At 41.3% G+C, this 288,358-nt stretch overlaps 3 protein-coding genes across 6 annotated transcripts in view; 1 reads left to right on the forward strand and 2 right to left on the reverse strand.

Annotated features, from left to right (window-relative positions):
* Positions 1 to 1,112: 1,112 nt before the first annotated feature.
* Positions 1,113 to 111,632, forward strand: LPIN2 (lipin 2). 4 transcript variants are annotated; one of them, XM_080685531.1, is made up of 20 exons: positions 1,113 to 1,402; positions 63,685 to 63,885; positions 73,433 to 73,528; positions 77,148 to 77,449; positions 87,635 to 87,742; positions 88,409 to 88,532; positions 89,862 to 90,204; positions 92,896 to 92,995; positions 97,018 to 97,205; positions 99,735 to 99,828; positions 100,676 to 100,745; positions 101,519 to 101,608; positions 102,294 to 102,376; positions 103,956 to 104,100; positions 104,953 to 105,101; positions 105,631 to 105,717; positions 106,613 to 106,765; positions 107,382 to 107,496; positions 108,168 to 108,271; positions 108,579 to 111,632. In XM_080685531.1, the coding sequence occupies exons 2-20, from the start codon at positions 63,694 to 63,696 to the stop codon at positions 108,721 to 108,723; spliced, it is 2,688 nt and encodes an 895-aa protein (XP_080541657.1). In that variant the 5' UTR covers positions 1,113 to 1,402; positions 63,685 to 63,693; the 3' UTR covers positions 108,724 to 111,632. The 4 variants fall into 4 exon arrangements, with proteins under 4 accessions (XP_080541657.1, XP_080541658.1, XP_080541656.1 ...); XM_080685532.1 differs by lacking the exon at positions 1,113 to 1,402 and adding an exon at positions 1,898 to 1,990; XM_080685530.1 differs by lacking the exon at positions 1,113 to 1,402 and adding an exon at positions 22,882 to 23,302.
* A 2,615-nt stretch (positions 111,633 to 114,247) lies between these two features.
* EMILIN2 (elastin microfibril interfacer 2) lies at positions 114,248 to 160,282 on the reverse strand. Its single transcript, XM_080685534.1, has 8 exons — positions 159,948 to 160,282; positions 159,295 to 159,417; positions 137,616 to 137,791; positions 130,533 to 132,452; positions 120,010 to 120,423; positions 118,695 to 118,727; positions 117,832 to 117,960; positions 114,248 to 115,377 (listed from the first exon to the last, which is right to left on the reverse strand). The coding sequence occupies exons 1-8, from the start codon at positions 160,079 to 160,081 to the stop codon at positions 115,040 to 115,042; spliced, it is 3,267 nt and encodes a 1,088-aa protein (XP_080541660.1). The 5' UTR covers positions 160,082 to 160,282; the 3' UTR covers positions 114,248 to 115,039.
* Positions 160,283 to 173,155: 12,873 nt separating this feature from the next.
* SMCHD1 (structural maintenance of chromosomes flexible hinge domain containing 1) overlaps positions 173,156 to 288,358 on the reverse strand; it is a 168,606-nt gene continuing 53,403 nt past the window's right edge. The window contains exons 8-48 of the mRNA XM_080684014.1: positions 288,279 to 288,358; positions 286,793 to 286,883; positions 285,923 to 286,133; positions 282,923 to 283,043; positions 282,661 to 282,844; positions 281,073 to 281,267; positions 279,198 to 279,311; positions 277,559 to 277,665; positions 276,686 to 276,768; positions 276,400 to 276,513; positions 267,041 to 267,118; positions 266,845 to 266,964; positions 261,706 to 261,850; positions 257,328 to 257,424; positions 254,585 to 254,657; positions 252,320 to 252,459; positions 251,339 to 251,473; positions 248,941 to 249,168; positions 232,949 to 233,097; positions 231,992 to 232,080; positions 230,147 to 230,265; positions 225,470 to 225,637; positions 224,329 to 224,454; positions 221,723 to 221,802; positions 221,074 to 221,231; positions 219,011 to 219,126; positions 217,955 to 218,019; positions 211,009 to 211,096; positions 209,332 to 209,463; positions 208,350 to 208,502; positions 201,976 to 202,102; positions 201,704 to 201,823; positions 198,702 to 198,787; positions 197,531 to 197,653; positions 193,666 to 193,856; positions 191,148 to 191,257; positions 190,805 to 190,875; positions 182,745 to 182,916; positions 178,190 to 178,351; positions 177,571 to 177,685; positions 173,156 to 174,649 (exon numbers count right to left, since the gene is read on the reverse strand). The exon at positions 288,279 to 288,358 is cut by the window's right edge and continues 87 nt beyond it. Of these exons, the coding sequence (XP_080540140.1) occupies positions 174,625 to 174,649; positions 177,571 to 177,685; positions 178,190 to 178,351; positions 182,745 to 182,916; positions 190,805 to 190,875; positions 191,148 to 191,257; positions 193,666 to 193,856; positions 197,531 to 197,653; positions 198,702 to 198,787; positions 201,704 to 201,823; positions 201,976 to 202,102; positions 208,350 to 208,502; positions 209,332 to 209,463; positions 211,009 to 211,096; positions 217,955 to 218,019; positions 219,011 to 219,126; positions 221,074 to 221,231; positions 221,723 to 221,802; positions 224,329 to 224,454; positions 225,470 to 225,637; positions 230,147 to 230,265; positions 231,992 to 232,080; positions 232,949 to 233,097; positions 248,941 to 249,168; positions 251,339 to 251,473; positions 252,320 to 252,459; positions 254,585 to 254,657; positions 257,328 to 257,424; positions 261,706 to 261,850; positions 266,845 to 266,964; positions 267,041 to 267,118; positions 276,400 to 276,513; positions 276,686 to 276,768; positions 277,559 to 277,665; positions 279,198 to 279,311; positions 281,073 to 281,267; positions 282,661 to 282,844; positions 282,923 to 283,043; positions 285,923 to 286,133; positions 286,793 to 286,883; positions 288,279 to 288,358 (5,061 nt within the window). The 3' untranslated portion in view covers positions 173,156 to 174,624. The remainder of the gene's footprint in view (positions 174,650 to 177,570; positions 177,686 to 178,189; positions 178,352 to 182,744; positions 182,917 to 190,804; positions 190,876 to 191,147; positions 191,258 to 193,665; positions 193,857 to 197,530; positions 197,654 to 198,701; positions 198,788 to 201,703; positions 201,824 to 201,975; positions 202,103 to 208,349; positions 208,503 to 209,331; positions 209,464 to 211,008; positions 211,097 to 217,954; positions 218,020 to 219,010; positions 219,127 to 221,073; positions 221,232 to 221,722; positions 221,803 to 224,328; positions 224,455 to 225,469; positions 225,638 to 230,146; positions 230,266 to 231,991; positions 232,081 to 232,948; positions 233,098 to 248,940; positions 249,169 to 251,338; positions 251,474 to 252,319; positions 252,460 to 254,584; positions 254,658 to 257,327; positions 257,425 to 261,705; positions 261,851 to 266,844; positions 266,965 to 267,040; positions 267,119 to 276,399; positions 276,514 to 276,685; positions 276,769 to 277,558; positions 277,666 to 279,197; positions 279,312 to 281,072; positions 281,268 to 282,660; positions 282,845 to 282,922; positions 283,044 to 285,922; positions 286,134 to 286,792; positions 286,884 to 288,278) is intronic.

Genomic DNA, 288,358 nt, shown 5'->3' on the forward strand with positions numbered 1-288,358 from the left:
AAATGGAAGAAAGCAAACACTAACAGCACTGTTGTGGGTTCCAGACACGAAGCTAAGCTGGGCATTTTATAGGCAATTGTGTGACAGTCTCAAAACAATCCTGGGAGAAAGGCACTACTGTTTCCATATCATTGATTCAGAAACTGAGGATTCAGCTTTTTTTTTTTTCGCTGTAATTTCACTTCCCCAGAGACACATAAAATGCTATGAAATATGAAGGGAAAATTCCAGTCCTCGTCTTTTAAATTTTTTATTTCGTTTGTGAAGTCAGGTGAAAGGCACAAAAGAGGAAAATTCCTAGTGTGCGTGGGCCAGTGAAACCACCTGCATCTCTGTTGGGCCTTGATTACTAGTAAGGATGAGGCAAAGCTTGGCGGATGCTAAAGGAAGGCCAAGGCACTTGGATGAAGAAGTGGTTGCCTGTTCCTTCTGCAGGGCAAGCCCAGGGGAGCCCGTGACCGCGGGCCTGTCCCCTTGCCCCAGCACAGCCCAGTCATACCACACTCCATCTGCGGGGAGAAACTGTGCCTTGGCTGGGCTCGTACACAGAAGCTTTATATCAATGACTTTTTTTTCAATATCCTCAAAGGTATATCAATTATCATCCACAGGATGCATATGGAGAAATTAAAAGGCATTTGAAAGAAATATACATGCACTTCCATTCATAACTTTCAAGAGAATAGGCCACAAAAAGATAAAAACCGGTGTGCAACAACAGTATACACTACTGAATCCATTTGTTTAAAAAGTATGTATTTAAAAAGGGTTGCAGTAGAATTTGGGAGCGGGGAAAGGGGCAAGAGAAAGTAACCAGTTAGACCACTACTGATGATAAAACGTGGAAAACATTCATGCTCTATACTTTTTTGCACTTTAATAATATGTATTCTTTTTTGGCAACTGGGCTCTAAGATCCACGTGACGTGCCGCAGGGTTGCCATGGAGACCAGAAGAAACTTTATTTTTAGAAAAGTAACGCTCTGGTTGCGGCGAGCAAGAGGGAGGTCCGGGCCCAAGTCCCGCAGTGTAGGAGGTGGGCAGCGGCGTCGGCGGCGCGTAAGCAGCGGGACCCGCCGAGAGGCCGAGAGGCCGAGGGGGGGCGGCGCAGCGGGGCCACGTGACCTGGGCGGGGCCTGCGCGCCGTCCGGCTGCCGCCGCCGCTGCCGCCGCCGCCGTGTCCCATTCATGAGGGCCGCCCGGCTAGCCTGCGGCCCAAGCGGCTCCCGAGGTAGCGGCGGCGGCGGGCGCTGGAGCTCCCCGCGCGCCTCTGGCCTGCCCCGCCCCCTCAGCTGCCCGCGAACCCGCTCTGCCCCGCAGGTCCTCGCCGTCACCGTCCAGCCGCCACCTCCCCTCGGCTGCCCGCGGGTGCCGGCGCGGGCCGGGAGCCCACCCGCCGCAGGTAAGCGGGTGCCGTGGTCCTCGCGCCTTCGTCCCGCCCGCGGCGCACGTTGTGTCCTTGTGCTCGGAGGTGGTTTTGGGCTCCGGCTCGCGCAGGGCTGCCCTGCGGGCCGGACCCTCGGGGCAGCGCGGGCCTCGCCGGCCCTGCCGGCGCCCCACACTGCCCGCCGCCGTCACGTAGACGCGGCCCCGCCGGCGCCGTGGCGGGACGGGCTCGCGGGATGGGCTGGGGCGCGAGCCGGCGGGGGAACATGAGGGGGGACGGGAAGACTCCGAAAAATTCGGGTGCCTCGGCCGTTGCCCGAGGTGATGGTCATCGAGACCCCTGTCACCCGCGCGGGTTTCTGGCGTGGAGGCTCAAGCTGAGGCCGAGCTAAGGGTTAGCCAAGCCTGTCGCGGCCAGGAAAGTGCCGCCGGAGGCCGCCTCTCCATCCCGGCCCGGGTCCTGCGGGGGGGAAGGGGGAGCTGGGGGAGGGGGCGCCCGCGGCACGTGACACGTGGGGCCCGGGCTGGGAAGTTGCAGTTATTGCCGTGGGCCGGGTGTCCGCGGGGCGTTTCTGCCTCTAGGTTGTGGACCGGCTCCCGAAGCGTGAGTCCTTTCTCTCTTCTCAAGCCCCCTCCCCTCGGCCAGTCTTCGTTTGAACGGAACTTGCTCAGATACCTACACTAAGGGCTTCTCTGGCAACTTTGAACCCCGGCGGGTCACCGTTTTCTCCTGACTATTCTTACTGAAAATCTGGGGTGACATTTTGGAGGCATAGTTACAGGACCAGAGGATCACCCTTCCTTTCAGAAATTGCTGGAACGCTGAATATTTGGAAATGCTCTGAAGTATTTTTTTTTTTTAACAAGCTGCTAGGCTAATTTGAAATGCACATTTGGGGATTATTATTCCAAACCTGTTTTTTTTGTTTGTTTGTTTGTTTTTTTTTTTGTTTTTTTTTTAATTAAAAAAGAGTCTCTTGCCTTGGGGTCAAGCCAGGCCCTGTTGAAGCTCTTTGCTCAGTAGAGATGCTTGGTGTTACTGTTTATTAAAACTTGGCCTGATTAGTTCATAATGCTTTGACAGTACAGCATTGAAATATATTTTGAAATATTTACAAATTAATTAGTGGCCCATAATGGTTTCTTTGTTGATGGGATGATGATGATTGTTCTTAGTGGCTTAAGAATGAAAAGTGCGGCAGGTGATGTTGAGAGGGGGCAGCAGAGCCCACATCCAGGTGCAGGGGAAGGATTAGCCCTTAGCTCTACGTGGGCAGGTCCCCCAGTGCAGCATCCTCACTGGCCTGAAGAGCAGTCAGCCTCCTGAGTGCTCACGGCCCAAGGCCACGCATGAAAGAGTGTTGGGCAGTAGGAATGACTTCTTTTATCCAATTAAATGTGGAATTGGTTGTGGTATATTAAACTGAAGTATCTCCATACCCAAATTTTGGTAGAGATGGCCATAGAATGCTACAAATGAGATGATCTTAGAATTGGATGGCACAGGTGAAGACCAAGAAAAAGCTCTGTGTTTAAGGGGAACTGGAAATGGGAGCATGTGAAAACCATTGACCACTATAGTAAAGCCTCTGTTAAGAATCAAATAGGGTTAGCGAGAGCTTTGTGTCCTTTATTGCTACATCACTGTGAATTGTAATTTTGGTTTACTGACGGGACTGTCTCCTACCCTAGACCAGGAGTCCTTGAAGACCAGGCAGACTCTGGTTGCTGCCTGGTACCAAAGGCAGAACCTGCTTTTAGAGGAGCCTCTTTAGAGGTCTGTCAAATAGAAGTAGGAAGCAGCAGACAGTGTCCTTTCCAGTGAGTGACCTGAGAGCCGGTAGCACTTCCTGAATGAGTTCACTCAACTTTCCTGAATTGTGAGCTTTGGATGAATAATCCTGGCAATGCCAAGAATTAGTGGTGGTAAAAGGTTAAATTAAGTTGATGATCATTACAGTGAATATTTTGCAATGTCTAGTTTAAATGTTAATAATTTAACTTACTTATAGCTTGGTTTTTTTGTCAGCAACTCTTTCCTCTGGGTATGCTTCTTTGCATATTTCCTCCTGTGTAGCAGTACAGTAACACTTAGCCTGAAGCTTTGTCTTGTTAGGAGGTGGATTCAGCTACCTCCTTTAGGTGCTTAGCAATTTGATCAGGAAGTTTTCCTTTAAGCCTGACGTCTGCCTCCCTTTAATTTAAATCCTTTCCGTTTTGCTCTGACCCCAGTGGTTGACAGTGTGTGTGTGCATGTGTTTATAGTGACTTGCCCAATCACTAGGCAGTGGCTTTATTTTGAAAGCCCGTTTTTATCTTTTTATTCCCTTTTATAAGTAAGTTATACATACTCCTGTCTGAAACTCGGAATCTTTTGGTCTATCATTTGCCTTCTTCTTGATGAAATAACTCACTAGTTGGTATGAAGGTATTTGAATAAGAAGTTTTGGTGGCTTTGCTAGCAATTTGCTGCACTTTTTGGAGTTTACTTTTCCTGCCATGGTCTTGATTCTTTATTTTAGTAACATACTATTACAAACACTAAAAACATATATATGTATATATGTATATATATGTTTTAGTATATATGTATATATATGTTTTTAGTATATATATGTATATATATGTTTTTAGTATATATATGTGTATATATGTTTTTAGTATAATGTATATATATGTTTTTAGTATATATGTATATATATGTTTTTAGTATATATATATATGTTTTTAGTATATATATGTATATATATGTTTTTAGTATAATGTGTATATATATGTTTTTAGAATATATATGTGTATATATATGTTTTTAGAATATATATGTGTATATGTTTTTAGTATATATATGTATATATATGTTTTTAGTATATATGTTTTAGTATATATATATGTATATATGTTTTTAGTGTATATATATATATAGAGAGAGAGAAACACATACACACACACACCTGTACTCTTCAAAAGACAAACATGAGGGCAAGTTACTCACCGCAACTGGGTATTCTTCCAAAGTCAGTGGCTTCCTGTGTGTGGTGGGGCCACTCCAGCTCTGCAGTCCTCACCTCCTGCAGCCCTGCTCCTGATCTGGAACAACAGGAAGCTCTTGGCCCAGAGGTCTGCTGGTGGTCTGAAATCCTTCCACTGGATGAGTCAGCTCTAAGTTTTCAGGTTATTGAAAGGGAAGGAGCCCTGGTAAGGCATTCAGTTGGTTAGAGTGTTATCCCTATATGCCAAGGTTGCCAGCACAATCTCCAGTCAGGGCACATATAAGAAGCAACCAGTGAATAAATGCATGAGTGGGTGGAACAAAGGGGTCAATGTTTCTCTCTCTCAAATCAGTCAATAATTTTTTACAAAAAGGGAGGGAGAACAAAAAAAGAATTCGTTAGGATATAAACTGTGCTGCAATGCAAGATAAAGCCTTTAATGTGACGTTTAGGATTAGAATGATGATAAAATATACATTTTTTTTTTATTTGATTCATTGACTACAATTTAGATTCTTTTTATTCTAAAGCCTTTCCGTGCTGTATTTCAGTGATCCTATTTGTCACTTTAGATTGGTGTTAAAATTGTTACTAAGAAATGAGGAAGAAAGGAGCCAGAAATCATTTTTCTTGTAAAGCATAACAAAACAATTACAGCATCAGCTCCTTTTTCTACCTTCATTTCACCCCTGTACAGAGAGAGTATGGCTGAAAGGCCAGGAGGTATGATTGTTAGAAGTAGGATCTTTTAGATTATTTAAGTCAACTGTATAATTTGAGAGAATACATAAATGCATTAGAAAAGTGAAGGGGGAACTCTTAGAAAGTGTGGTCTTTTAAAAATCCATTTAGAATGTGGTACCTATTTTTGTAATCTTTGAATTTAGAACTTTATTATGTGGTGTTTACAGCTCTCTTTGGTGTCATATTTTGAACATGAGCCATCCAAAATAGGCTTTTCTACTGTTTTGGAGGAGAAACACTAGCTCGCAGAAAAACACACCTTGTGATGTTCAGGTAGCCGGTACATTGCCTTTATCTCACTTTTTGGCATATTTGAATGATAGGGGCTTAATCACAAGGAACAACAACAGCCTGTAATTATTGGAATCGAGAGTCAATCTGTACTTCTCTAATCTTATGAATAGTAACTGCATCTATATTGCCTTTGTTTCATTTCACATTCTTATTTTTGTCTAATTCCCTTATCTTAATTTATTGTTTACTCATATTTGTCTGAGCTACATCAAATTATTTTTTTCAACCAGGAAAAGTATAAATACAATTTAAAGTGATTTACAAATTCTAAGTTCTTTTCAATTCCTAGATCTTTTTATCTTTCCTGTTCAAGTATCCACAATGATTTGTTCTCACCTGCTTTAGCAAATCTAAATTTCTCATCTCAGTTCTCTCAATTCATTTTTCTCCCTACCATCTCCACCTGTCTCAAACATTTAATTTTCTTGAGTACTTACTTTCCTTGATTACCTTCAGAAGTAGGACTCACACCTCTTTTACATGTGTTGATATGTTTTTCAGTGTTCTCTGTATTACTTTGTGTTTGCTCTCAAGTCATCTATGACTTTCCTCTAGCTGTTAATTGATATTAGAGTAAATAACTATTGTCTCCTTAATTTTCAGACACTTGCCTGGTCATTTTGCCTCCTTGGCTTTCTGTAAACTGAGCAAAGAGTAGGGGAGAGATGGAGTGAGTCAAATGGAAGTAGTAAGAAGCTGGCCTTGAAGGTTTGTCTGATTCTAGTAAAAAGTAGTATTTGAGGAGGGAAGGAAGGAATGTTTAAATATGGGCACCTTTGAAATATGGCCATAGGGACAGGATCTGTTGATTTTTAAAAGTAGTTGTGAAGGGGAAAGAGGAAATGATGAATCTTCATAGGTTGTACAGAAGGAGCTCAAATGCAGTAAGCTGGAGTAGTTGAGCTCTAAGCCCTGTTATTTTCGGTGCATTGGAAACTTTTTGAAGGTCTGGTGTGCTCTCTCCCATTGTTTTGATTTTTAATTTTTGTGGTCACTTGTTAATGTAGTTGAAATTTTAAGTAATGTTATGGGGGTGTAAGGGGACATGAATTTGAAAAGACTAAGGAAACACGGTTGTTAAAAACTAATATTTCAAAAGGGGTGCCAGGATGCAGGTTTAAAAATTATTTAGTAGCTATAACTAAGTAATTAGGAAAAGAGGAGAAGCTGGTGATGGGGAAAGCATCCTTCAGAAATTCTAAAGTTGGAACTAGTGATTTTACTGCAAGAAAAAAGATAGGCATATGGTAACAAATAACTTCTTTAGTAACTGGCTTTCTTCATTCACCTACTTTTGAAATATGATGGGAAAGATAATTGATTTAAATCTATAGTAAATATGCTATCTTTTATTTTTTTATTTTTTATTTTTTAAATATATTTTATTGATTTTCCACAGAGAGGAAGGGAAAGGGACAGAGAGCTAGAAACATCGATGAGAGAGAAACATCGATCAGCTGCCTCCTGCACACTCCCCACTGGGGATGTGCCCGCAACCAAGGTACATGCCCTTGACCGGAATCGAACCCGGGACCCTTCAGTCCGCAGGCCGACGCTCTATCCACTGAGCCAAACCAGCTAGGGCAATTTGCTATCTTTTAAATAGAAACTATCATAATTATAAACAAAAAGTTCATTGGTTAATCTGGAATTGAAATCTACCTAAGAGGCTTTCTTATACCTTTGAATAAACAGTAGAATTGTATAATGGTCAGGATGGTTCTAATCTATTTAGTGCATTATGATGTGGCACTTACTGCTCCTAGCAACATAGGTATGTCCAGCTGTACTAGAGACTTGGTATTTAACTCATTCTAAAAGAGGAGTGTCCAGAATAGCTCTTAAAAGGTATTTGGGCATAATCTATTTAATATAAAGACATCTGATAATTTGATTATATGATTCTGTATTGTAATAAGACAGTAAAACCATCAGATAGTTAATGTGAATTAAGAACTCTGAATTGGTGTTCTTTGAATTGTGGTATGGTACTTCTTTCTCCAATAGTTGAGCCTGTAAATTTTTGGCTCTCATAAAGTGATGTGCCTTTCTTCTGAACCAACGTAGTCAAGGAATACTTGGGTTTACTGAAGAACCATAAGGAATACTTTTTGCTTCCTTTGGGATGCTAAGTGTAATTATTTTTCTTTGTAAAAATCCCAGTGTCTGTCCATATATTATTTCTTTAAAATCTCAACTTTTTTTGATGAATATTAAGTACCTATTTACTCTATCATAGAGATTCTTAGTCTTCAAAAGGGTCTGATGCCTACTTTTTAAAAACACAATGTTTCTAGAAGGTGTTTCATGTTTGCAAAAGATTGTCATTATTACAGTTACATGATTGAACATCTTCTGGTGAGGTGTTGTGCTTTACATAAATTATCTCTTTAAGAGTTAAAACAACCCTGCAAGGTATATATGTTAGCCTCATTTTCTGTTGGTGTTGACTTAATGCCAGTGCCCCTGTGCCACCATATTGCCCAAGGACTATGAGAATTCTGTGCACCTATTTGACATGCTTAAATCAAATTTATGGTTTTGTTTTGACTTTATTAGATAGAACTGGATAACTTACTGTTAATGTTAGCATCTATAAACTCCTGATAGACTAATGCCATCTTTATAGGGACCTTGGATTTCTCTGAATCATTGGTGTATGCAAATCCAACTATATTAGGGAGAGAATACCAGCCAAGAAAACAGTGGAGGTGATTCAGTCTCACCAGGCCTATTTGGTGTTTGCTGTGGAAAGAGGGAAGCTGTCTGCCTGCCACAATGCAAGCACATCACTGCTGAGTTGGGACTGAGTATCGAAAACTATTATTGTTGGGCTCAGCTTGAGAGCAAAGGGATTCTGTTTAGAAGGAGAAGTGGACTCAGTTGGACTTTCATGAGACATGGGATATCAGTATACAATATGATACCTTCTTCAAGGATTTTCCCTGGTATTTTTTACTATTCCTGATTTGAAAACTACACTATAATTCCTGGATTACATGGGGACTGGACTGTGTGTAGGAGTACTGAGTTAACAACATTTCAGAGTTGGACAGAGCTTCTAGCCTCTTACTCTATTCAGGAACCCTTGTCCCATCACCTTGTGGATAGCGAGTTGAAACCCCTAATTTTGTTGAATATCTGACTTTTAGTTTATTTTTTTGTTTTTTAATCGTTACCCAAGGATATTTTTTCCATTGTGTTTTTTTTTGTTTGTTTTGTTTTGTTTTTTGATAAGAGTGTAAGGGGGGGAGGAAGGGGGAAAGAGAGAGAGAGAGACACATGGATGTGAGAGAGACACATCTATTGGTTGCCTCCTGCACAAGCCCTGACCTAGAGCAGGGATTGAAACTTGCAACCCAGGTATGTGCCCTTGACTGGGAATCAAACCCTTGGTCTGAGGGTTGACACTCTTACCACTGAGCCAAACTGGCCAAGGCTTCACTGTATTATTTTGACTCATTTGGTAACTACATGTGTGGATACATTCTCTCTAATGAAGTTTTAATGGTGTTTTACTTATTGTAATTGAATAAATGACTTGGTATTTACCAATTGTTCAATACAGAAGAACCTCTCACTTATACAGAAATACATTTATAAACGTTTAGGAATTCCCAAATTCATGAGTACACTTTTGGTATATAGTTTACTCAGTTGTATCACCTGTAAAATGGAAATAATACCTACTGATGGGTTGATTCTGAGGATTAGATGAGGTTGTGTATTAAATCAGAGCCACAAGCTGCCTAGATGCAGAGACAGGGCAGCAGGCTAGGAGCTCTAACTAGATGAGACAGTGTGGAGACACACTAGGCAAAGGAGAAAAAAGGAACTAGAACATCTCTCTTGTCCCTGAAGTAGCTGGAAGTCTTGTAGGTGGAATTAAGTCTATTACATAAAGTAGACTTTTATAAAACTGCTGTAGGGAGGGATTAAGAAGAGAGTACTGCATGAGTGATTGAGTATAAGTTAGAGAAGGTATCTTGGAGAGAGCTTTTGTGCTTATATTTTTAGCATGAGAATATGTTTAGTTGAAAGGTGTTTGTGTCTTGAATAAAAATATGATTGCTTCATGTGCTTGCTCAAAATTTGTTTTGACCCAGAATTTTTACTTTTATAGTGTCAAAATAGAAAATATACTTTTATAAGTTAGTAATATTGTATATAAATTTTATGCACTACATGTTTCTAAATTTAAGCCTTGTGAATTTTGTCATTAAAATTTATCTCTGAATTTTGTTGTCCAGGCCTGTAGGTGGAGCCTTATCTTTGTTTAGAAAGCAGAGCTGTCTTCTATATAAGATGGGGCAAATGTAGGTTTAAAGTTGTAAGTACATGAAACAGAGTTTATTCCTGTGTTATTTATTAAGTATTATATTATTTTCCATACAAACAGCTGTAAACTACTTTTGTGCCACCCTGTAATAGTGCAGATGAATGCTTAACTGCAAAGAATAATTCTGTTGCTAGCTAGTTCATGAAGTGGCTAAGTAATTAACATTTTTCTATGAAATCTAATTGTTTTTTCTAAAAATTTCCCTAAATAATAAAACTACATGAAATTTTATTCTATTTGAAAAACACTAATATACATGTATTAAGGTGGGTGATTTTCTTTTTTTTTCTTTTTTTTTAATTTTCTGAATGTTCAATAAGTCTTTTGCTGGTATCCTCACCATAGAATGGAAAAGGGCTTTTGGCCCAGCTGGCATGACTCAGTGGTTCAGTCAGGGTCAACACCAGGAGGTCATAGTTCAATTCTTATTAAGGCACGTGCCTAGGTTGCAGGCTCCATCCCCAATGTGGGGCATGCAGGAGGCAGCCCATCAATGATTCTCTCTCATCATTGATGTTTCTATATTTCTCTCCCTCTCCCTCTCTCTCTGAAATAAATAAAAATATATTTTTTTTTAAAAAGAGAGAAAAGGGCTTTTGTGTTAGGACATTTTCTTACCCCTAGTGAGTGAACTAGATCAGCAGCCACCAACCTTTTGGGCCTCACGGACCACCAGTGGTCCACGGACCACCGGTTGGCGACTGCTGAACTAGATAACTTATAGGAACTTTGCTATACTTAAATTCCCTGGTTTGTTTTGTTTTGTTAATGACACATACTTAAAGCTCAAATGGGCCATATATGCTGATATCAAGAGTTAAAGAGCTTTTCCTAATTAAAAGCAAAACCAAACCCACAGTGTTTATATTTGTTTGGTGTTTATTTTTTCTTTTCCATAGTTTTCATTTCTGTAAATATGTTTTTTTTATAAGGCTGACTCACATAATAGTTTTATCTTTAAAATGTTTACATGTATTATTTTTTATATATAGCTTGAAAGTTAAAATAGTACTTTGAGCTATATTATGAAAAACACCAGTCTCTTTCTCACTGCTGATACTGCTTAATAGAAGCAACTTCTATCAACTCTTACCTGTTTCTTGTGGGATTTAAGTCCATGTTTGTATGCTTATACTACTACTAGAGGCCTGGTGCGCAAAATTTGTGCACTGGTAGGGTCGCTAGGCCTGGCTGGTGATCAGGGCCGATCTGTGGGGTGACCGGTAGGACAATCGGGGTCCCCCGCTGGCACCTGCCTTGGCTGGCCTGGGGTCTGCGGTCTAGGGGCAGCTCCTGTGTTGAGTGTCTGCCCTCTGGTGGTCAGTGCGCATCATAGAGACTGGTCGTTCCACCGTTTGGTCGATTTGCATATTAGGCTTTTATTATATAGGACAGTGGTCGGCAAACTGCAGCTCGTGAGCCACATGGCGGCTCGTGAACCGTGGTTTGCTGCTCTGTTGACTAATGAGTTTGCCAACCACTGGGATAGGGGCTTAATCACAAGGAACAACAACAGCCTATAATTATTGGAATCGAGAGTCTAGGTCAGTGGTCGGCAAACTCATTAGTCAACAGAGCGGCAAACCGCGCTAAGCGGCATGTGGCTCGCGAGCCGCAGTTTGCCAACCACTGATATAGGATAACTTGGATTTTATATTTTAGACATTTTCTATGCATTTCCTACTATGCAAGATGAGGATTCATTTCTTACTAGAGGCCCGATGCATGAAATTCGTACACTGGGGGGTATCCCTCAGCCCAGCCTGAACCCTTTCCAATCTGGGATCCCTCGGGGGATGTCCAACTGCCGGTCTTTCCAATCTGGGATCCCTCGGGGGATGTCCAACTGCCGGTTTAGGCCCGATCCTTGTGGGACTGGTCCTAAACTGGCAATCAGACATCCCCCTCACAATCTGGGACAACTGGCTCCTAACCGCTCGCCTGCCTGCCTCCCTGCCTACCTGATTGCCCCTAACCGCTTCTGCTTGCCAGCCTGATCGCCTCCTAACCGTTCCCCTGCTGGCCCGATCGCCTGCAACTGCCTTCCCCTGCCAGCCCGATCACCCGTAACTGCCCTCCCCTGTGGCCCGATCGCCCCCAACTGCCCTCCCCTGTGGCCCGATCACCCCCAACTGTCCTTCCCTGCTGGCCCATTGCCCTCAACTGCCCTCCCCTGCCGGTCCGATCGCCACCAACTACCCTCCCCTGCCGGCCCATCGTCCCCAACTGCCCTCCCCTGGTTGCCCCCAACTGCCCTCCCCTGCAGCCCGATTGCTCCCAACTGCCCTCCCCTGCTGGCCCGATCGCCCCCAACTGCCCTCCCCTGCTGGCCCGATCGCCCCCAACTACCCTCCCCTGCCGGCCCATCGTCCCCAACTGCCCTCCCCTGCGGCCCGATCGCCCCCACTGCCCTCCCCTGCCAGCCTGATTGCCCACAACTGCCGTACATGCCCTTGACTGGAATCGAACCTGGGACCCTTCAGTCCGCAGGCCAACGCTCTTATCCACTGAGCCAAACTAGTTAGGGCTGTATCATAATTTATTTTCTCAATATTCAGTGTTCTTATTTTCATGACTAAATATTGTTCAAAAGAAGCATGTGCAATGATTTTATTTCTTTTCCTATTCAAAATTTTGTTTTCTCTGGACGTAATTGTTTTTTTGGCTTATGCTTCTCAGTACCAATCAAAATTCAGGCATCCAGTTTCTGACAGAACTACAAAACTTCCCAGTGCAGTCAATACCTCACCTGAATCCCAGTAATTTATCCAGTGTTTGTCCTGTTTACTAGATATTCCTTTCAGCATGCTTCCTCATTTTGGTGGGCTCATCCTCCTGTAGCTTTTTGAGAAAGGGATTAGAGGAGGTCATGTCTATGAGACACCTTACATGTCTGGAAATTTAGTCTAGCCCAGTGGTCGGCAAATTGTGGCTCGCAAGCCACATGAGGCTCGCGAGCCGCGGTTTGCCGCTCTGTTGACTAATGAGTTTGCTGACCACTGGTCTAGCCTACTTAATTGGTAGGCTGGCTATAAAATGCTAGAATGAAAATAATTTGAAGTCCCAGCTTTTACATTTGTTTCTCTCTCCCTCTACTTCTCTTTTTCTATCGTTTCCCATTTTCTCAAGATTTTTACTTGTTTTAGCACCTTTACTGTATCTTTTTAAAAAGTCTCTCCTTACTTTCTCATCTCTTGATGAATTGCCTTCATTTGTGATTTTCATTATTGGTTCCTGGACCGTTCATGGTCAGGGAGTGATTGGAACACCTGTGTAGTGCCCTTCTTAACCTGGCTTCATGGTGAACCTCCAGTCCTGGGCTTGTTTTGTATACTTGCTCCTGGTTAAAAGGCAGTTATGTCATTGGCCTCAGTCAGTCAGAAGGGCATAAAAACACAAGAGAATGTAGTGGGTGCTTCTCAGGTCTGGTGAAGCTTTACCTCACAAGCAGAATCATTTGCGGCTGTGTGTTCTCATGAACTGTTTGGGAAGTGGCCAAGCACTGGGATACTATGCATCTCTGATTGAGAGCATGATGTGTATCTGCTTTGTGTAGCTCTGCCCACTGAAGGTTTCTTAATCCTGTGCCCTTAAAGAAGTTGCGGAGCCTTTAACATTGTCTTTTGGCATCTTTCTGTCCCTTACTGCCTTTGGTGGAGCCAACAAAAGTGCAGTCCCTCTCCATTCTTTGTCCTGGACATTTGATGGGAACTTTCAATTTGGAAAATTGTGTCTTCGACTCCAGGAAATTTTATCGTTCTCATTTTTATAAATTTCTTTCTTTTCTTTTTTTCTTTTTTTTTTTTCTTTTTGCATACCTCCATTAACGTGGGCTTTGTATGAGCACTTCCTTGTCTTTTTTTTTTCCTCAATTTTTTGTCTTTCAAAAACTTGACCTCTTTCATTTCCTGTAATTTTCTCTAAACATTCTCTTTGTACTTGTGGGTTTACCCTTTTTATACTTCTTTGCTGTTAGGTTCGTGAGTGTATTCATTTGTTAGAGCTGCCTTAACAAAGTCCCACAGACTGAGTGGCTTAAACAACAGAAATTGTCACAGTTCTGATGGCTGGAAGTCTGAGATCAAGGTGCTAGAAGGGTTGATTCCTTCTGAGGCTGTGAGGGACAGTGTTCGTGCCTCTTTCCTAGCTTCTGACTGTTTGCTGGCAATCTTCAGTATGTCTTGGCTTGTAGGTGCAGTACCCTATCTCTACCTTCATGTTCACATGGCTTTCTCCCTGTGTATATGTGTGTCTGTCTTTGTCCCAACTTCTCCTTTTATAAGGAAGCCAGCCAGTCCTTCATTGATTTAGGGCCCACCCTAATGGCCTCATTTTAACTTGAATACCTCTGTAAAGATCCTATTTCTAAACTAGAGGCCTGTTGCACGATATTTGTGCAAGAATAGCCCTTCCTTCCCCTGGCTTCACTCCCAGCCGCCCGGGAGCCAGCAAGTCCTCGCTTCTGTTCGAAGCACCGCTCCTGTAGCTCCCTCTGCCGCCCTCCTTCCCCTCATAGCAGGCGTCCCGCCCCTCCCTGCTGCTCTGCGCCTGCATATGCAAATTAACCTCCATCTTTGTTGGGTTAATTTGCATTCTCACTCTGATTGGCTATGGGCATAGCGAGTGATGGTTAATTTGCATGTTTCTCTTTTATTCGGTAAGACGATAAGGTCACATTATGAGGTATTGAGGGTTAGAACCTCAACTTACCACTTTCGGGGACACAGTTCAGTTCATAATGGTGAGTTTCAAGAAGTGTGTGACATCTGTGTTTAACAGAAGGTCTAGTTATAGCAGTATTTTCAAAGATGGTTTAGTCACATCTATCTTCACTGAAGTTCAGAAACAACTCTTGGAAGTACTTTTTAGATTACAGCTAGACATTTTTGTTTAGATTTTTGTGTTATTGTGAAATTTCCACTCATTTCACTAATGTTTAACTTAGTATCTGAGTCATCTCATTTTATACTCTTGCTTTGTTTCTGAAGTAATTTGAAGGTTGTAAAAACAACTAAGGAAAGAACAGCAGCAGTGTCTTGTGTGAAAGTAAATCTTAAGTATGTGTGAACATGATCTTCCAGGTTCTGATGATCTATCTCCCATGTTATTTATACCCTATTTCTTTTTCAGATGTGAGCCTTCCTGGAGTTTGTTGGTTTTTTAAAATTCTGTCATACATTTTCTTGATTTTGGCTTCCTAAGCCTTTTACCTAGAATAGCCTCCTGCCCTTTCTTACTGTCTGAGAGCATCACTCTTTAGTTTCCTTCATAATAGTTATCCCAGTCTAGAATTTTATTTTTCATTTGTTTTCTCTCTGTTAGAATATAAGTGCTATGAGAGCAGATAACTCATCAGGCAAGTTCAATGCTCGATCCCAGTTTAGAATAGAATAGTGGCTGGCACATCAAAGTAGACTCTACTTTTAAACAAATCAATGAGTGAAACAAGCTTTCTTTTCCGGTATTCCAAATGTTGTTTCACTGACCTGTAATTGCTCTTGGAAGTCCTTCTTTCTCGTTGAAATAATTCAGTGTACAAGTCAGCTTGTGATAACACACAGGCACAGCCTTACCTGGCATTTGTTTTGCATAGCTACATATAACAAGGACACAGCTCAAACTAGAATGATGGGTGATGCTGATAGCAGTGGTGCAGTTGGCCTCCATTTCCACAGCCTCTCCCTTCATCCTCCCAAATGTTCTCCCAGGAAAGGGTGCTCCCTATTCTAATATTTCTGAAAAGTTCTACTGGGGTCCCAGAAGGCACTGTACAAAATAAAGCAGGGCATGAAATTTGAGCTGTATTTTAATTGGCATTGGTGGAAGACTCTCACACATCTCCATTTCCCCAGGACCCTCAAAAGACACCTGCACAGGATGCCTATATTTGTGAGCAGTATCTGCATAGGTGTACAGACGTTTACATCCCTGCTTCTTGGCATCATGGTCTTCATGTTCTATTTAACTGAGACAGATGGGCTAAGGCAGTTCCAAAGAGCAGTAGAGAAGTGATGAATTTGTGCTTCCTGATTTAAAAGACTTCCCTCTGGGAAACTAGGAGACTGCATTCCTGAGAGTTAAATGCAAGATACATTGGAGGTGTTTGAAACACCTGAGTGTTAAGGGAAATGAGGAATTCTCCCGGTCACTTTTATGACATCAGCTCAGTAAGCTGGTGGATTGATACTTGTTTTTTACTTGTTTCTTTTCTTTTTTTTAAACTAGTAATAAGGGAAGATCCTCCTCTGCACCTACAGGAGACATTATAAGATGATTGACATAGTATGTTGGTTGGTCAAATTTTTTTATGTAAAATCATGGCACTCTTTTGATTTCTTCCTGGCACACCGAAGGGCTACAGGCACAATGGCTTGATATTCTGATGATGTCCCAAAGGTGATTGCTATAGCTTTAATTTTATTAATATTTCTTTGAATTTCAGTTGGATTTAGAAAAATACAAGCTTCCAAAAATAAGTGTACATATTCATGAAGTGTTGAATCTGGCACCTCTTATGCAAAAGTTTACAATTAGTTTTGGAGTTCCTAGCAGACTTAGAGAACTTGGTGTCTGTGGCAAGGTCTCTGTAAAATCAAATGATTCTTTCTGTGTGATGGTGAGGAGAGGGGAATGGCATGTGGTTCTGTTGTTCTGAGATATATGATTCGATAGGTACATAGACACATACATACATACATACATACATACATGTTATCATGGGATGTGAACAAATAGTTCTTGACTGCAGCCTCACAGTGCTTATTGAGGTGGCTGATGGATGATAATTGATGGATAGTATTCTGTGGGAACCCCTTTCATGTCCCGCGTGGTTCTGGGTTCGGGTTCTGGAGAAGGCCGCACACAAATGAAAAGAGACTTGGAAAAGTATTAATTTGGAAATATTGGGGGCCAGGCGGGAGCCCAACTCCAGTGGAAGGACTACCCCTTGCTCTGGCCTTGCAATCCCTTTTTTTGAGACTATGGGATACGCCCATAACCTTTAGGCAGGAAATTCCAATAACAGAAATTTACATAGGAGAAACAGAGGTGGAGGCTGCTTCAGCTAACAATGTTTTTACTAAACAGTGAGTGATTAAAACATTTAAGGTTGTTGACCAGCCTTCCCAGTTTCCTGTCCACATCTTTCTATTAGTGGGACAATGATTGGTTTCCGGAAGTATTCATGAGGAAAAATACTACTATTTAAATAACAAGTACAATATGTTGTTAAATCTAAAGGGGGTCAAGTATATGGTAATGGTAGGAAACACAGATGTTGAATTACAATCTTGTACACCTGAAAATTACATAATGTTATTAACCAGTGTTATTTCAATAACTTCAGTTTAAAACTATTTTGCTGAACAGTTCATCCACAACACTGCATTCCACCAAAATAATTTTCGGGAGGAACGATTATAAGGAAAAAGAGAGGTAAAAGAAATAAGAATGACAGAGATTTGGTTATTTCATTTTCACTTTAGTTGTATTTTTTTTATTACAAGATTTATACATGGTGTTAAAGAGAACACTACAGGGCCAGTGGTGTCACTTGTGCTACAGCCATGAAACCGAGGAAAAACTGAAGGCAGGAAATATATAAAATGGAGTCACTTTAATCAAGCTGCTAAAATTATTAACATTATGAAGGTTGAGGTGTGAGGAAAGACTTTATTTTGTTCAAACTAGCCCTGAAACTTAAAAATTTTGAACTTTCTAGTCCTTAATCATTAAAAAAATATAACTGTAAAGGAATATGACAAGAACTTATCCAATCAAATGTACATTGCCCAGGTTAGTGATAATACGTGCATTTCAATGATGCAGTCATTCTCAGAAGCATTCTTTTAAAATTGCTTTCAGAGTCTTGAAATACAGTGTGAGGCAAAAACATGTTTACAGTTGTGAATACATGAAACAGTTTATTCTCATATTATTATTTAGAATTATTTTCCAAACGAGCAACTGTAAACCTACTTTTGCCCCACCCTGTATATCCTTTTGTACCCACTTCTGACCTGAAATGGACAAACCTAACAATGTGCTTCCTGAAGTACCTTTACTTACTCAGTGTTGTGATACACTCATTCACTCCTGACAGTTGTGAATTTGTAGCAAAATATTTGTTTCTATTTACTATTTTCAAATTTTATAATATGACTTGTATTTTAAAAGAATTCCATATATATATATATAAAATTTATTTCAGAGAGGAAGGGAGTGGGAGAGAGAGATAGAAACATCCATGATCAGAGAGAATCATTGATCTGCTGCCTCCTACATGCCCCCTACTGGAGATCAAGCTCGCAACCCATGCATGTGCCCTGACCAGAGGTCGACACTCAACCACTGAGCAACACTGGCCAGGCAACAGGATTTCTGGAGTGTGAACAAAATGGGGTGGGAAAGCCCTAGTACATAAAATTGCTTATATAGTAGGATGTCACCCCTGAGTGTCAAAGAAACAGATTTCATTAACAAGACATGGACATTCACACACACACACACACACACACACACACACACACACACACACACACACACACAGACACGGAGGCAGCTGCCATGGGAGTACTGAGCAGTGCAGAGGGTTTCCCACTTGTTTTGGCTTTATTTATTGAAAATGTCCAGAATTTGTGACAGGTCAAGCCATGATTCTTCTGATCCTTGATTGGGCTGCTTAGCTTCACTCTCTTAATGATCAAAGAGATTGGCTTAACTGCTACAGCTGGACAACTGTCAGTATTTTCTCTCTGGTTTCAAAATATTTGGTGTAAGTTTGACCTAGATCTAGAACATTAGTGTCAGAAGGGTTAGATCTCAGAGGATGTTTAGTCTCAAACTTCTTAGATTGTAATATGTACACTGAGGATATTCTAGGTCATATAGTAAATATTATACATTAACCTTTGAACTTTGGCAAGTTTTTTGTTTTGTTTTAATATATAAAGAAATGGACGCAACAGAGCAGAATGTAAAATATGTTGAATTTTTAAGATAAAATTAAGTCTTCAAGATTATCTTTGGGAGTGTCACTTTAAGTTGGGCCTTCTGACTCAGGAGAATCTTTTTCCCCTCCTTTGTTTCTAGAAAGACCTGTTTGCATTTGATTATTCATTTATTCACAACTTAAAATAGTCACTAGCTATCCTTTTTAAAGTTTGATAAAGTGAGGATATAATGAAACATTGGAACTTGAGTAAACTAGATAGCTATTTTCTAATAAACAGTTAAACTGCAAATGTTTGAGAAACCTCAGAGTGGTATCAAGAGGAATTTTCTCTTGGTTTTGAAGGAAGCACATCAGTAACTTTTGGATTGTTTTCATAGGTAGACAGTTAATTATAAGTAGTCCTGATAGGGAAAGAAAAACTTCATATGCATTGGTGTAGATGATAAGAGCCATCTGCCTCAAGGAACTCTGTTTTGGTCCTTTTGTGTGTGAGTATCTGTCATACATGAGTGGTCTTGAATATGCAGAAAGGCATTTGAGTTAATTCCTTCACTATAGAATAATTATGGTGGAGATTATGAATTATTTGTAACTGAGGCTATTTTCATCATAATTTTAAAAATATATATTTTAATTGATTTCAGAGAGGTGGAGAGAGGGAGAGAGAGAGAATGAGAATCATAGATTGGCTGCCTCCTGCATGCCCCCTACTGGAAATCGAGACCGCAGCCTGACTGGGAATCGAACTGTGATCAGGTTCATAAGTCGATGCTCCACAGCTGAGCCACTGAAGCCGGGCATAATTTTTTTACTACTCAAAACTTTAGTTTTCTCACCTCTTTATTGGTAATTCAGTAGAAATATATTGTTATTCCATTGTATGACCACTGGGGGGAGTATCTTATTTTTATGTTTTGTGTTAAAATCAGAATATAATTTGTGGCATAATGATATTTCTGTTGAACCAGTTTAGCCCAACTTCAAAATAAGCAAATTTCAAGTTAGGAAGTTTTAAATAAATTCTTAATTCTTCTTAAACCTAGTTTTGTTTACTAATGGGATTAGTAATAAAAACACAAGTTATATATTCTACTAATGTTACTATTAGCTGTGAAATCTAAACAAGATTCAGACTCTCTTGACTAGCAGTTTAGTTTTGATTCCCTAAGATGGACTTCGGAAAGATTTAAGTCTTGGGGAAAAAAGTATCCCAACTTCTACACACCTTTATTTTTTTTATTATTATTTTTTTCTAAATATATTTTATTGATTTTTTTACAGAGAGGAAGAGAGAGGGATAGAGAGTCAGAAACATCGATGAGAGAGAAACATCGATCAGCTGCCTTATGCACACTCCCCACTGGGGATGTACCCGCAACCAAGGTACAATGCCCTTGACCAGAATCGAACCTGGGACCCTTCAGTCCGCAGGTCGACGCTCTGTCCACTGAGCCAAACCAGTCAGGGCTTCTACGCACCTTTAAAAAAAAGAAAAAGATCATGAAGATGCTATGCAAAAGTAAAAAGTAATTTTTCTTGATATTCAACCATTATTCTTATCTGAGCCTATAGAGAAAAAGTTTGACCATATACAGTAGCGTTTTTCTTTGAAAAAGTCACATGTGTGATTAAGAATTATTGGTTTGATTTTTAACTCTTAATTATCAAGTCTGCAAAGCCAACACTCAAGTGATAGTCTGGAACCAAAATATTGGGTACCAGCTTGGGGGTTACGTGATCCACGTAGGTCATATAGTAAATGTTATACATTAACCTTTGAACTTCGGCCAGTTTTTGTTTTTTGTTTTGTTTTAATATATAAAGACATATGAGAGGAAGCTGGAGGTGTGTGCCTCTTGATTAAACAGATGTTTGGAAGATGAGCTCACCATCTGTTGCTCCATGTTGCATGCTCCCTTGCAGTCAGAACATTCTGTGAGTCATCAATCCAAACACTGAAATAATTTTAATACTAGCAGGAAACTGAAGTGACTGGCCGGGGCCTGCTTGTCGTGTAAAAGGCATTTGAGGTTGCCAGGACAGAGGTCATACCCTCCAATCTCTGCCCTCCTGGATCTCACCTCTCTTATTGGGCCTTTCTTCCTCTTTCCTGCCAGTCTCTGTCCCCTTTCCTGCTAGCATTTTCTCTTGTCTTAATCTGGCATTGTGGAAACAAAGGTGCTGAACCAGAAACCTGGTGTCAACAAGTGGGTGACCTGGAGCTAATTGCCTGACTCCTTTCTGGGCCTCAGTTTCCTCACATTTAAAATGGATGAGGTTTTGCCCTGGCCAGTGTGGTTCAGTTGGTTGAGTGTCCTGCCATGTACCAAGAGAGGTCATGTGCAGGAGGCAGTCAATTAATGTTTCTCTCTTTACCTCTCCCTTCCTCTCTCTCTAAACTCCATAATAAAATAAAATAATAAAATTAAATTAAAATAAATTAAATTAAAATTAAATATAAAATAAATAAAATGGATGAGGTTTTTCTCTATTTTTTTTCTCTTTCCTGTATCTTCATCCTTCCATCTACCCTTCTACTTAACATTTTCCCCCTCTTCCAAGTTTTATTTCTTCTGTGTTTCCTTCCCTCCCCACCCCAGTTCATCACCTTCTTAGGTAGTAGTTTCTCCTTAATCTCCTTTGTCTCCCACCTCTTATTTCTCCTTCCATTTTTTTCCCCATTGGCAGTACCCCAGTATCGCTTTTTTCTTACTACTCTCTGGTGTCAGGGATTCGGAGCTGCAGTAGTACATGGAGGAAGAGGTTTAGATTTTTATACAATGCATAATATTTAGACTTTCCAAAAAATCACTTCTTGTGAAAGGAGGAATTTGTGTACGTGATGCGTATTGAATTAGATTACAAGTGCCTGTGGGTGCTTCATGTACTCTAGGCTCAGATTAATATTTGGTAGGCTGGGCAGCAAGCAGTGTAACATATTGAACGTAAGGAAACTTCCCATTTCTGATTTTGGTGAAATTTATTTTTAACTCTGCCATTTAACATTTTTATTATGTGTATATTAGTGATAATATTGCTGCAGTAAACATTATCAACACCTGTTTATTTGGTCAACCATTTGGAAATTTTATCTTTTTGTAATGTTTAAAGGTAGAAATAAAGTTTTAACAATATGAACATCATTAAATGTGAGAGGACCAACTCTAGTATATTGTTGATGAATTATTATTAAATATTTTCATGGAATGATGAAAATTCTGTCATCTTCAGTTAATTCATTAGTAGAATTTTGGCTGAATATACTTTTTTACCTCCCTTGCTCTCAAGATTGTCTTAGAGTTCTGAAGTAGTATTGTCCAATGAAATGTTATGGGAGCCACATATGTAATTTTAAATTTTCTAGTAATGTTAAAAAGTAAAAAGAAAAAAAGCAGGTAAAATTAACTTTAAAAATATATCTTATTTAATACAATATATCCAAAATGTTATCATTTTAACATGTAACCTATATAGTATGTAAAAAGTTCTGAGGTTATTTCACATTCCGTTTTTATTCTAAGTCTGTATTTTATACTGACAATACATCTTAATTGGTACTAGCCACATTGCAAATATAATCACATATGGCTAGTGGCTATTTGTAATGAACAGAACAGTCCTAAATACTGATGAATAAAATAGTATATTTTAATTTAAAAATTAATACATTTTGTCCATCTGTATTTTAGGTTTGTTTACACAATTCACTTGAAGTTCCTATATGTTGACTTACTGAGAGCTGGAAATTCCAAGAATGTTTGAATTTTACAATGTTGCATTGTCATACTCTTTAAGTTAAATAAATGGTTCATTATTATATTATTATGTAATAATTTACTTACAATAACATTAATATACTTAAATGTTAACACTTTATTATTTGTTCATTATTTACAGTCCTCAGCAGGCTATTTTTCTTCCAAAATTTTGAAAATATGTTGGGTCATGCCAGTATGACAAAGTAAAAAATTTTGGGTAATTGAGTTCTATAAAGCATATATAACCCAGCTGTCTTTGAGAAGCTCATTGATACTTACAAATATACATAAATGATTTTCCCTTGCATGATTATTTTATATAAGCTTACTTCTCCATAATATAGTTGTTTTTATTTCTAAAAACGAGGATGTGATTGATTTAGAGAATCATTAACTCAATCCCTGTCCTGTGTGATGGAAGCTGCAGTGACCGTCATGTGATTGGGTAGGACTTGGTACCTATCAGTGTAAACACATGGCACAGCCTGTTCCATGCCCTTTCTTATCTCCTTCAGAGAGAAGGGGTTGAGTCGTTTTGAGCAAATCTTATTGGTAAAGTTGTGTATGTATTGCTTTTTTTTTTTTTTTTTTAAGAATCTTTTCCTTTCAGTTTTAACCATATTACTGTGTCTGCAAACAGTTTGTCAGCAGAGCAGCTTTCTGTTTTAATAATTTAGAATTGTGCCTTCATCTTTGAAAAAAGACATGCTTGATAAGCTAGTTTAATTTTAAGATGTTTTACTTAGAAGATGATAGTGAAGATGAGGAGAAGGTTCATGAAGATTCATTAAGTAAAACTGAAGATGTTTACTATGGAAAGGCCCCAGCTGGTATCCTGGTGAGTTACATCCACCTATGTCCTGGTCACTTCGTTTGCTTGCTCAGTCTGGATAATACTACAAGAGGGGAGAACACCCATCAAAAAAATGGCTAATGCCTTTTCTTTGGAAAATGTAGTGTTGTAAGGGATTTTATTAATTTTTAAATGATAGGTTTAACAAATCTTTGCCTATCTGGTCTGTCTCATTCACACTACACCATTTTTATACCTTTTTCCATTTATTAGTCAACAATAACTTGGTGCCTAGAAAAAAAAATGAAGTTGATGATTTAAACTGAAAATTAAAAAAACACACACAGATAGCTGGTTTCAAACTAAATGTGTCTGGTTTCACATTCTCTTTGCATCTAAGTGCAGTAGTTGAATAAAAAAAATTTAAAGGTTTTACAATTTTTATTGTTTAAGCCAAAAGTTCTGAAAACTAACCCAATATTGTGAAACTGGCATTTTATTCTGATATATGATAGAGAAATGTCACTGCAGTCTTTTTTCTTCTATGATTGCAAACAAAAAGATTTTGTAAGCTTGAAATAGAGGGGAAAATGCATATTGTCTTGAGTTTTTTAAAAAATATTTTTATTTGGACGTTTTACATAAATATATTTTTATTTGAATGTCTTGAGTTTTTTTATTTGGAGTTTTCTCTTACAAAATATAAAACAAGTCACATAAACTTAGTGTTAAGTTCCAGAAGTCTGCATTAAGAAAAAAAAAAAAATCAGGAGAATTAAGGGTAATATTATTTAACTCTACCTATGGAACCTTTTCCTTTAAAAATAATCTGAAGTAAATGCAATGAGGTAAAGGTATTTTTTAGAAAACTAAAAAAATGTTTTTATGAAGATATAAAAAAAAGGACAGAAATTAGTTTCTAAAATCTGTGGCTCATAATTAGGTTGATTTTTAGTTTTAAAATTTTTTATCACCTTTTTAAAACTTTGTTTTTGCTTTAGGATCTGTTGGTAAAAGTACTTTTTCAGGGTTCCCAGGAATTGATGTTACTGGACATTATTTGAATATGGACATGATTTGAGTATGAATGGAAGCCAGGTGCGACTGAGAGGCAACTTACTTTTGAAATTTCCATTTTATTAGTACTGGTATATAGTATATGTAGATTCATGCACTTTTGTGGTAAAGGTCAGAAAGGAGACCAGTGAACCCAGGTGATATGAAGTATTTTAAAAATTTATTTAGTGAGTAGCACTAACCCAAACCATCCATCATAGGAAAAAGTTCTTATGCTTCCTGCTTTCTAAAGGTAGGGGTGTGTGTGTGTGTGTGTGTGTGTGTGTGTGTTTGGGAGGGCGGGGGTGTTTGATTAGGTTGCATTTTATTATCAGCTCCCTTTTATCATAATGTTAGAACATTGATTCTGCGGATTACCTCCCTGCCCCAAGAGAAACTTGGATTTTCTGAATGGCTAGTGTTCATTATTGGATTTGATATATGCTTAATAAGCTTATACTGATTACATAAGAGTTAGACTTTATAACCTAGGTGTGTATGTGTGGGTGTGGGTGTGTGGCAAGGGGGAGAGGGTGAATCCTGGCTTTCAGGGTCCAGGCCCTCAGTGACCTGGATGCTCCCTGCTAGTCATATGCTGTCTGCACATACCTCCTGTTGGAGGGTGAAAGTCTTCATCTTAAAGAAGGTGATTGTATGTATTTGGAATGTAAATGTATATCTAGTAACTTCAAAAAAAACACAAAAAGCTTTCTTTGTTTCATTAGAAATTGGGAATTTTTTAAAAATCATGTTGCCATAATTTCTAAACAAGTAAAGATAATTCCTTTATTTGGTAAGGAAAAGGTGAAAATAGTTTCATATTCAAATATCTTGAAGTTTCAAAATAATTTGCTGGCCTTAACCCCACTTATTTTAAATTACCTTGATTGCATTTTTTAAAATTAGGGCAGAATGTACTACCGGAATTCTTAGCCAAACTTGTAATCCTAAGAAATGCTTCCAGAATTGAGTCTTTCTGTGGTTTAGAGCTGAAAGAGACTCTAGGGGGCATCTTGCCATTCTTTTTATTTTACTGTCAAATTTAATACTCTAACAACAATCTTATTTTACCCTGTAAATATTAGTGGAAAGGATTATTTGCCTTCTTGAGTAGGCCCTGAGCATTCCTGGTGCTAGGTTGGATTTAGATATTAAAAACCCACTTCCCCATACCATGGGTACAAGACAACTCAAACAAGTCTTGTTGCAGTGAGAGGGCAGCTGCTGTCGGCCAAGTTTCTGTCTGTTACCTGGGTCCCGATTTGAGCTGGGCATGGGAAGCGAAGCAGCCATGGGGACAGGAGACCTCCCTCAGAAGGCCCCTGCAAAGTTGGGAGGGTGAGGGTCTGTGCCCCACCTCTGTTGACCCCAAGTTCTTTCCTGATGGCCCCTCTGCGACTATGCCTGTCTTAGGTTGTTCCTTCCCTGAGGAATCTTACCTGTCCCTGGCTAACCAGCCATCCTCTGGGGCCAAGCAGGGTGATGTGAGGTTCAGTTCTGTCTCCTTGGTAGTCTATGCCCCCGTGGCCTCCACGACCAGCATCTGCCTTGGGATCCCCTTGCCTGCTGGCAGGGCCCCGGCACTAATCACATATCTTGGGGAACCCAGATTTCTTCTCCAGGGAGGGCCCAGCTCACCCCACTGGGAGAGAGACAGATCCATGGTACCAGCCACCACGAGGCTTCAACCTCAGCATGAACAGAAAGCAAAGGCAACATCTGTGGGCAATTGGATTGTAAGAAGAGGGTCCCTCTTGGCCAAAAGGGCAAGAGGGGCCAATATAGAATGCTCAGGTGCCTTCCCAGGGGGCCCTCTACACAGTGGAAGGGTTTAAATCCTTTCATGTCCTTTTTAAATTGCTGCCAGACATTCAAAGAATTAGTTTGTAAGTTTGTTTGGGATAGTTGTACATTATGCTGTTGTAATTCTAAAATATCAAGAGATGTGTTACCTTTGTCTCCAAGCACCAAAAAGATGATTTTTTTATTGATTCCCAAGGGTGCAAGGTACTATTATAGGTAATGGGGGTAGTACAAATCTGAGAAAAATTATAATGACATTGTAGAATGTAAGGATATTCTTTGCTCTAGGCCAGGGGTCCTCAAACTACGGCCCACGGGCCACATGCGGCCCACCGAGGACATTTATCTGGCCCGCCGGGTGCCGCTGCCTGTCCTGCTTAGCAGCCGACTCGTCCCGGGCCTGCAGTGCACATAGGAATTTGTTCATAGTTTTTTCTTTAAACTATAGTCCGGCTCTCCAACGGTCTGAGGGACAGTGAACTGGCCTCCTGTTTAAAAAGTTTGATGACCCCTGCTAGGCCATGGCAATTCCATTTCAAACTGGTTGTCAATTTCTTTTTGTATAGACAAGGTCTTAGTTACATTTTCTGCACCTCTCCCAGGAGCGAGTATTGATAGTCCCTTCCTTTGGTGTCCACGCAAGCCAGAAACTTCTCTTTAATTTTACACACAAAGGAGCAGTGGTTTGATTTTGTGTAATTATACTTCCTTGCCCCACCCATGGTCCTCCTGGATGACCAAGGTGTTTGGTATTATTGGTGACTACATTAGACGGGGGATCAGCCCACATAAGGGCTCTTACCCATGAAGGGTCAGGAACATAAGTCCGAAATACTTCCCCATTTTCCCCAGGTAATATTACCGTACATCTGATGACTGCTAGTATGGCAAGAAAGATGTTCTCAGGCGTTCTTGGGGTTCTGGTTACCTCACCATTTCTATTTTTTTAATTATTATTTTATTATTTTATTTTTTTTTACGTATGTGTCCTTATTCCCCCATTACCCCGCACCCCACACTCATGCCCCACCCCCCTGTTGTCTGCATCCATTGATTCAGCTCATATGCATGCACACAAGTCCCTTGGTTGATCTCTCCCCCTTACTCCCACCAACCCCCTCCTTCCCTCAGGTTTGAGGTTCTGATCGACGTTTCTCAGTCTCTGGATCTGTTTTTGTTCATCAGTCTATGCCGTTCATTATATTCCACAAATGAGTGAGATCATGTGATATTTATCTTTCTCTGCCTGGCTTATTTCACTTAGCATAATGCTCTCCATCTCCATCCATGTTGTTGCAAATGGTAGGAACTCCTTTTTTACCGCAGCGTAGTATTCCATTGTGTAGATGTACCACAGTTTTTTAATCCACTCATCTGCTGATGGGCTGTTTCATAATCTTAGTGAATTGTGCTGCTATGAACATAGGGGTGCATATATCCTTTCTGATTCGTGTTTCTAGTTTCTTGGGATATATTCCTAGAAGTGGGATCACTGGGTCAAATGGGAGTTCCATTTTTAGTTTTTTGAGGAAACTCCATACTGTTCTCCACAGTGGCTGCACCAGTCTGCATTCCCACCAGCAGTGCAAAAGAGTTCCTTTTTCTCCACATCCTCGCCAACATTTGTCGTTTGTTGATTTGTTGATGATAGCCCTTCTTACTGGTGTAAGATGGTACCGCATTGTTGTTTTGATTTGCATCTCTCTGATGATTAGTGACTTAGAGCAGGTTTTCATATGTCTCTTGGCCTTCCTTCTGTCTTCTTTCAAAAAGTGTCTATTTAGATCAGTTGCCCATTTTTTGACTGGGTTGTTTATCTTCTTTTTGCTAAGTTGTATGAGTTCTCTGTAAATGTTGGAGATTAAACCCTTATCGTTGATATCATTGGCAAATATGTTCTCCCATGCAGTGGGCTTTCTTGTTGTTGTATTGATGGTTTCATTTGCTGTGCAAAAGCTTTTTATTTTGTTGTAGTCCCATTTGTTTATTTTCTCTTTAGTTTCCATTGCCCTAGGAGCAGTATCAGTGAAGAAGTTCCTTTGGCATATGTCTGAGATTTTTCTGCCTGTGGACTCCTCTAGTATTTTTATGGTTTCCCGTCTTATGTTTAAGTCCTTTATCCATTTTGAGTTTATTTTTGTGTATGGTGTAAGTTGGTGATCTAGCTTCATTTTTTTGCATGTATCTGTCCAATTTTCCCAACACCATTTGTTGAAGAGACTGTCTTGACTCCATTGTATATTCATGCCTCCTTTGTCAAATATTAATTGGGCATAGTGGTTTGGGTCAATTTCTGTGTTCTCTATTCTATTACATTGATCTATATATCTGTTCTTGTGCCAGTACCAGGCTGTTTTTAAGAACAGTGGCTTTGTAATATAGCTTGATATCTGGTATTGAGATCTCCCCTACTTTGTTCTTCTTTCTCAGGATTGCAGCAGCAATTCGGGGTCTTTTTTTATTCCAGATGAATTTTTGGAGAGTTCTTTCTAGGTCTGTGAGATATGCCGTTGGTATTTTTATGGGAAGTGCATTGAATTTATAGATTGCTTTGGGTAGTATGGACATTTTGATGATGTTGATTCTACCAATCCATGAACATGGTATGTTCTTTCATCTGTTTATGTCTTCCTCTATCTCTTTTTTTAGTGTTGTGTAGTTTTCCACGTATAGGCCTTTTACCTCCTTAGTTAAGTTTATTCCTAGGTATCTTAATTTTTTTGGTGCGATAGTAAATGGGATTGCTTTTTTAGTCTCTCTTTCTGTAAGTTCATTAGTGGTGTATAGAAATGCCATAGATTCCTTGGCGTTAATTTTGTATCCTGCTACATTGCCGAATTCATTTATTAAGTCTAATAATTTTTTGATGGAGTCTTTAGGGTTTTCTGTGTACAGTATCATGTCATCTGCGAATAGGACAGTTTTACTTCTTCTTTTCCAATTTGGATGCCTTTTATTTCTTCTTGTCTGATCGCAATGGCTAGTACTTCCAGCACTATGTTGAACAGGAGTGATGAGAGTGGGCATCCCTGTCTTGTTCTTGTTCTTAGTGGAAATGGTTTTAGTTTTTGCCCATTGAGTATGATGTTGGCTGTAGGTTTGTCATATATGGCTTTTATTATGTTGAGGTATGATCCTTCTATTCCCACCTTGCTGAGAGTTTTTATCAAGAAAGGGTGTTGGATTTTGTCAAATGCTTTTTCTGCATCAATTGATATGACTATATGATTTTTATCTCTCAATTTATTTATGTGATGTATCACGTTTATTGATTTGCGAATATTGTACCATCCTTGCATCCCCGGGATAAATCCTACTTGGTCATGGTGTATGATCTTTCTGATGTACTTCTGGATTCAATTTGCTAGAATTTTGTTGAGGATTTTGGCATCTATGTTCATGAGGGATATTGGCCTGTAATTCTCTTTCATTGTGTTATCTTTATCTGGTTTTGGTATTAGGGTGATGCTGGCTTCATAGAATGAGCTTGGAAGTGTTCCTTCCTCTTGGATTTTGGCATCTATGTTCATGAGGGATATTGGCCTGTAATTCTCTTTCATTGTGTTATCTTTATCTGGTTTTGGTATTAGGGTGATGCTGGCTTCATAGAATGAGCTTGGAAGGTTCCTTCCTCTTGAATTTTCTGGAATAGTCTGAGGAGGATAGGTTTTAGTTCTTCCTTGAATGTTTGGTAAAACTCCCCTGTGAAGCTGTCTGGCCCCGGGCTTTTGTTTGCTGGAAGCTTTTTGATGACTGCTTCAGTTTCTTCCATAGTTATCAGCCTATTGAGATTTTTACAATATTCCTGAGTAAGTTTTGGAAAGTTGTATTTTTCTAGGAATGTGTCCATTTCCTCCAGGTTGTGTAGTTTATTAGAATAGAGTTGTTCATAGTATTTGTTAACAATCCTTTGTATTTCTGTGGGGTCTGTTGTTATTTCACCTCTCTCATTTCTGATTTTGTTTATTTGGGTCCTCTCTCTTTGCTTCTTGGTGAGCCTGGCTAGAGGTTCATCAATCTTGTTTATCCTTTCGAAGAACCAGCTCTTGGTTTCATTGATCTTTTGTATTGTTTTTTTTGGTCTCTATGTCATTCATTTCTGCTCTGATCTTTATTATTTCCTTAGTTCTGCTCACTGTGGGCTTTTCATGTTGCTCTCTTTCTAATTCTTCGAGTTGTTGAGTTAGATCAGTGGTCGGCAAACTCATTAGTCAACAGAGCCAAATATCAACAGTACAACGATTGAAATTTCTTTTGAGAGCCAAAGTTTTTAAACTTAAACTTCTTCTAATGCCACTTCTTCAAACTAGACTTGCCCAGGCCATGGTATTTTGTGGAAGAGCCACACTCAAAGGGCCAAAGAGCCACATGTGGCTCGCGAGCCGCAATTTGCCGACCACGGAGTTAGATGATTTATTACCATTTTTTCTTGTTTTTTGAGGTAGGCCTGTAGAGCTATAAACTTCCCTCTCAGGACTGCTTTCATTGTGTCCCATAGGATTTGCAATGTTGTGTTTTTATTGTCATTAGTCTCCAGGATGTTTTTAATTTCTTCTTTGATCTCATTGATAACCCAATCATTGTTTAGTAGCATGCTATTCAGCTTCCAAGTGTTTGAATTTTTTGGAATGTTTTTATTGTAGTTTATTTCTAATATTATACCATTGTGGTCTGAGAAAATGCTTGATATGATTTCAGTCTTTTTGAATTTGGGGAGACTTTGCTTGTGACCCAATAGTGCTCTATTTTTGAAAATGTCCCATGTGCGCTTGAGAAGAATGTATATTTCGTGGGTTTGGGGTGAAATGCTCTGAAGATGTCAATTAGGTCCATCTGATCTAGTGTGTCATTTAGAATTGCTGTTTCTTTGCTGATTTTTTGTCTAGAAGATTTATCCAGTGATGTCAGTGGTGTATTAAAGTCTCCTACTATGATGGTATTGTTGTTGATCTCTCCCTTGATACCTTCCAGGAGATTTTTTATGTATTTGGGTGCTCCTGCATTGGGTGCATATATGTTTATCAGAGTTATATCTTCTTGTTGAATTGCTCCCTTTAGTATTATGTAGTGGCCTTCCTTATCTCTTGTTATGGCCTTTACTTTGAGGTCTATTTTATCAGATATAAGTGTCACAACCCCAGCTTTTTTCTCATTTCCATTTGCCTGAAAAATGTTTTTCCATCCCTTTGCTCTCAGTCTGTGTGAATCCTTTGCTCTGAGGTGGGTCCCTTGTAGACAGCAAATATATGGGTCATGTTTTCTTATCCATTCAGCTACCCTATGTCTTTTGATTGGTTTATTTAACCCATTTACATTTAATGTTGTTATTGACAAGTACATGTTTATTGTCATATTTTCCTTAGTGTTTGTGTTTCTTCTTGCCTTCCTCTTTCTTTTTTACTGCAGTCCCTTTAGCATTTCTTGCATTGCTGACTTGGTAGTGATAAACTCTCTTAGCCCTTTTTTGTCTGTGAAGCTCCTGATTCCACCTTCAATTTTGAATGATAGCCTTGCCAGGTATAGTATTCTTGGATTCAGTCCCTTGCTTTGCATCACTTTGTATATTTCATTCCATTCCCTTCTGGACTGGTGTGTTTCTGTTGAGAAATCAGTTGATATTCTGATAGGAGACCCCTTGTAAGTAACTTTCTGTCTCTCTCTGGCAGCCTTTAAGATTCTTACTTTGTCGTTGGTGTTCACCAATCTAATTATAATGTGTCTTGATGTCGGTCTTTTGGGGTTCAACTTGTTTGGGACTCTATGTACTTCTTGGACTTGCATAGTTTTTTTCTTGCCAATATCAGGGAAGTTTTCTGTCATTATTTCTTCAAACAGGTTTTCTATTCCTTGCTTCTCTTCCTCTCCTTCTGGTATCCCTATTAAGCGAATGTTGTTTCATTTTGTGTTGTCCCAAAGCTCCCTTAGGCTCTCCTCTTGCTTTTTAAGTCTTCTTTCCAGTTGCTGCTGTGTTTATGTGTTTTTTCCTACCTTGTCTTCTAATTCGCTGATGCGGTCCTCAGCCTCTTCTAGTCTACTGTTTAAGCCTTCCAATGTGTTCTTTATTTCAGCTATGTCGTTCTTCATCTCCTCTTGGTTTCTTTTCATGTTGGTGACATTCTCATTCCGCTCCTTATAGTTCTCATTGAGTTGTGTGAATTTGTCATTGAGTTGTGTGTATCTGTCATCCATCCGTTTAAACATCCTTATAACCATTACTCTGAATTCTATCTCTGATAAGCTGCTAGCCTCGAATTCATTTAATTCCCTTTCTGGTGGTTCCTCTTTTTCTTTCCTTTGGGGATTGCTTTTTGGTCTTCCCATGTTTTCTGCTGTCGAGCAGTGCTCCTTTGGAGATGGAGGTCCCAGAGTCCGCGGGTCTGCAGCTGGGGTAGCAGGATTTTGGCTGGAATGGCTGCTGGGTCGTGAGGCAGTTCCAAGGCCTGTCTGGTTGGTGGTGTTGATGAGTTCCTAAAAAAGCTGTACCACAGTTTTTTAACCAACTCATCAAGTGCTGATGGGCACTTAGACTGTTTCCAAATATTAGCTATGGTAAATTGTGCCGCTATGAACATAGGGGTGCATAGATCCTTTGTGATTGGTGTTTCTAGTTTCTTGAGATATATTCCTAGAAGTGGGATCACTGGGTCAAATGGGAGTTCCATTTTTAGTTGTTTTTTTTTTTGTTTTTTTTTTTGCTCTGGAAATGGACATCCACAGTGATTTTTTTAAAATTTCTTTATTGATTGTGGTATTATATATGTGTCCTTATTCCCCCATTACCCCCATATCCCCCCCATTCATGCCCTTACCCCCCTGTTGTCTGTGTCCATTGATTAGGCTTATATGCATGCATACAAGTCCTTTGGTTGATCTCTCCCCCTTACCCCCACCCTCCCCTACCTTCCCTGAGGTTTGAGGTTCTGATCGATGTTTCTCTGCCTCTGGATCTGTTTTTGTTCATCAGTTTATGTTGTTCATTATATTCGATAAATGAATTGAGATTATGTGATATTTATCTTTCTCTGCCTGGCTTATCACTTAGCATAATGCTCTCCATCTCCATCCATGTTGTTGCAAATGGTAAGAACTCTTTTTTTACTGCAGCGTAGTATTCCATTATGTAGATGTACCACAGTTTTTTAATCCACTCATCTGCTGATGGGCATTTTGGCTGTTTCATAATCTTAGCTATGGTGAATTGTGCTGCTATGAACATAGGGGTGCATATATCCTTTCTGATTCATGTTTCTAGTTTCTTGGATTATATTCCTGGACGTGGGATCGTAGGGTCAAATGGGAGTTCCATTTTTAGTTTTTTGAGGAAACTCCATACTGTTCTCCACAGTGGCTGCACCAGCAGTGCACGAGGGTTCCTTTTTCTCCGCATCCTCACCAGCACTTGTCGTTTGTTGATGATAGCCATTCTGACAGGTGTGAGATGGTACCGCATTGTCATTTTGATGTGCATCTCTTGGATAATTAGTGACTTTGAGCAAGTTTTCATATGTCTCTTGGCCTTCTGTATGTCCTCTTTTGAAAAGTACCTATTTAGGTCCATTGCCCATTTTTTTTATTGGGTTGTTTATCTTCCTTTTGTTAAATTGTATGAGTTCCCTGTAAATGTTGGAGATTAAACCCTTATGGGAGATAACATTGGCAAATGTGTTCTCCCATGCATATTTGTTGTTGTTTTGTTGATAGTTTCTTTTGTTGTTTTGTTGATAGTTTCTTTTACTGTGCAAAAGCTTTTTATTTTGATATAGTCCCATTTGTTTATTTTCTCTTTAGTTTCCATTGCCCTAGGAGTTTTATCGGTGAAGAAATTGCTTCGGCATATGTCTGAGATTTTGCTGCCTGTGGATTCCTCTAGTATTTTTATGGTTTCCCGTCTTATGTTTAAGTCCTTTATCCATTTGAGTTTATTTTTGTGTATGGTATACGTTGGTGGTCTAGTTTCATTCTTGTTAGATATGTCCTAATGATGCGGAAGTGAGACTTGACCTTGCTTGGATCTTCATATTTTCACCAGTTACAGCGGACTCCAGGAAGCACTGAGGAGGCAGTGCTTCTCCACCCTTGTCTCTCTGCTCTCTTTATCAAAGGACCTGGGCACTTGTGTGGTTGAGTCCTAAAAGCTCACTTTTTTCATAGAGAATTTAATATTTTCATATTATTTACAGTAAGATTTAGTAACATAAACAGTGGTAGAAGATAGCGAGGTACCCTGTAGGTAGAGTGTGGCTTGGGGCAGTGCTCTTTATTTTGTTTTAATATATTTTTATTGATTTCAGAGAGGAAGGGAGGGGGAGAGAAAGATAGAAACATCAATGATAAAAGAGAATCATGGATTGACTGCACGCCCCCTACTGGGGATCGAGCCCACAACCCAGGCATATGCCATTGACCAGAAGTGAACCCAGGACCATTCAGTCCGCAGGCCAACACTATTCACTGAGCCAAATCAGCTAGGGTGGGACAGTGCACTTTATATTGAGAGTTAGGAAACCCTCACTAAGGGTGGGGGTGGGGTGGAGAAGATGCCCTAACTACCCCCCCCCCACTCCGTTCCCAACACATTTGTCATTACTCTCTGCTGCCAGAAATCTTAGGTGAATGGGTCCAAATCCCATTCACCTCCAATCCAGCATGGAAATGGTCACAAAACTGATTTAATATTTAGTGCCATAGAATTTTATTTCCTCACAGAAATGTGATGTTACTACCAGTTAGGCAATTTGAGGGAGTAAATTCTGTTAGAATCTTTCTGTTTTCACATATTGTTGCCTCATTTAATCCTAATGTCACAGATGAGCTCAGATATTTGGAGAAGAGTAACTTAGAGGCTTGGCGAGAATTATGTCTAGGCTATTTGAAAATTATTATGCATTTTTATATTTATGCCCTTATCTGCTTTCAGAAAGAAAGACTTGGAGCTAGCTTACAATGAAAACACATGATATACAACTGCTCCACAATATTGTAGAATGCATGACTAAACAATTTAAAAAAAAAACACAAAATTATCTTCATTCAGTAAACATTTATTTGCCACACTGAGTCTGCTAGATGCTCACAGACTTTTTTGTTTGCATTTACTAAAATGACTGAATTGTTTGCTACTTTGATTTTGTGAGTAACATACCTGAACAGATATCCAGCAGATGCTTATGTAAATACTAGCTCTTTTAGTTTGCCCACATCCTCTGAGATAGTTGAGCTATTTCACTCAGTATATAGATGTAATCCAGGTGCTGGTCAGTCAGTTTTGTGCATAGGAAATAAAAGTCATAATCCCATCACTATGCATTTCAAAAAGTCAAGTGTAGGTCTAGTCTAGAGGAAGTGGACATAGCTATTTGAAAAGGTCTACATGAAAATATTACCTCTCCTGGAAAAACACTTATTTTTTATCTATTTGTTTTACAATCATACCTTATGTATTAAATATTCAAGACAACCTAGTTCTACTGAAGAAAAAGTTATAGACACTAACCCTAGAGTAGTAGATAATTTTTGCATGTATTATATGTTACTTATCTAATTGAAAGTAGAGAAAATAACTCATTTGTGGAATATAAAGAACATTATAAACTGTTGAACAAAAATAGATACAGAGGCAAAGAAGCATCGAACAGACTGTCCAACTACAGCAGGAAGGCAGGGGAGGGCTGCGGGGCTAAGAGATCAACCGAAGGACTTGTATGCATGCATATAAGCATAACCAATGGACATGAGAACACTGGGGGTGGGGGGTGAAGGCAAGTGCCGGGGGGGTGGGGGTGGGTGGGTGGGTAAGGAGAGGCCAGGGGGAGGTCAATGAGAAAAAAAAAAAAAAGACATATATACTACTATTAAAATACATTAAACAATAAAATAAATTTTTAAAAAATTATTATTTTTTTTAATAGAGAATTCCACTGATTGGAAGGCAGGGGTTGGGAATGTCTGGTGAGGGCCATATCATTTAGTGTGGCCCTGCCAAGGCAACCACAGGCGGAACTTGAAATTCAATAATCTAGAAGCTTTTTTCATAGCAACATAATTTTTTAAGTTGATAATTTTGTATGACCCATGAATGATATAAATATTCAAATGGCCCTTGGCAGAAAAAAGGTTCCCCACCCCTGAACTCAGCCTTCTGGGAAAAAATGTCCTGTTTCTTGTAGTGGAATGGAAACTGGTCCAGTTTTGTGGCCAGCATTCTTACAAAAATTTGTGAAGTGAAATTGAAAACACTTGAGGGAATGTTTAGTGATTTGAGTGCACAGAGAAACCTTATGTACAGGGTGGGTCAAAAGTAGGTTTACAGTTTTGAGTACATGAAACACAGTTTAGTACTGTATTAATAGTTATTAATTGTATTATTTTTCATATAAACAACTATTAACCTACTTTTGACCCCCCTGTGTAATAATATGCACACAACCCACTCAAACAAATGACAAAAGTCACAGAATTTCACTAAAACCAAATTTATTTTAATCCTTGAATTATCTTGTTTTTGATAAGGCAGTATGCATTCTTTTCCTAAAGTGTAGCTTGCTTTCTAAAGCAGGTACTTTGTTTATCAGACTTCTTCATAAAAAAACCCTTCAGTCTTGGACTTTAGAGGATGCTTGGATGGTGAACTTTAGGCTTACAGGTGCTTGTGAAGTTAGCACCTGCTAAGTTAAAGTAAGTGCAGTGACCATCAAATCCTACTGAGGTAATTCATCTGGCTTGTTCCTACCTGAACTTAACTAGGTAATATGATGCAGGTTGAAGGACTTTCAACCCAGGGAATTAACACAGTTGGTACAACCTAATTCATCTGTGGTACTAACTGACATTCTTTTAGGGGGATAAGAGAAAGATGACATGTCTTTCCCTAGACCTCCAAACTACAGGAATGTGTTCATTTGTTTTCCATTCTCACTGCTATAATTTCAACTGTAGAAGATTCATAATGTCAATTCCTGACTTCTAGGTTAGTGAGTAGGTAGAAAGAACATCAAATAAAGTCAGAATGTTTCAAAGAAAATTACATTCTATTGGTGTCTAGACTAAAGTCATAGTCATCACTGAAAATACTATGTATGGTTTCCATGGAAACCTGTTAAGATTGTGTGCTTTTCATATGTGAAATTGAGGCAAACAGTTGGATTTCCTGTTTTATTTTAGAGTTGCTATGATTATCAATGGCCACCACCAAAAGAGGTTATCCACACAATTCTTACCACTGAGCAAAACCGGCTAGGCCAGTGGTCGGCACACTGCGGCTTGCGAGCCACATGCGATTCGCGAGCCGCGGTTTGCGGCTCTGTTGACTAATGAGTTTGCCGACCACTGGGCTAGGCAATTAATTGCATTTTAAATTTTACTTCTGTATTTCTTTCCAGTCTCTAGTCAGGTTAAATGTTCTCTGTAACATTTATGATCTGTCACCTCATGTACAAGTAGATTAGAACTGGGGGTATTGTAGTCAGGATAGGAAAAGATATCAGAAAGCTTCATTACAATGCATTATTCTGCAATTTGTAATAATGGAGAAGCAGTGAAGAGAAATGAAGGAATGAGAACCATTAAATTTTGTAGAGCTGTGATAGTTCAAAACAAGTTTGGTCACAGGAACACTGTGGGAGTTGAGGAAAGTAGTTGGGGGCCCTAATGTGCTGCTTTCTACTTTAGTATTTATTCAAGGAACAAACAGTTTATTGTGTATTGAAATCTAAAGATGTGTGTAAAATTGAACATTTTGTTTTCCTTGCTCTGTACCAATTCTGTTGCTGAAGAAAATGAATATTCTGGTACTTGCTGAGCATTAGGAAAATGAAACTATTGCTACCTGCCATTTACCTTGAAGGTTGTGCCCTATAAAATTGTGATGTTGGGCATTTTCATGTAAGTAGATTGACTAGTTGGAAGTGGTAAGTTTGTTTTCTTTCACTCTCTGTTTTCTGTACTAATCTTGGTCATGTTATGACCATTGTCCTTTTAGCCTTGCTGGTACCTCAGCTGACTTCCCCACACCAACTTCCCCTGACAGACCAACAGTCTCTCTTCCGCCACAAGTCTCTGTGAGACTGGCTGCTCAATGTTCTTCAGAGTGGTCTGCACGGATGTCATTTGTTCTCACAGGGATATTTTTAGATTTACCCATTTAAGGTGGGTGTCATTATAATTGATACTCACATAGACTAGATTTATGCAAGTTTTTTCTCTGAGGTTTTCACCAGCATCCAGAGGTAAAGCATTGGTTTCTGAATATCTGAGCTTCGCTTTTGGAACATTGGGTTGGCCTCCACTGTTCTTGGAATTTTTTAAATGTGTGGCGCTGTATGTATGTGTGTGTATACAGATGTATCTTTACCTATTGAATTTCTTATTCAGGTTACAATACCAAAACATTGTACACATTCCTCCTTCTTCTTGCTGATTCTGTTCACTAGATCTTGCATTCATCCACTTGTAAATTCATACATTCATTGATTGAAAAATACTCATTACTTGGTAAGAACCTGCTATTGCTAGTCATTGTGCCAGGCAGGCTTTGGGGAAACGGTGAAGCATACAACACTTCTTTTTTTGTGAGAAGTTAGTTTGGAGATGTGATAACCAAATTACTGCAGTGTGGTGAGTGCTTATATGATGTGTTAAGGAGAGGGTAGGATGCATCAGTGCACACAGCCACAAGCCCTTTGCTACTGCCTTCTGCTTTTTCATTGAGCCCATGCTTTCCCATCTCTTTTTGATCTTCTTTTCCATTATGCTGTGTTTGTGTTCACAATCTCCTGTGGACATACTATATTTATTCCCATTTCCTCATCCAGGAAGCCTAAAACATCTTGCTCCTCATATAAAATATTAGATAAACAGTAGTTGATGGATTGAGAAGAAAATTAGTGTTGGATTTTGAAAATTATTGAGCCAGTGACTAGGGTGGAGGGTGAGGAATTGATGGTGTTTGAAGATGCAATAGCTGACACTTACATTGTCTTTCTTTAGTTGTATTGCTGAAAATCCAAAGCAAATAGTTGAGTAAAACTTGGGGCCACCACTTGGGAAAGAATGTATCTATAATAATAATAAAACTATAATATGTTAATTAGACTAGATACCTGAACAACCTTCTGGATGTCATTACGGTCGAAGCCACGGTGTTGGGGGCCGGGCAGAGGTGGTTAGGGGCGATCAGGCAGGCAGGCAAATGGTTAGGGGCGATCAGGCAGGCTGGCAGAGGGGTTATGGATGATCAGGCAGGCAGGCAGAGGGGTTAGGGGTGATGAGGCAGGCAGGCAGAGTGGTTAGGGACGATCAGGCAGGCAGGCAAGTGAGCGGTTAGGAGCCAGCGGTCCCGGATTGTGAGAGAGATGTCTGACTGCCCTGTGGGATGGGGCCTAAATAGGCAGTTGGACATCCCTCGAGGGGTTCCGGATTCTGAGAGGGTGCAGGCCGGGCTGAGGGACCTCCCCCAACCGTGCATGAATTTCGTGCACCAGACCTCTAGTATTTCTATAATGGCATAGTGTCTTCCCTTTTTTGAACCTTACTCAGTCAAAAATAATTGTCTACTTTGTAGATAGTGAGTGTGGTGAAATCATAGAGAAGTGAGCCCAGTGAGCAGAAATCTGTGCTACCAAACTTATTAAAGAAAGTATATTTTGACAGGCTTGAAGTCTGAATTTATCACCTTATTAGCCTTGACAGATAAGCTTAAGGCCAGCCTCATGTCACCTTATTAAACAACAAAAAACAAAAGCCTGAGGTTAGTACAAGGAGGCTTTCACTGGGTTACATTTGGGTTACTTTCTTGCTAATTTTTCCAGGGTGTTTTTCAAGTTAGAATCAGTATCAGCATGTTTGTATTTAAGTCCTTTGTTGGCAGACATCAGAAATGGACTCTGAACAAGCCAAGCAAACAAACTTAGGACTGTTTATCATTCAGAGAGATGATAAGAGGGCAAGAACTAGGGCTGCTTGGCATCTCGGTGTCTTGAGCTAGTGAGCCTTCTGGATGTCTCACCAGTTTCTGATTACGTTGACTCTCCATACACACTTCAAGGGTATTAATTTGGTCCAGTTTGGGTCAGATGTCTCCTCACTCCATCAGCCAGCTGATGCCAAGGCCCAAGGCCCATATTATAGACATGGCTACTGGGGTTTACTTCTGTGTTTGGGGATCTCAGAGAAGAAATCATTGTGATACAGGGAGCCCTATTAATAATATGCTCTGAGCTAACCATTGCATCATATAGCTGTTCAAATACCAAAATAGGATTATTGAGTCAGAAAATTTCCTCTGTATTCAAAAGGTTGGTGTTGAATAGTATTGAGTTGTAATTAGGGAAGGAACTTCTAGAAAAGCAATCTTCCCAGAATTTTTTAAAATGAGTTTGACGGAATCACTGCCAGTCCTAGAATTAATCTTATAAAATGATCAGGTCATCTGTTTGTTCAGTAAAACATAAAATTCAAGGTCTGTTAAGTTGGGATCAGATGTCCAGGTAATAAATATGCCTTAGAGACTGGGATATATACTTTAGCACATAGCAACTTGGTTTTCTCAACAAGCTTAATCAGAATCAGGGAGATAAATTTTATGCAGTAGAGACTGGAGGTAGTTCTCAGATCTGGATGTTCATCAGAATCAATAGATAACAGATTTCAAGAATCTACTTCCAGTTTTTTATGTCTGGATTAAGGCCCAGGAATCTATATTCTTAACCACCAAACTTTTGATTCTACTGCAGATGGTTCAAGGACTAACTCTGAGAAATATTGACCTGCAGTGTATTCCTTGCTAATTTTCTTCACTTAACAGAAAGAAGGAAAAGAAAAAAGATTAGTTAGACATAGAACACTCATTCCATGGCTGTGCCTTCAAACTGTTGAAGAGATGGGGTTGCTCTTTAGAAAGACGTCATAATCTACAGGGAATTGATCAGAACCCCAAATCCTTAAAGAATACCTTATCCTGGCTAAATCTTAGTCTCTCAGGGAGGAATCTTCTGAGTCCAGATGCTAGCTCAAAAGGAATTTCTAGAACTCTGTCCATCCTTCTCTGAAGAAAAATATAGGAGAGACCCAAAGGTAGTCTATTTTATGACAGATTGATTTTTAAAAAAATATTTTTTATTGATTTCAGAGAGGAAGGGAGAGGTAAGAGAGAGATAGAAACATCAATAATGAGAGACAATCATTGATCGGCTGCCTCCTGCACGCCCCACACTGGGGATGGAGCCCACAACCTGGGCATGTGCCCTTGACCGGAATCAAACATGGGACCCTTCAGAAGTCCGCAGGCCGATGCTCTGTCCACTGAGCCAAACCAGCTAGGGCAGTCGTTGGCAAACTGTGGTTTGCTGCTCTGTTGACTAATGTGTTTGCCGACCACTGGGATAGGGGCTTAATCACAAGGAACAACAACAGCCTGTAATTATTGGAATCAAGAGTCTAGGTCAGTGGTCGGCAAACTCATTAGTCAACAGAGCGGCAAACCGCGGCTCACGAGCCGCATGTGGCTTGTGAGCCGCAGTTTGCTGACCACTGAGCTAGGGTGACAGATTGATTTTGGAACTAAAGAATAGTCATGGAATTTTATCAGAGGGTCTCTTGCTTTTACATGGAGCTATGCTTTCCTAACCTGGCTCATCTTCATTATAAGTTATTAAACTTTTTAAAAGATCCAAGGAGAATTGCATTTAAAAAACTGTCCAGGATGATTTTCATGTGTATAAAATTTTGAACCAATGGAATAAATAATATTTTTGAAGTTCAACCTTGACAGAAAGTTCCCCACCAACTATGCCCTTTTTATTTTCATGTCTAAGTTGGTTTGTTCATTCATTCAGCAATATTTACTGAATCCCAACTATGTGCCATATCTATTTCTAGCTCTAGAAATTGTGGCATGATCCTAACCAACTGCTTTCTTTCCATTAACATCTGCCTTGGGTTGGTCATCAGGTCTTACTGATTCTCAGCCTCCTTTGTACCTCTTCTGCCTTTACAGTTGTGCCATCTCTTGCTTGAATTGGTTGTACTGGATAGTAGCTTCTGAAGTGGTCTCTGCTTTTAGCCTCCTCTTCTCCAGTACATCTTCCCCACTCCTAAGTCATTGAGTTACTTCCCTGACTACAACCACTGTTGGTGCCCATTGCCCCTGAGATACACTTGAAGCACAGGTCCAAGACCTTGCATAATTTCTCACCTTTGCCTCATCCTCAGCATACCCTTTCCATGTGCTCTTCTCTCTGTCTGGGACTGCCCACTGGAACCTCCTTTTCTTGGCCTAATATACTTCTCATATTTACACTGCTAGGACAAATATTTGCTGCTTCCTGAAGCCTTCCTTGACTCAGCTTCTTTTTTTTCTTCCTTTCTCTAGTCTTCCTAAAAAGTCACCAAAATAGCATTACCACAGGCATTATGTAAGTTAAGACATTATGTCTCTTTCTCTGTTCGACTCAGAGGCCTCTGAGAGAAGGATGGAAGGATTTTATTGACAGTGGATCCTCGGTTCTCAAACTTAATTTGTTCCGGAAGGCTATTCGAGAAGTGATTTATTCGAAAACTGATCATTTTTTCCCATTATAAAGAATTTATTCTTATTTGTTCCAGACTCCCAAAAGCTCCCCTGTTTAATCCTTTCTTATGTACGGTACATATCTAATGTACTGTTTAATCTTTGAACAAACACTTCTTTTCTTAAATTTATCAAACCACCCCCTACTAGCCTTAAATGAGTCACTTTCAGCACTCATTCCAGGGGTGTCTTTTAGGAAGTCAGCATATGGTATCTTCGCTTTTTCACATATCACTGCCTCCAAAATACTGTCACAGCTAACTGCTTTTCGTTTATCCAAATCAACAACCATTTTTCTACCTCTTCAATTGCTTGTGATCATTGTTTCTTTCACATAATTATCAACAGTAGTATTCTTGATTGCCCATTTCTTCAGCAACAAAAGTAAAAAACACCAAAAAAAAAAAAAATCACAGCACAATTTCCTGAAAGGTTAACAACTCCATGTTTAGGGGAAAACTGACTGGCATTCTCTCCTTTTGGCCTGAGAGATACTTCCTGTCATGCCGATACATCATGACAAAGGGTTGTGAGATCTAGAACCTAAGTTTTATTCAATAACCAAGACATTTTTTCTGTGTACAACTTGGTTGAGAACCGAATTGTTCGGGATGGGATTCATTCGAGAACTGAGTTTTAACTGTATCTTTATATTGTAAGGACTTACTGTGGTACCTGGCATGAGGCAGGTCCTCAATTTTGTTTGACTATATGAAAATGCTGTCAGACACAGTCAGTATAATGGGCATTTTGGTAAGTAGATTACAAATTATCTGTTGTGTCTCTTGAAGGAATTACACAGTCTTATATGATTGTTTCTAAATCAAATCTGCAGAGGTATTACATTGGAAGACCTCTCCTATTTCAAATAGGCTGTTTGGAGAACTTCGTGTATTCAAGAAGTTTGCCTGGAGTTTTGGTTTGGTTTTTGGTTCACAGATTCTGTAGATGGGGCACTAAATGGTCTAGAAATGAAGGAGAGCCCTGTTCCAAGGACCACCCTGTACTGTGGGGCAGAAAGAGACCTGCCATGTTTTTGAGCAGATGTTTGGGGCAGTGTACTTTATTTTTTATTTATTTATAATTTTTTAAAATTGATTTCAGAGAGGAAGGGAGAGGGAGAAAGAGATGAAAACATCAATGATGAGAGAGAATCATTGATTGGCTGCCTCCTGCACGCTCCTTACTGGGGATGGAGCCCACAATCCGGGCATATGCCCTGACCGGAAATCGAACCATGACCTCCTGGTTCCTAGGTCAACAACACTCAATCACTGAGCCACGCTGGCTAGCTGGGGCAGTGCATTTTAGATATGCAACTATCAGCATTTCCTCAAGGATTTTGACTTCAAGGAGATCCAAATGGGGCTTAATCAACCATCTACTTTGTGAAGCTCCTGGGGTTGGGAACTATCTCTCTGATTGAGGACAGGGGCTGTATCTTGCGCTACTATTTCCTGTTTCTTATTTTATAAAGCAAATATTAAAAGGCAACTAGGTTCTGGCCAGGTAGCTCAGTTGGTTAGAGCAGTTGTCGGCAAACTCATTAGTCAACAGAGCCAAATATCAACAGTACAACAATTGAAATTTCTTTTGAGAACCAAATTTTTTAAACTTAAGCTTCTTCTAATGCCACTTCTTCAAAATAGACTTGCCCAGGCAGTGGTATTTTGTGGAAGAGCCACACTCAAGGGGCCAAAGAGCCGCATGTTGCTCGCAAGCCGCAGTTTGCCGAACACGGGGTTAGAGCATTGTCCCCATACACCAGTGGTTGGCAAACTCATTAGTCAACGGAGCGGCAAACCATGGCTCGAGAGCCGCATGTGGCTCGAGAGCCGCGGTTTGCCGACCACTGCCATACACTAACGCAGATTATATCCCTAGTCAGGGTACATAAAAGAATCATTCAATTAATGCATATCAAATCAATTTTTTTAAAAGGCTAGCTGATAGAAAATAAAAATAAACAAGTTAGCATTCTGCTGTGATGGGACAAAAGAAAAACTGAGAGGTACAGAGCAAGTCACTTAATTGAATTTAAGTGGCCAAGAGCAGCTTCTTTAGGAAGGCTGGGTTCTTTGTCAGTTTTAGCATCAGTTGTCTGTGGCACTGCTTGCTGCTCACTCAAAGACTGCACCTGTTTTGCTTTATTTTGTTTTGTTTTTATTGATTTCAGAGAGGATGAGAGAGGGATAGAAACACGAATGATTAGAGAGAATCATTGATTAGCTGCCTCATGCACACGCCCTTCCACCCACATGCCCCCTCCCCCCGCCCCCTACCCGGGATTGACCCTGTAACCCTGGCATGTGCCCTGCCCAGGAATTGAACTGTGGCCTCCTGGTTCATAGGTCAACACTCAACCACTGAGCCATAACAGCCAAGCAAGACTGCACCTGTTTTGAATAGTTCTTTGTTCTATGTGTTTAGCTAAGTTGTAACCTCCTGTAGTTCATGGTGCTTTCCATGTGTCTGCTGGGCACAAGATACAAGTTTTAGAAAATGTCTTGCCTGAGTTCAGTCCCCACAGGATGTGGGCAGGTCCACTGGGGGATTTTCACCCTAAACCAGGGAGAATCTTGCTGCAGGTGCTGCTGTGTGTGCCATTGTTACCTTTCATCACCCACTTTAAGTGGTACCCTCCTTTTAGGGACTTTGGGACCCTTGGAGAACTTAAATAAACTTGAGTTCAGCCTTCACATCTCTTGTCTTCAGGAATTGCAGTCTGAAAATTTAAACCACAGATAGGAAGTAGCAGGGAGGTTGGAACCCTGAGTCACAGTGGCACTGCGTTCTAGTGAATAGTAGTAAACACCTTGTCTCGGTCTAAATGCAAAATGAAATGAATAATGTCTGCCTTGCGTGACGTAAATTCTTCTTTTGAAGATCAAATGAGGTATGTTTGAGAAAGTTCTTAAAAAATAAGTGCCACTCAAATGCAAAGTGTAAGCTTGGGTGCCTGGAGGAGTTTGGTCCCAGAGCATAGGTATACACTGGAATGTGTATGAGGTAACAGTGTTCTGGTGTTTGTTTTCCTGAAGCATCTAGAAGTTTCAGTTCCCTTATAGCACATTCCCTCATATTTGTAAGCAGAAGGTGAGATGGAATGTTGAGGGCAAGTTATTCAATAAAAGCTGTCCTCAAATCCTCATCACATGGAATCTCCCAGGAAGTTCACACCCTAATAATGAACCTTGGGTCTCAATGCTAACTCATAGTGATGTGTGGAGGAGACTTGGAGGATGGATATGGTTCTTTGGACTCTCTAATCATAATGTTTATGTGTCCAGGTAGCATTAAGTAAAAAATATTCCAGTTCCTAAAAAAATCTGGTAGGTTTTTGTGTGTGTGTGTGTGTGTGTGTGTGTGTGTTTGATTGGTGTTTGTGAGCTTGAAGATAGGGAGGGATGCTATTCTAGGAACATCTGCAGTTCCACAGTACTCTTTCTGTGTGGGCATCTTTGTCAGTCTGATTGTCTGATGATGTATTGTCTTTGCTTTTTCTCTGAGATTTCACTTACAGCGGGGAATCTAGGGGTTTCATCATTGCTTAGAGCATTTCTGTCACTTAGCAATTCAGAGAAGGACATAGGCTCTAGAACAGGGGTGGGTAATGTCTGGCCCAACCACCTGCAGCCCCTCCTCCTGGCCAGCCCCACCCCTGATCGACCCCACCCCACCTCCATCAGGATCAGGGGCGGGGCCTGCCGGCCACAGCCTCTCCCCTGGCCAGCCCAGCCCAATCGCCCGGATCGATCGGGGCGGCAGGTCAGACCCCATCCGTGCACGAATTTGTGCACCGGGCCTCTAATACTAGTATAAAATGGATATATGAAGGTAAACTTAAAACTTAGGAAACAAATTTTGATTATATGTATAAAAGCAGTTTAGAATATATCTATTTTGTATTGATAACAATTTTTAAATTGTAATATTTTAATAGCTACCTATATCTTGGTAGTTACTCTTTTCCCTAACAAACATTTTATTTTTGATTGAACATATTACCTTTAAGTAATTTTGGGCAGTTTTTGGAGAAGGGGGGAGGTCTGTATTTGAACCTCTTTACTGATGCTTTCCATTTATAAATCTCTACTACATATCATGATGATTTGCTTTAGTGTCTCTGATGCTCAGGTAAAGTTGCTAAGCAAATCTTTAAACTTTTGGTAAATAATTGAATCTTGAAAGCTACCCATTTATTCCAGGCACTAGTGTATGTTTAAATTATTTGATAAGAAATATCTGACAGTGGGCACCATTGAATTGCATATATGAAGGTCTGTTTGATCTATTGAATTTTATGTATGAAGGGCCATTTGACCTCTAATAATTTTTTAGTTGATTACCCCCTACTGATTTTTTTTTTTCATTTTTAGTATAGTGATCAATAAGTGCCTGCCAGGCCTGTCTGTGCCATTTTGTCTACCTTTGGATCTCCCATTTAAAGAAACACAGACAATTCTGTGTTTAAAGTGAAAGTAAACATAGTAATTTCAGATACTTTAAGGAATAAGAATGCTTAGCTCAGAATAAGTGAGAACATGTTGTGGTTGAACGGTAAACTTTGATATGTAGTAGTGTCCTTTAGAAGAGGGTGGTACATAATTCATTGTGATTTCCAGTGGACATAATAACCAGGGCTGTCTGATACTGTTGTGAATTTCTTGGTGAAAGGATTGTCTCTCTGTCGACTGGAAGCATCCCTAAATTGAAAAGCAGTGTAGCATAGGATGTTAAAGAAGATACTTGTCTTAGCCAGCCCTCATCCTAAATGTAGACAACTACTTCTCACTGTGTCCTCACATGGTGGGAGGAGAAGAGAGCATGCTCTGTCTTCTTCTTGTAAAGACATTGATCCCATCATGGGGGATCAATGTCCTCATGACCTCATATAAACCTAATGACTTCCCAAAGACCACATCTCCTGGTTAGAGCTTCAACCTATGAATTTGGGGGTTGGGTGCAAACATTCAGTCCATAATAATACTTAAAAACTTTCTAAGCCTCAATTTTATTATCTTTAAAAATAGAAATTATACTTACCTACAAGGTGGTTCTGAGATAATGCTTAATAAGCTTAAGAATAGTAAGCTCTCAAAAACAGTAGTAGCTGCTACTGTGATGATTGTTAACTTTATCATATTTCAGAATAAAATGCTAGAAGCATTTTTGGTATTTGTTGCAAGACTGAGTTGGATTAATTCTTCCAGTTTTAAGAATCAGTAAATGCATTTTAATGTTTTTCTTCATGCTTGTGAGCTGGAAGATAGGGATGCTCTTCTATAAACATTCTTCAGTTCCATAGTCTTTATGTCGGTCTGCTTTCTAATTATGGAATGTCTTTGCTTTATCTCTGAACTTTTATCTATCTCTTTCTGCATTCTTCTCCCTTGGTCTCTGTCACTCTCTGTTCTTGAGTTAATGTTCTCTTCCACTTGTTTTTCTCATCATTCACTATAATATATGATAGTTTACTTTGTTATATTTTTTAATCTTAGTTTTATTTCAAAAGCTTATTTTACTGGCTTACCTAACCTATCTTTTCTGCCCCCACACAGAGTCCTGCTTTCCCAGACTATGATCAGGACAGACTGGTGGTGTCAAAGACCTGACTTTGCCCTCACTGGGTTTTATTATTGCTAGTGCTGAGTTGGGCATGTAGGAATAAAGTTTATGGTGCTAGATTCTGCTTAAAAGAGGAAGCTGTTTAAGGTATCATATATTAGGTATACAATGACTAACTGCTTTTCCCCCAGACATAACCATGAGGAAGCCCTCCTCCCTCCCCCAGCCTTTTTGGATTCTCCTCCTAGCACTGTTTTGCTCCTCATTCCCATGGTATAGTGACTGTTAAGGCATCAGGCCTCCCTTTACTTTTGTTTTCTCAGCCTTTGTAACATAAACGGAATTGTTTTATATCTGCTAAGAGAAAATTAGTCATTCAGCAGACTGTATTTTTCTACATTTAGCAACTGGCATTTACACAATAGACTTTCTTTTATAACAAACAGCATATCCTTCAACCATGGTAATTAAAATCATATTGAATAGATGTAGCTACACGTAATTATGGATTCCATGCTCTAGTTGATGTAAGCTTATTATAGACTTACTTTGTAAGACTTGTTTATGGCTGAATGAATTTGCATAAAAGTTATTTTCAGATTCTTTTAAGAAAAGGCTTACTTAATTAGCTATGAATTTTTTAAAAAATTATAACAAAACTCATTTTAAAATTGTTACTATCAGCCTGGCTAGTGTGGCTCAGCTGTTGAGGGTTGACCCAGGAACCAAGAGGTCACTGGTTCGATTCCTGATCAGGGCACATGCCTGGGTTTCGGGCTCAATCCCCAGTAGGGGGGCATGTAGGAGGCAGCCGAGTGATGATTTCTCTCTCATTGGTGTTTCTATCTCTCTATCCCTCTTCCTTCCTCTCTCTCTAAAAATCAGCAAAAACATTTTTAATAATTGCCACGATCAGTCAAGCAATAATACAAAGATTGACTACTTGGGTGCTGTTTGTTTGACTAATGTATGTGCCAGGAAAGGCAAAAAGCATGATGTGAATATATATTACTTACAGAATTGAAAATTCTTTCATATATAACGGATTTTATTCTTTTTTAAAAAATCTTTATTGTTGAAAGTATTATATATGTCCCCTCTTTTCCCCATTGACCTCTTCTAGCCAACCCCAACCCTTACCCTAGGCCTTCACCACACTATTGTCTGTGTCTATGGGTTATGCATATATGCATACCAGTTCTTTGGTTGATCTCTTCCCACCGACCTTCCCTCTGAGATTCAACAGTGTGTTCTATGCTTCTATGTCTCTGGATTTATTTTGTTCATTAGATTCCACCTGTGAGTGAGATCATGTGATACTTAACTGGCTTATTTTGCTTAGCATAATATTTTCCAGGTCTCTCCATGTTGTCTTAAAGGGTAAGAGATCCTTCTTTTTTACTGCTGCATAGTATTCCATTGTGTAGATGTACCACAGCTTTTTTACCCACTCATCTGCTGTTGGGCACTTGGGCTGTTTCCAGATCTTAGCTATTGTAAATTGTGCTGCAATGAACATAGGAGTACATAGATCCTTTCTAAGGTGTTTTGGGTTTCTTATGATATATTCCTAGAAGTGGGATCACTGGGTCAAATGGGAGTTCCATTTTTAGTTTTTTGAGGAAACCCCATACTGTTTTCCACAGTGGCTGCACCAGTCTGCATTCCCACCAGCAGTGCAGGAGGGTTCCTTTTTCTCCGCATCCTCACCAGCACTTGTCGTTTGTTGATTTGTTGATGATAGCCATTCTGACAGGTGTGAGATGGTATCTCATTGTTGTTTTGATTTGCATCTCTCTGATGATTAGTGACTTTGAGCATTTTTTCTTCCGCTTTCACCACTCTTACTCAACATAGTTCTGGAAGTCCTAGCCAGAGCAATCAGACAAGAAGAAAAAACAGAAAGCATCCAAATTGGAAAGGAGGAAGTAAAACTGTTATCATTTGCAGATGACATGATATTGTACATAGAAAACCCCGAAAACTACTAGATTCCATAAATGAATTCGGCAATGTAGCGGGATACAAAACCAACACCCAGAAATCGATCGCATTTTTATACACCAATAATGAATTCTCAGAAAGAGAAAGTAAAAAAATATCCCATTTACCAATGCAACGAAAAAATCAAGACACGTAGGAACAAACTTAATAAAGGAGGTAAAAGACCTGTACTTGGAAAACTACAGGATTTTGAAAAAAGAGAGAGAGGAAGATACAAAAAAGTGGAAAAATATACAGTGTTCATGGATTGGTAGAATCAACATCATTAAAATGTCCATACTACCCAAAGCAATCTACAGATTCAAAGCAATCCCTATTAAATGGCATATTTCACAGATCTAGAACAAATACTCTAAAAATCCATATGGAATAAAAAAAGACCCGGAATAGCTACAGCAATCCCAAGAAAGAACAAAGTTGGAGGGATCACAGTACCGGCCATCAAGCTATACAACAAGGCCACTGTAATCAAAACAGCCTGGTACTGACACAAGAACAGGCACCATAGATCAATGTAACAGAAAGAGAACCCAGAAATCGACCCAAGCCATTACACTCAATTAGTATTTGACAAAGGAGGTAAGAGCATACAATGGAGTCAAGATATGGTGTTGGGAAAATTGGACAGATACATACAAAACAATAAAACAACCACCAACTTACACCATACACAAGAATAAACCCAAAATGGTTAAAATACTCAAGTGTAAGTTGTGAAACCACAAAAATCCCAGAAGAAACCATAAGCAGCAAAATCTTAGACATCTCTAGTAGCAATATGTTTGCCAATACATCTCCTAGGGCAAGGGAAACAATGGAAAAATCCAGAATATGAAAATTCTGATAGATTATTTTAGGTTGCTGAAAAATACTTATGGTAAGTGAAAATTTTATCTCATTTCCATTTTTTGGAGACATTCTTAACATATAAAAATTGTATCCTGTGACCTCCCCCCCCCAAATAAGGCACAAACAAGGTGTTTATTTCCTTTAAATTAGTTGTGCTCTTTCATGAAACAAAATTTAATGATATATTTATATGGCAAATCACCTGAAAAGATGTTCAACATCATTAGCCATTAGAGTAATGCAAACTAAAACAAATATCATTACACACCTGTCATCATGGCTAAATTAAAAAATAGTAACAATGCCGATTCCTGGCCAAGGGTGTGGAGAAGCTGCATCTCTCAGACATTGCTGGTGGGAATATAAAGTGGTACAGCAACTCCGATAGCAGAGTCTTTAAAAATTAAGCATGCAATTCCCATTCAACTCAGCCACCATATTCCGTGGGTATTTACCCCGGTCAATTGAAAATTTATTTTCATGTGAAAACCTATACAGGAATGCTTCTAGCAGTTTTCTTTGTTAGCTTAGCTGGTCCTCGACAGGTGAATGGTTGAACAAAATATGGTACATTCATACCATGAATGTACTATCATACTATGAATATACTACTTCACAATAAAAAGGCACTAACTGTTCACACATTCAGCAACCTGGATGAATCTCCATAGAAATGTGAGTGGAGCATGGAACTGAGTGCAGAATCTTGGATGGAAGGTGGGTGGGTGGGAGGTAATCAACCAAAGAACTTGTATGCATATATGCATAACCCATGGACACAGACAATAGGGTGGTGGTGAAGGCCTGGTGCTGGAGGGGGGAAGCAGGAGTGGGCTGGAGGAAGGCAATCGGGGAAAATAGGGACATATGTAATACTTTCAACAATAAAGATTAAAAATAAAATAATTAAAAAAAAAGAAATGAGTGGAAAAAGGTAATCTCAAAAGGTTACATACTGTATGATTCCATTTATATAACTTTCTTAAAAATGACAAAAATCACAGAAATGAACAGATTAGTGGTTGGCAGAGATTAGGGAGGGAAGTGGGGGGTGTGGCTATGAAAGGCCAATAGGATGTTTCTTTGTAATGATGGAAATGTTCTGAATTTTAACTGATATCAATGTTGATATCCCAATTGTCAGACTGCACTAGAATTTTGCAAGATGTTACCACTGGTGGAAACTAGTAAAGGGTACATGGGATTGCTTTGTGTTATTTCTTAAAACTACATGCATGTGAATCTATAATCTCAAAATTAAAAGATTATTTTAAAAATATATAATGAGTTATAATATGAATATTCTGATGAAACAGTATTTCCTCCCCACACATACGTCTTAATTATTTTAGTCTCATTTATTGATGGTTCATTTGATCATTCTTTTTATTCATTTCAGAAATAATTATTCTAAAGCCAGTGTCATCACCAACTTGTCACTGTTTTAGAATTTAGCACATAGAGGACACTACTTTATTTGGTTACTTAGTAGTAAGTTCTACAGATAGTTTTTATCACCTACATGCACTTTCTATAGGTGTACTTGGGGGCCTTGGTAACATTAGCTATAAAATATTCAAAAAATTGTCCAGGGTAAAAATACTGTGGCTGTGCTTCATGGTGTAAAACTCATGGGCCTTGATTACACATTCATCTGTGTACAAGAGCGGAAAAAAATAATCAGCTACTGCCGGCGGGCACTTGCTCACCTTTAAAGAGTATGTGAGTTTCTCTACCGGCAGATGTCCTGGCAGGCCCCTATGTTTTCCTAAGAGACAGCATTCTTTCTCTGGTTCAACTTTGGACTTACCTGACATCATTGAATGTGTTCTGGGAACTTTCCTGAACATGTACCTTTGAGCTCTAGGCACCTCAAAAGCTGGGTTTAGAGAGACAACTGTGCTTATGGTGTTATGCCCAGATTTCGTGATCCCCAAAGACCACCAGGGAGCCGAGTCCGATGCAAAAGCAAAGAGCCTTTATTTGAGCTAGCTCGAGCTCCCTGTCTACCACACTCGCCGACGCAGCAGCAGGAGGCAGAGAGAGAGCCCCAGGCCCCAAACACGCTGATTTATAGGGGGCCTGGGAGAGGTAGGAGGGGTGAGGTAGTGTGGCCTCCGCTGATTGGTCGGGGTCAGGTTGCACATGGGGCAGGGTGCGGCTTACTTTCCTCTTGCATTTCTATTGGCTAATTCAAAAGTGTGGGTTGGGCTCTTGGAGAAGTTCTAGGGCGGGAATCTGACTCCATGAGGTGGAGGACATGGAACAAAGGGAACATGGAGTCGGTCTCTCCCCGCCCTTTCATTCCCCCCTTGTCTTGAAACTTACAGGCCCAATCATGGGTCGGTTTGTATTTCTACTGAACAACATTCCTGGGTCACGAGGGTACACCATCCCAAATTCCCTGCACTGATAAAATCTGAGTCCCCAAGTCTTCCTGGTGTCCCATCAGGTAGCCTTCCTTCCCTCTCCCGTGAAGGAAATGCTCACGGGGTTACAGTGGCTACTGCCTCTCGGGGGACAAGGTGGGGCAGGCGCCGTCCAACGGTGATCAGGTCACCCTTCCTCGGGGCCTCCCACCAAATGTGTCCAGTTGAGACGCATGACCAGGAAGCACAGAAATAGTCTCCAGTGCCTCCACAAGGGTTCTTTTCCCAGGGCTGAGTTCGCGAGTGCTCGGGGCAGACGTAGAAATAGGCGGTCCTTAATGGTTTTGAGTCCTTAATCCCTGCGCCTATCGCAGCAGATGTACAGTACGGTGGGAGGTAGATTCTGGGAAAGAGAGTCTGGAGGTCCACCTGCAGCTCAGGGAGCCAAGTGCCTTTGGGATGGGCTTGAGAAGTCTGATTGAGAATCACCCCTGAGTTGGTGTCTATAATTTGCCAGGTAACATTATAGGGAGTGTGGGGGCTCCCGGTAGCAGGAGTGATCGTGAGTAAGGTTACCAGAATCAGGCAGGTCGAGCACGCCGTAGCTTGAGCTTGAGCGGGTTGCATTGATCTCAATCGACGCTCCATTTGGTGACGAAGTCTTCCCGGATCACAGATGGGTCTGCTGACTGGATGTGAGTGTGATGGACCCAGGTCGTGACGCCGTCTACCTTGAGAGCAGTGGGGGTCATCAGCACCACGATGTAGGGACCCTTCCAACGTGGCTCAAGGGTCTCCCGGTGGTGTCTCTTGACGTAGACCCAGTCCCCGGGCTTACGCTGATGAGGAGTCGGGGCTGGGCCAGTCTCGTAGATAGCGCGGAGGCACAGCCAAATGTCCTCGGGCGCCCTTTGGAGCCCTCTCAAGGAAAGAAACAGTTCTTGACTTTCAAATTCTGTAAGAAATTCTGCTTTAAAGTTAGGGATAATGGGTGGCCGGCCGAACATGATCTCATAAGGAGTAAAACCCAGGGTGTAGGGGGAGTTCCTAACCCGGTAAAGGGCATATGGAAGGAGAGCCACCCAGTTCCCGCCAGTCTCCATGGTCAATTTGGTAAGGGTCTCTTTTAGAGTTCTGTTCATCCTCTCTACTTGCCCTGAGCTTTGGGGCCTATAAGCGCAATGCAATTTCCAATTTGCCCCAATGGCCTTGGCCACTGCCTGCGTTACCTGCGAGACAAAAGCTGGTCCATTGTCTGACCCTATCTCAGCGGGAAAACCGTACCTGGGCAAGATGTCTTCCAGCAGCTTCTTAGCTACCGCCTGAGCTGTTTCATGCTTAGTTGGGTATGCTTCTACCCATCCGGAGAAGGTATCTACAAATACTAAAAGATATTTATAGCCATACTTTCCTGATTTAACCTCAGTGAAGTCGACCTCCCATTGTGCCCCAGGCTTGGTTCCTCAAAGCCTGGTTCCTTTTTCACTCGGCCCGATTCTCGCATTTGTGAGTTGACAGTTCTTGCAGGTAGATACAACCTGCTCTATTTTAATGTCCTGCTGGTGGATCTTAATTCTGGCGTGTCAGATTAAGTCCTTTAATTTACATGCCCTCAGGTGAGTGGACTGGTGCATGTGTTTTATCATGGAGACTCCAAGCTGGTCCGGCAGTATGAGCTCCTCGTGTGGTGTATACCACCACCCCTTCTCCTCCTTTGCTTGGGGAAGCTTCCTAATGCTCTGTAACTCCTCCAGGGAATATCCTGGATGAACTGGCAGAACTGGGTCTCCTGGGTCTGGGAGCTGTAGGGCCATGGTGGGGATCGGAGAAAGGGCTACTGCCTTGGCCGCCTGGTCAGTCCTGCTGTTTCCTCTTGCCACTGGGTCGTCAGCCTTCTGGTGTCCTTGGCAGTGTATGATGGCCAATTTGGCAGGGAGCCATAAGGCTGAGAGTAAGTCGAGTATCTCCTGTTTATTCTTTATAGTCCGCCCCTCTGCTGTTAGTAACCCTCTCTCTTGGTAGATTGCCCCATGAACATGAGTGGTGGCGAACGCATACCGGCTGTCTGTGTAGATGTTGAGCCGCTTTCCAGTTCCCAGTGTCAGGGCCTTGGTGAGGGCCACAAGCTCTGCTCTCTGGGCTGACGTCCCGGAGGGCAGAGCCTCTGCCCATACAGTGTCCGTTTCAGTGACTACAGCTGCACCCGCATACCTGCTCCCGTCCCGTACGAAGCTGCTTCCATCCGTGAACCAGGTGACGTCTGCATCTGGAAGGGGCTGGTCGGTCAGGTCCTTCCGGAGCCCATGCACTTGCTCTAGGATTCCTGCACAATCATGTAGGGGAGCATCTAGGTTGGGGTCGGGCAGCAAGGTGGCAGGTTTGAGGGCCGCACTGGGATGAAACCGTACTCTGGGAGGGTTGAGAAGGAGACTCTGATAGTGGGTTATACGTGCGTTGCTCATCCATCTATCAGGAGGCTGCTTCAGGACTCCCTCAATGGCATGTGGGGTGGTGATCCAGACTTCCTGCCCCAGGGTCAGTTTGTCAGCGTCTTTGACTAAAAGCGCCGTTGCCGCAATAATCCTTAGGCACGGTGGCCAGCCGGCAGCTACAGGGTCTAACTTCTTGGACAAATAAGCCACCGGGCGGCTCCAGGGGCCTAGGGTCTGAGTTAGGACCCCTTTCGCTATTCCTTTGTGTTCATCTACAAAGAGATGGAAGGGCTTCGTGATGTCTGGCAGGCCCAGGGCCAGAGCACTTAGGAGGGCTTTCTTTAACTGCTTAAAGGCTGCCTTCTCTCTCTCAGTCCATTCAAAGGCCTTTCCCTCCTTGGTTGCCTCGTATAGGGGCCTGGCAATCTCTGCGAAACCCAGTATCCAGAGGCGGCAGTAGCCAGCCGATCCTAGGAATTCCCTTACTTCCCTTTGGGAGGTGGGGGATGGGATTTTCAAAACAGTCTCTTTTTTGGCATCTGACAGCTGCTGCTGTCCACCCTCCAGGATGTATCCCAGGTAACTCACCCTTTCTTTGCATATCTGGGCCTTCTCCGCAGAAGCCCGGTACCCAAGGGCCCCCAAGGAGGCCAGCAGGTCCCTTGTCCCCTCCTTGCAGTCCTCAGCCATGTCTGCTGCAATCAGGATATCGTCCACATACTGAAGGAGAGTGAGGTTGGGGTGTGTTCTCCGGTACTCACCCAGGTCCTCGTGCAGGGCCTCGTCGAAAATGGTGGGCGAGTTCTTTGAACCCCTGAGGCAACCAAGTCCATGTCAGTTGTCCGCTGTAGCCCTCTTCCGGGTCATGCCACTCGAAGGCCAACAGGGGTTGACTGCCGGGTGCCAGCGGGAAACTGAAAAAGGCATCCTTCAAATCTAACACAGTATACCAGACACGGGAGGGTGCCAGAGAGCTTAAGAGAGTGTATGGGTTGGGGACCGTTGGATGTATGTCCATAACTCTTTCATTTACTTCCCGGAGGTCCTGTACCAGCCGGTAGTCATTCGTGTGGGGCTTCTTGACTGGCAGGAGGAGGGTGTTCCAGGCAGACTGGCAGGGGACCAGCACCCCTAGGCCCCTCAGTCTCCGAATGTGTGGCTGAATTCCCTTCTGGGCTTCCTGAGGCATGGGGTACTGTTTGATTCTCACCGGGCCTTCCCCTGGTTTTAACTCTACCAGGACTGGGGCCCTGTGGGCGGCGAGCCCCACTCCCCCTGTCTCTGCCCAAGCCGTGGGGAACTCCTGCAGCCATTTGTCCGTGCTTCCCTCTATTGGAGACGCTTTTTGGTGAAGCCGGTACTCATCCTCCAGCCTTATGGTCAGGACCTGAATGGGGTGGCCCTTGCCATCAGTAACCTGAGGCCCCCCTTGTCTGAAAGTTATCTGAGCTCCGATCTTAGTGAGCAAGTCTCATCCTAACAGTGGGTAGGGGCATTCCAGAATTACCATAAAAGAGTGGGATACCCGGCCCGGCCCTAAATCCACCGTTCTTCGCGTAGTCCATGAATACTGGCTCATACCAGTTGCCCCTTGTACCCAAGACTTCTTATTTGTTAATTTTTCTTGAGGCGTACGGAGGACCGAGTGTTGCGCTCCCGTGTCGACAAGGAAGTCAATGGGGGTCCCCTCCACTCTAAGAGTTACCCTGGGCTCGGGGAGGGGGTCCGAACCCGACTCCCCTAATCACTCAGTTCATCTAGCTCCAGGACCTTCACTCGATCCGTTTCGCCTCCCTTTTTGCTGGCCCTTTTTGGACACTCTTGTTTCCAGTGCCCTTTCTCCCTACAGTAAGCACACTGATATTTCTGCAGCTTCTGCCTCCCGCCCCGGGCGGTCCCCTTACCGTCCTCCTGGTTGCCGGCGAGTCGGCGGAGACGGCAGTTCCGTTCCTCGGAAGAGTCCGCGGTGGTGGCGAGCAGAATCTTAGCTAGGTCTCGGGTTTGTTTGCTGCTAGCAGCTGCCGCAGCATGAGCCTGCCTTTCTTCCGGGGGCTCTCTGTTATTATACACCTTCTTGGCTACCTCCAGTAGGTCCTTTAAACTCTTCTCCCCCAACCTATCTACTTTTTGCAGTTTCTTTTTAATATCCCCAGCCGATTGGTTTACAAAGCTTATGATCACAGCTGCCTTGTTTTCAGGAGCTTCTGGATTCATGGGGGTGTAGGTGCGGTATGCCTCCATGATCCATTCTAAAAAGACAGCTGGAGACTCATCCCTTTCCTGCTGAACATTCCCTACCTTGGCCAAATGAGTTGGCTTTCTAGCAGCCATTCGGAGACCCCCCATTAGAGTCTGGTGGTAGACCCGGAGCCTCTCCTTACCTTCTGCCTTGTTGAAATCCCATTCAGGCCTAGTTAAGGGAAAAGAGACATCTATCTGGACCGGGTTGGTGGTTGGGTTCCCGTCCACGCCTGGAACCACTTTCCGGGCCTCATTGAGGATTCTTTCCCTCTCCTCAGTTGTGAACAGGACCTGTAAAAGCTGTTGGCAGTCGTCCCACGTGGGCTGGTGGGTGAAAAGGACAGAATCTAACAGATCAATAAGCCCTGCTGGCTTCTCAGAGAACTTAGGATTCTGAGCCTTCCAGTTGTAAAGGTCACTAGTGGCGAAAGGCCAATAGTGATGGGGTTGATCGCCATCCGCATCTGGGGGCCCCACAGCTCGTAAAGGTAGGGTTTTAATAGTGGAGTCGGGGGCTGTGACAGACAGTTCCCTCTGAGCTCTTTGTCTAGTAAGAGGTGGGCTTCCCACCGGAACCGCAGCCACTCCCGGAACTCCGCCCCCAGCTGCTCCCGGAACTCTGCCTTCCGTGGCCTCCGCTTCCCCTTGTGTGGGAGGATCGCCCCCCTGTGGACTCCTAGGGGGCTGATATGAGGGAGGAAAGATTAGTTCCTCTTCAGTTCCCCCCTGAAAGACAGGGTAGAGGGGAGCTGATGGCGGGGTGAGGTCCTTCTTCTCCTTCACCTTCTCCGTTTCCTGCAAAGCAAGTATGGGTTTTGGCTCCGGGGGGCGCGGGGACAGAAAGGGCTTAAGCCAGGAGGGTGGATCTTCCACGAGGTCCTGCCAAGTAATAATGTAAGGGAGTTGATCAGGATGTCCCTTCTTGGGCTGAGAGACGATATCCCTCACCCGGTGGATGGTGGGGAGGTCGAAGGTCCCCCCCGGCAGCCACCCGACACTAAAAGTCGGCCACCCCCTAGAACAAAAAGTTTGCCACCGGCCCTTCTGGACCTCTACACTGAGGTTGCTAGCTCTTCCCTTAACCTCTTTGAAATGATCAACCATAATGCTTAAAGGAGTGGTTTGAGTCTGTCCCATGATGTCTGTCAAGAGAGTCCACAAAAACAGAAAAACACAGACACAGACAAACAAAGGGCCCTTGAGACAAGCTTTCCAACGCGAGTCCGTTGGAACAAAACTGACAAAACCGAAAGTGCGGACGACGGCCTCACACTGATCGGTGGGAGCGACCCACCTCGTCCCAGAAGTTCGAGGGGAATACACATCCCTCGTGAGGGGAATACGCGTCCCTCATGAAGGAGGATCGGGATGTCTCCGGATTCCTCCTGCCTGTGGTCCTCCAGTGCGTCCACCTAGACCGCTTTGGGCACTTCCAGAGAACCAGAAATGAGCTCACACAAAAGAGACAAGGAACAGACAGACACCTACCGTGGCCAGTCAGACTCTCCGGATCGGGGGTCCCTTGAGGGTCTTGGGGATCCTGGACGAGCCCCCAAATGTTATGCCCAGATTTCGTGATCTCCAAAGACCACCAGGGAGCCAAGTCTGATGCAAAAGCAAAGAGCCTTTATTCGAGCTAGCTCGAGCTCCCTGTCCACCACACTCACCGACACAGCGGCAGGAGGCAGAGAGAAATCCCCAGGCCCCAAACATGCTGATTTATAGGGGGCCTGGGAGAGGTAGGAGGGGTGAGGTAGTGTGGCCTCCGCTGATTGGTCGAGGTCAGGTTGCACATGGGGGCAGGGAGCGGCTTACTTTCCTCTTGCATTTCTTTTTTTTTTTTTAATCTTTATTCAGATTATTACAATTGTTTCTCCTTTTTCCCCCCATAGCTCCCCTCCACCCAGTTCCCACCCCACCTTCTGCCCTTACCTCCCCCACACTGTCCTCATCCATAGGTGTATGATTTTTGTCCAGTCTCTTCATGAACCCCCCATACCCCTTTCCCCCTGAGAATTATCAGTCCACTCCCTTTCTATGCCCCTGATTCTATTATATTCACCAGATTATTCTGTTCCTCAGGTTTTTAATTCACTTGATTTTTAGGTTCACTTGTTGATAGATATGTATTTGTTGTTCATAATTTTTCTCTTTACTTTTTTCTTCTTCCTCTTCTTTAAGAATACCTTTCAGCATTTCATATAATACTGGTTTGGTGGTGATGAACTCCTTTAGCTTTTCTTATCTGTGAAGCTCTTTATCTGCCCTTCAATTCTGAATGATGGCTTTGCTGGGTAGAGTAATCTTGGTTGTAGGTTCTTGCTATTCATCACATTGAAAATTTCTTGCCACTCCCGTCTGGCCTGCATAGTTTCTGTTGAGAAATCAGCTGACAGTCGTATGGGTGCTCCCTTGTAGGTAACTAACTGTTTTTCTCTTGCTGCTTTTAATATTCTCTGTTTGTCTTTTGCTCTTGGCATTTTAATTATGATGTGTCTTGGTGTGGTCCTCTTTGGATTCCTTTTGTTTGGGGTTCTGTGTGCTTCCTGGACTTGTAAGTCTATTTCTTTCACCAGGTGGGGGAAGTTTTCGGTCATTATTTCTTCAAATAGGTTTTCAGTATCTTTCTCTCTTCTTCTGGCACCCCCATAATTCTGATGTTGGTACGCTTAAAGTTGTCCCAGAGTCTTCTTACACTATCTTCAACTTTTTGGATTTTTTTTTTTTTTTGCTTTTTGCTTTTTTGGTTGAGTGTTTTTTGCTTCTTTGTATTTCAATTCTTTGACTTGATTCTTGTGTTCCTCTAGTCTGTTGTTGGGTCTCTGTATAATATTTCTTATTTCAGTCAGTGTATGTTTAATTTCTAGTTGGTCCTTTTTCATATCTTCGAGGGTCTCGTTATATTTATTGGCCTTTTCTAGGATATTCTTGAAAAGCCTTATAACCGTGGTTTTGAATTCTATATCCAGTCGTTTGTTTTCCTCCATTTCTTTCATTTGTGATCTGTTTCTTTGACGCCGCATTTTCACTGCTTCCCTGAGTTGGTAGGGTAAATTTTTGTGCTAGGTTTCCTATATGGCCCAGTGGGTCGGCCTCCCCAGTTAACCTGAGGTGGGCACTCTTGGTGCACCCCTTTGTGGACTGTGTGTACAGCCTTGTTGTAGTTAAGTCTTGATTGTTGTTGGTATCACTGGGAGGAATTGACCTCCAGGCCAGTTGGCTGTAAGGATCAGCTGCATCTATGCTGGGAGAAGTTCAGTGCTGGAGACAGCCTTATAGGATTAGACTTGCCAAATTGCAATAGCCTCTGTGCTTGGCTTGGATGGGGTGGAGTCTCAGGGCGGAGCAGACAGTCTTGGCTTCCAGTCAGCCTTGCCCTTGCGCGCACGTGCAGACCTCTGCCTTCCCCGGCTCCCGAGTCTCCGCCCGAGAGTCCAGACTCCCCCCACAAGAGCGTGGGTCCCCAGGGGCTCGCCTGGAACTGAGGTCCAGTGCAGTCAGAACTGGGGCTCAGTGCGGTCAGGAGCCTCCGACTCCCTTCCACTAGGGAAAGCCTATGGCAACCTCCGCAGCCTTTGTGCGCACTGGCATGCCGCGCCTTCAGACTTCTGCCTTCCCGGCTCCCGAGTCTCCGCCCGAGAGTCCAGACTCCCCCCGTAAGAACATGGGTCCCCAGGGGCTCGCCCGGAACTGGGGTTCAGTGCAGTCAGAACTGGGGTTCAGTGCGGTCGGGGGCTTCCTTCCCCCTTCCGCCAGAGAAAGTCAGCCAGGCTCTCAGCTGCCCTTCCTCTCCGCGCACAAAGACCCTTTGCTGTACCTCCAATTCTCTGTGAGCTTTTGTCTTTCCTTCTAGTTGTAGAATTTTCACTCAGCCAGCTTTCCTGTGGTTCTGGATGGTGTCCGTTCTGTCTTTTAGTTGTAGTTTTGAAATTGTTGTGCAAGGCAGCAGTTTAGGTGTTTACCTATGCCGCCATCTTGGTTTCTTCTCCTCTTGCATTTCTATTGGCTAATTCAAAAGTGGGGGTTGGGCTCTCGGAGAGGTTCTAGGGCGGGAACCTGACTCCACGAGGTGGAGGACATGGAACAAAGGGAACATGGAGTCGGTCTCTCCCCGCCCTTTCAATGGATCACCTGGAGAATCATTTCTTAGTTTTCTGATTTGGTGTAAGTCAGCCTCTGGATTAGCCAGAGCTATGGAAGGCTCTCTTGTTGGTCTGCAGCCCTCCTATCCCCAAGAGAATGCTTTTTTGCTGTGAATTGTGCTTTGACGTAGTACCAGGGGTGCCAGTGTCTAATGAATGAAATGGGATATTTGGTGACTGGAAATGAAATTTGATAATCTTAAGACTAGAAAGGACGATTTTTTCCTAATTAGTGGAAGAGTTGAGGGGGGTGCCAGGAGACTTCCTCACTTGCCCTCACAGCATATCATATCGTGGGTGCCCATTTTGTGGTCAGATAAAGCCAGCCCTAACCGCAGCCATAGCAGGTGTGGGTCACAGAGACAGAAAGCATTTCCTGTCGGCCTTGTAGACTTGTCAGGTGCCCTCACCTCCTTTTTTGACCCTTTCTAGAGGATTCCTACAGCCTTGTGATCCTGATTTGAACAGTGAATTTCGGCCAAAGAACAAGATTAAACCCAATTTTTGGCTTTGAACTTTGTGGAACATGAATGTATGTTCCAGTGAGTTGTGCTGTAGCATGAACGGATTTTCCCTAGAAGTAATGTTGTAAATTAGATTAGACCCAGTCTAGCTCACTAGAGTTTATTTAATCTAGCATCTGTCTGAACCTTAATATTCCATTAGTAATATCCCATAGAAAACGCAGCTCTCATTTATCTTTCATCAGGTTTCTCCTGGGGATGATCTTTGGTCATTTTTTTCCTGTTTGTCTGCTATGGCAAGAGAGGATGCAATAGCCAGAAGTACCCAAGAGTCTTGGGCAGATGGGCAGTGATGGTGGTCTGGGTTCTTTGGTGGCTCTGTGCGGTTCTTTACTTGGCAGAAAAATATCTAATGTCATCTAGCACCATCTTTGATGATGGAAAGGAAAAGGAACTTGTGCATACCTCAGATACAAAGGAGGACAGTGTAGAATTGTCCAAGTGTGGAAATGTATAGAAACAGTGGTAGCATGAGACTAATGGATTGAAAATCTAGGTTACTAATGGGCCCTCGCTGGTTTGGCTCAGTGGATAGAGCATCGGCTATGGACTGAAGGATCCCAGGTTCGATTCCGGCCAAGGGCACATGCCTGGGTTGCGGGCTCCATCCCCAGTAGGGGGCCTACAGGAAGCAGCTGATCAGTGATTCTCTCTCATCATTGATATTTCTATCTCTCTCTCCCTTTCCCTTCCTCTCTGAAATCAATAAAGAAATATATATTTTTTAAAAAAAGGTTACTAATGGTACATAGTCTGGTGTACAAATGAGCAATGTCATTTTAGTCACTTTAGTTTTTTTCTTTGTCACTGTCATTAAATCCACAAATTTAGTGTTAACATTGCATCTAATTTTTTTTTTTTCTTGTCTTTTGTAGTCTCAAACCATGAATTATGTGGGACAGCTGGCCGGGCAGGTGATTGTCACTGTGAAGGAGCTCTACAAGGGTATTAACCAAGCCACCTTGTCTGGGTGCATCGATGTCATTGTGGTGCGGCAGCAGGATGGCACCTATCAGTGTTCACCTTTTCATGTTCGGTTTGGGAAGCTGGGAGTCCTGAGGTCCAAAGAGAAAGTGGTGAGTGCAGGGCACAGTCTGTTCTCCAGGAGGGTGAAAAGTTAGGTGACAGCAATGAGTAAATCATTACTATGAGCTCTCTGGGTCTTTTGTTTTAAATTTGTATGATGTTAAAGGCAGTGGTATGAGAAGTCAACCTTAATTGCATTTTGAAGTTGCTTCTAAATTCAAAAAGCCCTACTGTAGGAAGTCTCTCCAAAGGAAATCTCCCTGTATTATTTAGACAAAATTATTTTGATAATCCTATGTGCTGCAGCTCAGAAGAGCAAAACAGAAACTGGAGTTATAACTGGGGGTGTTGGGTGTATTTAGAAGAAGTTCCATTACCTTAGTAATGCCTTCATAACAATTCTGAGTGGAATAGACTGACATAATCTTATATGTTACATTTTCTTATATGTTACATTTGTTTAAATAGTTAATGCTAAATTTTTTTGTTTGTTTTGACAAAGCTGTAAAATCTTATTTGTCATCTAAATTTTGTTGATAATCAGGACTTGTCTCCAAATCCAACTGAAATGCAAACACACAGGCCATAGGCTGGTTAACTTCTATTTATTTTAGGGAAGATTCATTTAAAAAGACATTTGTGTTGGCTTTTCTTTCTCTTACATTCTCTTGCCTTCAGGTAATGGAGCAACTGGAAGGTAAGGTTTATTAATACATCTGATGTCAATCTAGTCAGAAAATTGAGCTAATAATAAAACTTTGCAGGTACATACTACTCTTGGCCCACAATATCTACCTAAACAGTGTGGGGAGATTTTGTCAAGATTTTAAAGCACAATAAAAGATCCACACCATTTTCTGAAATAGAACTATAGTGTATGTATTAGAGGACCACTGGCATAAGTTGAAAACATCTATTTTCAGATTTGGACTATTTCACATAGCAGATCTTACTCTTTAAAATAGAAATTTCCCTTTATGTTAATTAAATTTAGATTATTTTGAAAGTGAAAGATAAGGTTTATTGATTTCACAAAGTAGATTGAAAAAAAAAATCTCATTTTTCTAGGTATTAACAAAATCAGTATTCCACTAGAGAGCCGCATTTCAGGAGTCAGGGTTTGTATGGTCTGGCCTCTGTTTAAAATCACCCTTTGGAAACCAAAAGTAGTTGCAACTTGCTTAGTGACATTGAAACTTTCCATTGCAAAACTGTTTAGCCACAATTAACCTCTCTGGAATTTTTCTTTCTTTCTGGTACCACTAAGCTGCAGTACTTTCCCATTGCATCTGCTTTGGTAGAATCAGTAGTAAGCTGTTTATGCACTGAAACTTGCCATTAGTTGCTCAAGGATCTATTTGTAAAACGGCTTCAAAGGCATTGTTTATTTTTGCTGTGGTTTGGTTTTTGTTTTATCAGATTGAATAAGTCTCTGGTCTTTCAAAATGGAACTTATGTATATATAAGCATTTGTGCATCTCAAATGATACTTTTTTCTGCATGCTGTATGCCTCTAAGAAAGTAATACAGTTTTTGTACAAGGTTACACAAATCATTGTGTTCAATATGTTAATTTCTTCTTTTCCACTCCTGGCTTGATATCCCAGAAACTCAAAAGATATTTGGGGAGGAAATTTGGCTATTTGACCAAAACACAGCTTTCCTGTAACAATAAAACCATGTCCGCCTTGCAATTACCTGGCAATTTAGATTAACTATTAGTCTTATTTTAAGTTAGTTTGGATTAGGGAAAGCAATTTATTGATTTTAAACTAAGACTCAATTTTCAAATATGGTACCACCTATGAACTGAACTTTAGAAAAAAATATATATATTATTGATTTCAGAGAGAGGAAGGGAGAGGGAGAAAGATTGAAACATTAAAGATGAGAGAGAATCATTGATCGGCTGCCTCCTGCACACCTCCTACTGGGGATCCAGCCACAACCCCAGCATGTGTCCATGGCTGGAATCGAACCTGGGACCCCTTCAGTCCTTAGGCTGATGTTCTATCCACTGAGCCAAACTGTCTAGGGTTATGAACTGAACTTTAAGGTGAAATCATAATCACCTTAAAAACCTCTGGTTAGAGAAAATAATAATTTTCCCACTGCCATTGGTATGTTCTTGTTCGATAGAATACCAATACTCCCAGTATTTTTCATAACTCAGGAGTTTAATTTCAGAAGGTAAAACTGCACTTGATATTTTAAAATGTATTTTTGTTGATGTAACACGAAACATTATTTGATTACTTATCAAAGTTAAATAACCCAGTGTATTAGAAAAGACAGTTTTCATTGTGGATGACAAAAATCCACCTCACACTAGCTTAAGCAAAGGGAGAATTTACTGGTTTGCGTGACTAAAGTCCAGGGGCATTTGAATTAATCAGGCTTTATTTAGAGTCTCTGAAGGTATTACCAGAACTCTCTTTCCCTCCACCTTTCAGCTATACTTGCCTTTGCGTGTATTCTAATACAAGATGGCCACCAGTACCTCTAGGCTTACTTCCCATTAACTCAGCAACCCCAGTGGAAAGAGAGGTTTCCCTTCCTATACTTGAAAGTGCTCAGATGTTTATTGACGATGATTTTTCCCAGTGAGGACCATGCAGAGTTAAGTACACTTAGATTAAGGACTATTCTATTTATATTTATACTAGAGGCCAGGTGCACGAAATTTGTGCACTGGGGAGGGTGTCCCTCAGCCCAGCCTGCACCCTCTCCAATCTGGGACCCTGTGGGATAAGGGCCTAAACCTGCAGTCGGACATCCTTCTCACAATCTGGGACCGCTGGCTCCTAACCGCTTGTCTGCCTGCCTGATTGCCCCCTAACTGCTCCCTTGCCAGCTTGATTGACACCTAACTGCTCCTCTGCCGGCCTGATTGCCTCCAACTACCCTCCCCTAATGGCCTGATCACCCCCAAGGCTTTTATTAGTATAGATATGACCCTTCACAGAAAATTTTACTAACCCTGCTTTACAATAAGGGCTTGATGATTGAATCATTGGGATCAGACACCAAGATTTCCTTTCTTTGAATAGTGGAGGGAATAATTATCTTGTCTTTAAGTTGCCCTGAAATTAAAATGAGATAATGACAAGACAACTGTTTTTTTTCATGTACTGAAAAGACAATAAAGTGGTAAAATGAAAAACACTATTTTTATTCTCCCCCTTCCTTCCTTTACAGCCTTTATTTAAACTTTGAAATTTATAAAAATTTCACTCCAATTTTCACTTCTTTACATTCAATATTCTTTTGTATTGGTTTCAGGTTTTATACTAGTTACAGAATAGTGGTTAGACAATCATATACTTTACAAAGTGTTCCCCGATATTTTCAGTACCCCCTGTCATCATACCATCATTACAACACTATTGACTATATTCCCTATTTAAGTGACAAGGGTTTAAAAGGTTCCTTCCAGTCTTTCTTTTGTGTTGTTCTCCTTTCCTTTTCTTTCTCACTTCTTCCCTCATTTTCCTTATATAGTATCTCAATTGGCCATCGAAGCTCAGTGAAGGCACTGGGACACGCCAGTTTGCACTGGGAGCTTCTCTGAATCACGTCAGTCATTCGGGTACCCTGCAGTGCGGCACCCCTCCACTGAGGTGGCACCGCCCCTCAACCCCTGCCTCAGGGCTGTGGGTCCTTGCCCCTCTGCCCCCGGTGTCCTTCCATGCCCCTTGATCCCTGACCGGGCCCACCCGCATTTTGGGGCCACTGCAGAACATCTCTCTCGGCAGGCGAGGCAGATCTCTGCCCGCCGGTCCCCTGCCCCAGACCCCTCTGGTGCACCCTGCCTCGCCAGGTTTTTGCCTTTGATCTATGGCATTGGTGACAGCACACTCCTAGCAAGCCTGGTACCCGAGGGTCACAGGGTCAGTTCTTTGCCCAGAATGTTAGAGGTTGCAGTAGCATTTGCAGATGTCGCCCAGAGCCTGCTGGCGAAGGCAGTGCCTGTGTGGGGTGTCCTCATAGAGGGATGGTGAGGCGCTGCTCGGCGCCCCTTGGAACACCCGCCTCCTGGCCAGCCGCTTTGCCAAAGCTGTGGCACTCACCCTGGAGCCGCCCCTCAGGCAGCCCCGCAGTCGGGCCTCGTGCCTCTTCTTCCACATTCGGCCTTCATCCACCCCTCTCTCCTGCAGTGCTTGGGCTCCAGGCCCAAAAAAAGAACCAAGACCAAGAAGGACAAAGCCCAAAGGAAGTGAGTCTTGAACCCCCACATCCCATACTCTGGATTTCCTCCCGTACCTCCTCTCTGTGTCACATCTTGAATGGGCACCCTGTGGCCCAGCCACATGGCCACCGGGCAGCCTGTTAAGAGTCGGTCTCTGCAAAGCTATGAATCTGTGGCCAGAGGCCCTGTCTGGGTCTCAGCAACCCCATGCCTGCAATGTTTCCAGGGCCCCACGGGAGTGGCTAAGCAGGCACAGCCGCATCTCCCCTGGGCTGCAATGTTCCCGGGGCCCCACGTGAGTGGCTAAGCAGGCCCAGCCGCTCCTCCCCAGGCAGCGATGTTCCCAGGACCCCGCAGGCGTGGCTAGGCAGGCCGCTGCCCCTCCTGGGGCCTGCGATGGACCCGGACGCCATGGGTGGTGTCTGGCACTGCCCACCCGGCCTCCCAGGGCCCTGATGGACTGGTACCTTGCCAGCGGTGTCTGGGGCTGCCCTCCAGGCCTCCCCTGGCCCCGATGGACCTGGACCCCCAGGGGCGGGCCATGGCAATGCCCACTTCGCCTGCATATGCAAATTTATTCGCCATCTTTGATGGGTTAATTTGCATGCTCTGATTGGCTGGTGGGCGTGGCTTGACGTAGCGGAGTGATGGTTAATTTGCATGTTTCTCGTTTATTAGTGTAGATCATGTCTTTATCTACAGAGTCGGGCAAAAGTAGGTTTGCAGTTATGAGTAGGAGAAAACAGTTTATTCGTGTATTATTATTTATTAGTTACTAGAGGCCTGGTGCACGAAATTCGTGCATGGGGGCGGGGGTTCCCTCAGCCCAGCTTGCACCCTCTCCAATCTGGGACCTTTTGGGGGATGTCCGACTGCCGGTTTAGGCCCGATCCGGGCCTAAACCGGCAGTTGGACATCCCTCTCACAATCCTGGACCTCTGGCTCCTAATCACTCATCTGCCTGCCTGCCTGGTTGCCCCTAACTGTCCCCTCTCCCCCACCAGCCTGATTGCCCCTTACTGCCTCTGTGTGCTGGCCTGATCATCCCTAACTACCCCCCCCCCCCCTCCGCCGCCGGCCTGGTTGCCTCTTACTGCCTCCCCTGCCAGCCTGGTCGCCCCCAACTGCCCCCCTGCCAGCCTGGTTGCCCCCAACTGCCCCCCCTGCTGGCCTGATCGCCCCCAACTGCCCCCCCCCTTTCTGCCGGCCTGGTCACCCTACACAGCCTGCTGTTTAGTCATTTGGTCATCCCTCACTAACCCCCCTGCCGGCCTGGTTGCCCCATGCAGCCTACTGTGCAGTCATTTGGTTGTCCCTCACTAAACTCCTCTGCCAGCCTGGTCGCCCCACGCAGCCTGCTTGTTCAGTCGTTTGGTTGTCCCTCACTAACCCCCCTGCCGGCCTAGTTGCTCCACACAGCCTGCTTGTTCAGTCATTTGGTTGTCCCTCACTAACCCCCCTGCCGGCCTGGTTATAGGCAGCCATCTTGTGAGGGTCAATTTGCATATTACCTCTTTATTATATAGGATTGTGTTATTTTTCATATGAACAACTGTAAATATACTTTTGTCCCAGCCTATATGTTTGCCTTTATATCCCTTTAACAGTCTAAAACTAGAGTTTACATGGTTATTCATAAAAGTTTTAAAAGTTGGTATTCATTTATTATTGTACAGTTATCAGATTAAAAGAATTGATTCACAGCCTAGAGATACACAACTACATTACTTTTAAGTGATATAATAGTAGTTGATATTATTTATAAACACTCCTCACTTTGCATGGTTGTACAGGCCCATAAAAATGACTGGACAAGCTGAAACTGTGCAAAGAAATTTTTTATAATCAATGAGAAAAATTAGGATTCTTCCATAACCTTTATAAATATTTGTCATAACTTTAAAAATTCTTTTTTAAAATTTTTATCTTCTAAAAATCTTTATTGCTGAAAGTATTACATGATCTCTCCCAGCCCGCCCCTGCCCCCCACTCCAGGCCTTTACCACCCTATTGTCTGTGTCCATGGGTTATGCATATATGCATACAAATTCTTTGATTGATCTCTTCCTACACATCCACCCCTGACTTCGCTCTGAGATTCGACAGTCTGTTTCCATGCTTTGGTCTCTGGATCTATTTTGTTCAACAGTTGTATTTTGTTCATTAGATTCCACATATGAGTGAGATCATGTGGTATTTGTCTTTCTCTGACTGGCTTATTTAGCATAGCATAATACTCTCCAGATCCCTTCATGCTGTCTCAAAGGGTAAGAGATCCTTCTTTTTTTTAAAATGTATTTTATTGATTTTTTACAGAGAGGAAGGGAGAGGGAAAGAGTTAGAAACATCGATGAGAGAGAAACATCGATCAGCTGCCTCTTGCACACCTCCTACTGGGGATGTGCCCGCAACCAAGGTACATGCCCTTGGCCGGAATCAAACCTGGGACCTTTCAGTCTGCAGGCCGATGCTCTATCCACTGAGCCAAACCAGTTAGGGCAGAGATCCTTCTTTTTAACTGCTGCATAGTATTCCATTGTGTACATGTACCACAGTTTTTTTATCCATTCATCTACTGATGGGCACTTGAGCTATTTCCAGATCTTAGCTATTGTAAATTGGGCTGCTATGAACATAGAGGTGCATACATTCTGTCTGATTGGTATTTCTTAGGATATATTCTTAGAAGTGGGATCACTAGGTTAAATGGCAGTTCCATGTTTAAATTTTTTGAGGAAACTCCATACTGTTTTCCATAATGGCTACACCAGTCTGCATTCCCACCAGCAGTGTACTAGGGTTCCCTTTTCTCCACATCTTCACCAACACTTGTCATATGTTGATTTGTTGATGGTAGCCATTCTGACAGGTGTGAGGCGATACCTCATTGTCCTTTTAATTTGCATCTCTCTGATGATCAGTGACTTTGAGCATTTTTTCATATGTCTCTTGGCCTTCTGTATGTCCACTTTGGAGAAGTGTCTATATAGGTCCTTTGCCCATTTTTTAATTGGATTGTTTGTCTTTTATTAAGTTGTATGTGTTCCTTATATATTTTGGATATTAACCCTTTATCAGATGTATCATTGCCAAATGTTTTCTCATACAGTGGGTTCCCTTTTCATTTTGTTGATAGTGTCTTTTACTGTGCAGAAGATTTTTATTTTGATGTAGTCCCATTTGTTTATTTTCTCCTAGAACAGTGGTCGGCAAACTCATTAGTCAACAGAGCGGCAATCTCGCGAGCCGCAGTTTGCCGACCACTGCCCTAGAAGATGTAGCCACAAACATTGCTATGAGAGACGTCTGAGATTTTGCTGCCCATGGTTTCTTCTAGGATTTTTATGGTTGCACGACTTACATTTGTCTTTTATCCATTTTGAGTTTATTTTTGTGTATGGTGTAACTTGGTGGTCTAGTTTCCTTTTTTGCATTTATCTGTCCAATTTTCCCAACACCATTTATTCAAGAGACTGTCTTGACTCCTTGTATGCTCTTGCCTCCTTTGTCAAATATTAATTGAGCATAATGGTTTGGGTTGATTTTTGGGTTCTCTCATCTGTTCCATTGATCTATATACCTGTTCTTGTGCCAGTACCAGGCTGTTTCGATTACAGTGGCTTCATAGTATAAATTGATAATCTAGTATTGTGATCCCTCTAACTTTGTTGTTCTTTCTCAAGATTGCTGCGGCTATTCAAGGTCTTTTTGGTTCCATATAAATTTTTGGAGTATTTGTTCTTTATCTTTGAAATGGGCCATTGGTATTTTAATAGGGATTGCATTGAATCTATAACTTGCTTTGGGCAGTATGGACATTTTAATAATGTTTGTTCTACCAATCCGTGAATACCATATATTCTTCCACTTGTTTATATCCTCATCTATCTCTTTTTTTTTTTTTAACATCCTGTAGTTTTCTGAGTACAAATCTTTTTTTTTTTTATATATTTTATTGATTTTTTTTACAGAGAGGAAGGAAGAGGGATAGAGAGTTAGAAACATCGATGAGAGAGAAACATCGATCAGCTGCCTCTTGCATACCCCCTACCGGGGATGTGCCCGCAACCAAGTTACATGCCCTTGACCGGAATCGAACCTGGGACCTTAAGTCCACAGGCTGACGCTCTATCCACTGAGCCAAACCGGTTTTGGCTGAGTACAAATCTTTAATCTCCTTGGTTAAGTTCATTCCTAATTAATACTTTGTAAGTTTAAATCAGTTTCTAACTTTTCAGCCTCTGAACTTTCAATGTCATGAAGTATCTTTGCGAGTTCCTTTAACCTGAAATTTTTTTGCCTGTGTCACTTTCCTTAGGACCATCTTCATCACAACCACTTTCCTTCTTTGTGTGGATAAGCTCACCTTCACCAAGTTCCTTGGGCTGCACATCTTGAGTCTCTTGAATGGCAGCAGGGTCACTGTTCTCACCATCAGCTATTTTCTTCTTCTTCATTTTTAAAAAAATATTCACCCAAGGACATATTTAGAAAGAGGAAGGTAAGGGTGGGGATACAGTGGGGAGAGAGAGAAAGAAGCATCGATGTGAGAGAGAAACAGCGATAGGTTGCCTTCCATATGCTCTCCGACTGGGGATCAAACCTGCAACACTGGTATGTGCCCTGATCAAGAATAGAACTGGCAGTCTTTTGGTGTACGGGGCAGCGCTCAGCCACCTGAGCCACTCTATAACTATTTACATTCCATTTGAATTCTACTTCTAATACTATTACTCTTTTTTTCTGTACTCCACTTTGATCTTGGCCAGTTTCCTTTTGCAGTTATCCGTTTTTATAAAATGTTACATGAGTTTATCACCGGAGACAAGGAGGCAACAGAACTCTGCTTTATTGTCTGAACCAAGTAACAGTGCTAGGACCAGTCACCAACAGACTTTGAAAAAGTGACAAGATAGGTTATTGATCATGATGGGCATCTATTTTTATATAGTGATTTGTGGACAAAAGAGCTGACAGTGAAATTTGTACTTTCTGCAGTTACTCACAGTTAACATACATTGGTAACTGAAATTTGTGTTTATCTGAACTGTGCAAGGGGAGTCCTACCTGTGCTATAACTCTGAAAGTGCTCAGATGTTTATTGACGATGATGTTCCCCCTATTCTATGATATTTGGGAATTAAATAATTTAAAATGTTTATATGTTATAAAAATAGATGATAAAACATTTTCTTGCAATCCCTGATTACCATCCCCTCCCAAACTATCCCCCAAGGTTTGTTTGGGTTTTTTTAGGGGTGGGATATGGGGCAGGTAGCATTGTTTCTCTGGGGCTGTCACTCTAGGAACTTCATTACTAAGTTTGACTTGAGAACCCAGAATTTAGCCTTAGCTTAACCTAAATGAAAGACTTTTAATGCTAAATCGCACTTTGTTTCTCCTTTTAGATTGATATAGAAATCAATGGTGATGCAGTGGATCTTCATATGAAATTGGGTGACAATGGAGAAGCTTTCTTTGTGGAGGAGACTGAAGAGGAATATGTGAGTTCTAATGGGTCATATCCACTTTATTCATTGTATTCAGGCCTCTGGTGCATATCCCAAAACAGAAATATTCAGTTTTCATGGTTAGTTGAACGTCAGAAAGGAGCTAGAGGAGTGGAGAAGGATCTTTTTTCCATGCCAGATTTCAGGGTTCAGAGAGAATGAAGGCCTTCATACTTACTTTGTTTTAATAAGGAAAGGTACATCTTTTTTTTTCTAACATTAATGAGCTTTCTTATCTAGTGTCTGTTACAGTTTTATACCTTGACTTGAATACATTTGAGTTCTGCCTAAGTAATCAAGGTGTATCTCTTCAGATTATGTGTGTGTTGGTACACATGTGACCTTTAAACTTGGAAAGCAAGTTTACCATTTTGATTTGGGACATTATATCTCAAACTTTGAATAGTCACAGTGAAGTTCATTATGGTCTCAAGGGATTTAAATCAGCCTATACCCTTTATAAGTAATTACTGCATGCTTGGCTTCTTTAAGCAAGAGAGCACAACTTGTCCTTACCAACACACATTCCCTCCCCCTCCCACCCCATCCTCTTCCCCATCCCTCTTCTCCATCTTTCTCCTTCTCCCTCCCCTTCTCTCCCTGCCTCTCTTTCTTCCTCCCCTTCTCCCTCCCTACCTCCCCCTCTCCCCCACTTTCCTTCCTTTCCCTCTTTCCCCCTCTCTTTCTCTACCCCTCTTCTCCTCTCTCCCTCTCCTCCTTTCCTTTGTATTCATTAATTTGAATTGGTGGTAAACTATCCTTAATAGATTTAATGAGGATCTTTTTAAAAAATCTTAGAACACATTGTTAAATCTTTCATCATCTATATATCCTATATAATAAAAATGTAATATGCAAATTGACCCTCACACCCTCACAAGATGGCTGCCTACGACCAGGCCGGCAGGGGCGTTAGTGAGGGACGACCAAATGACTGAACAAGTAGGCTGCATGGGGTGACCAGGCCGGCAGGGGGTTTAGTGAGGGACAACCAAATGACTGAACAAGCAGGCTGCGTGGGGCGACCAGGCCGGCGGGGGGGGGGGGGGGGGCAGTTAGGGGCAACCAGGCCGCAGAGGGGGACAGTGGGGGCAATCAGGCAGGCAGGGGAGAGCAGTTAGGGGTGACCAGGCCAGCAGGGGAAGGCAGTTGGGGGTGACCAGGCCTGCAGGGGAGGGCAGTTAGGGGCGACCAGGCCTGAAAGGGGAGGGCAGTTAGGGGCGACTGGGCCAGCAGGGGAGGGCAGTTAGGGGTGACCGGGCCAGCAGGGGAGGGCAGTTGGGGCAGCTGGGCAGGCAGGGGAGGGCAGTTGAGGGCAACCGGGCCGGCAGGAGAAGGCAGTTGGGGGCTATTGGGACGGCAAGGGAGCAGTTAGGCATCGATCAGGCTATCAGGGGAGTGGTTAGGGGGTGATCAGGCTGGCAGGCAGAAGCAGTTAGGGGCCATCAGGCAGGCAGGCGAGTGGTTGGGAGCCAGCAGTCCTGGATTGTGAGAGGGATGTCTGACTGCCAGTTTAGGCCCGATTCCTGTGGGGTCCCAGATTGGAGAGGGTGCAGGCTGGGCTGAGGGACACCCCCCCACCCCAGTGCACGAATTTCGTGCATCAGGCTTCTAGTCCTATATGATAAAAGGCTAATAGACAAATTGTCCCCTCAACCAGGAGTTAGACCAGGGGTTGGGGCCGGCCGGCCAACTGCCCATGGCCCCTCCCCCTGGCTGGCCTGGCCTGATCAACCCCGATCAGGGTGGGCCGGCTGGACCCTGCCCATGCATAAATTCATGCACCGGGCCTCTAGTATACGTATAAAAAGATTATCATGTAAAAAAAAAAAAAGTACAAGTAAACTTTGTAAAAAAGACCATTAAATTAAAAGACCTCTGGATGTCAGAGACCACAGCCTGTCACTTCGATAATATCCTATCATTGCAGTTTCTCTCTAAGTATGTGTTGTTGGTGAACACAAATTTTGCTTGGGTAAACAAAACTTTGGCCTTGGGGTAATATATTTACCAAACCCAAATTCAAAAGCTTAATTTAAAACAATTATGGAAACCCACTTATTTTCAATATATTACATAAAAACTTGAGTGTTCTGAATTATATGAGACTAGTTTGGATCTCTGTTACCTACCTTCCATTTCCCCCATGATATGAAAGAATGAAGCAAAATGACTAAGAAGTTAATTTCCTGAACACCAGATTTGATCATTTATTTAATAATAAAATAAGAGTTTAACCCTGACCAGTTTGGCTCAGTGGATAGAGCGTCGGCCTCCGGACTCAAGGGTCCCAGGTTTGATTCTGATCAAGGGCATGTACCTTGGTTGCGGGCACATCCTCAGTAGAGGGTGTGCAGGAGGCAGCTGATTGATGTTTCTCTCTCATCGATGTTTCTAACTATTCCTCTCCCTTCCTCTCTGTAAAAAATCAATAAAATATATATATTTTTAAAAGTTTAATTATTTCTAATTGTTGGGATTTATTTTCTTCTTTTGACTTCCAAAAAGGGTATCTTAAATATTTTATGATTTAAAAATCTACTAATTTTATTTTTTACAGAGTATTGTTTCTGTTACAGTCATCTTCCTCATCCTCAATTAAGTTGGCAAACACAAGCATTAACTATAAATTTTACCATAGTTTCTCACTTCACTTAACCCAGTGGTTCCCAACGTTGGGCACATGCCCCACAGGGAGGCAATTTGATTTTTAAGGAGGGCAATTTGAGAATGAGTTATTAACAGTGAATTTTTTGCATTTCTTATGGTTCTAGGGGCCTCATATACAATATATAAATGTTTATTGTGACATTTATACATGTCAGTTCTCTTATGTTTTGAAACTTTGCTATTTTTTCATATCACTTCATGTTACTATTTTTTAAAAACAATTTCTTAGTGATTTCTTCCTCCATACTTCAGCTGTCCTTTCCTTCTTTTATTTTTCTCTTTCATATGCCATATTCTTTGGAAGTTTGTTTAGACCAAGTTAATGGCCTTTTAGGCTTCCTACACATGAATAGGAGTTCACTTTTTGAATAATAAGAATTATATGTTATAGTTCTTAACATATAATTCTTACTATTCCAAAAGTGAATGGGGAGGGGGGGTCATGAGGAATTTAGAGATGCTGCTTAGGTGGGGCATGGCCAAAAAAGGTTGGGAACCACTGTCCTATTGTCCATTGTCTGATGGGGTATTTCTGTCCTTGTCTTCTGCTTTGTCCGTTCTTACTGTTCTTTGTAAGTTCTTTATAGAATGCTTTGTAACACCTCCTTGGAATTCATCTGCTGCTGCTTTGAACTTCTTTTTACAGATAATTTAATTGGCTTGGCTTTAATTATAGCTTCGATGTTCTATGCTGTCTTGGCATAATGGTTCCTCCAAACATACTGAGTTATGTGGACTAAAGTGAGCTAACACTTAGCTGTGTGCAATAAAGTAAGGACCTATTTAGAGTAGAGTGGGCAGTGCCCCAGTTCAGTGTGACTTTCTTACCTTCAGGGACTATTTTTTCTGCCACTATGAAAATTTAGATACGCAAAGAATTTACTATTATTTTGGTTGTCCAGTTTGTCATGGACAATTTTTCTTTCTTTATGTTCTCTTTAAGGAAAAACTTCCTGCTTACCTTGCCACTTCACCAATTCCTACTGAAGATCAGTTCTTTAAAGATATTGACTCCCTTTTGGTAAAATCGGGTGGAAATGAAAGACCATCTCAGAGTTCCAACATCTCACACATCTTGGAAACAGAGACGGTTTTTACTCCAAGTTCTGTGAAAAAGAAAAAAAGAAGGAGGAAGAAATGCAAACAGGAGAGTAAAAAGGAAGACCAGGCAGCTTCCCCTGCTGCAGAAGACACTATGGATATGGATCTGAGCTCTGATGATGACAAGGGGGCCCAGTCAGCAAGGTAGGGCTCTCAGTCTGGGAGGCCTCTTTGTGCAGGTGCCAGATGTTCATGCATGCTCCGAACAGAACACAGTTAAAGTGAGAAGCTGTTTCTTTTATGGGTGTACAGTATGAGGTTTGGACTTGTTTTTCCTCTTGACAGTTTGTTGTGGAATCAAGTAGGAAAGGCATTTTCTTTTTTTCTTTCCGTAACTCGACAAAATTTGCCATCAGACATCCTGTGGTGGTGCTCAAATATCATTTAAAACAGACTGGCAATGTGTGTCTTCATCCAGTAAGTTTCCAAAAGCCAAATAAATTGTAAGTCTCAAGGAAGATCTGAACTAGTGACTCACCTCTGGGTATGAAGATATAAACATCAGGTCTATTTATTTCCTAACCCAGTGGTCTTGTGCTTGGTATCTCACCCATTCCTGAGAATTATTAAAAAGAAGAAGAAGAAGGGGGAAAAATATTTAAAAATATGAACAATAAAATGTCAATAAACATACACCTGTCAACAAATTAATCTAAAAAAGGAAACGAAGCAAAACAGAAGCAGAATCATAGATACAGAGAACATTTTGATGGTTGCCAGATGGGAGCAGGCTTGGGGGTGAAAAAAGTAAAGATTAGAAAGTACAAATTGGGCCCTGACTGGCTTGGCTCAGTGGATAGAGCATCGGCCTGTGGACTGAAGGGTCCCAGGTTCGATTCCAGTCAAGGGCATGTACCTTGGTTGCGGGCACATCCCCAGTGGGGGGTGTGCAGGAGGCAGCTGATCAATGTTTCTCTCTCATCGATGTTTCTAACTCTCTCTCTCCCTCTCTGTAAAAATTAATAAAATATATTTTTTTTAAAAAGTACAAATTGGTTTTTACAGAATAGTCATGGGATGTAAAGTACAGTATAGGCAGGGCATATAGTCAATAACATTCTACTAACTATGCATGGTGTAGGGTGGGTACAGACTTACCAGGATGATCACTTAGTAAGTTATATACTAATGTCTAATCACTGGGGTGTACATCTGAAACTAATATAATATTGTATATCAACTGTAATTAAAAAATAAAAAATGATTAAAATTTTTTTAAAAACACCCTATAAGTTAAAGAGGAAAAAAGAGTTTTGTTTTAAGTGAGAAATCTTGATGACTACTTATTCACCAGCTCATTAGAAGAGCTCAAAATAGATGCCAGTTTTCAAGTCAGCACTGTCTGAGGTTGAAAGGTAGCAATTTGGGGTAGGGCATGTATTTTTTCATCCAAGAGTCTATTTTTAGAAGATTATCTCTCAACCTTTTATACTCAGAGGTTGCACTGGCACAGGAAGGATCATAGGTGTGTCAGTGGGGTGCTTATCTTCATTGGTAACCATTGAATAAGAAGCTGCTGCCCACAAGCATCCCTAAATTTTCAAATCTTTTATGAGAATTGGGGTGGGGGAGGATGGCATTGTGCCATGTGTGCTGGTCCACTTGTATGCTTTCATCTCAGCTGCTGAAAAGAGATTATGTCCTACTTCCTGGGAAAATAGTGCTTTAAAGTTCTCTTCATGGAAAATAATTTCTGTCTCTAGTTATAGAAACCAAATATATATCAATTGTAAACTCTATTGTGACCTAGTATATGCTTGATTTACCAAATTTTTGTTTTAAATGGACAAGTCAGGAAAAAAGTGTTATTATTATATTACTAGAGGCCCGGTGCACAAAATTTGTGCACAGGGGTCCCTCAGCCCGGCCTGCACCCTCTCCAATCCGGGACCCCTCGGGGGATGTCTGACTGCCTCTCGTAATCCAGGACCGCTGGCTCCTAACTGCTCACCTGCCTGCCTGCCTAATCACCTCTAACCACCTCTGCCTGCCTGATCACCTCTAACCACCTCTGCCTGCCTGATTCCTCCTAACAACCTCTGCCTGCCTGCCTGCCTGATCGCCCCTAACTGCTCCCCTGCTGGCCTGATTGCCCCTAACCGCCTCTGCCTTGCACCACACCCAGGACCCAGGATTCCCTCCTCTGGCCGGCCGTAGGCACCCAGGACCCGGGCCGGCTTCGCCCGGGCCGGCCACAGCCACAGGGGTCTATGGGCAGGCAGCTTCGCCCAGGCTGCAAGTGCAGCCACTGGCGCCCAGGACCGTGGGGCAGGTGGCTTGTCCCTCTCCTGGGCCACAGCCTGGCTGGTCCCCATTCCTCTCTTGCGAGCTCATTTGTGCCTGGCTGGTTCCCATTCCTCTCTTCCCAGTGTTGAATGTCTGAGCAGTTCCAGCATGAGGACGCGATGACCATTTGCATATTAGCTCTATATTTATTATATTATAGTTATACTCTGTTAATGAATAACATAGTACAATAATTCCTTTTTGGCAAAACTGTTAACTTACTTTCCAAAACTTCAAAATTTGGGTTGTAAGTTCTGGAAAAAAAATTTTATATTTGATAGCAATTTTTAATATATGAACTCTTTTTCTACCCATCTTTTATTACTCATCAGCTACCATATTTGTGACATTCTTTTTCAGTCTTCCCACACTATGGATTTTTATTTCAGTTCTCCTAGAATACAGAATTCCTCTGTTACAACTTAAACAACAGAAGAAAGCAAAAAGTACTTTAGGCTCTACAGACCAGTGTAAACTATACCTAAAAAAAATTAAAATTTTGAATAAATTAACGAATTTAGCTGATTTTTTTTTTTTATCAGTGTCAAAACACTAGCTGGGAAGAGCTTAATTAAAGTTCCAAAGATCTTTAAGCTAATACAGAGTACCATAGTTTCTTCAAAAGAGACTTTTATTCTTTTCTTCCTGCTTCCAGTCTCTTAAGGGTTATTTGTCTTTCTCTTTCCTAGGAGAATATACTGGGAGACTCTTTGAGATCTTTTATTATTTGATTTTGGTTCTATTAACAACAGTGTAAACGGTTCCTTTAAAAGTTTTGACTTATTTATATTAAAACTAGAGGCCCGGTGCATGAAATTTGTGCACGGGAGGTGAGGGCAGGGGGGGGGGTCCCTTCAGCCCAGCCTGCACCCTCTCTAATCCGGGACCCCTCGGGGTATATCCGACTGGCAGTCGGACATCCCTCTCACAATCTGGGACCACTGGCTCCTGACTGCTCCCCTGCCTGATCGCCCCTCACTGACCTCCCTGCTGGCCTGGTCACCCCCAACGGCCCCCCTGCCGGCCTGGACATCCAATGCAGCCTGCTGCTCAGTCATTTGGTCGCCCCTCACTAACCCCCCTGCCAGCCAGGTCGCCCCTCTCAGCCTGCTGCTCGGTTGTTCGGTTGCCCCTCACTAACCCCTCTGCCGGGGTTGTTCGTTTGGTTGTGATGGTCGCTTAGGCTTTTATATCCTATCTAATAAAAAAGTGATATGCAAATTGACCATCACTCCAACACACAAGATGGCTGCCCCCATGTGGACACAAGATGGCCGCTAAAAGATGGCCAGCAGGGGAGGGCAGTTGGGAGGGACCAGGCCTGCAAGGGAGGGCAGTTGGGGGCAATCAAGCCTGCAGGGGAGGGCAGTTAAGGGTGACCAGGCCAGCAGAGGAGGGAAGTTGGGGGCGACCAGGCCTGCATGGAAGGGCAGTTGGCGGGGACCCAGGCCTGCAGGGGAGAGCAGTTGGGGGGCGGGGGGACCAGGCCTGCAGGGAAGGGCAGTTAGGGGTGACCAGGCCTGCAGGGGAGGGCAGTTAGGGACAAACAGGCTGGCAGGGGAGCAGTTAGGCATCAATCAGGCTGTCAGGGGAGTGGCTAGGGGGTGATCAGGCTGGCAGGCAGAAGCAGTTAAGGGCAATCAGGAAGGCAGGCAAGCGAGCAGTTGGGAGCCAGCAGTCCTGGATTGTGAGAGGGATGTCCGACTGCCCGTTTAGGCCCGATCCTACCGGAGGGATAGGACATCCCTCGAGGGGTCCCAGATTGGAGAGGGTGCAGGCTGGGCTGAGGGACACACACACACCCACCCCCCCACCCCCGTGCACGAATATCATGCACCAGGTCTCTGTGTGTGTGTGTGTGTGTGTGTGTGTGTGTATATATATATATGTATATGTATATGTATATGTATATGTATATGTATATGTATATGTATATATATGTAGATGTGTAGTGGGCAGGGAATGAATTCTTTTGAGAAAAAAAACTCAAAATGCACACGTGTCTAAATTTTATTTGGATTAACATTAATAATCCCTTAGGTGCCTTAATTCCTGGAAATGTTTTTGCCAACTAAAATTCTAAGATCCACCAGGAAGGATCCTGAAGTAAAATTTTCGTCTTCAAAATTTTGTTGACGAGTGTTCAACAAAGTCCTTTGTATAACATAGAACTAAGTTTAGAACTCCTGAACAACCTGCAGCTTTATTTTTATTTTATTTCTATTTTTCAATTATAGTTGACATTCAATATTATATTAGTTTCAGGAGAATAGCATAGTACCAACCTGGGAAGCTAAAACATTTCTGAAACATATGCAAAGTCATTTACCAGATGAAAAGGATTATTGTTCTAAAGGAATTTTGTAAATGAGTGCTGCAAGTGGACACTTGACAAAAATATTGGTGCCTGCCTTTCTTTTCCAGATTGTGTGAAAAGCTGCATCAACCAAATCTGTTGGTGTACTGATTTGGTCTACAGTGACATGGTTGCCAGCTTCTCAATTTAAGCAACAACATTGCTTGCTTGCTTGGCATATCAGAATGCATGTAAACTGGGGCCTGGTAACAATTTTCATGAGCTTAGTAATTTGCCTTTTCTTTAGGTACCAGTGAATCATAGATGCTACCACTTGGAGGAACTCTTTCCTGAAATTTCCTTAAAACAGGATCTGCTTAATTATACAGCCAACAGAAATTAGGAGTTAGAAAAGACAACTTGTAACAGTTGCAAAAGTTCAGGTCATATACTGAAATAAGCACTAAGCTGATAAAAGGTAGAAGACTGAACCAGTTAAACTTCTAATTGTGGAATAGCAGTTTCCTGATCACTCTAGGCCTTCATTTCTTAATCTATGAAATAAGGGAATTAAGCTACATGGTTTGCAAGGTCCTTTCTGCTCATCATTTAGATTCTAAAATAATTTGGCTGAAGATATTTAGGGTCAGAAGTATTAATATCGTATTAAGTGACACATTAAAGAATCTGAAAGAAAAAAAGAACAGAAAGTCTACCATCTTTGCAGATGTTCGATCTAGAGCTATGTGGTATTGGAATTTGAAACTTTTTAAAAAATATTTTTATTGAATTTAGAGAAGAAAGGATTGAGAGATAGAAACATCAATGATGAGAGAGAATCATTGATCGTCTGCCTCTTGCATGCCCACACTGAGGATCAAGTCCACAACCCAGGCCTGTGCCCTGACCAGAAGTCTAACGGTGATCTCCTGGTTCATAGGCCAATGCTCAAGCACGGAGCCACACTAGCTGGATGGAATTTGCAACTTTTAAATATCTTACCCTCCTCAGCTCCTATCACTTAGGAAAGAAATTCTGTTTCTAGAGAAGATACCTAAAATAAATGATTTTATTTTGATAGATACCATTCTGTTTAAACTCTTTTCATTCATAACAGAATTAAAGCTCCTGAAGGAGGCAAATGAAAGACAGCATCATTCTTTAAGCATATATCACAAGGTAAAAGAAACTCAATTGGTGGAAATTGGAGTTTTAAACTACACAGAGCTTTGTGTAAGCTGTACCTAATGAACCTTTGTCCCTTCCTAAAATTGGACTTTTGGCTTAAATATAGTACAAAAGCCATGTTTGTCCTTCCAGAGGATGTGTGGACATAAATAGCTTATTGGAGGGAAGAGACTTTTCAGATTGGACAGTGCTATAGCACAATCTTGAGTGCAATTATATAAAACATGCCACTGATGGAAATACATAAAATACCCAGCAATAACAACAATGGAGGCTTAAGACCACACCATCAAAAAGGAAACACTATTTTTAATCCACCAAAATGAGACTAACTTGCAAGTTATATCTGGGAGTTGAGTGCAGAGAGTCTAAGATTTTTTAAATTAAATTTATTGGGGTTTTGGTTAATAACGTTATATAATTTTCTGGTATACAAAATTGTAATTCAACAAATGGGTATTTCATTGCATGCTCACCACCCAAAGTTTAGTTTCCCTCTATTACCATATTCTTGACCCCCTTTGCTCACATCACCCTTCCCAAACCCCTTTTCCCCTCTGGAAATCACTATTTTGTTGTCTGTGTCTATCTTTTTTGTTTTTGTTAGTTTTGTTAGTACATGTATTATTTTTTGTTTTATATTCCATATATGAGTGAAATTACAGTTTTTGTTCTTTTCATCTGACTTAATTCACTTGGCATAATATTCTCAAGATCATCCATGTTGTTGCAAATGACAATATTTCATCTTTTTATGGCTGAATAGTATTCCACTGTGTGTGTGCACACATGCACGTACCATATATACATGGACACTTTGCATGTCTTGGCTATTATAATAATGCTGCAATCACATGGCCACGATGGCTCAGGGGTTGAGCATCGACCTATGAACCAGAAGGTCACAGTTCGATTCCCAGTTGGGGCACATGCCCGGGCTCCATTTCCAATATGGGACATGCAGGAGGCAGCCAGTCAATGATTATCTCTTATCATTGATGTTTCTATCTCTCTCTCTTTCTCCCTTCCTCTCTAAAATCAATTTTAGAATGACTGTTATTAAGAAGGTAAGAAATAATGAGTTTTGGAGAGGATGTGCAGGAAAGGGAACTCTTGTACACTGTGGGAATGTAAATTAGTGTAGCCGCTATGGAAAACAGTATGGAAGTTCCTCAAAAAACTAGGTATAGAACTAACATATCATTCAGCAATTCCTCTTCTGGGTATTTACCCCCAAAATATGAAAACATATTTGTAAAGATATATGTACCCTTACGTTCATTGCAACCTAAGACTTTTCCAAGACAGCATCTATTGCCCTGAGGCTTCATACTTCATTTCCTGATCAGTAACTGGCTTCTAGAGTACCCTCTATGATCTTCTGTGGTGACATGAATCTTATGTCTTGCTCCTTGCCCTTTCTCCTCTTCATTTCTGACTCAGTAGACATAGAAACATTGCAGGGTCTTCTCAGTTCCATTATGAGGTATCTTTTATGGGAAATGTAGAATATCCAAATGAAAACTTAGATCATTAGTCACTGAAACTTATTGACCAATACTGTGCAAAAGTTGAGGGTAAGCATATTGTTAACAGAGTTAGTGTTCTTTGGTCATGGTAGTTAGCAACCCCATTTATCTCTTACATACTATCAGTTAAATAGACTTAAAACTCACTTGGTCCCTTTAATTAATCCCACATAAGTAATTTAGACTTTAACTTTCTATTGATATTCTCTCAACTTCTAAAAATTGAGGTATAATTTATATCTATAATAATCTATAATAATAAAAGCATTATATGCTAATTAGGCCAGACAGCCGAATGATCGTCCAGACTACCTTTCGGATGAAGCCGCGGCTACAAGGGCTGAGCCCCTTGCACGAATTTCATGCATCGAGCCTCTAGTATAATAATATTCATAGATCTTAAGAATTCAGTGGATTTTGACAGTTGTATATATCTTATAACCTCTGTTGGCTTTTGAATGGGAAAGGTTTACAAAATGATGTTGGCTTTGAATACATGATGTTGAGGTGCATCTGTAAAGACTGAAGTGCTCTATGCATACTTATTATGGACTTCAACAACTGAAGCTCTCAACCTACCAACCCTGATTCAACATTGAACTATTTACCCTGCTGCAAATCACCTGCTGCTGCAAATTAATGCTTATATTTGTCCTGTGTTTCAACATAGATAAAGTTAGTCTTTATACTATTTTCTTCACATTCTAATATGTACACTCCCTATATCCTTATGCCATGTATTTAGTTTAAGTTACTGTCATGGTTTGCCCACCTGGTTGCCTGTCTTAGGCATGTGTGCCATTTTGAAAGCACTTTAGCAGGTTTTTAGAAGTTCTATATTAGTTAAAGAATTGCAGGACTGAAAGGAACCTCAGCATTAGCAACCCTTTTCATCACTCTAATGGGTCTAAACTAATGGGCTCTATTTTTGTCAGGTTATGCTCAGAGAAAATAATTTCATGTCTTCCTAGGGTTGTAAATTCTTAATGATGCCTGCCTGATTTCTCTTTCAATATTTTACTAAATCCAGTTTGCTTTGCTGAACTCATCTTGGATTACCTTTTATCCTGCAGTGAAATATGTTCCAAAAATATTTTTTATTTAAAGAAATGTCTGTGGCTTTTACATTGTTCTTTTCAAACCATTTTCACCTATATAAATAGTGATGGGTCAAGATGTACTATCTTTTAAATTTGGCAAATAAGGACATAAACATCTGATTTTTCTCTTTTAGCATTTTATTTTTTTTTTCTTAAGAAACGAGGTATTTTCCTAGATGTTGGTCTTTTTCTTTTGTTTTTTGAAACATTTTTATTGATTTCAGGAAGGAAGGGAGAGGGCGAGAAAGATAGAAACATCAGTGATGAGAGAGAATCATTGATTGGCTGCCTCCTGCACACCCCCTACTGGGGATCGAGCCTGCAACCCAGGCATGTGCCCTTGACCAGAATCAAACCTGGGACCCTTCAGTCCGCACGCTAATGCTGTATCCACTGAGCCAAACCAGCTAGGGCTGGCCTTTTTCAAGTATATGTTTTTCTCCCTTTTAATGAGGTTATATGCCAGAGTTGAATATTTCTGAGCAAAAGAAGATTAGAGTAGGGAAACCTTGAATTAGAGCTGCTGTGTGGAAAAACCGTTACATGTCAGAGTTAGCAGTAAAGGAGAGCATGTTAAGTTAAGATAGAAAGGAGGAAAAGTAATATTAAAAACTAATAAAGTGGTTTATAGACCTATTTTTAGTCTAGGAAATTAAGTGGTAGATATTCTCATTTTACCTTTAATATTGTTCTGGTAGAACATTGAATTTTCTATTAGATAAGATGCTCTAAAACTGTAGTGCTTTACACTTTTCAGAGTTTGTGTGTTTTTTGTACTTTTATTTATACTTTTCAGAGCTTTCAACATGACACAACACATAAATCTCACAATGACTCTGTGAAATAGGACAAGTGATAAATTTCCAACTAAAGATGAAAAATTCAGGCCCACATGTTTCTGAGGGATATTTTAAGGTTATGTGGCCAGTTAGTTATATTAACTCTGCAACTTTAAGAAACGCAAAGGGTAAATTAATTAAAACCTTAATGCATTAGTTCAACTGCCTATGGTTTTAAGGTCTGTATATGACTTTTAAAAATACTCATTTTTTTCTTTATTAAGGTATTATATATGTGACCTTATCTCCCCATTGCCCCCCCTTCCCCCCCCACCCCGCTCATGCCCTCACCCCCTGGTGTCTGTCCATTGGTTAGGCTTATACGCATGCATACAAGTCTTTTGGTTGATCTCTCCCCCTACCCCCACCCTCCCCTACCTTCCCTCTGAGGTTTGAGCATCTGATTGGTACTTTTTTGTCTCTGGATCTGTTTTTGTCATTTATATTTTTATATCATCTTCCTCATGTCTCCACATCATGTAGATTCTCAGTAAAGAGAAAGTTCTCAGGTAATGCTTGGTCCAAACAAAAAGGAAATAAGTTCTGGTTTTTAAGAGTTTTTAGATAGAGTGTTTTAAAATTTTGAGCCAATAGTTCTTCACCTGATATTCTTATATTTTTTGTAATATACAGGAGAGGGTAGTGCAAAGAATAAGAGCTTACTTGTTTTTAATCCAGCAACTTTACTAGCTTCTTTACTTTGAGCAAGTTAGTAAACTTCTCTGGATTCTTGATTACCTAATATCTAAAATAGGATTATTATTACCTTAGATTTGTAAGGATTGAATGAAATATACATAAAGCCTCAGTTTTCTTCTAGCCTTTGAATCAGTTATTACTAGGGAGGTAAAAATGAATTTTTAATCACATCCTCTTTTCTTTCTGTTTATCCCATATTTAAATAGTGGTTGTAGTAGGGTATGTTGGGTGACATCGGTGAATCCCCCTTCTCCATATTTTCATTTTAAGAGGCCTTTTTCATCATTTAAACTTTAGATGATGTATCAGTAGATTTGGGGGACATTTTTAAGCTGACATAGTATCATTGTTCCTGCCTTTCTTTGTTTCCCCTCCCCCGCCCCCTTTCACAGAGGATCTTCAAATGCTTCCTTAAAGGAAGAAGAATATAAGGAGCCTCTGCTCTTCCATTCTGGAGATCACTACCCCTTATCTGATGGAGATTGGTCCCCTTTGGACATGTAAGTATTTTCAGAATTTCTCTTTCTTAAAGGAAAGATATATTAAATTGCCTTTTCTGTTATTGGACAGTATTGGTGTTTCCTATTTCTCTCAGTCAGTAGAGGCACTGCATGTGTACTTTTAACATGAATATGGACCTTTTCTCTCAATTATTTTGTTCCTAAATTTGATTTAACTTACTCTCACTGTGTTGGCACTGTACATCTGTATAATCAGCATGGAGTTTGGCTCTCTACAATTCTTAATTTCTAATCTTTTAGTGTTAACTATTAATTGTACTGTGTATAACATTGTGACTGTGCAGTCAGACTTTGTTCTGTGTTCAAATCCAGTTTTTCTCATGTAGTGATGTTAATTTAATCCATCTTTCCATGCACTTTCTCTCTTGTAAAATTACTTTTCTTACAGATTTCTTGTGAGAATCAAATGGGATGATGCATAGAAAATGTTTACAGCAAGTCCACCATAAATACTATTGTGCACTATGTTTATTATTAATAAAAAACTCAAGAGGAAGAAATAATTGACATTTCTAAAATAGATTCTTTATATCAGCAGAATACAGTTGATATATTCAAACTTACATTTCTTTTAATCTGTCAAACTCAGCAACATTGAAGTTCCTGACTTTAAATTCATTACATTTCTTTGTAACGTGTTTGCAGCCCGTATTCCCCGGCAGAATGTCCGAAGAGTGATTCAGAGCTTGAGGTGAAACCCGCCGAGAGCCTACTCAGATCCGAGTCCCACATGGAATGGACGTGGGGCGGGTTCCCAGAGTCCACCAAGGTACTAGGGTTTACTTACCTACAGAGCGTGTTTGTTGTCCATGAGGAAAGGGGTGATATTTGACTGAGTCATATGAACATAAATGATGGTAGTGCCCTCATGGGGTCACATAAGTAAATTCAAAGTTAACATTTTTCGTGTTTGCACTGTTTACAACAAAGGAAATCTAGCATTATTTTCTGTGTTTCTATTTAGTAAATAATGTGATTGTTAATTAACATTATAGTAAGGAAAATTTAAAAGGTACCTAATGGAATTTTCACACTGATATTTTAAATAGGAAATTGATTGTGAAAGCTTTTTTGCCAACTCATAATGAAAGAAGAATTGGAAAGATACATTTTTTACTTATTCATTTATTGAGAGAGACTGCTTTTATTTTATGTGTGTGAATTACCCCAACTTCAAGGTTTTCTTTCTGATTTTTAAAAATTTACTTTAGAGTTGGCAAATAATATTATATTTGTTTCAGGTGTACAACATAGTTATTCAGCATTTATATACCTTACAAAATGACCACCATAATAACTCTAGTAACCATCTGTCACCATACCTAGTTATTATGATATTACTCTTATTTCCTATGCTATACATTACACTCCTGTGACTTCTTTATAAGTGCAAGGTTATACTCTTAATTCCTTTGCCCTTTTCTGCCCAACCCCACAACCTCCTCCCCTTTGGAAACCATCAGTTTGTTTTCTGTATCTGTGAGTTTGTTTGTTTCATTTTGTTCTATTTTTTTATGGTCCACATATAAGTGGAATCATACAGTGTTTGTCTTTCTCTGTCTCTTGGAAGAGGAACTATTTAGACCTCTAGTTTTTTAAAGATACACATTTTGCTTATATGTGTGATTGCATTGGAGACTTCACTGCCCACTTTTATTTTTAAAAAAAAAATGGGTTTGTAACATGTGAGTTTCAGGTGTACAACATAATAACTCAACATCTTACATTGTTTTAACAAAGCCTGAAGGTAGTGCAAGGAGGGCTAAATTTTTCTGTAGCATTCAAGTTTTCTCCCTGAAAATGAATATTCTCTCTCTTAGTATCTAAAAATTGCCATCTATTTCCTCAGTCTTCTCTAATATTGAACTCTTCATAGTAGAACAGTTATAAATATAACTTTTATAAATATGATATTGAACAAAATGCAGTTACTAGTTTTCCCACTTTTCAATTATGAAATATTTCACACATAGAAAATAATGTATTTACTGAATATGTTGTTTAAATAAAATAAGCTCATTTATTTGCATCCAGCTCAAGAAATAGGCTATAACACTTGAAAAGTAGTTTAATTTTTAAACAATTCAACTTTTTTTAGGTCAGCAAAAGAGAGAGATCTGACCATCATCCTAGGACAGCTACGATTACTCCATCAGAAAATACCCATTTTCGGGTAATTCCCAGTGAGGACCACCTCATAAGTGAAGTTGAGAAGGATGCATCCATGGGAGAAACGGTCTGTACCATAGTGAAACCCAAACCCAGAGCCTTGTGTAAGCGGATGAGCGATGCAACTTGCGCTGCAGAACTTCTTGAGCCTCTCCTTGAGCCTCAGATTTCATCTATGTTAGATGCAGACCACCTTCCTAACCCGTCGTTAGTGGAGGCTCACTCAGAATCAAAACCAGCAGCGAAAGTAGACTCGCCATCAAAGAAGAAAGGTAATTATTTGTTTAATTTGGCATTAGGTACTCTAAATTTAGGGTAAATTATTTCAGTGTTTCAAATAATGTGTGATGGCTACCATTATATTTGTACAGCTTGATCAGAACCAGTTACAACACAATTAGGATCACTTGTTTCATATGGCTTCCCCATCGCACTACAGGATCCACTGGAGTGGGACTCTGACTTCTTCCCTTCTTCCATCTGTATAATAGGCCCTTGAGAAGCACTTATTGGGAAAAAAAAAGTATATTTAAATAAATTAATGAATAAAATAAACCACTTTATTGATGAGGTGTGTCAATAAAGTGAAGTGGGATCCTAAAAAATTATGTTTAAACAACAAAAAAATTAAACTAGAGAAAAATATTTTCACTTAAAACTTCTGTTTAGTTGAGGCCAAATTAAGTACTTTTTTTTTTTCAATAATATGAGATATATAGATAAATGTACACTTAATTATTAGCATATGTTCTCTTTCATTGACTCTTTTCCTCTAAAACAGAATATAGGGTCCAACTCTTGGCTCAACATCTCTATCCCACTTTTGGAATACAAGTTTAATAAATCATAACATTCTTTCTGTTTAAAAACAAAAGTTATTCATTGATACTTGTTACAGTAAGAGCCAAAACACACTCACTATCTGAACACTAGCCTTTGATCCTATTTTTAGGGAAGTGAAACCTTACCTAAAAATACCCATTGTCACCTATAGCCATATATCTACTTACATTTTTTAAAATTCTAACACCAAAGGATAGATAATTAATTTAGTAAATATTCACTACATGTATAGATCTTCAGGGTCACTCAGAAATAACTATTTAAAATAAAAGGCTTTGACTGTCTGTCAAGGGTATTTGTGGCCAAGTGTGATCATCCAGCTGATGATCCAGCTTAATTTGGCATCTTGCTCTTTCAGAGATCAGCACTTCTCAAACCAAAAGTCCATAACCATGTATTCTTCTAAGAAATGTTAAGGGGTAAAATCCAATTGTCAGGGTGAATGCTTTGTTTTAGTTTAGGAAATACTGATCCCCCTATTCCTAGCGCATAGTGTAGAAGCTGACTAGAGTTAGGGACACCAAGTGGTTTCCACCATTCATTTGACCCCATTTCTCCCCCTCCCCCACCTTTTATTGTGAAAAGTTTTATGCATATTTGTACGCTTTCACTCCCCCTTTATCTCTGTCTCTTTGTCTCTCCACTCACACAAAGTTTTTTATGGGTTTAAACCATTTGGAAACAAGATGCAGGTATTATGTCATTTCACCTTTAAATACTCCAAGATACACTTCGTGTGGTTTTTTTTAATTGAATTTATTGGAGTGACATTGGTTAATGAAATTATATGGGTTTCAGGTGTACAATTCTATAATATATCAACTGTATATTGTATTGTGTGTTCACAACCCCAAGAAGATACACTTTTTAAGAATAAGAACCTTCTCTAACATAAACAATTGTCATGTTGAGGAATCCATATTTATATTTTCCTAAACATATCAAGAATAGCTTTTTACCATTCTCTTCCAAACCAAGATCTCATCAAAGTTCACCTGTTGCATTTTTAAATTTAGAATAGCCCCCCCCACACACACACACTGTCCCTCATACATAAACACATACTGCTTCACTTTTTTCTTTCTCTACACTGAAAATATTGACCTTTTGAAGAGCCCAGTCAATTATCTGGTATACTTTCTTACATTCTAGATAATCTGATTATTGTTTTTTCAAGATGACGTCCTCATATTTTCTTCAACTGGAAGTTTGCTCTGTCCTATAGAAATGTAATTTGGGTTGCATATATAATTTTAAGTCTTTTCACAAAAGAGTAAAAAAAAACAAGTGAAATTAAGTTTAGTAATATATTCTATTTAAGCCAGTAAAACCAAACTATTACAATTTTAACATGTAATCAATATAAGAATTATTGAAATTTTGCTTTCTTATAAAATAAGTCTTGGAAATCTGGTGTGTGTGTTCTGCATTTTTAAACAAATTTTACATACCTCACACCAGACTAGGACAGTTCAAATTCTCAGTAGCCACATGTGGCTGGTGACTACTATTGTGGGCTTAATTCGATTTGGGTTACGTATTTTTTACTTTGGAATTGAAGATTATGGGATGATTGGGTGCTTCATATTGAACCTCATAATGTCTCACTATTAGTGATGCTAAATATGATCACTTGTTTAAGGTGATCATTGTCTGCCAAATTTATTTGTTGTGAAGGATTTTTGTTTTTTTACAATTAGAAGGTAATACTTTGGCACTAAGTGAATATCCTATTCACCAACAACCTTTCCTTCATGGTTTTAGAATAATGGCTTTTTTCTTGATGCCAGTTATTTTGTCAAGCTTGGTCGTGCTTGATAAACTTTATTGTCAAATATAAATTATTTTTAGGGGCTAGGATTATTCATGTCAGCAAATGAAAGAATGAGTAAGTAAATTAGCCTGTGTTTTTTGAGCAACTGTATAACACTGAATTTCACTTCCATTGGCATGGGTGGTTGAGAACCACAAATGAAAAGGTTATTTGACACTTTTAAAAATAAAGCCCAATTCAAATCATGGTGACTGGTTTTATTGTTTGGAAACCTTTGTTTTCTTGCAGAGTTGTAAATGAAGAATAACTAACTTCTTTCTGTGATATGTTTTTCTTAAAAAAATAGGTGTCCACAAGAGAAGCCAACACCAGGGACCTGATGATATTTACTTAGATGACCTAAAGGCTCTAGAACCTGAAGTTGCAGCTCTCTACTTCCCTAAAAGGTAGTGTGTTCCTTGTGTGTTGAAGGGTGAACAGCTATGACATAGTATAGCTATTTCTAGAGCAAAACATTTAATCTGAGAAAAAGGAGCATGATGATGATATCCTTTAGCTAAGTTAGAGGATTGCTTCAGATTTAGAAGATTCTGAAATTGTATGTGTGTTGATTTGACTTCAGTGATTTGAAACTAATAACACCTATTTATGTAGAAGTTTTTAGTGTGACAAGAAGAGGTACACTAGTTAAACCTACATACGGTATACAATGGGTCTGGCTTCAGATTAGCACTATTAACAGTCATTAATACAACTCAGCATGGTTAAGAACATTCTTTAGCATTTGTCTCATTTCTTATGTGTTTTAAAGATAATATATCTTTATTGAAAAACTTTTTACAAAGAATGCCTTCACTCCCTCACTGAGTCTGAGCTCCCATGCTTTTTCTGAATTCGAGCCTGGGTCTGGTGAAGCATCATTCCAGCTGGCCTCGCACCCCATATCCTCTAGAGCTCTTCCCTCCCATCTCTCTTCCTCTCGCTCCCTCATGATTTTCCCCGTAAATAACTCTAAAACCTGAGATAGAATATACTTGTACTGTTTCCGAAGTTCATTTTCATTCTTAGAGGAATTCCATTCCAATGTACTCTATGATTACAAAGAAAACACAAATTTTCCCTTGGAAAGGATGGTTTGAATATTCTGAACTGTAGGTACACATAATTAAGCACTTTTAAATAAATTATTGGAAAACATTTAAGTTTTTATTTAAAAATAGATGGGATCAATATAAAGATTATTTAAATTTTTGGCAGATACTTTTGGAAGGTCCTTATACTCCTTCCTACTAGCTCTCGAAATGTGTCTCAAATATTTACTTCATTTGAATAGTTGTGGTTGTTTTTTTTAAATATATTTTTATTGATTTCAGAAAGAAAGGAAGAGGGAGAGAGAGATAGAAACTGCAATGATAAGAGAGAATCATTGATCAGCTGCCTTCAGCACGCCCCCTACCTGGGGAGTGAGCCCGCAACCTGGGCATGTGCCCTGACTGGGAATTGAATCATGATCTCCTGGTTCATAGGTCAGTGCTCAACCACTGAGCCACGCTGGCCAGGCAGTAGTTGGGTTTTTAAGGTGAGAGAACTGAAACTGCTCCATTTTTTTTCCAATAAGAAAGTTAAAATGTAAGCTGTCTTAGAATTATTACTTTTTTTCAGATTTCTTAGTTCTTAATCATTTACTTACGTCGCGATTTCTAAGATAGATTTCTTAGTTTCCCTTTTAAAAAACGGGGAAAGTGCCCTGGCCAGTGTGGCTCGGTTGGTTGGGTGTCGTCCCATGCACCAGAAGGTTGCCAGTTTGATTCCCAATCAGGGCACATGCCTGGGTTGCAGGCTCAATCACTGGGTAGGGGGTGTGCAGGAGGCAGCCAATCCATGTTATGCTCTCAAATCGATATTTCTCTCCCTCTCCCTTCCTCTCTCTTTAAAAAAATCAATAAAAAAGATTTTTTTTTTAAATGAGGAAATAAGCAATAGAACCCTACCTATGGTGCTCGATTTAATTTTACTATTTAGGATCATTGCCATTCACCAGGTAAGTTTCTTACCTAATGAACGAATTATTTCTTGAGACATCTCATACATAATTAAAGATAGGGAAACTGTTGTAATGCTTATAAGCATATGTTTTGTTAGGATTGTGTTCATTGTTATCTTGAATAAATATTCCGTATTCATAATTAAACTTTAAATCACATCACCCTTGTGGATTTGGTAACATGTTGGGTCAGGTGGTACCTTCCCTGTATTGGTTAAAAGTGACACTAGCTGCTCTGATAAAATGCAAGACCTCAGTGGCTTACCACGCTAGAAGTTTGTTTCTTGCTCATGTGATAATACAGTTGATTCTTGAACCATATGGGGGCTAGGGGCGCCAATCCCCACCCCAGGCAGTTGAAAATTCACATATAATTTTTGACTCCCCCAAAACTTAACTACAATCATCCCTCCACAGGGATTGGTTTCAAGACCTATCCTGGATATCCACATCTGCAGATGCTCAACTCCCTTATATAAAACTAGAGGAGGAGGCGCCCCGCGGGGGCCTGGGACCCGCGCCTGACTCATGCAGCACCGGCTGCCGCAGGAGTCAGGCCGGACGGCGCCACGGGGGGCCAGGACCCAAGCCTGACTTGCAGCATCCTCCGGCCCCCCTGCCTGTGTCCGCTCCAGGGCCACCCGAGCCACCGCACCGGTTCAGGCAGGCCCCCTTGCCTCTGTCTCCGTTTCCGCTCCGGGCCTCACCTGCGTGCGCAACCTCCTCCTGTCTGGTCGTGACCTGTTACAGAGTCCCGGCCTAATTTGCATATTGCCTCTTTATAATATAGATGGTATAGAACAGTGCATACAGTCAGCCCTCCTCTTCCCCAGAAAATTTTAACTGATTTTAATCCATGGTTGGTTGAATCCATGGATGTGAAACCCAGGGATATGGAGGACTGACAATATATCTATTAAAAAGATCCATGTAAAGTGTATCGATACTGTTCAACCCATGTTGTAAGGGTCAACTGTATTCCATTGCTGGTGTTTGGTGGGAGACCTTGAACACAGGGGTTCAGGAGCACGAACCCCTTCCACCTTCAGGTTCCATAATCCCCTTAGGGACTCAATAGGAAAAGGAGAGGGGATCACATGGGGTAGTTTATAGGGGCCAGGCTTGGGAAGGGCACAGCCCACCCTTTCTGTCCACATCAACAACTCAGTCATCTGGTCACATGGCCACACCTAACCGTAATGGGACGTAGCTGTGTGCCCAGGATAAAGAGGAAACAGGTGTTTGTGAATACATAGCAGCCTTCTGTTTGTGTTTTACCCATGGGGTCAGCCTTTCCCTTCAGCCCTAGCATAGCAGTAGGTTTTGCTGCCTTATTATTGGCTTTGGCTTTTTCACCATTTCCAGTGAAGAGAATATTTTAAGTTAATTTCAGTATTATGATACTGTGCATTGTTATAAGACAGAACATTTCCAAAAACCTAAATCTTTTGTTGGTTCAGATGCAAAACTACAGCTTTTGAAACTGCTTTCTAGCTATGGCACATCTGTAGTCTGCTGCCATCTACTGCTCAAACTTGAGATATTTTCTGAAGATCTTATAACTACACTGGACTGTATATATTGATCACATACATTAAATATATTGGCTTTCTGAATAAAATAAAATAATTTGAAAATTCTAGAACAATAAATGTAACACCCATTCAAAGGGTGTAGAGCAATTAAATGTTCGTGACTAAGAAACTTAAGATGTCATTTCCTAATTCTTTCTCTCTCAAATTTATGCTTCACTACAGAGTTTCCCTTTTCATCTTCTGAAATCTGGCTTCTGTGCTTTATCATCTAGAAAAATGAAAATATTGAATAGCCTCATATTTATTTCTGGCCCTCACACTAGTGTAAGGACAGTTTATTTTTAGTTTATTTCTTAATGCATTTCTTTTCATGGTGGGTCTAGCCTCCTGAGACTTTCTTTTGCTTAACTTCTTCTGTTTTGTGGAGTAACAGATGAATTTAGACAAGACTTGTTTTTAAAAATAATACAGCCTTGGATTACGGTAATCTCCTCCAGGATGTATATACTATCACAGCTTTTTCTAGGAAATTAGGATCAAAAGGTTTCTAAACATCAGATTTAATTGCCCTGTCATTTTCATCATGAAAATATACATAAATGCTTAAAACTTTTGTACTCCTTTAATTAAAATCAAAAAGGTTGTAGGTGAAATGTTTGTGTTATAGTGAATAACTTACAGCGATTTTTGTGACATTTACTGTATTTTCAGTTAATTCCTCAGGACTGCTAATAATAGGTTATTTGTCCAACTGTCTAATTATAGCTATCTGTTGCTTTTTAAAGGGGATTTGTTATTTGATGTGAGCCCTCATAGAATCATGTAGTAAGCTAGGAATGCAAGAAGTTGTAATAAAGCAAATCCTTTTCTCCCTGTTCCCTGCCCACAGTGAATCAGACCCTGGCTCCAGGCAGTGGCCTGAGTCTGACACGCTCTCTGGCTCCCAGTCCCCACAGTCTGTGGGAAGCGCAGCCGCTGATAGTGGCACTGAGTGCCTCTCAGATTCTGCCATGGACTTGCCCGATGTCACCCTCTCCCTTTGTGGGGGCCTCAGTGAGAATGGAGAAATTTCTAAAGGTAAAGAATGGAGAAATTTCTAAAGGTACACTGGAGAGTCATGCCCTGTCTTCACTTGAGAAAGAACCTGGTCATCACTTGATTAAATGGCTATTAAGCCATTTCAGAGTATTAAATTTTTTAATCATCTTGTGCAGGTAACAGGTGTCTCCTTTTTTTTTTTTTTTTAATGTATTCTTTATTGTTGATAGTATTGCAGATATCTCCCGTTTTCCTCCCCTTTCCCCTATCCTCCCAGCCCCTATCTACACCCAGGTCTTCACTAATCTATACAGGTGTCTCCTTTTAATGTAAGACCTTAGCCCCTCACTTAAGGTACCTCATATGGGATGACATCTATACTAATAAAAGGGTAATATGCTAATTAGACCGGACGACCATCCAGACGTCCTTTCTGACAAAGCCAGGCCTGGGCGAAGCCGCCTGCTTGTGGTCCCAGGCGCCAGCACCTGTGACTGCAGCCTGAGAGAAGGAGAAGCCACCCGCCCTGCAGTCCTAGGTGCCAGTCCCTGCAGCTGCAGCCCAGGAGAGGGAGAAGCCGCCTGCCCCACGGTCCCGGGCGCCTGTGGCTATGGCCTGGGCGAAGCCACCTGCCCACAGTCCCCTGTGGCTGCGGCCAGCCCAGGTCCCGGGCCATCTGGAGGAGGGAATCCTGGATCCCGGGTGTGGAGCCAAGGCAGAGGTGGTCAGGGGTGACGATCAGGCCAGCAGGGGAACAGTTAAGGGTGATCAGGCAGGCAGGCAGAGGTGGTTAGGGGCAATCAGGGAGGCAGAGGGGTTAGAGACGATCAGGCAGGCAGGCAGGTGAGCAGTTAGGAGCCAGCGGTCCCGGATTGTGAGAGGGATATCCGACTGCCAGTTTAGGCCCAATCCCACAGGGCCTAAACCGGCAGTCGGACATCCCCCATGGGGTCCTGGATTGGAGAGGGTGTAGGCTGGGCTGTGGGACACGCCCTCCCCCCCCCCATGTGCATGAATTTTGTGCATTGGGCCTGTTACATATAAATGGCTTGGATGAGGAAGTGTGCCTTAAAGGCTCTCACTTCACATTAAGAGTTTGAGAGATCTTGGGCTGTCCTGTTTGCTGATTGGCAAACCACTCAGCTTGGTATCAGGGTCAGCCCAGGCTGTGTCAGTTTTCTCATCTTTAAAGTTGATATATCTGTGGGACTGGGGCCCAGCTTCCCTCCTAGAAAGCACTGGCTCTTACATATGAGAATAGGGCTTGAAGTTGTCAAAAATTGATTGTTCACTGAGTAAATGGTCTTTTTTGGCAAAGGGTAAAAGTCTTGAGAGTTGGCCCAGGAGAATAAAGTTGCTCAAGAGAAAGGAGCTTAGCAGAAGTAGTTCAAATGTCCCTGATGTGGGTTGAGCACCCATGTGGATCTGTCCCAAGCTCTTTGGCCTTTTTGTTTTACCTTTGTAAACAAAACTTTTCTTAATATTTTCTCAATTTGACTGGTGGCCTTTGATTAAATTTCCTGTAAGGAAAGCTGTTCTTTCCATGACTAGCATCATCTTTTGTCTTCTTACCCTCAGAGCAACTGAAGGCTTGCATGTGGCAGACTGGGTGCCCCTGAGCCTTACAACTGTGTTAGACTAAATACGTTTTCTTTTTAGGGTCACAGGGTGCTTATTATGCCTCTTTCTTCTCCATCACTTAATTCTGTTTATTTTTTGTAAGAAATTAGGAGTTTGTTATGGCCAATGGTTTCTTCCAGGGATAAAATTAAATAGGTCACATTCTTATAATCCTCATAAGTTTTCACTTAAAAAAATATAGGGGATGGGGAATGGAAAATTTACAATTTATATAAACTATAAAAGGTAGATTTTGTAATTGAAGGACACAGAAATGGCAAGTAAAAGTAAATAATACACAATTTATCACGAGGAAAATTTCTCTGTTAGCCTAGATCTTCTAGAATGCAGCTTTAGGAACAGTATACAAAAATTCATGCAAAAGCCTCATTCATTCTGGAATAAATTGGGATTTACTTCTTGACAGACCCAAAGCCAAATTTTGGTGTGTGTGTTTTTTCTCCAAGCAGCCGTAAAATATTTTGTTTTTTTCCAGTGTGGCATGCACTTCAAGCTGTAAGACCCCATGAATATTCCTCAGTTATACAGTTGCCTACCAATAGTTTCTCCCTTTGATAAGAATGAAACTTAGAGTGTTCATTAGTTATGTGTGTGTGTGTGTTCCCGTTCCCTCTCTCTCTGGCTACATCTGTAATCTTATTTTCCTAAAAGTCTCTGGCATATCTCTTTCTCCTGTTTTGTTGTTGTTGTTGTTGTTGTTGTTTTGTTTGTTTGTTTTTAGCTGGGGGAGGAATGGTGAAGGAGGGAGAGGATAGAAATGTTCTTTCTTGTTCTGGGGAAAAATTTTTGATATAAAAAAGTTCTTTTTAAAAAGGACATATTTTATTTTATGCTATAGTCTTTTCAGTCCATGGAGTAATATGATAATGTCATTTGGGAATTTATATAATCTCTAACCAAGTTAACTGTTACTATTTTACATTGCAGAAAAATTCATGGAGCATATCATTACTTACCATGAATTTGCAGAAAACCCTGGACTTATAGACAATCCTAACCTTGTAATACGGATATATAACCGGTAAATATTCTTGCTTTTGTAATTGTTAAAAACTTTTGCAAGGTTGTTTTCCAAGTGCTCTTTTTAACTATTACCATCTTTCTTGGTATAAAATATGTCACTTTATATAAATGAGCTAATGGGTAATGAAGCTTCAGCTCCTTTTTTGGTGATTAATTCTCACCTGAGCATATTTTTTCCCTTGATTTTTAGAGAAAGTGGAAGGGAGGGAGGGAGAGAGCAAGAGAGAGAGAAACATCAATTTGAGAGAGACAGGTCGATTGGTTACCACCTCACATGCCTTGACCGGGGCCAGGGATCGAACCTGCAAAGCAGGTAAGTGCCCTTGACTAGGAATCTAACTCAAGACCCTTTGGTGCACATGCTGATGCTCTAATCATACCGGCCAGGGCTTCAGCTTTATGTTTAAGTGGAGTATTAAAATGTTATTTTTGGTAGATTTTATTGCTTCTCTGTTCAGAGAAGTTTCACCTGACAAAAAAACTTAGCTACAATCTTTTTACTGAAAAGAATAAGGAATTTTGTTACTTCTCCCTCTCCTTTTTTTTAAAAATATATTTTTATTGATTTCAGATAGGAAGAAAGAAGGAGAGGGAGATAGAAACATCAATGATGAGAGAGAATCATTGATAGGCTGCCTCCTGCACGCCCCCTACTGGATCTTCAGCCCACAACCTGGGCATGTGGCCTGACAGGGAATCGAACAGTGGTCTCCTGGTTCATAGGTCAACTCTCAACCACTAAGCCATGCCAGCTGGGTTCACCTCTTTTCTTTATCTCTCTTTACCCCCTTCTCTCTCGCTCCTCATTCTGTGTAATGGTTTTACATAATTTTTATTTCTTACAGTTACTATAACTGGGCTTTGGCTGCTCCGATGATCCTTAGCTTGCAAGTATTCCAGAAGAGTTTGCCTAAGGTGCGTTGGTCTGCTGTTTGTTGTCTTTTCAAAGGTATCTACAGCATATAGTACTTAGAAAATTCCATATGTACATATTTCTAAACTGGGTACTTTTCAAAGTTTTATTTAATATTATAAAAGATCCAAAGAGTTCTGTGTGCCTACTCAAATGATCTCATGTCCAAAATCTAGGAAGTTACCTAAGCTGGCACATCATTGTCATTTTTACTAGATATTTATACCATTTTCTGATTGTGTTTAAAAGTTCAGAGATTTTTCTAATAGTTAAACATAGAATGAATGAAAAAAAGGTCCTCTTATTAATATTGAAAGAAGCAGCAAGAAGAGGGTGATGTAGCTGCCAAAAAGCATGACATCAGTACGATTGGGTCAAATTGTGGTTAATAAATTTATGTGGAACCTGAGGTTGCTTTGAATCTGTCCTGCAAGAAGACATCATCGGCCTAATTGGTCTTCATAGCTCAGTAGAGCCTCATTTTCCAAGGGTAGAGATGTGAGAGCAGTGCACCTGCCAGCAGCCCCCGAGGAGGCTGTTCCTCTGTGGCCTGAAACCACTTAGTCTCATACCACGTAACTGCCATGAAGCCAGGTTGCCATGGAGAGGACACTGTCCATCTTTCTGATGTTAGAAACTCGAGTGGAGTTTCAGCGATGTGGAGATTGTTGCTCAGACTTTGTGATAAGGCACTTCCTGCACGCTAGTGGTAGGACGTAGTTGGATGCTTCGTGACTGACAGATTGCTAGACTAACCCAAGTTGATTGTTTCCAGGCCACAGTCGAGTCCTGGGTCAAAGATAAGATGCCAAAGAAATCTGGTCGCTGGTGGTTTTGGCGTAAGAGAGAAAGCATGACCAAACAGGTAACCAGCCTGGAGGTATCCTTTCCATAAGCTAAAAGAAGTGAATCTTTGATTTTTTCGAAAAACTTGATCAAGCACAATAAAGCCCATTTGGGGTATTAAATTTACAATAATAGTCACCATTTTTGAACAGTTGCTATGTGCAGGTACTATGCTAGGTGTTTTACATATGTTACCCCTCACCTTTACTATAGCCCAAAAGTATAAATGTTTGAGTTTGCATGTGTATAGGTAAGGAAAGTGGGCGCAAAGAGGTAAATTCCTTGACTGGGAAGGGACAGAGCTAGGGTTTGACCCTGAGTTCAGCTTTAATTCCTGTGCTCTTTCCACTTCGCTGCATGACCTTCTAGTTAGAGCGAGAGCTTGTTGCCCTCCTACACAGGAAGCGGCGGCATTGGTCCCTTCTGTTCTGCAATCCCAGTGTCTCTGCTGCGGACCACTTGTACTATATTTTGTGACTTGAAATGGTACTCTTTTAAAGTTTTTCTTTTGGCTTTATAGTGACAGCTTCTATCTCAGGTTTCTGCCCTTTGGCTCAAACTAGAGAAGGTCTGTTTTCTTGAGCATTTTTAAGTTGTGGATTCAGAAAGTAGTTTTGTTCATTCTTGGCAAGGACTGCTGATGAATTTTTGTTTGTCGGTAGAGGGAAAAGCTGCACCTGACCGTTATTATCTTGCTTTTTTAGCTGCCAGAGGCCAAGGAAGGGAAATCCGAGATGCCACCCACCAGTGACCTGCCATCAAGCACAAAGGAACCAGCCAGTAGCAGGTGGGGACACCCTGTCTTTCTTTCAGGCTCACAGCACTTGGGCCACCCCTGCTTTGGTTGTTGCATTCAGATTGATTTGGGCGATTTTGTTTCATTTTTAGTCAGAAACATCTTTCTCCTATGGACATAGGTGAATAAGTAGCTTGTTCGTGCCACTCAGCTAGCAAATGATAACTTCTGCTTTTCTAAAAATACTTGCTTTAGCCCTGGCTGGGTAGCTCAATTGGTTGGAGTGTTGTTCTGTACACCAGAAGGTTTGATTCCCTATTTCTATCTCACAGCAATGTTTCTTTCTCTCTCTCTCCCTCTCCCTTTACCTCTCCCCTCTCTCCCTCCCTATCTCCCTCCTTTTCCTTCTCCTTGCCTCTCTCTAAAATCAGTGATCATATCATTGAGCAAGAATTTAAACTACATATATATTATTCAGTTAGGAAAGTAAGTAGCTCATCACTGCTTCCCAAATACCTTGCTCCTCCATCCTGGAGCCATGGAATCGGTTGCCTATGAAATAAACGTAGGCCTTTGGGGAGGGGGAATATTGAGGAGTCCTAAGATGGGCTGTCCCTGGTGCCTCTGCTCCCTGGCTTCCTGTCAGGCACAAAAGGGAGATGTAAAAGAGAATCTCAGAGATTGTGGCTCTCTTTCATTTCTTGGAAGAAGTAGCACCCCTTTGGACATTCACATTGGCTTGCCCTTAGAGCAGTGGTTCTCAACCTTTCTAATGCCACGACCCTTTAATACAGTTCCTCATGTTGTGACCCCCAACCATAAAATTATTTTCGGTGCTACTTCATAACTGTAATTTTGCTACTGTTATGAATCTTAATGTAAGTATCTGTGTTTTCCGATGGTCTTAGGCTCTACAGTCGCGACCCACAGGTTGAGAACTGCTAGCAGGGTCACCTAAGACCATCGGAAAACACAGATACTTACATTACGATTCATAACAGTAGCAAAATTACAGTTATGAAGTAGCAACGAAAATAATTTTATGGTTGGGGGTCACCACAACATGAGGAACTGTATTAAAGGGTCGCGGCATTAGAAAGGTTGAGAACCACTGCCTTAAAGGAAGTGCCACCATATACCCCATTCTTCTTTCTGTCATCAGTATACTTTCCCCAGTCAGCTTCTTTCTTCTTCTATTTCCTAACTCTTTAGTAGTCTGGGTGACAGTATACTCTTACTCTTTACCCCCTTCTGTTAAACAGTATGTAAGAAATCTTTTTGTTAGTTTTTTAAATCAATATAAGCAAGTATATTTTCTTTTATTTGTACCTTTTGAAATATACATATCTACTTTTACAAGTAGCATTCACTGGTCACAGCAGAAAATGCCCAGTGATAGCTAGAAAGTAACCTCTGGCGAGTCATGAGAGGGAGGAGGAAGGTGGCCTTCCTACTTTATGAAATGAATATTGCAAGCATGGAAGCAGGATGTGGGAGAGCGGCAGAGGGAAAAACTGTTTCCATTTCTAGAATAGATTTAGGATCTCTTTCTTCTTTTGATCCTAAATGAAAAGCTCTTACCAATAAAACAGTCCGCTGTCTCTTTAGTAACTGGGTTGATGTTGAATAGGCCAGCAGAGGATGACTCATCCAGTGACGAGGGGTCACAGGAGCTTCAAGAATCAGTCAAAATGGACCCCATCCCCACGGAGCCCCCGAGCCACAGCAGCACAACCTCATATAAGAAGTCTCTCCGCCTCTCCTCAGACCAGATCGTGAGTAGTGTGTGATCCATGTGAATCTAGTAGGATTATCTTAGTAACTGTTCAAGTTGACCTCCTTCCTCTTCTGTCCATTTGATCACAAGCCTCACACACACAACACTGTGTGTTTGTATAGATGCTTACATATAAATGCTCACATAAATGTCCACCTCCAGGAACCTCCAGGATCACCTGGGGAATCTGAGATGTAGCTTCCTCCACCACCCCTGACTCTCCTACCTCAGTTTCTGGGAGTGAGCTGAGAAATCTGTATTTTTAACTTGTTTCCCCATGAATCTTAAACAGCTCTCTCATCACTGGGTCACCCACTGTCTCGAGAGCCACAACAACAGAGAAACAATGTTTTCCTATTTAGACACAATTTCCCCTTCCCTGTTTGTTTTTACTCCCTGCTTTTCACCTGTTTTCAGTGTGAAATGGTTTTCCTTTGCTCCCAGTCTTAGGTATGGAGAAGGAGCAGAGAGGTGTTTTTTTTGTTTGGAGATGAGAAGTCTCTTGGAACCCCAAGCACTGTTCAGGCAGTGGCCCCTAAGCCCAGCTCATTGAGTGAGCCATCCTGTTTTGTAAACATGTAGACTCTGTGCCAAACTGTTTTCAGCGGATTTTTTTTAAATATTCAGTTATCTTGTTAATGTATTCCTTCCCATTTTTATGTATTCAGACACATATATGTATATTTATACATTTTGGAGATTAGGTTCCTTTTCATTTAACATTATATCTTAGGCAATCTTTCAGTGACTACAAATTATTGGAAAATGTGACTTTTTGATGTGTGTAATTCCATCAGTTTTTAAAATTCTGCCTCTGTGGTTTTCTTTATTCGTCTACTTTTTATAAAAGGCAAAACTGAAGCTCCAAGATGGTCCAAATGATGTCGTGTTTAGTATTACAACCCAGTATCAAGGTACCTGCCGCTGTGCAGGGACCATTTACTTGTGGAACTGGAATGACAAGATCATCATTTCCGATATAGATGGAACAATAACCAAGTAAGCAGGAGCTTTGTGGGGGTGGCAGGGAGAGGAGCACAGGTCAGGCAGTGTGCAGTGGGCCGGACGGGGGCGGGCAGGTTTCCTCAGCAAGCACCCAGTTCTCAGTCATCATCAGGAGGGTTTTTTAAATTATACACGGAGACATCCTGAGTGCAGTCCACCCATGGATGGAGGGGATGGGTGGAGCCATACAAATGTAATGTTGAAAATAACTCTCGGGAATATTTAGTTACTTAGTTTCTAAATTTTGGCATAAAAAAACCTGAGAACCTATTGAGATTAAGAGAAAAAGGTGTGTAGTTGTAAATTTTCTCTGAAAACGAACAGCTGGCTCTCAGGTCTGATTCTATTTTCAGAAGCTCCTCAGTGGTGTATTTGCAGGAGACTGCTTCACTGTCAATTGCCCTGTCGGTTGTCTTGCCCCCCTACCCAGTGCTTTTCCGCAGCTGGTATATAACTAAAAAGGGAAACTCTTGGCTTTTATATTCTTGATTCCCAGTACCTTTTCCTGCTTTTACCCTCTTAGGTCTGATGCTTTGGGACAGATTCTTCCACAGCTGGGTAAAGACTGGACTCATCAGGGTATTGCAAAGCTCTACCATGCCATCAACGAGTAGGTCTCCTGTCCCACCTGCTAATGTGCTCTAGAATTTTGCTTTAAGAACTGTTGAAAAATAGCGTACATGGAAATCACGTGTGTTCGCGACCCAGCTATGCCCATTCTTCTTTCCCACTGCTTTCCTGTAGCCTCACACAAAGGAAAGTGGCAGCCAACATCTGTCATCTCGTTCTCACAACGCTATGAATTTTAGGCACTATCTATATTTATACTTACAGCTATAATTGGGTTTTTAGCTGTAATGTAACGAGCCCATTTTCAGTTTTGGTTTATTAACTTTTAAATTGGGTATTTCTTTGAGGAGGTCATGCATGCATGCACAGGGGCAACATTTCACTCCTGGGGTCTTCTATGCCAGTGCAGCAGAGAACAAACAGTGCCATGGCCTTCAGGGGACCCTAATACATATGAGTTAAATTGACTTGAAAAATTACAGTCTTAAACATTAGTTGAGGATGCCCTAATATGAAAATTATGTCAGTCTCCAAGGTATAATTTTGTTCCTTGGCTTATAGAATGGCTTGCCTTCTGTAAATTGTCTTTATAAATATTTTGTGTCTTTCATTTATAGCAGATCATTTAAAGATAGTCTAAGATTTTTGTTCTGTAATCTGCCTTTCATTGGACTAGATGATGAATGTACATCAGTACTTGTAAACTTAGCATAATCCCTAGTTGCATATACTAGTACCTTTATTTTCCCCCCCCCCATGGTGTTTTCCATGGAAAGGTGAAATCTTTATAATCCTATTTTTCTGTTAAATTCAATAATTTGATTTTCACAATAAATGGGAGGATCTCTACTTGTATCTTTTACAAGAAAAGTGCTTTTTTTTTTCCCACCTTTACCGAAAGCACAATGGGCTAAATAAGACGTATTTTCTTTCAGGAATGGCTACAAGTTTCTGTACTGCTCTGCTCGTGCCATTGGCATGGCTGACATGACCCGTGGCTACCTGCACTGGGTCAACGACAAGGGCACGATCTTGCCCCGGGGCCCTCTGATGCTTTCCCCCAGCAGCTTGTTCTCTGCCTTCCACAGGTAACTCCCAGCAGGCAGCCCCTCTGAGTGTGTGGAAGGGGGTGCTGGGCCTGAATGGACTGTGTGAAGATGGGTGTCAGGCTCGTTGAAAGGGATTGTATCTATTTCAGAGCTTGTCATAGTTCTTTGGCTTCCCCATAGCATTCTTTTTTAAAATATATTTGTCTTGATTTTAGAGAAAGAGGAAGGGCGAGGGAGAGAGAGAAACATTGATTGGCTGCCTCCTGTATGGGACCCTACCTGGAATCAAACCCGAAACTTAGGTATGTGCCCTGACCTGGAATCAAACCAGTGACCTGTTGGTGCACGGGACAGTGCTCAACCACTGAGCCACACCAGCCAGGGCTGCCCCATAGCATTCTAAGTCTCAGCTCGCCTGGTCTATATCAAGCATGGACAAGGAAAGTCAAGTTATAGGAGTGGCCATTTTCTCTTTCCTCAAACCCCATCAAATTTTCTTAGTTATCAGGTTGACTGGCAGAGAAGAAAAAAGAAACCAGTTACAAAGGATTTTTTTAAAAATGGGTGGTCGTGCACACTTAAGATTTTTCAGTACCATATACCGGGAAATACTACCATTTTGAATTTGGTGACTATTTGAATTTTTCCCCCCTAGGGAAGTGATAGAAAAGAAACCAGAGAAATTCAAAATAGAGTGTCTGAATGATATCAAGAATCTGTTTGCCCCAGCTAAGCAGCCCTTTTATGCTGCCTTTGGAAACCGTCCAAATGTAAGTGCCTCCTTGGGGCTGCACATTCTGATGTGTGGGGTAATAGCGAGGGGAGTATACTTTTAGGGTGTTAGCTATGTCATAATTCTCAAATGAGTTTTATAGTCAAAATGCATGTCTATTCTGTTAAATAGGTTTTCACTTTATTCCAAATTCTTAGAGTAATTGGGGAGATCCTGGAAGTGGAGATCTGCCCCAGAATTTGGTATATGATGAAGGGCACTTTCTCTTTGTTTCTGTGGCTTCAGTTCCTATTTCCTCAGGTGGTTAAGCCTTGTCCTTAGGTCCACCCCAGAGCCATGGCATGAGTGCTCATCCTTAACTGACACTTCCTGCCTCCACTCAGAGGGGCCCTCCGATCCCTCGGGCATGCAGAAGGGGCTGCTTCCTGGCCGCTGATGGGCAGTGGGGCTCCTCTTGCTCCAGGGTGCCCCTGGCGTCTCCTTGGAGCCCACATTTTCTGAATGCCCCAGCACCCTCTGAGTTTGGCTCCACTTTTTGCTTGGATTTGTCTAAAGCTCAGTTTCAGTGGCAAAGCTACGTGGTGCCCAGTTCTGCATGTTTTCCGTAGACGGTCTTTTGTTTGTGCAATTCTGGCTCACAAGGAACTGGAGAAGCAGTGCCTAATTTCTTCTCTCTATAATCATCCTCCTTGATGTTTTATTCTTCAGGATGTTTATGCTTACATACAAGTAGGAGTTCCAGACTGCAGAATATTCACTGTGAACCCCAAGGGTGAATTAATACAAGAAAGGACCAAAGGAAACAAGTCATCGTAAGTGTGTTCCCATTTCTCAGCCTCGCGCCCTGCAGCCAGGGTGACAGACAGATACTAAGGATCGGGCCTCGTTCACAGTATCAGAATTACCACTGCCTTTGAAGGCTTTCCTCATGGCCTGGGTATTTTCCCCTCTATTTGTGGGATTGCCGATTCTCTTTGTGCCCAGGGAAGGGATGGAGACCTGTCTTGGATCCTACCCATCGGAGGAACCTTGAATAACTAGCTTTACAGTCTGTAGTATTGTGCTCTTAGATCAGCTTCACAGTAAGAGTCTGTGCTTTTCTTCTCCAACCCCTTCCAGGTATCACAGACTGAGTGAGCTCGTGGAGCATGTGTTCCCACTACTCAACAAGGAACAGAATTCTGCCTTTCCATGCCCAGAGTTCAGCTCCTTCTGCTACTGGCGGGACCCAATCCCCAAAGTGGACCTGGACGACCTGGCCTGAGGCGGCCCTTCTGGGAGGTCCTCAGTCTCTCACCTTGCAGCTAGGGAAGGTGACCGGCACTTCTGCTGGACAGAGGACACTGGGATCCCCTCTCAGCCACAGTTGTGGGGCAAGACCTATGCTGACAGCTAGGCACCAGCAGGGACAAGGAGAGGTTGTGGAGCAGGAACTGCCCTCTCCTTCACCGTCCTGGGCTTGGCAGGGTTACAGTTCAGTGCCCCAGCAGAATTGAGGGCAGCTTGGACCTGAGGTCGAAGGCCTAGGCTCCTGTCACTGGTCGGTTCTCACACACACTCTGTGTCAGGTTGTGTGCTGGGTGCTCCTTTAATTGCATAATTTAAAAAGTAAAAAGAAGCTAAATAAGAGTGGACCAAAATATTGCACAAAGTAAAGTGTTATAATTTCCACTGGGCAGTTGAAAGTGTTTCTCTGTAAAACCAGGGCTTTATTAAGGGGATCTGGGTCCACTGAACTGCTTCAGGTCCCATTAGTGATGTTGGTTCAAACCGCTTGCTCATGTTTTTTCTGTGGGTTCCTCCTTCCCTGCTACACTGAAGAGACAGCTGCTGGGGCCACTCATCCCACCCCACAGATATGGGCTCCTGGGGAGGAAAAGCCACCTTTTCATCTATGACTGCTCTATGATGTGAACCTAGCAAGAAGAAGCAGTTTTGCAAGATATATTTTATGTCTGTAAGAATAGGAATAATAGTGAGTGTTGGTTAAGCAGCAAAGAACAGCTGTTTTCAGGGAGGCCTTAGAAATGCAGATGTGCACTTACTATGGCTCCTGGGAAGGGTCCTTCTCTCCGTCCCGCCTGCCCCTCAGTCACTCAGCCTGGTTGTAATGAGCTCAGGTCAGAGTCCAAGCAGACAGCACCGGGGAAGGCTTCTATCCTGTAAGCTGAGAGCTGAGAGCCTGGAGAGGTCAGGTTGGGTGTTGACAATCAACTCGGTACTAAAATCAAGAGAACTATTGGAGAGGAAGCTTTCAGGGGACCAAAAATGACCACACAGCCCTCTTGGTGAGAAAGCAGTGAGCCGAGTTCCAGAGCAGAGTGGGAACTGCAGGTCCAGGCACCACCCCGCTCAGGTTTCCATTTCCACCTGTGCTTGTATTGGGGGGCTCTCCTTGTTTTTGTTTACTCCACCCAAAATGCTGATGTAAAGATGGAGAAATGGGGGTGGTTATTTTACAGATTAGAGAGTTGAAAGTCCCTGATGTAGCTCAGCCATTTTTCCTAGTGCATTTGGATGCAGAGACAATGGTGAAGGCCCTTGAATGCAGTTCTTAGTGGCAGCACCTGGAGGCACGTGCTCCCAGAGGGGAAACAGCACTCACTTCCTCCAGTGCAAACTTTCCCGCCTTCAATAGGTCAAGGTCTAATTGTTTAATGAGTTTCTTTATGTACAGTAGGGTAGGGAAACTAGGTAATGTTTTTATGAAGTTCTTCCCAGTTAGTGAATTAAATTCCTGATGGAGTGGCCATTACTTGATCTCATAGATGCCGTCAGTGTGTCCTCGACTGTGTTTGCTTTAGAAGAACTTTATGTGCTTGACCTGAGCCTCTGCTATGTGCAGTATGAAATATCTTAATATATATCTTTTGTAGAGAGTTTTTGACTAGACAGTTTCTCTCTCTGGACACATGGGCCTATCTAGAAGGTTCACCATAGGAACCCAGGTCTCCCAGTTCTGTGTTGAGGGTGGCTGATCCCTTTGTCCGAGTGTCCGTAAGCACTAGACTGTCATTTCCTTGCTGTAGACTGATCCAGTGGGTACATACACTAATTAACATACCTTTTTCCTTATTTAAAGGAGTCCCTCTTGCTGAAAAGGAGATGATTGCTATTACTATAGAGTGGTAAAAGTATTAAGTTTGTGCTGAAAACCCATTGCCATTTGGTACAAATGACGTGTATTCTTTCTGTGAAAGAGAGATGCCCTCGAGTGTGTTTGTACACAGACCCTTACGATGGTGAGTGAATGAAGAAGCATTAGCCTCGCGCTGCTTTCGGTGATGGATGGTATCACGGGGAGATTGCAGGCAGATCGGGCTCTTTTAAGTCATTCTCTCAGTTGCTTCACTGGCGAAACAGCCACGGCCCCTTCCCTCTTTCCAGCTCAACCTGACGTTAGTATCTGCGCTGATGTCCGTGTGGTGAAGCTCGTGCGGCTGTGGCATCGGCATCTGCATCTTCCCAGGCATTAGGAAGTGCACGTGTGGGCCCACAGCATGCCTGTGTAGCTCTGTGTGTGTCCTGTGTTTGCTGTGCTTAACACATCTGCATAGTTTTCAACTGGAAAAAGAAAGAACTTACTACTGTGATGTCCTAAACTGAAAGCTGCTAACAGTCACAGGGAGAAAGCTGGAAAATGACTGGAAGTACTTGTGCCCCCAAAGACTGCGCACGGCCCTTCCACAGTGTGCGCTTCAAGGTGCAGCCAAGACCTTTTAAAGATAGGCAAGAAGTCAGCTCTTCCTCTTTTTGCAACTTGGTGGAAACAGACTTTTCCAGGGAATTTTAACAACTTTTCAAGATCATCATGCTTACTCTAGGAAGCCTTGTTTACCCGTTTTAGAGCATGCTGGGTATAATGTAACTAGTTAAAAATTGAGTTTTTGTTTTAAGTAAGTGCTCTTTCCAGATGAAAACTATGTTTTTGGTTTGAAGGTAAGAAGGGAGGGGGAAACTTTGTTCTTTTAATTTAATAATTACATTCTGATAAAGTATTTGATTTTTAGACAGCAGTGCCACTAATAAGTTTTAAGTTGTCAGAAATTGTAAGCATCAGTCCAGTACTCTTAGTTATGGCAAAGACCATTGTCTTAAGATAAATGGTTCCTATTTTGGTGCAGTGTTTGATGTTCAAAACAAAATGTTACAACAATAAACAAACGTAAACTGAATGCGTTGGACTCTTTCCTTCAGAGGACATTTAAACCATCTTCTCTGTACTCTTGCCAGAAATGGTTAATTTCCATAAATTAGCATTTTGATCTTTGCTGACACTTAAATTTGTCTACAGAAAGGACTTCTTTTTGGTGCTTATTTTTATAAAACCTGACTCCAAAAGTGAGGCTACACCCTCAGGAACTAACCTCTTGCTTTGCAGGTTCTGCCAAGGAATGATTCACTCATTCATATGTGATTTCTGGTGTGTGCTCACTGGAATCCTCGAAGCTGTGTTTCCATTCCACCCCTCAGTCCTTCAGGGTTCCCCTGAGAGTCCCGCTCACAGGATCCCACCTTGCATTAAACCTTCCTCAGGGTGAATACCAATTAGCAGTCCTGATGTTTTCATCGGCTTAGGAGAGTCAGAGTGAACTTGGATCAAAAGCCACATCCCACGTGTTATTTAAATGAGCATCTTTTTATCCCTTCAGATCGCTGGGCCCTGCCAGATGCAGCATGTGCTGGACATGTTGAACCCCAAAAAGTCCTCCTTGAGAGTGTGCCTTCGAGTGTGGAAAGCGCTCCTTTCGTGCTGCTTTGCCATGCGATGATGGTTGGGTGAGAGGTCAGGGGAAAGGGAACGAGGGCTGGGGGGTGGGGGTGCTATGGGGGTTGTTCTTTGGGGAGAGAAAGGAAGAGCTCAGACTGGGAGGTTGATTATAAAGGGAATGGCTTCCAGCTCTTCAGGGAGGAGCAGCCTGGGTCCCAGCCCTGCTGTCAGGAGGCCTGTCTCACTGTAGCTTCCTTCTGCTGCACTCTGCACCCCTTAGAGCAAGCATGTCAAACTCAGAAAATCCAGTTGGCACACACGCATACTTTTGCCCTCTCTCCCTTTCGCATGCTCTCCCGCCAGCCATGAGTTTGACATGCTTGCCTTAGAGTTTGCGTGTATCCTTCCTTTTCCTTCCCTTTGATAGGACAGTACAGGGAAGACATGTATGTATGTCTAGAAAGTGGATGTGGATATATGCAAAGCCATGTTTCAAATATACAAGCATGGACTTGGTGTGTCTCTGATCACAAATACCTGTATCCTTTCAAACTACAATTCAATTGTGGAAAACAGTTGGAGAGATGATAGGGTCACTGAGAACGCTAGATTAATGTGCTAACATGGAAATAATTTCAAGTGCAATTTACATTGATTTGCATTCTTTATTGCTGGGATCATTTTGTTTGCAGTCATTTAACTGTGGCCATTTGTAATAGTTCATGTGGGGGGAGAGAATGTCTCGGTCCTGTCTCTGCTTAGCTTAGGAAGTGCTCTGCCCTTTTCTCAGCAACAACTCCTTTCTTTCGCAAGTTGTAACCCTGCGCTGCTTGGTCCTGGGCTTGGTTCCTGTGTCTCACTCACAGGGCTGCTGCTTTCTAGGAAGGGGCTCCCCACAGCTCCTGCAGCCTCCAGCTCAGTGACTGTGTTTTCTCTTGCTCTTTCCCTCTTGAAAGAGTGTCTTCTAAATGGATCGTGACTCGGCTTTCCTCCAACTTCATCCTGAGTGAACGCAGGACCTGCTGTCGTTAGACTGAGTGTACTTTGCCCACCGTGGATACACGGAATCGAAATTTTTTTTTTTTTCCAGTAAATGAGTTGGCATGCACCAAGAGAGGAGGACCAAGTATTACTTGGTGCTCTAGAGAACCATCTGTGGTCCCGGTCTTTCTGACTGTTGTGCACTTACTCCCTTTGGCACTGAGTTAAGGTGTTTACAAGGGGTGTGAGGGAGAGAGGGCAAAAGCATGCATGCGTGCCAACTGGATTTTCCTGAAAATGCTCTATGGCACTGGGGTTTTTTCCATGAGTCATTTCTAGGAAGCCATTGATACTCTGACAGCCACCGTTAGTCAGTTCCCCAGGTGGAGAAATGGGGTGAGAATGCCACTCTCCCCCACCCTCCTGGAGAGACCCACACTTACTTTAAAATACTAAAACAGCAAACCTTCAGGCTCCTGGCCACTCCTCCCTTGCCCGGGGGTGGGGTGAGAAAGAAGGCTCCTCTCAGCGGCCAGTGGCCACCCTGTGATCTCACTGGCAAGCAGTCCTGGAACTTTTACAATTGTTACAGCATAACAGCATCTGGTGGCTTGATCCAGTCCAAGGAAACTTGTCTGTGGTCCACACTTTCCCTGAGGTGCATGTGCCTCCCCCAGTGGCACTTGATTAACCAACAGATTTGACCAAGCTAATGAGCAGAGACCACCTGGAGCAGAGTCTGGTGTGCCTAGAGGTTTCTGTGGCTGCTGGGAAGGGAGTAACGTGCGGGGCTTCCCTGGAACAGAACATGCTGTGCAGGGGAAAGTGCCTGCTTTTCTCAGATGAGCTCAGCTTTATGTTGGGCCTCTTGTTGCCTGGGAACCCGAATTTAAAGCCACATCTGTGTGATGTGGGCAGGGAGCAATCTCATTTAACTTGCACAGCTGCTAATTAGATGTGAATTCTCAGCACGCCCTGGAGGAGACCCTCTTCAGCTGTGGGGCTCAGATGGAGGCCTTGACCTCCCAGCACATCTGGACTGTCTTTATAAGCAAAAAGGAACCAAGTGTACATTATGGATGCTGAGGAGGAAGTTAAATGGTTGAGATTAATTTATTCAAGCTTACTTTCTATAGCCATTAAAAAGTCAACGTCTTTCTACAGTTTGCTTTTTAGCAACAACTCTAAATCCACAAGGCACCGGATTTAAGTAACTTGAAGTGGTTTAGTGGTTTTACATCTTTATTGACACTCCCTGTCTTTGCACTTAAATTGTACATGTCATTCAAGGAGCCCAACGAGCTCACAATAGTCTCCTGGATTCCTTCACAGCTGGGCAGAGGCCCAGGTGAACAGTGGTGAACCAGACCTGGGGCAGCAGACTGTAGGCCCAGGTCTCGTGGCGGCACGTGCCACTTCAGTGTTTAAACTTCTTTCCTGCATGCAGTATAAACAAACACTCTGTAAAGACTGTAGCCACAGGTATCCATTTTGGCCAGCCCTCCACCTCAGACCTGCATCCAGCAGCATTTCCTTCTCCCATCAGCAGGACTGGATCCCACTGCTTCGCCCAGGGCGGCACCTTGTAGGCCCAGCTCCGGCCCCTTGGGGCAAAGCCAGAGCTTGGGGAGGACCTGGCTTAGAGGTAAGGGCATGTCCCAACTCTTCAGCTAGCCCAGGGGCATGACAAGAGTCAGTCCTTGCTGCCTGCTGGGGAACTCTAAGGTGTGTTCGTGGCCTCCAAAGCCAGAAGAGGCTATTATCTTGAGAGAGGTGGTGGGACGTCGACAGAATACTAGACCAGTGCTCCAGTTACATACATAACGTGAATAATATTAAAGCTTTCCAGTTCTTACAACTTTCCTTTGCCTTACCTTTCCCCAGTGCCCTAGAGGTGGGAAAGGAAAGGATATAAGAAAAACCCACTAAATGTGGAGTACATTTCGTCAAAGTCCGTGTGAGCCAGCCTGCCCCCAGTCACCACGATGTTGACGCCATCTCCTGCCTTCAAGTGCACGATGAGGTGGAATGCTCCTGGGCCCCCACAGGTGTGCAGAGCCCCTTGGGGCCGGTGGTATTCCAGGAATTCTCTCTTGTAGCCAGCTGTGTGCAGCTGAGCCACGCTGGCGTTGGAGACCGACAAGACCGCTTCCACGTATGCGTCCCTTTCGGGAGTGAGGGTGGCCGTGATCAGGTAGCGCCCATCGTATGGAGCTGTGAAGATCCCTGGGAGGAAGAAGGCAGACACGTGTTCATGGGCCATCACCCCAGCGCTTTGCAACAGGTTTTCAGTTCATGCCTGTGGGAGAGGTAGCCCACCTACACCCACCCAATGACAGGCATTGCTCTTTGCCACTGACCCAGTCCTCTTTGCAAGACCCACTGTGGAATGCTTGTCACATCCAGAAGAGGACAAATACTGCAGAACCTCCAGCCCTGGGTATAATTCCCACACCTCACCTACACCCAGCGCAGCCCTAGGAGGAGCCTGCCCCTTCGTGCCATGCGCAGTCAGGGAGAGAACCATCTGGCCTTGCTGGGGGAGAGCTCAGTCCTAACACTGGCCACAGTGCGCCGCCCGGGCTTGGGAAGACACAGGGCTGTGGCCCAGCCCGTGGCCTGCTCCCCCCACCACCCAAGGTACAGTGAACAACAGCCACCCAGGTCCTGGCTGCCTCTTGGAAGCTTTCTCCACTGAAAGTACCCCAAAGCCAACTTAGAATCAGCCTCACAGCTTGAACTCCAAAAAAACCAAAAAACTTGTTATTAACACAGGGAAAACCGCAACCAGCTCCCCTGTGGAGGAGCCAGTTTCCCTGCGCTGGGCCAGTAGACAAGTGGCATCCCTTCATGGCCAGAAGTTGGCTGATTCTCACTTAGCAAAGATGCGGAAGTGTGGGGATGGCGTGAGGAAGAGGCAGTGGGGTTTGTAGATGTGCTAATTGCAGAGCAGCGGTAGGTGGCCCCACAGCTAGAAGAGTGGGCGCCCACACCAAGTGCCGCCAGGAGCAGCCACTGTCCCTTGTCTCTGGGGAGAAGACTAGATTTGGAATGGAGGGCCAGGGGCTGAAAAGGAATCTCGGGGTCTGGGTCTTCACTCTGCCCTGAAAAATAGGCCACCGGCTCCCTTCCCCAGCTTGTTGTTAATCCTCACCCAAGGATATTTTTTCCATTGATTTTTAGAGTGGAAGGAAGAGGGGTTAGGGGGGAAAGAGAAACATCAATGTGAGAAACACATTGATTGGTTGCCTCCCACAAGCGCCCCTGACTGGGGGCGGGCGGTAGAACCTGCAACCCAGGCATGTGCCCTCGACCAGGAACCGAACCCGAGACCCGTTGGTGCACAGGCCAACGCTCTAATCACTGAGCAACACTGGCCAGGGCCCTTCTCCAACTTTCCATAGTAACTTAAAGCTCCAGGAGTCTTTCCTTAGGCACCTGGACCCTGAGGTCATACCTGGCCCCAGCACTCTGGGTACCTGGCCTTCTTATTCCCCCAGGGTCACCCAGAATGTACTGAGGACCTGCTCAACTAGAAAAGTTCTGGGCTGGAGGTCCCAGGGTCATGGGAGAAGTGTGGGTCACCGTCCCTGCTTGCAAAGATCCCCTGACCTGTCGGAGGGGACAAGCTGCCCCACCAACAGGGCAGCATGGACTGAGGGCCCTGGAGGAAGCTGAACTTGGGTTGAAAGCACAGGACGCTTCTCACACTGGGCTGGGCTGCCTGAGCCTCACGCAGGGTCCTGAGCTTGCCTCCAGGGGCCCTGGAGCTCCACTTTTCCAGCTTCTGCACGTGACTTATGCTCACTAACATTAAGTAAGAACCACTGACCGAAGAATAGGAGGGATTTAGCCTGATGGCCAGGCAGGGAAAACCTGAGTGTGACAGCTAAAAACTGCCCAGAGGGAACTCGATTCCACCTCCCAACAGTCATCTGCAAATCCACCAGCCATGGTGTGCACGCAGCCCCTGGGAGGACCCATGTGGACGCCCAGCTGCTGCCACTTGACGCACTGGCCTCTTCTCAGAGGTCTCCCAGCTCCTCAGGAAAGAACACCCAGGCCGCTTGGGTCCTCAGCACCTGCTCGGGCTCTGCCTGGCTTGCCTCCCCTTTACCCTGGAGACCAGATGCTCACGTCTGACCTGGTGGGAAGGGCTCTGCCTCCAGTCCCCAGGGACAGGCCCAGGTTGTGGGCCAGTGGGAAGGAGGAAGCCTGAGCGCAGGACCCTCGGGTGACCTCTGCTGCACTGTGCTCGTGGGCTGGGAGACAGCACAAGGGACTCAGGCAGCTGAAGTGGTTTCAGAGCAGGAGACCCTACATGCAGGGCCGCCCTCCTGCCCCTCCCCGGCTCTGCTCATCATAAACCACTAGCTGCGGAAGGAGGCAGGGCGGGGCGGACTCCACAGCCTGCCCCAGGGTGTGACACCAACAGACTGGGAGAGCCTTTATCTCCACAGTCACATGAACGACTCCCAGGCGAGGGCTGGTATGCTGACATCATGACTGGGAAATGTCACTGCACACCCACCGCCCTGCAGGCTGGAGCCCCCTTCACAACCCACAACGGGGAGCAGCAGCATTGCCAGCTGCCCCTCCAGGGCCCACAGCTGCTGGGCATCTCCGCCAGTACGGCTCCCCCACCCCAGGGCCCCACACAGCGCACCCCTCCAGACTTACCAGTGCTGGGATCATACACATCCCCGTCGTTGACCAGCACTTTATTAAAGAGGACAACACCGCCATCACTGGGGAAAGGCTTCTGGGTGAGCCCCGCAGAGAAAGACACCAGGAAGGGCGCTGGAACCCCTGGAACAGAGAGGACGGAGTGTTCACAGGCAGGTGGGGTTGGGGCCTGGAAGACGAGGCCTGTGTGCCTGTCTCGGGAGGCAGCCTCACCACTTTATTTTGCCTTCAAGCGGTAGAGCACCCAGGGACACACCATCCGAGAGCCAGGCAGTCAGATCGGCTGTGAGGATGGCAGAGCTGGGCAGTGGGACAGGCACTGGCTGGGAGTATTCATGTGTGAGCCCGTGTGTGAGACACTGTGTGTATACATGTGAGACCACGTGTGCAACACTATGAGAGAACTGAGGCTGTGTGAGAATTTCTCAGAGCAAACTGATGCTGTGTTGTACACCATACAGCGGGCGGGGGGGGGGGGGCGGGTGGAGTGGATAATGGGAATAATCTAGGGAGCTGCTTATTTATTGAAGAACTAACAATACCTGGACCCCAGGAAGCTGGTCAGGGCCACACCAGGCTTAGGTCCACCCAGTGGGCCTCTCAGGAAACTCCACGAGCTGGGTTCACGCATGAGGGAGAATTCCTGTCTCTGGCATGACTCTGACCCTCTCTGGGGAGCAAAACTTGCAGGGGCTCAGCCCACTGCAGTCAGCAGAGGCCCTGCCCACAGCTGGCGGGCAGGACGGCTGGGTCCCGGTCTCCACCCACACTCATAGCCCGAAGGGAGGAGGAGGACACACAGGGCAGAGGCTGCCACAGAGGACTGGCCTCCTGCCCAGGTCTCCTGGCAGACGCACCTGGGGAGGCTGCAGGCAGTGTCTTGGGGTATCCTGGAAAACAAAATGGGAATGGAGCATCAAACAAAATCCCACGCAGCTCCTCATTTTCAGAGCCCTTCTTTCTCACTCCTCACACTATTTAGGCATAGAGCAAGGGCACCACTCCAAGCCACCTTCCTAGAAACGTGCGTGTGCGCGCGCGCACACACACACACACACACCGCCCCCCCGCGCGCGCCCCCCCCCCGTACCTGCCTCCTCACTAGCCCACTTATCCCTGGGCAGGGAGGAAGGCCCTGAGGGTGAGCTGGACGAGGGACTAAGGAAAAAGGTGAGGCGCTGGGGCTTCTCAGCCAGGGAGAAGTCCAGACTGAGTCGTTCACAGGTGCCAAAGACCCTGCTAGCCCACCCCCCCCCCCCCCCCGGAGCGTCTGTTCGCAGCTTCCCCTCCAGCGGGGCTGGATGCAGTGTCTGTCACATGGATGGATGGAAAAGAAGGAAGGACTGCATGGATGGACAGACAACAATAGCTCCACAGTGAAGAAGCATCCATGACACGTGAAACTAATAGAAAACAAACTGCTTAGAAAACATTTGTTTACATGTCATAGCCCGGCGCCTCAGCTTCCTCATCTGTAAACAGGACTAATAACATCACGGTGCTGCCAGGAGAGCTGTAAGAAATTGACTGCCTGGTTCAGTCTCTGGCACGTGGCGGGGATCCCACAAATGTGCTCTCTTTGCCTTCACCAGTTAGCAGGGGACCCCACTCCCACCTGCCCCCAATGGTGCTGACACACTTGCACGGAGCACTTATTATGCACACACGTACTGAACTAGACTTTCTTCCCTGTCCTCACAGAAACTCCCTGAGGTCCTATCACCACCCTCACTGCAGGTGAGGGAGCTGACCCTCAGGTCAGGAGGCCGGCCCAGGGCCCAAGGCTGGTGATGACAGGTGGGATTTGAGCCAGAACTTTCCAGCTCACCCATTCTGAGACAGGCTGTCTACTGCTACATAAGCTCCCGGTACACATTTGGTTTCCCGGGTTCACTTCCTGCTGGGAAGATCAACGAGCTTCCCGTGGCCTGGATTCCAGCCCAGGGGACAATTCTAAGTGTAATTTATTGCACTCTCCTGGGGTGCCCCAGGCTCTGGGGGTTTGATTAGCATGAACTGGTCCCTCAGGACCTCAGCACCTTGGGAGAGCTACCTTTTAGATCTTGAACCCTGAACCCACAAGCCCCTGCAGCAGGCTCCGGAGGCTCAGGCTGCCCCTCCATGCAGTCGCACCCTCTGCAGCTCACGTGTGCTGGCCCCTGTGAGCCTTACCTGGTGCTCCTGCGAAGCCTTCCGCGCTGGAGATGGGCGCCTGCCCTGTCTGGCCATTCACGCTCTCGGGCAGGCCTCTCCCCGACACGCCCATCCTCCCGGGAGGCCCAGCCTCTCCAGTCTCCATAATGACCCCAGTGGAGCCAGGCAAGAAGGGCAGGCCTGTCCAGCCAGGCCACCCTGGCCAAGGCAGTGGCTGTTGGGGTCTCTTGGGCAGAACAGGCTGTTGGCCTGTGTGCAGCTGTTGTCCAGGGTCCTCAGGAGGTGGGGGCGCACTGGGCCTCGGCAGCGGCGGAGGCGTCAGCTCCGGAAGAGATGGCTCCGTGGGGACCTCTGCCCACTGCGGGGGCTTCTCGGAGGCCTGCGGGGCCTTCCCTCGGGGAGGAGGCGGGGGTGTTTCTGAGGGCTCCTCCGCTGAGCATTTGGAAAGTGGAAAGAAATAGAGTTGAAAACCTCAGGCCTGACTGCTCGGCCACAGCCCCTCTATGCTCGGGTGGCTGTCCCTAACGTAGCGAAGTCGGCCCTGCACCAGGGACACAAGAGCGGCCACCACCGCGTGGGCACAGAAGGGGCTGTGTGTCAAGCTGCCCTCGGGGGGCCTGGGAGCCACTGAGGCGGCCATGGGAGGCCCCTGCCAGGGGCGGGGGGGGGGGGGGGGGAGGGGAGTTTCAGCCTCCCTCCATGATGGCTGTGCTCTCCCAACAGACCCACTCTTGGCTCCAGCACCCGAAACGTCCTGATTTCACCGTGTAATGACCCCATGGGGGTGCCACAAGTTACTGAAAGGAACCAGCTGAACTTACATGCAGACAAGCTAGTCTTGGGGTCACTGTGGACGATTTCACAAGCTGAGGGCCTCTGTACACATGCCAAGGCAACCCCAAGCAGGTGTCCGGGAGCCGGTCCCCCTCTTCAGCCAGAGCAGGCCTTGCCCTCACCACTGAGATCCCCAGCAGGGGATTTCCACCAGAGGAACCTCCTGATTCACACGTCCTGCCCTCTTGGGATGGCACAGTGACGCAGCCAGGAAGCTGCCGCCCTGTCCTCCATGAATACGTTCCTGGAACGAGGCTTCCTTTAGAGGCCCACAGGGCGTCTAAAAATAACCAAGCCTGGCCAGACACCCCCACCTCCTCAGGCCCACATGGTGCCTCTAATGCCCAGGCTCCAGCGCTATAAAATTATGTCCTGGCAAAACCAGTGATTGCATTTTCAACATCATCTAGTTTGATTTTAAAACTCACTAAAGTAACTACGGCATAGAGAGTGTTGAAAAGTGAGAAGACTCCAAAATACATAAAATCTGGCAAATGATAACGCAACACTATTACGAATTCAGCGAAAAGCAACATAATCCTCTTTAGCTATTACTGAGCTGTTTAGCCCATCATGGCGTAAGCACTGCCTTGATTTTTGTGCTGTAACTCTGTTGGGAGGGGAAGCAGGGAGAGACGTGGGGGAGCCTAACGTACGGCCGTCTGTAGCTGGTAAGTCATACAGTCTATACAGTGTCTAAGTGCTACCTGTAACGTCTGTACAGGAAGACATGTGGAGCTATCAGTCACTTCGGAAATATGGAGGCAGCCAGAGGCGTTGCACGTGGTTGCCCGGAGTGAGGGTGACGGGGAGACCCGGGGGCACGGGCGCAAACTTCATCATCAGCTTCTCGGCACTATTTTTCCTGTTTTTATAAAATATAATTGTGGAAGACGCCCAGGGCCTATTTCACGGGTGGAGAGTGCCTGGCCCTCAGGCCACATAAGGCCTGAGAAGTCATTTGGTTTGGCCCTGCCAAGGCATAAGGAGTGAGTTCATTAAATGTGTGACCAAAGTTAGCAGCTAATTTTTAAGCTGATAATTTTGTATGTTCCTCGAACGATGTGATAAACATCCAAACGGCCCTGGCAGAACAAGGCTCTCCACCCTGGGCCCTGTTTCTCCCCGTCCCTTCCGCCTGCTTCAGTCTGTCTTCTCTCCTCCCCTCGCTGTCCTTCCTCCCAGGGCACACCTCTGCCTGAGCCGTGCCATCCAACAGCACTCCTCTGTGCGTCCCTTTCCTTCCTCCCACCAAGTCCTTCCTCTAAGCCCGAGTTTAGGTGTCTCCATCCAAAATGTATAAATAAAGAATACTTTCCTTAGTCCTACAACTTCAATGAATTACAGTCAGCAAAGTACCTCAAAATAGCAAAGTCCAGGCCCTAAAACTGGCCCTTTTTTGTTTCTCCCCACCAAGCCCTTCTCTCTGAAATCCACCGTCATTTTCCTGGTCTCTCATCACTCAGAGCTCAGAGTCATACTTTCCTCCTCCCTCTCTCCCTCGCTCCCGCTCTCCTTCTCTCTCTCTCTCTCTCTCTCTCTCTCTCTCTCTCTCTCTCTCTCTCTCTCTCTCACACACACACACACACACACACACACACACACACACATCTGTTGCTAAGTCCAGCTGACTCTAATTCTGAAATACTTTGGCTCCTTCTTCCACACCTTTTGCACAATGCCCTTTAGAAAGCATTCTAGTATCTTTTCCCTGCTCAGAACTCTTCAGCTGTTTCCCACTGCTGATCAAGTCCGATCAGATCGCCTCTGCCTGGCATCCCGAGGCCCCACCACCTGCCCCTCTCCTGCAGGCGTCAGTACCGCAGTGGTGCCCGGCTCTTATCTGAGCTTCGTTCCTGTTTTTTCTCACTCCTAAATGGCCTCTTTGGCTCCCTCACTGAGAGAAACACACCCACCCCTGAAGTTGCAGCTCAGATACCACTCCTCCGTGAAGCCATCCTGGATCTGCCCAGTAGGGCTTGAGCAATCCTGTCTCTGAAGCATGAAGCTCTCTGGACCTCTAGGGGCTCTTTCAGTTTCTTACCTGACCTCTCTTGCCAGGCGATGAGCACTGGAGGACACATTTCAATGATCTTTCATCCCCAGTGCGTGGCACAGGAAATTGTTTGGTGAATGAAAGGAGGCTGGAAGGATGGCAGGTGCTATGGGCCACACCCAAATTCCTGCCAGCCATTAAAGTGGCATCTTAATTTTGCCAACAGCTGCCCCTCTGGGGTCCTGTTAGGGCGATACTGGTGTGCGGAGTCAGCGATCGTTACCTCTTTCATAGTCGTCTCTCCCTCACCACCCAGACCCATCACACTGAGGGGAAGGCAGAGAGAAAAGAATGAACAAATATACTGCTTGGGCCAAGTATCCTCCACTGATCTCCCTGGGGGGTCCTTCCACAAGCACTGAGAGCCGAATGCTCCCATCACATCCCAGCAAAGAACGAGAAAGCTGCCCCCGGATGGAGCCCACCCCGGCCCCTCCAGCCCACACTCCCGCCGGCATCCTGTGGCTCCTGATGCATACACTTACTACAAACTTGAAACAAAGACCAGACAGCCTTTTGCTCACTCCAGAAAGATAACTCTGGCAGTCAGGCTTGCTGAACTGAACATGTGTTTCTAATTCAGACAGTGACCATCTGAGCCGAGTTCATGAGAGCCAAGTGTTGCTGCCCGCGTGTTTACGGCGTGAGGAGTGGTAAGCAATGGGTCAGCCACACGTGTGCTGCTCTTGTTGGGGAACCTGCCCCGGGCACTGCCCTGATGCCTGCGTGTGACCTCGGGAGCAGGCCAGGCAGGACACAGCCTTACCACGGAGGGACTTGGTAATAAAAGCCACTCCCTCTCCTTAAAAGTTCCTACTAAAAGCCAGTTTCAGCGTTACTAAAACAAAGGCCTGCCTTTAAAAACCACCCAAAATCCATGCGGCTGGTGTGCTGAGAACGCGTCTTCCAGCTGATTAATGCTGGGCTGTCTCTCCTCCTGCAGCCACTTGGCAACCCTGGAGGCAGGCTGGCTGCAATGTGAATCGAAGTTGCAAAAGTTAAGGCTCCTTAGCATGTTCCTGGCACTTTAGCGGTGTCTTGGCGCAGAACATGCGGCTGTGGGTCAGGCACTGGCCTCAGACGTCGGTGTCTGTGATCGAGGCCTGGCTGTGGGGAAGCCACTGAAACCTCCTGAGCTATTCCCTCCTCCACTACACAGGCCAACCCGGGTGGGTGGGGTGCGAGCCCCTAATCTCAAAGCACTGTGCACGCGGGAAGTGCAAGTCACCAGAGGTCTGGTCCAGGTGACACTACCCACCTGCGTCCGCCTGCAGACCAAATGCTGCAACTATGGAAGTGCTTTAAAGACGCCCATCAAGACTTCTGGCTTTAAAAACCCACCAAAATGCTGACATGAGGCAGCTAACTGGATGGACGCAGGATGTCCTCAGAGTCGATTACCACACTGAGCACAGAAGCTCGGTTTCTGGGGACAGCCCACACCGCCACCGCCAGGAAGTCCCCACGGTGGTTCCGCCCTGACTGCACAGAATGGCTGGGGGAGAGGGGCCCCACGAGGAAACAGCCAGTGATCTCCCTGCAGGAGGGCGAGGCGAGAGCAGGCCAGAGGCATGCCCCCTACAGGGTGGACGGGTAGGTACCTCAGAGGAAAACCTGCTCTGCTCCCGACAGCACAGGGCGGGAGCGGTCCTCATGGGGATGGCTCTGCTCTGAGCGCTGGCGCTGGCTGGCACAAGGCAGCTGGGCTGGCGACGGCCCCGCAGGGCCCCGCTGAGTCTTCCTCGCCAGGGCAGAGCCCAGTGGCTGGCGTGACCCCAGGGGTGGTCAGAAGGGGTCTCACTACCTGAGCGTCGGCATCACTTGGGAATTTCTCTGGTGGCAGAAACCCAAAGCTGATTCTAACGTTGCATGGAAAGGCGCAGGGGACCCACGCCACCTGATTTTCGGACTCATTATAAAGCTGCAGCCATCAAGACAAGGAGATCGATGACGAACGCGGAATCAGCCACCCTTCTGTTGGTGGCAGGTGTCACCGTCGGTGGTTTTATTCGCTCTCCTCACCTCCCTCCTGCCCGTGGCTCCCTTCCTGGGCACAGCTTGTCCAGGGCAGGCGGCTTCTGCGGCCTCGGAGGCCCCTCCCACTTCCGGGACCAGAGCTGGGTAGGGGCTTATTGTTTTCATTACAAACTTAGTTACAAACCCCTGGGTCTCCCCTCATCCCCGTGGAACAGGAACCTCCTGAGTGAGCCCAGGAGTTCTCGGTTTAAGCTCCCAGAGGGTTGTGCATGCATGTGGGAGAGCTCAGCCCGCAGAACACTGCGCTTCTACATGCGAGGTGACGGTGGAGAAAGGCGGCCGCCATTTATACCAACTAAAGAGCATTGCAACTCAGTGCCCTTGCCCTGGCCGCGTGGCTCCGTGGGCTGGAGCGTCCTCCTGTACACCAAAAGGTTGCAGGTTCGATCCCCAGTCAGGGCGTGTATGGGAGGCAACCGATGGATGTTTCTCTCACATCGATGTTTCTTTCTCTCTTTCTCCCTTCCTCTCTCTCTAAAATCAATTAAAAAAAAACAAAACACATATCCTTGGATGAGGATTAAGCAGACAAACAAACAAAAACAGATGCCTGCAGGGTCAAAGGCTGTATGTTGTCTGGAGTTAGTATGGTCTGAGGGTATGGCGTTTACTTAGCCTTTCTATGCTTATAACAACCCGAGGCCCACCACGCTGCTTAGACCTAACCGGGTCCCACACCAGCATCAGGCCACTGATGGGATTCTTAAAGCTGAAACACGCCTAAATGAAACATGATTAATATAACTGAAGTAGTGAGACATGAGAAGACAGAGGTGGGCGACTGGAAAGGGAAGTAATGCTGTGGTCACTAGAGGATGTTGAAACAATATTGTGGCTTCGACTCAGGCCGGTCCCTTCTTGGAACTGTGATGTAGGGAAAGAGAGCTTCCCTGATGCACAGAAATATTCGTTGCCCACATCTCTGCTCGGTGAAGACCCAGGTTTCTCAACACCAGGAAGTCCCCTGGCCTCCCAACTGTAAGGGGAACAGCGCAAACGCTGGAGTCAGCGGGCTCAGCGTCTCCCTCAGACCGGCGAAGGCTGGACGTGCAGGCCGGCACGGCTGCAGCCAGTTTGGGGTTGAGGATGCTTGCGGTGCAGGCCAGGAGGGTCCTGGGCCCAGGTAGGAAATAGACTCTGCCTTCCACCCTTGACTGACTTCAGTGAGGCTTAAACTGGGCAGCTTGGGGACCAGGTGCCACTGAAGGAAAGGGAGAGGGTGCTGGTGCGAAGGTGTGAAGGGCCGGGCCCACGCCCATCTGTGGAAACGGGAGTGAGTGTGTCCAGGCAGAGGCCCAACCCCTCCAGCCCCGCGGGACAGAAGAGCAAACGATGAGAAGCCTCCTTGTCCTTCAGAACCTAACCTATCCCCAAGTGCCAAGCTTCTGACAGACGTATTGAACATGAATTTTGAATGCTAGGCAGGGGCGATTACTAGGCTTTTAACACTCTCTACCTGGTCCACAATTTATCAAAGAAGAAAACAAAAGGGAAGGAAAGAGGGAGAGATGCCCTTGCCTGTCGAGAGCATTCTGCAGAGCAGCCGGAAGCCTGACACCCAGGGCTCCCCTCCCACCCCCACTGTATGGACAGGCCCGCTCACTCCTCCGAGGCTGAGGGAAAGGGAGAAAAGTCTGCCCAGGAACTTACTGCCCATCCATTAGAGGGGACAGAGGGTTAAAATAATGGGTAATGTTTACTGAGTGATCACCAAGGGCTAATTAATACACCTCTACTTAGGAGCGTTAATCCTCATAACTTTCTGAGGTATTATTATTGTTTCCAATTAATAGATGCAGAAAGTTAGGCACTAGGCCAGCCGTGGGCAAACTACGGCCCGCGGGCCGGATCCAGCTGTTCTATCCAGTTTTGCTCTCCCCTCCGCTCCTTTACTTTGAATTTATATTAGTTCACACAAACACTCTATCCATGCTTTTGTTCCGGCCCTCCGGTCCAGTTTAAGAACCCATTGTGGCCCTCGAGTCAAAAAGTTTGCCCACCCCTGCACTAGGCAGATAAATCACTTGCCCAAAGTTACAGAGAAAGTATGGGTTTGCAAACTGCTTCCTGGCTCAAAATCCTCTGATGGCTTCTCATTGTTCTTAAAATCCAAATCCTTTACCACAGCCTATGAAGTCCTGCATGCTCTGCTTCCCACCCCCTCTTTGGCCTCACTGTCTACAACCTTCCCCCTTGCTCACAGACTTGATCAAATGGGCATTCTGAGCTTTCAAAACTGGCATTCATTCCTGCCTGAGGGACTTTGAACATGCTGTTCCTGCTACCAGGAACACTTATCCCACAAATCTCTGCAGGGCTTGCCCCCTCACTTCATTCATATATCTGCTCTAAAGCTATCTCCACTGTGCAACCCTCCCTGACTATTCACTTAAAATATATTGTCCCCCCACCCCAGCCAGTTTGGTTCAGTGGATAGAGTCAGCCTGTGGACTGAAGGGTCCGGGTTTGATTCCAGTCAAGGGCACATGCCCAGATTGTGGGCTCGATCCCCAGTGTGGGGCGTGCAGGAGGCAGCCGATCAATGATTCTCTCTCATCATTGATGTTTCTATCTCTCTCTCCCTCTCCCCCTATCCTCTCTGAAATCCATAAAAATATATTTTAAAAAATAAACTAAAAAAAATAAATTGTCCCCCAATCTCTATTGCCTTACTCCGTTGTATCTTTCCTCACACACCGATTACTAGCTGAAATCACATCTTTATTTGCTTGGCTGTGCATTGTCTGTCTTCCCAACTACAGTGTAAGATCCATCAGTGCTGATTCTTCGCCTTTTGATAGGCACCTGTGCAAGTACTAGATGAAACTCCTGAACCTTGTGTCCCATAAAATAACAAACATCTGCACTAACAGGAGAGACAGGGAAGGGACTTGGATCTATTTTTTTTTTTAAAGGGTGTGTCATTTTTTTAAATATATTTTATTGATATTTTACAGAGAGGAAGGGAGAGGGATAGAGAGCTAGAAACATCGATGAGAGAGAAACATCGATCAGCTGCCTCCTGCACACCCCCTACTGGGGATGTGCCCGCAACCAAGGTACATGCCCTTGACTGGAATCGAACCTGGGACCTTTCAGTCCGCAGGCCGACGCTCTATCCACCGAGCCAAACCAGTTTCGGCAGGGACTTGGATCTATTTGAACATCAGCTGAAGCCCCTCTGCCCGCCCCCCAACTGGCTGCCTCCCGGATAATTCAGCCCCCACTAGGGATGCTCCTGAAGAAAAGAATGAGATCTGTGAGGAGGGCAGTGGACTGAATGGGAACTGTCTGCCTCCTGGACCGGCAATCTGGTCACTGGCCACTGCATACACTACCTTATGCATCCTCACCCCTGGCCCTTGGCTCCTGGTGGGAGATGAGGACTGACATTCACATTCCCTGCCTCCTGACAAATACAAGCCACATCACCCTTCAAAAGCTAACTTGCTTTGACCAACAGAATGTGGCAGAAGTGACACCATACCAGCTCTGGGCCCAGCCTGGAAGAGGCCCAGCAGCTTCCACCTTCCCTTACGGCCAGTTGCCATGTAATAAATCTGACCACCTTGAGACCACCCTGCTGTGATGGAGCCCAAGTTAGCCACATGGAGAGAGAGAGAGGACAGCCAATGGAGGAATCCTGTGGCATAGACAAGTGACTGAAGTCTTCCTGGACCTTCCAACCCAGACAGGCCAATGCCAGCTGACTGCAGCCAAGTAGATGGCTCAAGTCGACACCAAATGGGGCAGAAGAACCGCCAAGCCAAGCCCTGCCTGAGTTCCTAACTTGCAGAATAATGGAGAATAACACATCTTTGTTGTAGGTTGTTACATGGTAATAAGTGATTCATTCACACCAACTCCTCACCAGGTATGCCCTCCATCCTCCTCCTTTTCTGATCCCTACTCATCCCTCAATTATTAGCTCCAGTAACACTTCATTCCAGAAGTTTCTCTCATCACTCTACCTCACTCCTCACCCCACCAGCCTCTGAATTCTCAACCTTGGACACTCAGCTCAGGTGCTCTCTCCTCTGAGAAGCCTTCTCAACTTCCGCAGCAGCTGTGGGTGCTACTCCCCAAGCCCAGGGCACCCATGAACACTGCATTCCCATAACCAACCCTGTTTGCTTGCTTCCCCTCAGACTGTCACTGTCATATTCACATACTCCACACACATAGCGCATTACCGACCACACAATAAGGGTTCAATAAGATCCTATGAACTAAAAAATAACCCCTACACCACCCACTACACCTGTACATACAGTCTCATTCAGGTCTCCGCAGACCTGTGTGTCTTCGCCACTATGACTGACAATGCCTTGCAGGTGAAGACTGTGATACTCATCTGTATCCCTCACAGAGCCTTGCACATAGTAGGAGCTCAGTAAATGTTCTGTTGACATTTTACTAGTCAATGTGTGACTTACACTGTGATCCTAATGCACCCATGGAGCTCCGATACTCAGGTCACAGATATCCCAGCACTGGAGGCTACACACGGGCAGATAAAGCTCTGCTTGGTTATTTGGGCTCTTTGAAATTCCCGAAAGTCCATGCATTCCACATTCACAACATTGAGTTCATCGCAAAAGGATAATCTTTTGGAAGCCACACCTCCAACTCCAATTTCAACAGACCAATGTGAGAGTCCACACAGCGTCCCACACTGCTTGGGAGTTGCAAATCAACTGGAAATATCTGGTTCAATAGGTTACTATAAAGCACTGTCCAGACAGCACTGTCACCACAAGGGACAATCATTCTATGAACACCCACAGTCTTGTGACCATTACTCAACATTCCAGAGATACAGGAGCTTCGTGGGCCTGGGGAGGAGGGGGAGGGTTATAAATAGTGTGGTGTGGTGGGCCCAACACTGGGTCAGAGGCCAGCTTCCTGCTCCTGGTTGACATGGGTAACTCCTTATTTACAAACCCCTTATCTCTGACTAACTCAGACCTTCCCCATGCCTCCTGAGGACCTGGCCCTGGCTCTCCCCAGTCAGGCCAGGGCTCATCTACCTCTCATGCTCCAGCCACCCCTTCCTCGCGTTTTATATCTCAGCTGGGACCTGATCATAAATCTTATAGGCTCACACGGCCATGAAATTTCAACTCAACGCATAAGGGCCTTTGTCACCTGGAGCTGCGCAAGGTAAAGAAGGTGATAAAGGCCCAAAGAGGAGGAGAGAAAAAAAGAAAACAGGGAGGGGAGAGGACAAGTCAGGAAGTGGTGGTGGTGGGGAGTCCTTCTGTCCAGCTGGCCCTGAACAAGTCCTCATGGACTCAATAAGTCGACGTTCAACTCTGGGAGACACAAAGGAAATATGCGCTAGACCGGAAGACAACAGTTCGTGGATGATGCAGCCTACACAGGTGCTTGAATGCTACAGTGATGTCAAATTCTTTTAAAAGCTTCTAAATACTTGTTCTGAATGTTGCTATTTATGTCATTGCTACCCAGCACCAAATGATTCACAAACTGGCACCAATCTATGAGCACACTTTGAGTAGCACTGATGTAATTAATTCCACAAACTGTCCAAAATCTAGCATAATACATGTTGCAAACACATACAAGAATGATATTGTAAAGGTCAACTTACCTGCTGATGGCTGAAATTTGATCAGATCTTGCAAGTCAGTGGAAATCTGGAAAACGTGGCTGTAGAACTGCTGCACAGAATTCTTCAGGCCAGAAATGTCTCTGGAATGTGATCGGAGGGTCCCGTTCATCTGCCTGACACAACTCCACAGGCCGCTGACATGCTTGTTGAGCCCTTCCTTGATCCTCTGAAGACTTCCTGAGATGGAGTCCAGTTTGCTGCAAGTTTTCTCCATCTGAGACACCCTGTCCTCAACCACCGAGACCTCCCTCTGGACCCCATGCGTATTTTCCTTACAAGTGTCTAGCTCAGCGAGCACCTGGCTCTGCAGCCTCTGCCATCTCTCCTCCAGCTGGCTGCAGCAAGGAGCCTTGGTGTCCTGGGGAGACGGGAGGGGCTCCACCGTCCTTTCTTGCTCACCCCCCTTAGGAAACCCATCCACTCCAGCGTTTTTACCTTCCCTACACTTGCTCAGCTCATTCTGAAGATGATTCATATCATCTTCTGTGTGGTTTAGTTGAGAATAAAGAAAACTAAAATCCTGTTGAAGTTTCTGGATGCTACGTTCAGTTTCTTGAAATTTCCTATGCATCGTGTCATTTAGAGACTTCAAAAGGCTCAAACTATCACCCACTGTGTGGTCTTCTCCATTTGGCAAAGTATCTTCTATCCCATGAAGCTCTCCCTGCAGGCAAATATCCTCAACAACTTGAACTTTCTTCTTTAAGTGGTTTAATTCCACCATAACCTGGTCATGCCCAGCCCCTGACCCATCTGGTAGGGCTGATGCTGGGGGAGTGGGTTCTGCATCAGTGTTGTTGGTCATCTCTAGGATCATGCTCCCCAGACGCTCTTCCAGAGACTGTATTTTCTGGTCAAGAAGTTGCTTCAAGTCATCTACCTCTCCATTAATGGTCCCCCGGAGGGTTTCTTCAATGTAAAAGCAATGTTCTTCCGCATTCTTCTCTGTCACATTGATCCTTGCATCTAATTCGTTCCATCTTGCATCAAAGTCCACATCTGGCTCTGGAACTTGGAGTCGGTCAAACTCATTGTCCAGTCGCCCATTTAGCATTCTGGTGGCTTCAGCAACTCTTTCAATTTTCTGATCTAACGCCTTGATCTGTTGCCCAAAGTCACCAGTCTTTTCACCATCACAGCAATTTGACCGGGCTGAAGGATCTTGTAGCTGGGCTCGAAGTTCATTTATTTCTTTTTTCAGGTTTGTTTCCTTCTCTCCTATAAGCTCAATCACTCCCAGATAGCTGCTCCCATAGTCATCACACTGCTGTTGAACACCTATCAGCTTGTATTCACAGGAGTTCTTCAGATCGGCCAGCTTTCTGTCCATTCCCTCCATGAGCTCCTCTCTCAGGGCTTCAATCTTACTATCGACATAGGCTTGGTAGAGTTCATTGGTCGTCATGGTCACCGTAGGGCCCTGGGCAGCCTCCTGGAGCTGTTTAAGCTGCCCTTCATAACCCTTCACTTTCCCATCCAGCTCTTCCAGCTTGTCACTCTTGGTCTTCAGAGCATCCTTGACTTCAGCCAATTCGGATTTGATGTCCTTCATGCCAGATTCCTTTTTGTTGAGGACACCAGGAAGCTGGACCGTTTCAGTATCTCTACCAACAGCACTGTCAGGCACTGGCTGAGGGTGTAGGTTACTGAGCCACGATGCCAGCATTTTGCTGGCATCGTCCTGAATGGTATGTTTGATGTTTTCATTCACTCCAGCAATGGAAGACTGGAGATCAAGAACTGTCCTTGTGAGCCGGAGAACCTTCTCCTCGAGCACCTGGATTTTCTTATCCTGAAGTTCTTGGGGACCCAGTTCTGGATCTACTGCCCGACTTGGTTCCACAGCACGAGTTGGTGACAAAGTCTTCTTGGGCTCTGAGACTTGGCTTGGTTCATTGTCTGTTACAAAGAAAAGTTAAACATGACTCAACATTTTCTACTTTTACTTGTTTCTGCAAAGACAATAACCAGGGTACTTACAGAATACACTTAAACCTTCACTTCAACATCCACTCTCACCACAGGTAATTAGAGTGGAAAAGACTATGGGCCTTCAGTCAAACAGATCTCTACTTGCATTTTGCCTCTGCAGTATACTGTCTGCCCTCGAACATGTGAATTAACTTCTGTGAACTATAATCCCCTCATCCATGGAGCAGAGGTACTATCTTCCCTCCTAGGGTGTTAACAGAATATGTACACAGCACATGATACTCAATAGTCTCTTTCACCCTGAAGGGAAATATTCTTTATCTACTTTATCATACAAAAATATCATCCCCCACACTAATGAACTGCAGCCACACCCCAACGGTTGACTGCATACTGTAAGACCACAAGAAGCCACTTTATCGAGATCCACCCATTAGCTGTTGGGTGGTATATTAATCGAGCAGCAAGTTACTCTCCATGTAACTCCTAAATGTTCTTTTACTTTTATTAGCATCCCTATGCTAGAAGAGTCTCAGAGACATTGTTTGGCGCTGTTATGCAGTTGGGGAAACTAACAGCAAAAGAGAGATAAAGCAACAGATTCTCTTGGCATCTCCTAACAATGGAGCCGTTTGGCCATATGTAGGAAGGTTCACTAAGTCAAAGAATATAAACTTTGAATATTTGATAATCCTACCTTGAGAAATATAACCCCAAGGAAACAGTACAAGAGAAAAAAAATATTATAAAGATGGTTGTGATGAGTCATAAAGTAAAAATAAACTGGTAGGTATAGAGAAAGATAAACTAAAAGGAAATGATCAAAACTGGAGGCATTGGAAATTAGAAGAAAATTGAATAGTGCTTTCAAATCTAAAGGAAAATTATTTCCAACCTGGAATTCTGGAACTAGAATAAAGTTATTTTTAAACTATAAAATATCAGAAAGTTTCTCTCTTGTGCAATCTTCTCATGAGACTAAGAGAAGATGTGCTCTACCAAAGTGAGGGAGTGGGTTGAAAAGGAGCAAACAGGTCCAGGAAACACAGAATGGATAGGAGAGGCCAGTTCAGATCACAGGCAGCAGCTGTGAACAGAGTGGGTGGCAGCCAGGTCAGGCAGCGAGGGCTCGAGGTGAGATTTCCTAAGAAATATGTAACTGATGTATTGAATGTAATGAGAGGCCTTTTAGACAACCAGAGGAGAGTTTAGGTAGAAATAGGGGTAAAAACATAGAAAACCAAGCAATGAAAAATGTAAGATCATTATTCACTTTACAGAAATCAAAAAGCTGTATATGCCTGGCCAGTGTTGCTTAGTGGTTGAGTATCGACCTATGAACCAGGAGGTCATGGTTCAATTCCCAGTCAGGGCACATGCCTTCAGTGGGGGACAGCCAATCAATGATTCTCTCTTATCACTGATGTTTCTATCTCTCTCTCCCTCTCCCTTCCTCTCTGAAATCAACAAACAAAAAAATATATTTTTTAAAAAGCTGTGTGGGAGAGGGGAAACCAAGATGGTGGCATAGGTAAACACCTAAACTGTTGCCTCGCACAACAATTTCAAAACTACAACTAAAAGATAAAACGGACATCATCCAGAACCACAGGAAGGCTGGCTGAGTGGAAATTCTACAACTAGAAGGAAAGAGAAAAGCACACTGAGACTCAGAGGAGCTGCAGAAGACAGAGGTACGGAGACGCACGTGCGGAGAGGACTGGCAACTGAGTACACGGCTGGCTTTCTCAAGCGGGAGGGAGACAAAAGCTCCTGACTGCACTGAACTCCAGTTCCAGGCGAGACTCTGGGGACCCAGACTCATTCGGGGAGAAACTGGACTGTCTGGCAGCGAGCGAAACTCGAGGGCAGCTTTCTCTCAGAGGAGCTTGCAGCGATTACCGTGGGACACTGAGACCCAGGGGCCTATTAGGGCAGGGCTGACGGGAAGCCAATGCTGTCTGCTCCGCCCTGAGACTCCGCCCCATCCAAGCTGAGCACAGAGGCTTTTGCAAGTCTTGTCTCATAAGGGTGTCTCCAGCAAAGAAGTTCTCCCAGCATAGACACAGCTGATCCTCACAGCCAATTGGCCTGGAGGTCAATTCCTCCCAGTGATACCAACAACAATCAAGGATTAACTACAAGACTGTGCACACAGCCCACAAAGGGGTGCACCAAAGGTGTCCACCTCAGGTAACTGGGGAGGCTGAGCCACTGTGCCCTAGAGGACACCTAGCACACAAAGCTACTCTACCAACTCAGGGAAGCAGCCAAAATGTGGAGACAAAGAAACAGATCACAAATGAAAGAAATGGAGGAAAGCAAATGACTGGATATAGAGTTCAAAACCACGGTTATAAGGTTTTTCAAGAATTTTCTAGAAAAGGCCGATAAAATTAGCGAGACCCTTGAGGATATGAAAAAGGACCAACTAGAAATTAAGCATACACTGACTGAAATAAAAAATAATATACAGAGACCCAACAGCAGACAAGAGGATCGCAAGAATCAAGTCAAAGATTTGAAATACAAAGAAGCAAAAAACACTCAACCGGAAAAGAAAAAAGAAAAAAGAATCCAAAAACTTGAAGATAGTGTAAGGAGCCTCTGGGACAACTTCAAGCTTACCAACATCCGAATTATGGGGGTGCCAGAAGAAGAGAGAGAGCAAGATTCTGAAAACCTATTTGAAGAAATAATGACAGAAAACTTCTCCCACCTGGTGAAAGAAATAGACTTACAAGTCCAGGAAGCGCACAGAACCCCAAACAAAAGGAATCCAAAGAGGACCACACCAAGACACATCATAATTAAAATGCCAAGAGCAAAAGACAAAGATAGAATATTAAAAGCAGCAAGAGAAAAACAGTTAGTTACCTACAAGGGAGAACCCATACGATTGTCAGCTGATTTCTCAACAGAAACTATGCAGGCCAGACAGGAGTGGCAAGAAATATTCAAAGTGATGAATAGCAAGAACCTACAACCAAGATTACTCTACCCAGCAAAGTTATCATTCAGAATTGAAGGGCAGATAAAGAGCTTCACAGATAAGAAAAGCTAAAGGAGTTCATCACCACCAAACCAGTATTATATGAAATGCTGAAAGGTATTCTTTAAGAAGAGGAAGAAGAAGAAAAGGTAAAGATAAAAATTATGAACAACAAATACATGTCTATCAACAAGTGAATCTAAAAATCAAGTGAATAAAAAATCTGCTGAACAGAATAAACTGGTGAATATAATAGAATCAGGGGCATAGAATGGGAGTGGACTGTCCTAACCGGTTTGGCTCAGTGGATAGAGTGTCGGCCTGTGGACTGAAGGGTCCCGGGTTCGATTCCGGTCAAGGGCATGTACCTTGGTTGCGGGCACATCCCCAGTGGAGGGTGTGCAGGAGGTTCTGATTGATGTCTCTCTCTCATCGATGTTTCTAACTCTCTATCCCTCTCCCTTCCTCTCTGTAAAAAATCAATAAAATATATTTAAAAAAAAAAAAAGAATGGGAGTGGACTGACAATTCTCAGGGGGAAAGGGGTGTGGGGGGTGCGGGAAGAGACTGGACAAAAATCGAACACCTATGGATGAAGACAGTGGGGGCGGGTAAGGGCAGAGGGTGGGGTGGGAACCGGTGGAGGGGAGCTATGGGGGGAAAAAGAGGAACAATTGTAATAATCTGAACAATAAAGATTTATTAAATAAATTTAAAAAAATAAGCTGTGTTGGAAAAGCAACAGATTCATAGCACATCACAGTTGTAAACATTCTCTACATAGTTACTACAAAGTAAACAGCAAACACTGAATAAATAAAAACGTGGTATAACTATATGGAAAAGATGGCGGTATACAGGAGCAGTGTATTGGCCAGTGTATAGATGAAAGGGAGTCAAATCCTCTCCTTCCATGTGAGAAGTCAATAGCTAGAAAGTTAAATTACAGAAGAGCACCGGAAGCATTTAAAGTAAGTACCCCTGTGGAGGGAAAGTGCTTTTCCTAACGGTCCTTATAAAGCTATTTGCCTCATTAAACTGCATGTATGTTTAAAGGTTTCTGAAATGAAAACTGAACCTAAACAAAACAAAAATAAACTATCTGTTATGATCCACAACCATGTGTGCCCATCATAGTACCTTCATGATTTAGTGTAACTGCTTGTCTCATGTTTGCCTTCCGTGAGGCCAGGGACTGTGCTTGCCACCGTCTTCCCATTTCCCAGGTTACCTGGTGTAGCTATAGAAGCTCAAAAAATATTTGTGGGAAGAATGGATTTTCCTTTCACAACCATCTATATGCTGACACACGAAAGAGAATAATGTTTTATAACAAAATACTAACAGTAGTTATATTTTGGTGATGAGAAAATTTGTACTTAAATATTTTCCTATGTTTGCCCTGCTGGTGTGGCTCAGTCGGTTGGTGTGTTGTCCCATACACGAAAAGGTTACGGGTTCGAGTCCCAGTCAGGGCACACACGAGAGGCAACTGATTGATGTTTCTCTCTCTTCCCCTTCCTCTCTCTAAGCATATCTTCAAGTGAGTATTAAAAAAAAAGCAAAGGTGTACTTCGGCGAAATGATCATTTCTTTCTTAGCAATTCATTGAGTTTCTGCTACTTCACTTCAAAAAGTTAATTCAGAAACAAATTTAAGAATAACCTCACTGGATGCTTGTAATGTGAGACTTAGCGTTGCAAATATCTCACCCCAAACAGAATGAGGATGATTCTATATACCTATTAAAAAAAAATTTTTTTAGCTCCTTTACATTCGGGTTTATGGGAGCTTATAGATGAAAGTAAACACACACAAAGCATCACTGCTTTTGAATCTCTTCTCATCCCTGCCTCAGGCGATACAAGTCTGAAACTCCCAGCATCCCCTACTCGGACCTCTGGGGCCTTGGCTCTCACAGTAGGTGGCCCGAACAAAGCCATTTACTTGCAATACGTTTGCCTTCCAATGGCTACTGCTTCTGCACATAAACGTATGTGCGCCCCGCGCCGGCTGGGCTGCGGGCTGGCTTTGCGTTCTTTGAAGACGGAGAGCTCCGCGGGGTGGCTGAGCGTGCTGACTGCGGAGCACCGGGAGGGAGTGCCGGCGGCGGGGCGGCCCAGCGGCGAGGCCGTTACCTGTGGGTTTCTTCAAGCTGCTCCGAGGCCGGGCGGGCGTGGGACGCGGGGCCTTCCCGAGGTCTCTGGGGCCTTCTTGGCAATCTGCCCCTCGGAAGCCCGGGCAGCACCTCCATTCCAGCTGTGTCACCATCTTGTACCTGGTGACGTACCTGGGCCTGAAGTTCACGCGATAGCTGTGGAGAAGAGGGGCATCTCTTTACCGGCTGCTGTCACAAGCCCGGCGCTTCCCCCGGGGGAGAGGACCCAGGTCACTCCGGGCCCGCCGCTTCCTGCCAGTCTCCTCCACCCAGCAGTGCCCTCCTGGGGTTCGGCCCACATCCTACTGGCCTCCTCCCTCCACCTCTTAGGTTCCACCCACCGCACCCCAGCACCCCTCCCACTAACGGCTGGGGAAGCAGACAACTTAGCAAAACCTGGCCGCGCCATTCCCACTGGACACGGCCAGTTTTCACAAACGGAGCTTTTGTTTCACCCAAGACTTTGTTCCAGAGTTTGCTGCTTTGTGGACAATTTTTCAGGTGTCACTCGGTCATTTGTTTTAAAGATGCATCCCCGGCCTGGCTGGCATGGCTCAGTGGTTCAGCAGTGACCTATGAACCAGGAGGTCACAGTTCAATTCCCGGTGAGGGCACATGCCAGGGTTGCAGGCTTGGTCCCCAGTTGGGGGCGTGCAGGAGGCAGCCAGTCAATGATTCTCTCTCATCACTGATGTTTCTGTCTCCCTCTCCCTCTCCTTGCCTCTCTGAAATCAATAAAAATTTATTTAAAAAAGAAGCCTCCTGGCCCCCTTTCTCCCACAGAACCCAGGCCATGACCTCCGCCCTCTCTCCTGGCACTAACAAGGTGGCAGGCCTCGAGCTACTCAGGTACTTGTGTTCAGATTTTTTAAAATGTCTTGACTCCTATAGCGAATGGAAGAAACAGGAATTAGTCCCCTTTGAATATGCACGTCCCCTGATGCACGTGTGCATCACACAGACCCGGTGACGAGCTGTGAGGTCTCCACACCAGGCCTGGGCTGAGACCCGACAGTGGCCCAGTGGACGGCACCCCCAGGGCCCGGCGCACAGCTCAGGTGCAAACCGGCTCCTTCATTCCCCCAACCTCTATTTCTGGCTCGGGACCATGACTCCTGAACCTCGGCCCGTTCTCTTCACATTGAGCACCAGCACTCACAGCTGGGCATGTTTTTAGGGCCAATTCCCAGAAAGAAAGAGTCTTTGTATCATTTCCCCCGGGTTGCTGCATGCTGCTCGGGGGTGGGGTTCGGGTGGACCAGCCGCCCGGTGGCCTATGGCCCTCTGCCAGCCAAGCGAGCCCACCTCGGGCAGCAGCCTGTGGCAGGCGCTGTTCAGTTATGCGCTGAGAGACTTGTAAGTCCTGCATGGAATGGACTCAGGAGGGTCAAACCGTGTCACCCAGAACCTGGAATGCAAGGTTCTCTGCCACCAGCCAGGCCAGGTGGCCTGCAGAACTCCCAGGGGGCCTGCTGGCAGCACTGCCCGGCACCTCCCACGGCCCCTGTTCCAGCCAGCGGTTTCGGCCCGAGAATCACTGTGAGCAGCTGAGCAGCTGCTGGTGCCTGCGCCTCACCTCAGGGTGCTGGCTGAATCGGTCTGTGGTGGGGCCTGGTGTGGGGACTGGGAGGTGTGGTGGGAGCCCTTTTCAAGGAAAACTGAAGAGAAAGCCCAGTAAATAGAAAAGAAGGGCTGCTCAGGGAGTGAGGGGTAAGGGGTGGGGGGAGCAAGACCTCCTTCCTCGGCTCTTCATTCTCTCCCATCCCCACCACACCCCCCAGCAAGTCCCCACAATTCAGAGTTTCCTCTTTTCACAATGAGAAACAGAGGCTCAGAGAGGCTGTGACTGCCCAGGTTCCAACGGTCAGGAAGGGCAGGGCTGGGATGGAAACTCGAGTTCTCCTCCACGCCCCCCCCCCCCGACACAGCACCCCCCCCAACCCCCCTCCCCCCCACCCCCCGCGTGCAGCAGCAGCAGCGAGCCTCTCTGGCACTTGCCCTACATGCAAACCGGCGGCATCCACCGGAGATGGTCCCGAGGACGTGGGCAAGAAGGCAGCCACTGTCCCCTCAGCAGGCATTCATCTGAGTGTCTAATTCGGTCCAGGTGCACACGCGCCCGTGGCCCTACCACCCACCCGCCAAAAGAATCCTCTGTGTGGTCCTAGAAATATTAAAAAAAATTCCACTTCATTGTTTTGCACGCTCAAGAGGACAGCATAATGCTGGAAAAATGTGCAACCTCAGAAAAACGTGGTTCCTCTGAGCATTTGAGATTGAATGTGAAAATGCGCTGCCCTTGGGTTTTGCTCATGTGCCAGGAGATGACAGCCCACGTTAACCCCTTCGGATGAGGCTGAGCATAGGAGGCTCGGATGCCCTGGGAAGAGGTTCGACCTCGCACCCCACCCAGGGCCGTACCCCTCACTGCTGAGCCGTGAAGGCAGTATTCTTTTGGAGCCAGCTCATAACTTAGGAAAGCTCCCTGGAGTCCCGCCTTCCTCTCCACCCTCACACGCACCCGCTCCCACCCTCCCCTCGCTGGCCGGGCAGGGTTCCGGTCTCAGCAATGGAGTTCAGGTGCCGGCATCCCTAACAGCTTCAGGCCCAGTAGGGGAAGCGCCTCGGGGTGACAGCTGGAAACGATCAGGCAGCCACCTCTAACCGTGGGAAAGCGCACGCCCCCACTTCTCTGTGCACAACGACATGGACCCCAAGCGGCTTCGGGTCCTCAGACCTCAGGGTGGAGGGTGAGGAAGGAAGGTAGGGCTGGCCAGCTCCAAAGGCACACTGGGATTTCCCCCACAGAAACGGGGTGTCTGCTTCCACAGTAGCCCGCCGGGGGGTTGCACAGAGGATGGGAAGAACGGATGGGATTTCCATGCCCCCAGAGCATGGCACACAATACCCTGGCCAGGGAACGTTACAGAAAAGCCTGGGCCTTTACTCCTCAACATTCTCCCTTTCATTGGCGTGGGGCAGGGGGCACCCAGGTCTCTGTACCTTTCAAAACCTCCCTACCTGGTTGTCAAGCGCAGCCAGAGTTGAGAAGCAGCCTCAGACCCAGGACCGCCTCTGCCCTGAGGCAGCCAGGGCTGGACCACCAGCAGGGAAGTGACTAGAGCGAAAGCAGCCCAAGTGTTACCAGGGGCCCCTGGGCTGTGAGCACACAGAGATGCTCGAGGGATACTTTCTCAACCAGCTCACTCACTGCACCCAGCTGGGCCACCACACCGAGGGGCTGAGGGACCGACACCCACAGGAGGTGCTGGGAGAGCTGGAGGGCTGACCCAGACTGCAGCCTTGGCCCCTCCCACCGCCGGTCCCTTGGGAGGCACCAATCCCAGCTGCCACAGCATCCTGGGGGACCCTGGGGGCTGCGGCCTGAGCCTGCCCAGACCCCTGCCTCAGCCATGCCCACTCGCCCCAACTCTCCTCTCCCTCTGGGACTCTTTTTTGGGGTGAAACAAGGGTTTACCATCTTTACAAGTTCAGCCTGCGTGTGAAAGGCACCAGCGCAGCCCGAGGAAATGGTACTGAGAAGGAAGGTAGCAAGAAAAGAACTGAAGACGTTGAAGCAGAGTTCAGGGACCACACGGCTGGAAGGGTCCCAGTTAGAACAGAATGTGACAAAATGACTGTGCCTTCCTTTGACCTCAGCACCACGACTCCTTCCTCCTGGCTTGAGGTGAGACCTCTTCCGAACACGCTTCCATTCTCTCCTGCATCTGCTTGCTCAGCGCCTGTCTTTCCTGCAGGCCGTGAGCCCACTGGGGCAAGCACACCTGCGGGTGGTGTCCTCCACTAAAATCGCAGTGCCTAGCCAGCCTAGAGTAGGTGCTCAATAAACAATTACCAATCAACTAATAATTGATCAATCAAACAATAATTAATTAGTGATAGGTCTATTTTCGACAAGGTTTTGTGGAGTCCAATGTCCTAATTAAAAATGTCAGAATTAGATAGAGAAACCAAGATGGCAGCATAGGTAAACACCTAAACTGCTGCCTCGCACAACAATTTCAAAACTACAACTAAAAGACAGAACGGACACCATCCAGAACCACAGGAAAGCTGGCTGAGTGAAAATTCTACAACTAGAAGGAAAGAGAAAAGCTCACAGAGAATTGGAGGTACGGCAAAGGGGCTTTGTGTGTGCAGAGAGGAAGGGCGGCTGAGAGCCTGGCTGACTTTCTCTGGCGGAAGGGGGAAGGAAGCCTCCGACCGCACTGAACCCCAGTTCTGACTGCACTGAACCCCAGTTCCGGGCGAACCCCTGGGGACCCACGCTCTTACGGGGGGAGTCTGGACTCTCGGGCGGAGACTCGAGCTGGGAAAGGCAGAAGTCTGAAGGCGCGCGCGGACCAGTGCGCACAAAGGCTGCGGAGGTTGCCACAGGCTTTCCCTAGTGGAAGGGAGTCAGAGGATCCTGACTGCACTGAGCCCCAGTTCTGACTGCAGTGAACCCCAGTTCCAGGCGAGCCCCCGGGGACCCACGCTCTTGTGGGGGGAGTCTGGACTCTCAGGCGGAGACTCGAGCTGGGGAAGGCAGAGGACTGAAAGCGCACATGCGCGCAAGGGCAAGGCTGACAGGAAGCCAAGACTGAGACTCCACCCCATCCAAGCTGAGCACAGAGGCTATTGCAATTTGGCAAGTCTAATCCTATAAGGCTGTCTCCAGCACCGAACTTCTCCCAGCATAGACACAGCTGATCCTTACAGCCAACTGGCCCGGAGGTCAATTCTTCCCAGTGATACCAACAACAATAAAGACTTAATTACAACAAGGCTGTACACACAGTCCACAAAGGGGTGCACCAAGAGCGTCCACCTCAGGTTAACTGGGGAGGCAGACCCACTGGGCCATATTGGAAACCTAGCACAAATATCTACCTTACCAACTCAAGGAAGCAATGAAAATGCAGCGTCAAAGAATCAGATCACAAACGAAAGAAATGGAGGAAAACAAACGACTGGATATAGAATTCAAAACCACGGTTATAAGACTTTTTAAGAATATCCTAGAAAAGGCTGATAAATATAACGAGACCCTCGAAGATATGAAAAAGGACCAACTAGAAATTAAACATACACTGACTGAAATAAAAAATATTATACAGAGACCCAAAAACAGAATAGAGGAACCCAAGAATCAAGTCAAAGAATTGAAATACAAAGAAGCAAAAAACACTCAACCGAAAAAGCAAAAAGCAAAAAAAAAAATCCAAAAAGTTGAAGATAATGTAAGAAGCCTCTGGGACAACTTCAAGCGTACCAACATCAGAATTATGGGGGTGCCAGAAGAAGAGAGAGAGCAAGATACTGAAAACCTATTTGAAGAAATAATGACCGAAAACTTCCCCCACCTGGTGAAAGAAATAGACTTACAAGTCCAGGAAGCCCACAGAACCCCAAACAAAAGGAATCCAAAGAGGACCACACCAAGACACATCATAATTAAAATGCCAAGAGCAAAAGACAAAGAGAGAATATTAAAAGCAGCAAGAGAAAAACAGTTAATTACCTACAAGGGAGCACCCATACGACTGTCAGCTGACTTCTCAACAGAAACTATGCAGGCCAGACGGGAGTGGCAAGAAATTTTCAATGTGATGAATAGCAAGAACCTACAACCAAGATTACTCTACCCAGCAAAGCTATCATTCAGAATTGAAGGGCAGATAAAGAGCTTCATAGATAAGAAAAAGCTGAAGGAGTTCATCACCACCAAACCAGTATTATATGAAATGCTGAAAGGTATTCTTAAAGAAGAGGAAGAAGAAAAAAGTAAAGAGAAAAATTATGAACAACAAATACATATCTATCAACAAGCGAACCTAAAAATCAAGTGAATTAAAAACCTGAGGAACAGAATAATCTGGTGAATATAATAGAATCAGGGGCATAGAAAGGGAGTGGACTGATAATTCTCAGGGGGAAAGGGGTATGGGGGGTTCATGAAGAGAATGGACAAAAATCATACACCTATGGATGAGGACAGTGGGAGGGAGGTAAGGGCAGAAGGTGGGGTGGGAAATGGGTGGAGGGGAGCTATGGGGGGAAAAAGGAGAAATAATTGTAATAATCTGAATAAAGATTTATTAAAAAAAAAAAAAGGAAAAAAAAAATGTCAGAATTACCCTTGGGTATAACCCCAAGTAGACACGAATTCCTGAGTCTTCCCAAAACCAAACCAACTTCAGGGCCTCAGGTCATGATGAACTGGTCGGAATCACACACCAGGTAACCTAGAACTGTGCTGGCCAATAGGTAGCCATTAACCCCGTGTGGCTATCTGCATTTAAACTATTTTAAATGGACTAAAATTAAGGATTTAGTTCCTCGGTCACACCAGCCACGTTTTGGGTGGCCAATAGCCCCGAGTGGCTAGTACATCTCCATTATCTCAGAAAGCTGTTTCATTAGCCAGGGCGAGCCTAGAGTCACAGACTGTCAAAGGAACACCAACAGCACACGTCTATCTGCTCATCTCTGGGTTTCTATCTCACATCCACCCACTGTCTTTCTCCTCCCACATCCTAGAATCACTGGCAGCACATTTCTCTGAAAAATAACCACACACCCCTGGCAGAGGAACATCTAGACAGCTACTCCACAAGGCAAGAATCTTTGGCCTGCACTTCGGATTTACCTGAATTTTATTTTAACACCTGCCACCACAACTGCACACATCGAAAGCCCAGTGCCCCATTGGAGACACTCATTTGATCGGGATTTCTCCCCAAAACAGATTTTTTTTTTAGTAAACTCTTCTCCTTCTTCCAGTCACTGGCTTGCCCTCAAAAATCTGGAGCCAACCCTTCTTGCTTCACTCTGTGTGTGTGGCTCTGCACAGCATCGCCCGGGATGGGCCTGAGCGGATGGGAACGGAGCCAGAAAGAAGAGGTGCTCCCTTTCTCGGGCAGGCAGCACCGGGGCCTGGAGGACTCCCTGCCTACGGGACAAGGAAAAGTAGCACGCGGGGGTGAGAAATCATTTCGTGGAGTTTCAGGATGCTCACAGGGCAGCCTTGTTACCTGGCACTCAGCTGCCTCTCCAGGTTTTCCATAGAGCAGCAACTCATTCCATTTTCTAAAATTGTGGTAAGCTACACAGCACGTAAATGTGCCACAGCCGTGTGTAAGAGGGCAGCTGCACGAAGTACAGTCACACGGCTGTGCAGCTGTCACCACCATCCATCTCCCTAACTTTTTCATCATCCCAACTAACACTCTGCACCTCTCCCGTCAGCCGTCCCCCCAGCCCCGGCAACCACCATTCTACTCTCCGTGTCTATGAATCTGACCTCTCCAAGCACCTTATACAAGTAGAATCATATAGTATTTCGCTTTCGGTGACTGCATAATGTCCTTGTAGGGAAGGAAAAAAAAAACAACACTTTTTCTCTACCGTCTTAGGTTTGTTCTGGGGCCTATGAATCAAACTGACAAAAGACAGACGAACAAGAAAAAAGACATACTGATTTTACTGATGTTACTAATTTTACATGCATAGCGGCTTCACAGAAAAGAAGAGAAAAATCCAAAGAGGAAGTGGTTAAACTTGGACTTACATACCTTTTAACAAAGGGGCGGTAAGTTGTAGAGTTAGACAAAGGAAAGAGGCTTCGGGCTTCGAGAGGTGATAAATTGTGGGAGGATGGCTCGGAAATATATGGGAGAAACTAATGGAAGATAAGGCCTGTTTCAGGGAGGTTTGTGTAGGCAGACTCATGTCAGTGCCAGCGGTCCGCAGTGACCAGGCTCACTGCCCTCAATCTAGTACAAGAGAGGTGGGGAATTTACACTATGCTTTTCAGTCAGAGAGGAGGGGGACCGAGAGTTTGTCTTTGTGTCTGCTGATTCTCAATGCTTTCAGCCCAAAAACATCAACATGGGATGGCACAGCCTGATTCCCCATCCTCCAGGTTCATCCCTCGTGTACCATGTGTCAACACTGCCTTCCTTTTCGTATGGTGATTCACTTTTACCAAGTTTGGTCTCCACAGCACAAGTTAGAATTGACAAAACAGTGGACTGATTTTCTAGGAACAAAATGTGCCCAAGAGGTTTCCCCCTGTTCTGTTTGTTTTTCTGTCAATCAGTAAATAAATACGTGAGTTTTTAATTGAAATAACTGTTTGCCAAAAGTAAGTGCAGCCAGGCAGGGGAGACTACAAAGTTTGACTTAGACGTGATTGAGAACTGCGTGGAAGGAGAGCGCTCCGACCGGCAGAAGGGCACTAACTACTGTGTCCTGCTGACACGCAGTCGGCACCACAGAGACGACGCCACAATCTGAGCAGGTGATGCTGGCCCACACGGACCACCCCCGCCCCCACCCGACGTGCACCTCCCACGGTCTGAAAAGGTCTCCCCCCAGAGATAAAGTGAAGGAACCAAACACAAAAAACAGAATTTTCACCTTATCTCTTTCTGCTGCAGTACACATTTTTAATCAGATCTCTGAAATTAACAACATAAAAAATGTAAAATATTTTTCTTGACTTTCTAGGAAAATCCACCTAAGTTTTAAAGGCCAGAATGCTTGGGCAAATATATTTCTGAAATACAGACTGTATCTAATGAATCTAAAAGTCAGACTGATGAGCCTTGATTGAAATCAGATTACAACAGAGCTTTGTACACGTTTTTAAAACAACAGCTCCTACATCAAAGCCATGTGCTCACAACGAAAATGTACACAGAGGAGACTGTGTCCCAGGACAAAGGAGATGTTGGCTGGAGAAACAACAGTTGTAAGCTGCTGATTTTTCTGTTTCCTCTTGAATTCATTTCCTTATGTACTTAAAGCGGCAAGTTAGATTTCACAACCCGAAATTCTCTTTACTTTTACTGATCAGCATAATACGTAGAAATTTTCCACAATTTATCACCCCCCTTAACCCTAAGGACAGAACAGTCCCGGAGAAAGGTGATTACAGAAAACCACAGTGGCTCAGCTGCAAGGCTCAGTCCAACTAAGCTGTACAGAGAGTTAAATTTACTGTAAGAGCAATCAGGACCTTCGGACAAACTTGCATTGCTAAAAATGACATCATCTGCAAGTGCAGGGCGTATCCAGACCATGAAATACAGCTTATGCATCAGTTCCAATGAGCCCACAATCTCAGATTTAACTTCCTCGCTTTGGGAGACACATTACAAAACTCAAGTTGATGCCGTGACAGTGGGGAGCAGGGCGGGGCACCCCGCAGGGTCCCAGCTAACCGTGATGGCTTCCTGGAGGGCGAATGATCCAAGATTAATGATGGACTCTGTTCTCCTGAAGAATTCTTTTGGGAAGGGCCATCGCTGCTGCAGGCCATTTCCCCCAAATAAATTCTATACTATTCCATTTCTCAAACTTACATCATGTGCCCTTATTCCTGGAGTCAGAATCCCAGAAGACTCTCCTCCTCATCACGCCCCCATGCTCACACTCCGCATTCCCACAGTGCGGGCCATGAGAACATCGGCTGGCCTCAGCCTTTCCCATGATGCTCACCACAAATATGATTTTCTGTGGTGTGGGGATCCAAACCTTTTCAGTGCCACCCAATAACTTCATTATGATTATTTCCTCTTTTTGTCAAGCAGAAAAATTATTTCTCAAATTATCCCGCAAAGTCACAATAATTTTGAAATCCTTTTTCCTGTGTTTCTCTTGACTTGGTTTGCAACATCCATCCCTCCCTCTTAAGTATCTCAGCCACTCTCTGCTTTCTCTCCTTCCTCAGTTCCATATCCTCCAGCCAACTTGCAGCTACACATCCATTGTTCTTAGTGTTGCTTTTTGATACTGAAAAGGAATTGGCTATGACATCCCATCTGTATTTATTTCACACCTTTGGGTAAAAACTATGGGTGCTGGCAAGCTCTTACACAGGCCACACCTGTAACTGGGTGGAAGTCACTTAGAAGCTGAGAAAATCCTGAGAAAGTATGAGTTTCTCTGCAGATATAAAAACATTTTCTTCCTTTGGGCCAAGTCATTCTCAGTTTAAAGAGTAATAATCTGGGAAGTGAAAACACAGGACACTTGCATTTCTTTCATAATTTATGACCAAATTGGGGGGGGGGAGGACAAAAACGCTATAATATAGGTTCATATTTCTCACATCATCCAGGCTAATCAGTATTACTTCATGTTTTTAAAATCCACGCTTAGCACAGCGATGTGGCAACATTTCATCCACCTGCACTCTACTTAGGAGGAGCATTATTTTTCTTTGAAAGATGCTGCCACAACCCACCTCACTCCAAGACCTTAAGGTGTGGAAAAGTGGAGAGTGGGGGCTAGTTGGCAAAACAAAAAGAAGAATTTTGCTTATTTGCCTTTCAATGGGAGTTGGCAATGGAGCAGTAGGTCAAGGAAGAGGAACTTTCCTCCAAGAACACGTGGGGTGGCCAATGAATTTTCTAAGTTGGTGACACCTATGGTATCCCTAAAGCCATCGGTGTTGCTCACAATCTTCAGAACAGTCCTCACTGCTCATGCAGACTTATGGGGCTAGAATTTTCTTAAGGAACTTGAGGGTATGGCATTCCCTACCTTGGCCAACCCCATGTGGTTTTAAGAGAATCACCACATGTGGAGAGTGGCTACAGCGTTTGGACAGGTTCAAAACTGGGACTAATGAGAGGGCAGATCCTCTCATGGCAAAGCCACGTGCAAGCCCCAGCACAATCATAGCCAAAGGCTATAGTTGTAAGCTTGACCTTATGGTCTGAACCTGTGTTCCCACCTGGCTGAGTGATATGGGCTGCGGGAGGTGCAAGTAAACAAAGCTTGATCAGGTGCATGTAATTGAGTAGATTTGAAACCTGCAAGAGCATTGTAAATATCTTGACCATGCCCTTACTTTGCCTCGTGGAATCCTATCTAATAAAAGAGCAATATGCAAATTAACCGTCACTCCACGACAAAGATGGCGGCACACATAGTGGGGAGGGGGAGAGGGACACTGGTGGCGTCGCCCCGGCGACATGAGCCCAGCGTCCCATGCCCCAGCCGTGCAGAGGGAGGGCCTCTGGCCAGATGCTGGGGTGGGGGATGCTGGCATCATTGCAGGCTGGGCTGAGGGACCAACCCCCCCCCCGCCCCCGTGCACGAATTTTGTGCACTGGGCCTCTCGTCCGGCTATAAAATAAAGACTCGATTTGCAGGCTGTGGCGCTGTCTCTCCATCAGAGAAGCAGCATCCCACCTAGCCCCAGCTTTATTCTCTTGTCTGTCTTTTCTAATCCTTCACTGCACTCCCTCAGGTTCACCCGTGGCTATGCTGAGTGTGACACAACCATAGAACCCAGGTATGTAAGGGCTATGGGACAGCCTTGGGCATTGCCCCAGGTTAGAGGGAAGCTTTTGGGCAGGTGTTGAAAGAAATTTCTAGACCCAGATGGAGCTGCTCCTGCCCAGGGTGCCACATCAGCAAACTGAGCTTTCATGTTCATGTAAATGCTCAACTTGACCAAACACACAGTATCTCCAGCCAGCCAATCCCCAGATGCCAAGCCAACTCTGGGCTGTATACCTGTTTCTGTTCCTTGAGCTTTATTCAACCACAGCCAATCATGCCCTGTTTCAGTGCTGCCTCTTCTAACATTCTATAAAACTCACACTTGCTGTGAAAATTAATAAACAGAAACCTCATTTAAAATGGAATCCAGATGCCCGACTGATGTGGCTCAGTGGTTGAGTGTCAACTTATGAACCAGGAGGTCATGGTTCAATTCCCATATGCCCAGGTGTGGGCTTGATGCCCAGGTTGTGGGCTTGATCCCCAGTGGGGGCCGGGGAGGAGCAGGAGGCAGCCAATCAATGAGTCTCTCTGATCATTGATGTTTCTATCTTTCCCTTACTCTCTGAAATCAATAAAAAAATATTTTTAAAAAATGGAGTCCAGAGCCTAGAAGAAAGGACACTTGCATATGTGTCACTCAACACACTATTGATCCCAACAGGAAGAGATGTGCCTTACATCTCTGACAGTGATACTACTTTACTAACTCAGTCCTTCCCCAGTAACAGCTCAGTCAATGGGAGACCTGCCATAACTCAGCCAATGAAAAGTCACTGTACTTCCAGCTTTCAATTTCCTCCAATGAAGTCTTTGTTTACAATAGCCCCTCCCAAGTCCATAAAAGAGTGACACTCTTCTAATACTAATTTTGTAGCCTTCCTCCAACATTTTCAAGGGCTATAAATGTGAAATATGTAGGTGTGGTTTTTTTACTCCATTATGGCTTTATCTAGTGTTCTGCATTTGTTATGTATTTATCACTTCATTGGTCTTCAGAAATATCGGAGAAGTAACCTTACTGTCATTATAAATGATTTTCTACATTCTTTTTTCACCAGTCCTCAGTTGAAACACAACTACTCTACAGAAATTGTGGTGTACACATACAAAGGAATATTAGTCAATAATAAGAAGTAATCAACTATTGATATATAGTACAAAAAAGATGTACCTCAAAACAATTATGCTTAGTGAAAAATAAGCCTACCATAAAAACAGTACGCACTGTATAACACTACATAAACCTTCAGAAATGGCAAACTCATCTACAATGATGGAAAGCGCATCAGCCTGGGGAAAGTACGTGGAGAGAAACTGGAGGGAGAATATCAAGGAGTACGGGGACACTTGGTGGTGATGGAAATGTTCAATATCTCAATTGTGGTGTTGATTTCATGGGTCAAATATTAAATTATCCAACTTTAAATATGTACAGTACCTAGAGTATGTCTAAGTTAATCTCAATAAGCCAACTATTTTGCATTGGGGTTATTTTTAAATCTCTTCAGGACTGTGGAAGCAAAATGCTAGCTAGTCTTGTCCCAACTACCCAAAATATATCTCTGTTAAGTGGAAACCAAAAACAGCATCATTGAGTCTTTTTCAGAGTTTCAAAATGAGAATTTAACTAAAGTGTGGTGGTGTTTGTTTTTTTTTTTAATGTGCTGGATTACTCTTCAGACACACAACCAATTGCTTTGTCTATTGGGAACTGACGCTTATAGTTATTTTTGTACTTTTAAAGGTGTGAATCAATGATTAAAGAAAGACATTCAAAACAGAAATTTTCATAAATACCTTCAAATTGCCATTTTGTGTAAAATAACACAAAGCATCAAAGACATGAATTAGCATTTTGAAAATCAGATGGTCTACTCATTTGGGATTATTTTCCAGTGACACTTCCGACATGGAGTGTGCAGAGGATGCCTGGCTATTTGATTCACGAAATAAGCCATTAAAGGTATTTCTGCTTCCCTTCCTGCACCGTCGTGAGCAGGGAATCCGCATTACAACTTTCCAGTTGTTTTTACAATGATCAACACAATGACTCCCAAATATCTCAAGAGTAGCCAGATGATGCAATATGTTGGGATGGGAAAAGGCACATCATGTATCATGACAACAAAGCTGGGCCCGGACTTGGTCTTGGTCCTGAAAGGGCTCTCCCAGCCGAAAGCACTGACACACGAATCAGGTCTGAACACTGTCCTGACAACAGGCCAGACTGGAGATTCTGGAACATTCTGGATACTCAGAAAGGCTCCACTCTACCTCCCCGCCCAAGGCCCTCAGTTCCACCAGCATATTGAGAGCATTCTGGCTTGAAATGGACTGAGCCAGAGAAATGCTTTAATGGTGAAAAGACTGGATTGAGGACTGGAATGTGAAACTCGCCCCTCCCTGAGTTCTGTCGCAATCAGCTTTTGGGCTACGTTTTCAAGATCTGAGGGAAAGCCTCAGCAGGGAAACAAGTGGCATTTTCACCATTTCACTTTCGAAAAAGTGTAGGCCCGTAGGCCGTGATGCTTCAACAGCCTCCCCGTTGAGATGCTGGAAGCTTGAAGCAAGAGGGACATTTCTAGTACCCTGTTTTACAATTGTTTCTGAGCACGTCTCTGAGAAAGGTCAGCAGATTACCCCCCTGCACTTGGCGGATACTGTACAATCACAACTAGATATAAAGATGGTGCCCTAACCCAGTGGTCAGCAAACTCATCAGTCAACAGAGCAGCAAACCGCGGCTCGTGAGCCGCATGTGGCTCACAAGCCGCAGTTTGCCTACCACTGCCCTAACCGGTTTGGCTCAGTGGATAGAGCGTCGGCCTGCGGACTCAAGGGTCCCAGGTTCGATTCCAGTCAAGGGCGTGTACCTTGGTTGCAGGCACATTCCCAGTAGGGGGTGTGCAGGAGGCAGCTGATTGATGTTTCTCTCTCATCAATGTTTCTGGCTCTCTCCCTCCCTCTATGTAAAAAATCAATAAAACATATTTTAAAAAATAAAAAATAAAGATGGGAAAAGTTAGGGAAACACTGAGAAACCTCAGAGCAGATTGCCTTTCATCGAAATGACCATTTTGAGAGGCCTCCACCTAAACCCGTGGTCGGCAAACTGTGGCTCACGAGCCACATGCAGCTCTTTGGCCCCTTGAGTGTGGCTCTTCCACAAAATACCACGGCCTGGGCAAGCCTATTTTGAAGAAGTGGCATTAGAAGAAGTTTAAGTTTAAAAAATTTGGCTCTCAAAAGAAATTTCAATCGTTGTACTGTTGATATTTGGCTCTGTTGACTAATGAGTTTGCTGACCACTGACCTAAACCATCTGTCTCTTAAACCAAATTTTGTTTTAACCAAATGCACAGTAAAATACAGTCCTGAAAGGCCGACACTGCAAAAAAATAACTTTAGGCGTCTTCCCTAATCATCTAATATTTTCTTAGGTGGAAAAAAAAGGACAGCTGGGCCCTGACACACCCAGGAAAGTTTGCTTCGACAGCATTTTCAACCTGGGAATTGGGTTAGTTTGAGCCCTGCCCACTTTTTTCACCACCCATCACGACTTTAAAACAGGAAGGCAAGAAGAACATTTCCTGGTGAGTCTTACTGTGATCAGTTCGTTATTTTCCTCCACTGTGAACTACTACCACGACGGAAACCACTGTGCTCCTGTCCTGACCCTTCCAGGAAAATCCATCTCCGCAAGAAGTCACACTCGCACCATCTGACCAAGCGGTCCGTTGCTATTCTTAAGTGCAGAAACTGCTTCATTAAGGACGGTAGCAGTTCATTCTCAGTAGTAAAACAGCCTTGTACCCAATAATAAATCAAAACAGCTGGGTGACAGTCTGGGAGTAATCTGAACACTGGCACAGTTTGTCAGCTGTAGCTTTTAAAAAACAGCATGTAGGACACTGACCGCCCTGCGCAGAGCCTACCACATCACTCACACTCAGTAACATTAGTAAGTGCCACCTTCACGCTACCAACACGAGGAAGAGGATGTGTTCTAAAGGTAAAGCATGAAAGCAGCGTGTCAGTGGCTGGGGATGGGCAGAGCTCGCCACCCTGGGGGCACCCGGGAACATGCAGCTCACATGCTGACTGGCCTCCCACAGGACCCCCCTGCCCACCCCCCACCCCCCGCCAGCCACGCCCACGCGGCTGGACCACCTGTTATTCCCTGGAGAAACGCTTCTCTGGCTCTGCTTCCACAGCAGTCTCTGCGAGTTTAACCTCAAGTTTAAGAGTCAATTTCACCCCTAACCAGTTTGGCTCAGTGGATAGAGCATCGGCCTGTAGACTCAAGGGTCCCAGGTTCGATTCCAGTCAAGGGCATGTACCTTGGTTGTGGGGATGTGCAGGAAACAGCTGATCAATGTTTCTAACTCTCTATCCCTCTCCCTTCCTCTCTGTAAAAATCAATAAAATATATTTTTTAAAAAGAGTCGATTTCAGTCATTTCAGTTTCGTGATGATCTTAGCTCACCCAATGGATTTCCTTTTTTTGCCTTCCCCTCTTCCTCTGCCATGTCAGGGAGCATTAGCTTCAAAGGCAAAGCCTGAGAGATAAGGCCACCTGAGCGGCAACAACACTTCCAACCGGACACAGGACCAGGCAGTCATTAGACAGTCCTGCTGAGTGCAGCTCACATGAGCGAAGCAGGCGCTTCTGCACAGTTCTGTCCGCTATGGCGCCTCCCCGTAATGCAGAGGTGAGGACACCGTGCCTCAGAGAGGGTGAGGGCTTGCCTGGTCACACAGCGGGGTGGTGGGAGAGCTCAGGCCAGAAGGAAGACTTTCACCTCCTCTTCGGAACACGTTGGCCACGCCAGCCAGCCCTGGGCGACAGCCTCAGGGGAGGCCTGCCCTCACTGGCTTCCACCTTCCTGCTCACCTCGGAACTGTAGTTCATTTACCAAGTGCCAACGTGGGAGACTAGATCAAGGGAGGAAGACCAGTTCATGGGCCTACAACGGGGCTTAACAAGAAGCAAATTGTTCCTTAAGGCCATGACCTCTATTGGAATCCCATTAATTTTCCCCAAGATAAGGTAGGAAATGTGGCCCATAAGCATAAAAGTGCTGTTTCCAGGACCTCTGTCTGCCCTATCTACTCTCTGCCTGGGCTTGTGATGAGAAAGCAAACACACATGGAAGCGTTCTGAAAGCGCCGAAGGCTCCAGTCTTATCTGCTGGGAACCTGGAAGGGAAAAGGTCACAGAAGCTTGAAAGGGAGGTCTGCGGGGTTTAGGGAAGCTCACAAGATACAACCCCAGAGGGCAGATAGGGATGGAAAATGCGAGAGAACCACACCAGCGGCAGCGCCAGGCTCTGGGGTCTGGGGTCTGGGTGCCCCGTGCACGTGTTAGCCAGGGCTCTCCCACGCTCCCTCATGCCTCCTCCATTCATTCGAGCTTCCCTGGACCCCACGCTGTTTAACAGCCGAGGGAAAAACATCCCCCGAAGCCATACACACAAGAGGCTCGTCTGGAATTGTTCCTGGAGATGCAGAAAACGTAGAATTGTCTCTAGAAAACATAAGCCCTTAGTCTTAAGAGTTCTTAGTTCAGTTTTTTGGTGTGTTTTTTTAAGGCTTTTCCTGGCTGAGATTACTCCTTAAAAGGCAACTTTTCTTCCAGCTGCATGAACCAGAGGATTACAGAAGTTCTGGAAACTCAGCATTTAGAACTCACACCTGCTGCACATGCGCAAGTCCTTAGTCTATGTTATCACAGCAGCACAGGTTCCTTCAGTTGGCCGCATCCGGATCCCTCCCCCGACTGATGAGATTTTTTTAAAGAGCTAATAGGAAACATTTCACCAAGATGGCACACACCCAAGAAGGGGGTGGGGGCAGGGGTGGGTAGAGGCTGATAAGCCCTAGTCAGTTTGTGGTGTCAGAGAGCCGGAAACTGCAGCCAGACCGGCAGCGCCTCAGCCCTGAGCTGGAAGGGAAGCCGGTGCCGGGGAATACCCTGCCGTGCATCTGGGATCCTCAGGTCCAACGGCAAGGCTCCAGCAGGCAGCTGCTCCGCACACAGGACGCCCCCCACGTCTCCAGTACTGACATCAGTCGGCTGACCATCGCAAGCTGAGTGGGAGGTTATGCAACTATCTGGAATTACTGCCATGAGGCATGAATGATGCATGAAAGGAAGCGATGCCCAGTCCAAGAAGGAGAAGAAAGGTAGCGCTGTTGCTACCGCTGGTATACCCAAACACCACCCCCCCCCCCAACACACACACACACAGAGGGGCTCTGAGAAGCCTCCGGCCCTTCCCTCCTCCCCTCCCATCGTCACAGCACTGGGGACGGCCTGTGTCACACACACATCCTTGGGGTGTTCATCCCAGGGTGTGGGTTTAGACAGCAAGGGGCTACTGGGGTGTGCAGTGGGAAGAGCCTACGGCTTGGAAATAACAGACCTAGACTTGAATCCAGGCTCTGCTACTTCCTAACTACATACCCTCCTGCAAAATGGGGATACCAGCCCATTACAGGGATTGCTGTAAAGACTGAAGGCAATGAAGATAAAGGGGCTCATCACGTTACGACAATGCAGGCCTGGGAGACTGTACTAAGCCTCCCAAACAGTTCTCAGTCACTGTTATGGGGGAACTGCCTTGCATGACGAGGGTGTAAATGTTCTTTGTAGTTGAGTACTGTGCACTCTACTGAGGCACACACTAAAACAAGCAAATGCATTCTCCATCCCAGGGACAGAGGCCAGGCCCCAAGGCCAGCAGCCTGGGTTTGCAGCTCAGTCTCTTACCATCATGTGACAGGCAAGTCAGGGAACATATCCTGTTTCCTCATTGGTAAAATGGAGACAATGGTGTTCATCTTGAAGGGTTGTCACAAGAATTAAACTAATGTAGAGAAAGCAAAGTTCTGACACAGCGCCTGACACTCAGAAGGTTCTTTACAGCTTCAGAAAAGGAACTGCTCAAAATGCCCACATCTTATATAATAAAAGCCTAATATGCTAAGTATCTGGCCGACCGGTCAGCCATTCAACCAATCAAAGCGTAATATGCTAATGATATGCTAAGGCTGCTCAACCACTCGCTATGACGTGCACTGACCACCAGGTGGCAGATGCTCCGACTGGTAGGTTAGCTTGCTGCTGGGGTCCCGCCAATTGGGACTGAGCGAGATGGGCCGGACATGCCCTGGAGCCTTCCCTCAGTCCCTCCCTGGCCTGCCAATCTCCCACGTCTCTCCCCCAGCCCCAATCGTGCACCAGTGGGGGCCCTTGGCCTGGCCTGTGCCCTCTTGCAATCCGGGACCCCCTCGGGGGATGTCAGAGAGCCGTTTTTAGCCTGATCCCGCAGGCTAGGCCGAGAGACCCCACTGGTGCATGAATTTGTACACCGGGCCTCTAGTATCACATAAAAACCCTCTCTGCTCCTAGTTTCACATATCCCATACACAATTTGCAATCTCGAATCTAAGGCTCTTCATACGTGCAAACGGAGCGTTGTCTAAATAAACTCTCTGGAAATGCCCATGGAGGCTTAGCACCCAAGGACGGACCAGGCACAGGCGTTCTCCTCTTCCCCCATCACACCCCTTGTCTCCTCGCCTGTTCCCACCTCCATTTGGAGCATATTCAGTCTCTCCCTCTGGCTTCCTCACTTCTCTCCTAAGCCTGCAGAGTTCCCTCTCCTTAATTCTTCACCCGCTTGGCTGCTATCAACTCCCTTTCTCCACCGAAGCCTTTGAAACATCTGATTCTTGGGTAACTGGGTCTCCTCATGTCCTCCCTTAATTGCACAGGAGGCACAGCCCTGAAGCTGCCTCTTTCTGCATAAGCCGATCTTCCTGCTAGCAACACCTCTGGCCTCTCGTCCTGAGGTCTCTAAGATGTAGTTTCCTCCTCCAAAAGCTTGGCTTTGTCCCCCAACACCCCGGGCCCAGCCCCTCTTCTTCCATTCCCCCCCCCCCTCCCACTGCCCCTGACAACCCAGGTCCGCTCCAATTGGATGAAGGCCTCGCTGGCTCACACCTGCCACTCCCAGCGGCTCAACCATGACCAGATGCTAAACTGCACTTCTAGCTCCAGATCTCAGCCAACCTCCAGCACTATCCAGGAAACCTTGGAGAGAGTGGGTTCGGGCCCACTCCACCGCACACAGCAAGCACTGCAATCAGCGAGATGCGATCTTTCTGCGGGTGGAAGGCCTTGCCCTCCGTTTGTGAAAAAGCCAACACCTGTGAAGGGCAAATGAACAAGCACGCCTGTGCTGCTCACACCACCCGGAGAGTGGTCCGTAAGAGCCTCCCTCCCACAGGCCTCAGGTCTAAGGCCCCAGCAACGAAGACCTCACCTAACAGAGCCTGGGAACTGGAGAAGTTCCTCATCAGCAAACCTAGAAAATGCTATGCCATTCTTTCTCATTTAAGCACTAAAAAATGTTTCTCCTTTTGTCTTCATTCATCTACTAATCCTCAACATTTAGAAAACATTTCATAGTTGAAAAATAAGGTAAACCGAGCCTTTCCTGTTTCTAAAGAAACAGAAAGAAAAAGAACAGGACTGAGTTAGCTGCTTAAGTTAATTTCAAGATTTTCAGCTTGATTGGCTAAAACGGTCTGTTTTTATTTTTTTAAATTTCACTTTTAATGCAGTCCTTACAAGCGCATTTGAATTGTTTACATGGTTATTATTGAAGAAAAATCCTGAGGTTACCGATTTTGGTCCTGTTTCATAAAATAGCCATTTTTGTGCTTCCCATTGGTTATCCTTCCCACCTGCCTTTCTCTCACCTGCTGATCTGGAGGTGATTCACCCCCCACTGAAGACAATTTGTTTTACTGATTTTGATGAAATACAACAATTAAATCGCCGCTCGATTTCCCAAGCACTAAAATAATCTCAGAAACTTTAAAAAAAAATCATTTAAATAAAAAGTATAACCTCCCCAAGTGAAAAATTATTTATTTCTGAGTTGTTACAAGTAAATATTAAAGTTATAACGAGCCACAAAATTCTATTCTCATGTAAGACAAATGAAATATTCCTGATTAACTAATCTAATTTTATAGAAATCAATTCAAATTGTATTGAATATTTACAGGTCTCTACCACGATGTCTTACTTGGTTCTGAATTCACTGACTGCTAACCAGAGACTGTGGGTTTGTATCTTACCGACTCCAGATGCAGACAGAGCGACTGCACTGCACCCCTGACAGTGTGCCCAGCTCAACGCGGCAGCCAGCGATTCCCCTTCAGCCTGTTTCTCTGTGTCATCAAAGGTGGGATCTCTTCTAGGAGGTTGGTGACCCAGAGGATTTATCCTTTTTCTGTCTGCAGTTCCCGTAGCAGCCCATGGGGGGTGACTTAGGGACCACTTGCACCTCACCTGCCTGAAGGTTCCTGACTTCTGGAAGGAGGTTTTCTGGAGTACAAGTTTCAATCCGTCCCTTTGCTTTCCCAAAGACAAATACGCCTACTGGCTATTATTCTTTGCTGCAATGACAACTGTGCTCTAAGACAAACACCGTATTCTTAGGGGAAAACAATTAATTTCAGCCATCAGATGTGCTCCCAACAGCCGTGTATTCACATGGGCTCATCCTCGGATGTCGGCTTACACAAGAACACAGACGTGCCATGAGCACTGAATGAGTGTGCTGTATTTAACGGAATCCCCACTCTATTGCATTGCTTCCTCTTGTGTGTTTGTTAAGCTGGTGAAATCTTTCTAAGCAAAAAGATGATTAATTCTTCCCCTTGTCTTAAAAAACCATGCTCTCATGACAACCTCTTAGCCAATCCCCAAATCTAACTTGGAAAAAAAACAAACAAACAAAAAAAAATGACAACACTTTTAAGCAAGTTATTCCTGGGACTTCAGAGTTTCACAGCCCTGGATGAGGTCAGTTTTTTAGGGACATCTGAACAAAACTCATCTGTTTTAGGACACTCCGCTAGTCCTACATATAAGCATTTTAGCAGTATGCATTTTGAAATTTCTGTATGCCCCACAACTCACAATATGGATCTAATTAGGTCCAGCTGCCTTATGTTAGTAATAAAATTGGAGAGAGAGAGGGAGAGGGAGAGGGAGAGGGAGAGGGAGAGGTGGGGTAGGGGCTTTGTTCATTCCCTCCTGTGCCCTGGTGATGAGGAGCAGGTCGTGAACATCTTCAAGGCTCACTCAGGGCAGCACATGCCTCTTAACTACCCTGCGAGCCCCGGCCCCGCTCGCGCTGAAACTTTTCAGCTGCGGAGTTCGCACCCGCCCAGGAGGAGATTGACGCACCGGCCGGAGCCCCAGGCTTGGACCCCACCCCACCGCCCAGCCCGGTCCGGGCGCAGCCCGCCCGCTCCCCGGCACCAGGACTCACACCAGCGCGGACGGGCAGGGCATCTGGCTCCAGGGACAGTTGTATTGAGCCTGGATAAAGCTCTCACTTCCCTCCTGCACGGAGCAGCTCACATTCCTGTTCACGATGTAGGCGCACCAGTTCCTGGGGCGGAGAGAGGGAGAGGGGCGGTGTGTCAACCCCGAGGCTGGGGGAGACCGGACAAGCGGATACAGCGGCAGATGGGGCCGCGGTGGGGGAGGTCGTGCACCCCGCGGAGGCGGGAGCTCCACAAAGCCGACCTTCGGAAGGTGCGCAGGCCGCCTGTGGAGAGCCGGCACCTTTTCCCTAAAAGAGACGGGAAGGGGAAGCACCCGGCCCCAAGGACCCCGGGAAGTCCTGGGAGGAGTTTTCGGGTCCCTCTGCTCTGCGGGACGCCACTGCGCCGGCCCGGGGGGCAGCACTACCCGAGGCGCTGGCGAGGTCACCGGGACCCCGCGCGGACCACGGAGTGCACGGCCGCCGGCAGGAGGCGCCCCCCAGGGGCAGCCCGAGGGAGACCCCGGCTGCGGCTCATCATCTCCGGCAGGGCAGTTTCGGGGCCCGGCCGCAGGTCGGGGAGTGAAGGCGGGGGCCCTGGGCTTTGAGAAGTGGCCTCGCCGTCCTGGGGGCGACAAGAGGGGCCCCACACTTACTTGTTCCTGGCACCGGGCTGCGCGGGGTGCCTGGGCTGCGGGCCGGCTTGGCACAGTCCCGCACCGCCCAGGGCCAGCAGGGCCAGCGCCCAGCGCCAGGACGCGCGGGGCCGGGGCCGGAGCCGAGGCCACATTGTGCGCGCGGGCGGGCGGGAGGGATCCGGAGCGCGGCGGGTGGCGGCGAGCGCGCGAGTGTGCGGGCGGCCGGGGCGCGGCCGGGGAAGCAGGAGGCTCGGGCCCTTCGCCGGCCCCCACCGCGCTCCGCGGCCGCCCCCTCCGGCTTCTCGTACCACTTCTCCTTTTCCACCCCGTGGGCCCGCGCTTCTCCTCGGTCCCTCAATGACGCACAGGTCCCCCCGGGTGCCGCCCTCTGTATTTCACTTCCCTCTCCGAAACGTGACTCTCCCTCCACCACGACTCCCTGTCTCCAGCCCCCCGGCCTCTCCGCAGGGGGCTTGGGGTGAAAGGGCTAAAGGGCTAGGGAGAAGGGTCTGCGTTACAGAATTTCCAATTACTCATTCCTTTGGTCTCTTCCCAGAAGCCAGGCAACCCCGCCTCCCACCTTCCAGCAGGCGCGCCCCGGCCCCTCGGGAGTGGCCGCAGCCGGCGAGGCGCAGCCCTCACGTCGAGCCTGGGTGCCGGCTTCCCAGGGTGAACGAGGGACATCGTTATCAGTCCTTTATCAGATGCGACTCGGATTTCCTCCTCTGGCAAGACGCGGCCGTTTCCCCACATTTGGATTTAGGAGCGTTTAGGGGGAAATGAACGCGCATCCTCTTCTTTTTCTTCACCCAACTCTGCCTCGTCCATCCATTTAACCGTTTCCAAGTCGCCGTGCGGCGCAGCAGGGGACCGGGGAAGCCACAGCCCCTGCACCTCCCCAAGCTTCTGAAGTGCATCGCACTGACCTTGGAAAGCAACCTCGGCCTCCGCTGCTGCTGTCCTCCTCTGAACTTCGTTTTTCTATCAACATTAAAGCCATTTACTCCACAACAGTCGCTTTGCTTCTTAACCGTTGAGACACGGCTAGCCATGTCTTTTCACTTGCCTGCATGTATTCTTCGTATTCGTGAGTCACACTCATCTTTACCAATTTCTTTGGGGGATGAAGCAAACCCACTGAATAATGTTACATAAAATCCAGACCAAAAGGTTGTGTTCTTATATTTGAGTTTACCCACTGCATCGAGTGAACACTAGCGTGAGGTTATTTGCGTGGGTTAACTGTAATAACCGTGAGCTGTTATTCCGCTGTTGGCTGTGAATTATGTGGACAATTATAAGGCTTTGCTGTGTTCCCTACGCTACTACATGAGGCCCTTGGCCGATTCATTTCTAATATGTTTTGAAGGGGGATGTTGGCCTTTTGATTTGCAAATGAGAGAACGTTCCCTAAGTAGAAACTTTGCAAGATCCAAGCAGAAAGGATACCATGTAAGGACATGGTCTGTTTATGAACTCTCTAAGTGGCAGATCATGCCAATAAGGGACTGAAGTCATCCAGCCTTCAAAAGAGCCACCCCAAGGGGAAAATAACAGAAAGGGACAAGAAGCTGTCTTGCATAACCAATCCGTATCTTTCTGTGTGGCTGCACTTTCGTCCCCATCCTAACACGATTTCTGTTCACAAAGTGTCATAGGGAGGAAACGGAGCCCAGAAATGAAGGAGAGGGACAGCAGGGGGAAAATGGAGGAAACACACAGGTGTGTGTGTATCTAAAATTAACAGCTAACAATCACAACTTCAATACAGATAATTCTCAAACTTGAGAGTGAAGTTGAACTGATCAAGTCAAATCTATTTTTTCCATTGAATCCAAGTTAGAGTAGGAAGTGATATTCTAGTTCTAGAATTTGAGGACCAGCTTCTCATGGAGAGGACCACACACTCTATTCAATCATCTATAAATCAGTAAATAAATTTTATTCCGCGCATCTGTTCCCTGCTAGGCATTGTGCACCAACACTGCGGATTTGTCCAACCTGACCTGGCTCTGTGTTGGCTGTGCTTCTGTGCGCTCCTGTGCCATGAAGGGTGTGAAGTTTCTGATGTGCAGTCCATTACGTGAGCTCACAGTTATTACAGACAAGCCCCCATGTCCCCATGTGGGGCTGCTCTGGGAAGATGGAAGAAGACTCTTGGCTCTCAGGCCAAGACCCCAAGAGACTCTTCCCTTCCTCTTCTTTCGCCAGAGGAAGGGACACCAGAGAGCCCTCCAGGAGCTTCCTGAGGATGGAGAGCTGACGCGCCTTAGGAAACAGGCTAATGTGGGCGGCTCCTCTGGTCCCAGCCATAAGCAATGATGTGGACATCAATGGCAGAATGCTGGAAGTGTGGATTGCTCATAAGCCACCCAACTACCTTAAGCCTTTGAAAACGCAGTTTGCTATAACAATCTAAAGGAATTTCTTCTGCATTTATTTATTTATTTATTTTAAATATTTTATTGATATTTTACAGAGAGGAAGGAAGAGGGATAGAGAGTTAGAAACATCAATGAGAGAGAAACATCGATCAGCTGCCTCCTGCACACCTCCCACTGGGGATGTGCCCGCAACCAAGGTACGTGCCCTTGACCGGAATCGAACCTGGGACCTTTCAGTCCACAGACTGATGCTCTATCCACTGAGCCAAACCGGTTTCGGCTTCTTCTGCTTTTAAATAAAAAGTGCCCCATAGTGACTTACACTCTTGATTGTGTGACCAACTTACCTAAAGCAAAAACGTGAAGCAGAACTACTCCATAACCCATTCCCTCACTGTTGGTCATAATAAAAGATGCTCATCGGGCTCTGAACTTGGGGGTACTTCTTGCGAAGCAGTGAGCCTGCTGGGCCCTAGGCCCCCCCCCCGCCCCCCGGTGGAAGGTGGAAGGAAGGGCGATCTTCACAGAGACAGTAGATGGGATGTTTCCCCCCATCACCACACTCAGTCATCTGGGCACAAGACATTGGCTCAAGATGCACAGATTTTGCATCTAGGATGTGCTCAAGCCTTTTAAGACTTGCCTGGGTGTTCCACCCTTCTCTCTCCTCATCTTTGCTTTGTCGACATAGGAAATGCCCAAACCTGTAGATAATTTTTATGAGTTTATTTGACGCAAACTGATGACAACTGCTGGGAATCAAAATCTCAGCGAACTGAGAAAATGCTCTGGAGAAGGGCAGTTTTGCAGTTCATTGTTTACATTGCAATCAAAGGAGGTGTAGGGAGGTTACATGAAAGCCATTGCTGGCAGATGAAGGCCGATGGAGAAAGCAAAGTGGGGAACCCTGGGATTGGATAAAAAGTGAAATGGAGAGACACATACTTCTTTTACGTGGGTGGGTACAGGACAGTTACTAACATCTACAGCACACACACATGGCTGTGCAGGGAAGCAATGCAGGGTTCTGTGGTCTGCTCCTGGGTGTGGTGGGTGATTTCTAGGCCAGTTTCTTCCTCTCGCTCCCCAAGAGAAAGCACGTAGCTCAGTTCATTGTTTAGGAGCATTACTAACTCCACAAAAATAAATGCAGATCACCAGGCAATTCAACCATGAATATCTTCTTCCTTAAAAAGATGAAATTAGTTACTAATTCCATCTCCCTTAATTTTTTCCAGATGTCTCTTCATTCTAAGGCTGCTCCCTATAACTAACTATAAGCCAAATATTACATTTGAGAATTTATTGTTGTCACACTTATGATTCTGAACACTTTTTTTTCTTTATAAGAAATAACTGACAAAAATAGGCTCTAAGAATATGTTTGTTTCTTACCAAGAGAGCTATAATAGCTTAGGCAATAATTCTTCATCATTGCAAGCCACATCAAACTATGTTGTAGTTCATCATTTATTTTTGGAATGAGAGTTGATTATTCTGGAATCAACAAACTATTTTATATAGGCAGAATGAGTTTGATGATTTTAAGTTAATCAATTTTAGCAGTCTTGGCTCATGCTCATTAGAATAATATTCATGAGCAAATTAACTCTCTCCGTTTTGAATCCAGTCAATTCTCATTATTTAGCATAGTGTGTTCTATAAAGTTGCTGCAAACACTGAATTAGTGAATGCTACAGATTGCTTCTAGGGGAAACACAGGGCAGTTCCTATAAACCTCTGGTCCTAATGGTTTTGTCAACCAATCAATACATAATTCTGTTTTATGTGTGTTTCTTAATATATATTATTGGTTCATTAACATTGAACTCATGGCTAACACCACTGCAAGTCATACTTAACTAGCAAACATTTTCTCCTTAAGGCACATCACAGCCTTTTTGTGCTTAGAAGCACCAGACAGCACTTCAGCGCTATGACTGAGGCCATTTTAAACAGCGAAATGACTCACAAAAAGCATGAAAATGAAAAGGACGCCTGTTTCTAGCATGGGAGCTAACCCAAGAAGGCAGAGCCTCGCCTTGCTGGACGTCAGCTGGGAACGTGCACGTTGGGCAAGTCAGGTTTCTCACACGTCCGCAGTGAGCGTGAACGTGCTGCAGCACTTGCTGCTTTGGGAGTTACAGATAAAGTTAGCGAGTAGGCTGATTCACAAACACAGTCCATGAATAATGAGAATCAACTGTATTTCAACCTAAGTCTGGAAACAATGAGAAAATGGTATATTTGGGGAGATAAGAAGTTCTTGAGGTTTTGTGGCCACCCAAAGATTTGTTTTGTTGGGAGCACATTGAGGAAGTTTTGCATACTGAACACTATACCAGGCAATATGGAAGCCAGAGAAAAACAGATTTAGCTTTTTATTATCTTAATTGACTGGGAAGCAAGGCACACATGTTTGAAATGACTTCAGAACATGTACAAAGTTACATTTAGTAAATAGAATATATAGCGTTGTCCACGGAACAGACTGACAGCTGTCGAGGGTAGGGGAGAGGGGTGACTGGAGGAAAGAAGGTGAAGGGATTAGCCCAAGAATTTACATGCAAAACCCATAGACACAGACAGTTGATGATGGCCAGAGGGAAGGGAGGATGGGGGTGGGGGAGGTGGGCAAAGAGGGGGGGAAAATGGGGGCATCTGTAATAGTGTAAACCAGTGGTCGGCAAACTCATTAGTCAACAGAGCGGCAAACCGCGGCTCCCGAGCTGCATGTGGTTCGCGAGCTGCGGTTTGCCGACCACTGGTGTAGACAATCAAAATGAAGTAAAAAATAAAGAATATAGCATTGTAAAAACAGCATACCTCGGTAATGGTGAAGAGAGAGAGATTGAGGCAATCAGAAAAGTTGAACATTAATCGGAAAAGGCTGTGAGAAGTGTTTTTCTTGTTTTGTTTTGCTTAAAATCATCTGATATGAAAAATGAATGTGATCGCAAGAGAGGAAGTGATTGCAACTGTGACCTGTACACTGTATGTTTTTAATAAGCAAAGGCAGGAGCTAGCCAGTAGGTTAGCTAGACTAAAGCATGTGGTATTTGAAGGATGTCGGCGAGGCAGAACCAGGTGGGACTGAGGAGTTATGAACGTGAGAAACGGGTGCAGGACATTTCCCTGTTAAAGGGTCCAGTACAGGCTAGGGGAGAAAAACAAGCTCTAGTTTGTTGTTTGTTCTCATCCCCTTATCTAAAGGTGGGTGGGGTGTCCAGACACCCTGATTTGCCCGGGCCAGCCCCAGGTTTTTCCCTTGTGGGTCAGTTAACATTGCTAATTCTTTTTAGTGCCTCCTTTCATCTTCCAACGTGCCCTGGGTTTGGATAATAAATTACATGGTCACTCTAAGAGACCTAAGATGAACTCAAAGCCACACTATGTTTGTTTAATACAAACAGTATTTATAAAGGCTAAACTATTAGTAAACGTCGATGCAAATAATAAAATCAGAAAATGAGAAAGAATTGAACTGCTCTAAGCCATAACTTTACTCGGGGAAAGTTCTGTTCTGCTATTACCTCATGTGTTTTGGTAGCTTTTTGAAGTTTATATTGTAAAAAACAAGTTCATTAAGCACTGACAACTAGGTTATTTAGTTGTCAATGAAGCAGGATATTTGCATGAGATTCTTTGGCTCAGTCTTTTCAGACTTACTCACTTTTTCAAAAAATATTTTTATTGGTTTGAGAGAGGCAGGAAGGGAGAGAGAGAGAAACATCAATGTGGTGCTGGGGATTGAATCGACAACCTGGATTGTGCCCTGACCGGTAATTGAACCGGCAACCTTTTGGTGCACGGGATGATGCTCAACCAACTGAGCCACTCCAGCCAGGGCCAGGCTTAATCACTTTTAAACACACCCTGAGGAGCTAAGGAAGAACACAGCACCATGGTGCAACATTATGTTTAAATTCTCTGGCCAGGTCCTAGCACATTTAAATAGCGCAGAGCAGGGAGGGGCATGCTCAAATGGAGCTCACCATCTCAGCCCATTGCCATCTTTGAACATTTATTGGTTAAAAGACTACAACAACATAAATAATAAGCCACGAGCAGATAAAAGTTGCTAATATCTTTTTTTTATATAAAATATATTTTTCTTTATTGATTTCAGAGAGGAAGGGAGAGAGAGATAGAAACATCAATGATGAGGGAGAATCACTGATCAGCTGCCTCCTGCACGCCCCCAGCATGTGCCCTTGGCTGGAATCGAACCTGGGACCTTTCAGTCCACAGGCCGACACTCTATCCACTGAGCCAAACCGGCCAGGGCTGCTAATATCTTTTTACTAATGGAAAATACAGGTGAGACGAGTTTCATATTCAGAGAATGCTAGGGGTCAAGGAGGAAAGTGACTTAGTCTTCTATTACACTCTTACATGTTTTCCTTAATCTTTAACATATAAAAACAAAGTATTTTATTCCCAGAATATTCTGAGGTTATGCTTTCCAAGTGGTTGTTTGGAGGCGGGGGGGGGGGGGGGGGGGAGGAGGGGTAGAGTGGTGGTGCCAGGACTCCTGGGAGAAATAGAACATTAGAAAAAATGTACCAGCACTCAGTTCCAGCGTGTTTCAACCCTAAAACAATCTTTCCCTTTAGTACGAGGGATTCCAATGTCATAAGGGTTTTTTTTTAAAATAAGTATTTATAGATTACAGTTTTCTAATGTAAATTTTATATACAGCATTATAGAAAGTGCTTAAATCACAAGTCACTTATGAATGAATTTTCACAAAGTGACTATGCAACCAGCCAGATAATGAAGCAAGTCATGACCAGCACCCAAAGCCCCTTGTGCCTCCTTCCAACCATGAATCCTTTCAAAAGGTCACACCGACTCTGACCTCCAACACCACTGATTAGTTTTCAATGCAGGTTTGTTGAAGAAAAACGATTTCTTATTCTCCTTATTCATGCTTTAACCCTATGCCTCGCACAGTGCCTGGCATATATTAGTTGTTCATTAACACAGGGTAAGTGAGTGAAAGAAAGCAGGTAAGTATCTGGTTTTGGAAGATAGTTGACCAAGGTCACATACCTAGAATACAGTAGTGAAGTGGCATTAAATTTGGGTGAGAACTGGGATCTGGGGATGCTAACTTGGACACAAGTTGAAAACTCGAACTTGGAACAGAAGAGTATGCTTCAGCTTGATCTTTTAACAAATGTGCACGACACGAATAAGTCCAAACGTCCCTACGTTTTCCTTGGGCCTTTATCAACTCTGCTCATAGCGGAGTGACTGGTAAGGCCAACCTCCGGAGGCTTGTTTCTCGTTCCCACTTGTAAATGGACCCATATTGGAGAGGCCCTCCGCCTGACCCAGGCAGCCAAGAAATGACTATTTTCAGCTTCCCCACCCCACTCTGAGGCCCCAGAACAAAATAAGAGTCACCCTCTCCCTAGGCCAAAGCATGTGATCTCCAGCCAGAGTGCTTCCCGCCCTCATGGATGAGGTAATGAGGGGCCAACTAAGGTTTCAAACCTATGCTGCCTTAGAATTCGTTTTCCTTAACTTCACTTTTAAAAAGCTAGACTTAAGAACCAACCATTGCCAAATCACTGCTTAGCCAGAAAGGTCTGTTAACTGTAGAGATAATAAATAAAAGGAAAATCCATTTTAAGCTTTGAAGTGCTGTTCCTAAATGATTGCCAGGGAAATAAGAATTAATGATGTTTTCTGAAGGATACAGTCACAATGCATAATCTCATTAGGTTAGGGGTTGAAAGTTTGAATGGGAGCAAGTCTGGACAACGAAAACCAGGGGAGGTTTCCCCCCTCGCCTAGAGACACAGGGCGCGGGATCCGAGGGGAGTCTTCCAAGGCAGAGCTAAGGCCCAGCTGGAGAAGCACAGAAAGCCGTCATCCACACCAAAACCAGCCTTCAAACGAAGAATGTTAAATCCAAAAACCAATCTAACTTGCCTGAGGAGGGCTGAGGAGGGAAAGGGATACTTTCCTCTTATTACCTGTTTCCAGTTATGTCTGATTGAAGGCCCTTAAGCAAATAAAATCTTTGCATAAACTGCTCCCTCTGTGTGGCATTTTCTTCATGCCTGGGGACCTTCTCTCCACCCTCAGACCCTGGAGGTCCTCATTCACTCTCTGAAGCTTTCCCTCCAGGCCCCTCACATGTTCTCAACATGTAGCTGATAAAGAGTTGATAGAGGAACTTAATGAATCAACAACAATAAATCAACAAGAAAAAGACAATCCCATAGGGAAAAGGACAAAAGACTGGAATCTGCACCCCACAAAAGCAGCAAATTAAATGGCCAATAAAGAAAAATATGCTCAACCTCCTGGAAGTGCAGAGTAATTAATATCTATGATAGATACTACTACATCCTACCAGATTGACAAAAATTTTAAAATCTGACAATCCTGTTAGTGTGAATGCAGACGGAAACTCTCACACATGGCCTGAGGGAGTTTAAGTGGGCACAACTCCCTGGCCCATGTGGCTCAGTGGTTGGAGTGTTGACCTGCATACTAAAGATTCCAGGGTTGGATTTTCCCAGTCAAGGGACATGTGCCTGGGTTGCAGGTTCAATCCCCGGCCCCCGTTGGGGTGTGTGCAGGAGGCAACCAATTGATGTTTCCTCTCACATCAATGCTTCTCCCCTCCCTTCTCCTTCCCCCACCCCCTTTTTATTCTCTCTGAAAATCAATGAAAAAATATCCTCTTGGGAGGGCTTCAGTGCAGGCCAAGGTCAGCAGCTGCCTGTGACCAGCCGGGCTAACTGGTAGGAGCTACAAGCGATCCATGGTTGGTAGCTCCCTGTGCCAGGCCTGGAGGTGCATGGAAGAGGCCACACTGGGAACGGAAGCCGGCTGCCGCCGGTGCCGAGCCTGGGCCGCTCTGCAAAAGGTACAGGGCGCCCTGAGGCACGGCTGCCTGTAAGGCTCAGCCCCTGAAGGAGCTGCAGACTGTACACAGTTGGGTGAGACAGGGTCTAAGGAAGTTACCAGGGTGGAGTGAGTGGTGTTGACCAGGTCAACGTAGATTCCCATTGGGTGCCACTGCTGAGCCTGGGACCACACAGAAAAAAGCACAGAGCACACGGAGGCCAGCGGTCACGTGCCTGGGGCCTGCAGACCTTTGAGGTTTTAAGAAAAAAAAAAGGTCTGCTTGTTTTTAAATTGGATTTTCTTTCACTCTCTCTTTCTATTGAGTCATATGAATTCTTTATAAATTTGGGTATTAATCCCTTATCAAATATATGATTTACAAACATTTTTGGTACTTGGACTTTTCATATCGTTGATGTTATCCTTTGCAGGTCAGAAGCTTTAGTTTGATGTAGTCCCACTTTTTTAAAACCATTTGTTAAATTGATTTCAGAGAGGAAGGGAGAGGGAAAGAAACATCAATGATGAAAGAGGATCATTGATTGGCTGCCTCCTGCACATCACCCACTGGGGATCGAGCCCACAACCCAGGCATTCCCTGATCAGGAATCAAACCAACAACCTCCTGGTACACGGGGTGCTGTTTAACCCACCAAGCCACATCAGCCAGGCCTTTCTTCTTTCTTAATGTGGTTAGTTATAGCTACGTTTTCCTCTAAGCACTGCTTTAGACACATCCCATAACTTCTGGGGTGTTTTCTTTTCACTCATCTCAAAATATTTTCAGAATTCCTTTTGATTTTCTCTATGACCCTTAGGTTATCTAGGAGTGTATTGTTTAATGTCCAATATTTGTGTTCCCCAATGTTCGCATTATTTTAAACTTCATTGCATTGTGACCAGAGAACCTACTCTGTATTATTTCTGTCTTTTTAAATTTTTTGGTTTGTTTTATGGCCTAGCTAGCCTATGGTCTATCCTGGAGAATGTTCTGCATGTCCTTAAGAATGCATAAGGTTGTTGTTGGGTGAAATGTCCTATGTGTTTGTTAAATCTAGTTGGCTTATAGTGTTCTTTAAGTCTTCCATTGTGTTGTTGGTTTTATCTATTAGTTGGTCTAACTGTTCTACCTATTATTGAGAATGGGGTATATTTGATAACAAAACCAAAGACACTAAAAACCCAAAAAATTATAGGCCAATATTCCTGATGAACATAGATGCAAAAATCCTCAACAAAATCCAATATTAGCAAAACGAATTCAGCATACATTAAAAAGATCATATACCATGATCAAGTGGAATTTATTCATGGCATGCAAAGTTGGCTCAATATCCACAAATCAATGAACACGATACACCACATAAACAAAATGAAGACTAAACACTGTATGATCATTTAGATGCAGGAAAGCATTTGACAAAATAAAACATCCATTTCTGATAAAAAGTCTCAGTAAAATGGTGATAGAACATCCCATAACATAATAAAGGCTATATATGACCAACCCAGAGTTAACATCATACTTAATGGTGAAAAGCTGAAAAAAAAATTAAAAAAAAAATGTTTTTACTGATTTGAGAGAGAGAGAGAAAGGGAGATGGAGAAAGACTGATGAGAGAGAAACATCAATATGGATCAGCTGCCTCCTGCACAACCCCCTGCTGAGGAATGAGCCTGCAACCCGGACATGTGCCGGAAATCAAACCAGTGACCTCTCAATGCCTATTTTGACACTCAGCCTCATGGACCAGACTGAAAAATTTTTGTTTAAGATCAGAAACAAGACTAGGATGTCCATTTTTACCACCTTTATTCAACAGAGTATTGGAATTCCTAGCCACAGCTATCAGACAAGAAAAAGCAAGCATCCAAACAGGTCAGAAAGAAATCAAACTGTCATTATTTACAGATGACATGATACTTTATAGAGAGAACCCTAAAGATTCCAGCAAAAAACTATTAAAATAGATGACTCAGTAAAGTAGAAGGATACAAAATTAATATTCAGAAATCAATTGCATTTTTATTTATTTTTGTTAATCCTCACCTGAGGATACTTTTACCATTGATGTTTTTAGAGTGTGTGGAAGGGAGGGGAAGAGACAGAAACATTGATGTGAGAGAGATACATTGACTGGTTGCTTCCCGCACACACCTGAACTGGGCCCAGGAATCGAGCCTGCACCCAAGATATGTGCCCTTGATCAAAAACGAACCCGAGACCATTTAGTCTGAGGGCCAACACTCTAACCACTTAGCCAAACCGACTAGGGAGATATCAGTTGCATTTTTAAAAAATATATTTTTATTGATTTCAGAGAGGAAGTGAGAGGGAAAGATAGAAACATCAATGATGAGAATCATTGATCAGCTGCCTCCTGCATGCCCCCTACTGGGGGTCAAGCCCGCAACCCAGGCATGTGCCCTGACTGGGAATCGAACCTCCTGGTCTACAGGTCGATGCTCAACCACTGAGCCACACCAGCTGGACTAAGCTGCATTTTTATACATCAATAACAAACTACCAGAAAGAGAAATTAAAAAGCAATTCCATTTACAATTGCATCAAAAATAATAAAATACCTAGAAATAAATTTAACCAAGGAAGTAAAAGACCTGGACTCTGAAAACTATTAAACACTGAATCAAGAATCTGAAGATATAAATAAATGGACATACAGTGCTCATGGATAGGAGCAACTGACATCATTAAAATGTCCACACTACCCAAAGCAATCTACATATTTAATGCAATCCCTATCAAAATATCAATAACGTTTTTCACAGAGCTAGAAAAAATAACCCTAAAATTTATATGAAAGGTAAAAAGACCCTGAATAGTCAAAGTAATCTTGAGAAAAAACAAAGTTGGAAGTATCACTGATGTGAAACTATAGTACAAAGCTATAGTAATTAAAACATCATGGTACTGGCACAAAAACTGATACATAGATCAATGGAACAGTATAGAGTCCAAAAATAAACCCGTATCTACATGGTCAATTAATCTATGACAAAAGAAGCAAGAATATACAATGGGGCAAAGACAGTATCTTCAAAAACCGTTAGGAAAACTGGACAAATACATGTAAAAAATGGAAATGGATCATTTTGCAAGTTATAAATGTCTAATTACTATGTTGTACATCTGACACTAATATAGTATTGTGTCATAACTGTAACTAAAAAATAAAAATAAAGCAAAAGGTTCTTGCCAGTGTGGCACAGAGGTTAGAGTGTCGTCCTCTGCACAAAGGGATGTTTTGGTTTGATTTCAGGTCAGGGCACATACCAAGGTTTTGTGTTCAATCCTGGTTGTGGTGCATATAGGAGGCAACTGGTTGATGTTTCTCACATCAATGTTTATCTTTCTCTCTCTCTTCCTCTATCTCTAGAATCAATGGAAAAAAACAAAAAACAAATCCTCAGGTAAGAATTAAAAAGAAAAAAGTAAAGGAAAATGGGCAGTCTCCAACTATTGTTGGTTTTCTTACTTTCTGTCAGTTTGTGCTGCATGTATTTTGGTTCTCTGTTATTAGGTGCACATGTTTATGTTTATATTCTGATGGACTGACCCCTTTATTATTATAAAATGTCCCCTCTTTATTTTAACATTTTTCTTTTAAAAGTCTATTTAAAGTTATGTTTTTGTTGACATGCATCTATATTGAACATATACAAACATTTTTTTCTTGTCATTACTCACTAACAATACAGTATAAAAACTATTTACATGGCATTAAGTATTGTAATATAATCTAGAGATTTAAAGTATAAGGGAGGATGTGTGTAGGTTATATACAAATACTACACCATTTTATATAAAGAACTTGAGTGGTCATGGATTATGGTATCAGCAGGGAGTCTTGTAACCAATTCTCCGTGGATACCAAGGAATGACTGTATCCTCTTTTGTAAGTCAAAACAGGTATTATGTTCAACAGGCATGCAAAATAAAGCATCTTAATTAACATGTATGAAAATAATTTTATAAATATAATTCCGTAACAATGAAGGGGAAAAGATGATTCTATGAAAATGTTTATCAGATATAACTGAAAAGTCATTTTAACAGCATAAAAATGATAAAAACTTTTTACTAAAAAATATTTGAAAATTTATACTAAAAATATAATTGAATTAATCCCACCCATTTAAAATAACTGTAAATAAGCAAGTCAAAAGTATAACATGGGACTTTGATGTTTTTAGCACTAATATTTAAGAACAAATAAGAACAAGTTTCACTTAAAAGGAATCCAATCTTTTCTTTAGCTAATTCTATTATTGCCATTTTATTTGTCTGTTAAGCAAAACAGTTAAATGACTTCCAATTATAAAGACAGGTTAACATTGTAATAGCTTTTACTAAGGTAATAACTTTTAGAAAGCTTTCAATTAAAAAAAAAATCTATTCAATAGGAAAACCACCAGTTATTAACCTCACTGTGTATTTAGAAAGGATTAAAAATACACATTTCCTGGGACACAAAACTGTACCAAAAGCATTTCCTTACAAAGTAACTTTACAGAACAATACAACTGGACTTATACAAAGACATATATATTGACATGTTAGCTTTAATACACAATTCAGATGTGTTGGAAGCAACTTTCTAACAGGGCCTTATTGCATTGATGTGGAAGTGTACAACTTCTTTAACTCTTTAAAAATAGTAATAAAAAATTACAAAATAATGCAAATGTAGAATTAAGGCTGAGACTATATAATCTAGTATTAATAGACTCAAACAATACTTATAAAAATGGATGCTGTGGCCTATTTTATATACACAAGGGTAAAGTCTTTAGAAATTTAAAATGCTACTGCTGTCACAAGTTCACTCATGTAGTTAATATTTATTTTCATGTATTTTAACATTTGAATTCCCAGATACCTGGTGCTTTTTCTTCTTTTATTTTGAATTCTTCATTAAGAGTTTCCTCACATATTTAAAATTAAATACCTAACCTCTGGAACTTTCCTTAGGCACAACCAACAAAACAGTTTTGTTAAATAAATTTACACAAAAGTAATAAAAAGGTTTGTTTCCAAGAAATAGTTCTAGCAAATTCATAGTAATTATATTGAAAAATAATTCATAAACTTTTCTTCAGGATTAATCAATGCTCTGTGCCAGTTTTACAGTCACTGCCATATTTGCACATTTTCCTCTGACACATTTGCAAGATAATGACAACCAAAGGGCATGTGGACTGGAATAATTACAGAAAATGCATATCATCCAGTAAGAGTCATAAAATTGAATGGTTGCTTCCAGTACCATCTGGACAGACATGGAAATGAATGCCCAGGAGCTTGTACTGTCCCCATAGGTATTCAGTCTGGTAAATCACCTCCTTAGTCTTCCGAAACAGAGCTGCCGAAGGCAGGGCATTCTCACTGAGACCACAGGTCCCCTCTTCTCTGTCACCTTTCACACATTTGTTTTGGTTACAGTCCTGGTCATAATGGAAAGAGAAAAAAACCACAATAAATTATATGAATCAAAGTTTTCCTTTCCTAAACTCCCTCATTAGACCTGTATGGTTAAATATCCATACAGGATATTTGGGCTATTATGATAATTCTTCGTATAAACAGATTTAATTAAGTCCTTGTACATAATCACTTCTTTGACATGCTAAAAAAAAAAAAAAGTAAAAAAGCCTTAAAATAAAAGCAGCAAACGTATATAAAAGGGGTAATTTGTACCACAGTTCTTTACAATGGTGTATTCTCAGACACCGAAACTGAAGATTTTCACTTACTTATCCCCCTTTTCCTTAAAAGAAATTATAATTTAAAAAATTAACAATTATAATGCTTATTACAAAAAAGTTATAAAGACAAGTAAAAAGAAAAAACACGAACAAATACCTATATTTCTATTTACATAGAGATGAACATAGTGAATACCTTGCATATAAATCTATGCAGACGTTTTTATTCAGGTGTATCTAAATAATTTATTTTTTAATGATAGTTCCTTAAACTTCTATTTCCAAAAAGATACATTTTTTTATAAAGAGCTAATTTGTGATCTTTATGAGTAGAAATGAATTAGAAAACTGAAGTCTCTATTAAAGAGACTGGGGTAAGTGGTGCTCCCACAGCAGGATGATCCCCCAGGCCAGTGGTCGGCAAACCGCGGCTCACGAGCCACATGCGGCTCTTTAGCCCCTTGAGTGTGGCTCTTCCACAAAATATCACGTGCGGGCGCGCACGTACAGTGCGACTGAAACTTCGTGGCCCATGCACAGAGGTCGGTTTTCGGCCTGGGCGAGTCTATTTTGAAGAAGTGGCGTTAGAACACTCAAGGGACCAAAGAGCTGCATGTGGCTCGCGGTTTGCCAACCACTGCCCCAGGCCATGCCCCCACCAGTGCAGGAATTCCGTGCACCAGGCCTCTAGTATATATATATATATATATATATATATAAAATTAATAATTTCTTAATATAACCAATATCCAAATATTAAAATTTCTCCAAATCTTTTCAAAGCTGTCATTTTAAAGATTCAAATCCAGATCCAAAAAAGGGTTACATACTACATTTGATGGTTATATCTTTCAATCACTTTCATTCTACAACATACAGTTCATCCTACTTTTACGTCATTGATTTATTGACAAAAGCAGTCATTTTTCCTGTACAATGTCCTAAACTTGACATTCTGGATTTGGTTAACTGCTTCCTGTGGTATCATTTAACTTGTTCCTAAAGTCCCCCTATCTCCTGTACACTTGTTAAATTGAGCCTTTCTCAAATTTGTGAGAGATTTAAGCTCTAATGCCTTAAGGCACCTTTTATATGGAATGAATTAAATTCCTACCATGCACCCCACTTTTATTCACCTAGCAAGATATAGCACACAATGAGCATTCCAACATTTACTGCATAAATGTAGAATATCTATACTAATAAAAAGGTAATATGCAAATTGGTCACGATGCCCTCACAGTAACAACCGAACAGCAGGCTGCGTGGGGCAACAAGGCCGGCAGGGGGGTTAGCGAGGGATGACCAAAACGAATGACCAGCAGGCTGTGTGGGGCAACTAGGCCGGCAGGGGGGTTAGCGAGGGACGACAAACCGACTGACCAGCAGGTTGCGTGGGGCGACGAGGCCAGCAGGAGGGGCAGTTGGGGGTGACCAGGCTGGCGGGGGGGGGGCAGTTGGGGGCGACCAGGCCAGCAGAGGGGGGCAGTTGGGGGCAACCAGGCTGGCAGAGGGGGGGCAGTTGAGGGCAACCAGGCCAGCAGAGGGGGGCAGTGAGGGGCGACCAGGCCGGTGGGGGGGGCAGTGAGGGGTGACCAGGCTGGCAGGGGGGACAGTGAGGGATGACCAGGCAGGCAGGGGGGACAATGAGGGGTGAGCAGGTTGGTGGGGGGCAGTTGGGGGTGACCAGGCCGGCAGAGGGGGGCAGTTGGGGGTGATCAGGATGGCAGGCAGAGGCGGTTAAGGGTGATCAGGCTGACGGGGGGGGGGGCAGTTAGGGGCAATCAGGCAGGCAGGCAGGTGTGCAGTTAGGAGCCAACGGTTCCGGATTGTGAGAGGGATGTCTGACTGCTGGTTTTGGCCCGATCCTTGGGATTGGGCCGAAACTGGCAGTCGAACGTCCCCCAAGGCATCCAGGATTGGAGAGGGTCCTGGCTGGGCTGAGGGGACCCCACCCCCATGCATGAATTTTGTGCACTGGGCCTCTAGTGTAGATATAAAGGGCATGGATACCAATTCCAAATACACAGTCTCAAAGGAACTCCTCCTTTAAGGTCAATATGAGACATGTTTACAGTCAAAGGCTATATTTAAACTTTTTGAAATAATGTACAAGAAACTCTTGTACCATGGTATCCTTCTGTGTGAGGGCCTTACTAATATCTAATCTAAAAAGGATAGTTTTCTTACTATTGAGTTAGGTTGCAGACGGCTTCGTTGGTTTTTTGGTGAGCTATCTAAATGATATATGATTTTCTAAGCCAAACATGATACGCAATTTTAAAATAAGTAATGTAAAATGGTTTTGCATATTCTATACTTATCAAGTTGCTGATCCTATGAAGCAGAATGCAGTTTTTTGAAAGTTAAGCAAAACAACAGAAGAGCAATTTAAATCTTAACATTAACTTTTAACATATAAAAATAAACTATTAAACTTTCCAAATAATTAGCCAACATTATTTAGAAAACTGGAGTATCCTAGGAGAATATAATGATTATGTCTTCTTTCATTATCCATCACTTAGTTCAATTAAAAAAATGCTAATTCCAGCTCAAGGGGAAATTATAAATAAACTCACGCTATTTTTTAAAGCATAATGAGACAAGAGTTTTGATAAACTAACCAATGATAACTCTCAGGTCATAAATAGACTCACCTATTTTGTCTTGTAACTTCTCTTCTCATTCTTTTAGGAGGATTTGGACAATCTGTCATTTCAACTTTTGTTGGATGAAATAAAGAATCACTGCACTTACGCATGGGAGTCACACCTATAAAGGTAGAAAATTAACTTTTAGAAGACTGGAATTGTAAGCAAGAAAAGCAAATACAGCCCTCGCTGGTTTGGTTCAGTGTTGGCCTGCGGACTGAAGGGTCCCGGGTTCAATTCCAGTCAAAGGCACATGCTCGGGTTGCAGGCTTGATCCCCAGTTGGGGGGTGTGCAGGAGGCAGCTGATCAATGATTCCCATCATTGATGTTTCTGTCTCTCTCTCATGTATGTATATATATATATATATATATATATATATATATATGAAAAGCAAATACACCTTAATTTATAGAAAAAGAATTAATAAGTAATACTGAGAATGATTCTTACTACGCCTGCTGAGAGAATAGTTTAAACCATTTATCAGATGACTTAGAGGTCAAGAGTGTCTGTAGATTTAAGTTCTGGATCATTCACATTCTTTCTTATGGTTGAACCTCTTTAATCATTAATATTCATCTTCATGCTAACAAAAGAGATGTTAACAAAAAGTAAGCATATACCTAGAAGCTGTTGCTCCATTAGTTTCAGAGTTTTCTCTCGTTCATCAAGTTCTTGTTTTTTCTTCTTCATTTCAGGAGATTGCAGGTACTCTAATTCACTGTTAAGTTCCTTGGTCAAACTGTTCAACTTGTCCAGAGCATTACGATACTGTTGAAGAAGATCTGCAAAGAAACCAAAGACATTTGATTAAAACTACTGATATCATATCAAATTAGGGTTTTAGGAAAGAAGAATTAGCAACATTGGTTACTATGTTACAGTAACATGTGGGAACTATTTTTAAAGCCACAAAACATTCAATGTAAACAAATGAAATAAAAAAGCACACTTTAGACCTGAGCACAAAACTATTAGCCTGCTAAATTTTAATTTCCTTCAATTGCTTGACTTTAATAAATTTATTTCTGTGTAAGGAGTTTTCTACATTAAAGTGCTCTGTAAAGTATCTAATCTAACTCCATATAGACAAATTTGAGGAGGGATGCAAATGCATTAAAGGCAGCAGTTAGAAAATCCCTGCTCCTAACAGACATGACTGTTACCTTAAACACAGCTTTCAAAGATGCACTTTTGATAAAATACTTATTTTTTTTAAATTTAACTTTCCTTATATTACTTACATTTTTTGTAGTGCAACATAGACAATAGTGTGGTGATAACCAGAAGGAGAGGGGGTGAGGGCTAGGTGGAGTGGGCAAAGGCAGAGGAGGAGGAAAGGGGGATGGGAAGTGTTTCTGTTTGGGGCAATGGGCGTACGATGCAGTCTGTAGATGATGTTTCATTGAGTTGTATACTTAAAACCTATATTGTTTTGTGAACCAATGTCACCCCAATAAATTCAATTTAAAAAAAAAGTAAAACTAAATGTATTAAATTATTCAAATTTGAGACTATTAATTGTCTGTCTGTATGATTTACTTGATACTAAATATTAAATAGAGTGACTACACTCTAGTCCAGGGGTCAGCAAACTACAGTCCACGGGCCAAGAATGCTTTATACAATTTTAAATGGTTATATAAATACCTTCATACTACCCTTGATTTTGCCTCTTGGCTCACAAACCCTAAAATATTTAATGTCTGGCACACACAAAAATGACCAATATTCATGAGAATAAAGTAGTTTACATATAAAACTGTGAAAGGTATTATTTAAGAGTTCGGTGATAAATAGTCTCTTTACTTTTTCAAATTGATTTTAGAGAGGAAGGGAGGGGGGAGGAAGGGGGAGAGAGGGGAGGAGGGAGAGAGAGAGAGAGAGAGAGAGAGCGAGAGAGCGAGAGCGAGAGAGAGAGAGAGAGAGAGCGAGCGCGAATGAATGAATGAATGAGAGAGAAACATTGATAGGCTGGCCTCCGAACACACCACGACAGGGGATGGAACCCACAACCTAGGTGTGTGCCCTGACCAGGAATCAAACGCCACCTTTTGGTGCACAGAACAATGCTACAAACATCTGAGCCACACCGGCCAGGGCTAAGTGTCTGCTTTTCAATTAAAGAATTTAATGTATTTACATGTTACTCAAGGTCTTATTTCTAATCATCTTATTTTGTAACATGTAAATATTCATTTCTTCCTTCTGTTTTTTGCTCTGATTTGCTGTTACCTCATATTAAATACTATAATGCAAAACACTGTGTAGGCAAAATTATTTGAAGACACTCTGTTTGTAATTGTGTTAGTACAATTTTTGTGGAAGTAGTGTAATTGAAAATTGTTTTTTCTCTGCAAACATCCCATGATACACTAGAAGGAGGATCCTCAAAGCTCTGTTTTATCTGGTCTTTACTATGCTGGTTGACTCAGGAGGGAAAATCTCACTCCTAGGCGTTGTAGAATCTGAGTAGTGTTAAAAGATACACTCCAGGGTGAAGGTGAAAGGAACTCAAGGCTGCTGAAAGTCTCAGAGCCATTTCTGGTTTTGTCTTGTCTGCTGCCAATCTTCTTTGAATCTGTGATTGCTTCCAGTTCCCTTCTAATACATTCCCTTCTTGCTTCAAGTGGTCAGGGCTGGCTGCTATTGCTTACAACCAAAAGTACTTTGTACATACCAGTAATCTTAAACTGTCTCGTTTGATTTTTTAAAACTGTTTCTCAAATATTTGAATTTTTATTGTTGAATCATTAGTCTGTATATGGAATGTATCTTAGAAATATATATCCAGAAGGATTAAGTATCTGTTATATTTTTGAAGTCCTTGTATTATCTGTCAACCTTACATATATAAACAACCCGACAGAGCACACAGATATTTAATTACTATCTTTTCTTCCCTAAAGTCTACAGATAATGCCTTATGGTTATACTGATATCCAGGTACCCAGGTAAACTGGAAATTCTGTTTGTATGGCACTTGGGTATTTTAAGTAATTCTTTTTGTTTGGGAACACTGCAAAAACTGTAGTGCTAGAGTGATAAGGGTTGAGGCTTTTTTATGTCGATTCACTGCTTTTCCCCCCTGACTTCTTACTGTTCGTTTAGATGTTCATTTACAAAGATTTTTGTAAGCATTCAATGCCATCATAAACTGAAGTAATGAACCTCTGTACTGTGTATCATTTTAATTTTCTATATATTATGATATTTTGACATCTTTAAAAACCTTTCTGGCTGGGAAGCAGACCGCTCCTCCCAGAGTTAGCCAATACTTGAAGATAGCCAAGGGCCCAGCATACCTTTGATATGTAACTAATCCAGAGCCAAACCTCCTCTATCTGGCCTGTGCACACTAAGACCCAATATTCTTCTGCCTTATCATCTCAGGGCCAGTTACCAGGCAACTAGCTAGAGACCACGCCTATAACCCAAAGCTCATTGGAATGGCTCATCCTGTGGTGTGTGGCTCTCCCTCAGAAACCTCCATAAAGGCTGTGGCCTCGGCATTCTCCTTCCTGTCTTCTGCCTCTTAACCACGTGGGAGTTTTCCCATATGGCCCTGCACGGTGTGTGGTGACTTCTGTCTCTAGGACCTGTGAGTGTCATAAACTTTGTTTTCCAGAGTCTTCCCTTTCTCCTGTTATAGCTGCACCTGACTAACCATCTCATAAAAGAATATAAAACAACTTCTTCCCACTATGTTTCCAAACTACTATTCTAAAATCGCTGGGGGCTGAAGTAACGATGAAAAACTGAATACTACCCAAATTCCTCAACAGTGGAATAAAGAAATAAACTATGGTATATTTACTCAATGAAATACAATCCTGCAATGTAAATGCAATTATGCACACAGTATCGAGTGAACAACGCCAGACACACAAAAGAATATGCAATGCATGATTCCATTCACATAAGGTGCGAAAATGAACAAAACTAATTTATGCTATTTTAAGTTAAGAAAGTTGTTATTCTCTGAAGAGGGGGGTTGTTCATCTTGTGAAAATTTATCAAGCAGTATGTTTATGAAATGTACATGTTTCTGTATGTTTATCATGCTTTAATAAAAGTTAAGAACAAAATATGGTATATACACACAACAGAATATTACTTAACCCTAAAAAGAAAGGGTTTTCTGACATATGCTATAACGTGGATGCACCTGGAAGGCATTAAGCTAAGTGAAATAAGCCAGTCACAAAAGGTCAAATACTGTATGAGTCCACTTACATAATGGGCCTAGAATACTCGAATTCACAGAAAAGAAACCCTAGTAGTTGTCAGGACACCGGGGTAAAGGAGCAAAAGGAGCAGCTGTTTAATGGGTACAGAGTTTCAGTTTCAAGGTTTGAAGACTGGTTGCACAACAATGTGAATGTACTTAATACTACTGAACTATACATTTAAAAATGGTTAAGATGATAAATTTTATATTATGTGTATTTACCACATTTTTATAAAATATTAATAACAAACTACTTTTTTGCTGAAAAAGTAGATGCCCAAGTATATTAAAGCTATATAAAATTAAGAGCAAATAAGCTCTAAGGCAGTGGTTCTCAACCTTCTTAATGCCGCGACCCTTTAATACCGTTCCTCATGTTGTCGTGACCCCCAACCATAAAATTATTTTCTTTGCTACTTCATAACTGTGATTTTGCTACTGTTAATGAATCGTAATGTAAATATCTGTGTTTTCCGATGGTCCTAGGCTCTACAGCAGCGGTTCTCAACCTGTGGGTCGCGACCCAAAGGTTGAGAACCGCTAGCATGGTCGTGGTGAAATCCCAACTGCAGATGGAAAATACTGTTTTCAATCTGCTGTTGGTTGGCTCCAAGGATGCAAAACCTGGGGATATAGAGGGACAACTGTATATTTAGTGAAAAAAAAAAATTCCTCATGTAAGTAGACCCATACAATTCAAACCTGTATTGTTCAAGTGTCATCTGTATATACACTTCAGAGCACAGATATAAAAACAATTATATTGGCTAACTAAAAAGAGCTTATAGAAGGGAAAATGGGGGAGGGAGGTCACATGTCATGAACAAAAATATCTTATTCATATTTGTTACTGGATTATTTTTCATGTTAGACTATCAATACACAATTCCCAGATAAACTATTAAAATTAAACGGGAAATTGTTATTTAGGAACTTATCCAACCTACCTATTTGTTGCCCTAAGACTAGGCACTGCTTTGGTACTGGAGCTCCAAATACCATTCCCCGAAGTTTGTCCATTGGAGGAGCTTTATTCTGAAGGCCCCCAAACTTCCCATTACTTCGAATGCGATCTCCATCTCTCGTGAGCAGTGTAGGACAGTGTGCAATTTTAACAACCTATTTTAAGTAAACAGATATTAATTAGTGAGTCCATAAAACTTATTTCAATTGTTCTAAGAAAGGAGAAGTCATTTAAGAATTCTGAGATTAGAAATGACATGCCCATGCTAGTATTTATATAAATATTTTAATAAGCTAGTGATGTGTAAGATGAATTGGGGAAAAAAACAGAGGCAGGGCAATAAGTTAATATGAGTGATTCTCAAGTGTTAGCCTAAGAAACTAACAGTTTGCTTGATAAGAAGGAGGAGAGAGGGACCAGCAAGAGTAGGCTGTGCTTCTGAAAGCCATGGCAGTATCAAGGCAGAATCAGTAGCTTAATTTCCTTCTGTTAAATACACATTTTACAGATGACCAAAAAAAAACAGCAGAGAAGAAAATACAGACTGAAAATCATAGTGCTGAATCTTTAGTGGGCAATACTGCAACTTCAGTTGTGGGAAGTAAAAGAGCTAGTAATGTGAGAGTTGGAGGAACTAGAATTATGTAGTAAATCCTAAGTCATGGAAAAAAAGTAGGTAGGGTTAGTTAAGAATTAAATTCTTCAGAGATGTGAGAAAATAAAAGAGACACTATATTTAGTATTTCATGAACTTCAAGAATGTTCTTTCAAAACAGATTTAGGAAAGTATAAAGAAATTAAATGTTTGCCCTAGCTGGTTTTGCTCAGTGGATAGAGAATCAACCTGTGGACTGAAGGGTCCCAGGTTCAATCCCCAATAGGGAGTGTGCAGGAGGCAGCCAATTAAGGATTCTCTCTCATCACGGACTAGAGGCCCGGTGCATGAATTTGTGCACCAGTGGGGTCCCTTGGCCTGGCCTGCAGGATCGGGCCAAAACCGGCTCTCCAATATCCCCCGAGAGGTCCCGGATTGCGAGAGAGTGCGGGCCAGGCCGAGGGATCCCACCGGTGCACAATCGGGGCCGGGGAGGGACACGGGAGATTGGCCAGCCGGGGAAGGACCAGGGGAGGGCTCAAGGGTGTGTCCGGTCCGTCTCGCTCAGTCCCAATCGGCTGGACCCCAGCAGCAAGCTAACCTACTGGTCGGAGCGTCTGCTCCTGGTCGTCAGAGCATGTCATAGCGATTGGTCAACTGGTCGACTGTCTGCCCCCTGGTGGTCAGTGCATGTAATAGTGAGTGGTTGAGCAGCCTTAGCATATCATTAGTATATTATGCTTTGATTGGTTGAACGGCCAATTGGATGACTGGACACTTAGCACATTAGGCCTTTATTATATAGGACTAGAGGCCTGGTGCACAAAATTTGTGCACGGGGGTGTGTGTCCCTCAGCCCAGCCTGCACCCTCTCCAAAATGGGATCCGTCTCACAATCCAGGACTGCTGGCTCCCAACTGCTCACCTGCCTGCCTTCCTGATTGCCCCTAACCGCTTCTGCCCTCCAGCCTGATCACCCCCTAACTCACTCCCCTGCCAGCCTGATTGATGCCTAACTGCTCCCCTGCCAGCCTGTTTGCCCCTAACTGCCCTCCCCTGCAGGCCTGGTCACCCCTAACTGCCCTCCCCTGCAGGCCCGGTAGCCCCCAACTTCCCTCCTCTGCCGGCCTGGTCACCCCTAACTGCCCTCCCTTGGAGGCCTGGTCCCTCCCAAATGCCCTCCCCTGCTGGCCTGATTGCCCACAACTGCCCTCCCTTGCAGGCCTGGTCCCTCCCAACTGCCCTCCCCTGCTGGCCATCTTGTGGTGGCCATCTTGTATCCACATGGGGGCAGGATCTTTGACCACATGGGGGCAGCCATCTTGTGTGTTGGAGTGATGGTCAATTTGCATATTACTTTTATTAGAGAGCATAGAGGCCTGGTGCATGGGTGGGGGCCAGCTGGTTTGCCCTGAAGGGTGTCCCGGATCAGGGTGGGGGTTCCCTTGGGGTGTGGGGCGGCCTGGGCGAGGGGCCTGTGGTGGTTTGCAGGCTGGCCACACCCCCCAGCGACCCAAGTGGAGGCCCTGGTATCTGGGATTTATTTATCTTCTATAATTGAAACTCTGTAGCCTTGAGCAGAAGCCAAGGCAGGCCAGGGCTGCAGAAGCTTGGCTTCCTCCATCGCTGGGGGCAACTCAAGCCTCCTGCTCTCTCCAGCTCCGTGGCTGCTGCCATCTTGTGGGTGTAGTGGAGTGATGGTTAATTTGCATATTACTCTTTTATTAGATAGGATGTTTCTATCTCTCTCTCCCTCTCCCTTCCTCTCTGAAATCAATACAAAAAGAAAAAATTTAAATGTTCAACTTCAAAGGTAATCAGAGAAGCAGAATTCGTGAGCTATAGTCACTATTCAAAATGTTAACACATGCATACTGCACTGCACACCACAATGAATGTTGGGAGAGCTATGGAGAAAGGGTCTTCTTGTACTAATCTGCTCTGAGGCAGCCCTTCTAAAAGGAAATGTGAAAGTATTATATAGCTTAACACTCTGCAAGACCCAGCAATTCTATTTCTAAAAAGTTACTCTGAAGAAATAATCAAAGATATGAACTATATGAAACTGAATGAAAAATATGACACTCACGTTTCATTCAGTAAGTTACAGAAATAATGGTATATCCACACAATAGAATGCATAGATTAAAAAAGACTGAAGAACATTATAAGTTAACATGTAAAACCTATTCCAATCTAATAGTGAGGGTAAAGTAGTCTCTGATTTATAAAAATAAAACTTGATATTTAAAAAATAAAAAAGTAGTAGATCATGTAATAAAAAATCATGACCAGTATTTACTCTTCTATTATAATTCCAGGGGTACTTTACAGGCGTTTTCTCAACAAATTGGACCTTAAAAAAAAATTTAAATGCAGCAAAATGCTTACTTGAAGAAAATGTGTGGTGAATTCTTTAATAAAATGAATCTTTCAGTAAAACACCACCTTACTTTCTTAGTTTTGGTTTGGATTTTTGTGTTTTCTAAAAGCAAACATTAAAAATACAAACTGGATTCATGTATTACCCATTTATCAAGAGTCAGCCAATGTTTTTAGGATATGAAATTCACTTAAATAATAACACACTCAAGCTTACAGGCTTGTCTATTTTCTTGTTAACAGACTGACGGATATAAGATATAAGCCTCAGGTAGACAGAATGTTTTGGCTCCCCTTTTAGAACAATTTTGCTAATATTATGTTCATGGATAGTTTTTCAATGTGTAAAGTATCCTTCAATCTTATAATTCTACTTCACTAAGCACTCTATTAGGACAAAAAAAAAAAAAAAAAAAAAAAAAAAAAAAAAAAAAGAAATGACAGCAGGTACAAATCCAGTGAATGAACACCAGCCCTACCACTTGGGAAATACCAAGTGACAACCCCTGCAGGGACTAGCAAGGGGGTGAAGTAATATAAATGGCATGAGAAAAATTAGGAAGAGAAAACAGTAACAAAAACTACTGAAACCTAACAATGTAACCAAGGGATGCACAAAAGTCTTTTCTCAGAAGAGCTTTCAAACAATATTTAGCCACTGAAATTACATATGACTTACTTCAAAAAACTTTGGAAGCAAAGAAATCAATACATGCTACACCAATTATGAGGAGCATATACTGTACCTGCTTTTGTCACATATACTCTCTTATTATGTTTTTTAAAGCTATGGATTGGTGTCTTTCAGTAGTTCTAAAAAATTTTCACCCATTAGTTCAAATACTGCTATGATCCTCATCTTGGCATTATGATTAGACTTTTTTGTTTTTTGAGATTTTTCTCATTCTATTTTCCATGATCAACCTTTCTCTTATATTCCTTCTTTCTGAGCTGCCGTCTGAATAATTTTTCTTACCTATTTCCCAATTCACTATTCTCTCTTAAGCAGTTAAACTTGTCCAGTATTTATTATATTTTTTATTTTTAGAAGCTCTATTTGATTTTTAATTTGACTTGTTCTCCCCTAATTTTTAAAAAAATATATATTTTTTATTGATTTCAGAGAGGAAAGGAGGGAGAGGGAGAGAGAGATAGAAACTTCAATGATGAGAGAGCATCACTGATCCGCTGCCTCCTGCACAACCGCCACTGGGGATCGAGCCGCAAACTGGACATGTGCTCTGACCAAGAATCAAACCATGACTTCCCATTCACAGGTCGACACTCAACCACTGAGCCATGCCAGCTGGGCTGCTTTCCTAACTTTTTTAAAAAAATAAATCTTTATTCAGATTATTACAGTTGTTTCTCCTGTTTCCATAGCTCCCCTCTACCTGGTTCCCACCCCACCTTCTGCCCTTACCTCCCCCCCACTGTCCTCATTCATAGGTGTATGATTTTTGTCCAGTCTCTTCCTGAACACCCCCATGCCCCTTTCCCCCTGAGAATTATCAGTCTACTCCCTTTCTATGCCCCTGATTCTATTATATTCACCAGATTATTCTGTTCCTCAGGTTTTTAATTCACTTGATTTTTAGGTTCACTTGTTGATAGATATGTATTTGTTGTTCATAATTTTTCTCTTTACTTTTTTCTTCTTCCTCAAAGAATACCTTTCAGCATTTCATATAATACTGGTTTGGTGGTGATGAACTCCTTCAGCTTTTTCTTATCTGTGAAGCTCTTTATCTGCCCTTCAATTCTGAATGATAGCTTTGCTGGGTAGAGTAATCTTGGTTGTAGGTTCTTGCTATTCATCACTTTGAAAATTTCTTGCCACTCCTGTCTGGCCTGCATAGTTTCTGTTGAGAAATCAGCTGACAATCGAATGGGTGCTCCCTTGTAGGTAATTAACTGATTTTCTCTTGCTGCTTTTAATATTCTCTTTGTCTTTTGCTCTTGGCATTTTAATTATGATGTGTCTTGGTGTGGTCCTCTTTGGATTCCTTTTGTTTGGGGTTCTGTGCGCTTCCTGGACTTGTAAATCTATTTCTTTCACCAGGTGGGGGAAGTTTTCAGTCATTATTTCTTCAAATAGGTTTTCAGTATCTTGTTCTCTCTCTTCTTCTGGCACCCCCATAATTCTGATGTTGGTACGCTTGAAGTTGTCCCAGAGGCTTCTTACACTATCTTCAACTTTTTGGATTTTTTTTTTCTTTTTGCTTTTTCGGTTGAGTGTTTTTTGCTTCTTTGTATTTCAAATCTTTGACTTGATTCTTGTGTTCCTCTAGTCTGTTGTTGGGTCTCTGTATATTATTTTTTATTTCAGTCAGTGTATATTTAATTTCTAGTTGGTCCTTTTTCATATCTTCGAGGGTCTTGTTATATTTATCGGCCTTTTCTAGGATATTCTTGAAAAGCCTTATAACCGTGGTTTTGAATTCTATATCCAGTCGTTTGTTTTCCTCCATTTCTTTTGTTTGTGATCTGTTTCTTTGACGCCACATTTTTACTGCTTCCCTGAGTTGGTAGGGTAGATTTGTGTGCTAGGTTTCCTATATGGCCCAGTGGGTCGGCCTCCCCAGTTAACCTGAGGTGGACACTCTTGGTGCACCCCTTTGTGGACTGTGTGTACAGCCTTGTAGTTAAGTCTTGATTGTTGTTGGTATCACTGGGAGGAACTGACCTCCAGGCCAGGTGGCTGTGAGGATCAGCTGTGTCTACGCTGGGAGAAGTTCGGTGCTGGAGACAGCCTTATAGGATTAGACTTGCCAAATTGCAATAGCCTCTGTGCTCAGCTTGGATGGGGTGGAGTCTCAGGGTGGAGCAGACAGTCTTGACTTCCCATCAGCCTTGCCCTTGCGCACCCGCCTCCAGACCTCTGCCTTCCCCGGCTCCCGAGTCTCCACTCGAGAGTCCAGATTCCCCCCTGTAAGAGCATGGGTCCCCAGGGGCTCGCCTGAAATTGGGGTTCAGTGCAGTCAGATCTGGGGTTCAGTGCAGTCAGGAGCTTCCTACTCCCTTCTGCTAGGGAAAGCCTGTGGCAACCTCCGCAGCCTTGTGCACACTGGCACGCGTGCCTCCAGACCCCTGCCCACCGTGGTTCCCCTGGGTCTCTCCCGGGTCTCCGAGTCTCTGGGTGCCTTTCTCTCTACCTGACAGACCAGACACCCCTGTATGAGCCTGGGTCCACGGGGTTTCGCCCGGGACTGGGGTTCAGTGCAGTCAGAACTGGGGTTCAGTGCAGTCGGGGGCTTCCTTCCCCCTTCCGCCAGAGAAAGTCAGCCAGGCTCTCAGCCGCCCTTCCTCTCTGCGTGCATAAGGACCCTTTGCCGTACCTGCAATTCTCTGTGAGCTTTTCTCTTTCCTTCTAGTTTTAGAATTTTCACTCAGCCAGCTTTCCTGTGGTTCTGGATGGTGTCCGTTCTGTCTTTTAGTTGTAGTTTTGAAATTGTTGTGCGAGGCAGCAGTTTAGGTGCTTACCTATGCCGCCATCTTGGTTTCTCCCTGCTTTCCTAATTTTTAACACTTTTATTTCTTGAATTATGTTGAACATATTTTTAAAACCTGCTCTATATTCAATATGGAAATTATTTCAGTTCTAAGATAAAGTTGAATTCCTCCAGAGAGAATCTGTGTTTCCTCTGATCACATATCTAAGGACACTATCAGTTCAGCACCATATGAAACCAAATATTTACTTCAGATTTTTCAGACCATCCAAATATTATGAATGCAGGCTACAAACAGACATGAGGGCAAACCTGTTATACTTTGATAGGGCAACCTATTAAATTCTCCAGGAAAACAATTTAATATTTTTTCTTTTCTTCTACTTAAAACCAAAGGTTCAAGAGAGTCTCCAGGGGCACTTGGAGTTGAGACCAAAGTAGCAGGTATATTTCTTTGTTTACCCTTACACTAAGGTTTATCCCTTTGGGGGTTCCAGTTTATTGGGAAAGGGTCTTCTATCACTACTTGGAGAAACTCACAGATATATGAGAACTAATACGTGTTACTGTTTAAAGCAACTTTTCAAGTGTTTGTTATATAGCAATAGATGACTGAAACATGTATACTGCCCAACTGTGCCTTCTAAGATGTTATGGGTTGAATTATATGTCAAAATTCTTAGGTTCAAGTCCTAACCCTTAGTCCCTCAGAATGTGATCTTATCTAAAGATAAGGTCTTTACAGAAGCAAGCAAGTTAAAGTTAGGTAATTAGCCCTGGCCAGTGTTGCTCATTGGTCAGAGCATCAACCAGCACACCCAAGGGTCGTGGGTTCTATTCCTGGTCAGGGCACATACCTGGGTTGCAGGTTTGATCCCTGGCCCCAGTCAGGGCATGCTTGGGAGGCAATCAATCGATATATCTCTCTCACATCAATGTTTCTCTCTTTTCTTCACCTCCCTCCCTCCCTTCCACTCTCTCTCTCTTAAAAAAAAAAAAAAAAAAGAGGAAAAAAAGAGAGCCCTAATTTAATGAATGGTGCTTTTATAAAAAGGAGATATAGTTATGCACAGATATGAATAGAAGAAGCCGACCATCTATAAAACAAGGACAGAGGCCAGAAAGATATCCTTCCCTCACAGCCCTCAGAAAGAATCAGCCCTGTTCAGACCTTGAATATGGATTTCAAACCTCCAGAACTGAGAGACAATAAATTTCTGTAGTTTAAGCTACCCAGTCTGTGGTACTTTGTTACAGCAGCCCTAACAACTAATAAACAAGGTAATACATAAAATTACATTTCTACCAACATTAATGATAGCACTTTTTTCCAATACCATCATCAATAATAGATATTAGTTTTTGAGTCTTCAATAATTTCATAGCCCCAAAACATGCATGATTTTAACTTGCATGATGGCCCATTCATTATTTTGCCCAATTTTATGTTGCTTATCGATATGTAGGATTTAAATTGGTTTTGACAAGGTTACTTAATCATTTGCACATTTATCATAAAATAACTTTTTTTCTCATATAGGTCTATAATATATTAAATTTTAAAAATACATAATAGAATTAGAGCTACAAGTTAAAAAAGAATTCAATACATACCTCTCTTCTATAATGATTGGCAGCATCCAAATTATCCAAAATAATGGTGTCCCCTAATAGCATACCAAACACTAAAAAATTCAATAAACAAAATTTTAACTTATAACATATTCTTTGATTATATTAAAATATTAACAGACACTGAACATTTTTTAACAAAGAATGCTAATTTAGAATTTTATTCAACACTTTTCCTATAATTGGAAAAAATTAGAGAATTAAATATTAATAAAATTGTTACTTATAAATGAAATAAGAACATAAATTCCATAGTCAGTAATTTATATGTCTGGATCACATATGTAATATCTACATAAAATAAAGTCACCATAATTTCCTTTACCTGTTTCACAATGCTCTATGTTATCTGGAAACGTTAACAAATCTCGGGCAAAGACTGGATCTCCAATGGGTCTAAAATATAATTTTCCATTTCGGTAATGAGGCAGAGGTCTGAATGAAAAGAAAAATTTAAAAAGTATTAAGCAAAACTCATAACTTTTAAATTAAAAAATATGAAATATGAAAAACATGAATATATTGCATATTACTGTAATCATTAAATCAACTCTCCATCCACAAGTAAAACTCCTAAATTATTATTATGCCCTTAGAAATGAGAATATATACCATATACAAATATCTACTTAGTTTTATCTGTACTATTACCCTCAATTAGTTTGTAAAGTCAATATAAACTATTATTTAGTTTGACAATGAAAGAAGAAAAGCAGGCTCTAAAGCTGGCCCTAAATGAGGATGCCAGTGATATGACTGTGTCATGGGGAGAGGGTCCCTAGAATGGAGGGCAAGGGCAGAGAGCTAAGACTAAGACACATGAGGGAGGTAGCTCAAAGCCCTGGGTGTCTGTTTTTCCCTCACAGCACACAGAATGAGCAATTGAAGCTCAGAAGTAACAATCACATTCGAGAGATGGAAGTTGGTTGGGATGTTGGGCCTTTCATTTCCACATAGTATAGCTCCTTCCAAATCTTGAAGGTAGAAGTGCTGGAGGGTGAGGGTGGCTCTGGAGCTACTTAATTCAATCCAATGAGAGGTACAATACCAGGAAGAGAAGATAACTAGCTGCTAGAGCAAACATTAGTTCTAAATACCAAATTTATACTTTCCTTAAATCATGGATTCTTAATATAGTCTTTAGGGATTATAAACATAAAAGAAGCCCTCCTGGAGGAAAAATTATTCTCACAAAAAGTATTATTCTTATCAACACAATACTTATGATATGATGGGATTTCCTAAGTTGTTTAAAATGGGTAATGAACCCAACTGGTGGGGCTCAGTGGTTGAGCATAGACCTATGAATCAGGAGGCCACAGTTCGATTCCCGGTCAGGGCACATGCCGGAGTTGCATGCTCGATCCCCAGTGTGGGGTGTGCAGGAGGTAGCCGATCCATAATTCTCTCTCATCACTGATGTTTCCATCTCTCTCTTCCTCTCCTTCTCTGAAATCAATAAAAATATATAAAACTAGAGGCCAGGTGCATGAAATTCATGCATGGGGGGGTGGGTCCCTCAGCCCGACCTGCACCCTCTCCAATCTGGAAGCCCTCAGAGGAGGCCTCTCCAATCTGGGAGCCCAGACGGCTTAGGCCCACTCCCCGTGGTTCTCTGCTCTCTGCAGGGCCAGGCTGCTCCGTGCCCGCTGCCCAGAGGCCCTCCGCGGCCGGGGCGGGACGCTTGCTTCGTCACCGCGGCAATGAAGCAAGTATTCCGCCAGGCCGCTCATGCTCCCCGCTGTCAGCGGCCGCCCCCCCAGGACTGGGGGACTCCGGCGGGGCTGAGGGGACTGGGCACCGCCATCTTTGTGACGGAGTGACAGTTAATATCACCCTTTTATTAGATAGGATAAAACAAAACAAAATAAAATGGGTAATGACTAGTAGCAGAGAGAGATTTTTTTTTTTAATCCTGACCCGAGGATATGTTTTCCTTGATTTTAGCCAGTGAGAGATTTTAGAAGCAGGCAGATTTGAGTTCAAATTCCAGTTGTTTCCTTAAGCTATTTTTAGATTACAAAATGAAATGTTAGTTTTATAACATAGTAGACTGTTAATTAGTTCCCATTTTCCTTAAAATCCCTACTCCTATGCAATTGTAGGCCTTGCAAAGCTTTGTTTTATGACTTTGAGAAAATAATTGGTCAATATTCTGTAATACATTTTAAATTTTTTGTTTTGTTACCATTTTCTTCCAGTCCTTTAAAGTGAATTTTAAAAAACAGTCAAGTTCAGAGTACACATAAAATATTTTAAAATTTATATTAAAAATACATAATTGATTTGAATAGTTGCTACCAAAAAACATACTTTGAAAAGCAAATGAAGAAATAATTAAATGAACCAAATTTGTATTAAAATAAGAATGAAATATCCTAACTAGTCTTACATTTCACCTTTGCTATTGGCAGTTCCAATAAAGACCCTCTCTACCTAAATTATGTCAGTTTATTTTCACATTTACATAAATAGTTCAAAAGACATGCATCTATACCCTATTCCAAATAAAGCAATTTCATATTCAGTTACTGATAATGAAATTTTTCCATCTTTGCTATTGCAAAAACCAAAAATTTGCTTTGGGTTTATGTGTGTGTGTGCTTGTGTGTGTGTGTTTCATATATACAAATTACATTTAATTAGTAAATTAAACATGGTCAGCATATATAATTCATCTTAATGAAGTATACACATTTGTGATGAAGGAAAAGATAGAATAATGTCGATGAGTCACTTCTCTGTTTTAGGCATCTTTTTGAGAAATCATTTTAAAATTCCATGCTTAGTTTAAAAATATATATTATTGCAGAAAAAAATAATTACTTCCACTTTTTTCTAACCTTCTCCAATCTGGAAGAGTCTTCTTATAAATAGAATCAAGTGGTAACACTTGCTGACGACCTTGGGTTTCATCATAGATACGACGCGCAGCATCAGTGGTCAAGGTGACAACACAATCCATATCACTTGCCAGATGCCAAGAAATAACCATTGCAGCTCTATCATCTTCAATTTGTGCGAGGTGTGCAATCTGTAGCCCATTAAAAAACAAGTATAAAACTCTAAGTATATAAAAATTTGAGAGTAAATATTTAAAAAGTCCAAGTCTAAAGAGCAAAAACACTTCTCGGGAACACTCACATAATTTTCACAAAAAATTATCAAACTTTAAAAACTCGCTGGCTTGAATATCAAACTATCTATTCTGTTGTTAATTTTGGAAAAATTCTTCTACAGATTAAACTCCAATAAATTTTACAAATGAGCAAATAAAAATTTTTGGACTATTACCTGCTAATTAATGATGTACACTTTTCACATTTACTATCTCCATTATTGGGAATGTGTTTTAATTAAGTAACCATAAAATACATTTAAGTAATATAGACCTACAATAAATGAACTTTAAGATTCAATTAAACATAAATATAGTTACATACCATACCCTTCTAAGTAGATATTTTACTCCACTACTACAGTGTTTTGTTCAGAAAACAAGTCTAAATGTTACAAATAAGAACAATTTTTTCTGCTTAAAAAAGAATACTTTGGAGTTTAGGCTAAATAACCACCCTCCTATTTACAAATACCTCAGTCACAAGCATTCTTTCTCAAAATACAACAGGGTTGAAATTTTTAGAACAATTTAAAAATTTCATTCACTGCACTGGTATGGTCACATCTAACCTTTATTCATACCTGCCCTAGCAATGAGAAAGTAGTATGTCACTCTTAGAAACATCATGATGTCCACCTTTGTACTCCAATTCTCTTTAAGTTAGTGGGAAAAAGGTAAGAAAACAGACATGCAGAGAAACTAGCAGATGTAAATGAAGATAAAAAATATGTCCTAGCAAACAAAGGAATGATTGGTAGTGGCAAATCAAATTAAGTGATCTCATTCTATTTTTGACTGCAAGTGCTAAGACAGATAGGTGTCCACTTTGTGATTATTCACAAGTTACCCTAATCTTATAACTGCAATAATTAATTCTAAGTGAAGATATGACTGGGAGCTCTCAGTATACTTCTTAACACTATACTATCTCTGTGAGTTTTCAGGCAATATAAAATATATATATTATTATTTTTTTAAAAAATCGAACGCTTTCTAAGATGTACACTTGCTATTTTTAAGTTGTATAACATGATGTTCTGTTCGAGCCTTAACTACTTTTTCAATTTTAAGTGTACCCTACCTATTTTCATGGATGCTACTAATTCTTTCTTAGGGGTAAGACATAAATGGCACTTAAAAAAGTAAAAAGGATCTCTGCGATGTGGCTCAGTGGTTGAGTATTGTAGACCCATGAACCAAGAAGTCATCAGTTCAATTCCCAGTTGGGGCACATGCCCGGGTTGCAGGCTGAATTCCCAGCAGGGGCATGCAGGAAGCAGCTGATGGATGTTTTTCTCTTATCAATGTTTCCATCTTTCAAACCCTCTCCCTTGCCCTCTCTCTAAAATCAATAAAAACATATTTTAAACAACAGGAATATAGATGAAATCTCAAGATATTTGCAATTAAGAGGGCAACATTAAAATATCCAAGTTAATGGAGGTATTTCACCATGTTAAAAATAATATAAGTTGTAAATCTCCTGTTTCCTACTATATTCCACATTTATTTATTCTACTTCTAGGATAAATGCCAGGAAAAAAAACCCACACATTTTTTTAAAGGAATCAAGGAAAGGAGATTAAGCATGATTTGAAAAAAGTTTTGCTGGATAGGAAAGGGCTTCTGAGATGACAGAAGAAACTATATAAAACAAAATTTCAAAGGCTTCCCTCTGATTTTTAAGAGATGTGATGAAAAACATCTGATTGGAAGACTTAAAAATATATTCTGCTACATTTTATTTTATACTTTGATAAAAATCTTACACATTGAGCAAGAATTCTGTATTAAATGAACCAATGAATGTGGAATGTTAGTACCTGAAAACAGGCTAACTATTACAGGTATCAATATGCTTAGAATCATAGGACTGCTTCTTTCTATAAAGACTGATTCTTCCTATAAATTCTATAAATTGGCTATAAGGAATAACAATTTAAAAAATTTTAAATTATAAACTGTTTTCGGTTTATAAATTTACATTCTTTTTAAAAATATATTTTTATTGATTTCAGAGAGGAAGGGAGAGGGAGAGAGAGAAACATCAATGACGAGAGGGAATCATTGATTGGCTGCCTCCTACACACCCCTCATTGGTGATCGAGCCTGCAACCCCGGCATGTGCCCTTGACTGAAATTGAAACTGGGACCCTTCAGTCTGCAGGCCGACGCTCTATCACAGAGCCAAAACGGCTAGGGCACAAATTTACATTCTTAACTTTTCAATTATATTTGGGGTTTGGAATATAAGGTAACTTGGTTTCAGTAGTAAACACTACCACTCCCTTTGAGAGTAACCACTACCCCTATTTTCAGAGTGCAGTTTGTTTGTGATGTTAAGGAACCATTTATAAAGAAACTGCCATGGACTCTTGAGTCAGAAAGACTTAGGTTTATGTCTAAGTTCTGCTTCTTAACAACTATATATTGACAAGTTATTTAAGTTCTCTGAACTTCAATTTCCTCATGTAAAAGTAGAAATATGAACAATCACAGAGTGGTTGTAAAAGAATGATGTATAAAGGCAATTAAGAACAGTAATAGCCCTGTCCAGTGTGTTTCAGTGGTTAGAGTGCCACAGGGTGGATTCCTGGTCTAGCGCAAGTACCTAGGTTGCAGGTTTGATCCCCAGGCCTGATCCGGGCGCATTTGGGAGGCAACCAATAGATGTGTCTCAAATTGATGTTTCCAGATCTCTCTCCCTGTCCCTTTTACTCTTTCTAAAAATCAATGGGGGAAAAAAATACCCTGGTGAGGATTAAAAAATACACACCAAATAGTAATAAACAGCACTGACTTTGGAGTTAGACTGGTTGGGCTTGAGTTCAAGCTCTGATCGAACGCTTGCTATGTAACCTTGAGCAAGTTTTTAAATCTCTATGTGTCTCAGTTTCAGTTTCCTCAGTTTTAAAGCAGAGGTAAAAGCAGAAAGCTAAGTTTAACAAGTGAGACACACATACATATACCATAAACCTTAACACCATTAAAAACTGGAAATGTTAGGGACACTTCTAAAAGAAATACTTTCTATAAAAAAGTATTCAGGATTAAATAATGGTAGGATAAAAATGAAAATAAAATTCTGACAAAAGGAGAACCAAAAAGGGAATAGAAGAAAAGGAAGACTGGCACTATTTTGGCAGCAAACATATATAAATGTTTTGTTGTTATTATTGTTTTTTCTTAAGTTCTAGGAGAATCCAAGAATTCATTCTCTAACAATATTAGACTCATAAATTAGATAAATTCTGATCTTTCTCTTTCTCCTGTTGTCTCACTAAAGTCTGAGTCACATAGAAAGGTCTTGGATCTATAAAGCCATATGACATGAAAGCATTTCTAAGTAAGTAATAAGCCTTGAATTAAGACATGTTAACAATTTCTTCCACAGCAGAAAGAATTATGGAATTAAGTATGCATTTCAAGTTTTAAATTCTTCCAAATCCCTATTATGATAATGAGAACAATTTATTGGGGGGAAAAATATAAAGAAACACTATCTTATTATCACTTAATTTTAAAACACATTTTGAACAAAACAAGATAATAAAATGTGCTGCCTCTTAAAAGGCTTAAACACAGACCTTTCCCAAAACATTTCCACTGCTTTTAGTATAGTTTGGAAGAGTACATGATCTTCTTGGTTTTTTCTTTAGTTCTTCTTGTTCTAATATCTTTCTTTTTAAAAGTGCTTCAATGTGTGGCACCTGTAATTTATAAAGGAAAATTAACTACAAGGCCAATTACTCTTGTACCAGGCAGTCTATAATGAGAACAAAGAAAAATCAATAATTTGGACAAGTCAATAACAAAAGTTACTAAACAGGCATTACTTTAAACCAGGGGTGGGGAACCTTTTTTCTGCCAAGGGCCATTTAAATATTTACAAATATCATTCGAGGGCCATACAAAACTATCAGCTTAAAAATTAGCCTGCTATATTTGGTCAAACATTTAATTGCTTCACCCTCACTGTCTTGGCAGGGTTAGACCAAGTGGTTTGTGGGCCATATAAAGGGCCAGATGTTCCCCCCCGCTTTAAAAGAATATGGTTATAGAATGTAAAACTTTCATTCACCTCACTGACTTCTTTATCTTAATTAAGAAATACACAACCTATAACAGAACTTCTCTTTGAAAGTGAGTTATATAGTACATAAACGAACATAATTTTAAAATACTCTATTGTTACTTTATTTTTCTTTGCCACCACATATATTGGTTATAACTTACACAGTCTCTTCAGTGCAGTTCTCAAGTTGGTGTATTATTAATTTTACTTATTGGTGTTATTACATTAGAGATACAAACTGCAGCCTGATTGATGTGGCTCAGTGGTTGAGCATTGATCTATGAACCAGGAAGTTATAATTCCCAGTCAGGGCAAATGCCCAAGTTAGAACCCCAGTAGGGGGCGTCCAGAATGCAGCTGATAAAAGATTCTCTCTCATCATTGATGTTTCTATCTCTGTCTCCCTTCCTCTCTGAAATCAGTAAAATTTTAAAAAAGCAAAAAACAAAAAACTGCACACAAACCCTCCCCCCCCCGGCAATTTATTTGAAAAGAGAACTCTATCATTTTGCTAGCCCCTTTTTATTGTCTAGTAAGTGACTAGACTACAATCCACATGTGTCTTAGTTCCTAAAAGTAATAGTGCCCATAAAATTCCTAATAAAATATGAATGGCAAAAAAAAAAAAAAAAGTAAACTAGAATTTAATAAAAAAAAATTTCACATACACTTGGAAACTGTACCTGTTGTGTTGTAGGAATGTCAATATTATTGGTTTTTAGTTCATTTCGCAACTGGGCCTCTTTTGATTTTGCTACTTCAACTTGGCCTAAAATTAAAAAGAAACAAATAAAAAATCCCCTGCATCAATGTGTAAAATAAAAATACTTTAAAAAATGTTTCCAGTCTCTTTTACTGTCTTTCTTTTAATGAATGACCTAAAATATAATCTAAAATTAAGATTCTGCTCTAATATACAAAAATAAAAAACAAAATTAATTGGTTAAGAGAGATATTACTATTAAAAACTACAAATAATCTTGGATAATTCATTTAATCCTAATCCACATGCCTATCTATATATATACAGGCAGTCCTCGGGTTACGTCGGACTCGATGTACGTCATTTCGTGGTTATGTCTCCATCTCCCATTTATTTATAAAAAAAAAAGTTCCATCATTTCGACATATGTACATATGTGCTTTATGTTTTTTATTATTTACTGTATTTACCACAAGTAAAGGTCAGGAATTGCTATTTTTCTTTTAAATTTTTTTTCCTGTTTCATTTCATTACTGCTGTGTATGTGCTCCATGTGAGTGATGTAGGTGCTTATGTAGGTGGGTTCCGACTTACAGTGAAAATCGCGTTATGTCGCGCCATAGGAATGGATCTCTGACGTAACCCGAGGACCTACTGTATGCAAATAGACCGAACAGCAGAACAACTGAACCACCGGTCGCTATGACATGCACTGACCACCAGGGGGTGTTGGCAGCAGGTGGAACATGGTGGGCGTGGGCCATGGCGGGATGGTAGAGCAGGTGAATGGTGGTGCCAGACCAAGGCAGGGTGCCGGTCGCTGTCACTGGGGCGAGCCTCTGGTGGTTACTGAAAATTCTTTGCTCCCTCACACTGTGGTCCCGCCCAGTGCTTGCACCCACTGTCAGTGCCAGAGCCACCACTAACATCTGCTGCCAGTGCCCGGCGACAGCCCCGATCGCTCGGCGCCATCAGCGGATGCCAACGGTAGCTGCCGGCCCTGATCACCCCTCAGGGTTTCTCCACCTACCCCTACTCCTGAGGGGCGATCAGGGCCTGCAGCCGCCTCTCGCACTTGCTGCTGGCGACAGCCCCACTTGCACCCACTGTGGCACTGGAGACGCCACTCGCACCCATTGCCAGCACTGGCCCTGCTCACCCGGTGCAGATCCCAATTGTTTGGCGCCATCAGCAAGTGCAAGCAGCGGCTGCCGGCCCCGATTGTCCGAGGGCTTCTCCACCTCCTCCTGCTCCTGAGGGGCGATAGAGACAGCAGCTGCCGCTCGCACCCGCTGCTGGCGCTGGCCCCAATCGCTCTGCGCTGTCAGCGGGTGCAAGCAGGGCCAGCACCATCAGCGTGTGGGAACGGCGGTGGTGGGAGCAGGGCTGACGGCTGACAGGGTATCAGGGGTGGAGGGGGGAGCTACAGCGGGTGGTACTGGGCGGGGGAGCGCAGGATGGGCCGAGACCTGCCTCTGTGCCCACCGCAGCCTCATGGCCCACAGTTCCTTTCAAGGTGCACAAATTCGTGCATTTGGCCCCTAGTCTATATATATAAAAGCCTAAGTGACTGGACAACCGGCCAGTAGCTATAACGCACACTGACCACCAGGGAGCAGATGCTCAATGCAGGAGCTGCCCCATGGTGGTCAGTGTGCTCCCACAGCAGGAGCGCCGCCAGATGCCAGGCTCGGCTGGAGAGCCTCTCCCACAGACACTTCCCCTGCTCGCCTGAGCAGTAGAGGCAGCAGGTGCAGCAGGACCGGGATAAGCGGGAGTGGCTTGGTGCCCAGCCCGGGCTCTTCCTTGGCTGCCTGCCGCTTCACGCACTACTTCGTGCTGTACGGGATCGATGTGGACAGCGGGCTGGAGCCCGACGAGGTAGCAGGTAAGGCTGGGCTACGGCAGTGCGGAGGTCCACTGACCCCCACAGGTCAGGCTGAGGGACCCTACTGGTGCACAAATCCGTGCACGGGGCCTCTAGTATATAATATACACATACATAATTGCATAAGGTTGTTGCAAGAAACAATAAGATTTTACTTAGTTCCTATTATCTTCTTAATACCCTTAACCTTAGACAGATTAATACAAAAGTGAGTGTACATTGATGGAGGCAGTGCATATTTGTTGGTAAATGGGTCAAAATTTTAACTATATAATTAACATAGAGCCAAAAAAAAAAAAATCTGACAAAAGGAAAGAGATGACAGAGCATAACTCATCAAATGCCTTAAAAGTATACAAACATTAAAATTTGCAGCAAACATGCCAAAACCGGTTTGGCTCAGTGGATAGAGCGTCGGCCTGCGGACTGAAGGGTCCCGGGTTCGATTCCGGTCGGGGGCATGTACCTTGGTTGCGGGCACATCTCCAGTGGGAGGTGTGCAGGAGGCAGCTGATCGATGTTTCTCTCTCATTGATGTTTCTAACTCTCTATCCCTCTCCCTTCCTCTCTGTAAAATATCAATAAAATATATTTAAAAAAAAAAATTTGCAGCAAACATTCCATGTATTGATTAATAATTTGTACATTTCTATATCAATGTATGCTGCCCTGTACACCTCCATAGTGTAAAATACTTAAGATATTTTAAGTAAAACACACAGTTCCATTACTCAAATAAAAATCACATTACATATCCCCCGGTGATACTGTCATCTAATATCATTGCCAGAAGCTGGAGTTGGACATAAACGTTATTATTATGCCAAGGCCTTAAATTTCCACAGATTTATAATTCTTAAAAATCTTGAATTTTTGTAGGTAAACAGGATATAAATTCACTTGAAGTGAAGAAATACTTCATCTTAAGTAGCTCTAATGAGGAATAGTGCAAACCATTATTACTACCTTTCTGCAGGTTCTGCAGTTTACTTGTAGTTTAGGAAAGTAGACAGTGATTATCTCATGGTCTCAACCTTCTGCTTCATCACTCCCCAAAGCATTTTTTTATTACCTTTGAATACAAAATGACTTACACTTCATTTCATCAATAAGCTGTTTGCTGGTTTCAAATACAGTTCTATACATTTCAATAGATTGAGATAATTCATCCTTTTGTTTTGCAAATGCTAGCATTTGTTGCTGCTTCTTAACATCTAAAAAAAACATTCAGATAATTCAATTAAAAATTGTGACTTAAATATTTCATGACTAGATAACTAATAAGCACATTAATGGAAAACAAATCAAGATGATCTAAAGTAACACAAACATAAGAGTTTAATCCTCCATTTTCCTAGAAACTTACCATTAGAAAACATAAATGGTAGAATATATGATTCTAATGTTCTTGATAAATCTGGTAGCTGAGGCTCAAATATAATAAAATATTCAGTACTATCCTTTCCAGGACTATTTTCAGCGAGCACTAGACTCTGAGTAAATAAAAAAACAGTAGCAAAAAAAAGTTAAAATATATTTGTCAACATATAAACATTTTACCTTTTATTGTGCTGTTTCCCAGTAAGTGGTAAATTTTAACATTGATCGATCCTTAAGATTCATTAAACATTTTACATTTTGATATTGGTTTAAAAACAAAATGATCTTATCAGTAAATGATTATGCAAAACATATACAATGGAAAATTACAAGAAAAAGTATCTTTTCTTTTAGACCTTAGAAATATCTTCCTGATTCAAACCTTTTAAGTTGAAGCAGTGTGAAACAGTTGATGGTATGAAAGTTATAAAAACAACCCCAAAAAATTTTATACAAAAAAATGCCCAAAGCCCAATGCTGAGTTTAAGTTACAGCTGTCACCAGTCCCAGGTGACCAAACAAGAGGTCCTGAAAAAAGCTCTGAAGATTTATTTTTTATAAAAATTGTTTTCTTCATTAATTCACACACACAAAAAAATTTTTGATTAAGACCACAGCATACAACTAGTAAATAATGCAAATATAAATATTTATATATTAAATGATTTTTCCATAATCTTACAGGAAACAGATGCTAGCTGTTTTGTGTTTTAGACTACATAATACAAGTAGAATTTCCAAAAATGTAAATCAATAGAACACTGTAGGACAATCCACAAAATAAAATTACAAATTATAGTGAAAAATTCCTAGACTATAGAAGACAAAACCATTTAACTGATCCCCAATCCCACTTAGTTTCTGAAAAATGTTTTCAGTGTATTTACATGAATAAAAACACAAATAAAAATAAAATACTATTTGCATTTAAAAATAACATATTCTTTATACTTCAGCAATTTGCTTTCAGAATTTGATTTGTTGATCCATTCCAGTGAATGAACAGATACCAATTTTAAAATTTATGCATAGGACAGATATACTACACTATAATACTCTTTAACTGAATGATGAACATCTAGTTTATTTTTAAAAATTAGCTATTATGTAGAACATAGCAAAGAAAATATCTTTTACTACTTCTTTGAGTGTTCTCTAGAATAGGTACCAAGAAATATGACTCATTAAAACAGGTTAATAGGTAGTATCAAATTTCCTTTAAAAAATGCAATATCAATTTATCCTCTTGCCATTAACGTTTAAACATATCTATCTCCCCTGATGCTGGCCAACACACTATCAATCAAGTATGTTTTTTTTTTCTATAAAGATGGATTAAAAACAACTAGCCATTATTGCTTTAACCGGCATTTGGCATTGAGGTCTGATTGGCATTCAGGTCATGTTTACTGGTCATTTATACTTTCTATTCCATTAATTCATATTCTTGGGTCACTTGTTTGTCCACTAGATTGTCTTTTTTCTTTAATTTGCAGGAATTTTTTTAAGGAGGTTTCAAAAGTATGTTTAATATATTAATCTTACATTATATGTAGAAATATTATTATACATTCATATTCTTGGGTCACTTGTAATACACACATAGAAATATATATGTAGCAATATTTTTACCCAACTTATCTTTACAACTTTATTACACCATATACTGAATCTCTATATGACATCATTCAGTATCAATAATCATCAACATATCACCATTGTTCTTTTATTTCTAAGAAATGTTTATGGTAAAGTTTTAACTTTCGATATAGTTAAAAAAAAAAAAAAACCTCTCCCTTCATGTCTTGTTTAAGAATTTCCTATCTCAAAGTTTTAGTTTAATCTCTGATGTACAGCTTTTCAAAAAACAAACAAAACAAAACAGAACATATATAGAATAACAGAAATGAAAAGAACTGAAGAGTCCCAAACTGAATCCACATACAAATGGGAATTTGGAATATGATAGACAAATGCATAGCAGAATGAAACTCAGACACCTCTTTCAGAAATTTCCAGATCAAGTAGGCAAGTAATATAGAGACTTTGAATAACACAGGTTAACAACCTTAAAAATTATATATTCAGATTATAACTTTAAATAAAGCCATACAAGTTCTTTCCAAACAAATGTGTAACATTAACAAATACATGTTGTATACTGGGTCAGTGTTTCCTAAGTGTCCCTAGTGATAAGAATCACTTGCTTATTACAAATCAAATTACAGAGCTCTGCCCCAGACCTACTAAATTAGTAAGTAGGTCAGAAGCCAAGCAGGAATTGAGTTTTTTGCTTATTCAGTGTGATATTAGGAACCTCTAGTGGAAATTCATAAGTGTGACATGAAGCTTAGATTCTGTATATAATTATAGGGGAATAGCTTATGTCATCATCTCAACCTCAAAAATGTATCCCGTGGGGGAGAAACCAAGATGGCGACATAGGTAAGCACCTAAACTGCTGCCTCGCACAACAATTTCAAAACTACAACTAAAAGACAGAACGGACACCATCCAGAACCACAGGAAAGCTGGCTGAGTGGAAATTCTACAACAAGAAGGAAAGAGAAAAGCTCACGGAGAATTGGAGGTATGGCAAAGGGTCCTTGTGCGCGCAGAGAGGAAAGGCGGCTGAGAGCCTGGCTGACTTTCTCTGGCGGGAGGGGGAAGGAAGCCCCCGACTGTACTGAACCCCAGTTCTGACTGCACTGAACCCTAGTTCCGGGCGAAACCCCGTGGACCCAGGCTCATACAGGGGGAGTCTGGACTGCCAGGTAGAGAGAATGGCACCTGGAGACTCGGAGACCCGGGAGAGACCCGGGGGAGCCCCGGTGGGCAGGGGTCTGGATGCACGCGCGCCAGTGTTCACAAAGACTGCGGAGGTTGCCACAGGCTTTCCCTAGCAGAAGGGAGTAGGAAGCTCCTGACTGCACTGAACCCCAGTTCTGACTACACTGAACCCCAGTTCCAGGTGAGGCCCTGGGGACCCACGCTCTTGTGAGGAAATCTGGACTCTCGGGTGGAGACTCGGGAGCCGGGGAAGGCAGAGGTCTGGAGGCGCGTGCTCCGCCCTGAGACTCCACCCCTTCCAACCTGAGCACAGAGGCTTTTGCAATCTAGCAAGGCTAATCCTATAAGGCTGTCTTCAGCACTGAAAATCTCCCAGCGTAGACACAGCTGATCCTCACAGCCACCTGGCCTGGAGGTGAATTCCTCCCAGTGATACCAACAACAATCAAGACTTAACTACAACAAGGCTGTACACACAGTCCACAAAGGGGTGCACCAAGAGTGTCCACCTCAGGTTAACTGGGGAGGCCGACCCACTGGGCCATATAGGAAACCTAGCACACAAATCTACCCTACCAACTCAGGGAAGCAGTGAAAATGCGACGTCAAAGAAACAGATCACAAACAAAAGAAATGGAGGAAAACAAACGACTGGATATAGAATTCAAAACCACAGTTATAAGGCTTTTCAAGAATATCCTAGAAAAGGCCGATAAATATAACGAGACCCTCGAAGATATGAAAAAGGACCAACTAGAAATTAAACATACACTGACTGAAATAAAAAATATTATACAGAGACCCAACAACAGACTAGAGGAACACAAGAATCAAGTCAAAGATTTGAAATACAAAGAAGCAAAAAACACTCAACCGAAAAAGCAAAAAGAAAAAAAAAATCCAAAAAGTTGAAGATAGTGTAAGAAGCCTCTGGGACAACTTCAAGCGTACCAACATCAGAATTATGGGGGTGCCAGAAGAAGAGAGAGAGCAAGATACTGAAAACCTATTTGAAGAAATAATGACTGAAAACTTTCCCCACCTGGTGAAAGAAATAGACTTACAAGTCCAGGAAGCACACAGAACCCCAAACAAAAGGAATCCAAAGAGGACCACACCAAGACACATCATAATTAAAATGCCAAGAGCAAAAGACAAAGAGAGAATATTAAAAGCAGCAAGAGAAAATCAGTTAATTACCTACAAGGGAGCACCCATACGATTGTCAGCTGATTTCTCAACAAAAACTATGCAGGCCAGACGGGAGTGGCAAGAAATTTTCAAAGTGATGAATAGCAAGAACCTACAACCAAGATTACTCTACCCAGCAAAGCTTTCATTCAGAATTGAAGGGCAGAGAAAGAGCTTCACAGATAAGAAAAAGCTGAAGGAGTTCATCACCACCAAACCAGTATTATATGAAATACTGAAAGGTATTCTTAAAGAAGAGGAAGAAGAAAAAAGATAAAAATTATGAACAACAAATACATATCTATCAACAAGTGAACCTAAAAATCAAGTGCATTAAAAACCTGAGGAACAGAATAACCTGGTGAATGTAATAGAATCAGCGGCATAGAAAGGGAGTGGACTGATAATTCTCAGGGGGAAAGGGGTATGGGGGGTGCAGGAAGAGACTGGACAAAAATCATACACCTATGTATGAGGACAGTGCGGGGGAGGTAAGGGCAGAAGGTGGGGTGGGAACCAGGTGGAGGGGAGCTATGGGGGGAAAAAGGAGAAATAATTTTAATAATCTGAATAAAGATTAAAAAAAAAAAGAAATATAGAACTAGAAAAAAAAATGTATCCAGTAGGGTTAGCTATTTGAAAAGCCTATAGGGGGGCCAAGGAAACAGGACATATGTAAATAGGAAATAAGTAAAGTGGACTAGATGTATTCTTCTAAAACAAACCTACTTTGATGTTCAACGTGTCTCGCCCCTTTTGTTTTTCAACATGTGGCTTTCATTACCTCATTTTTGTGAGGGTACAAGAAAATTTCACTTTACTCTCCACTATAATAAAAAATAAAAGAACAAGTGTAAATATAAGTATCAGCTGACACTTGCTCTCAATGTCAAGAAATGAAAAGAAGTGGCATAAATAGAACTGAATGGAAAGTCCTGTTGCCCTAAGAGAATCTTGGCTCAGTATTGATATGTCTTCAGAATTTTCCAAATAAATCAGAAATGCATATCTTTATGTAAAAATTCCAGAACTTTAAATGTTGGAAACGAATTAGAATAGAAATGCTATAATGGTCCGTCATTGCCAAATCAACTGACATGTCTACTGTAGGCCAGATGCAAGCTAGCAGTCTCTCTGATTGCAAGCCTAATGTTATTAAAACAGTGTGATATGTTGTACACCTGATATATCATATGCCAACTATAATTTTTTAAAAAGTTGTATTAGCATTGGTCTAGATATAAAAATAAACACTGACAAAAAGGTTGATACTTCAAATTTACTGGTACAGGAAGAATTATTAAATAAATGATACCAAGAAATTTAGTTGATGAATTTGAAAAAAAAAAAGATAAAAATAAAATTCAAACAAATCAAAAATTAAATGCATAAGAATACTACAGCTAGCACTGTGAATATAATCTTTCCTCTTGCCCTAATATAAACAAAGCCCCAATAAAAGACAAACTCAGGAAAAATATTTATATACAAAAGAGCATTAATATCTTTAATATAAAATAAAGAAGAAAATGATGAACATTCCAAAGAAAAAGAGTTGAGGAACAATCCTACAAAGATCACAAATACGAAAAATGTTCAACCTTACTAGTAACAAAAAATTTTTACTTTTTAAATAGAGGAAACTTGGTTAGAATTTTAAAAACTTCATATTCAGGGTTGGTAATATTGTAAGGATATACACATACTTCTGGTGGGAATATAAACTGAAGAGCAATAGGCAATAACTACCAAAAGGCCTAGTCTCTAATCTTCTACCAATTTCTTATGGAGATAATCAAATATATATAAAAAAGGATATACATAGAAGCTGATGGAAGCACTGCTGATAACACAAGCTTTGGAAAGAAACTAAATTTTCACTTAGGATTGATCAAATAAGTGATCATCAAAATAATAATCTAGGTTTATACTTACTGATGAAGAAATATACCAAAGATGTGTTAAAGTAGAAAATACTTTTATAAAAGCAATGTTCTATAATTTCACATACACACTACCCCAAGTATATAAATCATATACACACAGGGTATCCATGCAATGTTAGTGTATATATGAAAACTCTGGAGGTTATACACTAAATTATTAATCATCATTATCCCCAAAGGGTGATAATATAATGATTATTATTGAGTTTTTGCACTGTGTAATTTTTATAAGTAAAATTATTTCCCTTTTGGGAAAAAAAACACAAAGACAAACTGATTTATTAAATTTTTTAAAGATATGTATACATTTTACTCGAACTATGGTTCATTGTTTCTAACCATAGAATGATAGCTTTTCAATGCAACATAAATATATATTATCACCGAGGCTAAAAGTACAGAAATCTCATCTATCAAAAGACGTAAAAATTACCGTGATGTCAGCGGAACCTTTCACAAAAGGGAATTCAAGTGTTCTAACTTTCCCGATAAAGAGTGGTGTATCAGTATCTTCCTCATTAGAACCTTTGATGGTAGCTATTACAGTGCCAACCAAATCAAGTCCAGTCTGATTGTTGAAGTCATCCTTAAAGCAAATAATGGAAAATAACTAATCAGAAGAACTGGTAAGAAAATTAAACTCGGTGAAGGGCATGTGCAAATAACAAATGAAAAATATTATATTATCCAGATTCTTCACTCTAAGCACAGAATTCAATTCTCAGATTAAGTGATCCATGGGCAGAAAATAATCCCAGAAACCAAGAAAAACCAGCAGTTTCCAACTAATACAATGGCTCCTAACTTTCTTTTTTAAAAGGGCTCCTATTTTAAAATGTCATCTTGTTATATACTTTTAACATCTATTGATCTGGGGGAGAGAAGTTAAGAACAACTTACTTGTCTAAAACAGGAAAATAAACTGAAAGGAATTAAGTACCCTACCTGTAAAATTTTACATAAAGGTGAGGTCCCACCACTGTATTTTACTTGTTTTTGTTAATATTCATGGCAATTCTATTGCTGCTTAGTCTCCAGGTAATCAAAAGCTCTCACTGAGGAGCAGCTCTCTTAAAATAATTAATTACCTCCTTCTGTCATGTATATGGTAGAATCAATTTATTCGACGCATATTTAATATACATATGAAATAGGAGATGTAAAGGGGATATATTGAGAGGTAGGCAGGTTTTTGCATTTTTGAGTAAGTTCTACTTAGTATATCAGGATATATTTTATGTATTATGTATGCATTCTCTATTTGTATTCAGAGATGTTTATATTTCATTTATCAAAACAAATTTTCCCTGTAATCTAAAACTGAATAATCAAATGCTGATTCTATAATAACTATTTTGCACCCTAAAATTAGAAAGAATTTTTGCTACCCAATGCAATTTTTGAATAAACATTACCGTTATAATAAGATGTAAATCTTTGACCAGGGTCCTATTGGCAACTGAGTGAACATTTGAAACAGCTGGTGTGGCTGGCTGAATTTTAGGTACTAACTTCACAGGTTGATTAGGTTGAACATCAACTATAATCTTTCAAAACAAAAGAAGAATTTCAATTAACAATATATGTTAATAGCTGAGAATTCAAGAGTAAGAAAAGAAATATTAGCATATACTAAATGAAATGTTACTTTTAAACATGTACTTCCATTAATCTCTTAAAATGATTTAAATCAACTTTTAAAAACTGAGGATAAAAATGTGTATCCAAGCCGAAACCGGTTTGGCTCAGTGGATAGAGCGTCGGCCTGTGGACTGAAGGGTCCCAGGTTTGATTCCGGTCAGGGGCATGTACCTTGGTTGCGGGCACATCCGCAGTGGGGGGCGTGCAGGAGGCAGCTGATCGATGTTTCTCTCTCATCGATGTTTCTAACTCTCTATCCCTCTCCCTTCCCCTCTGTAAAAAAATCAATAAAATATATTTAAAAAAAATAAAAAAAAAATGTGTATCCAAGATTAATTTTTGAATGTAACTATTTAAGAACAAATTTATGGGCATGTAAAAACACAGGTAATTTTTAAAAATTTGGTACACTACCTTTTATTGACTGGAGATGACATATGTTAAAACTACCTTAAACTTCATTATCTATACTAGAGGCCAGTGCACGGATTCGTGCACTGGTGGGGTCCCTTGGCCTGGCCTGTGCCCTCTCACAATCCGGGACCCCTCAGGGGATGTTGAACTGCTGGTTTCGGCCTGATCCCCACAGGCCAGGTGGAGGGACCCCACCAGTGCATGAATCCGTGCACCAGGCCGGTTTCAGCTCGATCCCCACAGGCCAGGCTGAGGGATCCCACCAGTGCACGAATCCATGCACCGAGCCTCTGGTATACATATAAGATCTGTGGTTACTCTCTTCCCACCCTCCCCCCTTCCCTTTGAGAGTCATCAGTCTGTTCCATGTTTCCATACCAGTACGTTGAGCATCTGCCCCCTGGTGGTCAGTGCATGTCATAGCTACCGATCCAACAATCAAAAGGTTGATAGGTTGAACGGTCACTTAGGCTTTTATATATATAGATTCTAGCATGTGAAATATTATTAATTGAAAAATTTTCATGTATGATTGATAGGAGCAACCTTACCATGATATACACTAAAATGCTTATTAACTGAGTCTTTGATATATAAAGAGATGGAAAAATTAACTTCTGCAGCACATCCTATTTTTAAAAAAATGTATTTTATTGATTTTTTTTACAGAGAGAAAGGGAAAGGGATAGTTAGAAACATCAATGAGAGAGAAACATCGATCAGCTACCTCCTGCACATTCCCTACTGGGTATGTGCCCGCAACCAAGGTACATGCCCTTGACCGGATTTGAACCTGGGACCCCTGAGTCTGCAGGCCAACACTCTATCCACTCAGGCAAACCGGTTAGGGCAGATCCTATTAATTAACATAATTTAAATGCACTCTATTCTAATATTCCTGAAAATGTCATTATTTGTATTTTGCATCCATAATTAATTCACTTGCATCCAATAATTAATTATTTTAAAACATTTCTTTCTTAAATTAAGCAAGAAAATGTAAAGCTAACTATGGTATAAAAAGAGAGTAAGCAAACCTGTTCACTGTTAAGAATAAGTGCTTTATCGATCATAAAACCAAACTGGATACAATATGTCCCCACTTTATTAGGAATTGCTTTATCCCTAAATTAGAAAGAAAGACATAAAATTATTCACAACTTTCAAATAATGGGGAATTCATCAACATTTCTGTTCCTTCTTCAATAAGAAAATACATAAAAAGAGAATTACTTCTCCATTAGTCTACATCAGCAAATATTTCCTGAAATATTAGCCTTAATTCCAGGTCCCTCTTCCCTGGACATTCTTTCCACAAAACATCTAGAAACCAGGCTCTGAATGTGGCAAAGTTGAAAAAATAGGAATATAAAGTTCATAAAACAATAAACACACAAAAAGCGCGGAATTATACATTCATTATACTAGTATGTGAAGAGAATTTTGCTTTAATTCTACATAATAAATTTCTAACACAAAGTTTTATATTTCAAAATTACAGGCTATCCTGCTGATATTTTTATGTTGTTTTTATATTTTAAATACTTAACTTTACAAGGCATTTACTGTGATTTAATTATCAATAAAGAATTTAGTGCCTACTAAGAGGTACACTTATTAGCCTGTTTTGATCACACTTAATTACACTGAAAATATAAATGGCATTCTATGGTATACTTTGCTTGGCATGTACAATATGGGTTATGATCTCTACAATAATGTTTGCATGTCATTTATAATCTAAAAATACTGGCATAATGTAGCAAAGGAAACAAAGGCTTTGAATACATACTAGGTGTACCAGTTAATAATGCGGATTTTTTTCAATAGATGGAGTTACACATATGTTGATATATATGTGATTTGATATGTATGCTATTTTGTTGTATTGACAGCAAGCTCCAAAACTTCATATGTCAAATTTGCTGAAGGTGTTAACATCATAGATATTTTTATGTTTAAAAATGTCGAATTTGGTGCCAAAAAAAGAGCATTTGCAGGAAGTTTTAATTCATTGCTTTATTTTGAAGAAAAGTGCTGCCGAAAGTTACTGTACACTTTGAGAAGCTTATGGTGAACATGCTCCATCTCAAGATACTTGTGAACACTGGTTTAAAAGCTTTAAAAGTGACGATTTCGATGTGAAAGACAGAGATCGTCCAGGTCAACCGAAAAAGTTTGAAGACCAACAATTACAAGCATTATTGGATGAAGGTGCATGTCAAATTCAAAAACAACTTGCAGAAAGATTAAACATTGCTCAGCAAACAATTTCCGATAGTTTACAAGCAATGGGAAAGATTTTAAAGGAAGGAAAAGGGGTGCCACATCAACTGAACAGAAAGACAAGTGGAAAACCAAAAAGTCATCAGTAAAATGTTGCTTCAACGGCACAAAAGAAAGTCTTTTTTGCATCGACCTGTGGCTGGCGATGAAAAGTGGATTTATTTTGAGAATTCCAAATGCACAAAATCATGTGTTGATCGAGGTCAACCATCAACATCGACTGCAAGGCCAAATTGCTTCGGAAAGAAGACAATTCTCTGCGTTTGGTGGGATCAGGAAGGTGTGGTGTATTATGAGCTTCTAAAACCAGGTGAAAAGGTTAATACTGATCACTACCGACAACAAGTAATCAATTTGAATCACACTTTGATCGTGAAATGACCAGAATGTGCCAGAAGACACGGCAAAGTAATTTTGCTTCATGATGACGCGCCATCACACACTTTCAAACCAGTTAAAGACACGAGAAAAGATCTTGCCTGGGAAGTATTAACCCACCCGCTGTATTCACCAGACCTTGCTCCTTCAGATTACCGCTTGTTCCCATCAATGGCACATGCACTTTCTGAGCAGCACTTCAAAACATCCGGAGAAGTGCAAAATTGGGTCTCTGAATGGTTTGCCTCAAAACAAGAAAAGTTCTATCACAAATTACCTGAAAGATGGGGGAAATGTGTAGCTAGCAATGGACATTATTTTGAATAAAGCACTTTTGATGTTTCTCTTGAAATTATAGTGTTTTCTTTGATTACAAAATCTGCCATTATTAACCGGTACACTTAGTAATTACCAAAACACAAACTTTTGAATCTATGATCTTACTGTTTATTTTTGATCCTACTATTCTTTTTTTTCTTTTTTAAGTGTTTTTGTTATTTTCTACTCATTAAGTTGGTAGTTATACATTCTTACTATTCTCTAAGTTTTTTTGTGTGTTTTTTTAGATTACAACATGCATATTTGACATACCAATGGGTAATTACAATTTGCATTTTATAACTTCTTGGACAATGCATGAATCTTTTTGTTTGTTTCAAGGGAGAGAGGAAGGGAGACAGAGAGAGAGAAAACATTGATGTGAGAGAGAAACATTGATCGGTTGCCTCCTGCAAGCGCCCCAACCAGGGATCAAACCAGAACCATGGTATGTGCCCTGCCACCTTTTGGTGTATGGGACAATGCTCCAACCGAGCCACACCAGCAAGGGCGACAGTGCATGAAATTTAGAAGGCTTAAACTCCATTTTCCCTCTCCCACTTAACATACATGCTTTTGTTGTTTTGTATGTTAAACCTATCAAGGCATTATTTTATATAGTCAGTGGTCATTTCGATTTACTAACTTATTTATCCTTTCTGTTAACCTTCAACTCTGCTTCCATCTGGGGTCATTTTCTATCTGGGGAACTTCCTTTATTATTTTCTTCTAGTGTACTTTTGCTGGTGATGAGTTATCTAATTTTTGCCTAAAAATATTTTTTTCTACTCTCATATTTAAAGGATATTTTTCCTGGATGCGGTATTTTAGGTTGGCAGTTTCATTCTTGCCATCATTCACTACCCCATTATTCCTATTGAGAAGTTACCTGACAGTCTTGTTGTTGTTATCTTAAAAAGTAATCATTTCCTCCTCTTTGGTTTTGAGTTTTGTTTTCAGAAGTTTTACTGTGACATGCCTGTGTGTAGATGTCTTTTTATTTATCCTGCTTAGTTTTCATTTTGTGGTCTTTGTTCAATTCTGAAAAATTGTAAACTGTTATTTCATCATATATGCATCTGCCTCCCTTTTCCTCCTCCTTCTGGCAACTCTTAATTACATGCACATTAGTCCTTCTCCCAGTATTCTCTGTCTCTTACCCTCCTTGCCATTCTTTTGTTTCTCTTCATTCTCGATATTTTCTTCTGAACTACCTTCAATTAACTAATCTCTATTCAGTGGTATCTAATTTGCTATTAAATCCATCTTTGATTTATTAGTTTGTTTGGTATTTTCATTTTTTTCCTTCAAGTTTAGTTCTCTGTTGGGTTTCTCAATCTTCTGTATGTGCTTGTATGTGTTTTTAACCCCTGAGTAGTAACCAAAGTCTGTCTGGAGTTTCTCTGGATTTGTTTTATTTGTTCCTGTTGGTTTTCATTCTAGTTTTTTGGCCTCTTCATGTATCTGGTATTTCTTTTCTGTGGTTTGTGTTTTGCTTTTATCATACATTTTATTTATGGATATTTATAGAAATAATGTGAAGTCTCAGGTGATATCTTTCTCTAGATAGGGTTTCTGTTCATTTGCTTCTGTTCATTGTTTGGCCCACTAGCAGTCTATTATCATTTCAGTACAGTTTCAGAAGTTGAAATGATTCAAAGCTGGGTTGCTTTTCCATTGGAAGCCTGTCTGCTTTAGGTCCACCTCTGTTTCTTAGGTCCACTGCTCCCAAGAGTAAAGCAGCCTTAAATATGAAACTCACCTCTTAGGATTTCTATGCTATTTTTTCATCCTGCTGAGTTATTTTTCACTTTTTACTTGTTATCTCTAAAACATTTTTAAGCAAATGTCTTTAAATATAGTTATATTCATCAGGAAGGGTAGATCTGCCATTTGGAAGCAATATTCTGTTTTATTCTTACTGTAACTTTATTAGGTATTTTTCTCTTAAGTCATCTTAGAGGAAGATTAAATAATTTTTTCCAGGGTACATATATGTTATAGTGCTGGGATTTCAATTCACATACTACGGTAGGTGTACCGGTTAATAATGGCAGATTTTGTAATCAAAGAAAACACTATAATTTCAAGAGAAACATCAAAAATGCTTTATTCAAAGTAATGTCCATTGCTAGCTACACATTTCCCCCATCTTTCAGGTAATTTGTGATAGAACTTTTCTTGTTTTGAGGCAAACCATTCAGAGACCCAATTTTGCACTTCTCCGGATGTTTTGAAGTGCTGCTCAGAAAGTGCATGTGCCATTGATGGGAACAAGCGGTAATCTGAAGGAGCAAGGTCTGGTGAATACAGCGGGTGGGTTAATACTTCCCAGGCAAGATCTTTTCTCGTGTCTTTAACTGGTTTGAAAGTGTGTGATGGCGCGTCATCATGAAGCAAAATTACTTTGCCGTGTCTTCTGGCACATTCTGGTCATTTCACGATCAAAGTGTGATTCAAATTGATTACTTGTTGTCGGTAGTGATCAGTATTAACCTTTTCACCTGGTTTTAGAAGCTCATAATACACCACACCTTCCTGATCCCACCAAACGCAGAGAATTGTCTTCTTTCCGAAGCAATTTGGCCTTGCAGTCGATGTTGATGGTTGACCTCGATCAACCCATGATTTTGTGCATTTGGAATTCTCAAAATAAATCCACTTTTCATCGCCAGCCACAGGTCGATGCAAAAAAGACTTTCTTTTGTGCCGTTGAAGCAACATTTTACTGATGACTTTTTGGTTTTCCACTTGTCTTTCTGTTCAGTTGATGTGGCACCCCTTTTCCTTCCTTTAAAATCTTTCCCATTGCTTGTAAACTATCGGAAATTGTTTGCTGAGCAATGTTTAATCTTTCTGCAAGTTGTTTTTGAATTTGACATGCACCTTCATCCAATAATGCTTGTAATTGTTGGTCTTTAAACTTTTTCGGTTGACCTGGACGTTCTCTGTCTTTCACATCGAAATCGTCACTTTTAAAGCTTTTAAACCAGTGTTCACAAGTATCTTGAGATGGAGCATGTTCACCATAAGCTTCTCAAAGTGTACAGTAACTTTCGGCAGCACTTTTCTTCAAAATAAAGCAATGAATTAAAACTTCCTGCAAATGCTCTTTTTTTGGCACCAAATTCGACATTTTTAAACATAAAAATATCTATGATGTTAACACCTTCAGCAAATTTGACATATGAAGTTTTGGAGCTTGCTGTCAATACAACAAAATAGCATACATATCAGATCACATATATATCAACATATGTGTAACTCCATCTATTGAAAAAAAATCCGCATTATTAACTGGTACACCTAGTACATGTAATCTCTAAACTTTTCAGTTAAAAGACATTATTTTAAAAAACAAGTATAATGTCAGACTCTTAAAATAGAGATACGAAAGTAATGAACAAAAGATATTTTATGCAAACACTATCACAATTCCTAAGATGGCTTTTACATGTCAATCATAAAGTTGCTGTAGTATTACCAAAGTAGATCTCAAGACAAAAACATTACTAGAGAAAAAAGACAAATACTTTGTAATGATAGCTGATTCAATATGCCAGGAATATATAATCTAAGTCTATATGTAAATAAGAAAGCCTTAAAATATATAAGCAATGATAGAATAGAACTAAGAAGGAAAATAGAGGAATCCACACTCATACTCACTGCTATAAAACACAGACAAAAAAAAATTATAGCAAATTTTGAACTAATTAACATAAAAACATTGTGCTTCAAATGCAGTATACATTATTTTGTAGTACACATGGAATATTTACAAAAGGGGCACATATTACAATAACTATCAATTAATTTCAAAGAATTGAAATTATATGGAGTAGGTTCTCTGACCAAAGTGCAATTAAGCTAGAAATCAATAAAAAAAAAAAAATAAGAAAATTGCACATTTACAAATTAAACACTATATTTCTGAATAAACTTTGGTAGAAGATGAAATCACAATGAAAATTAGAAAATACCTTTATCAAATAATAAAAACACAATATAAAAAGATTTGTGACTGCTCCTAAAATTATTCATGTATATACATAAATAGTAGTATGACACTATTAAACAAGACCTTCCTATAGAATAAATCAAGAATTAGGGACCACTTCGTCCAGTTATTTTTGTGAGGCATACATGACCTAGACATCAAACTTGAAAAAGAATATGTAAGAAAGAAAATGCATTAATGTAGATGGAAAAATCCCAAACAAAGTATTAGCAAAACAAATCCACCGAATCCTAAAAGTGACAATACATTATGATAAAATCAAGTGTATTCCAGTAGACAGTAACATGAAGACAGGAAATAAAGATCTCAATAAAGGTAAATACAGAAGCAATTATAAATGTCAGCATTATTTTAACAATGGTTTGTAACTGCATTTTTTAGTTTCTACATGACTTAAGGACTAATACTTTTAAAGAAACAAGATAATTATCTAATTTTCTATACTATCTTTTAGTGATATAATGCTTTTTGCTTTGTGCCACTGTCCTTTATTTTAAAATCTAAAAAAAAAATTATCATTAAAAATAGATAAACAAAACTTTAGACATAGCCTACTCAAAATTAATTTTTCATATTTCAAAATAGAGGTCCAGAATGCAGAAGCAATATCTCAAAGTAATATGTACTTTAACAGTAAAAAACTAGTCCAGCCTTTTTTTTTTTAACTTTCTAAGATCATAACTTTAAGATTATAGAAATCTCCTATAGAGTAAGATATTATAAAGTACTCTGACAACATAGTGTGATTCTTCTTCTGATGGCTTTGGTAATTCTGAAAACATATATATCACAACAATCTTTCACCAAATCATTTTACAAAGCTTACAAACAGTTAAAACACATATTCTGAAAAAACTTATTGGCAAAAAAATAATTTTTTTTTATTCAATCACAAATTATTTTTCTCTAGTTGGGCAGGCTAAGGCTGATTAACTATGAAACAAAGTATGCATAAAAATATGAAATGACTTGAAAAATACCTGAAGTAGAAGCAGCCATCTTCCTTGTCATTACCTTTTATTTTATTACAACTAAATGTTTCTGCCTAGAGAGAGAAGAAAGAAGGGGACAGGGGAGAGAGAAATCACAAACATTTAACATAGTATACTTAGGATGAAAAGTTACTAGTATATCACCTTTACTGAATGTGAATTCAAATCACATCTGAATTTATAAATACACAGACACATACCTGTATGTATATATCTTTACTATGTATGTAAGACACAATATGAGATTAGCCACAGTGGAAAGACATTATTAAAGGGCACATAGATCTCTCGGTTGGTGATACAGTTTAAGGTAATACATGCTTGATGGGACTGATGGTGTCAATTAAGGAGGTTAATTTCCTTAACAGATAATTACAATGAATCATAAATCATGAAAGGCATTGTTAAATTGGGACCTTCTGATATAGTATAAGGTATGGTAGCCAATAGCCACATCCGGTTACTGAGCACTTGAAATATGGTGGTGCAAACTGAGATGTGGTGTAAGCATAAAATACAAACCAAATTCAAAGACTTGGTAAGATAATTTTCGATATAATAGGTTAAAACTACATTAACCTTAATCTTACTATTTTTTTTTTTACACTTTAATGTCGCTACTAGAAATATGAAATATCATGCGTGACATATTTCCATTGGACTATGCTGCTTTAAATCCTCAAACTGTTCTTAACACTCTATCCCCCTTCTCTAACAAGTAAGTCTATCAATCATATCTCTCTACTATTTCATTTTCTATATTATCTTAGTGATATTATGCTTTTTACTTTGTACCACTGTCCTTTAGACAAGATAATTTTATTGTGTAAAGTATCTGAAAGTTTTAGAACTATCACAATATAGGCTGCCCTTTTTCAGTAACAGTTTTGAAATATTCTGATATATTTTTAAATCCCAAGTGAAGTAGTGGGTTAATTCCTAGTTCTTCAGTATATACATATTGCATTTTTACTTAAATTACATTTAATTTTAAGATCAATGTAAGAACTATTTATAACTTCTAAAATGCTTCCCAAGACTCACATTTGCTGGTGGTCGGTTCCCATTGTTAGAGTGCTTCCACATTTTCATGGTAATACGTGCTGGGTTAATATTTTTAATGATGCTATCATCTTCAGAAATAACAGTAATCATAAAATCTGTCAGGAACATTAAAAAATTAATTTTCTTTCTAGTTCAACTAATGAATTTGGCTAAATAATTGCACAGCAGGTCCTCAAATAACATTGTTTGGTTCAAACGTTGTTTATTATAATAATGTCACAGTAACTTAAATCTGGTTTATATAAATTAGCCTATAGTAAAATTAGTTTTGTTATATGTCGTTTCATTTAAAGTCACAGAACCTATCAACGATGTTAACTGAAGACTTACTATACAGGCATACCTTGGAGATATTGTAGATTTGGTTCTGGACCACTACAATGAAGCAAGTTACCATACATTTTTTTTTCTTTCCCAAATGCATATAAAGTTATGTTTGCACTATACTGTAGTTTAAGTATGCAATAGCATTATATCTAAAAAAACAATGTACATACTTTTAATTAACCTGTTGGAAAAATGCTGCTTACAGACTTGCTCAACACAGGGTTGCCAAAACCTTCAATTTGTAAAAAAGCAGCATCTCAGAGGCTCAATAAAACAAGGTATGCCTGTATGTCAAAGCATACAACTTGTTTAAATGTTAATAAAATCTGATGAAAATAACACTATTCTTTAATCAGCATTCTCCAAGCATTTGTCTATAAAACTTATTAATCATGACAGACAACTCTGGTGCTAAGTCTTTCCCAGAAATCTATACATACATCTTTGCTATTAACAGTCCCTTGTCTTATTTTCACAGACTGCCATGCTGTAAGTTTTATCATGTAAGACCAAAAAGGTTAGACTGTGGATATTCAGCAACCAGAAATTTGGGCAGCTGGTCATAAATCCATATGCTTTGTGAATTCTAAGAATACAATGTTTCTTTTCTTTTTTTTTTTTTAATGTATTTTATTGATTTTTTTACAGAGAGGAAGGGAGAGGGAGAGAGAGTCAGAAACATCAATGAGAGAGAAACATCAATCAGCTGCCTCCTGCACACCCCCTACTGGGGATGTGCCCGCAACCAAGGTATATGCCCTTGACTGGAATCGAACCTGGGACCCTTGAGTCGACAGGTCGATGCTCTATCCACTGAGTCAAACCGGCTAGGGCTGTTTATTTTCTTTTATGGTTTTTAATAGCATACAGCAGCTAAATTATTATTACACATAATAGTCCCCTTATGTTTATCATCTGTAACATTCATTTGACATCTGTTCCTTTTTTAGTCACAGAAAATAGGTCTTATCTCCCCAAACATTTAAAACACTCGAGTATAAAGACAATGTCTTTATGTAACATAAGTAGTTAAAAGAAGCAGACCAAAAAAATTAGATTAAAAAATTAACAATTTTTAATAATTATATCTATGTACAGGAATTCATCCCTTCAAGAAAATAAGTCTTCAAGAAAATAACCTGTATGAAGCAAATACTATTTCCTATTGACTTTGCACCTGCTAGATTACACTTAAATTATTTGCTTACTTGATTGTCTCCTACATTAGACTGAACTCATTGAAAACTGTCATATTCATTATTGGAACTAAGAGCCAAGTATAGTGCCTGGACATAGGACGTATTTAGTAAATGTTTGTTGTTCTGAAGTATCTTTAATCATAAATTCTGATTGATGTATTTCCTTCCAAATTAACTTAAACAATCTGGTTTTATTTTGTTAATAGTGCAATACATTTAGTAGAGCCCTGACAGTTCTTGCCATTTAGCAGTTTATATTTCTTTTGCAAACTGAATTACCCAAGGCTATCAGTTTATGTATGAACTTTCAGTTTGTTATGTACCATTAAAGGAATGCAGGATACAGAGGTGAAAGAAGACATATAGCTAAGTCAAATGTACTTTCTTTGTCATTTAAAAGGCTATTACATACTTGCTTTCTTTATCATGCAAAGTACCTAGAATAGATACTTTATTCCACTAATGTGAAAGGCAAATTATCATTACAAATTTATTTTAAAACTGTGAATTACTCACCAGTGAAAATACCCCCTGCTAAAAATAAAGTATCTTTGTCATATTTAACATTGAGACGAACGGGTTTTTCAGGGTCTGGAAGAATCATTAACTTAATTATAGGTCCTTCTATGGTATTCCTGTTATGGATGGCTTTCACCTGTATAGTATGTTTTCCTCTAAAAAGGAAAAAAACGGGGGAGAGGGTTTAAATTACATTAGTTATAATCTAAAAATTCTGAGAATTTATACATAGTTTAACTCATTTAGGAAACTACTCTTGCTCATTCTATCACCTAACACTAAACAGAAGGCTAGTTTATTACTCTTTTCTTTTTAATTCCTCACCAGAGGATATTTTTTCTATTGATTTTAGAAGAGAGTTGAGGGAGGGAGGGAAGTAGGGAAGGAGAGAGAAATATCGATGTGAGAGAGACACATTGATAGGTTGCCTCCCGCAGGTGCCCCAACAGAGGCCAGGGATCAAACCTGCAACCCAGGTATACTAGTATGCCACTGACCAGGAGTTGAACCTGCGACCCTGCAGTGGTTGGGCCGACACTCTAACCATTGCTCACTGGCCAGGACAGTTTATTACTCTTAACTTCAGCAAATAATAAGAAAAAACAGTCTGTATAATACTAATATCCAGTAAACTCTCAGTTCTTACCTAGGAGCATAAACACTGAACACTCCCAAATTAGCCCTGCCCCTTTCATCTGTTTTATACTGTTGGTTTGAAGGAGTGAGCTAAAAATAAAACAAAATAAAATAATTAGAAAATTCTAGAGATCAAATTCAATTTCTCTATTAGTAATTAAAAAGTTATAGTTGCACACACTTCTAAAACCTACAAACTTTCTAATTTCACAAATACTGTATATTCCAAAATTGGGGTTCTGGGGGATGGCATGGGAGAAATAAACATAAATACACACACACACACACACAATTCAAGGCATCATAATACTATGTCCATCATTACTTCATCTTTTTTTCTCCCTCACCCAAGGATATCCTTTTTTTCATTGATTTCAGAGGGAGGAAAGAAGGGAAAGAGGAAGGGAGGGAGGGGGAGAGAGACACTGATGCAAGAAACATCAAAAGGCTGCCTCCTATATTTGCCCTGACTGGAGATGGAACCCAAAACCTGGGTATGAGCCCTAACCGGGAATTGAACGCACCATCTTTTGGTGTATAGGACAATGTTCCAAACAACTAAGCTACACCAGCCAAGGCTCATTGTTATCTTTATGTCTATCAAATGTGCTTCTAAATCTTTGTTGCAATACTACCTTCATAGTGATAACCAAGCTTCCACTTTCAGGTGATTAAGAATCAGTTGCCACAGTTCCTAATCATTGGTTAGAAAAGTCTGTCAGCATTTTTATCTAGTAACTAGAGTCATATTCTTATTTGGGATAGAAAATAATCAGTTTTACCCTCTTAGAAACAAACATTAAGAACAAAAGTGAGCCCTAGCTGGCTTGGCTCAGTGGATAGAGCATCAGCCTGTGGGCTGAAAGGTCCCAGGTTTGATTCCCGGTCAAGGGCACATGCCTGGGTTGTGGGCTTGATCCCCAGTGTGGGGCATGCAGAAGGCAGCCAATCAATGATCCTCTCTCATCATTGATGTTTCTATCTCTCTCCCTTTCCCTTCCTCTTTGAAATCAATAAAAATATATATATATTTTTTTTTTTTTTTAAAAAAAGAACAAAAGTGAATTTGTAAAGTGATAGCAGAAAATCACACTCCTAAACCCTAATACTTATTTCTGCTTAAAGATTATATAACTATAGTAGATGAAGAAAAAAACACACACCAATAGTTGGAGAGGCAAAAATGACAAGTAAGTGAAATGATGGAATAAAGTCCTATATTTGAACCTGTCACATTTACCCTCTGATCCCTTGTCTTTCAACCCATTTTTCTCAAAATAGGCCCTAAATCCTTGTTGCTAAGCCAGAGAAACAAGTCTATTTCTGGTTGTATAGCAGCAATATCATCTTTTTGACAGATTACTTTAACCCTGATTAATTTACTATGAAAACAAGCCCATGTGGATTCTCGGCACTTTAAAATCCTGTATGTCTTTTTCTTTTTAATCCTCACCCGAGAATATGTTTATTGATTTTACAGAGAGAGGAAAGGAGGGGGGGGGGGGGGGGAGAGAGAGAGAGAGAGAGAGAGAGAGAGAGAGAGAGAGAGAGAGAGAGAGAGAGAGAGAGAAACACCGATGTGAGAAACATTGATCTGTTGTTTCCTGTCGCCCCAACTGGGGACCGAATCCTCAACCTAGGCATGTGCCCTGACCAGGAATCAAAACGGCAACCTTTTTGCATAGGGGATGACACTCCAACTAACTGAATCACCAGCCATGGCTCTCTTGTATGTTTTTTAAGATCAACTTATTAGGTCCTGGTAAATCCCTATTGGGATTCTTACTGAACTAATAGATTAATTTCAAGAGAACTGTGTATTTACATATTATCAACTGTTTTCATTCACTAAAATTCAAGTCTGGCTGAATATTACCTCAGGAACTCTCTCTGTGTTGCCTGGTAACAACCTTGCGGGAGCAAATTAATTCCCTTCAACCAATAGGAGGGATTGTGTCAAAACACAACTTTGTAAGAATCTGGCAACTTCTTGCTTTTCCCCTCATAGAAGGGCCTCCAACTTTGCACCAAGCATTCAAAGTCCCTAGCAGATCCTAAGCAGTTGGTTATCCCAATACTTCGGTAAGAATACTTAATATCTGACTTCCTAATATCCAGCACTATCTGCCCCCAAATATTACAAGGCCATGTACCTGCCTGGCCCATAACCTAGAACAGCCCAGGGTAGTTTTAGCAGTTATGCCTAGGCCCTGGTAAGTACCTATCACGACTTTTTTTGCTTATCCTCAGCTTGTAAGTTTCCCCAATAATACCTGTTACTTAACTCATACTGCGGGTCATTATATCTGCCCTTCAGTCACACCTTGTCAGTGTTATCTATTCATCCTAATCCAAAATCCAAATATTAGTATTATACAATAAATACTCAAACAGTCATAATTGAAGAACACTGCCCCTTCTTACAGTACTTGTAAGATATAAACTTTACTTCCATAAAATAATTATGAAAAATCTTTAAGTTGATTTAAACTAAGCAATTATAGACGTTATATTATGTAAGACTACATTTAAAACAATGTGACACCTAAAGACATTATTATAAGAATGAAATTGAGAATTTTAAGCGAAAATTATTTAAGGACATTTAAAACTTACCTTTAAATTGTTAGCTTTTATGATATTTATTTTAACCTGAGGTACAGGTGCTGGATTATCCCACTGATCACAAAGTTGAACAATGAGAGGATGCTGTAATTCTTTTCCATTAATCACTGGAACAGACTGATACACATATAAATATTTTAAGAAGCATTAAATATGTGTCAAACAATATTAATTATTTGTATACTAGTACTTATAAAATCATCATATAGTCTATCTCTGTTCTACTCACAAATGGCTTCTTTCATCAATTAAAATAAAATTTTGAAAGTCAATTATATTATTACTAATGATCCTCATAGAAATGATTAATAATTCAATAAAAGGTCAGGGTGCATGCAAGAGGCAACCGATCAATGTGTTTCTCGCACATTGATGTTTCTCTCTCTCTCTGCCTCCCCTCTCCCCTCCACTCTCTCTAAAAAAAAATCAATGGAAAAAATTCTCAGGATTAAAAAAAAAGGACAATCTCAAACTAGGGCACAGGCACATAAACTCTTCTTAAATGATCTGCTTCTTTAGAAGTAAATTTCATCTACTACCATGGTCATATGAGTTCATTTTCCCTTAGAAAAAAAATGTAAGCTATCATACCAAAAGGTGCCTTGCTATACCATAAGTAAATGCCAGAATGTAAACATTTCAATATTACAATTCTAAAAATTTAGTAAAAGCTCAACAAAAGTAACAGATTTGACAGGTATTTGCAGAATTAGATTTTAAGATTTAAGTACTTGCACAGGAAGACATATTTAAGTTTTTATGGTTATAATGACTTGATATCTGATAAGTGTTTTAAAACTCCAACAAAAACATTTTTTAAGTCAGTGAGAGAGAATGAAACAAAACTGGCAAAAACCATTAAGAGTTTCATTATACTATTTTCACTTTTATACATGTTTGAAAATATAACGTATTTAGGATTTGAATTATTATGCTGTTTTTTAACAAACAAGGACACAGTAATGAATTAAATAATGAAGTATAAAGAATCGTATTTCTTTGCCCTTTTGCTATTACTGTTCCTGTTATCTGTTACTTTAACAACAAAATATATCTATTTTGATCCACTGACAAGCTGAAAGAAGCCATGTGATATATTAAATTCTTTCAATCAAGGCAGGAAGTTACTTACCTCCTTTAATTCTGGCCAATCTATAAGGAGAAGTTTAGCTGGTGGTCCAGAAATTAGCTGTACTCGAATAAAGTCAGAAAACTCACGCCAAGTAAAACAAAGTTCCTTATTTCCAGGAGGACCTGGAATAAATTTGATGCCTCTTACACTTATACTCTGTGTATTTTCCTAGTGAGGAAAAAAAGTACATTGAGAGATAGGAAAATATGCTTCTGGGTAAAACAATTGCAAATAACTTGCACACATGTCAACATTAGCATACCATGAATTTCATTTCCTTCAGAGGAGAAACTGAATTTCTTTTTTTGTGAAGGAGAGATCTAAAAAGTCTGGCTATGTACTTTTATCTTACTTTGCCTAAATCCTATCTCATTTACACTTACATGGTCTCCTTTCTGTTCCCACACAGCCAAGCAGGTGCTTGCCCAATACCCTTTGCACTTGCTCTTTTCCTCTGTTTGTAACATTCTTTACCAGATATCTACATGGCTTTTCTTTTTTGTTTTTGCATATAGGATATCTTATTCAGAGGGGTCTTCCCTGACCAATCTATATAATGTCACTCTATTCCCTTACCATGATTTATTTTTCTTCTAATCAGTCATGTCTTACCTATTGCATGCTCTCCAAGAAGGATCATATTGCATGATCTCTAAGAAGGTAGGAGCTTTGATTTGTCACTGATTAATCCCTGGTACTTAGAATACCTAACACATCATATTAATGGAAATCAATAAAACTAGCTTGTAATTTTTACAATGTGATTGAATGACATAAACCAGTTCCATACTGGCATGAGTACTGTAGTATTTGGATTTTAATACTGACTCTTAATGATTTCATCATCTTAAATTTCCACTGAGTACAAATTCATCATATTTTAAAAATTAGACTTAAAATTTTATGCTTTGTTTGTAAACAACTGTTTGTAGAATATTTTTTGTAAAAAGACATTGTAAAATAATCCACATTAATCTCCCCAAAACCCCAATGAGCACACAGCCAGTAGGGATTTTTTAATATTTTAAAAACAAATTGAATATTCATTAGTAAAACATATTGAAAGTTAAAAATATGTAAAGTATAACCTAGAATTTCACATTTAATATGTTTTCATTAATTTCAGAGATAGGAAGAAAGGAGAGAGGAATAAAAACATCAATGATGATAGAGAAGCATTGATTGGCTGCCCCCTTAATGTCCCCCTACTGGGGATCGAGCCTACAGTCTGGGCATATAATCTGATGGGGAAATGAATGGTGACCTGGTGACCTCCTGGTTCATAGGTCGATGCTCAAAACTGAGCCACACCTGCTGGGCCAGAATGTCACATTTAATAGTGAAACACCAAAAGCCCTTTTGAAGAGGTGATTTATTTTTTATGTCATGTTGGAAGTTATTCTGATTTTACTTCAAATCTTGAAAATGTAATCTGTTTATGCCTTTGCAAATTGCAGATAAGTACAAATAGAATTCAAAATAAAATTCTTAAAGGCACTCTGTTAAGGTCTAATGTTGAATTTATCAGAGGAATGTACTTCAGAAGAGCAGGACATTTCATGTAGATGCAGAAATGGAACGATTTTAAGAAACAATGATATATTAAAACTATTTTTTATTTAAAAAACACAAAAAGCTCTTTTATCTCTGCAGAGACTGGGGATAGATTCCTGTTGTTTGAAAGTGAGTCAAGACAGTACATATCAGTTGTAAAATGACTGTTGGAAGAAAGAAAGTCTACTTGGCTGGCAAATATTAAGCTATGAAAGAAGAAAGGTGGGAGATTATGCTGTGGAGGAATACTACTGGGTATTTTAGGCCATACTAAGGTGATGGAGTCTAAATTTATAATGAAAAATGATGATAGGTCTGAAAGATGGAATGAGAACTAAAAACTGACAATGAATTTGGTCAGACGGAATAGGACAGAAAAACATGTTGAATGGGGTCTGCCTGGGAATGTGAAAACAGAGAATATATACAATTCTTCCAAGAAGTTAAACTATAAAAAAAAGAGAAATAGGGCAGTAGAGGACCAAGATTCAGAGCCAAAGGAAGTTTTGGAGTGGTAGTGGTTTTTGGGGGTATGTGTGTGGTGTTTTTTTTAAATGAGAGGTATTGCAGCATGTTTCTATGCTGATGGGTATGTAATATAACTAAAGATGTAGGAAGACATTATAATTTAGGAGCAATGAGTGAAAGAGTATATGACTCTGTACATAAAATGGTAAGAAGCAGATTGTATCATGTGATGTATAGAATTTGCTTCCTCTAAGAACAGGAACAAGACAGGGATGCCCGCTTTCACCACTCCTGTTCAGTATAGTACTGGAAGTGCTAGCCACAGCAATCAGACAAGAAAAAGAAATAAAGGGTATCCAAATTTGAAAAGAAGAAGTAAAATTGTCATTATTCGCAGATGACATGATACTGTACATAAAAACCCCGAAAGACTCCATCAAAATATTATTAGACTTAATAAATGAAATGGGCAATGTAGCAGGAGACAAAATTAACAACAAGAAATCTATGGCATTTCTATACACCAAAGTGAACTTACAGAAAGAGAGACTAAGAAAAAAATCCCATTTACCATCGCACCAAAAAAATTAAGATATATAGGAATAAAATTAACTAAGGAGGTAAAAGACCTAAACACGGAAAACTACAGGACACTGAAAAAAGAGATAGAGGAAGATATAAATAGATGGAAGAGCATACTGTGTTCATGGATTGGTAGAATCAACACCATTAAAATGTCCATACTACCCAAAGCAATCTATAAATTCAATGCACTCCCCATTAAAATACCAACAGCATATTTCACAGACCTAAAACAAACTCTCCAAAAATTCATCTGGAATAAAAAAAGAACCCAAATAGCTGCAGTAATCCTGAGAAAAAAAGAGCAACATAGGAGGGATCTCAACACCAGATATCAAGCTGTATTACAAAGCCACTGTTCTCAAAACTGCCTGGTACTGACATAAAAACAGACATACAGACCAATGGAATAGAATAGAGAACCCAGAAAATGACCCAAACCACTATGCTCAATTAATATTTGACAAAGGAGGCATGAACATACAATGGAGTCAAGACATTCTCTTCAATAAATGGTGTTGGGAAAATTGGACAGATACATGCAAAAGAAAAAAATGAAACTAGACCACCAACTTACACCATACACAAAAATAAACTCAAAATGGATAAAGGACTTAAATGTAAGACGGGAAACCATAAAAATAATAGAGGAATCCACAGGCAGCAAAATCTCAGACATATGCTGAAGCAATTTCTTCACTGATACAGCTCCTAGGGCAATAGAAACTAAAGAGAAAATAAACAAATGGGACTACATCAAAATAAAATGCTTCTGCACAGCAAAGGAAACCATCAATAAAACAACAAGAAAGCCCACTGCATGGGAGAACATATTTGCCAATGATATCAACGATAAGGGTTTAATCTCCAACATTTACAGGGAACTCATACAACTTAACAAAAGGAAGATAAACAACCAAATCAAAAAATGGGCAACGGACCTAAATAGATACTTTTCGAAAGAGGACATAAGGAAGGCCAAGAGACATATGAAAACCTGCTCAAAGTCACTAATCATCCGAGAGATGCAAATCAAAATGACAATGAAGTACCATCTCACACCTGTCAGAATGGCTATCATCAACAAATTAACAAATGACAAATGCTGGCGGGGATGTGGAGAAAAAGGAACCCTCGTGCACTACTGGTGGGAATGCAGACTGGTGCAGCCACTGTGGAGAACAGTATGGAGTTTCCTCAAAAAACTAAAAATAGAACTCCCATTTGACCCAGTGATCCCACTTCTAGGAATATATCCCAAGAAACTAGAAACACCAATCAGGAAGGATATATGCACCCCTATGTTCATAGCAGCACAATTCACCATAGCTAAGATTTGGAAACAGCCTAAGTGCCCATCAGCAGATGAGTGGATTAAAAAACTGTGGTACATCTACACAATGGAATACTACGCTGCGGTAAAAAAGAAGGAACTCCTACCATTTGTGACAGCATGGATGGAGCTGGAGAGCATTATGCTAAGTGGAATAAGTCAGTCAGAGAAAGATAAATATCACATGATCTCACTCATTTGCGGTTTATAATGAACAACATAAACTGATGAACAAAAACAGATCTAGAGACAGAGAAGCATTGATCAGATTTTTAAAACTCAGAGGGAAGGTAGGGGAGGGTGGGGGTATGGGGGAGAGATCAACCAAAAGACTTGTATGCATGCATATAAGCATAACCAATGGACAGAGACAGCATGGGGGGTGAGGGCATGTATGGGAGCGGAGTCAGGGGGTATTGGGGGTATGTGGACACATATGTAATACCTTAATCAATAAAAAAATTGGAAAAAAAATAAAGAATTTGCTTCAAAATGATATGATAAGGAGGGAAGTAATGACTTGAAGCTGATTGATGGGAGAATGGGATTTATTTATACTATTTAATCTATATTTTGCATATGTTCAAAAATTTTAATTACAAAAAGGTTTTGTAATTTCTTTTATGACTTTTTTGCTATGAACATTAAAATCAAATTTCTTTTAGTTATTTTAGTTTCTCCCCAATTCGGTCATATGTAAACCAATGGCATTAGCCAACTATAGTGAAAAGCAGCCATACCTGAAAGGTAGTTTTCAACTGTGAGCTATCAAGTCCAATACCAGCAATTCCCAAGGCAGATAAAGAACTTGGTGAAAATGCTTGAATCAGATTTCCATACTGATCTGTAACTATTACAACTAAAAGGAAAGTTTGATTTTAAAGAGTTATCTTTTAATAAAAGATACAAACATCTATAAATAATACACTTATATACTTCAATAAAATTATGCCTAAAAACTCACTCTTTGTACTTGTTTGTATTTTTATAAAAAACTAGTGGCCCGGTGCATGAAATTCATGCACCAGGGGAGGGGGGGGTCCCTCAGCCCAGCCTGCACCTTCTCCAATCTGGGACCCCTTTGGGGATGTCCGACTGCTGGTTTAGGCCCGATAATCAGGCCTAAACTGGCAGTCAGACATCCCTCTCGCAATCCGGGACTGCTGGCTCCTAACCGCTCACCTTCCTGCCTGCCTGCCTGATCACCCCTAACTCTGCCTGCTGGCCTGCTCGCCCCCAACTGCCCACCCCCGCCGGCCTTCTCGCCTAAAACTGCCCGCCCTTGCCGACCTGCTTGCCCTCAACTCCCCCACCGCCGGCCTGATGGCCCCCAACTACACCCATGCCAGCCTTCTTACCCCCAACTGCCCCCTCTTGCTGGCCTGATCACTCCCAACTGCCCCCCCGCCAGCCTGCTTGTTCCCAACTGCACCCCCCACCAGCCTGCTCACCCCCAACTTTCCCCCTGCCAGCCTGATCACCGTCAACTGCCCCCTGCCCCCCGCTGGCCTGCCACCTTCAACTTCCCCCCCCTGCTCGCTCCCTACTGCCTCCCCCTCTTACCGGCCTGCTCACCCCCAACTGGCCCCCCCCGCCGGCATGCTTGCTCCCAAATGCTCCCCCCTGCCAGCCTGCTCACCCCCAACTGCCCCCCCCTGCCGGCCTCATCACCCCCAACTGGCCTGATCACCCCTAACCGCCTCTGCCTTGGCCCCGCCACCATGGCTTTGTTCGGAAGGACGTCCAGAAGGTCTCCCTTTCTAATTAGCATATTACCCTTTTATTAGTATACTTATACTCACTTACCTTATAATCAATCACAACAAAAACATCAAGAATATACATATATACATTTGTATTTATATATTTAAAATGATACTGATGCTAACCAGATTTTTACCATGGAAATTTGAAGAAAATAATTTAGTATTACATATCTAAATCAGCAATTTTCAACCAGTGTGCCCTGACACCCTGGTGTGCCACAAGAATCTGTAAAACCTGTAATACCTGACTATTTAGTCAGGGACACTGACCTCTTTTCCCTTAGATTGGCAAATTAAAAAATGACACTGGCTAACATAACAAAAGCCGTGCAGTGTGAATGTCCTGTCTTAAACCATAAATATATAGATCATATAATAGAGTTGCTTATTAATCAAATTGCATAACAAGGTTGTATATGATTAATTCTTCACACCAGACATACAAGTGTAGGCACCTGATTTTTTAAAAAGTCACTCTGGAGCAAAAAAGGTAGATAATTACCATTAGTTTATGTGTAAAAAGAGAAGAAAAAGGTTGAAAATCACTGTTCTAGATATATGAAAAGTACAGGATACATATTTATTCACTGATATGAGCCAACATTTTTTCCAACAAACTTTTTACCAAATTAACTTCACAGTATGTCAACCTGGGCAAAAATAGTGAAAACACTTCAATCTTTTCTGACAATGGATTTTAAGCCAATAATTATATATAAACCCAAAGCTTTCCTTTCAGATTATGTATGTCAAAACATGAACATAAATACATATTATATAAGTTTTTGTGTTTGTTTTTTTTAAGCTGGACATACTAACCTATTTCCCCTTGAAGCTCTTGGCCCATCTGTACTGTTTTTGCTCCTTTCAACTCACACTTTAGATGTTTAGGTTCATCAGGTAGGGGTCTGAAATTGGTTACCAAGTTAAAACGTTTTAGTCACACCATTCATTGTACAAAAAATTTAAATTAGTTACAATATGCTAAAGATATATGTATCACTCACTTTCTAAAACTCAAATGCAATAATTCCCCTCCAAATAACCCAAGAGTAAATAAAGACAGCTTACAAAGGGAGTACAGAATACTGACAGAAAAAAATTATTTAAATGTTAAATCATAATATCTATGCTGGATTAAAAAGAAATTATAACGAGAACACTGAGAAAGAAAATAAGGTTAAGAATAACCATTAAGAGATCTGGCTATAGTTGGAAAATAGTACATCTGAAAATTTTATGGAGCTATTTAAAGTGTTGGAAATAGTATGAAAATGGGTAGAGGAATTGAAATGAAGGAGGTTGCCAGAAAAGAGATGGCCAAAGAAGTGATAGGTGAATGTGAAAGATAAGATTTTTAATATATTTACCTGCCTTCCCCTTTTCTATAAGTTCTATATATTGGGTCTGGTTGGAGTGAGCTTTGAAACTCATCAATAACCAAGGAATATTTCCTTCTGAACAATACACTGACTAATTAGCTTGTATATTTCGTATTTTTCGTGTCTTTCATTTTGCAGGTGTTTCACTGTTGCTTGCACTAGGAAGACTTTCCTTTACTGAAAGTTCTGGTTCTTACAGATACTAGAGGGCCAATTAATTAAGCCCAGGGCTATAATGATGTTAAAAACGAATCACTATCTCCAGTAAGGTTTTATTCCAAAGACAACCTACCATATTTCCTACGTTATAAAGAACTTTCACATGAGTGCTTTTGAAAAAAGTATTTTTATTGCTGAATTTTGAAATGCCTTCACGTGTAATATGTCCACAAACCTTACTGTAAATGCACTTTCCAAAGACACATGATCATCTTGAAATGAAACCTGGCAATAGCGCATATCTTTTACAGATGTTGGTACTTGTACATCAGGAAGCAGACCCTGCAGCAAGTGTTCTTTGTTAATCTCAGGAGTCCAGTTAACCTAAGAGAAAAATTACATAATTAACAATAATAAAAAGTTTAGTCTAATATCCTCCTTCTGCCAACTAACTGTCTTACTAAGTGAAGACTTTTAAAGTTAAATTATAACCCAGGCTTTCTCCCTCTGAGGAAAAAGAAGTCCCCCTTATGACCAGAATGATGGTGGGTCATATATTATTATGATAAAAAAGTATCTTCTATGTTGTTTTTGCTGTTAATGTTGCCATATCTTTCAATGCAATAAAATAAAAATTCTTAGGTTATTTCTTTAGAGTTTTGCTATAAGATTCTCACTGTGATAATTATGGCTTAAAAATAATATTCAGATCAAATTACATGATCAATTCTTAAGAGGTAATTTTTACTTTTTAAAAAGAATCTTATTAATATGGACTTTGAAGAGATTTTGAGTGGACCTTTGTTCAGCAAACACAGAAATTATGCCCACCGATGGTAATTACCTCTGGCCACCTTTTGGCTTAAATACATTCTTTTGCTAAATCTTTATTTTTTTTAATATATATTTTTGTTGATTTCAGAGAGTAAGGGAGAGGGAGAGAGAGATAGAAACATCAATGATGAGAAAGAATCATTGATCGGCTGCATCTTGCATGCCCCCTACTGAGGATGGAACCCACAACCGAGGCATATGCCCTTGACCAGAATTGAACCCATGACCCTTCAGTTCACAGGCCGACACTCTATCCACTGAGCCAAGCCGGCTAGAGTTAAATCTTTACTGTTGAAAGTATTACATATGTCCCCTTATTCCCCTCATTGACCTCTTCTAGCTTTAATTCATTCTTGAATGCTTTTAGCTCTAATTTAATTTTGCACCTCTTGCATCCCATGTTTTAATTTGTTACTAGATCCATATTTTAAAGTTGATTACTCCACTCTATCCTACTTTTAAACTTCCAATCCTTTCTATTTAAGAACTGTTTTTAGATCAACTTTGTTGTGATTCTTAAATAACTGGTATTCTAATATTTTCATCCCAGGTTATGCTGCTCTAATTGGCTTAGTCACCTTTTAATCTTTTTAAACCATGTTCATTCTCATTTAGTCTTTATTATACTTTTTTTTCTCTCTGAATAATGGAAGAAGTAGGAGTTACACAAAAAGCTGTGTTATCCCTTCAATGAATTCCTAGTTTGGGTTGACTTTCCTCAATATTGAAGAATTCGATAAAGACCATAAAAACCACTTTAAAGATTATACATTTAATTTTTTAAAATAACAGTATTTAATATCTTGTATTATCAACGAAGAGGTGCATGTTTTAAAATCTCTGGAACCCAAGAAATATAAAACTACCAGATTTGAGACAAAAATGTGTCAAATGTAGGCCACAGCTCTGAGAATGGCAAAAAGAAAGGTACATACAGGAAGAGGCTCTCCAGTCAATTCTTCCTCACCTCAATATGAAAAAGAATGTGGAACCAGTTTAGAAGCCAGGTTCCTTGGCACCACTTTTAAACCACTCACCCAACTCTGCTGATATAGGTAAAAATGACTTGTGTCTCCCTTTCGGGATTATTTCTCTTCTCTCATTAATGAGGGAAAACATAAACTGGCTGGAGCAGGGATTATTCCAAATAAAAATTTTAAAATAAGGTCAGTTAAAACCCTAGTTAAACAACTCTTTTAAAATATCAGTTATTATTTTTGGAAACACAAGATGACTATAGGGGAGAGAAACCAAGATGGCGGCATAGGTAAAAACCTAAACTGCTGCCTCGCACAACAATTTCAAAACTACAACTAAAAGACAAAACGGACATCATCCAGAACCACAGGAAGGCTGTCTGACTGGAAATTCTATAACTAGAAGGAAAGAGAAAAGCACACCGAGACTGAGAGGAGCTGCAGGAGGCAGAGGTACTGAGACGCACACGCGCAGAGGACTGGCAACCAAGTGCGTGGCTAGCTTTCTAAAGCGGGAGGGAGACAAAAGCTCTGGACTGCGCTGAATTCCAGTTCCGGGCGAGACTCTGGGGACCCAGACTCATATGGGGTGAAACTGGACTGTCAGGAAAGAGAAAAGCACACTGAGACTCAGAGGAACTGCGGAAGGCAGAGGTATCAAGGCGCGCGTGCGGAGAGGGCGGGCAACTGAGTATGCGGCTGGCTTTCTCAATCGGGAGGGAGACAAAAGCTCCCAATTGCACTGAACTCCAGTTCCGGGCGAGACTCTGGGGACCCAGACTCATTTGGGGAGAAACTGGACTGTCTGGAAGCGGGTGGAACTTGAGGGCGGTTTTCTCTCAGAGGTGCTTGCAGCGATAATCACGGGACACTTAGACACAGGGGCCTATTAGGGCAGGGCTGACCGGAAACCAATGCTGTCTGCTCCGCCCTGAGACTCCACCCCATCCAAGCTGAGCACAGAGGCTTTTGCAAGTCTTGTCTCATAAGGGTGTCTCCAGCAGAGAAGTTCTCCCAGCGTAGACACAGCTGATCCTCACAGCCAATTGGCCTGGAGGTCACTTCCTCCCAGTGATACCAACAACAATCAAGGCTTAACTACAACGAGACTGTGCACACAGCCCACAAAGGGGTGCACCAAGAGTGTTCACCTCAGGTAACTGGGGAGGCTGAGCCACTGGGCCCTATAAGACACCTAGCACACAAAGCCACTCTATCAACTCAGGGAAGCAGCAAAAATGCAGAGGCAAAGAAAGAGGTCACAAATGAAAGAAATGGAGGAAAGCAAATGACTGGATATAGAGTTCAAAACCACGGTTATAAGGCTTTTCAAGAATTTCCTAGGAAAGGCTGATAAATTTAGCGAGACACTCGAGGATATGAAAAAGGACCAACTAGAAATTAAGCATACACTGACTGAAATAAAAAATATTATACAGAGATCTAACAGCAGACTAGAGGATCACAAGAATCAAGTCAAAGATTTGAAATACAAAGAAGCAAAAAACGCTCAACTGGAAAAGCAAAAAGAAAGAAGAATCCAAAAACTTGAAGATAGTGTAAGGAGCCTCTGGGACAACTTCAAGCGTTCCAACATCCGAATTATGGGGGTTCCAGAAGAAGAGAGAGAGCAAGATACTGAAAACCTATTTGAAGAAATAATGACAGAAAACTTCCCCCACCTGGTGAAAGAAATAGACTTATAAGTCCAGGAAGCACACAGAACCCCAAACAGAAGGAATCCAAAGAGGACCACACCAAGACACATCACAATTAAAATGCCAAGAGCAAAAGACAAAGAGAGAATATTAAAAGCAGCAAGAGAAAAACAGTTAATTACCTACAAGGGAGCACCCATACGACTGTTAGTTGATTTCTCAACAGAAACTATGCAGGCCAGACGGGAGTGGCAAGAAATATTCAAAGTGATGAATAGCAAGAGCCTACAACCAAGATTACTCTACCCAGCAAAAGTTATCATTCAGAATTGAAGGGCAGAGAAAGAGCTTCACAGATAAGAAAAAACTAAAGGAGTTCATCACCACCAAACCAGTATTATATGAAATACTGAAAGGTATTCTTTAAGAAGAGGAAGAGAAAAAGGTAAAGATAAAAATTATGAACAACAAATACTTATCTATCAACAAGTGAATCTAAAAATCAAGTGAATAAAAAAATCTGATGAACAGAATAAACTGGTGAATATAATAGAATCAGGGGCATAGAAAGGGAGTGGACTGACAATTCTTGGGGGGAAAGAGGTGTGGGGGGTGCGGGAAAGGACAGGACAAAGATCGTACACCTATAAATGAGGACAGTGGGAGGGGGGTAAGGGCAGAGGGTGCGGTGGGAACCGGGTGGAGGGGAGCTATGGGGGAAAAAAGAGGAACAATTGTAATAATCTGAACAATGAAGATTAAATTAAAAAAAATATGACTATAGGATATCCTATATAATATAGAGGTAATATGCAAATTGACCCTCACGCCCTCACACAAGATGGCCGCCCCCACGTGGTCAAAGATGGCCACTCCCATGTGGTCATAGATGGCTGCCACAAGATGGCCGGCAGGGGAGGGTAGTTGTGGGCGATCAGGCCAGCAGGGAAGGGCAGTTAGGGGTGACCAAGTCAGCAGGAGAGGGCAGTTGGGAACAACCAGGCCAGCAGGGGAGGGCAGTTGAAGACAATCAGGCCTGCAGGGGAGGGCAGTTGTGGGGGACCAGGCCTGTAGGGGAGGGCAGTTGGGGGTGACCAGGCTAGTAGGGGAGGGCAGTTGGGGGCTATAGGGCCAGCAGGGGAGCAGTTAGGCGTCAATGAGGCTGGCAGGGGAGTGGTTAGGGGGTGATCAGGCTGGCAGGCAGGCCATAGGTTGGGAGCCAGCAGTTTGAGTATTGTGCCTCTAATTCCCATTTTCCCATAAACCCTGTGCTTTTTATTGCACCATTTTACACACAATGACTTTTAGAAATTTACATGTTTCATTACATTAGAATTGATTGTACTTTTAAAGAAGTAAGGAATCTACTTTATGTGATAACAATTTAATCATTTTGATTTGGGTGTCTATTAAGTAATATGTTAAGTTTCAACATATAGATTAACCCATTTTAGGTACAAAATAGCTGTACCCGGCCACGCGTTGCTGTGGCTCAGTCTGGTTAAATGGGAAAGAAAGAAAAGAGAAAGTGCACGTTTCTAATATGTTTAATTTCACAATGCTTGTGGGTATACAATATTTTTTGTTGTTCCATTGTCTGTGCAGATATAGAGATTGTCTGGTTTGCTGACTCTAGAACACGCAACATATAATTGTCCATGTGAGAAGTAATCCATGTCTAGATCTAAACCCCACAATTCTAAAGATTGGCCCTGAGCTTTGTTGATGGTGATTGCAAACGCCAATCGAATTGGGAATTGCAATCTCTTAAATTGAAATGGCATATCCGATGGAATCATAGGAATGCGAGGAATGAGGACATCTTCACCTTTGAAAGGTCCTGTCAAGATTGTTGCTTCTACAACGTTGCTCATTAATTTTTTTTACTGCAAGCCGCGTGCTGTTGCAAAGCTTAGGCTGGTTGGTATTTTGCAACATGATAATTGGCACGCCGATTTTCAATTGCAGTACGTGCGGTGGCATCCCTGGCAGATCGAGTGAATTCAAAAATTCTGTTGGATAATTAACTGCTTCCACAACAGTGTCGATGGACTTGTATGTGACTGCCTCGCTTTGAATGTTAGACTGAATAATATTGTTAAGTTCGTAGACGTCTTTGTTCTTGGCCGCAAGAATAGCTCGTTCACTCAGCCAATCGTGATTCTTATAATTGGTTTGAATATTGGGAAATACTTTTTCAATCAATTCTTCTTTTAACGTCACTAAATTGCAGAAGTTATGAGGCAATGAAATTCGTCCTGAGGTCAGATCAACCGGCACCTTTCCGTTCCCAATTTCCAGCAATTGATGTGAGAATATCTCAGCTGATCGATCATTTTGCAGCTGGACACGCATATTAATGGCTCTGGCGGTTCTCCAAGTTGAGGCAGTTTAATTTTTCTGGCGGCGCAACACATTCCTTTCGTTTCTCCATTAAATTTCAGAGCCTTGCAATAAGGACACACTTCAGTCATAGTGCCGATGAGAACATGCCGGCTCAAACTATAATCATCAGCTGGGTTGTACAAGAATGCAAGGCGATTGTAATCGTGTGATTGCTGAGCACGGAGTCGTGTTTGACGCTGATCTGCTGTTTCTCATTGCCATCTTTCAGCCACTCTCAGCCTGTTGCATTCATTCTGTTGAGAACGAAGCAGATCTGAAGCTGCAGAACGCAATCGCTGTGCTCGCAACCTTGCATCCTCAAGTCTGGCTGCACGTCGCTCTGCTGCTTCCTCAGCACGTATTTGAGCCATTCTTTGTTTCACTCGTTCGCTGATGCCCGTTCTTCCTCAGTTTGATTTGCAATTACTCGTCGCACTGCTTCCGCTCCGCGAGTACGACGACTTAGGTTTTATCTTCTGCGAGGCATTATTTGGATACTCACGAAATTAACACTATGGTAAACGACACAGCTCAATTTCAACGCCATGTCACATGAAATAATTAAATCTAAATGAAAATAAATGGAAATCTATGAAAATTCAATTTAACAATGCAATCGGAAACAGTGAAATGGAATCATAATGTTTAGTATAGCGTGTGTTGCTTTTATGTCCAACAGATGGCGCTGTTTTTCAAAAAAGCATGTTTTTACCTGTCACAGGTGTGACATCTATATAATAGTAGGTATAAGGTACATAAAAACACACGCATATTCAAATGCAACCTTGTGTCAAAATTTCAAAGCAATCGGTGAAGAACTTTCAGAGATTTAAGATTTTGAACAAACAAACATTTACATTTTTATTTATATATAGAAGATGATATATTCAAATGACAGCAGAATGATGAGAACCACCTAAAATTACTGAGAACCTACCAAACTATTTTCTAAGATCATGCTTTTAGTGATTGTTATACCAATTTCAAGTGGCCAAATCAGGGCTCTGTATAATTAACAATACTGCTTCATTATTTAACTTTAACAGACCTTTTATTTAGTGCCTTCAGAATAGCTATAGATTGCTGTGGTAAGGTAGTGATTTTGATTGTGGATACAGAAATACAGCTGGCCAGGTAGTGACAACTAAACAAAATACCAAACACTGGAATTTGGTTTTAAGTGTCAAAATCATGTCACATATGAATAATTCACGTTTCAATCTAGTACATGAAGAAAACCTCTTATTTAGCCTGGAATTATAAATGACTGTAGTATTTCTATTTGGTAAATTCTTCTTAGAGGTGCTGTATAAAACTTCTTATTCAGAGAGTGACATCAGAGGAATGGCAGCGTTAGAGAACCCTTGGCCTGTCCCCCTGAAATGTCAACAAGTTAACCAACTATAATTCAACAAAGAAATTCCTGCTCAACACAGACGCATGCCTGAGACCCACACACTGAAACATCTAAAGGTGGACAAAAATGGGGAGACAAGAAGGGAGGAGAGCATAGACAGCCCCCAGAAGCAGTCCAGCAGCCAGGAGCTCTTGGCCCAGCCAGGAGAGGGAGGAAGCTGGTGGTAGCAGATGCTTCCTTGGGCTGGAGGAACAGAGAGCTACAGGGGGCAGCAAGGGAGTGAGTGAACAGTGTCTGAGATGGCAGATGCCTAAAAGGGAACACGGGCTTCTGCCCTGCAGCTCTCCCCTGTTGGGCAGGGTGGTGTTTCATACAAAGAAGCAGAACCACAGAGCCCTGCTGCCACTTGAAATCCCAAAACTTGCCTAATATTGCCCTTGGAGTCAGGTCCAGGAGCCTATCTATAATAATACTAGTAAAAGCGTAATATGCTAATTAGACCAGCCATCCTTCCAGAAGTCCTTCCATCCTTCTGGACGAAGCCAGGGCTGTGAGGGAAGCCTGGGTCCTGGGCTGCCTGCTGGCGACCTGAGGGAAGCCTGGGTCCCGGGTGCCAGAGGGAAGCCTGGTGCCGGCAGCAGGGGGAAGGAAGGCCTACTCTTGCATGAATTTCATGCATGAGGCCTCTAGTTGTCTATAAACTGAGAGCTATTGCAGTAGAACCGGTTTCCCTCTGTGACTGGTCCCCAGGAGGGGTGCTTGGAGCAGGACCTCACGGAGGTCAGGGATCCCCATTACGCTGAGGGCATAACAAATCCCACCCCTAAGCAATACAGCTGTACTGTCTTACAGAAGCTTTACGGAAGCCGTGGAGGTCAACCCTGAGAGATTACAGAGGTAAAAAAATCTTACAATTCAGCATCATCTACTGGAAAATAGTAGCAAGACCTCTTCATTAATATAGACAGATATAAATGATAAGGCAAAGGAGATCAGCAAACACTATTAATAACAACAGTAACAAGGATGATCAGAAAAAAAAAAAGAAAAATCAGCAGAAAGCAAGCTGGAACACATGGAAATATGTGATATAAACAACAGATTTCAAGACTGTAGTTCTGAAAATACTCAACAAGAAGTGAGAAAATATAGACAGGCAATCAATGCACCCAGAAAACAAATCAATGAACAAAAGGAGTACTTTACCAAAGAGATTGAAACTTTAAAAAAGAACCAATTAGAAATCCTGGAAATGAAGCATGCAAGTAAGAAGATTAAGAGTGAACTACTAAGCAGAGAAAACAGCCAACCATGGAAGAAAGATTTAGTGATATCCAAGATAGTAATTTAGAAATGACACAGAGGAAAGAAGAGAGAAACCTGAGCATAAAAAAACACACGAAAGAGCTCTATGAGAACTGACTCTATCAGAAAAAGCAGTATTAGGAAGGAAGATGGTGACCGGCAGGAAGGTAGGGAGGGAGAGAGTGTGAGAGGGTGAGGGAGCAATAGAGGAGTGTGTGGATGTGTGGTGTGTGTGTGTGGTGTATGAGCTAGGGACAGTTAGATTCTGCAGGTCTTCCAAGGGGCTGCCAAACCGGGCAGTCTTAGATGGAGGAGCCCGCCTCCCAATGTGGACACTCCAGGGCGGCCAGTGTGGGCACAGAGACCACGACATCTTGAGAAACAGAGCTGCTTGAAACTGGGATCCTGGTCTCAGACGCAAACCAGGACCCTGCAGCCACTGGGACAGAGACCTGCGACTACAGCTGCAGACCCACAGACACCAAGAATCTAGACATCCCGGCCATAGATTTCTGTGTCACAGAGCCCATACCCCTCCCCACGGGCTCGCCGCAGCGCCATAGGAACTGCTAGACCTGCCCCTCGCACGGGCTGCAGCGCTGCTACAGGAATTTGAGCCTGGGAGCATGGGGACACTGGGAATCTGTTCCCGGCAACGCAATCAGGCGACCAAACCCAAAGCCCACGCAGGGCAGCAGTGCCACCTGACTTCGATTCTGGGCAACCGCACATGGAAGTCTGTGCTCCTACTATGCAACCCAGTCCCCCCAAGCTGACCAGGACCCCAATTCTCCAGGCAGGAGGCAGCACTAAGCACCAGTGACTTGACTATGTTTCTTATTGCGTGCGCCTGGGATCCCTGGCTCCCAGTGCATTCACACTAAGAGCCAGTGACTCCAATTCTTGGTGCATGCGCACACAGGGACCCTGATTCTCAGTGCGAGACCGCACGAAGCAACAGAGACTCTAATACTCGATTCTTGGTGCAGGCACAGGTGAACTCTGACTCCTGGCACGCACTAGGGGGCTCTGATTTTCAGCACACGCCAGCAGGGTCTGTTTCAGCGTGGTGCAGGCAGGGTCCCTGATTCTAGGTGTGCACACAAGGCTATACTGAGCACTGGTAACACTGACTCGGGGAAGCCTGGTTCCCACCAACCCATGGCAGCCACATATCTTAGTGTCAGAGCTCTTCACTGACACTTGGGTGGTGCAAAGCTCCCACTGCACATGGCCCAGGCCCATGCAACTTGAAGTTTGAACCTTCTGGTGATAGTCAGAATGGGGAGACAACACAATCCCCAGAGGAAAGAAAATGAGGAGGCGCCAAGAAGGAAATGAGTGAAATTGAAGCATGCAACATGACAGAAAAAGGATTCAGAGCCATGGTTGTACAATTCATTCACCAGATGGATGAGAAAATCAACAACTAATGCAAGAATCAGGAAGAAATTAAAAGTGATATAGCTACAATCAAAAATACCATGGAAAGTTTCAACAGTAGACTAGAAGAAGCAGAGGACCGAATTAGTGAATTAGAAGATAAGGTAGAGAAACAAGTTCAATCTGAACAGCAACTGGAGAAAAAAATTAAAAAGCAGGAGGAGAGCCTAAGGGAGCTTTGGGATAACACAAAACGAAGTAACATATGTATAAGAGGGCTGCCAGTAGCACAGAGCAGCAAGGATTAGAAAATCTATTTGAAGAAATAATGACAGAAAACTTCCCAGATATGGGGAAGAAAAAAGTTATAGAAGTACAGAGAGTCCCAAGCATGATGAATCCCAAAACACCCACACCAAGACATGTTATAATTACAATGGCAAATGTTCATGACAAAGAGAGAATCTTAAAGGCTGCAAGAGAGACAGAGAGTTACCTACAAAGGATCCCCCATCAGATTATCAAATGATTTCTCAAGAGAAACACATCAAGCTAGAAGGGAATGGAAGCAGGTATACGAAGTGTTGCAAAGCAAAGGACTGAATCCAAGAATACTCTATCCAGCAAGACTATCAATCAAAATTGAAGGAGAAATCAGGAGCTTCACAGACAAAAAAAAGGCTAAGGGAGTTTATCACCACCAAACCAGCAATGCAAGAAATGCTGAAGAGAATGCTGTAAAAAAGAAGAAATAAAAATGTAAGAAAGAACACAGGCACAAAAATAGAAATGACTACAAACAAGTACCTTTCAATAATAATTTTAAACATAAACACACTAAATGCTCCAATCAAAAGACATCGAGTGGCTGAATGGATAAAAAAAAACACGACCAATATATATGCTGTCTACAAGAGACCCACCTCAGAACAAGGGACTCACATAGACTGAAAGTGAAGGGATGGAAAAATATCTTTCAGGCAAATGGAAAGAAAAAAAAAAAAGCTGGGGTAGCAATACTTATATCTGACAAAATAGACCTCAAAGTGAAGGCCATAACAAGAGATAAGGAAGACCATTTCATAATACTAAAGGGATCGATACAGCAAGAGAATATAACCCTAATAAACATATATGAACCCAATGCAGGAGCACCCAAATACATAAAAAAAACTCCTGGAAGATATCAAGGGAGAGATCGACAACAATACAATCATAGTAGGGGACTTCAAAACACCACTGACATAACTGGATAAATCCTCTAGACAAAAAAATCAGCAAAGAAACAGCAATCCTAAATGACTCTCTAGATCAGATGGACTTAATTGACATCTTCAGAACATTTCACCCAAAGCCATGGAATATAGGTTCTTCTCAAGTACACATGGGTCATTTTAAAAAATAGGCCACATATTAGTTCACAAGAAAAGTCTCCCCAAATTCAAGAAGATTGAAATCATACCAAGCATCTTCTCAGACCACAATGGCATAATATTAGAAATAAACTACAATAAAAACAATCCAAAAAACTCACAACACTTGGAAGATGAATAGCATGCTATTAAATAATAATTGTGTTACCAATGAGATCAAAGAAGAAATTAAAAACATCCTGGAAACTAATGACAATAAAAACACAACAATCCAAAATCTATGGGACACAATGAAAGCAGTCCTGAGAGGGAAGTTTATAGCTCTACAGGCGTACCTCAAAAAAAAAGAAAAAATGGTAGTAAATCATCTAACTCTACAACTCAAATAATTAGAAAGAGAGCAACAAGAAAAGCCCACAGTGAGCAGAAGGAAGGAAATAATAAAGATCAGAGCAGAAATAAATGACATAGAGACAAAAAGCAATACAAAAGATCAATGAAACCAAGAGCTGGTTCTTTGAAAGGATAAACAAGATTGATGAACCTATTCCCAGGCTCACCAAGAAGCAGAGAGAGAGGACCCAAGTAAACAAAATCAGAAATGAAAGAGGCGAAATAACAACGGACCCCACAGAAATACAAAGGATTGCTAACAAATACTATGAACAACTCTACTCCAACAAACTAGACAACCTAGAGGAAACGGACGTATTCCTAGAAAAATACAACCTTCCAAAACTCTATCAGGAAGATTCTAAAAATCTCAATAGGCCGATAACTATGGAAGAAATTGAAGCAGTCATCAAAAAGCTCCCAGCAAACAAAAGCCTGGGGCCAGACGGCTTCACAGGGGAGTTTTACCAAACATTCAAGGAAGAACTAAAACCTATCCTCCTCAGACTATTCCAAAAATTTCAAGAGGAAGGAACACTTCCAAGCTCATTCTATGAAGCCAGCATTACCCTAATACCAAAACCAGATAAAGACAACACAATGAAAGAGAATTATAGGCCAATATCCCTCATGAACATAGATGCCAAAATCCTCAACAAAATTCTAGCAAATCAGATCCAGCAATATATCCGAAAGATCATACACCATGACCAAGTAGGATTTATTCCGGGGATGCAAGGACGGTATAATATCCGCAAATCAATAAATGTAATACATCACATAAACATATTGAGAGATAAAAATCACAGTCATATCAATTGATGCAGAAAAAGTATTTGACAAAATCCAACACCCTTTCTTGATAAAAACGCTCAGCAAGGTAGGAATAGAAGGATCATACCTAAACATAATACAAGCCATATATGACAAACCCACTGCCAACATCATATGCAATGGACAAAAACTAAAACCGTTTCCCCTAACAGGAACAAGACAGGGATGCCCACTTTCACCACTCCTGTTCGAGATAGCACTGGAAGTACTAGCCATTGCAATCAGACAAGAAGAAGAAATAGAGGGCATCCAAATTTGAAAAGAAGAAGTAAAACTGTCCTTATTCGAGGATGACATGATACTGTACATAGAAAACCCTAAAGACTCCATCAAAAAATTACTAGACTTAATAAATGAATTCGGCAATGTAGCAGGATACAAAATTAATGCCGAGAAATCTATGGCATTTCTTTACACCAATAGTGAACTTACAGAAAGAGAGACTAAAAAAGCAATCCCATTTACCATCGCACCAAAAAAAATTAAGATACCTAGGAATAAAATTAACTAAGGAGGTAAAAGACCTATATGCAAAAAACTACAGGACACTGAAAAAAGAGATAGAGGAAGACATAAACAAATGGAAAAACATACCATGCTCATGGATTGATAGAATCAAACCATTAAAATGTCCATACTACCCAAAGCAATCTATAGATTCAATGCAATCCCCATTAAAATACCAACAGCATATTTCACAGACCAAGAACGAACGTTCCAAAAATTCATCTGGAATAAAAAAAGACCCCACATAGCTGCAGCAATCCTGAAAAAGAAGAACAAAGTAGGTGGGATCTCAATACCAGATATCAAGCTGTATTACAAAGCCACTGTTCTTAAAACAGCCTGGTACTGGCACAAGAACAGACATATAGATCAGTGGAATAGAATAGAGAACCCAGAAATTGACCCAAACCACTATTCGACAAAGGAGGCAAAAGCATTCAATGGAGTCAAGACAGTCTCTTCAATAAATGGTGTTGGGAAAATTGGACAGATACATGCAAAAAAATGAAACTAGACCACCAACTTACACCATACACAAAAACAAACTCAAAATGGATCAAGGACTTAAACATAGATGGGAAACCAAAAAATACTAGAGGAATCCACAGGCAGCAAAATCTCAGACATATGCTGAAGCAATTTCTTCACTGATACTGCTCCTAGGACAATGGAAACTAAAGAGAAAATAAACAAATGGGACTACATCAAAATAAAAAGCTTCTGCAAGCAAAGGAAACCATCAACGAAACAACAAGAAAGCCCACTGCATGGGAGAACATATTTGCCAATGTTATCAACGATAAGGGTTTAATCTCCAACATTTACAGGGAACTCATACAACTTAACAAAAGAAAGAAAAACAACCAAATCAAAAAATGGGCAACAGACCTAAATAGATACTTTTCGAAAGAGGACAGAAGGAAGGCCACGAGACATATAAAAACATGCTCAAAGTCACTAATTATACGAAAGGTGCAAATCAAAACGACAATGAGGTACCATCTCACACCTGCCAGCATGACTATCATCAACAAACCAACAAATGACAAATGTTGGTGAGGATGTGGAGAAAAAGGAACCCTTTTGCACTGCTGGTGGGAATGCAGACTGGTGCAGCCACTGTGGAGAACAGTATGGAGTTTCCTCAAAAAACTAAAAATGGAACTCCCATTTGACCCTACGATCCCACTTCTAGGAATATATCCCAAGAAACTAGAAACACCAATCAGGAAGGATATATGCACCCCTATGTTCATAGTAGCACAATTCACCATAGCTAAGATTTGGAAACAGCCTAAGTGCCCATCAGCAGATGAATGGATTTAAAAACTGTGGTACATCTACACAATGGAACACTATACTGTGGTAAAAAAGAAGGAATTTTTACCATTTGCAACAGCATGGATGGAACTGGAGAGCATTATGCTAAGTGAAATAAGCCAGTCAGAGAAAGATAAATATCACATGATCTCACTCATTTATGGAATATAACGAACAACATAAACTGATGAATAAAAATAGATCCAGAGACAGAGAAGCAACGATCAGACTGTCAAACCTCAGAGGGAAGGTAGGAGAGGGTGGGGGTAAGGGGGAGAGATCAACCAAAGGACTTGTATGCATGCATATAAGCCCAACCAATGGACACAGACAACAGGGGGTTGAGGGCATGAGTGGGGGGGTTTGGGGGTTAAAGGGGTGATATGGACACATATGTAATACTTTAATCAATAAAGAAATTAAAGATTGAAAAAAGAAAAAGCAATATTAGAATTATAGGTATTCCAGAGGAGAAGTGGGAGCATGGAACAGAGAGTCTATTCAAACAAATAGTAGATGACAACTTCCCAACCCTATGGAAAGAACTAGATCCTCGAATTCAAGAAGCAAAGAGAACACCTAGTTATCTCAATCCAAATAGACCCTCTCTAAGGCACCTGGTATTAAAGCTGTCAAAAATTAATGACAAAAATTCTCAAAGCAGGCAGGCAAAAGAAGGAAGTGACCTACAAAGGAAAACCTATCAGAATTTCATCCGACTTCTCAGCAGAAACTCTACAAGACAGAAGAGGGTGGAACCAAATATTCAAATATCTGAAAGAGAGAAATTACCAGCCATGAGCAATATATCCAGGAAAATTATCCTTTAAATATGAAGGAGAAAGAAAGACATTCCCAGACATACAGAAGCTAAGGGATTTTATCACCAGAAAACCTCCATTGCAGGAAATACTCAAGGGAGTTATTCTACCTGAAACAAAGAACATAAGGTCACAACACTGTAAGTAAGATCATCAAAAAACTTACAGCATAAACAGGGATAATTTGTGACAACCAAAACATAAAAGGAAAAACACTATGGCACATATGCAACTTAATTTTTTCACAAACCTAATAGTAACCACACACAAAAATCCCCAAACCAGGATATACACAGTAGGTCCTCGGATTACGTCAGAGATCCATTCCTATGGCGTGACGTAACGCGATTTTCACCTTAAGTTGGAACCCACCTACATAAGCACCTACGTCACTCCCAGAGTTAGCAGACTGAATCAAAAAATAAAACCCAACTATATGCTGCCTACAAGAGACACATGTAAGCTGCAAAGACAAAGGTAGATACAGAATAAGAGGGTGGAAAATGATTCTCCAAGCAAAACTTCTTATTCAGAGTCTTCCAAACATGAAGTAAAAAAAAAAAAAGTTCTTAAAAATAACCAATCTGTTGCCCAGCCAGTGTGACTCAGTGGTTGAGCATCGACCTATGAACCAGGAGGTCATGGTTCAATTCCTAGTTAGGGCACATGCCTGGGTTGTGGGCTCCATTCCCAGTTGGGGGCATGTAGGAGGCAGCCAATCAATGATTCTCTCTCATCATTGTCTCTCTCTCTCTCTCCCTCTCTCTCTCTCACTCTCCATTCCTCTCTGAAATCAATAAAAATATATTTTCAGCCGAAACCGGTTTGGCTCCGTGGATAGAGCGTCGGCCTGGGGACTCAAGGGTCCCAGGTTCGATTCCGGTCAAGGGCATATACCTTGGTTGCGGGCACATCCCCAGTAGGTGGTGTGCAGGAGGCAGCTGATCGATGTTTCTCTCTCATCAATGTTTCTAGCTCTCTATCCCTCTCCCTTCCTCTCTGTGAAATATCAATAAAATATATTTAAAAAATATATATATATATATATTTTCAAAAATAAACAATGTTTTAGATACTTACTTTAATTTTCTCTGCTAAAGTTGATGTTACATGGATTTCTCTTTCTCCTTCATCATACATTTGAAAAATAAGATTATGCATAACATCGCCTGCTATCCAAGTAACCTCATCTTGGTGTTTGATCTGGATTGCCTTTTGTCCTTCCACACTGAATATCTGTAATCTTGCAACATGGCTACTGGGAAGCAACTTAATCGTTTTCTCCACAGGTGCCACATCTTTACAACTCTAGGAAGAGAAGAAAACCAACATATATTGACTGATATCTATACTTTTTAAAAACAGTTTTTGGCTTTAACAGTGAATGTTTTATTACACTGCTTGAAAATTTATTCCAATAATATGGAAGATCATCTTATATACTATTAACATTTATAGGTTTTGTAACTAAGAATACATTGTACTATCAATAATTCCATATTTTATACCACTAAGTTATAAATAAAGATAATGGCCACTTTCTTAAAACCAAAACACTAGCATGTTTGAACTTAAAAGGATTCCCTTCCCTTTATTTGTAAGTTTACTTAAAAGTGCCACAAACTTGTAAAATTTTAATCACATAACAGGGATTTGGTGACTAACATTCATTAATAAGATTAAAGATGTAAAAATATTAAAAGTTTTCAATAAAATCAGGGACAAATAATTGCCATCAAGTACATTATTTAATGATATTAGGTTACACTAGTGCTTTTTCAATTCATTATTAAATGGGATAAGTGCACAAGTTTGCTTATAGCTAGATAAGGACTTTAAACGTCTTAAAGACTAAGCTGGCATATTTATAATTTATTATGGTTATTATATCAGTGTTCCATAGATCAATAAAAATGAGCTGGATTAAACTTTATAAGTTGATTTTAGGCACACAGAATTAAAATCTTACATCATTATTTCATAACCAGGTATAATGCATTCCACAAAATTCAAAATAAGCCTAAGCCTAAAATACCGTTACAATCTTCCTTAGCTCATGCCTCTTTCCTTATTGGTTACAGTCATTCCTATCAAAGCCCATCCACATGAATAACATATTCAAAATTCCTACCTCACAAAATATCAGATAAAGAACCCATCCCGATCCTCCATCCTATGCATATCTTATTTGCCTGACTCAAACTCAAAACTCAAGAGTCACAACCTTTAGATAACATTTTCTAACTGATTTACGTGCTATACTTTGGTCTTTGCTTAACTGATCTGGATTCTTGGGTCCTCTGCCTGTTGCTGCCCTGTATTTGCATAATCCCTAATAATTTGTTATTCTTGCTTCTAAACCCAAATTCCTTCCTAAATCCAAATCTTTTCTCCTTAATCTTCCTGATAGTATGCTCAAAATAAGTTGGCCATATTATTGAAAAAAGAAAATACATAACAAATATTTGAAGAATATCAAATACAACCAGTCTGAAAATAAAATATTTAAAATCATCTCATTCTAATAAAAAATAAATAAATAAAAGCTGTCTTTTACCCTTTTGAGGCTTAAAATGTTATTTGATGTATAATTTTTAGGAAAACATCAATCAAATGGAATTAGGATATTCATCATCTACTGCATCATATATAAAGAAATCACATTTAAGTATTTCATTTGTTTAAGTATTTGTTAGCCCATTCAACAACCTTAGGGGATTAATTGCTTATATCAAGCTGGCTTCACCTTCAGCCATGATGTATATCCAATAAAAAGTATCCTATGGTTCCTCGACTGACATGGCTCAGTGGTTGAGCGTTGACCTATGAACCTGGAGGTCACAGTTCAATTCCTGGTCAGGGCACATGCCTGGCCTGAAGGCTCAATCCCCAGTGTGGGGCGTGCCGGAGGCAGCCGATCGATGATTCTCTTTCATCATGGATATTTCTACCTCTCTCTCCCTCTCCCTTCTTCTCTGAAATCAATAAAAAAATACGTATTTTTAAAATGTATCCTATAGTCATATTAACATAAAAATGTCTTTATATGAAAATACTAATTAAAACCATTGTTTCATTTTTAAAATTACACATACAAATTAAATGCCTATAGTCCATCAGTGGTAGTTAAATGGAAATATTTACCAAACTGTCTAAGAAACAAGTGTAAACTATAAAAAATAAAACTGACACATAAATGTCAAATTTTTATGTATGAGAAAATTAATTTTAGGAATATGTAAATCAATAATGCTACAGAAATTGTAAAAGGTTTGGTCAAAAAAATACTAATATTTTATATAAAACATTAAATTATTCACTATACCACTTCCTGCTTCCTTATTTCCCTTTGGCTAAAAGAACTGCAAATACCTCATTTAAAAAAGTCAAACAACTTTAGAGAATTTATTATAAATCTCTTAAAGACTATTTGTATGAAGACTCAATATAATACCAATGAATAACAGTAACAACTTACAGGTATTTCAATTTTAGCTTTAAGCGTCTGATCTTTTTTAATATTCTGAACTTGAATTGCAGGTCCTGATAAAATACTGGTTCCAGAACTACTGCAATCCACAGTGTAGAGTGGAAGGTTAGGAGCACCTAAAAACTAGAAGCACAAAAAATCATTTAAGACCTCAATAACTTATTAAATAATTGTTTAAATTTTCAAGTACTTCACTAGAGCTACTATTTCTGGCTATAAATTAGAAAATTCTAAGTAGAATTCATAATATTCTAGGGCAGTGGTCGGCAAACTCATTAGTCAACAGCCAAATATCAACAGTACAGCAATTGAAATTTCTTTTGAGAGCCAAATTTTTTAAACTTAAACTTCTTCTAACGCCACTTCTTCAAAATAGACTCGCCCAGGCCATGGTATTTTGTGGAAGAGCCACACTCAAGTGGCCAAAGAGTCACATGTGGCTCACGAGCCGCAGTTTGCAGACTACGGTTCTAGGGAATTTATGATTGAAAAGAGTTAATTTTTTATATTTCTAGGTAAAATTTATCTGTTTTGGAAGAAAATCTGACTTCCTCAACCAATATTCTTCCTTTTTATACTTTACAAACTACTTGGGTTTTCCTTTCCTTTTAGTCATCTTCATTGATCCATCTATCCATCCATCCATCTATCCCCAATCCTGAAGGATTTCTATTCATAAATTAAATACTTCACCTGAAATGAGGTGAATGAACCAAGGAAGGAGAGGAGGGGAATCTTCAGTTCATAAATTTCTTTATGAAACTTGGTGCAGCTGACATCTTTATTGGCTTAGGGATCCTGAAAACTATTGGTAATACAATATCCCACAAATTTCTCCATGGAATAATCGTTCAAGACCTAGATACTATACAAGACTTACTAAAAAGCAGCTAAAAATATAGTTATTTCCATTTACTACAATGGGATTCAAAATAAAATCTACATATTCTTTATCTTACAATACCTTACCTTACAATGAACAACCAGTTTTGGTTGTGTTGTTATATTGTCTGATTCATCCAAAACTTCTACCTGAAATGGGAAAGCCATTCCATTTTCTATAACTAAAAATTCAGAATCAGGTTTCACTTTCAATTGATGAGGGGGACCTACAAGGAAATTATATAATGAAATGAAGATTCAAGTTTCTAAGATTGAAATATAGAAATATCAAAAGAAATAATTTTTAATATTTCAAGTTTTAATAATTTATAAATAATGCTGAGAAAGGAAAAACTAAGCCATATCCATGTTTCATCATTTCTATTCCCCAATGCATAAATTCTATATCTGAGCAGGGTTGTCTCAATTATATAAAAATGCCTGATGTCTAGACTTGGTTTTATGCAACAAACTGTGACACAGTGATAACTCATGCTAGAAATCACCTATACACGTACATTTTTTAAAAAGATCCTGGAAAAAAAAAGTAGTCAAGAAGAAAAGCCAAGTTTATTATACTTTTACTAACTTCAACTTTATACAATGACTGATTTCTCAGGCACATGTAACTACATGCCTGTTTAAAGGATAATGTTCAAATGATCAGTTCATGTAGTGATATGACCAGATAATTTGTCAGACTGCCTACTACTTTGCTGTCATAAGCAAATTACAACATAAGCTTCCTCTAAGATTAATAAGAGGGCTTACACTTCTGTAGCAAGATGACTTGATGTGTTCTATAAACACTGGTATTTTTAAAATTTAATTTATGCTAAATGCTGATAACACAAGTTTATAAAGAATAGTTACTAGAAACACTTATTTTACTTTATGATATTAGCTAATATTTTTTTACTCTATGCCAGGCAACATGTTAAGTTTTAATTAAGTACTATCTATACTAATAAAGGTATAATATGCTAATTAGACCGAACATCTTTCCAGAGGAAGCCAGGGCTGCTAGGGAAGCCTGGGTCCCAGGTGCCAGAGGGAAGCCGGTGCCAGCAGCCGAGGGAAGGAAGGCCTACTCTTGCATGAATTTTGTACATCAGGCCTCTAGTTCTCATATAATCCTCATAATGATCTTAATAAATAAGGTAATATTATTGTCTCCATTTTATAGACAAGGTACTGAGACCCAGAGAGATTAAGTATCTTGTTCAGGACAAGTGGCTAGAGAGTAGCAGATTCAGGTTTAAGTTCTGGTTTATAATATGAAACCTGATGACCACTATCACTATACTGTGCTACTTCCTACTTTACCACTTTCACTCTTGAATTCCAAAAAAATGTCAGAACCAACTGGTTACTAAGAATCTCACTACTCCAATCCACACTTTTAGTTAACCTCTAAAATAAAAGAATTATAAGTGTTTATTAATATGTAATACTTTTTATTATACTTTTACTAAGGTGCCAATTTTTATCAATTCATGATTGCGGGATATCTCAAACTACTGGAATTTATAAAAGATAATAAAATAGCCAATGTTTCTTTTCACTCAAAACCAGGACAAAAAGTCATATAGATAAAGATATAATCATGGTATTGTTAATTTCAGAGCTAAAACTTACATCCCAAGCACTGTTCTAGGCATTTTACAAACACATGCAGTTCTCACTTAAGAGCAGTACTGTGTTAATGAGAACGCATGCATATTGAAACTGTGTCCTCTATTCAGTTACCATGGAACTGCAGAGTAAGAGTTGGCCATATTAACTCATTTAGTTCTCACAACTGGGAAAATAAATATTCTCATTTTACACATGAAGAAACTGACTCATACAAGTTTACCTAGCTCATAAGTGTCAGTTTAGATTCAAACACAGAAAGGTTGAGTCTAGAATATATTCTGTGAATTTCTAAAATAGACTGTTCGTCAAATTAGCCAGCATTTTCTACCCTGTGAAACTTTAATGTAACTTCATTTTCAAATTAACAACTTAAATACATGAGAAACTTTTTTTTTCTTAAAATACGAAGTAATCGCTGTTGTATCAGAAGAGGTAAAAGACTGATCCAGTTGTAATATAATCCTAGTAAGTACAGCTCTAAAAATAGTTCCCAAATACATTTTCAATATTCAAATTTTCCTCCCTAAGTTATTTTTAGAACGTCACGAAAGTCTTCCTCAAGGTTTTCCTGGTCATTTCTGTCAGTGTTATGTTTGACATTCATATGTCTTTGCAAGACTTATACAATTATCACACCAAAAAATATTATTACATATTATCATAAGAATATTATTTAAAAGGTAAATTTAGGAATATTTCTTAAAATAATATTACCTGGTAGTAATCTAATTTTCAAAATCTGTGAGTCTTCTTTAAAACCCGGAAGAATAACCTTCAGATTAAAATTCTGTTGAAAAAATTTAAACAAATCCAAGTCTTAAATAAATACTTAGGTATTTTATCACCTCAATTCTGATTTATTTTTGCTTTTTATTTTCAAACCATTAAAGAAGTCTACTTAGCAATTTTATATTAACACTAGAGGCCCAGTGCATGAAAATTCGTGCACTCAAGGGCGTCCCTCAGCCCGGCCTGCACCCTTTCACAATCCGTGACCCCTCGGGCAGGGTTCCTAGGCCTGGCCTGACATCAGGGCCTATTGGGGCTTTCCTTCCACTGGCTGCCGGCAGCTAGCCCTAACCCCGCCGCTGACACTGCTTTCCATCTGTGCAGTGCTGCCCCCTCTCCCCTGCCACTGATGTCCTCCCTCTGCAGGCAATGGGCTGGGATGCAATGGCTTGGCTGGCCAGGGCCTCCTTTCTTTGCTGGGGGCGGGGCCAGCCCTGCGAGGGGCTGTCTGTCTACCTGATCTCCCCTAACCACTGGCCTGCCTACCTGATCACCCCTAACCACTGGTCTGCCTGACTGATCACCCCTAAACACTCTGCCTGCCTGATTGGGGGCAGGGCCAACCCTGCAAGGGGCTGTCTGCCTGCCTGATTGCCCCTAACTGCTTGCTTGGGGTGGGGCCAGCCCGCAAGGGGCCATGGTGGTCTGGTCTCTGGTTGTTTCGGTCGTGATGCCTCTGGCCTTTTATTATATAGGATTATATGTAATTATATATTTACTAGAGGCCCAGTGCACAAAATTCGTGCACAGGGGTGTGTGTCCCTCAGCCCAGCCTGCACCCTCTCCAATCTGGGATCCCTCTCACAATCCAGGACTGCTGGTTCTCAACTGCTCACCTGCCTGCCTTCCTGATTGCCCCTAACCGCTTCTGCCTGCCAGCTTGATCACCCCCTAACCACTCCCCTGCCAGCCTGGCTGATGCCTAACTGCTCCCCTGCCAGCCTGTTTGCCCCTAACTGCCCTCCCCTGCAGGCCTGGTCCCCCCCAACTGCTCTCCCCTGCAGGTCTGTGTTCCCCCCCAACTGCCCTTCCCTGCAGGCCTAGTCACCCCCAACTTCCCTCCCCTGCAGGTTTGATCGCCCCCAACAGCCCTCCCTTGAAGGCCTGGTCCCTCCCAACTGCACTCCCCTGCTGGCCTGATTGCCCACAACTGCCCTCCCTTGCAGGCCTGGTCCCCCCCAAGTGCCCTCCCCTGCTGGCCATCTTGAGGCGGTCATCTTTGACCACATGGGGGCAGCCGTCTTGTGTGTTGGAGTGATGGTCAATCTGCATATTACTCTTTTATTAGATAGGATAGAGGCCTGCTGCACGGGTGGGGGCCAGCTGGTTTGCCCTGAAGGATGTCCCGGATCAGGGTGGGGGTTCCTTTGGGGCCTGTGGTAGTTTGCAGGTCAGCCATGCGCCCCCCCCCCCCCCGCACCCGGCGACCCAAGCGGAGGCCCTGGGATTTATTTATCTTCTATAATTGAAACTTTGTAGCCTGGAGCAGAGCCAAGCCTCCTGCTTGCTCTGTGGCCACAGCCATTTTTGTTGGGATTTATTTATCTTCTATAATTGAAACTTTGTAGCCTTGAGTGGAGGCCTGGGCCAGTCAGGGTGTGTGTAAAGCTTGGCATCCTCCATTGCTGGGGAAACCCAAGCCTGCTTGCTCCGTGGCCGCAGCCATCTTGGTTGGGTTAATTTGCATACTTGCTCCTGATTGGCTGGTGGGTGCAGCGGAGTGATGCTTAATTTGCATATTACTCTTTTATTAGGATGAATGTATGTAAAAGACATAGGTAAAAGAATTGACATACTGCTTCTTTACAGACTATAATCTTCAGATTTATAAGACATAACCTCTGAATAATGACCAAAATCAGGATTGATATGTACAAAAATGTAGGACAATAGTCAAGTGGCAAAAACAAAAATCTACAAATACAACATAGTATTCTGGGTTATATCCTGGAATAGAAAAAAATACTACTGAAAAAACTGGAAAATGTAAATATAGTCCATAGTGTTGTTAATAGTATTGTATCAATGTTCATTTCTTAGTGTGAATAAATATAGGATGGTTATGTAAGATATTAATAGAGAAAGCTAGATGAAGAGTATATGTGAACTCTGTATTCTATCTTCTAACTCTTCTATAAACATACATTTTTTTATCCAAATACCAAACCCATTATGTTTACAGAAGTGAGCTAAAGTTTCTCATATATTTGTTTCTGTTATAAGAATTCAAAAATGGATGGAAAAAGCGACAGAAAAATGAATACTGGAAACATTGGGGGAATCACTTTGTAAAGTATATGACTGTCTAACTGCTATGCAATATATCTGAAACCAATACAAAATAATATTGAAAGTAAACTGTAATTGAAAATTTTAAAAAAGAGAAACAATACAGTACTGGATAACTGTATTGAAAAATGACCTTGTATGTGAAAAGACTGAAATAAAGATGATGAAGACAGTTGAAAAATATTGAATAAATGTTTAACAAAAATAACAGTAGCAAACATGCAGATTTTTCTTAGAGATATATATGTAAGTCAAGGGACATGATCCTGATTAATTCTTAAGAACCCAACATTACTATCATCTTGTTATAAAAATAAGTTATTCAATTTTAAATTTACAATTTCATTTTTACAATTGTAACATTTATGTCAATGCTTACCTTGCCTTGACAAGAGTTTACAGGGCCCTTAGCTGTAACACCTCGAATTATACAATTTGGTCCCTTGGTTATTCCTTCATATTGTAAAGATAAACCACTGGAAAAAAACAAATTATTTCGTAACTTCCCCCCATTACCTACAAATAAGCTGCAAATGTGTTCTGTTTTCTCATATGCAATTCACAAGTTTAATTCATTTTTTAAATAAAATAGTATTTTTAAAAAAGGAATAACTGAACAAAGAAGCAAATTCCTATGAATTTTTTTCCCATAGAAAAAATGATCTAACAAGTATTGATAAATGATACCAATAAGCCAATGCAAATGGTAGACATACTGTAAAATGTAAAACTTCATATAATGAATTAGTAAAGATACAAGGTAGGAAATAAGCAAATGCTAGACTATAGATATAGGCCTAAGAAGAAAAAATAATCCAAATAGGACAGGGTTAAATATTTCTTCAGCTTTTGCATAGATTCTTTCAAATCTTTCACCCTTACCCAGACAGTTGTGTTTCAGTGGTTGATCATCAGCCAATGAACCAAGAGGTCCCACCCAGTTCAATTCCCAGTCATGGCACATGCCTGGGTTGTGGGCTCAATCCCTAGTAGAGGGTGTGCAGGAGGCAGACATAGATGTTTCTTTCTCATGGATGTTTCTATCTCTCTATGCTTCTCCCTTCCTCTCTCTCTAAAAACAATCAATAAAAACTTATTTAAAAAAAAACAAAACTTTTTACCCAATGGGATTTCAGAGAATTTTTGGCACCTATAACTGAATGGAAAATTTAGATAAAGTAAAAAAAAAAATCAAGTATAGTCTTATAAAGATGTAATATTGTTAAAATATATACTGAGATCCCTAATCTACTACCATAGGCAATTTGATTTCTAAATCACCTTTGAACATGTGTAGGTTCTTAGAGTGTAAACATTTTACTTTGTCAAGGGGTAAGGTGAAAAAATAAAGGACAACGTGATGGAGAAAATGCCTACATTTTCTGAAGAATGGAATTTAAATGTTTAAAAATATTTCTGAATAAATTGCAAAAATTAAACAGCATGCTTTGCTTGAAAGAAGACACACAGTAGTATACAAGATAAACTTCTTTAGGACAACGACACATCAAAGGCACACATCTATTTTCATTATCTCATAAAACCTTAGGAATACATCAACGAAGAGATTTCTTTAATTTACTGTTAAAGACAAAGATTTAAAAAGAGAGGAAAGGAAGAAGAGACAAGGACAACAAAACTTACTAGAACACAGTAGCAAGTGACCTAGTAGTCTAAAAAAAACCTGAACCCTATCACAGTAATGGAAAAAGTCAGAAACCAATCTATGCCACAGAATTCCCAGGTTTCACTCAGGAATTGGTGGTACTAGTTACCTCTAAAAGTGGTTTAAAAATAGAAAGGCAAAATGATGATAGATGATTGATAGATAGATAGATAGATAGATAGATAGATAGATAGATAGATAGATAGATAGATATAGATAAATAGATGATAGATAGATGTGTAAATCAACATCCCCAGACCTCCCCTCTCTGCCTCTGTCAGATGACTAAAAGATTATTCTTTGAAAAAGGCTAAAGCAGAGACTCTCTCAACCAGGGGAAAGCACATAAGTTGAAGGAGAGGGTAAAATTAATAAAAAGAATAGAAGGGGCAATCCTGAATAAATGCATATAGATGCTGAGACCTTCCCATCCCCATTGTCATCCCAGCCTTGTTACTGGACAGGTTATGAACCTGGAGTGCTAAACTATTCCTCTCAAAGCAAGAGGCTAAAGATTTTTCTTTGAGAAAACAGCCGAGCCCAAGAAAGAAGAAAAGACTTAAAAATACTGACAACAGGATTTCTCTCCAAGAAAGTGTTACAGGCAGATCATTCTATAGTGGAGTTCATAGTCATCAGCATCTCCCAAAATCCATCTGCACTTTAGTTCTCCACTCAATTATAAGAAGATGACCAATAATTACCAGATATCTGAGTAATGAGATGAAAAATCAACATGAGCAACAAACTTGGAAACAACAGAGACTATCTATGTAAAGTATTTTTTAAAACTATAATTTGTCAGTGAAAAAAAATTTTATATTCATAAAACAAAAGAAGATCTACAAAAGAACATTCAGAAAACCAGGAAGAACTCTCAGAAATTAAAAGTATAGCAGAAAGGAAAAATTCAATGGAAAAGTTATAAAGTTGAGAAAAATCTGTCAAAAATTTTAAAAAAATAGAAAAATCAGAGTATCAGTCTGGAAGGCTCAATATCAAATAAATAAGAATCCCAGTAAGAGAAAACAGTGATGATGGAAAGTAGAGAATGAAGTACTTCAAATAATGAAGAGACCTAAACAGACATGTATCACTATAAAATTTTGTCCTGTTAAGAATAAAAAGTAGATCCTATAAGTGCCCAGAGAGAATACACAGGAAACATAAAAAGGAAAACTAACCAAGTTAAATTTATTAGCAACAGTGAAAGTTCAAAGGCAGAAATGGAGGAATTCTTTCATAATTTTGACAGAAAACAGTTTCCACTATTCAATCAATCAAGTACCACAGTAGAAAAAAAGACATTTTCAGAGCAATGCTTTTATCTCACATGTACCCTTTCTTAAGAAACAGGAAGGATGTGCTTCAGCAACAGGAGGGGAACATGGGATTCTTATAAAAATAAGAGGCCCATAAAAGATTAAATGCTAAACAAGATAAGCCACTTCACAGACTCACAATTCAGGAATATTTCCTTGACCAGGGATCAAATCCCTAACCTTGGCATATCGGGATGCCACTAACCAACCTGGGCTTTACGCAAACTAAAAATAAATACTATAAATGTAATTTATCCTTACGATTGTCTTAGTAACATTTTATTTTCTCTAGCTTACTTTATTGGAATAGAGTATATAATACATATGACATACAAAATATGTGATAATTAACTGTGATGTTATTAGTGAGGCTTTCACTTAACAGGTGACTATTAGTTAAGTTTTTGGGGAGTCAAAAGTTAAACGTAAATTTTCAATTGTGCAGGGTCAGTGACCCTAATCCCTGCATTGGTCAAGGGTCAACTGTTTACAATTCTTCCTTTACTGTTAATATTCAAATGAATGTGATAAGTTAAAAGACAAGAATCACTTTTTGCAAATTAATAGAACATAAATCTTGTAAAATTCAGTTTAAGTATTTTTATATGTATGTATTGCTTTTCAGGAACCTAACCATGGTATAAATCTAGACACTAAACAATCTACACTTCACTAATCTGTGAGCTTCTGGAAGACAAATACAATGTCCTTATTTACTTCTATAACTCCAGTTAGCAAATGTCTGGAATACAGTACATGTTCAAATGACTGAAATAGTAAACATTTATACCATAAGGGGAAAAAATACATATAGGTAATAAAAAAAGCATATATAACAAGTTGTCCCAAAAAGACAAATTTGGCAGCCAATGTAAAAACAAAAACAAAAAACTTAGCATTCATGCTCTTTAAAGTAATCAAGCATTTCTTTCTAGACACCACAGAAAGAAGTGATGGAAAATAATGAACCTCCTCAATTACATCACTGAACGTATTATTAGGGTTTTTTAAAAATATATATTTTTATTGATTTCAGAGAGGAAGGGAGAGGGAGAGATGAGAGAGAATCATTGATCGGCTGCCTCCTGAACGCCCCACACTAGGGTTGAAGCCCACAACCCGGGCATGTGCCCTGACTGAGAATTGAAGCATGACCTCTTGGTTCATAGGTCGATGCTCAACCACTGAGCCATGCCAGCCGGGCACATTGTTAACTTTTTAAGAGCTATTTATTAATATAAGTCAATCACATCACTCTAAAAGATGATTAGGTAAAGTCAAATTCTAAGGAAGAACTCAAATTTACATGGAAAACATATACTTTATTGCTATAGATTTAAAACAAAAATAAACTGCATTAGGAGGTTAAAAACCTAGTAGGCAGTATTTCTCAGTTTAAATGTCCATAACTTCTAAGGATAAGCAAATAACAACAAAATAGACATGTTATAACTAACAATTACTAGAAGACATCATATCATACTTGCCAAAATAAATGGAGTAAAAAAGACAAAACTATCAGTCTTACCTATAGAATTTAACAGTAAATTCAATCAATAAAAACTTTAGCGAGTCAATACATGACCCCGAAGTCACAGAGGATAGCTTGGGGCTAAATACATCCCCCAAATATAATAAAAGCCACTAAACATTTTAATGATAATACTGAAGGTGACCACATACAAAATATTTAAGCCAAAAAAGAAAGGAGAGAGTGTAAATACTTAGCAAATATAAAGTGTCAGATACAAGTTGATACTTCCAATCACCTTGCTTCAAGAACTGGCTGAATATCATTTATCAGTTGACTAGCATGACCAAATTCATCCTGAAACTCCAGAGGGATATTGAATGGAACTCCAACACGAAAAGGAGGATCCAGAAGACCAAATGAAAATTTTTCTGGCTTACCCTCTAAAAAAAAAGAAAAGGTAAAAATGTAAAGCAAATTCATTGTAGGCCAGAAACAGATGCATTTATACATGAGAAATTAAACTACAATAATGATGGCATTTAAAATCTGTGCAAAATTACATAAATCCACTTCAGAAAATAAGTTAGATCCCTATATCATACCATACATAAAAGTAAAATTCTAAAAGCAGAGATTATCCTAAATAATAAAGAGATAATATGAAAATTGACCATCACTCCAACACACAAGATGGCCAGCAGGGGAGGGCAGTTGTGGGCGATCAGGCCAGCAAGGGAGGGCAGTTGGGAGGGACCAGGCCTGCAAGGGAGGGCAGTTGAGGGTGTTCAGGCCTGCAGAAGGGGGCAGTTGGGGGCAACCAGGCCAGCAGGAAAGGGCAGTTAGGGGCAGTAGGGCCGGCAGGGGAGCAGTTAGGTGTTAATCAGGCTGTCACGGGAGTGGTTAGGGGGTGATCAGGCTGGCAGGCAGAAGCAGTTAGGGGCAATCAAGCAGGCGAGCGGTTGGGAGCCAGCAGTCCTGGATTGTGAGAGGGATGTCTGACTGCCCAGTGGGATCGGGCCTAAACAAGCAGTTGGACATCCCTCGAGGAGATCCCAGATTGGAGAAGGTGCAGGCTGGGCTGAGGGACACACCCCCCCCCCCCATGCATTAATTTCGTGCACTGGGTCTAGTCCTATATAATAAAACCCTACGATGCAAATAGACTGAACAGTCGCTATGATGCACGCTGACCACCAGGGGGCGGATACACAATACAGGAGCTGCCCCTGGTGGGCAGTGCTCCCACAAAGGGAGTGCTGTTCAGCCAGAAGCCGGGCTCATGGCTGGCGAGTGCAGCGGCTGTGGCAGGAGCATCCACTGAGGGGTCTCAGACTGTGAGAAGGCACAGGCCGGATTGAGGGACCCCCCCCCCCCACCACCAGTGCACAAATGTAGTACACCGGGACTCTAGTTAGAATAGCCTATATAATAAAGAGGTAATATGCAAATTGACTGTCACTCTAACACACAAGATGGCTGCCCCCATGTGGTCAAAGATGGCTGCCCCCATGTGGACACAAGATGGCCGCCACAAGATGGCCGGCAGGGGAGGGCAGTTGTGGGCAATCAGGCCAGCAGGGGAGGGCAGTTGCGGGGGACCAGGCAAGCAGAGGAGGGCAGTTAGGGGTGACCAGGCCAGCATGGGAGAGCAGTTAGGGGCAATTGGGGCAGCAGGGGAGCAGTTAGGCATCAATCAGGCCAGCAGGGGAGCAGTTAGGCATCAATCAGGCCAGCAGGGGAGCAGTTAGGCGTCAATTAGGCTGGCAGGGGAGTGGTTAGGGGGCGATCAGGCAGGCAGGCATGTGAGTAGTTAGGAGCCAGCAGTCCCGGATTGTGAGAGGGATGTCTGACTGCCTGTGGGATCGGGCCTAAACCGGCACTCGGACATCCCCTGAGGGGTCCCAGATTGGAGAGGGTGTAAGCTGGGCTGAGGGACACACACACACACACACACACCCTCGTGCACGAATTTTGTGCACCGAGACTCTAGTAATAAAGAATATGCTTATAACCATATTGTAGAAAAAACTAAGGCAAACATTATTAAACACGTAATTAAAAATCTTATTATATACAATAAACAAAGCTAAAAGAGAAGTCCTATATGAGAAAGTATCTGCAACACAGGATTGAAATCCAGAATACATAACACCTCCTCTAAACCAGCTGTTCTCCAAGTATGGTCTCTAGTCTAATAGTTTCAGACATCCCTGGGAAATGATTAGAAATGTAAATCCTAGGGCTCATCTCAAACCTACTAAAAATCAGAAACTCTGAGCGTGATGCCCAGCAATCTATTTTAATAAGCCCTCCAGGTGATTCAGATACCAGCTCTAATTCGAGAACCATAGCTTTAACTATTGAAATGGCCACAGCAAATGAACAGGCTTTCACATATGACATAAAGTGTCAAATAAAGGCTAGAGGAGCTGCATAACTTAATAATTAAAGGAATAACTTAACTGCCAATTAGCAAAATATAAATATAGGCTGACCAGAAATGATCATAGGCAAACTGGAACTCTCATAGTCTTTTGGTGAGGGTACCACAACCTTTTGGGAAGACAATTTGACAGTAAATATATAGTGTGTTCCTCAAAAATGTACACACATACTTTGAATAATTATAAAGGCAGTGTTTAATAAAATACATTTTATTTTCAAAATTGAGCTATTAGCTGTTACAGTGTGTATACATTTTTTTAGGGGACACCCTGTATATATCTTTAAAAAGTTTAAGCACATACACTTCAGTTTGGCAATTCTACTTCTTGGTATCTACAGTAGAGAAATTCTAACACAAAGCAGCATAATTCCCCTCCCCCCCAAAAAAACCCCAATATTATTTGTAATAGACCCCCAAAATGGAAAACAGTCCCAAATTTTTGTCAACAGAAAACTGCGGAATGTGTTCCACAGCTATTTAAAAAAATGTGGAAGATTTACATGTCCAAAAAGAAAAGATCTCCGTGGTGGCTGATCTCTTTAAAGAAGGCAAAATGATCACAGGGTCTTAGATCAGCTCTTTCTCAAAAAACGCATAATAATAACACTACAGAGATTTTTTCTTTCTTTTAAAGAGGCCTAAACATAGAAAAACAACAATAAAAAAAGGACAACAGTAATAGATTTTGAAAGCTGGAGAACATATAGATAAATGTCACTGACTTAGCAGAAAGACCCAAGAAACCTCAAATCCTCAATCACAACAAAGTAAGCAAAGAACCAATCTAATTCATTTATAGGACACCCAAAAGTCTCAGGAATGATTGTATCAAGTTGGAGTGAAAGTGAAACAAAAAAGGAAGACCTGCTGAAGTCTGTGTAAGAAACAGTTCCATGAATCCCTACCCCTCAATACACAGAGCCAGTCAACTGCCTTCTTCAGTCTCAGCAATAGATGGAAAAGGCTTATTGTCTGGGGAAGATTAAAAAAAAAAAAGTAGGTCTAAGGAGTGAGGGAAACAGCACTACCAAAGTGTCACAGTTTACTGAAAATAGGAAAATCAAGAGAAGATTATATACTAAACTAGAGGCCCGGTGCACGAAATTCGTGCACAGGGGTGTGTGTATCCCTCAGCCCAGCCTGCACCCTCTCCCATCTGGGACCCCTCAAGGGATGTCCGACTGCCCGTTTAGGCCAGATTCCTCTCATAATCCAAGACTGCTGGCTCCCAACTGCTCGCCTGCCTGCCTGCCTGCCTGATTGCCCCTAACTGCTTCTGCCTGCCAGCCTGATCACCCCCTAACTCAGGGGTGGGCAAACTTTTTGACTCGAGGGCCACAATGGGTTCTTAAACTGGACCAGAGGGCTGGAACAAAAGCATGGATGGAGTGTTTGTGTGAACTAATATAAATTCAAAGTAAAGGAGCGGAGGGGAGAGCAAGAGAACCGGATAGAACAGCCGGATCCGGCCCGCAGGCCGTAGTTTGCCCACAGCTGCCTAACTACTCCCCTGCCAGCCTGATTAATGCCTAACTGCCCTCCCCTGCAGGCCTGGTCACCCCTAACTGCCCTCCCCTGCAGGCCTGGTCCCTCCCAACTGCTCTCCCCTGCAGGCCTGGGTCCCCTCCAAATGCCCTCCCCTGCAGGCCTGGTCCCTCCCAACTGCCCTCCCCTGCTGGCCTGATCGCCCACAACTGCCCTCCCCTGCCGGCCATCTTGAGGTGGCCATCTTGTGTCCACATGGGGGCAGCCATCTTGTGTGTTGGAGTGATGGTCAATTTGCTATTACTCTTTTATTAGATAGGATATGAGACTCTCAACAGTCTTTCCCAGCTTGGCTCCCAAAATGTTGGCAGCCAGGTGTTTACCCTCCTACCAGGAGAATGGAAGGCTCCACTCTAGGGAATCTGGACAAAGAAAGAAAAACCTAAAAATTTCCCATCATAATCTCCCAAATAAAATAAAAGCTTAAAAATATCCTATTCTTAAATGTGGACAAGTCACCAGTCAGGTAAAAGCATCTAATATGAAAGACCTAGACAAATGTGAAAATATCTACAGGGAGAAAACATACAGTGAATAAAGAAAATTTAAAAGCTTCAAGAAAAACTGCCACTATTATTAATAAGCTGAGAGTATAAAGATACTGAGTCCATGAGGTAGAAGGAGAATGCATTAAAAGGGGATAAAAAGAGAATGAAAATATGTTTTAGAAAGTAAAAAAAGGAGCCCTAGAAGGTGTGGCTCAGTTAGTTGAACATCGTACTGTGCACCAAAAAGGTTGCCGGTTCAATTCTTTGTCAGGGCACATACCCAGGTTGGTGGTCCAGTCCTGTTGGGGTGCATAGGAGAGACTACGGATCAATGTTTCTCTCTCACATTGATGTTTCTCTCTTCCTCTACCTTCCCCTCTCTATAGAGTCAGTAAAAATATATTTTAAAAAAAGAAACTAAAACATGATAGCAGAAAAAATCCTCAACAGAAAGTGTAATACTAGTACATCGTGTTAATGAAATCTCACATAAAGTAGAAAATTAAATCCAAGAGATGGGAACTAGAAAAAAGAGTATCAGTCAATATCAGACACCTCAGTCAAGAGGGCCAACATCTTGATATCAGATGTTGTAGAAAGACAAACAGAATAGGGAATCAAAATACTTTAAAGAAAATTCCTAGAATTTAAAATTTCAGAAATTGGGACCAAAAAACAGATTCACCAAATGTATAGGTGTTGGGAAAGAGGGATTCATATGCAAAAGTCAGGAATCAGAATAGCTTTAGACTTTACCAGGAACAATGAAAGCTAGATAACAATGATGTCTTCAAAATTTACAAGAAACGTAACAGTCAAGAAGAACTACAAAGTCATTTTAAGATCTAAATGGTTATGCAATTGGTCAAATGTCTTTTACTAAATTATCTATTTATTCCTCCTTAATTTAAAATACCACCTTTAGCATATAAATGTGTATTAATATTTTGCTTACCTTTAACAGAAAATTTAATTGCTTTACATGGTAGTGGTCTTCCAGCATAAGTGTCTGCATTACTTTCATTCAATACAACTTGTAATTTCAATGTATAATTCCCTAATTTTTGAATATTTTCTGGAAAAATAAAAAAGAAATTATAAATCAAGTCAACATGACATTGATACAATTTTTAACATTCAGAATAACTCACCCATTTTTTTAAACCAGTAAGGCCATTTTCCTCCATGTTGACTAATATGTGAAATGATTTCTTTATTTCCACTTGAAGCTTAATAAAAGAAAAAAAAAACAAGCATTTATTACCTGTGAAACTGAGTATGAATATAAAGTGTTACAATAGCGTCAAATATTTCTTTTTTTGCTTTAATTTTTAAAAGTTATTTTGAAACTTTGAAAGATCTAAAGCATATATTCAACCGCAGCCAATCAAGCCCTGTTTCAGTGTTACCCCTCCTAATGTTCTATAAAGCTCACTTTTGCCTGTGAAAATTAATAAACAGAAACTTCATTTAAAATGGAGTCCGAGTACATTGAAAAAAGAGATAGAGGAAGATATAAACAAGTGGAAGAATATACTGTATTCATGAATTGGTAGAATTAACATTATTAAAATGTCCATACTACCCAAGGCAATCTACAGGTTCAATGCAATCCCTATTAAAATAACAACAGCATATTTCACAATCTAGAATATTCCAAAAATTTATATGGAACCAAAAAAGACCCAAAATAGCCACAGCAATCGTGAGAAAAAACAAAGTTGGAGGGATCACAATACCAGTTATCTATACTACAAAGCCACGGTAATCAAAACAGCCTGATACTGGCATAAAAACAGGCATAGAGAACAATGAAACAGAACAGAGACCCCAGAAACTGACCCACACCATTACAGTCAATAAATATGTGACAAAGGAGGCAAGAGCATGTTACAGAAAACCGAAGAAGAACAAAGCAATACTTAGAGAGATGGAGTTACATTTATTACGCGCGGGTCCAGAGGAGAATGTCTCTCAAATTCTGGGCCCGAACATGCAGGAATTTTCCCTATTTATATGTTTTTACCTTCTTTGTCTCCCAAATATGGGGTATTTCCAGTCCCTTTGCAAATTCTTAAAGTGCCCGTATGTGCTGGGGCCTCGAGACCTCAACCAGAGACCTGGCCTGGCGCCAGCACTGATAACCTTGTCTGGGGAAGGTTTAATGGCCTCTCTGAAGTGGGAGTAGTCTTAGCAAGCAAGAATTTACAGAAGCCAAATAGCAGAGCTAAAATTTCAAACAGCAGTATTTATATAAGATGGATGCTTCAAGCATACAACGGAATAACGACAGTCTCTTCAATAAATGAAGCTGAGGGAATTGATCAGATACATGCAACAAAGTGAAACTAGTCCACCAAATTACACGATAAACAATAATATATTAAAAATGACAAATATAATTTTGTGAAACCATAAAAATCCTAGAAGAAAACAGGCAGTAAAATCTCAGACACATCACACAGCAGTATTTTTGCTGATACATCTTCTAGGGCCGTGGTTGGCAAACTGCGGCTCGCGAGCCACATGCGGCTCTTTGGCCCCTTGAGTGTGGCTCTTCCACAAAATACCACGGCCTGGGCGAGTCTATTTTGAAGAAGTGTAGTTAGAAGAAGTTTAAGTTTAAAAAATTTGGCTCTCAAAAGAAATTTCAATCATTGTACTGTTGATATTTGGCTCTGTTGACTAATGAGTTTGCCGACCACTATCCTAGGGCAAGAGAAACAAAGGAAAAAATAAACAAATGGGACTACATCAAACTAAAAAGCTTCTGCACAGCAAAAGAAACCATCAACAAAATGAAAATGGAACTGTATGGGAGAAGATATTTGCCAATGATACATCTGATAAAGGGTTATCTTTCAAAATATATGAAAAACTCATACAACTCAACACCAAGGAGACAAAAAATCCAATGTAAAAAATGGGCAAAGGACCTGAACAGACACTTTTCCAAAGATGACACATAGATGGCCAACAGACATATGAAAAAACGTTCCATGTCACTAACCATCAGAGAGATGCAAATAAAAACTACAGTGAGGTATCACCTCACACCGGCCAGAATGGCTACCATCAATAAAAAACAACAAGTGCTGGTGAGGATGTAGAGAAAAGGGAACCCTAGTGCACTGCTGCTGGAAATGCAGACTGCTGCAGATACCATGGAAAAAGGTATGGGGTTTCCTCAAAAAATTAAATATTGATCTGCTGTTTGCAGCGATCACACTTCTGTGAATATATCCTAAGAATCCCAAAACACCAAACAGAAAGAATATATGCACCACTGTGTTCATAGCAGTGACAGCTCAAGTGCCCATCAGTACATGAGTGGATAAAAAAGCAGTGGTACATTTACACAATGGAATACTATGTGGCTGAAAAAAAAGAAAGATCTCTTAAACTTTGTGAAAAGCATGGATGAATCTGGAGATTATGCTTTATTTATTTATTTATTTTTTTTTAGCTTCCTCCCTTTAATTAGCTTTTGTTTTGTTTTTTTTTTTAATAAATCTATATTCAGATTATTACAATTATTTCTCCTTTTTCCCCCCATAGCTCCCCTCCACCCATTTCCCACCCCACCTTCTGCCCTTACCTCCCCCCCACTGTCCTAATCCATAGGTGTATGATTTTTGTCCATTCTCTTCATGAACCCCCCATACCCCTTTCCCCCTGAGAATTATCAGTCCACTCCCTTTCTATGCCCCTGATTCTATTATATTCACCAGATTATTCTGTTCCTCAGGTTTTTAATTCACTTGATTTTTAGGTTCGCTTGTTGATAGATATGTATTTGTTGTTCATAATTTTTCTCTTTACGTTTTTCTTCTTCCTCTTTTTTAAGAATACCTTTCAGCATTTCATATAATACTGGTTTGGTGGTGATGAACTCCTTCAGCTTTTTCTTATCTGTGAAGCTCTTTATCTGCCCTTCAATTCTGAATGATAGCTTTGCTGGGTAGAGTAATCTTGGTTGTAGGTTCTTGCTATTCATCACATTGAAAATTTCTTGCCACTCCCGTCTGGCCTGCATAGTTTCTGTTGAGAAGTCAGCTGACAGTCGTATGGGTGCTCCCTTGTAGGTAATTAACTGTTTTTCTCTTGCTGCTTTTAATATTCTCTTTTTGTCTTTTGCTCTTGGTATTTTAATTATGATGTGTCTTGGTGTGGTCCTCTTTGGATTCCTTTTGTTTGGGGTTCTGTGGGCTTCCTGGACTTGTAAGTCTATTTCTTTCACCAGGTGGGGGAAGTTTTCGGTCATTATTTCTTCAAATAGGTTTTCAGTATCTTGCTCTCTCTCTTCTTCTGGCACCCCCATAATTCTGATGTTGGTACGCTTGAAGTTGTCCCAGAGTCTTCTTACATTATCTTCAACTTTTTGGATTTTTTTTTTGCTTTTTGCTTTTTCGGTTGAGTGTTTTTTGCTTCTTTGTATTTCAATTCTTTGACTTGATTCTTGGGTTCCTCTATTCTGTTTCTGGGTCTCTGTATAATATTTTTTATTTCAGTCAGTGTATGTTTAATTTCTAGTTGGTCCTTTTTCATATCTTCGAGGGTCTCGTTATATTTATCGGCCTTTTCTAGGATATTCTTAAAAAGTCTTATAACCGTGGTTTTGAATTCTATATCCAGTCGTTTGTTTTCCTCCATTTCTTTCGTTTGTGATCTGATTCTTTGACCCCGCATTTTCACTGATTCCCTGAGTTGGTAAGGTAGATATTTGTGCTAGGTTTCCAATATGGCCCAGTGGGTCTGCTTCCCCAGTTAACCTGAGGTGGACACTCTTGGTGCACCCCTTTGTGGACTGTGTGTACAGCCTTGTTGTAATTAAGTCTTTATTGTTGTCTGGAGATTATGCTTAGCGAAATAAGTCAGTCAAAGAAAGACACATATCACAAGATCACACTTATATGTGTTAGATTCTAACGAACAAAATAAATCAAAGAACAAAATAGGTCCAGAGGCATGGATGCATGGAACAAACTGACAGATCTCGCAGGGCAGTGTAGTGGGGAGGACAGGAAGAAATGAACCCAAGAACATATATGCCCATGGACACAGACAATAGTGTAGGAAGGGCTAGGGTGGGGCAAGGGTTGGGTGGAGGGGAGTAAAGCGGGGGGGGGGGGGGGAATCGGGAACATCTGTAATACTGTGAACAATAAATAAATAATTTTTTTCAAGATTAAAAAAGCACTGTTTATATAATCTCTAAGATATAGAGATCTACTGTTAAGAGAAAAAAGGGATAAAAACATACTTATATAAATAAAATATGCTATCTTTTTTGTAAGGGAAGAAATATGCACATGATCTCACTCATTTGGGGATAATGAAAAACATTATAAACTGATGAACAAAAAGATAGATACAGAGGCAGTAAAGCATCAGACTGTCAAATTACAGCGGGAAGGTTAGGGAGAGGTGGGGGAAATAAGAGATCAACTGAAGGACTTATATGCATGCATATAAGAGTAACCAACGGATGCAAAACATTGGGGAGTGAGGGCATGTATGGGAGTGGGGGGGGGGGCAATGGTAAGATATGTACACATATAATACCTTAATAAAAAAAATAAAGAAAAGAAAAATTGTAGTATCAAAAAAAAAAAAGAAATATGAATATATTTGTTCTTGCTTAGAATTATAATAGGAAAAATAGGAAAGATAAGCCAAAAAGTAATACAATTACTACATAAAGGAGAAAGAAAACAGAGCAGAGAAATAACATCACTTCTCTGAAATATTCTTTATTATTTTTTACATTGAAATGATGTTAATGACTTAAATATTTTTAAAAACCCATTGAAACAAAGCAATTCATAAGCAAAACCAAAATGTATGTCAAGTAGATGATGTAACCACATTAAAAAGACAGAATTATTTTCAGTGATGTTAGAATTTTTTTATAATTTACACAGAGAAATAATTCAAAAGTCTTCTTAGTAGTAATTATATTAGTACTAGAGGCCCGGTGCATGAAATTCGTGCACGAGGGGAGTCCCCTCAGCCCAGCCTGCACCCTCCCCAATCCGGGATCTCTGGGGGCAGTCAGACATCCCTCTCACAATCTGGGACCACTGGCTCCTAACTGCTCACCTGCCTGCCTGCCTGATCGCCCCTAACTGCCCACCCCCCCCTGTTGGCCTGGTTGCCCCCAACTGCCCCCCCACTGGCCTGGTCATCCATCACTGCCCCCTCTGCTGGCCTGGTTGCCCCTCACTGTCCCCCCGCACCGGCCTGGTCGCCCCCAACTACCCCCCGTGGGCCTGGTCGCCCCACGCAGCCTGCTGCTCAGTCGTTTGGTCGCCCCTCACTGACCCCCCTGCCGGCAGGTCACCCCATGCAGCCTGTTCAGTCGTCTGTTTGGTTGCAATGGTTGCTGAGGCTTTTATATAGATAGATTATTTTGAAATTATTTAAAAATATGTTGTTGATTTTTTTTAGAAAGAAAAGAAGGGAGAGGGATAGAAAGAAACATTGATGAGAGAGAAACATCAATTTGCTGCCTCCTACACACACCCCGCTGAGGATTTCAGGCATGTGCCCTGAGTGGGAACCAGGTGACCTCTTGGCTCATGGATCGATGCTCAACCACAGAGCCACACCAGATGGGCAACTTTCTGATTTTTTAAAATTTTTTTAAAAAATCTTTATTGTTAAAAGTATTACATAGCCCCCCCCCCCTCCAAATGACCCACTTTCCCCACCCAGGCCTTCACCACCCTATTGTCTGTGTCCATAAGTTATGCATATATGCATACAAGTTCTTTGGTTGATCTCCTCTCACCCACCCCCACTCTCCTGATTTTTAATTAATGTATTTTTGAACAAATACTTATTCATTATCTCCTATGTACTAGGTACTAGAAAAAAGTGAAGAATATAAACATTATCCTTGCTTTCATGGAGTTTCTATCTTTAAAGCAAGCAGTCCAACAAAATATATTGCCTATGGCAGCTTTATTCCAGAAAGGCAGTTAGGTAGCTATGACAAAAAAACTTAAAGACACCTCAAAGCCTAAATATTTACTACCCAATCGTTCACAAATACTTTGCTACCTTTGTTCTAAACAGCAAAGACACATTTAATAAATAACAGAGTTTTGAGTTATAAAAATAAATTTAAGGAAATGAATGTGAAACCAGAAAATCGTAATGGAAAATATCTATCATTATTATTAGAAGTTTCTCTGACCAAGTGACAATCTGAACCCTGAAAAATAAAGCTTGTCAAAGATATGCTATTCGAAAGTTTAAGGCAGAAGAAACATATGCAAAGAAAGGTTTAGAGGTGGGAAAATTGGATTTTTATGGGAACAAAAAGAATGTAATTATGATTAGGAGTATGGTAAATGAGGATGAAAATGGTATAAAATGAAGTTAAAGAGGGAGACAGGGCTAGATCATGTGTAAAATCTTACAGGTCTATTAAAATTCCACAGCTAACATCATACCTAACGAAAGACTGAAAGCTTTACTTCTATTCAATACATTATTGGAAGTCCTAGCCAGAGTAATCAGGAAAAAATAAAAGAATCCATTTGGAAAGGAAGACATAAAATGACCTCTGTTCATATGACAGTATCTTATATAGAGAAAAACCTAAAGATTTCACAAAAACTTGTTAATAGTTAAAAAATTCAGTAAACTTGTGGGATACAAAATCATATTCATGGATTGTTGAGATGACAATAATATCCAACTGATCTACAAATTCAATGTAACCCTTATCAAAACCCTAATGACATATTTTGCAGAAATAGAGAACCCATTCTAAATTCATATAAAATCTCAAGGGTCCCAAAGAGCCAAAACAATCTTGAAAAGGAAGAAAAAAACTGAATGACTCACAAAGAACAGTGTGGTACTTACTCAGCCATAAAAAAAAAAAAAATTAAAATCATGTAATTTGCGATAGCATGGATGGAGCTGGAGGGTATTTTGGTAAGTAAAATACCACATAATTTCATTTGTAGAATCATGTGAAATCTAAAAAACAAAACTAATGAACAAAAAAAAACAAAAAACAGATAGATACAAGAAACAAACTTGGTGGTTACCAGAGAGGGGAAGGGTGGGCAAAATAGATGAAAGAGTTTAAGAGAGGTACAAACTTCCAGTTATAAAGTAAGTCATGGAATGTAATGTAACACATAGGGAATATCTATATATATATAAAACCTAAATATATAAAAGGCAAATATGGGAAGTGTCCCCTCGGGAGTTCAATCTCTCACTATGACGTGCACTGACCACCAGGGGGCAGTGTGGAATGAAGGAAGGCCCCAGCCAGCAGCCGTTAGGCCCCAATGGGCTCTGATCACCGGCCAGGCCTAGGGACCCTATCCATGCATAAATTTTGTGCACCGGGCTTCTAGTCCTATATAATAAAAGCTAATATGCAAATCGACCAAACAGCAGAATGACCGGTCTCTATGACGTGCACTGACCACCAGGGAGCAGACGCTCAATGCAGGAGCTGCCTCCTGGTGGTCAGTGTGCTCCCACAGGGAGAGCGCCCCTCAACCAGAAGCCGGGCTCACGGCTGGCGAGAGGCAGTGGTGGTGGCCTCTCCTGCCTCTGCAGCAGTGCTAAGGATGTCCAACTACCGGCTTAGACCCACTCCCCACCCCCCAACAGCTCCCAGACTGTGAAAGGGCACAGGCCGGGCTGAGGGACACCCCCACCCTGAGTGCACGAATTTCGTGCACCAGGACTTTAGTATATATATAAAAGCCTAAGCGACCAGCCAAATGGTTGGTAGGTATGATGTGCACTGACCACCAGGGGGCAGACGCTTGACACAGGAGCTGCTGAGCAACAGTAACTTTGTAGAGTGCCCTCTTGCACTCCGGGACCCCTCGGGGGATGTCAGATTGCCAGTTTCGGCCCGATCCCCACAGGCCAGGCCGAGGGATGCCACCTGACAGAGGGACCCCACTCATTCCGCTGACGCCCTTTGAGCCCCAGTGCCGCCTCCGGTGCAGCCGGCCTCGGAGGGACCATGGGAGGTTGGCTCCAGGGCTTGTCCTGCCTGTCTCGCCCAGTCCCACCCCTGCCAGCCACCTTCTAATTAATTTCCTTTCAATGTGCATGAATCTGTGCACCAGGCCTCTAGTAGTCAATAACAAATGTAACAACTTTGTATGGTGACAGAGGTAACTAGACTTATAGTCAGAATCATTTAATAATTTATATAAATATCAGAATCACTTATAATGTACATCTGAAGCCAATAGGATATTGTATGTCAATTATATGTCAATAAAATTTTTTTAAAACCAACATACAAAAACAACAATGTAGTACTGTCATAATGACAGACATATAGACCAATGGAATTCAATACAGCACCCTTCCATATATGGTTAAATGATTTTTGACAAGGATACCATGACCATTCAATGAGGAAAGAAGTCTTTTTGACAAATGACGCTGGGAAAACTGAATATCCCCATGCAAAAGAAGATAACCATATTAAAAAAAAAATAACCTATATAAAAGTCAACTCAAAATGGATCAAATAATAAAATGTAAGAGCTAAAACTGCAAAACTCATAGAAGTAAACATTCAAGAAAAGCTTCATAACACTGGATTTGGCAATGACTTATTGGATATGACACTGAAAGCACAGGCAACAAAAGCAAAAATAGACAAATTGGACTATATCAAAATCTAAAACTTTTCTGCATCAAAACCCACCATCAACAGGGTAAAAAGGCAACCCACGGAGTCAAAGAAAATACCTACAAATCATATTATCTGACAAGGGATTATTGTACAAACTATATAAAAAAACTCCTACAAATCAACAACAAACAAAAAAAACAATTTGATTTTAAAATGGACAAAGGACTGGATTAAACATTTCTCAAAGAATATGTAGAGATGGCCAATAAGCATATGTGAAAAGATGCTCAACTTCACTGATCATTAGGAAAATGCAAATCAAAAACCACAATAAGGTATCATTCATAACAATTAGGATGAGATTAAAATAACTAAATAGCATGTTGGCAAGGATGTGGAGATATTGGAACCCTTCTATGGGAATGTATAATGGTACAGCCACTGTGTGGACAATGGATAAAAAAGTTAACAAACAAGGTGACTCAAGATGAGCAATAATAACCAGTTCTTTTCTCTTTACCAAAGAGTGGGTAAGGCTTATTATGTGAACCAAGTACTTTTGGCCAACAGATTCTGAGTCACAGTATTTTCTACTTAGAGGGGATTTAAAGATTATTTACATTCCTATCTAGTACAAATTGCTATACATGTATTTTAGCCCATATAGTTACCTACATGGGAAAATTCAGACTAAAGTTTTTTTAAAAAAAACTAAGAATATTATCAATTAAAAAACTCAAATTATTCATAACACATTTGAAATTCCTAACTTTAATAAAATCTAAGGTTGCTGAGTTTCTTCATTATACGATTAAAATCTGTACTATACATTTAAGAACAATATTAAAGATCCAAATTAGTTTTTATACTTACTGTGTAATATAACTTTGAGCTCAACCAGGAGTTTCTTTGACCCTCCATGACCTGTTCCTGGAAGCTTTTGCATCGCTTCTCCTTTTTTATTCAGTATTTCAATCCTTAATGCACCTATTATTCCAAAATTTAAAGTAAGAGTGTCTTAGTTACACCCAATAATATGATGAACTTGCCAGGTCTTCACACTGCATTTTAATTTTTCATGGTCTTTTACATACTGGGAATGTTAGACACAGAAAAGCCTTTTTTTCAGTATTAAGAAAAAAATAAACCAAAAACATACCAATGGTAGTTCCAGCAGGCCTAATCTCATTGGGAAATAATTCATCTCCTTCAGGCCAAGTTACTGACAATCTATCAGGAAGCCTAATAGGAAACCAGCACGTTAATGTTGAAGCCCACATTTAAAAAATTAACATTTTGAGTATTTCTCCATGTTATAAATTATTTTGGAATACAAAACACTTTAGTTTCACAAACTGTGTTAATTATGGTTTTAATTAGAAAACAGAAGTTACAAGAAACTTCAGTATTTCTCATATATTTTGAAAGGTTAAATCTGAACTTCTACATGACTAATAATCTAAAAGTGTTCTCCACTTTAACCATCACTGTGGCTACTGAAAAGTCAGGCAAAACCTCTTAGTATTAAGAGCCAGAATTTGTCAATTTTTCATTTATTGTGTAAGTTATCCTTTGGAGATATGATAAATTCTTAAGAAGGATTACACCAGTTAGATTCAGTGAGAATCAAAATGTCTCCATCATTAGCTATACAAGAGTCACAGAGAGAATTTTGTTTTTCAATTTCCTTTTACTTCTCTTGCACTAATCTTTACCTCTCAGAAGTTACTACAATTTTCCTCTTGTTGTAGGCCAAAGTTGTTTTTTCTTTAAAAATATCCTAATCATAGTGCCTGTAATAGTGATACTTTAGATATATAAAATTTCCTTTTTTTTCTGTACAACAAATATAGGATTCTGTTTTTGTAACTAGAGCTCTCGATTTTTTAATGTTATTTTGTCATAATATATACATCTAGACTACAAATGGCCTATGAGAAGAGCATAAAAACACACTCAAGAATAGTTGAAAGCACTATGATCTACTCTTGATTTTTTTTATTGCTACTATGCATCTTGAAATGTGAATTACCTTGCCATTTCATCTTCTACATATTTTTTTACAGCTTTCTCAGCAAAGGTCCTATCCAGTTTTGCAATTGGCACAACTTTTGTTTCATCATACAGGGCTCGTGGTTCCTAAATCAACAAATTAAATTTGTATCAACCTTTCAAAGAAAACTATTTGAATTTAGCTGCAATAAAAACATTCATTTATTTCTTCCCAAGAAATATATTTACCCTCATTAAATATATAAATTCATAATAGTTATTATTACATTACACCTCTGTATTTATTTCCATTTTTCATGTTACCTCCTTAGGCTTAATTAAATACCATTCAAGGGGGTAGGGGAGGCCGGGGGGGGGAGGTCAATGGGGAAAAAAAAAAGAGACATATGTACTACTATTTGTAATACTTCAAACAATAAAAAAAAAAAGGGAGAAAAAAAATAAAAACCATTCAAATATTAACAAGAGCCTGGTATAGAGATAAAACCCAATCAAGTTTGGAATCAATTTTTAAAATTTAAAATTTTTTACTGCCATTTATTCCCTCTATGCTCTCTTCTACCAACACACATCCCCCTCCATCCCTGCAATCACCATACCGTTGTCCGTGTTCACGAGTTCTCTCTTTTTTTTAATATATATTTATATTGATTTCAGAGAGGAAGGGAGAGGGAGAGAGAGATAGAAACATCAATGATGAAAGAGAATCATTGATTGGCTGCCTCCTGCACGCCCCCTACTGGGAGTTGAGTCCGCAACCTGGGCATGTGCCCTTGACCAGATTCGACCCAGGGACCCTCCAATCCGCAGGCTGACACTATCTATTGAGCCAAGCCAGCTAGGGCCATGAGTTCTCTTTTCACACACTTTTTTACTCAATCTGTGCCCCCAGCACCTTCTCTCCCAGAGCTGTCTCCCTGCTCTCTCTGAGTCTCTATTTTGCTTCTTTGTTCAGTTTGTTCATTAAATTACACATATGAGTTAAAGCATATGGTACTTGTCTTTCCCTGACTGGCTTATTTCACTTAACATAATGTTAGAATAATTCATTCTTAAGAGAATTCTGGCTTTAGTGTTTACTAGTTTATGGGCCTTGGATGAAATGTGCACTTTACAAAATCATTGTGATAAGTAGCAATAATATACACTGAGTGGCCAGATTATTATGATCTCTGAATGCATATTTATCTGGCTACTCAGTGTGTGTGTGTATGTGTGTGTATAATAGAGGCCCGGTGCATGAATTCGTGCCTGGGTGGAGTCCGGCCAGCCTGGCCAGGGGAGGGGACATGGGCAGTTGGCCGGCCTGCTTGCTGGTTGAACTCCTGGTCGAGGGGACAATTTGCATATTAGCCTTTTATTATTTAGGATATATACTGAGTGGCCAGATTATTATGCGTTCAGAGATCATAATAATCTGGCCACTCAGTGTATGTATATTTGTTAAACATTGGGCATACAAATGTTAAATTATATAGATTATTAAAACCACCAAATATGAAATATAAAAACTCATGCTAACACTACCCAATGGAAAAACCTTTGTTTTATTTTCTTTTATTTTTTTTAAACCATTGTACCTTTATTTTTACATTTAAGCAAAAGTAAATGGTACCAACAGACTTTCAATAAATATTTTGTATTACTTGTTGTCTTACCATTGCAATTTGAACCTCTCCTCCAGTAGCATATACTTCTCCATCATGATTACCATAAAGAAAAAATTTTTCTATGCTTCCATAATAAAGAGGAAGTGTCTTGATTGTCTTCACCTAGTATTTAGTTTTGAAAGAAGGCTTTAATGTTAATATTTACTAAGAGAAACAGGTTTAATAGAATAATTACTTCGCAGAACCATTTTATATAAAAGAAAAAACTTGGTATCCATCATTAGAAAAATGAATTTTTAAAAAATCATTCTAATATTCTCATAAATTAGAATTGTGAAGTTCTCTACTTATTCCCAACACATTTTATAAAGACACAGTACATTTTTCATACAAAAATGTCATAGCTATGCGTGTGTCTAAAGGGCCCATAACTCCTTCAAAGTAATTATTATAAATACCAAAGTATCTCAAATCTTTTCCACCATAAAATCTGGCTTTCCGATTATCAACAATGACTTATAAACTCCAACTAGTTATCACTTCTTTCAAATAAATTAGCTTAATACTTGCTGGTATAGGCAAAAGATCTAAATCAGTGGTTCTCAACCTTTCTAATGCCGCGACCCTTTAATACAGTTCCTCATGTTGTGGTGACCCCCAACCATAAAATTATTTTCGTTGCTACTTCATAACTGTAATTTTGCTACTGTTATGAATTGTAATGTAAGTATCTGTGTTTTCCGATGGTCTTAGGCGACCCTGCTAGCGGTTCCCACAACAACATGAGGAACTGTATTAAAGGGTCGCGGCATTAGAAAGGTTGAGAACCACTGCTATAGCATTTCTTTTCCTTACATGGCTTAAAAAAATCAAAGAGTAATTTCCACTATCCAACTCAGAAATCCTCGACAAGAACTATACGAGTTGATACCTAATCTATCTTTTCAGTCTAATTTCTAAACTATTTCTCTTCACATACACATAGCCCAAGTCCACTGCTTGCTGTTTCCCTAAACTTACAAATATCTTTGTCTATGCTCAAATTACCTCTGAGAAAGAATTTGACAAAGCTGATCACTCCCCTTTTCTTAAAACTCTTCACTTGACCTCCATATTCTCCTACTTTCCTTCTATCTCACCAGCTTTCCCTTTCACTCTTGTCAGTTCCCCCGTTTTCATTCTAATCCCTAAATGTTAGAAAAACAAGAATGTAGCTACACACAGTACTTCTAAGTGATTGCATCCAAATCCGAGTTTTAAATACATGACAATGATTCTCACGTTTATTGGAGAGAATGGACCCCCTTCTACCTTTGTAATAATCTGTGTAAACCTGAGCCTACACTTCTTTCAAGGTCCTTACAAAAGCCATTTCCTGCCCAAAGAATTTCATGTTTTACTCTCTTATCCTAGGTCCATCCTTTTTTCATAGTAGTTATCACCTTCTGACCTATTATTACGTTTAGGTTATCTATTTTTAAGCTGTAATATCCCTAAGGTCAAAGCACATCTAATAGATCTCTGAATTCTTCACAACGCATTCTTGTAAGATCTCTAGCAACTTAAAGAAGCACATAATAAAATTTGCTAAAAAGTCAATTTCAAATCATATTAAACATTGAAAGTATCCATTTGAGTAAAGTTTATTGCAAGAAACAATAAAACCTTGCTAACTGAGCCTTAGGCAACAAGCAATTTTTTTTTAATGCCATGCTAAATTATGGAATTAAAATCAGTTTGGCCTTTTCATTTTTTCCTGGCTCCTGAGGAACCAATCAATACATACATTTTTTTAGTTGTTGCTAAATTCTAATACATCCAACCAATGTCACCCCAATAAATTCAATAAAGTTTTTAATTCTAGTACATCTATTAGTTTCAAATTCTACTAAATACTGAATCTAAAAAAAAAGTTAAACCTACCAGCTGTCCTGCTTTGTATATTTTTCCATCCCACTCTATTGCTGAGTATGTGGCCCAGGGGCCCTGCTTTTTAGAAGGAAGATCAGAACGTGTGATTATTCCTTTAAAAAGTGTAAATTTTATTTGTTTGTCATACTTTTCATGACAGTCTTTGAGCCAGAAAGAAAATTCTCTGTCAATTTTCACTCGCTGCTCCTGTAAAATTTAAAAATATTCTATGAAATATAGTTAACAAATACAACCATGGACACTTGTCATTCATTCCATTTTTTCTTTCACATACCCACCCAGAAAACCTAATAAAAAAGCTAAAATATTTTGCTGGATTTTTCTCCCATACAAATTTAGATTTCTAACAAAACCAGTATTACAGAAAGCAAATCTTTATTGTCATCTTGGAACCAAGTCTCAATAGTCAATACCAGCAATAAAACTTTACTTCCCTGCTTTAAATCTTAAGGTACACAAAAAAATTATGAACAGTAGAGGCAATGAGAAAGGGGTAAATGGAAACCTTATCACTGTGAATCATGCACATTCTCAACAGGGCAATAAATAACTTTTTATGTATTGAGAACAGATATACATATATATAGTACATAAACATACATAAGGCATATCTATGGTATTAAAATATCATGGGGGAAAGCAGTAAGAAAAACAAAAGTCTAAAAAAGGTTCCAGATGAAGGTGATAATAAAAAAAAGGGTTGAGAAACCCTGCTATGCAAAACACATTTTTCCTTTTAATTATGTAACGTATATTTATTACCTATCCCAAAAATTAAATCATAAGGTAAAAACAGTGTTTTCTAATAATATATAAGAAAATATTATTGCTTATCATTCTTCACTCTGCTGAGAGATAGTTTAGAGATTTATACTCAAACATAAGCTGCAATATATTGTTTACTGCCTGTCTTTAGGAGAGTAGGGAAGACAATCTCCACATTACATGCTTTCACAGAAGACAATGCACAAAATTACAAAAGTTCATTTCTTTCTACATCAAAAACTATCATTCTTATTTTATCAATCAATGCATGTATTTTAATACTGACCAATCTCAAATCACCTTTTAGCCCAAAATATTTCAGTTCTACCTCAAGTTCACCCTTAAGATTAGATTAAAATTGCATAGTTTTGTTATTAAAATACAAAGACAGCCCTATATGAGATAAAATTGTTCTTATATACTCTCATTAAATGGATATCCTTTTATAGCTTCTATTCACGATGTCACAGTCTTGATATTAAGATCTAATAAAGAACTTTAAATTTTATCCAAAATCATCTAGCCATTAACAATTTTTAAAAACTTGTTTTTAAAATTGATTTTTAGAAGGGGGGAAAGAAACATTGATTTGTTGTTCCACTTATTTATATATTCATTGGTTGATTATTGTATGTGCCCTGACTGGGGGTGGTATGAACACATAAACCCTCATAGGAAAAATTTACACATATTCTTTTGATTAAATAAAATGAAAAGTATACAAAATGTCTATAAATCTACACTAATAGTGACTTTTGTTGTACATAAAATAGAACATTTGCAAATATTCAAAACTTGATATTTGCAATCATACCTGTCCATTTGAAATCCTTGTAAAAAGGGTGTTCTTATCTTTCAATTTTAGCTCAAGATCCATAAAAGTCAGTTTATTTGTGCTGACCTGGAATCTGTCATTAGTGAATAATGCACCAGATATTCTATTGTAGCACTCAATTGGTGCAAGCCCTCTCTTCTTAGGAGGAGCACACCAGTCAAAGCTTAAATAGAACAAAATAGTAGTTAGTAAAAAGATTAGGTTATAAAACAATATAATTTCAGCAAAAATAAAAACTTACTCTTCAACAGATGTATATGGTATTAGACGTCCGTTCCAAAAACATTCAAAAATAGGCCTTTTCCCTCTTGCAGCTTTCTCAATTATATAACAATCATCATCATCATCTTCATCTTTTAATTCTAGAACACAGGAATAAGTGGAACAAAATGTTTATTGCTATCAAGTATATGAAACTTTTAAAAAGTATATGAAACTTTTACCACTGAGAAATCAATTTCTATAAGTAAAATGTTAAAGCTGCTTCAGAGAAATGATAACAAAAATTCACGATTGTTAACGTTGTATTCTAGAAAATTTAAAGGTAGCTTTATTCTTAGTTTGTCCTCAGAAAGGAAGATTTCCAAAGTGGTTATACATTACCAGTGGGGTTTCTCATTTAAAAGCCAAGAATTACAGGCTGGTATGCTCAGTGGTTGAGCGTTGACTTATGAACCAGGAAGTCACAGTTCGTTTCTGGTCGGGGCACATGCCCGGGTTTCGGGCTCGATCCCTAGTGTGGAGCATGCAGGGGGCAGCAGATCGATGGTTTTCTCTCATCATTGATGCTTCTCTCTCTCTCTCTCCTCTCTCTCTCTCTCTCTCTTTCCTTCTCCCTCTCTCCCTCTCCCTTCCTCTCTGAAATCAATAAAAATATTTTTAAAATAAATAAAGTTAATAATTACTTATATACTAATCAATGTGTTAGGAGCTACACTAGCTAATAAAATTGCAATCATTAAAACCTGTTTATAAAGCAAAAGAGTCACACATCCGAAGACATTGTGCTCTAGCAGAATCCCTCTTCCCTACAAATATAGGAGCATAAATTCTATGCCTAAAACACAAGTTTCAGCCCAGCTGGTGTGGCTCAGTAGTTGAGTGTCAACCTATGAACCAGGAAGTCATGGTTCGATTCCCAGTCAGGGCACATGCCTAAGTTGGAGGCTCAATCCCCAGTGTGGGGAGTACAGGAGGCAGCTGATCAATGATTCTCTCTCATCATTAATGTTTCTAGCTCTCTCTCCTCCCTTCCTTTCAGAAATCAATAAAAATATATTTAAAAAAACAACAACAACAAAAATACAACTTTCACAATTTTGTCAGAACCAGTATGTTCACCTATATATTAGCTGGGAAACCTATGGTATCTAGTAGCAGCAAGTTTATCTAGTTTAGGCAAATTAATCAATACTAAATTTAAGTTTAACTTACATAAACTATTAAATTTGTGAAGATCAGATCCAGGTGATACAGCAAAAATTATATGTTACAAACCATCAAACACACATTTAATACAACTATCTATAGGATTTTATGTTTGTTAGCAATACATTTTCATATATCCACTTAAATCAGGATCAAAGATTATAATAGTGATACAGCAACATCTCAGTTTTTCTGGCATTAAGTCAGCCCCACAAATAAAGACTTCTTCCCACAAAAAAAACCCTCACAAGGAGTCCCTAAATAAAAGTTCCTTTCAGACCGAATTGCTTTGCTCTTAGAGAACCCCTGTAATCGTCACTCCATTTATTGGCTCTTATTTTAAGAAATCCTTTGAAGAACTTGATCTTCCTGTCTACAAGCATACAAATATTAGAAATGGCAAATTAAACAGGGAGTGGAGACATCACAGGAGGTACAGTCACTGAGTAGTAACATGTATGAACACTGAATAAATAATGTTGGACAAAAAAAACAGCGGTTTCTTATTTACCCCTCAAAACACCTCTATGAAGCATGAGACATGTTTTGAAGGGTAACCCATGTCATCTCACAGATAAGGAAAACTGAGATAGGTAGTAAGCACTTTGTCAAAGTTTACACAATAGAAAGTGGCAGAGATGGGATTCAAATCAGGAAATCTGGTTCCAGAACCCACAACACTAAGTACATAGAGGACGTATTCTGAATGAGAAAATTTAATACTTTTAATCTTTGAATTCAATGAAATCTAAATAATCCCACCAGGATTTTTTTTAAGTGAATGTAAAAACAGATTTCAAAGTGTATCTAGAAAAGTAAAAGATTAAGAAATAAGAATTTTGTCAAAAAAGGATACTGAGTGTCTTGCCCTGCAGATATCAATATAGAGTATATAGCTACAAGAAGGTACCATTACTCATCTAAAAAATACAAAATAGCTCTAGCCAGTTTGGCTCAGTGGATAGAGCGTTGGCCTACGGACTGAAGGGTCCCAAGTTCGATTCCAGTCAAGGGCACATGCCAGGGTTGCGGACTCGATTCTCACAGTAGGGGGCATGTAGGAGGCAGCCTATCAATGATTCTCTCTCACCATTGATGTTTCCATCTCTCTCTCCCTCTCCCTTTCTCTCAGAAATCAGTAAAGTATATAAAAATACAAAAATAGATCTATAGTAAAGAAACCAGATATATATCCATATGGGAACTTAATATTATTATAAAAGTGATATTTCAAACTATTTAAAAAATCGTAACATTCAATATAATTGGTGCTAGGAAACTGAATGCGTACATGGAAAAATATTAAAGCCCTACCTTATCCTATACACAAAAAAAGGAGATTAGATTTCAGATACATTACCGAACTAAACATAAAGTAATTTTTTAAAACTACAGGATCATTTTATAGTCTTGAGAAGACTCCATAGTAAGACAAAATCAGAAAGCATGAAGAAAAAACTACAGAAAGTTTAAAACTCCTTTATATATGCCATAGATAATGGAAAAACAATATGGGGGACATATAAAGGATTAATATGCAGTATATAACTAAAAGTTCAGTTCAATAAGAGATCTAAGGTAAAATATATAATGTTTCTTAAAGCCAGTGCTTTATTCATCTAAAAGTGAATATACACAAAAATCAAGACTTATATAAATTATAAATACCTAACATCTTTAAAAGATTTGCATAAAGAAAAAGGTTTTAATATTCATCTAGCCTTAATAGCCCAATTAACAATAATCATGAAAAGAAACAATCACTATCCTAAATCACTTCACATTTTGTAGCTAAGACAACAGTTTAACATACTTGATGGAAAGCATGGATCATCAGGGTAAGTTTCTCTATCATATAAGAAAGGGTGATATCGGATAATCCCTTCCACTACACCGTCTCCTTCAACGTGAGCTTTGAACTCAAAACTATCAGTTGCTGTGTTTATATACAACGTCTGCATGTCATCTTGTATTTCCCTTAGGTTGACAATCTTAGGTGCCTTCCCTTTTTCAAACATAGAAATCTAAAACAAAAATAAAACAAAAATAATTAAATTCTATGATGACTTTTGTTCTCAGCTATGATCCAACAAAGGAATAGGCAAAAACTACCTTTATTTGTACAAGTAATAATTTAGCTGAATGAAATAGTTTACATGATTTAAATAGCTATAAGTAGCATATCAGTAATTAATATACTACTGAAAAATAGAAAGTAAGCAAAAAAAGAGCAAAGCAGAGCTGAAAGACAGATAAGTCATGAGCACATTTACAAGGTGTCTTGCTAGAGGTAGGAAGTGGGACAATGATGTACATGAAATTCTAACAGAACCCAACACTCAAATGTTTTATGGTTCTAAATCTTACTTCACCATCGTAAGACTTCTGTGAACCAAAAGGAAACTATGTCCCTTTTCCTCTCTGCTTTAAGACATAATATTCAGCAACAACTCATATCTCTATAAAAGACAGAGAAAAAAGAAACTAACTATGGTAAACAAAGGTTCCAGAAAAACACATCTCTAAGAATACCTCTTTATCTGGACATCAAAATACCAAAAAACTTTAGTAAAAAGGAGAGAGAAGTTGTTTCTGTATTGTCTGATTTTTCTTATCCAGAGTCACTTGAACTGGAACAGATACCTAATAATTCATAATAACTGAAAAAGGAACTTTATCTTACTTCAATATCAATGTTGTTGAAAGGTCCAACTTCTTTTGATGTACGTTTTTCATTTCCTTTTGGGCCATGAATATAGTAATGATAAATATGCCTAAAATACAGAAAAATAACTTTATACTTTTGATTCATATAAAATTATAGTTCATATATTCTTCTACCAAAAAAAAACTATAACTACTATTTAGCAGTACCCAATAGACACTATATCAAGCTTTTTAAAACATATATCCCATTTAATGATAAAAAATAATCCTGAGATGCAGGTATTATTATACCTCATTTTACTAGAATACATACAGAAATTGGGGTACAAGGAGTTTATATAATTTACCTAAGGTCACAGAACCTAAGAGTTTGGAAGAGATGAAGCTTCAATCCAGGCCTTTCCTACTTCAAAGTTCACATACTTTATATTTCCAAGAAATATAATTCAAAAAACCACTACAAGGCAAGAGGCTATACTTCTACTTGTCAGGGATGTCAAGGACTCAAATATCAAGGAGTGTATAGGACTGGATATGTTTAAGATATCTGTGCAACATGAGCACATTGTTCTATAACACTCATAGTTCCTCTCTTATAGCACTGAAAAATCTTATTCTAATATTCCCAAACAAAAAAATCACTAATTCATTCAATATTATTCCACTAAAAATCACTTCATTTTTAAACCACTACTTTATTTTTAAGTAAAGTTTAAAGATGACTATATTTTGGTGACATTTTATTCAGGGCTAAAACATACCAAATCTAATTATTCCTCAAACAGGGAGTTGCAATCTTCCTTCATATAAATTTTAATTTTAAAAAAGAATTAATTATCCTAGCTACTGTTTAAAATACTATTTAATAAAAGAAAAATCACTAAAAATTGTGAGATATTTCTTCAGACATATCAAAAGCGTTAGCCATTATAATCAAAGATAAATTACAACCATACATTAAGAGTTATTCTTTGTTAGTGTAGGCGTATGTCCTAATTACATGTTTTATATCAACACATAGACTTTTTTTCATATTAATAGACTTGCTGCATTCATTTGATAAACACTTACAGAATATCTACTATGTAACAGGACACACTGGGTAAAAAGCAGCGCATAAAAAAAGACATTCCAATAGGGGAAAGCAAACAAAAAAATAAGTAAAATATATGGCATGGAACATTATGACAGGTCATATAAGAGAAGCACAAAAGGGGGCTATGGGAATGATGACACTGAATTTGATAAATTCTGGCTTATTTTTATCAAAGATGTTATAATGCCTGTGCTTCAATCAACCAATACATTACAGGTGACCAATAAATATTTACAGAATAGGGAACAATTTTAATGCTGACATCAGAGTACTAGTTACTATACTAAAAGGAAGAAAATGGGACATGAGCAAAACAGATAGCCAAGAAGCTTCAGTGTACCTGTAATATTTTCATTCTTAAAAACGGTAAGTAGAAACATGTCCTCAATCAAATATAAATACTTACGCTAACTGTCTTGTCCAAAGATGGAAATAATTTTTCAAGTATGGTATGTGTTCTGATTGTACTCCTGTGATAACCACAGC

The sequence above is a fragment of the Plecotus auritus genome, assembly GCF_963455305.1.
Source record: "Plecotus auritus genome assembly, chromosome: 8".
Taxonomy (NCBI): domain Eukaryota; kingdom Metazoa; phylum Chordata; class Mammalia; order Chiroptera; family Vespertilionidae; genus Plecotus; species Plecotus auritus.

Excerpts from the sequence above, each read along its gene's own strand:
- LPIN2 (XM_080685530.1), top strand. The coding sequence starts at position 23,198 with ATGTTTTACTTAGAAGATGATAGTGAAGATGAGGAGAAGGTTCATGAA. Across the intron at positions 63,886-73,432 it reads TGAGGTCCAAAGAGAAAGTG|ATTGATATAGAAATCAATGG; the intron begins GTGAGTGCAGGG and ends TTCTCCTTTTAG. Across the intron at positions 105,718-106,612 it reads CTCTACCATGCCATCAACGA|GAATGGCTACAAGTTTCTGT; the intron begins GTAGGTCTCCTG and ends ATTTTCTTTCAG.
- EMILIN2 (XM_080685534.1), bottom strand. The coding sequence starts at position 160,081 with ATGTGGCCTCGGCTCCGGCCCCGGCCCCGCGCGTCCTGGCGCTGGGCG. Across the intron at positions 120,424-130,532 it reads CAAATTTCAGCCATCAGCAG|CGGAGGAGCCCTCAGAAACA; the intron begins GTAAGTTGACCT and ends CCAAATGCTCAG. Across the intron at positions 115,378-117,831 it reads TGTGTATGATCCCAGCACTG|GGATCTTCACAGCTCCATAC; the intron begins GTAAGTCTGGAG and ends TCTTCCTCCCAG.